The following is a 288,358-nucleotide window of genomic DNA, read 5'->3' as shown; positions in this document are numbered from 1 at the left end:
TGCTGACAATAAAAGGCGACTGATTTGGCATACCTACTCGTATTTGGAAATTAGCAATTGCAATGCGAAGTCAAAATCTTCGAAGATGCTCCGGTGTCAGAGTAAAACGTATAGAATGTATTTAGAACAGCAATTGTGAAATGCAAAGTGCCTAGAATTACAATTGTGCATTGTGAAGTTAACATCACCGAAGGATACTCCGGTGTCGGAGCGAAAGGTGCGTAGAAAACCTATTTTAAATAGCAATTGTGCATTATGGAGTAAACATCTCCCGAGGATGCTCCGGCGTCGTCGGAGCGAGACATTTCATTGTATAGTATGGACCGGACTTTCTCGGTACTTTAGCAACAATTGCGAATGCAAGCGTTTAATATGGCAGGAATTATACCGTTATGTAGGGGGACGAGTTCGAAACCCGGCACGCACCTCTAAGTGTACGGAGTTATGTGCTTTTTTACAGCAATTTAATATTACTTGTTTTGACGGTGACCGAATACATCGTGAGGAAACCTGAATACCTGTCAGTTCTCCATAATATTCTCGAAAGGGTGTGGATTCCATCAATCTGCACTTGGCCAGCTTGTGGACTACGGCCTTAACCTTAACGTGAACGTTTTTTAGTATATGGGTGTTGATCTGCATAGGTATTACAAGTATTTGTATATTATGCATAAAAATTTACATCAGGCATCTTAGTACCCATAACAGAAGCGACGCTTACTTTGGGGCTGGATGGCGATGTGTGTATTTTCGTAGTAAATTTATTTATTTATTTGTTGGTAATTTTAGTGGTTTACCTGAAACCGTTTTTCCGGGTGTGAAGCATACGGCACTGCCAGGTAGCTCTTATAAGAGCCATCTGGCGATATAAAGCCGCGCAACCAGCCGCCTTCCACCCTCACCGGCAGTGTTGGTTGCCGCATCAGCCGCGCGGCCCACAGCGACCACAGAACCAACCAATGGTTCTTCATTGCCAGCTGCACCTACCACACCAGTTATGGATCAGAACTACTAACTCAACGAGCACCTCAGCACAACATAAGATTCACACCAGCTGTGCCAGCGGCTGTTGTGAATCTTATTCTTCGTCCTCGCTTATTACGTTTTCTTACAAATCCCATGGGAACCGTTTATTATGTTGGGATAAAAAGTAGCCTATGTTACTCTCCGTCCTTTCAACTGACTCTATGCTAAAAAACAAGTTGATTCATTGTTTATTTAGGGCGTGAAGGTAATACATACAAACACACTTTCACATTCATAACATTAGTAAGGATATCCAATTAACAGCAGCTGTTTCAAACTAAGTATTGCACAAGTCCCACTGTCTATTATTACTGTTTAGTATTGCCCTTCTCTAAATCTCTTACTGCCAAAAGTCACTTGAAGTAATCTTTAATAGTGTGTACCAAATAATTATTTTTGGTTTTACGGCCGAGTGGCGCAGTGGGCAGCGACCCTGCTTTCTGAGCCCAAGGTCGTGGGTTCGATTCCCACAACTGGAAAATGTTTGTGTGATGAACATGAATGTTTTTCAGTCTGGGTGTTTATCTGTATATTATAAGTATTATATTCATAAGAAAAAAAAATATTCATCAGCTTTCTTAGTACCCATCACACAAACTACGCTTACTTTGGGGCTAGATGGCGATGTGTGTATTGTCATAGTATATATATTTATTTATTCTATACCAATTATACAAACAAATCATAAATGAATACAACAGACAACGTACCTACGTATAGATAAGTAAGTACGTTTTATACCTACCTAAACTACAGGTGACTTTGAACCTTTGGCAGCCAATTATATAGTTATAAAAACTTGCCGTGTTTTAAAGAGCCCGCTATATATTCAAACTTCCTTGCTGCTTTTTTCCTTGAATTACGTTGCGTGAGATATAAGTACTGTGAGCATGATAGCCTAGCGGTTATGTCATCTTACATTTCGGAGGGAGTTCAAATATCACTTGAACGTTGTGAGGCATTTGGAAAGCGTGGTGGACTACGGCCTAATCTCTTGGGGACACGTGACCTGAACCAATAATGGATGAATATTGAGGAAGAAATTATTTTTTTAAATAATATTACGAACCTAACTTTGGATATTCTGTTATCACACCATGATGACTTTTCAAATCACTTTTTCACTCAACACTAATAGACTTATAACAATGTTATTGTTTCTATATCACTTAGCTAATGATAGTCAAGGCTCCCGATCAGTGTTACGAGTGCTACATGAGTGACACGAGTTTACACCAATGAGTCGCTTGGTCACTGGGCACGGTTCAGTCGGTGGCCAAAGGTTTATCTGAAGGCCACCTTAATCTATTGGTCGGTATATCATTTTTAATCGCGCTGCAGCGATTTTTGTTGTGATAGTATTAGTTATGTATTATTACTGTAACTGCTTCTTTGGTTTAGTGGTTAGCATGTTTCGATTGCTGACCACGAGGTCTTGGTTTCAATTCCAGTTTAACTTAGTTTTATTTTCCAATAAACATTATCCGGGCTATGACAAATAACGATTATTAAACAATGGCAACATTGTACAGCCAGTTTCAAGCGATGCGTTTAAACACACCCAACTACCCGTTTTGAAGCAGCGTGGTGGATCTATGCTCTAAAACCGTTCCTCCTACGAGAAAGAAGACCAGTGCCCAGCAGCATTTTATTTAAAGTAAGCAGTAATAGCTAAGTGTGTTGGATCTCGACTTCACTTTCAGGAGGCCGAGTTCGAATCCAAGCACGAACCTCTAGCTTTTCTGAATTATATGCGTTTTTTAAGTAATTAAAATATCAATCACTTCACCGGTGAAAGAAAAAATCATGAAGAAGCCTGCTGAAATGAAAATGTCTTAGAGTTCTATATAATGTTCTCAAAGGTGTTTGTGGACTACGGGCTTAACCCCTTCTCGTTGTCGGAGGAGACCCGTGCTCTGTAGTGGACCGGTAATGGGTTGATATGATGAAGTATTCGAAATGTTTTCTTACATAATATGTTTGTTTTACACCAATAACCACATAAAGCAAACAGTAGACTAACTTAATTTCAATGTTTGTAAAAAGCGAAGCAATATGATCAAATGTCTGATAATTACTATCGCTGCTGATAGTGGCAGCGGAATACAAATGTTGATAAAACTCAATAAAGATAATGTGAACATAGAAACGCAAGCTCACAAACTTGCCCTTAGTCACGCGGTATCACATCTCAGAATGAAGTTAAGAATACCGCGGTTACCGGCTAGACGCGGCGGGGCCACAAATTGAGTGGGTAATATACCTTATTGTTCTAGTACTAAAGCGTGACTAAGTGAAGAAGAAGCTAAAATAGCGGTGACAGCGCGTTGGGTAGGAGCTCGACTTCACTATCGGAGGGCCGAGTTCGAATCTCAGCTCGCAGCTCTAACTTTTCTAAGTTATGTGCGGTTTAAGTAATGAAAATATCACTTGACAACGGTGAAGGAAAATATCGTGAAGAAACCTGCGTTACTGAGAGTTCTACATAATATTGTCAAAGGTGTGCGGAGTCCACCAATCCGCACTGGGCCAGCATGGCGGAGTACGGCCTTAACCCCTTCTCATTGTAGGAGGAGACCCGTGCTTTATATTGGGTGGTAATGGCTTGATTTGATGATGTTGATGAGTACTAAAGCAGAACATGTCTTCATGAATTCTTATGAGTGTGAGTATAAGTGAGTATATATTATAGCATAGTATATGTAATAGTCGTACATGACATGACTCTTGCAATTTGAAAAACGTAATGTTTTCCCATACAAACTTGTGTCCCATATTCTTGAGAATTATTAGTTAATAGTAATTTATTAAAAACAATGCTGAATACCGTTCCTTTGAAAAACATTGTTGTACTTAGTTTTATTCTATATCATAAACCGTTTCTCAAAAGAAGCAGAGTTTTTAAAATATCATCTTGAATTATTGTCAGAATTGCTAAATATTCTAGCAAATTGTTCAAAACGGAAATTTACCTATGTTATGTTGGTAGAAAAGGCTTTATTTATCGTTAATAAATGATTACCTCACCCTCTACCTCCGAGAGAGATTTTCTATCTAGGTACGCGGGAGTTATAATAGCGCACAAGTGTGTGCGCAAACACAGGGCACTCTCATAGTGCGATGAGACGGCCGCGGCAGTTCCGACACGACTGAAAAGAGATAGGCGTGTTCTCCGAGGCACGAATATTGCTAAACACACTTAATAAAGTAGGTATTGGGAACAAACTTATAACTAGGTACGTATCCAGCATTAGTTCAAATGTACACACTGATCACTTTCATTTGCATGACATTAATCCACTTCAATCATTTTCAGAGTAATATCAACACTACCTCCGTACACCTAAAGATCATTTCGGAATCACTTTTATAAACACAATCATTCGATTCTACGTTTTGATACTAATAAGGCAAAACAGTTAATAACTATGTTAAACGCATTGCTATTTCAAAATAGTTCTTATTGTTCAGAACAGTAAAGTTGTAATTCCTTTGAAACAAATTTTAGAGGTAAACAGGAATTTGTAATCGCTGTACACTAGGGTGTTTATTAATGTTGATTTTGAAGAACATGTCCTCGTTTTTATATTGTCTTTAAACGTTCCATGATGATTTATAAGAAAGATTAAATAGGGCTTAGTATATAGTCCTAGGCTAGAAAACTATACGACTATTTTCCTACTTCTTTATCTTTTCAAAAAGGTAGGAATATACTTGATGTTTATTATTCGTATTTTTCATCATTTTTGTTGTAGTGGCTGGTTTTCTAAAAAGTATTATTTACATAACAATAAGAGCATAATAATGATAAGATTATACATAAATACGCATTTTTTTTTACATAGTACGAAAAACAATAGCAGAAATACTCACAATAGCTAGATCAAATTTAAAACAGTATTCTTAAAACGGTATGTGACAGGATGCCTAGCCATATCTTTACATATTAGCTATCTGTGCACCAGAGTTACTTAAAAAATAAATACGTGGTTATGACGCTTGGGAAGAGTTCTTTTAACCTTTACAGTTAGTATTATAGTTTAATTATTATTTGTTTGAATCGAGTCTACATCTAATTTTATTACAATTTTAATAAAATAAGATTGCAAACCTTTTATAAAAACATTATAATTATTACTATGCACGGCGTAACAGCTATCCCAATTTTGCAATCAGACAGCGCACGTTCTCGACCCACCTGGACCGACAGAAAACTTTTATCCCGGGAACGAACTCGCGGGCAATAGCTATGTGGCGATAAGGCCGAAAATCTAATACGCTGTTTGGTTATTGTTTTTCTGCTTTTTGTTTTTTTTGTTGAGTTATGCAATTTTCTTATAGTTTTTCCTGTTTTTTATGTGGTGTACAATAAAAGTGTATTTATTTATTCATTCATACATTTAATAGTCTTGTCCATTTTAAACACCTCAACATGGTAGCCCTACAGTAAGAGCGTGCAACTTTTTTTCTGTTGTCGTTCTTCACTCTCCAACCGGCGTAGTAACTTGGATGTGACGTGCATACAGTTTGTTTTTTAATTTGTTTCACTAATATTAGTGTAGTGTAGTGTATTTTGTGCTGTAATAGTATCGTGTAACTATGCGATATGTGAAAACTATGCATTAAATAATGGATAAACTATGGATTCGTGGCTGATTTCGCAATCCTAAAATGAGGTACAGTATTTACACTGCTTTTTAACTCTAATATATGTAAAACTTAAAAAATTAGGATGTGTTGGCCAGTAGCATTTTCAACTGTGGATTAGAGGTCCCGCGTTCGATTACCGGGTCGTGCCATAATTGTTAGTTTTTCTGACAAAATTTTTCTAATCAGTCCCATTTCCCAAGTCAAGAAATTGACGTTGTCCATGCTCTCTTCGAAGAGCACGTTATACCCTGGGTCCCAGTTATAATGGTTAACGTGTGATGGTAATCGTTTAAGCCCGCCAATTCGCAATCGCTTTTAGGTACTTAAAGTGTTGCTTGAAAATAAGTAAATTGTTTTTGTAGTGAAGTGAAGTGTTGACGCGTTGTAATACAAAGATCATTCATGATTAACCAATTACGAGTCTCCTTTAGGGTCTCCTCCACGGGTTTAGGCCGTAATCCACCACGCTGGTCATTTGCGGATGGGTAGACTTCACACGCGTTTGAGAACGTTATGGAGAACACACAGGCTTGCACAATGTTTTTCTTAACCGTTAAAGCATGTAATATAATTGCTTAGCGCACAAAACTTAGAATTGTTAGAGATGCGGGCCGGGGTTCGAACTCGGCCCTCCGGAATGTGAACTGAAAGTCCTTACCAATAAGCTCAACAACTCCATATAAACTTACATTCGTCATCATCATCATCATTTCAACCAATTGACCGCTGCTGGAAATAGGTCTTTTGTAGGGAGCTCCACAATCCACGGTCCTGGGCAGCTTGCCTCCAGCGGCTCCCAGCGATTCGCCTGATGTCATCTTTCCACCTCGTTGGGGGCCGAACAACGCTGCGTTTACCGGTGCGGGGTCGCATTTCCAGCAACTTAAGACCCCAACGTCCATCGGCTCTCCGAGCTATGAACCCTGCCCATTGCCACTTCAGCTTCGCGACTCGCTGAGCTATGTCGGTAACTCTAGTTCTTCTATGGATCTTTTTATTTATGATTTGATCACGTAGAGATACTCGTTCTTTACAACTTAAAGTTCTTTTTAACTTACATTCAATAAATAATTAACAAAACATTTAATCTTTTACAGGACTAAAAAAACATGAATACTATAATTGACCTAAAAACGGATTTTATCTACTCATAACATCGCGAATGTTAATACGATGAAGAGGTATTGGATGATGCTCTGGTCGCTGTGGGCGATGCGGCTGGTCAGGCAACCAACGGTGGCTGTACGTGTTGCCGGCGGCTGGTTGCGTGGCCAGGTTGCAAGAGACGGCTCACATGTGAGGTACACTGGCATACCCTACGCTACATATGAAAATAGGTTCCAGGTAACTAAAAATTCTAAGCTTCATATTTTTTTAAACCTTTTGAGTAGAGCTTTTTGACGTGACAACGTCTTATAATTCGATGGAGCCGGCTGCACGCACGAAAAAACATGACGTATGCGGCGTTACCTCGCTCTGAGGCGTTCCATTCAAGGCTTGAAGTGCAAGCAAGAGCGCGGAACGAGCGACAAAGAGACACAGTCGGCCTCCGCGTTCGACATCTGTCTCTCTCCTACTTGTCCGCGTAGACAGCTTCTATACAATAATACATTTACATGTTTTCGGCAAGGATGAAGTGCAGTGAAAAGTGAATGTGGTGTCAATTGTTTATAGCAACGATAACATCTGTCAAACAAGTAAAATTAAAATTTTCTTTTGAAAAATGCAACCATTCCATCAGTATTTTCTTACGACGTTGTCACGTTCAACTATCGTCAGTAAGCCGACTTTACAGACAACAATTTTTTTTTTATTTAATAATTTGGCGAATTTCGTGACACCATCGTCTATAAACAGAGCAGCATTCCGCAGGGCATGTAACGAACAGGTCCTGCAACGTGCCGCTCTGTGTCCTTCAACCCGGAGCGTAGGTGTTAAGACTTATGTGCCTGTAATCAGACTGAAACACGGAATTTCAAAGATGCAATAGCGACTAAAAAGGATGGTAGTATTTCTTCCCCGGACGAGTTATGCCTGAGTGTGTGGACTTGTATATCCGGCTTGGGCAGGGGAAATTTGGGAATTTTTATTTACTGAGTTGTCTCTGGTCTGGTCTAGCGGAAGGCTTTAGCCTAAGCTAAGGTCCACACGATGTACCCCATATAAATTTAGTGTTCTGGTCTGATGCCGCATAGAAACCGATTAAGGTTATGATTTTAATGTAGCTGCCATGGGCGAACTTTAAACGAAAGTCTAGATACAGAAGAGTACAGCAAAAAAAGAGGAAATAGGCAACAATTTTGCGGATCATCTTCTGTGCAGTCCGTGTTATGCGTCGGTTTACATTCACTATCACTACCCCCAGAATGTATCTATAAAATTCTTGAATTATTAAACAAAAGCTGTCACCTGAGCGCTTCCTTCATCCGCTATTATAACCGTTTTTTTTCCTAGGAAAAAGTAGCCATTCAACAAACCTATGGAATGGAAGGACAAAAAATAAAACACTAACATGAGGAAGAATAGTCCACTAAGTTATGTTACAATCCTTATTATTTTCAGCCGGCACACTCCAACGTATCATGGAAAGGCGAACTTGATGCGTCCGAAGAACATATAAGATGTTCACAAAGATTCACTGAAACCCTGATTTTAGGAACGGAAGACTGTCTCACCCTCAACGTGTACACTCCATTGGAATCATCCAATGAACTAAAACCTGTCATGGTGTACATCCATGGTGGAGGCTTCAGAGACGGCTCAGGGTCACCTTTCCTCTACGGACCAGAATATTTGGTGAAACATGGCGTTATACTGGTCACTTTTAACTACAGACTGGAAGTTTTAGGATTTCTGTGTCTGGGAATAACGGAAGCACCAGGAAACGTTGGGCTCAAGGACCAAGTAGAAGCTCTTCGTTGGGTTAAAAATAATATAAAGGTATTTGGAGGCAACCCTAATCATATAACTCTGTTTGGGGAAAGCGCTGGGTCTGCATCTGTTTTACACCATTTTGTTTCACCAATGTCAAAAGGCATGTTCCAAAAAGCCATCATGCAGAGCGGTTCTGCGATTTCACCCTGGAGTTTACAGTTTGAACCAATTAAAACGGCGAAATTATTAGCCAATCAAATGGGTTACAATTTAGATGATCCTTACAAACTATATGAATTATTTAAAAATAAATCAATCACAGAACTGTTGAGCACACGTGTACCGAGAAATTACGGAGATGTAGTACTGTCAGAGAATATATTCGTTCCCTGTATTGAGAAGAACATTCCCGAAGCTGACAAATTTATGCCTGATTCTCCATACAATTTAATCACAAAGGGAACCTACAATAAAGTTCCTGTTATTATCGGACATAACAATGCAGAAGGGTATATGTTTGTAGGTAAAGAAAATGATACGACAATACGAAATTTTAATATATTTAGCTCACTACCAAGAGATTTAAAATTTGCGTCAAATTTGGAGAAGAAACAAACAGCAGATGAACTAAGGAAGCTATATTTCGATGAAGATGATAAAGATAATGATATTTTGGCAAAACTATCCAAATATGAAGGTGATTCAGGCATCGTCTATCCGGTTACAATAACAGCTGAGCTCTTATCAACGACCATGGACTACCCAGTGTACATGTATAAATTCTGCCGTGATGGATGGATGAATTTGCTTAAACTACTATTTAAGTTTGGGGAGTATCCTGGAGCAACTCATGCTGATGACCTTTTTTATATATTTAAGTTCGCTGTCACGTTGCCTCAGTCATTTTACGAAATGAAGACGATAGACAGAATGAGTACGATGTGGACAAACTTTGCTAAATATGGGTAAGTGTTATTTAGTACTTTACATTTTCACACAATCTCTTTATCACTAGGAAGAGTTAAGAACATCACAATCGTGACGTCTTTTTCGAGTACCAATATAAAATAAATAAAAATAATAAATAAATTTACTAAGACAATACACACGTCGACATCTAGCCCCAAAGTAATCGTAGCTTGTGTTATGGGTACTAAGATGACTGATGAATATTTTATGGATAGTATACATAAATACTTATAATATACATATGAACACCCAGCACTGAAAAACATGCGTGCTCATCACACAAACATGTTCCAGTTGTGGGAATCGAACCCACGGCCATGGACCCAGAAAGCAGGGTCGCTGCCCACTGCGCCGATCGGCCGTCCAAACTGAAAGGACCTAGGTCAAATTAAATTCGTAAATTCTATTCGACGCTATTTTCCATAACGCTTTAAGTTAAAACATTCACTATTCATGTAATCTTTACCTATTTAGCCCAACAAACTGCATTGAAGCAAGTAGATCTATATTATACACCACTCTCTTCTGTGAGAGGAGATCTGCGCCGATGTCACTCTAACTAAAAGTTTATGTTACAGACAACCAACGCCCAATATAACGCAACTCTTGCCAATGAAGTGGTACCCATTAGATATGAAGGAACCTCAACTGTTGGTCATAGACAAAGAGTTATCAATAGAACCGCTATGGAATGATCCCAGCTTACGCTTCTGGAATGAAACTTACACTAAGTACAGGAGAAAATCGTAATTAAGGAATTCAATGTTCTTATTTATCATGTTTGTGAAGTAACTGTACTTACAAATTAGGATTTATAGTCTTTAAAATGTAATAAAACCGGTTAGTAAATATTTTGTTTACATTTAATTACAATATCACACAATTATAATTATATTAAAACCGTTACCTGTGGATTCGCTCACGTTAAGTTCGAGGTTTTTTAACATTAAAACTTATAGACTTTCATACAAAACAAAAGCCCTATTTTAGCGGACGCCTACATAATTTTTGTTAATTATCTTTTAAATATCTTCAAATTATCTTTTAGTTATGTAAAAATAATGTATTATTAATATCAAAAATTTAATCCTTGAAGCCAGAAATAAAAATTATTATTATAATGCCAAAATTTCAGCCTGGTCCATCCTGTGGTTTGAGCAATGCGTCGATAGATCAATCAGTCAGTCAGTTAAACATGTATCTTTAACTATTGAGCAACTAGTTAACTCAATAATAAATAATAGCTTATTGGTAGACGTGTTTTATAGCGCCTTTTACTTTTTAGATAGTAACACAAATATCATCCATAAACAAAATCAGAATTCATTTATTTTAAGTACTATTGCTCCTACTTATTTCGTATGGCATTTTTTAGTTTTGAAACGTCAAGTCTGTCTGCTTGTTATCACTTTAACATTAATTTGGACAACATATTATACTTAAAAGCAGTATATAGCAGTGTATTCCAACATCAACATTTTACACTATAAAAACAATCATCATATCATACTATCTTGTTTGGTAAGCGGAGCCGACCGAAGAAATTACTCGATATTTGTATTGCTATTTTATATCTGCAGGCTCAATTGTATTTTATCAACGTACAATCGCAATTAGTCTAAGAAAGGATAGTAAACTTAAATCCTATTTTGGTTCCTTGTCTTAATATTTAATAATAGACGGTTTGGATCAAACCTGAGATATTTGGTGCTGAACATATTTTTTTAATAAAAATAAGCCAATTATTAAAAAAAAAACCTGCAAAAGTCTTTTGTGAAGGTTAGGTATAAGATAACCCATAAAGTATGACGCTATTGTAGAAAGAGTAATTGCGACGTGCGTTTACAATATTTTTATTGTTACTTATTATTATTATTTTGTTATTTACATTGATGTCTTAATATTTTAATACCTTACAATAAAGATTATTATTTTTATTATTATCTTTATTGAATGCTTATCATTCAAGCTCTTCGTATGTATCTTACTTAGTTTTATTCAATGCATTTTCGTTTCCGGTTTCCGTACAGAAAACAAGTCTAAAAAACAGTTTTAGCAAACTGTCAAAAGTATTATTTTTCATTCGCACTGCAGAATTGCTATTGCATTTGTTTAGGCAATGCCTATTTCAGAAAATCGTGCACTTCTGTCCTTGATGTCCATACTTGCAGACCGACAATGTTGCTCAAGCTACAAGTAAATAGTGTGTTGTCATACTTTACTAGTGATTTGCTAGTCATGGTATGTTGGCATACCACTAACAACATTAAACCTGTTATCTACAAGTTAGAGCACACTAAAGACAATACAGTTCAGCTTCAGAAACATTTGATATAACTTCTAATTAGTTTTGGAGAAAGACAAAGATATTTCTCTATTGACTTGAATAGATATTTCTCGATTTAAATATTCTCCTAGTCGTGTTTAGACAGAAAATTGGCACAGATTGGATGACTAAGTGTAAGGATCGTTTTCTTTGGGAAAACTTGGGACTTCTACCTTAAATTAAACATAATGTTAACAAGTTAAAGACACCACAAAATTAACTTTATATGATATTTGTCAAATTAATTGAAAATAAGTTATTATAATTTTAAAAAATTTTATATCAGAAAAATTTAAGAATTGCAAGTAGAAAAGGTTTAGTTAAGTGAAGGTTTTATTATTTATTAATTTTAAGGGCCAATCCCACGATGATAACATCTTGTCTTCGTGCAACTATGCTCAGTACGACCATAAACAGTTTTAAAACAAAAAGTCGCTAATGTAATCGCATCGCAGCTGACGCGTCACGGTTTGCGCTTAGCCTTGACATTGTCTGGCCATTTTGTACAATGTAAAACGTTTGCAACACAACATTTTGTATATCTGTGTATCTACGTGATAAAATTATCTGCCTTCACTGACTTAAACTTAATTTAAACCTTATCCCAAATCTACTGGTATGCTCTGTGATACTTTTGTGATTATTATTATTCTCATTAAAATATACTACAACAAAATAAATATATATGGTGTGCCAAACATAACTTAGATACATAGAGACATATACAAATTAATATACATTACATAAATACAAAAAGAATGTAGTCATCTATTATTATCTACTCTTTATTTTTACACCACATCTCATAAAATAGATAATAATAAATCAGAACCATGAAAATAGAAGTAAAATAAAAAGGCGACCTTATCGCTTAGTAGCCATATCGGCCAGGCAATACAAAACATAAACTTATTAACACAAACTTACATCTTATTTACCTTTAGCTAATAAGTATATGAAATAGTTTATAGTAAGTATTATAGTAAAATGAAATAGTTTTAAAAGGTGATGATACCAAAAAAGAACAGCCGGCTAAGTTAGTTGTGAACTTTTTTCTTGAGCAGACAACGTCTGGAACCCTCGTAGTTTTCATAATTTCATTACCATACACACGTTTTTTTTGTAAAGTACACATTCAAAATACCATTTTCTCTAGTCTGGTCTGGTGGGAGGCTTTGGCCGTGGCTAGTTACCACCCTACCTACAAAGACGTACCGCTAAGCGATTTAGTGTTCCGGTGCGATGTCGCGTAGAAACCGATTAGGGGTATGACTACCATACTCCCTTACAGCTTAGCCTGCTACCATCTTAGACTGCATCGTCACTTACCACCAGGTGGGATTCTAGTCAAAATAAATATTTGTCTTTGATTTTGACTATTACACCTACTACGACTGGTGTTTAGGATTTTGATTGGTGAAATATACGACAAAAATAGAGCCGCGTGCGCCGCCGCGCTGCCGCGACCACGTTACTCTCATTCACTGGAGGGCGTTTCTTACGCACTGAATTGATTTTTTTTTTCTGTTTTGACACTTACTTCTTTTTTGTGTAATACTGCTTGTGAGCTGTTACTCGCGCTCTCCGTCCGCGTTTATTACGTGTTTTACAAATCCGTAGTAACCGTTGGTTTTCCGGGGATAAAAAGATAGCCCTTCTTACTCTCCGTTCTTTCAACTAACTCTATGTTCAAAATCAAGTAGACTGGTTGCTTAGTGAAGCGTAAAGTAAGGACAAACAAACAAATATACTTTCGCTTGTATAATATATATTAGTTTTGATTCAACAAGATAAGTCGCCCGATTTAAGGCCAAAAAATGTCGTGTGTCGAAGACGGTAGGCAGTGAAGGACGCTAGTATTACTCAATCATCTCGCAATCTTAACATTGCGCGGATAGCTGCGTCCATCTGTTTCTTCGCTGCGCAATTTTCCCCGTGTGGGTAAATGTCGCACCTTCGGAAACATGTAGCTACTTACTTAACTTAAGTTGATTGCCTCATCGCACTGCTGGCTGGATATAACAGACGTCTCCACCTATCAAAGTACGGCAACTGGGAAATAGGAGAAGTTTAATCCCGTTTATGACAACACGTTTATTTCGATATTATTTCCACCGCTACGCTAATGCTTGGAGAGTCGATAAATTTTATTCGACTCTTTATTTGTACACCATTATGAAATAAAGGAAATAAAAAAAGAATAAAAATATGGGAGTAGAATGCAAACGACGGCCTTATCGCTTAGTAGCGATACCTTGCGGGGGGAGATAAAATATCGTCCAATCCCTGGGCAGAAAATGTCTAAACGTGCTGTAACCCTGTTAGCACGGGCAGGAGACAATAATTATATCCCCCGATTCCTTATAATCAACGTGTCCACCTGCTAAAGCACGCGAACATGGAATAGGAGAAGTTTACTCTCGTGTATTATTACACAATATATATTATTTGGATATTATTTCCACTGGTGTGCCAGTGCTCTGAGAGTTTATAAAGCTGTGGGAGAAGATTAATTTTTATACTTTCCCCGGGGAGATAATTGTCTCCCATGCAAACCATGCTGGTGGCTAGCTCTTTTTTTGCGCAAAGGATCAGCCTGGCTGTTCAAAGAAAAAATGCAGCCAGCATTCTTGGTACCATTCCACGCGTCACGCGTGCATGGTTTGTGCAGAAATTCCTTTGTTATCAGTTTCTTGTAAGATTATCAATAAAAAAAGTGTTACGAGCTTCTTTATTTTAATTTTACATTATGTTGATACCGAATGAGTGTCTGAATCGTGCATACTTTGTAGACATAAATACAAACTAAATAATATTGATAAGAAAATTGGGTTGCGTTATCAGAACTCGTCAACACTAAAGACAGAAATTTTACCACAAAGACGTAAAGTTAAATGAATTTTATTCTATTAAATGATACAAACCCTTACGGTCTATATCTAGTCTATATCTAAGAAATTACTCTGTGGCGATACCGTATAAAAAACAGTATTAAAGTATTATGAACATTAAGCTTAATTTGCTATACTCCGCGAAAAGCAGGATAATCTGTATGGAGTAATTTATAAGGATTGAAGAAATTATAAATTACACCATACAGATTGTCCTGCTTTTCGCGGAATATATAATATATATAGAATATGCTATATATACTCTAAGCTTAATTTTCATAATATATGGATTTCCGCAAAGTAACGCCTGCTTCTATCCAATAGTATTAAAATAAACTGAAATAAATCAATTCATTAGTTTCATAAACAGTTGTATTCAGAATTATCTCCAATCTCATTGGAAGTGCACACACAATTAGGTATGTTTAAGAAAATCCTTTATGACATAATATCTAGTTTGGTTCTGAGTTATAAAAAGGAAGTTGTTTTTTCTTGAATCTTTTTTGCTCAATCGAATTCCTTGCTTATTGAACTATAGTACATACCTAACTTTAAATTTTCCATATAGGAGGTATATTTCCGTTAATTTGCTAGTAACCAAACATGTGTTCGTCCAAAAAAACATTAGTTTGGCAAATCTATTTTACATTTAAAAGCCCAATTCCTAAGGCAGGTTATTTCCTTTAAAATCTCTATAAGACCTAAAGGGGTCGATAAACGCGGCCCATGCGACACGGTGGGTCGTAGAATAGTAAGTCTTAGATAACACACCTAGGAACCTTTCTTTTTTAACAGGCTTCCAAATGAATTATAATGATATAAAAAAAAAAAAATATACTAGGACACATCGCCATCTAGCCCTAAAGTAAGTGTATCTTGTGTTATAATATACTTACATATAAATACCCAGGCACTGAAAAGCATTCATGTTCATCACTCTAACATTTTCCAGTGGTGGGAATCGAACCCACGGCCTTGGACTCAGAAAGCAGGGTCGCTGCCCACTTCCAATCGGCCGTCAAAATATAGAATTTAATCATCTAAACAAAATACGAAAGTTTGTTCGTTTGTATTTTTGTTTATTGTTTGTGCTTACTTCACACCCTAGCTTAACCAATCAACTGGTTTTTTGGCATGGAGAATAGACTGATTTTTATCCCAGTAAAACAGACGGTTCCCACGGGATTTGTAAAGAAAAAGTAATAAACGCAGACAAAAAACACAGGCTAGTTACAAACAAAAAATTAAACTATTGCTTAACCTAATTATAGAGCAACAGTTAAATAAACAGTAGACTTTCAACACTCTTAGTTCATAACGCAGGAAGTTTGTGTTGTTTTGGATACTGTAATTTTGAAGACTTAAAAAATGCGATTTTTTTCGAACAGATCAAGGTATTTCGTGAACAGCGGTCAGCACGCACACATTAATCATTCCACATTGTATTGCTTCACTCGCCAAGTTTCGAACGTGTTGGTGTGTCCTTTACAAGCAAAAACAGTCAACGAATCAGGCCTATAATATTTTCAAGTTTATTCTACAAGTGACGTGCTATGGTCGGTTTAACATTCGGGTCTCTCGCAATTGTTCCTTAAAAATAACGGCTATCTCAAAATCAATGTGATCTACTTTTAAAAAATTATTAATATTTTTTCTAAAAAAGTCATGAATTACTCACAAATCTTTTTAACGGGCTTGTCTGCTATGGATACTAGCCTTTTGAAGCCTAGAAAAAGGACAGTGTTTGAATTTTGAAAAGTTGTAAAGGTCGAAAATTTTTACTATAAAAACCTTGGGTGTTAAAGTTACTGGTGTGTTCGAAATTTAAAGCAGTCGTTTTTTTAAAATGAAATGGGTGGTGCTGCTATCGCTGATTATCGCGAACATAGTGAAAGAGCCGGCACCCGTAGTGAGAGTGGGGAGCGGTCTAGTGAGGGGGACAGTGAGTGACACTGGGAGGATTTACATGTACCTGGGGATCCCGTATGCTACTGTCGATCGGAGAAACAGGTTTCAGGTAATTTTTATCTAAGTATATTTTTCTTTTAAACAAGGCTAGTAGGAATGCCTATGCAAAACCGATATATCACTTATACTCGACTTAGGGAAATTATTATAACATAATATAATAATAATAACTAAATATCATATTTCCGTTTTACTCTGACTTTTTAAATGTTAACTTTGTCGATCTTCCTGACGCATTGGTAAGTGCTGTAGTCTTATGTGTGGGAGTTCGATCCCCGGAAGCAGCAATTTAGAATTTATAATTCCTGAATTATCTCTGAATTATCTCTGGCCTGGTTTGGTTTGAGACACCCGCGTACGCTAGTTACCCCAATGACTAAGACGTGCCGCGAACGATTTAGCGTTATTTTAGGACACCCGATTAGGGGTATAACAGCCTTACCCATAACAGATTAGCCCGTTAACATTTTTTCTGGTTGCATAGGATTGCAGTTAAGGGCTAATGGTAGGGTAATGAATTTACTATTACCAGGTAATAATGACTGGGACCTAATATGGGAGGTGCTTTGGAGAGCTCGTACAAATTGTGATGGGCTATTGAAAGCAAAAATAAAAATACATCAAAAATACTTAGGTAGATACCTACCTGGAGTTTCAATGAAATTAACATTCAACGGTTTGCAATGGTCACACAAAAAAATTAGACAATGGGTTACCTACCCATTTATAATTACGGCTATATTTTCATACAAATATATATTGCTAGGCCCGCGACTTCGTCTGCGTGGACTTCAGAATTGTTTCTAAAGCTTATTTCGGTAACAATTTTCAATCCTACCACGGCAACTATTTGCGAGATCGGTATAGAAAGTACATGTCCTTTTCCATGGCATAGGTGGCATGCATACCAAATGCTCCTAAACAATTTTCGATTTTCCCTCGGGAACTACTTTAGGAATCGGGACATAACATGCTTGCTATATTTCATCCAAATCCGTTCAGCGGTTTTCGCGTGATTGAGTAGCAAACATCCACACTTTCTTCACAATATTTAAGTTGCAATCACAACCCTACCAGTAGTCAGTACACAACATAGCAAGTTTATGATTAAAACTTGTACATAGATGACATACCAGATCCCTACCCCACGCAACATTCTTCAAGTTATTTTACAACAATATTAATGTTATTAGTGTTTTTAATCAATGTTATATTCCCTAGTCGCCTCGAAAGACACGGGAAAAGGTAGGTAGGTGACAACTGTATTCAGAGTGCCTAGTGTGAGATTTGCTAGCTACGTTTACTTTTTCGAAAGTGTGAAAGTTAACTACGGTTTGTATGGAATCGAAAGAACGCCATCTAGTGACCGTACGTTTTCCCCGGATGGCGCTTGCTGGATACCATACAAATCCTAGTTGACTTACTCGGGATCGAGTAAGTTAACGTAGGTAGAAAATCTCACACTTGGCACTCTGATTTGCCGTCACCACAAGGCACGTTAACCACAGGTATATTATAACAACCATTTTAATTTATTATCGATGAATAATAACTAAGTATACAGTTAAATGAATATAATCTACCAGGAACCTATCGGAATTTCCTGGCCGTGGTAGCCGCTTGCTATAACTCACTTGATAATTATTCGCCATTCATATACTTAAGTAGTTATTTATATGGCGATTATACTATTGTCAAGGTTTATAAGACATTTGGTATTACAATAGGAAAGTAAACTGTTCTGCAATCTATCAAATTTCGTCCAACTATTAAAACATGCTGTGGTTATTTGCTGCGCAAGAGTCGATAATAGTTTATTTTTTAAGGACACAATACAAGTAATATCTGAATGTAGAAATGTATAAAAAACATTAAGTTTTGTTTAAGTTTGAGTCTAGAATGTAACACACATGGGTCAAGATTTATCATGGTCCACTCATGTTAAAGAGCTAAGTAGGAAAATGTTCGAAACCATGAGCTTACTACGACGCCTAAGATTTGTTCTTCCGATCCCTACCAAAGTTATGTTGGCACATTCTCTCCTTCTCTCTATTTTAGATTATGCGGACGCAAGCTATCTGAATCTGACTAAGGACCAACTCAACGAATTCACGGGAGGAAGCTAGTGAAATATAATTAAGTGTGACAAAATTTATTAATATCCGTATTTCTTACTAAAAAAAAATTTAATTCATCAGCATCACTTCAACCGATTGACATCCACTGTTGGGCATAGGTATTTTGTAAAAAGTTCGACAATCCGCGGTCTCGGCCGCTTGAGAGTTTTAATTGAGTATTATCAATTTCCAGGCGCCGCTACCACCACCGAAATGGAGAGGAATCTTCGAAGCCCGAGACGAAAATACTCGTTGCCCGCAAAGAATGTTTGGTCCGATCATTATTGGTGACGAGAACTGCTTAAAACTAAACGTCTATACCCCAGTTGATAAAACTCACGGACAACTTCTGCCAGTTATGGTTTTCATACATGGAGGATGCTTCTACGAAGGAATTGGAACTACGTTTTTGTATGGACCAGATTTCTTTATAGAACATGGAGTTATTTTCGTGGGGATCAATTACAGATTGAATGTCGAAGGATTTCTTTGTCTGGGTATCAAAGAAGCGCCCGGAAACGCTGGTTTAAAAGACCAAATAGCTGCTCTTAAGTGGCTTAAGGATAACATAGAAGCATTTGGAGGAGACCCTGATAATATAACCTTATTTGGTGAAAGCGCCGGTGCGGTATCCATCTCATATCTATTTCTAGCACCAGCTGCTAATGGACTCTTTCATAGAGCGATTCTTCAAAGTGGCGCTACAATTGCACCCTGGGCGATACAATATGAGCCAATAAAAACAGCGAGCAAAGTAGCTAAAGAATTTGGTTACAACGGCACTGATCCTTATAAAATTTACAATGTTCTTTCAAATAGGACTGCTAGAGAGTTAATAGCTGCCATCAAATATTCAAAACATAGACAGTTTGTGATGGCAGAAACACTATTTGTGCCTTGCGTTGAGCAGGAAATTCCAGGAGTCGAACCAATCATTACGCAATACCCGAGCGATATAATCAAATCAGGCAATTACACGAAAATGCCCATTATAATCGGCTATAACGACAACGAAGGAATTTATTTCGTTAGCAAAACCCACGGTAATGAAATTAGAAAAGTAGAAGAAGAAGTGAATCCTTTTGATTTAATCCCGAATGATTTGGAATTTCCTTCGGTAGCAATAAAGAACGATACGATTACAAACATTTTAAATCACTATTTATCTAAGAAGAAGGATGATGTGATTATGCGATTAGTAGATCTATCTTCAGATCTTCATATCAAATATCCAGCTGCTATAGAATCTGGAATGTACTCCCGGTCGACTGACCAACCGATTTATTATTACCTATTTAAATACAATGGATACATTAATATGGCGAAGTTTATATCAGGTTTTATGTTCAAAGAAGGCGCATCGCATGGTGATGAACTGATGTATATGTTTAAGCCGTATGTATTTCCTCTACCCACGAGATTCTTTGAGATGAACATGGTGAAACGTATGGTTACAATGTGGACGAACTTCGCTAAGTATAGGTAAGATTTTTTATCAAATCGTTTTTAATATCTAATCACGATTTGACCCTGTGTTTTTATATAAAGAAAAACCGCACATGTATGTACTCATAATATATTTATAGTTTTAACACAAACTTGCGATATTACTTTAGCTAATAACTTGTGGTGATTCTAGTTTGCTATACACTTGAACCTTTAAAGAATCACAAAAAAAACACAACAAGCTTGATTACTTAACTAGAGATATACCTGCCTAAATATATCGATATAACGTTCGGGTAACCGGAGTCCTAAAACGATAACTAAAAGCGATAATCAATATGATGCAGGTTCGAATCCTACTGTTTATTCCATTATTTTGATATATATTGCAACATTTAGAACTTGAACAAAATCGATCAGATTCAAACAGAAATAAAATCAAACTTATCAAATAATATTTCTAGACACGAAACAAAAACCAACACAAAAAAAAAGAGTTCTTAAATTATTTTCATACCAACTAAAAAGTAAATAGGTAACTTTTTTTTAACAATCAAGCTTGACTAAGTACTTTGCGCTACAACTAGATTCCAATCGCGACCCATTACCGGCCCACTACAGAACACGGGTCTCCTCGCAGAATGAGAAGGGGTTAGGCCGTAGTCTACCACGCTGGCCAAGTGCGGATAAGTAGACTTCACACGGCCTTGAGAATGTTATGTAGAACTCTCAGGCATGCAGGTTTCCACACGATGTTTTCCTTCGCCGTTTACAGCAAGTGATATTTTAATTGCTTAAATTCAAAACGCACGTAATTTCGAAAGTCAGTGGTGCCTGGGCTCTGGGTAAGGCTTCGGGTTTCCTAACCGAAGTCTTACCCACACCGCTTTTTCACAGCACATACACTTCTTACTCACAAGCAGTCAGAAATTCTACGCAGAAGTCGCGGCCATCCGCTAGTCACCAAAAACAAAATAAAAGGCCACACAAGCAATTGCGCCCTTATTCTAGATAGATATGAAGTTAGAACTTAGACGTAAACACGCCGCGGACAAACCTGGGAAGAACAGCTAGTGATATTTTATTAGCGTGGCTGCCGGTTCAGTGAAAAATCCGACGTGCCGCGATTTAGTATGCGAGTCACGTCCCCGCGTTATTATATCGACAAATTTATTTACGCTGCCCGCCGCGCCGCCGCGAATGCTAAGCACGGGCGGCCCGTCAAATGCAGACCGCATTTCGAGAGTGGTTCTACTATTGTTAAGCCCAATTACAAACAAATAAAAACTGCTCTCAGATAAAAGCAACAAATGCCGTTACTATACTGGCTTAAATGATTGTAATAATTTAATTGCTTATCATTATTTTTTCGACGTTACAATATAATATTATATTTTAGTATCGGTAATGTAATTTTAATATATTTTTTGCGTAATTATTATGGTTGCAATTTATAATGTCTTTCTTCATGATCATAAGGTATCATCTCTACCATATTATTTTAAATAATCTAAAGGTTGCACGCCAAACTTATGGTAATTTCGAAAAAAGACATTAGAAACGAGCGAATTCCAACACGCTAAAAATAAAGGAGACTTATGAAAATTAAGCCTTATTTGCTATACTCCGGGAAAAGCATATACATTATAAAAATTGTTAAGTAAAGTTAAGTTTACAATTATTCATTGTAAAGTCAACATATCCCTAGGATGCTTCGGTTTCGGAACGAAACGTGCGTAGAGGGTACCCGTACATTGCCGAAGATCTGTATAAATTTCACAATAAAGATTCTCCAGCTTTTCGCGGAGTAGGTATAGCAAATTAAGCTAAATTTTTATAATATATCATGGATTTCCGCAAAGTAACGCCTGCTTCTATCCAATATTTAAAGGAGTTTTACTAACCTCAGTAATATGAGATCTACTCATACATAGTATCTATACTCTGCGTCATGTGTAGACGATGCCGGCATTTACAATGAGGTCATGAACTACTATACCTTCTCTTTAAACTGTGCTTCTAGACCAATAAAGTAGAAGCTTAGAAAACTCCTAACAAAGTATTGTGTAGTGAAAGTTTTGTTAAAATCGCTGCAATCGTTCCAGGGATAAATGGTCAGAGACGAAAAAAAAACTAAAACGTGTAGGTATCGGTAGGTATTTATATCAAAGTGAAACTTTTATTACATCGTCTCAGACTTTTTCGTCTTAGATAAAGTGACAGGCGCTCGTCAGAGTAGCCGAGGCCAATATGGCGGCGCCTATAGTTCGCATCAGCTGACCGTGTAGTGTATAATATACTATCACTCATTTGTGCCAGTGCTCTATAAAATATAAGTAACATTTATAAACTGTGAAACTCATGATGAAGATGGAATTTTATACTTCACTATTTTGATAATAATTAAAAAAAATCTTTTTCAGTGACCCTACGCCAAAGACGTCCAGCCTCATCCCAATAAGATGGCGGCCGAGCAGATCAACGAACCCCATAGCCCTGATCATAGACCGACGTCTCACCACCGCACCACTGTGGGACGAAGACATGGTTAGCTTCTGGAACTGCACTTACACCAAATATAGACGGAAAATGTACGAGTTCAAACCTTTTAATAACAATTCTTATGGCCATTATTAATTTTGTATAGTTATTTCTATTTACTAGTGTCACAGAAAAAAAGAAAAAGAGCACCAATGCTCTTGCGCATATTATACAATATATAAACGGTGCTCTTTTAGTTGTTAAGGTATCCCTAAGTTGTGTGTAATAATCTCTCTTAATTGACATATTATTATTGGTACTATACTTACACGAGGAGAGATTCAACCGTATATATGCATATAATATAGTGTTCTCATTTCATTCGCATATCTATAAAAAACATGGAATTAAAGGGTATGCACAGGGTTTTTGACCAGGGCATGCATATAGAAGAAAGATGTCATGAAGTGGAAGAATTCTTCTCCTTTATGACACATACAAAAATTTTAGGGTAGCCAGTGCTTTTGTGCTTGTATGAAGTGCACGCCACGGGGTATGTACCTGCTTAGTAATGTGATAATTTGAACCAAACCACAACGTATGTCAGCGTATAACACTCCATTGTAAGGGTGTTTTATTTCTTGGATTTATTTGAATAGGACTAACAGAACTTGGCATCACGCAACGTCCATCGTCCATTGTACAGGCTCGTATTGTAGCTTTTTTTTGTTCACGTATCAAGAAGACACTATGACTCAACTGAACGTCTAGTAATAATCGCCCCCGGGCCGACCAAATAAAGGCTGCAGTGGTTACCCCCCTACATGAGTGTAAAATAAAGCGGCCACAAAAGAGTCACAATTAAGTTCCGACGAGACGAGGAAGAACAGAACGGTCAGACTCAGACATGGAGTGTCTAAAGGCTTTTTTGTATTCGGAGAATACTACGGCGTAAAATGAAAAAAAAAAAACTAACCAACTGTTTATATGGGCTTAACAAATAAACGTTACACTCGTATGTTTGATTAGTTACACAAATTTTCTCTCCCTACGTAACTGCTGTACAATATTAAAGGGGGTAAGTTATTAATTAAAGTCTGGGAAGCTTCAAAATATTATTTTGGGTTTAAATATTAATTCTGTGATAGGTAAGTACCAAAATGTAATAAAAAACAAATTAAGTGATTAAGGGTAATCATGTATGCCATTTTTTTTATATATAACTTAATTTAGTGATTCTCGAAAGGTGATAGATATCTAGTCTATGAATACAATGAATTATAATTTAAAACGCATTATTTATTTGAAAACATGGGCCATTAAAGAAAAATCCCTTCTTTAATACTTGCACTGCACCCATTTTTTAGTTATAACCTAAGAGCGAGTGAAACGTTTTCTTTTCTATAGACCGTCTAAATTATGGGCAATCGATTTAGGCGATTCCTAGGTTTAATGGAAACGGGAATAAGACAATGAGAGACGACAATGGGAAACATCTGTTAACTATCCCGCTCCCGATGAGAACGTTAGGTACGGCACGCTGATTGAAGATAATATTTGATTGGAACATCTTATATCATCACACAACATATCAGCAGAAGCTTCGGAGAAGTCATTTCAAGAGATACTCTCTCTTTCTACGTCTTGTTCCTCATTGCTGAGGTTCGTGACCCCTTCCACTTACAACCTTTCGGACGATTTCGTGCCATATTTAAGAAATACCATCTACTGTTTTCCGTCTTTCCAGCTAACTCTATGCCAAATATTAAGTATGAAACAAAACACTTTCGACTTTATAATATTAGTTCAGATTAAAGGCATTTTATTTCATTCACTTAGACTAAGTAATAATCGAATGTAAAAAGGTTTTACATCCAACGCGATGGTGAAGCCACAAAAGCTCAGACGATAAAAAGTTAAGTAAACTTGGCCGGAAAAACGGCAAAGAGTCTCAAAGTGCCGCAAAGTATAAAGTTGGCAGAAGCTGTTCAGCTGTCAACTGCGTTTACAACCGAAACTTGGCCGGGCCCCGGGCGTCGGGCGTACAATGAGGCCCCTACGAACCGGCGGGACTAAGTGGCAAGAGGATTCGGGATATAAAGGGGAAGCTACAAAAAATACACCTTCGCATAGCATTTGTGACAACGTGTACCTACGTTTTTTTGATATATTTTTTTATATACTGCGACAACACGCACGTCGCCATCTAGCTCCAAAGTAAGCGTAGCTTGTATTATGGGTACTAAGATGTCTAATGATTATTTTTATGAATAATATACATACAGACATTGTGAAATATTCATGTTCATCTCGGAAACATTTTCCAGTTGTGGGAATAGAACCCACAGCCTTGGACACAGAAAGCAGTGTCGCTGCCCACTGCGCCAATCTGCCATCGAAGACGTAGATATGTTGTATACTCGTAAGTTTCTCGTGTGTGTGTGTGTGTGCGTACTTGCCTAGTAGAATAATGTGCACTACATTGAAAGGGAATGAGGAATATTTTTGTCTATACATTTTTAATTTCATTTTTAATTAACAAATTATTATCAGCAATAACTGTTACGTAATTGGGGCCGCATAAAAGTATCCACATTAATACAGCAGTCATCGTCATCATCATCGTCGTATTAACCTATTGCCGGACAACTAAAGGGCACGGGTCTCCTCCCACAATGAGAAGGGTTTAGGCCTTAGTCCACCACGCTGGTAAAGTGCGTATTGGTGGACTTTACACGCTTTTGGTAACGTTATGGAGAGCTCTCAAACAAGTAGGTTTCCTCAAGATGTTTTCTTTCACTGTTATGTGTACAAAGCAAGGGATATTTAACTACATGAAACGCAAAGGTTTCGAACTCGGCCCCCGAAGTAAAAACCGAGTCCTTACCTCTAGGCTATCAAAAGCCATAAGGCCTTAGAGCAACCTTCCGTACCAATAACGTAACTAGGTTAACTGTAATAAAAGGTACCTAGTTTATTAAGGCACGGTCAATTGAACAGTTAGGTGAGCAGTTTAAGTCGGAGCAGTTAAACTGCAGTGGATAATGGACAATTTGCGTTCACGTCGCATTGCTCCCCCGCGCCCCGCGCCGCCATAAACCACGTGAATTGAACATGGCGCTATCATAAAACTGTCCCCGATGCGTTTGTTTTGAAGTGCTTAACTATAAAATATTCGGGAAATAACTTCAAATGCTTGGGGTTTTATGTGTACAAAAATATTTATTTACCAGTGTACCGAATAATCGTTACCTAATTTCCTTTATGTATAATGTTTAATGGTGGCCTAGTTACCACCCTAGCGACTAACGCGTGCCACCAAGCGATTTAGCGTTCCGGCACGCTCCCGCGTAGAATCGGTTTTAATATTAGTATAGAATATGTTACAGTAAATTTGTAAAGTGGGTAAATATAATTAAACAATTGATAACTATAAATTCATATTTGCCAGATAATTTATTACCAATGTTCATGACATGAGTTGGCCGGTATTTTGATATAAATACGACTGCATAATCGATGCACCACAGTCCTACATGGACGCGAACGATGCACAGATACCTCCCGGTGTCTTAGTCGTTTATCAAATAGAATAGATAATAATAAATGAATAAATAAACTACAACAATACACACAGTGATATGAGTACTAAGATAGCTGATGAATATTGTTATGAATTTATAATATACATAAAAAACTTATGGGTGGCACAGATAAACACCCAGACATTGAAAAACATTAATGTTCATCACACGAACATGTTCCAGTTGGGTTGGGTATCGAACCCACGGCCATGTACTCAGAGAGCGGGGTCGCTGCCCACTGCTCCAGTCGGCCGTCAAGTGTTTATTGGTTGTTTAATTAGGGTGTTAAAGAAGGACAAAGAAACAAACACACTTTCGCATTAACATCACAAATAATTCCGGTTACCAAGATATGAGTCACGGAGTTCTCAGTCACGGCGCGATAACTGAAAGAATTAAAAGGGCGAGGAAGTCCGCCGCTCTAATTTGCATGTTTTCCCAGTTTATAACAATTAGCCTCCGCTTCCCGGGTATTTTTCTTTATTATCCGGATTAACAGTCTCCCGCCCGCCCTGCCGGCCAAGCCGCCCGCCCGGGCTTGCACTCGGCCGCCTTAATTACATTTTGCAACCTATCTCCCGCATTTCTTGACGATAGCTTGCAATGTACGATCGCAATGCCGCGTGGTTTATGAAGGGACAATAAAGTGTTATTGTAAACCCTCCAGTGGTAAGCATCAAATGGAAAAATCTTTTTTGATACCCTACCTTTTTAAATGCTGTATACAACGTGTGACCGAATTACGAAATACTGTTGAAAGGTGTATAAGTATATTACGTAAGGAATCGCCCTATTATGAAAAACCCTATTGAAGATAAAAGACATCCACGTGCATAGCACCTACGCTACGCGACGCGTACCTTTACAATAGATTAATTGACAGGAGTCACTTGATTTTAATTTTACAATTGATGTAAGGGCTGTATCTGTAACATCTATGGAGTAAGTAAACCTAGTTAAAAACTATTAGCGTTTCGGTTTCACAGATAAGTCTCAGAGACAGTAAATAATGTGTCTTTAAGGCCTGTGATATATTATTTCGGTTGTCATTTACACGTTGTAGAAAACAACTAGGGGTATGGCAGATCACTGCTATACCTCTAACAGGTTAGCCCGCTATCATCGAAGACAGCATTACTTACCATCAGGGTAGACTGCAGTCAAGGGCTAACTTGTAGAAAGAGGCATAGATAAAATGAATAAGTTTATTGAAATCGTTAAGAAAACCGTTGTTTTCCCAGCAAATAATACTGGGAAAGAGCAACTGCTGAGTTTCTTGTCGGCTACTTCTTATTACAATCGGCCTTCCGATGAGCCACTTGAATAAAGGCTGCAATAGTGACTACTTGAAAATAATAATTTTGAATCTTAAGGCAGTTTCACTAAATATAGGCATCGCTTTAATCGAATATCTATAAAAAGAAACTATGTGATGCCGGTAACTATTGGTGGAGTGTGGATGTATACCTAGACTTCTCCCTAGATTAGTCGTTACTTATTTTTTAGTAGTAGTATTAGTAGCAGAGCGTTTTGTTACAGAGCTCTTCCGGGGAAGTACTACCACCATGCTTGTGCCGCTAAGCAGCATTGTTGCGATGCTGTGTTCCGGTCTGAAGGGCGTGGTTTACGGTGTAATTGCAGGCACATAAGCACATTACAATCTTTGCCCCAAATTGATGGACACAGGGCAGCATGTCGCAGGATATGCTCCTGCTAGGTTAATAGGAAATGGTTTTCCACTTACCATCAGGTGAGCCATCTGTTTGATCCGTCAATTATTACTATAAAAAAAGGCATTGTCTTGTTCATCGTCAGTGAAAATGGGCATAAGTTGTTCTTAAAACTTTACTTCTGCGTTTCCTCAGTCATCAATTTACGGGGCAGCTAATCGCTGTGTTATATTACAGTGTATACCGTATATCGTGATAAAGAGAACCGTGCGATCAGCAGTTAACGCCGAGTGAGGATGAGTTGAGCAAACAGCTAGTCAGCGAGTTACGAGTTGTTCAACTTGCACAACTTCTACTGTACAGCTACGCCCTAATCCCCGCCAGATGATGCCGATCGTTTGATAGCCCAGTGGTTAAGACGTTTGATTCGAGTTCGATTCCCAGCACCTCTAACTTTTCTAAGTTATGTGCGTTTTAAGCCACTAAAATATCAGTTAGTTCAACGGTGAAGGAACACGTCGTGAGGAAACCGACGTAGAGAATCCTACATAGTGAAGTCCACCAATCCGCACTGGGCTAGCGTGATAGAATACGGCCTAAAGCCTTCTTGTAATGGGAGGAGATCCATGCCCTGTAGTGGACCGGAAATGGATTGATATGATGATGAAGAGATAATAACGTTTGCTGATTCTGTCCAACACCAACTCTTACCTTAACTATAATATTAGTTATATATATATTTTTAGGTTTTTAAGGAAATTCTTGACCTACCAATGCATGCATTTAAAAAATGTGTAAAAACGCATCTAGTACAGCCAGGTTACTATACATTTGATGAATTCCTCAATGACAAGGTAGAATGGAAGCAGCCAGCCTCGCTCTCATCTCCCGCAAGATAGCAAAATGATTGTAAGTGTTGATGTTGGAAAAGAGTTGCTACTGAGTTTCTTGCCGGCTCTTCTCGGTAGAATCTGCTTTCCGAACCGGTGGTAGAGTCACAAACATACATACTTGACGTTTCAAAAGTGCTTATAAAGTAGGCCTACTTGAAATAAATGAATTTGAATTATACCTACACTTACAGTCGCTATATATATGCATATGTGGTTTGAAAACCGTGGCTTAGTTGACAATTCGCGATTGCAGTGACATGCGATTTCAAACCTTGCCGATTCCGATTTATTTTAAATACTTAGTAATTATTTGACGGCCCTAGGAGATTTGCCATTTGATGGTAAGTTTTGGTAAGTCGCGAACTATCGAATACGAATAAATTATTTCGGAAGGAGTTACTTAGTAGCAATTTACATCGGTTATTACGTAGCAGCCTTCAACAGAGCTGATGTCGCTGATGTGCGATATTGAAAGCTATGTTTTTTTTTATTTTACTAAAGTGGTACCTAAGTGATGGTGCCGTCTAAGATGGTAGCGGGCTAACCTGTTAGGGAGTATTATAGTCATACCCCTAATCTGTTTCTACGCGACATCGCACCGGAACACTGAATTGCTCACCGGCACGTCTTTGTCGGTAGGGTGGTAACTACCATTCCCAAATTGACTGCCGGGATTCGAAATCGGGACCTCCTACTTAAATTCACAGCGCTCACTGTTGCGCCAGGGAGGTCGGCATGTAAATTCCGTTTTCCTGAGGAAATTTCTTACTTCAAACATCTCAATGTAACTAAATGATTTCACAGAACCAATACAATGACCTATTTGAATAAAAAATATTTAGATTATGAATATGATTTTGTTAGAGCCCTAGAAATCGTCGTTACAATTTCTCCTATTTTTTTCTCATATATTTAAGTAAAATATGTACATTATAATTTGATGGAGTGAGCCAAACCTACAAACGGTGCCTCGAGAAATTGAACTTCACGTTTAGGAGTTGCCTAAATGCTCAGTATTATAAACCTATGTTTAAAGATTGCGTCTAGTAAACATGTAAACATGCATAATATTATTGTAGTGAAAGCAAAGAAATCAAAAATATTTTTTCAACATATAAGCGTTCACATTTCAAACGCTGCCTAGATCTTAAATGACGCACTACAGAATTGTATTATTAATCAAAATCACACCAAACTGCCCCTAATTAGTGCCTAGCTACATTGCACTCGTGCGAAACCGGGTCGGGTCACTAGTATGCAATTAAATACACCGAGTCTGCATGTTCAAAAAGCATTTGTGTTACCATACCATGGGCTGCATTAAAAAAAAATGCCAATGGCGGTAATTTATAGTGCAATAGCATCTTCATACTTATCCAGATAAAAAGTGTACTTAGCCTGTATAGATCAAACATCCGAAAAAACAAACAAACAAACCGACGCACTGACGTTTTAAAAAAAAGATGTCTCGGTTTAAATGTAATTGAAATGATCGTTTTCTCTTAATATTTTAGTTATTACGAAATCTCAAACAATCACTTCGATTTATTTATCTGTATAGAAAATGTCGCCTCTACTGACACTTTAAAACACTGATAACAAATGCTCTCAATACTTCACACTCACATCAAGTAGACACACATTCGTAATGTAATCAGCTTTAATAATAATTTCGATAAAAGGAGTTATTTTAAGAAAGAAAGAAAGAAAAATCGTCTTTATCATAACACATTTGTGTCATAAATTTGTTTATAATAAAAATGTGTGACAAAAGGAGCTGGCTCAGTATAGCTGCATACTAAAAAGCACAGCACTGGTTTTCAGCCAGCCAAAGGGGGCTTCTATGTCAGGCATCTTCGTCGTGGCCGAATTTACTTGGTCACATCATCCAACCAACTTACTAAAATAGGTCTTGTTCGCATCCTCAAGCTACATCGATAGCTTTCAGTGTAAGACTTAAACCCAATGTCGATCGATGCCCCATCATATCAACCCATTACTGCCCCGCTACAAAGCACGGGTTTCTACCTCAATGTGAAGGGGTTAAGGTCGTAGTCCACCACGCTAGCACAGTGCGGATTGGTGGATTCACACACCTTTGAGAACATTATGTAGATCTCTCAGGCATGCAGGTTTCCTCACGATTTTTTCCTTCTCCAGCAGATATCTTAGAAAATTAAGAGGTACCGGGATTCAAACTCGGCAAAAGAAAATTGAAGCAGAAGTCCTAACCACTGGGCTATCAAACGATCTGCATCATCTGGCGGGGTTAAGGGCGTAGATGTACAGGAGAAGTTGTGCAAGTTGAACAACTCGAGGTGCGTACCGGGATTCGAACTCGGCCCCTCGAAATTGAAGCCGAAGTCCTACCCTCGCTATTATGGTTTCGTCGATAGCTACTTTGATATATTCAGGACCCGATGATCCGGTACTTTGCTGCCGGAACTGTAACGTGTAGAGACTTAGAGCGTGAAGACTTTTCGCCCAAAGATAACGAGTCATTGAATAATTATGATAATTGAAGACGAATTACTGGGGCCCAGATTCAATAGAGTAAAATTGTAAGGGTGATTGAGATTGGAGGCCCGCGGGACCCCGGCCTTTGATTATCGGCAATTTATGTTACGGACGATTCCATATGATTGTGTTATCGACAGGCTTTTTGTGGAGACAAACTTGGGTAGCAGGAAGGATTGGATTTATTTAATTCATAAGTTTATGTATATTTTGAGAATGTGAGGTTAAACAACCGAGCTTGTTCACATGAAACGTAACCAACGAGGATATCGGACGTATATTATATAGATGCGTACAAGGGATATGGCCGAAAATGGTATGGAAGTTTGTCTCAGAACATCCAGAGATGAAATCTATGTTAATACGTAGTACACGTCTTCTTTTGACGAAATAGCGAAATTACATGTAGTACATGTAGCAAGTTTGAAGACCTCCCTGGCGCAAGGGTGAGCGCTATGAATTTAAGTAGCCGGTCCCGGGTTCGGAATTTATAATTTCTGAATTTGTCTGGTCTGGTGGGAGGCTTTGGCCGCTAGTTACCACTTTACCGACAAAGACGTGCCGCTAAACGATTTTGTGTTCCGTAGAAACCAATAAGGAGTATGACTACTATATTGCCTAATAGGTGGTCTAGTTGCTAGTAGTCTTAGAAGACTGCAACATCACTTACCGCTAGGTGAAATTGCTGACAAGGGCTAACTTGTAGTGGAATCGAACTGGCTGGAAATCGAACGCCATGGAGGCATTTAGTCCAGCAGAGTACCAGCTACTTCGAAGACAAAAGGAGGATCGAACATGATGCTCATCGTGACCATCTTAAAGCAAGGCCACCCTCCAATATTACCTACAACTACGTTGACGGTACCCTTACATGTCCTCACCGTGCACGCATATTTAGTGCTAAAATAGGATATATAAGTCACATCAGGGCGCATGAGCGAAGCCCTTACATGTAATCTAATCTAAAAAAAGAGAAAAAAAAAAAAAAAACAAAAAAAACAGAACCTGTTGCTGTTGCCGCACGCGGCAGTGAATGAATGATGATGATGATGATGATGTAGTGGAATAAAAAAAAAATTAGTTATATTGACATGCAGATTTCAACTATGAACGTTGAAAAATGTTTATTTTTTGGTAACTTTTTGCAATGTTGATATACATCACCCTAAGTACTTACTTGCCAAAATCTTAGACCAGTTTATTATGGTCTAGCAGTTTGCTCATCGTTAATTATTAACATTTATTAGAAATAATTAACTTTTTTTAATCTTATGTACCAAGTATTTAATTGTAATATGTCCGCACCATATTACAGTTTATAAGGATTATCTTCATTTACGGCGTACGCCGCGCGCGGCGATACAGCGGTGCATTCGTTGACGAGATATCGCATAAAGCCTTTATTTATGTGTCGACGCGCGTGTAACAGCGATTCATTGCATCATAAACTTTTGATATTTTCACTATCTGATATCCATAATTCAATTGTGCAATAAACATTATATTAAACGTAAGCTTACAGAAACATCCTGTTATAATGTTATAGTGATAAACATTATATTAAACGTAAGCTTACAGAAACATCCTGTTATAATGTTATAGTGATAAACATTATATTAAACGTAAGCTTACAGAAACATCCTGTTATAATGTTATAATGATAAAAAATCTTGGGTATGAATTACTCTTACTTCACAGCTAAATATTAATTGACTGTGAGATGGTGATACCGAAAAATTACCTGGACAAGTTTGTTGTGGGCTCTTCTTAAACAGGGCGCGCTTGGAACCCTTGTAGCTTCAGGATTAAGTTGGCGAACATATTTATAACCATCCTCTTGCAATTTGCTATACATATATATATGTATGGACGCATCATAAGTACCTGTCTTACATGAATAAAGAATTTGAATTAAAAAAAAAAAAATTTCACCCACTGTACCGATACACGATGATGATGATAATGATAGGAAACGATCGAATGATCTCCCACTTAAAGACTACATAAAACACTTAAAGCTTTTAAAAAAGGTTGAATGTCAAAATTAATATATATCGCCGTCTAAGAAATTTATCCTTTTTTCGCTGCGTCAATGCGAAATAAAAGTTCATATCAGTGTTTGAGCAGCGAGCAAATCTTACAGTCCGGCGGACGATTGAATCAAAACATTGAATATTTATCCGCGCCCTCGGTTCAGTCGACGCCCCCGGCGCCCGGACCATCGCAAATACTCCGGAAAATACATACTGCTGTTAACCGGGACACGGACCAACTTGGGAGAGAAAGGATTAGCTCAAGAATATGAGAGCACCGTTATAAATGGTTAACTGTGTTCCTATAAGTTCTGACAAGCTTATTTGCATGCCACTTGACGAAGCATTAGTCGTCGCACCGCTTTTTGTGACAGAATTCATACTGTGAACTCACACACACATCGCCATCTAGCGTAGCTTGTGTTATGGTTACTAAGATAACTGATGAATATTTGTATGAATAATATAGAAGAAGAAGAAATACTTTATTGCACTCAAACATCAGAATATACATAAAATATAGAATAAAAAACAACAAGAATTGTAGGCATGCAAAGGCGGCCTTGTTGCTGCAAGCAATCTCTTACAATATACATAAATACTTATAATATACAAATTAACACCCGCACTAAAAAACGTTCATGTTCATCACACGAACATTTTCCAGTTGTGGGAATCGAGTCCACAGCCTTGATACGCAAAACAGGGTCGCCGCCTACTGCGCCAAACTGCCGCTAAACAGTATTGCTGTGTTCTGTTCTTAAGAGCATGGTGTATTTACAGGTACATTAACACCTACGCCTACGCATCAGGTTAATGGAAGCCGGGTAAGAATTTGTAGGACGTACTCCTTACAAACCTTGCGTAGTGTTACTATGTTATAGGCGATAGTTTTTCTCCTCCAGCAGGGCCATCGGCTTGCTTATGTTACTATAGACGCATAAGTCTTAGCTCCGGATTATGGGTCGGGCGAACACAGGACGGCACGTTGTAGAACGTGCTGCTTGTATGCCATATGAAGTGCTGGTGTTTAAATGCGATGGTTTTCCACTTTTTAAAATTCACGTAGGCCTACCACAGGCACTAATGAAGTGTTCATACATATGTTTACATAATTGTAAGGGGATGGTGATAACTTAGTTCACCAACTTAAAGCTACGATGATTCCAAACGCGCCCCGGTCTAAGAAGAGCCAACAACAAACGTAGCCGGGTATTTTTTTTTTATTATCACCATCTCACAGTAAATTAATATTAAGCTATGAAGTTAGAGCAATTCACACCCGAGCTATTTTTATAGCTTGAGTAATCCTTAACATGAAAGCTTACGTTTTATATAAAATTTGAACTTATTGAGAGGCATCTCAAAGATTTCATTCGGTAATTTGTTATAAAATGATATAACAATTGCCCTTGAATGAATTAGCAATTTTATGTAGCCTAGTAAACTGCACAACGAGTTTATTTTTGCTTCTAAAATTTACATTGTTGCAGTCCATTTTCTATTTAAATTTTGTTATATTTTTATGGACATAAATTAAATTTTCAAATATGTACTGACTATGCACCGTCATTATTTTAACTTCTTTAAATTTATCCCTTAATGACTCTCCCTTGTCGGGTCAAACCATTCGTATATAAAGCTATGTGTTTGGTCCGCTAGAAAGAAAGCTGAAAAAAAAGACATGTTAGCCGCTAAGCACAATATGATAAAAATAAATCGAAATTAAAATCCATCGTTTTCATTGCTCTGCATCGGAGTCGTCTCGTGATCTCCTTTTAATATTTGATCTGCATATTTATATTATAACATGAAAATCGGCCAATGTTTGCGCGCCGCGAGCTGTTGATCTGTAGTTTATTTAGTTTACTCCATTTCAGGACCGCATTGTTTGTGTAAATCCGAGGGATTTGCCGCGGCGGCGGACATGCTCTGTGAACGCCTTGCTCTCAACACTGACAGTATATTAATCTATATCTATAGCGAAATTAATCAAATGGTTTTAATGTTCAAAGGCACGAAATCTACTAACCAGTCGAATTTGAAAGGGAGATACCTTTAGACTTAGTCTAGCAGTGGACTGTTATAGACTAATGCTGCTTTGATAGCTTGATGAAGGCTAAAGGTTATTATTTTAATCTAACGACTAAGTAATAAATAGGGAATGGAAGTTAATTCCTTACAATGCGTAGGAAATATTAATGGTATGGACACAATAAAACAAATAGTAGATATAAATAGGTTTAATACGGCGATGTTTCTTTTGTCAAGAAACCTATCGTTAAAGTAACAAGCCCTTTATAATTTAATGTCTTATTTCATTTGAAAATGCTCTGTAACCTCTATAGGGCTCAACGCAGACTAAACGCGTCGCCGCAGAAGCATCGCAAGGCGTCAAAACCAGTAAAATATTATATAGTTCTGGTTAAAATCGCATTCCTAGAAGTTGAAACACAAGAAACACGTCACGATAATAACTTTCTCTTTATACAGAAGAAGAAGAAACACTTTATTGAACGAATGACATACCGGAAAAGAAAAAGTAAAGAGTATACAGTAAACAATGTAGACACGCGAAGGCGACCTTATTGTTGCAAGCAATCTTTTACAGGCAACCTTTGTAGACAGGACTTAGAGCAAGAGAATGGGATAGTGCCAAGATTGTTGATAAATATACAAAAATAACAAAATTTATAGATACAAATACATAGATAATTTAAATAAATCTACGTAATATATAAATATATATCATACATAATATATATATATATATATATAAGTAGATTTTAATACATAATTTAAATCAATAATAAAAAATCTACTTCAAATTCCGACAAACAAAGAGAGGTAGTAGTCCTTCAGACGACTCTTAAATATCGGAAGGGATTACTTCCACGGATTTCAGCAGGCAGATTGTTTCAGAGCATAATTGTCTAAAAGGTGAAAGAATAACCTAAGAACTCCGTGCAGTAAGTTTTCCCACAGGTTTTTAATTAACGGTATTGAATCGTTTCACTCAGAACTGGCAGATGTAGCCGTACAAAATCATAGAATACTCATACTCGTAGAATGTTCAATGTTGGACTGAATTGACAGAGCAAGGATGATAAGTGGAAAACCATAGCTTATAAACGAAATTATACTTCGCTTTGCCCATAAATCTTAGCCATGGGACGCATGGAACTCTAATTAAACCGGCAACCAAGCCATTCAAGCCGAAACATGGCGGTGGTTTCCCTAGACGCGCTTTGTCACAAGAAGTCCTACTACTACTTAACAGAAATGTATTACTGGTATGGACCAGTAATACATTTTATACGCGGCATGTTACCAGAACGCTAACTAAACACTTGATTGCACATCTTTGTCGGTAGAGTGGTAAAATTCAATTATAAATTCCCAAATTGCCTCTGCCTCTGAGACCAGAATCTCTACTTGTGGTCGTCGTGCAAATCGATTACATAAATATCGTCTGAATTCCTCCAATTTTATTTGCAATAAAAGTATAGTCCTTTTATATTTACGAAAATAGTAGTATGTATTACGAACGTATCTAGAAAACGCGTATTGGCAGTTTAGAGTTCTGCGGTGACGCATTCAATCTGTCGCTAAGTTTAGCGTACCTAGACCTCATAAGTAGGTACATGTACAACATACCTAACCTCGTTATTTCTCGAATGATATCCACATTATGTTCCAATTTGGAATCAAACAATCTTCCTATCAAATCTGGCCTAGAGCCCGATAGGTAAATTAGAAGAGGCATGTTGGAAGGTACCTATTGAATATCAGTATATGAATTAATACTGTACTACTTTAACCAGAGAATAGTGGCAAGGAAAGGGTATGTATTCCTGTGTCTGTTTTTATTGTTAAAAACGCGGATCACACAACACATTGTCGATTGGCCTGGCGATGCAATGCAGACGTAAAACCGAGCTTCCATTTCTCAGGATAAATTTAAATAAACAAAATTTTCTTTTCAAAATTCTGAATTTTGTTTTTACTTTTATAAAATGATATAAAAATTATATTAAAAAAATTATATCATACCGGAATGCTTAATCGCATGACTACAAACAATACTTGATACTGAACAAAACTTACAAAACTTATTACAAGCAAAACATTCTACAAGTCAAAATGCATGCAAACATAATAATATGATGTCTTGACTTTACTTATTCTATTCTAGGCAGCCTCCTATTCTATTACTTTTGTGAGCCAACCAAGCCAAAATATAGTGAGGCCGTTAAATTATGAGTTTTGTATGAACACGAACGGTTACTGAAAAAAAATACTGAATAGGGCATATTCATTAACTTTATGGTACTATTATCTAAGCTGGCACCTTTCTTGACTCTCGCACGGCACATAGCCCTTTTCCCCATAGGTGCAGAGCATCTTGAGGAAAAAATCTCCCCTCTGGTCTTTGCGCGGTCGGTTGATTATTTTCATCTCTTTGTTCAGCACGAATATATTTGACGTATTGGCGGTAGCCGGTGGCCATTGCAGTGCTAGTTTGGCTTTCTTCGGCGTTGGATTTCTGAAATCAGTCAAACATTTTTTTACATGAGACAATGCCCCAATGACATCTTATGGCGATTTGATTTAGGCGACGACTTTGGAAAAAAAATGTTCCACCAACTCTTAGGTGATAACTATTTGTGAACGGTTGATGTACGAGTGTGACCAGGAAGATTAGGAATTAGGTACTTATTTAAGCATTGCCTTGTTCGTCGTTAGTGAAAACGGGCATTAGAGTTCTATGATTTATCATTTATTTCCTAAAATGTTTTTGCCAAACTCTCACCCGTTTTTTTGGCGCGTTTTTTGGCTAGTAGCTTGACTGCGGCGTGTTTGGCTGGAAATGCTTAAGCATGAAGTCCGCCTTTTGTAAAATGTTTTCTGGGTTGTGCAATAAAGTTAACAATTTTTTTTTCTCTTCTCTTTCTACTTAGCCTATGTATTTTCAACTAAACACAAAAAATCAACCAGCAAGATTATTTTTGATCAGACCTTGAGTCTTGGACCGACGTTCTTCCAAATTCTCTAAACCATTGAGCTATTGAGACTTATCAATAAAACGTTGTAAAACCTATGTGGACATTTTTACTAATATTTTTTTTTTTAGGAATAAAAGAAAGAAAGCAGTTGTTTATTTTCCCACGTAATTGCTTACTATTGTAATTTCTTAGGTACTCCCTGTGACACCCCAGGGTACCTAAGGAATTACCGGTACCTCAATACCGGTATATATATATATATATATATATATATATATATATATATATATATATATATATATATATACTACTAGCTGTTGCCCGCGACTTCGTCTGCGTTTGATTTTTTTTTTAAAGTATTCAGTATCCCTAAGCCTTAAATGAGTATATATAGTAGTATATATATATAAAACATGTGACTGTCAATTAATTATAAACAAATAATTTGCAATTAAATAAAATTGCGACTATAATTAAGGATCTAAGCGATCCTATCTCTTAAGTTGGACCAGACTGCTCACGGTGTGCCAATTTAATTTAAAATCGGTTAAGTAGTTTAGGAGTCCATCGCGGACAAACATCGTGACAGGCGATTTATATATATTAAGATATATATAAAAAACATGTGACTGTCAATTAATTATAAACAAATAATTTGCAATTAAATAAAATTGCGACTATAATTAAGGATCTAAGCGATCCTATCTCTTAAGTTGGACCAGACTGCACACGGTGTGCCAATTTAATTTAAAATCGGTTAAGTAGTTTAGGAGTCCATCGCGGACAAACATCGTGACAGGAGATTTATATAAATTAAGATAGGTATACAAAAATATAGTTAGAGATATAATTAACCTGGGTTCTGATTCACTATGATATCGGAGTCGTAGACACACTGTGTGCATGCAGATTACTATTCTTACTGACGGTCGATTGGCGCAGTGGGCAGCGACCCTGCTTTCTGAGTCAAAAGCCGTGGGTTCGATTCCCACAACTGGAAAATGTTTGTGTGATGAACAGGAATGTTTTTCAGTGTCTGGGTGTTTATATGTCTTTTATATTTCTCTATATTATTCATAAAAAAATATTCATATAAAAAATAATAGATATTCATCAGTGTGTATTGTCGTAGTATATTATTTTTTTTATTTATTTATTCTAATCTATTCTAAGCGAATTTGAAAATAAATTTTGATTTGATAAGGTAGGTATTGACACTTGTGTCAAGGGATCTGTAAAGCGATAAGGTAGTTAAAAAATATTAAATGAAAGTTGATAGAATATTGTTCACTTACCCAAATTTCATAAAGTTCCGGATCAGCGTTGTCAATCGATCAATCATAATTTCGTCTTGTTTAGACAAAGGCAACGATATACCGATCGGTTTGAAAATATAAAAGATTTCACCAGCATGCGTAGTGCCATTAAAATTCGTTCCAGCAAACAATTTCCCAAAATCCCTACTGCCCTCATACGAGAACTGATAATTGAAAATTGGTTGATCCGAATATTGTGTCATGATTTTTGAAAACGCGTTTATAGACCCATATGCTATCCAATCGGAGAAGTATTCAATCAGACCTTTAACAGATGTCCGGTAGTCAAGGTAACCTTCTCCAAAATAATGAGACCGCATCATTTTACCAATTTTCCTTCGCTCCTCCTCAGAACACCATGAGAAAACGCAAGGCAATCTATCATTAAAATGATCGCTTAAATCATTGACCGAGTCCTCACTTAGTAATCTGTAGAAAAAACCACCTTCCTCGTCAGTATAACCTATCATTACTGGTACCTTATTAAATTTGCCAGCTTTTAGAATATTAAAAGGAGTGTCTTTGAAAAATGGTTCGCTAAAATTAAAATCGACACACGGTGAATACTTAAAAAAGCGTGGATTAACTGAAATGTCATGAGTAGTGTCTATGAGTAACTGTAAATCAGCCTGAGAAAAAGTATTGAACACATCTTCTTCTGTGGAAGGGGAGGAGATTTTTCTGGCATCACCTAAAGCAGCTGTAAATGGCTCTAGATTGAAAGCCCATGTTGATAACGCTGTTCCGCTCATGAGGATGGCTTTATGGAACAGTCCTGTGCTTAATTCGGACATCAAATGTAGTGATGCTGAACTAGCGCCAGCGCTTTGTCCACACAAAGTCACATTATCAGGGTCACCTCCAAACGCTGCTATGTTTCTTTTGACCCATATTAAAGCCGCAACTTGATCTCTTAAACCCAAGTTTGAAATATCATGTAAGCATAAAAATCCCAGCACCCCGAGTCTATAGTTAATTATTACAACTACTATTCCTTTCGTGACTAGGAACTCTGGGTCGTAAAGTTCTTTACTCCCTTCATAGTAAGCCCCGCCATGGAAGAAAACCATAACAGGAAACTTGCTTGAAGGTTTTGCTTTGTCTGGGGTGTACACGTCGAGGTATAGGCAGTCCTCCGTACCAGTTGTGAAGTAGGCTATTCTTTGAGGACATCTTTTAAAAGGATTTATTGCGTTGAAGATTCCTTCCCATTTCGGCGGTTCTTTTGGGAACTGTAAAATATTTTTAGGATTAGAATTTTACAAAACATAATAAACTTATTATTATAATTTCGTTTTGTTTCTATGTTTGTTTGTCCTTCCTTAACGCCCTAACTAAGCAACCAATAAACTTGATTTTTGGCTTAGAGTTAGTTGAAAGGACGCAAAGTAACATAGGTTACTTTTTGTCCCAGGAAAGGGAAAGGCTGCCGCGGGATTTGTAAAAAACCATAATCAATTCAGACGAAGAACACTGGCTACAGCTAGCAACTTTTATTTACTTTATTTAAAGAGAATAACCGTTAAGTTGGTTCTTCTAAAAGTCAATGAGAATCTAATAAAGGTTTTAAAGATAGAGAACTCCAGCGGCAAAACAGAATTAGTAAAAGAGGGTACTATGCGATAGGGCATCACAGTATTATGATACAGTTATATGTATCGAAACCAATTCCATTTCGTTATCGTAGTAGTAGATACAGCAAATTACCTGGAACCTCTCACTCGTAGCGTAAGGTATGCTGAAGTAGCGGTTGTACCCGTTCGCATTGCGCAGGCCCCGCAAACTGCCCTGATCTGTCTCCAGCACACGAGTCCATGTGCTGCACGCCAGCTTCGAGTACACCAATAGCAATTGTATCGCGGTCAAAGCTCGCATCTTCATTCTTCTTTGTAGTAGTTTTAGGTATATTTGTTTAGATCATTTGTTTTGTCATTATTTAGGATATATTGAGCTGCCATCGGTTGATATCAATTGTAATAAAATATCACTTGCTTCTCGCTTGCATCTGCTTTCCGAACCGGTGGTAGAGTCACTACAAACAGAGATACTTGACTTTTCAAAAGTCCTACTTGAGATAATAATTTTTTTGTTAAAACATCGTGAGGAAACCTGCATGCCTGAGAGTTCTCCATAATTTTCTCAAAGGCGTGTGTGTGGCAATAGTGCAGATTGGTGGATACCAATCTGCACTATTCCGTGGTGGACTACGACCCTTCTCATTGCCGAGGAGATCCGTGTCCTGTAGTGGGCCGGTATTGGGTTGATATGTTGATGATGATGATCACCATATAAACCAATCACGTAGACTGTACATTAGATATTTAGAGCGAACACAAATGAACTAGAAATAAAAATCTTACCCCTCCATAAGGAACCATCGTTCCATAAGGAACTTTGTTCCAAAACAAACAATGACTAATTTTGTTCCCGAACGAACTTTACTGTTACACTATTAAAGCCAAACTAGCTAACCTTGCACAAAGTAAGCTCACTCGACTAGCACACGGGTACTTAGTTACTAACACTCGAAACGTTGCACCAACAACTGCGAATGTGATCTTACGCAGTAGGCAGTTTAAGTTGCGCAAATATTAGCTGTGAGATGGAAGCATTAAAGATTTAGTGTCTAAGTCTGGCTATTTATACGAATCTTTGGAAACCAATATTAATAAAATATGAGGTCCATCCAGTTAATAAAAATAAGGCAGTCCACATGAAAACTAATTTATTTTGCGGACTGTCACGGTATTATGTCCTATGGAGTAAAGCTGTCGATATAGATATTTATATTACACAATAGGATTGTGCGATCAATTTACATACTCCAGCTGTTAATTTTTAAGAATTAGGAATACTTCTGTGAGCTTCTTAACATACTTGCTACACTGTAACACTGCTGCTGTACGCGACTTTGTCCGCGTTTTAAAACTTTATTAGCTCGATTAAAATTATACGAATTTATCTAGGTCGGTGAAGGTTGGGCTAAACTAATTTATCAAAAAGGCTTTTGTAACCAACAGTGTCAATCGTAAATGACCGTCCCAGGTTATCTACATAACTGTTTTACCCCATCTAGAGAGGTGTGGCCTCAGCGGACAATACACATCAACAAATAGCCAATTGCGTTGCGTTGCAATGTTGACTGTAAATGGCTAGGCAACAAACTGCTGCTAGCTTCTTTTCGTTAGGCCCTCAAAACCAGTGGCAGAGACAACAAACAGACATACTTGAAGTTGCGAATTAAAACAGTTTTTAAATTTGGATTTGATTGAAAACCACGTTTTGCTGAACGTACCTTCGTTCAATTATTCAAACTGATGCCTTGAACCTTGCTTGATTGCTTTTAGTTTCGGTAAATCGGACCGCCTCAAGATTGGGACAGCCCTATTCTGTTGCGCAATTTAAGCAATGAGACGTTGAACCTCCCCATGTGTTTGTGTAGGTATCTGTTTTTACATGTGGCGTCATAGCTTCGAAACGAAAGGACCGATTTTGATGCAGATTAATGTGTTTAAAAGCTTAAGTAATTTGCGATTTATATCCTACTCAACAAAGGTGTCTTTTTATCTGACTTTTACAGATCCGGCTGATTTGAAATCTGGTGTACGTTGTGCAGTACTTCGCATTGTGTAGTTAGTACTTAATTAGCCATGGTATCCCTTCGCTGATGGTCCAACATCTAGTGCTAGTTTGCGAGAATCCTAATTCTCAGAAACTTACAACAGACAAAGCGAGGCTGGGGTCAAAGCCTCATGGTGCATAAAAATTTTAGCTTAATGTCGGGGTCATGTAAATCTTTAATTTAATTAATTTATTATCATGTGCCTCTCGTGCCTGATTGTAAGCTATTATTAGGAAATCTGTGGCACGCTGGCCTCGTAAATGCCTATTCACTCTTGCCTTTAAGGTACCTGCTCAAAATAAAAATATAGGTAGGTACTTACTCAAGTTATATGTGGCCGGTTCTACTACCAATCAGCCTACTGATTGGTAGTAGAACCGGATAAACCTTTCTTTGCGTGTCGATTGGATGACAACGCTATAAAGATACCCGAAGACAGTCACGGGTCAGTGGGAGGTACGGAGTTCGATGCCCGCCAGTGGCAATTTCAAAATTTATGATTTCCGTTCTTGGTTCGGTCCGGTGTGTATCACCATCACCTCACATAAGCGCTAACATGTTAAAAGTATGAACGCTTCATAAGTGCCTGTGTTAAGGTCTACATGAATAAAACATTTTAGAATTTTGAATTTGTGGTGGAATGATTCGGTCTTGGCTAGTTACCCTTCCGACAAAGACATGACGCGATTAGAATTCCAATAAAATGCCTCGTAGAAACCGATTAGGGATGTGGGTTAATTATAACTGTCATACCGGTTAGCCCTCTACCATCTTAGATTGCATCATCATGTACAGCCAGGTGAGATGGCAGTCAAAGGCATACTTAAAGTGGATTTTAAAAAATCACTCAAAAACCGATTAACTGCCTATAAATAACTTTTCCCAATCTCTCTTAATTCTTATAATAATTGTAACATATAAGGTAAGAGTTCTTTACCTAAGGCCGCCTGTCTAAGCATCTTATTGGGCCATAGTTGATAAACAAAGATTTATTTTCTTTCTATTCTTATTATATTTACAGCCAGATCTATATTATAGTTAGAAGTAGGGGGTTTAACTTCAACTAGTTGGTCAAAGTATTTAAAACTACTAACATCTACATTTTAATGAGTCAGCTAGACCTCAACTTGGGAACATTTAAATATCTAACTAAATTCTTAATCTTACCTCCAAGCTCAAGCGTCCAGGACTTTTGTAATTATGTGCATTTAAGTTTTAATGAAAAGTAAATTCTTAGTTTCTGTAGAACTTCTGAAGATTTACCTTTTGAATATAAAACTCTCTTTGCGAATGAGCAAACTGGGTATTATATTGTTTTAAAACTTTAAAACTTGATCCACTGTTGGTTACCTACTGTTACCACAGTTTTAAGTGCCACAGAGATACAGTTGTACTCCGCGTATGATCTCCTGGTAAATGCCGACATCCTCTGACGCTCCAAATAAATAATCAACCTAATCCAAAATTAGGAGAGGATTGTTATAGACTTTTGATTGATGATGAGGGTAAATAAATGATGTCCACCCATACCCCTAATGGGTTCTACGCGGCATAGTGAGGGAACGCTTAATAATCGCTCGGTGGCTCGCCTACGTCTGTAGGGTAATACTAACCTCGGACGCAGCCTCCCACCAGGCCACACCAAAGTAAATTTTGAAATTATTTTAAGCCGAACCCGCGACCTCCCAATTAAGAGACAACAGACGTCACCAAAACCTTCGATGACTGTGTTGTTTGTGACCGAAGAGCCACTGCTGCTAAAGTCACTCTATTGACAGACTTGGCGGTCCAAAAGTACTGTTAGAGAAGTTCTACATAAAAATATATATGAATTTGGAATTTGAATAGTTACAATACACTTAAATTCGGCTCTAGTCATTTAAACTCATTGTAGTCTAGAAAAATTAGGATGGAATTGACTAGAACAGAGCAGAACAGAACAGAACGGAACATACGGAACGGAACGGAACGGACCAGACCAGACCAGACCAGGCCAGGTCAGACCAGACCAGGCCAGGCCAGACTAGACTAGACTAGACAAAAATAGAATAAACTAAATTAGAACAAAATGGAACAGAACAGAATGGAATAGAACAGCATAATATAATAGAACAGAACAGAATAATAATCACAATTAATTAATATACGTGCATGTCAAATTATAAGGTAAAGTACAAATCATTTTAATCACTAATATTGCCACTTTCAATATCAGTTATTTTTATTACTTTTTACACTTTAATTAAAATTAATTGTAAAAATTATATTTTATATAAAATAACAACTTTTTCGAGAGGCATGGCCTGTATGGTAGATTACCAGCACGTATACAAGCCATGAAAAATATATAATACTGTCATGCGGAGTCTTCTAAGAGCGTAAAAGTATTTATACAGCTTACCACATAAAACATCAATGTGTTGTTTCCAGATACAGTGGCTACCTTAAACGATGCCTAAGAGTTTACTCATTTTAGTCTCAGTTATTTTAACACTGCCGTGCTGGATCTTTCAAGCACGTTTTTTGGACTGGTAGGTGTGAAATTGTACCATTTTTGTCTTTTATACATTAATCTTTAAGCTATTTTAGCTCAGCCATTGCATTATATTTGCTAAAGCTACATTTATTAATTGCTGATAATCAAGACTAGTTCCTTGCAAAAGGAGCGTTGTGTCATCGGCAAATAAGACACAATGACTTACACTATTTGGAAGATCATTTCTGTATGTAAGAAACAAAAACGGACCTATTACAATGCCCTGTTACACATCTCTTTTAATTATTTTAAATTTGGACCTGTTTTAGTTTTTAGTATTATTTATAATTTTTATATTTCAGTACATTGTAACGGATCTTTTAAATAAGTTGCTAGCCACGTATACGCTGGACCTCTCACACCGTATTTTTCAAATTCAAGTAGAAGCCATTTATGGTGTACGAAGTCATGTCTTAAATATTGCTGTTACAGGTACTTTATCCTTTAAGCTTCCAGTTATTAATATATACGTTAGGTACATGAGTGCGGTAGGATTACACGTTAGGCGTGTTTCCAGGCCTGGTACAGCGTATTCGAAACAGGCCCTAGGAACCTGCGGGCCCCAGACGCTTGGCGTGAAAAACTTATCGCGACGGCTATGCGGCCCACACGCATCAGGTGTGTTATTACATCACTCGTAATTTCTAATTTATTTATTGACTAACATGAAAGCCCAAAACTTGCCTGATTTGAAATATAGCAATATGTTTATTTTTTGTTTAATAAGATGAAAACATGCTATTGTTGTTGTGCTTCCATCTCGGACTGTTCTTTTATTAATATTGGGTTATTGTTTTACAATGACTGTCTTGAAGTCTTATTACTAGTACCAATTTATGAATTTATCATTCATGAAGGAGTATTATGAACTGGTCATCAAATTTTATTTTTGTACTGAAGGTCATAATTGTTTCGACTGCCTGTCACAATTTCTTTTAAAATGTATGTCTTTTAAATAAGCTTTAGGGTTCCATATTTGAATTAGTCTGAAATGTTATTAGGTACATAGATAGTCTGTAGTTTTCATTAATATTAAAATAAAAAAATCTTAGTGAGATAGCTTAACATACGTGAAATTATTCAAACCAATTAACAATGTATACTTACCGAAAGCCTAGTGGTTGGGCTTCGGCCGTCCTTTCGGAGGGACCGAGTTCGATCTCCGGCACGACACATCTAAATGTTCTGCGCATCTAAATGTAACGTGCGTAAAAAATTATGTGCGTTTTCAATTTATGCAATTAAATATCACTTTGTTAACCCGTGAAGGGAAACATCGTGTAGATACCTGCATGTCTGTCCGAGAGTTCTCAATGTCCTCAAAAGCGTGTGAAGTCTGCACTTTGCACACCATATTAACGAATGAATGAATGAATATACTTTTATTGCACACCACAAAAAAATACATAGAACAAAAGAAAAGTATAACAACACAACGTATACAATTAATATATATTGAAAGATAAAAAATTGTAACCACTTGCCTCTATATGATCTATGAATCAGTTCAGCGACGCACTTTAAGGGGTAAGGTTGTAGCCACAGACCAAACATGAAACAACCTTTAACGCACATACGTCAAAATGGCTGTAGATCCAAAAAACAAAAATACGTCATTTGAAGTGTAATGACGGCATATAAGAATATTGGTAATCCCGCGGATGTCGTACGAGTCGACTTAGGAAAAATAACGGAGAGCAGGCAGCAGCTTCGTCGGTGCTACTACTACCATCTACTGCGATCACAGGTTCGTTACTTTTTCAAAATTTAGGAACCCTTTATGTAGTTTATTTTCCTTTAGCTGGATAGAAAGATTGGCATAGGCAGGAAATCGGGTAAAATCATCAAGAATAACGAAATATGAAAAATAAACAAACTATAGATATATATTTTTTATTATTTATTATTGACAATAATTTTGTTTTTACTCAATTAAACAACTATCCGCACACACAGTACCTGTATCACAAATAGCAGGTAAGCCAAAAAGTTTAGTTCGCCATTGCAGAGTATACAGCAAAGTTTTTAATTGCATTGCATCAGCAACTTGCTGCTAGCAAACATGTGTGGACGCGACACGCTGTATCGAACTTGCTCGTCGATCATGTATCAGCGTGAGGACGCAGCTTTAGAGTCCGTAGACTAAAAGCAGTCACGTTTTCCTTTTTTTTTTATCATCTCTACAAATCACCGGCTCCCACAATCATATTTCTTTACTCTATGCTATGTCGCGGGGCACTTGTGGGTTTACGTTATAAATTTGGCATTTTTCAAAGCTTATATTATTTGTTATATTGTTAATTTTAACAGTCCAAAAAAACATGAAAATCCTGATAACGCTTGCTTAGGTCAACATAGATAAATGGACTAGCAGGAAAACGGCCTTCGCTCACCAAATCAACTCTACTCAAATTGTAAGTAGTGGTATGTGAGCTTTATATCATGTGACATTAAGTATTGCTTGAAGTTTAAGGCGAAAAGCGCATGGTCCACTCGCCTTATACTAGCAAAAAAATATTGAAAGTTTGCTCTCTGTCACAGAACATAAAGTTCACATTCCCATCATTTCATTTCAGTAGAGTCGATAGACCGTATTTTAGATCAGTGCATCGTTTTCTCTTTTTTCCTAATGACAAGGTCGCATATAAATTTTGGACATCTATGATGTAACACTAAAAATAATTCACAATACAAATATAATAACTATCAAAAACATTCAGCTTTGTAAAATACCACTTTTTTTGCTACGACGTTTAAGCGACACGGGACGTTAAAATAAGCGAGTGCAAATATTATAATAACTCCCGTTCAATACCTCCACGCGTAAAGTGCCTCACAGTACCATTTTACATTAATTATATTATGTAATATTTCTAAAGTCACAGGCGCTTCGAAAATTCCAATTATGCAACAAACCTTTTTCAATGTTATGCTATTATTATAGACATCAAGGAATACATTTTTCTATTCCAAACTCATTTCATTTACTTAATCCCGACATAGTAAAGTAACAGTACTTTAGCATTGACTTTGAAAGAAGTGTTTAGTTTTATTTGGTAGTCAGTTGTTTATCGACTGATTTTAATTATTATAGGTTTATTGTTGCGCAATTGAAATTCACTAAACGCACAGACTTTACATCAATATAATCTATAATTACACGCTGAAATATACACAACGCATAGAAACAGCATCACAATATAATAACTACATTTGAAGTTTTTCCTTTAATTAAAATCATTTCTCACAACGTCCGTTTTCGTTTTCATCGACACGAGCACACTTTAAATATGATATTTAAATATATATTTATATATGTGTGTATATGTATTTAAACGTAATTATTTATATTTATATTATGTATTAAAAAGTTTTACACACTATTATTTTGCAACTCGAACAAATGTGTCACAGGCGCCGTCTTATCATTCGTGCATTACGCGCATACGCCGTAAAAAACTTATGAACTAATAAACATTTAAAAAAAAATTAAGATCTTCACTTTGCAACGTCCAATAAGGTGCATATTCGCGTGCACGCGCAGTAAGCATACATTATCTAATTCTAAAACTTATGTGTAAAATGGTGCACGGAAATATGCTCCTTACAATCGAGTATAACAAAGCCTCCAATTAACTCGATACATATTTTAAAAAAAAGCTACATACAAACTATTCCCCAAATTTTCCCCACTAATTACCAAGTTACACGACCGAAAATGTTTATTTCAAGTTTAATCACCAATATCTGATTCAATATTGAACCGCGCACTGTTTTAAATTGAGGATGGGAAAAGAGAAGAAAATGATTGAATAAAGGATGAATTACATATTAATAACTCGATTGACTCGTTTTCGCATACCAAAGCAAAATGGGCCTAATGCAACTCAAGTTAGAGTCGCAAATCTTCTCATTTTTATTTTGTAAATGTTTTGCCAAAAGCCCTAGCTGCTACTACCTGCATTATAGCATGCTTAGTACAAGATATGCTCGCACGCAATCGAAGAGTCGTTTTCGAATATCGAAATACTTGAATATCAGAGTAAAATGGATTTATTCCCAATTAATATTAATGCTCAGATTTGTCTGTGATTCTTGAGCGAGAACTTGTGGCAAAAAACTTGTTTAAGATAACATCACAAGGACAGTATTTGCAACTCTAAAATAGTTGACATAAGGTCCATTTTAATTTGAAGATAAATATTTAAATATATGATTTTTTATAAAACGTTATCGTAAGTGTCAATTTACTTTGTTCAGTCAAAGTTAGTGTTAAAAAGAGGCATGCTTATATTACGACCATAACTTAATAACTTTGTACCGTTTTAACTGTTTCTTCAATCTGTCAAAGTACTCACAGAGTAAATTGCAAGCTAATGAACCTAATAGATTACTCTGTCTTTCCATAACTGGAAGAAGTCGAAAGGTGGTGACCGTATCGCAGTCATAGTATTGCAAAGTAGACCTTTTGAGTTCATTAGAAAGGATAAAGGTTTTTTTTACCTGTCTTATAAAATAAAAAAAAATTATTTTACTTTTTATACTTTTTAGAAAATATGTTTTTAATTATTTGTTTTTTATGAGCAAATATGTTCTCATTTTCAAAATAATTCATAAATATTTTAGCTCGAGACACTGAGTGGAGACCACATAGCTAATCCCTCTTCTTGATGTTATAATTTAGCCGCAAATTTGTTTGTTTTTTAATTTATTTTATCTCACTTTTTTTTTAAACATTAAAGTAAGTGTTAATTATAAGACAAGATAGAAAAAAATGATCAAAAAAAAAATCGTTTTAATAGTTCGACCTAAGACTTTCAAAACTTGCGCCTAAACCACAAATATCCTTTTTTCCCTTCCTTATAGACATCCGTTATAAAGCATATTACACACAGCAAAAGCGACGCTGTGCTAAGCTATATTAGGTATTATCGTAGTTTAGGAACCCTGCAGACTGTTAAACGGTATGACGTCATCCAATATCCTTTAGTATATGATTTCTACGCTCACAATCGAAATCGTTTACGTTTCAATTTTTTTCTATCTCCACTTCTTACTTACATTTTTGGCAATGCAAGGATAACGTTATTAAACAAATGATGGCTTAATTTTCGGGAGCTCGTATGTAATTACTTAGTTTTGAATGCTCACAAGACTTCGATCCAGAAGTCTTTAATATTTACGGCTCAAGGTTTGAGGGTTTCAAGACAAGTTTAGGCATGAGGCATTAGAGTCATAACCTAAAAGACTCAAGTATCTAACAATTTTAATACTAGTAGTTTTATTGTTTCTGATACCTCTTCAAAAATTATTCAAAGCTTTTTAGTCTGCGAGGGCCCTTAGGGCACACACACATGAGCACTAGCGCAATCGTCTGTGCTTATTGATACACAGTGTTTAAACAAAGTTGATTTCTATGTACATTGACATAAGATCTATATTTAAATTCATTATTACAAATTGGTATATAATACAACAACTCCCAATTACTACATCTTTTATATCCATGTTATGATGTCGAGAATCACAGCTGACTTTGAAACGTATATCTGTCTCTGTCGCACACTTAAAAATGTATAGCTTTCTCGCTTGCATAGAGGTGGTTAAAAAAGTTTTTTGTCTCATTTGAAACAGCTCGAAAATGGCTGCGAAGTCATGAACGCTTTTAAACTATTAAAAGTTAATGATTGATTCTTGTTGCACGTCTAACACGACCGTATGAAAATTAATTTTATATCACAAAATGAGTGTGCGGATTATTCTACAAATCCATCCTGAGATAATATCTATCATAGTATAGGTAACGGTAGTGCCTAAAAATATTATACCTTTGCATTTGTAATTTGTCATTTCGGAATCGATTTTTGAATATCTTATAACTCGAGTTTTAATAGATAAATACGGGTTTCATTGAATTTACAGTACGGGCTGGCAAATAGCTAAGAAAATCGATGGACGCTTCTAGGGACCATTTAAGCTCGAAAACGCAGCCTTTATTAAGCCCGAATGACAGGCAGGTACTAACGAACGAATCGCTGGAAGTGGCTGAAGGCGAGCTCAAAACACCATGGAATTCTGCAACTCCTTCGAAAGACCCATGTACGCAGTTGTTCATCCGTCGGTATGATGAAAACTGTAGGTATTTTCAGCAGAAGTATGCAACTTTTGGATAAAGCACAAAAATTGTACAGTTAATAATGTGGCGACAGCAAAACTGCTGAAAGAATAAGGACAATTTAAGGGTAACAATTGTAAAAATTCCGGGAAACATGAACGTCCCAGGCTGTCGGTTGGGCTATTGACTCACGCCCAGAATTATATTTAATCTAATCCAAAACCTCAGATCGCAGATTGAATCTAGTAGTCCGATGGTAGAAAAGGTGAAGATGGAACCAAATCGAATAGTTCTCGTAATGTAAAGTGCGGCCCATCTATCCGCGGACCAAATGTAAATAAACAAATAACAGGTCATGAACATTTTAGATCAGGTTGGGTTAGTATTTTAGAGGTAAACAAAATATTTCTTTAAAAGTTTTACAGAATATTAAATTTCAAAAAATATTTAAATTTTTCAAGAACACTAAAATGTTGTTTAAACCTGACATTTTTTTGTTTACATTCATTCCGCCATTGGCGCACTTTTGATTGAGTTTTCAGTGCCTCGTCACGGTTTGTTAATGATAGACATGTATAGCAAACAGTTCATCGCGTCATTATTATCAGTTAAGTCATGTGGATTGAACCCCTGTCATCCTAAAAGGAGGCCAGTGTCAAGGCCATCGTCACGGGTTGATAATGATAATTGAGTTTATACCAAACACTTCAGCGAGTCGTGATTATTGGATATTCTTATCGTTCTGGTAGCAGACCCACACCTCGTAACGGGTGGTACGTTACTGTCAGTTCTGTATGGCGGCAGCTCGGCCGCGTTGTCGCGTGCTACACGCTGCGGCGCGCGCGGGGCGGCGACGAGGGCGCGGGGGCGGGCGCGGGGGCGGGGTCGGGCGCGGGGGCGGGGTGCGCGGGCAGGCGCGGCGCGCGGCGGCGCGGGCGCGGCTCGGGCGCGCGGGGTCAGCGGCGCAGCAGCGCGGGCAGGTCGGCGAACGCGCACGCGCCCAGCGACGCGCGCGCCATGCGCCGCAACAGCTCGCGCGAGTGCGACACGCACGCCTCCACCGGCGACACCCACTGCATGTCCTGCCACTCTGCGCACCGCGTTAAGCTTTTGTCATGTTGTATATACATTATATACTTTTTGTTGTTTTAATAATAATAATAAATAATAAATCTTTATTTGGAACAGTTACAATGGCACTTAAAATATTATAAAGGGTGGAATAGTAAAAACTGTGCTGCATGTACCACTGGCCACCTCCGATTTATAAATAGTACACTAATTAAACAAATGTTCCACTACATTTAGTGTATTTTATATGTGTTTTGTTGTTGTGCATGTGCGTACGTTTATGTCACCGTCAACTCAGCAATGCTGCTTTGTGCGTACCCGGACGAACTCTGTCACGAAAAGCTTTATTAATCGAGAGGGTATAGCCTAGTGTGCGCTCAGCATGGCTAGCATGGGCAGGAGACAATTTTCTCCCAGGAGAAAGCCAAGGAAAAGGCATATTTTTATCCTTATAAAAAAATATCTTCTCCTACAGAATAAACTTTCTCAACTCTCCGAGCATTGGCGCACGAGTGGAAATAATATCCAAATAATAAATGTGTAATAATAAACGGGGGTAGACTTCTCCTATTTCCTGTTCCCGTGCACGTTAATTATATACCTTGTCAGGGGATATTATCGGGGGATATAATCGTTGTATCCTGCCTGTGCTGGCCCTGCTGGAATCTGTAGATAAGAATACGGTGAAGAAAGACCTGCTAGTGTGAAAGTCAGTGAACTCACCGAGTATGGCGGAGTTGAGCGCCTCGCACACCGCCTCCCGGCGCACGGGCTCCAGCTGCCAGCCCACGGGACTGTCCCACGGGTTGCTGTAGGCTAGGAGACTGAACGCGTCCTGCAAAAACCGATATTCAGACAATGCAGCTTGGCGGGCCATTTCTAGCCCGCCCCGCCACCCTTTACACGCTGTCAATGTTACGACTTCTTTATCATTGCAATGCGTCATCTGTATGCAGCCTGTACTATAACAAATTCACAATCAAGCTTAATTGTTATAGTTATTTTAATTTTTATTAAATAAATTTAGAACGTGCATATTATTAATTCAGACAAAACTTATATATGCCATACTTGTGAAATAAATGATTAAAGAATTTGCAAGTCTAAAACAAAATTTTAAGATCCATTTTGCTTTGATTCGATACCCAATACCCGAAACAGACTGTGTAAACGTAGCGTGCAAATCTTGTACTCAACGTACTCATGTCTGATTTGATAAACAATACTCGCCGGCCGGCACACAAACTTGCTAACTCGCTAGAGTCTTTCATTTCCGACCCTATAGCCAATGCCTCCCAAAACACATAGATCGAAGACGAGCCCCCCGAAGTGATCGAGCTTTGAGGTATTCATAAAGTTGATGTGTCCCCCTCCCCCGATTGGATCGAGTTCTGAGCCATCCTAGGGGTTGACTACTTCCCCTTCCCCCCAATGTGATCGAGCTCCTTGTGAGTTTATGCTCGCCCACAGCCCTCGGTGACGCTGCTACATCCCTCAAACTGGCAAAACTCACCTCTAGCATGGACTTGTGGTAGTGGTCTTGGCGCAGCTTCTGGCTCATCGCATACAGCTCGCGCCCGAACGCAAGCATGCGCTCCACAGACGCGCGCGCCCCGCAGCCCTCGCCCTCTACAACGCGTTCAACACATTCCCGCTAAACCATCTCGAGTGGAATTTATAATTCACAAATAACACTCACTTCACGTATATTTTGTTTGGTGTACGCGCGACTAGTTTCGAACGCATCCGAGATCCGTAATTATACTCTCGTTGCAAAAAGTTTGAAACAGTTTACTACCCGTTGCATCAATCGATCGAGCTCATAATTATTAAAGTTCGAAACTAATCGTAAAAACGTTCCAAAACATGAGAGGCGTAAGTAAGCGGGATTTGTAGAATTCCGGTACTGTATTGGTCTAAAATTAAAGAAAATACTTCCAAATTTACGTCTTGCAGCTAGGAGATTCTCATAGAGGCTTTGTCCGCATGAATAATCTCGCCATGCTCAACTCACTCATTTATAAAATTTATAATAACTGCACTTCTAGTATGCGGCGAAGCCCCTCCTATTTCCTTGCTTATCTAAGTTATGTATCTTGTTGTACTTTTAAATTCGAGGATCAACTCTAGAACATCTGATAACATCGCAAAACGTGAAACATTATTTTATAGAATTGCGTCATCAATTGACTGACGGACCTAATTTTTGACGATACTCAGCCGTAGCCAAAACCAGGATGTGTTAGAATGTCTGTAGGTTATACCTTTATTATTCACCTGCCGATCGATCGGATTCGGCTCGCACTCTAGAGAACATACTAGACTACTTGTTACTGCATGAAAATCTTACATTCACGCAAAAACAAAAATATCCAAAACTAAACGTCGATTCAACTAGGTGGAGGGAAACATTTCATCATTTAATTTTAGACCAATATTTAAATTACTTATACGTAAAACACTTCATTCACAACACTTTCAAGTTTGTTAAAAGACAGCTTTGAAAAGAAAATAAAATCTTGATGAGAGAATGTGAGATTAAATTGACAACAAAAAAAAATTACATTAATAAGATTTAACCAGACATATCAGGGTCAGATTTCCGTCAGGGACAAAAACAACTGCTTACACATAGTTCTAGTATGATTTTTTCATACTCTTACTACTTTCTGTGTCAGATGTGACCAGACCTTCAATATTCCGGAGTTTACCCTGCCGGATGCACGCTCTGTAAGTCTGTCAATACTACCCGAAAATTAACGCTTCTCCTACAGTAAAATACCTAAGATTTCATCTGTGTGAGCATAGCTTACCAAAGTCCCCAAATAACACCGAGACCAAAAAACGCTCGAGCAGCTGTAAAACATTCAATACCTTGCAGTACGCTCTATACAGCTATGGGTAATTTATCAAAGAACGTCCTTGAAAAGTTTAGTCAGTTCCGATGGCCATCTTCCCAAAAAGCCCTGACCCTGATAGATTTGGATAAACCTTGAGACACTGCGATCGTCATATCTATTTTGTATCTATATTTATAATGTATGAGTGTAATAAAAGTGTACATAAATGTTAATATTTTTACACGGTATGCCACGACTCTTTGTTTCATTACAAATACAATAAATAATGATATGTCACATAGATACATATGAAGCAAGAAAACATATTGTGAGAAAGGTAATACATATTATTTTAATAAAACAAAATAACCATCCCATTTCATTTACCCATTTAGTCGCATGCATAGATAACGGTACTATTATGGTTGTTCAAATTTAACTACATACTAGCTACATTAAAGCTAGGTGAACAAAAGAAACGAGGGAAAGGACGAATAGAACGGTCCTATTGTATGCTGTACAGCATGTTCAAATTAGACAAATTCTTTCCCATTATTGAAGGTAGAAAAAAAACAACATGTACAACCGAAATAGCATCATTATGGGATTAGTAACGAACAGTTCAACTGCGATCAGTAAGTACATGCTTATATTAAAACTAAGTTTGGTGTACTACAGAACTTCACTGTGCTACAAAAACTAAAGAAACAAAATTAGCCGGACATTTCGTCCTCGATGAACAGAAAATCACAAAACAAGGACTATAATCGTACGTACCTCCATTTTACTAATAATTATTATAATAAATGACAAAATTAAAAAATGAGAGAATTTCGCGATGGAAACGATTTAATGGGATGGAAAACGACAATCTTCGCAAGAAAGGGCCCAAGACAGCATGACGAGGCGTACATGATTTTAAGCCAGGGAAATTATATAAAGAAATAAATCGCAGACGAAGTTGCGGGCATTGACAGTATGTATAAGATGTCAGGTTTCGACGCAGTAGCAACGGTCTAGAACTGTAATAGTCTCCGCTTGAATTAAAATACAGCTATATTAAATTAAAATACAGCTACTGAGGAGTAAACGCAAAAGAAAAGTAATGACAATGACGAGCGAAATTGGATGAAAAATATTGGGCCACTAAAATTAAAGCTCTGTACAATCTATAATCTGTACAATCTATAATCTAACTTCATAACTACGAAAATGAAAACTGCGTAGAGAATGAATGCAAAAGATCGTATGAAAGTAAAAACGATAACAATTTTTATTGCAAAACAGATTTAATCAAGAGATGAACGAATTTTGAATCAGTAAACTGATAATTGGATGAAATCCTCGACAAATGAAAGATGACAGAGTAATGTCGACAGAGGTATAAGGATGTATCGGCATAAGGCGTTGCGCAAACGAAGACACTTTTTGATTGCGACACGGCTGATCACAGAAAAGTGCGGTTGCTGTGCCCGACAATCGTAAGTGGGCATTGGTATCAGTAGGACAGCAGTTTCGGTTCCTTGCAGTGTACAACTACAACGTGTACAACTGCATGGGAAATATTGCTTGTGTTTTTAACTGAAGACATTTAATTTCAAGTTTCACACTTTTTGATTGGCAATCCTTATAAGCCATGTGGAAGCAATTGGTCACATATATATATATATACAAGAGATTTATATATATTAAGATATACTAAACGAAAAAAAAACTCGACGTGTCTTTTTATTGCAATAAACATTGAACCTAAATTTTGGAAACATGTACGTATGTTATTTTGTAGATATTATATATGCAGATTAAAAGACATATCGAGATCGTTTACGTTTGGTCTAAACGTGCAAATATACCTACGGGTACCTATACGATTGCACTGGTTTTAAATATAGTCCGATTAAAACTTTATGTCGACGCGGAAGTTAGCTACGAGTGTAGCTTAGCGCAGTAGTCAACTGATACCTGACTCCTGTACCGGCCCGCTGATTGACGGATACCGAACAAGATTGTGTCAAGATTTGGACTATACTTTTATCTCAAGAAGCGACGCGTTGTAGTAACCAATGTATGACACGCTAATGCGTCAGTTCTCAATACCATCCGAGACACGAGTTGTTGCTACGTTCTACGCAAACGTGCATTAGACGTAGTATGCAGCAACGAGGACACTCGTGCCTCGGACGGTACGGCGAACTGTCGCGCTCACTCAAACAGTATCAGCGTTATGTAACACAAGAGCGGGGGTTCGTGAGACGAAAGTACTGCGTATGATATCGATCGTGTCGCAAGCGGTCTCTGTTCGCGCAGCGCCTCGGGTACCCACCGGTGCGGCTGACGGACGCGAGCAGCGCGGCGACGCACGCCGTCACGCCGGGCATGCCCTTCAGCACCAGCCCGCCACCTACAACCCCAACCGGTACGTGGCTCACCCGCCCGCCACTAGGGGAGCACGCCGCCTAGCCTTACACTGGCTACTACAGAGATCGCGATATTTTCTCTCAACCTTCAACGTTGGTATTCCGTCATTACGCGACAAGGCCACTTATTGTATTAATGCGCGAATTAAGGTAGCAAAGCCACGTACCTATCTTTACTAGGTGTACGGATATCGTGATATTTTCTATAGAAGTTCGACTTGACATTTTAGAGGGAGGATTTGGGACTCGCACAATATGAGTAAGATCGAATTTGATGTTTTTGGGATTTAAATTCAAATATTCCGTAATGGAATTAGCGGAAATAGCAAAATGATTGGAAAATTACGAAAACCTCGTTATCGAAGTACGAAGGATATGAAAAGACCAAAGTTAAACGTGGACATTATCTAATACGTCATTCGTATCTCTTCCAGTAACTTTTATATTTTTTGTCTACTATTTACTAACGAAACTATAATTTTTTAACATTTATTTTTACTTATTAAAGAATGATACCGATTCACGTAGATATCGCGATCCCTGTATATTTCTTAATTTAAGACACTTTTGCGAAACAAACCAAGCCTAGTAACTACATTTGAGCCGTTTAAATAATACCATCCTGACAGTTCGTGATTGAATAGAAGTAACTTGGAAAGGTTTTTAATTTGCCCTGCTAACGAATTATAACCATTAAAAACTATATCATTATATAAATTAACAGGATTCATATATTTCGATGACTGAAGGACTTTTATATGAAGCAGCTATTACTTTAAGGTTCATTTGCTATAATGTTCATTGGTGAAGGATTTGCAGCAATGCAGGCGTCCCGGACGTAGCATCTTAACGTTGGTTTATCAGCACTAAATTTAGTTTTTAGTTTTCCTTAGATCCCTGTCACTCAGTTATACAAATTAAACTTTCCGAATTCTCCGCATTTCTGAAAACCATAGCAACTACTAGTATGATCGGCTCAATCGCCTTTAATATTCTATCCAAAATTATCGGACTCGGTGCCTCGTCAGTGTTCAGGATCAATTAGAGACTGTATCCGCGTCCAACTTCTTGTAAGTATAGATTTTACCCCCAATTCCACAGAGTATAACAAGATCTATCGCGTCACCAGCCCGCCTTTTTCTTTGCTTGCTCGGCTTCTAAAGGCCAAACCCATGGCCTTGGTCCCAAAAAACAGGGTCACTGCCAATCGGCCTGTAACCACACCGGAACACAGCATCGTAACAATATGCTGCTTGGAGGCAAAAATAAGCAAGGTTCCCCGAGCTTTAATAAGCAAGGTAGCCCGATGACTAACGGCACGTCGGTGATGGATCTCACGGTATTGTCGGCCTGACCCCAAAAACCTGACCCCGATATCCCTGGATAGACCTTAAATAATTTGATTTGTTTCACAAAATTCTTGCCTAATACTAGTTTCAGACGAAATAATTATAAGAAGCTTATGCCACTGATGTGCCAATATGGGTGCGGGATCAAGCCTTAACAAGCTAAACATGCAACCTAATCTAAAGCAAACTACCTCTAGCTCATCGGATTATCCATGTCCATTTTACTAAATAATCCCGACTGTAAGTTAAATCAAATTAGAGAGAGATGAGGACTTCTGGATCAGATCAGATCTTCGCCTCATTGGTTTACCGCCAAGTAAAATGAAAAAGAATGCTAAATGGAGAGGTCTAAGCTCGCCCAGTCCATACTTTTTGCTAAAACAGGCAAAACTTTCAGCTTTAAGCACAAACCTTAAATTTACTTAAGGTTAGAAAAACATCTATTTTAATGTCTCATGATACATTTCTGGGTGGCCATGCTAGAGTAAACTATACACCAAAGTTTGTTCGTGATTTCATTGAGTTCTGTATAAAATACGCCGTTTTAAACACTTGCATCAACGGTCCTACACTGTTATCGCAACTGTCGAATACCAATTTACTCTTACGACAAGTCTGCAGTGAATGTTTGATATGTCGAGTTTCAAAAGGACAATAAAATGGACATGGGTTCTCGAATTACTGAACTTGTAAGCATGAGCAACTAATTTTTCTATGTATTTACATCTTGTTACAAAATATTTGAACTGCACGTACCAGCAGATACGCAAACAAATACATTAGTACGTATTAATACATATTATTAATATTTTGGTCCCTTGCGTGGTATAAAATAGGGTATGTGACTCAACCTTTTTCTTAAAATAAAAAAGGCAAAAAATTATTAACTACATAGATATCCGCCAATGACATTCGAAGTTACAACCGTTTAAATATATACAATTTTATAGACAATTGCAATGAAGGCACTATGCTTTATGGCTGTCTCTTTCTTTGAGATAGCCATAAAGCACTGAGACGTAGTAGCATCTCTCTACAAACAATCATAATTATTTAAACGTTTATAACCATACATAAATTTATTAAGTCTTTCATTGTTTTATTTTAAATCTATTTATTCGAGAATGAAAGTAAATATTAGTCTTTCATTGTTTTATTTTAAATCTATTTATTCGAGAATGAAAGTAAATATTACTCACTCGGGTTATCGTCAATAAACCCTTTTAGTTCATATTTAGTCTGTTAGAATGGGATGGTGTGGTTATCATATATTATTGTATTAAATATCTATGATAGAATATTAGTAAGGCAAAGTACCAATTATTGTCCCAAAAGTAACATTTGTAAAATCGTTTGATTTTGCATAAAGGTATTTATGCTCATTGGATATTAACTAAAATGGTTTGTGATCAATACATCGATTATCTTCGATACGTTAACCAAACGTTGGCGTGGTCACAACGCTGGGCATAGATGCTCAGACCAAGAAACAGACAGTAATTTTAATATTTACTTCGCACGCTTGCTCGTCATAGTAAGGTATCTTCTTTAATATCACCTGTTTAGTGTTAATCGGTACTACGGATTTTAATTATACTATCATTCTTTTAAGAAAGCTCTTTATAAAAGTGTAGACGAATTTAGACTTTAAAAGGAGGTGGATAAGAAGCATTTTACAGATGTAATAGACATACAGCGTTTAGATACTGAAAAACTACTAAATAATGATAGAGTACATTTGTTCTATATGACAAGTACAAATCTTATACTGAGAGTTCGCACGAGCAGACTAGCTGCCGCATAAATGCTATGTATTTTGTATGCAAAGAACTGTAGGTATACAAAGCAACGCCGCAACGACTAGTAGGCGACCCGTCTTGCGGCTAATTGGTCGCTGCAGCAAAGTGAGTGATGCTTATTGGGTAGCGTTACCTAGACCCTGCAACCATTGGCTGAAATCACGAGCTCGTATGGCACAAGATCCCCTAACTCTAAAACTGAAGTTAGAAAATTAAACACTCGATATAAATATTGCCAAAGTATAGAAAACAATTGATATATCTATAAATAAAAAGTTGATAAAGTAATTAAATATTTAAACTCGCTTTTTTTAAATTAATTTGATAAAAAGCTGCAGTGGGTTACACAAAAAGGGACTTCGTATTATTAAAATATTATGATAAATCTTTTTTTAAATAATATACTGGTTAAAATTAATAGAAATATGTAGTTCAATGAGAAACTAAAAAACATCTAGCAAATAATACTGAATTATGACCGAAATAAACAAACATAATATAGTTTCGAATTTATACACAAAAACTATGTATAATGTGGATGAAATGACGTGCAAATAATAAATAATCCTTTTTATAACACTAATAAATAATTATTTTTACTCCTATTAAATAATAATACTTACTTATTTTATCTAAAAAAATAATAATTAATTTTTATGTTATGCGATATTAAAATATGTAAAGAGTAATGTTCTAAATAAATAGTCATATCATAATAAAGTAAATCATTGATGTTTTGTGTAATTAGATAAAATGCCATACATACATATTATATTTATATTTTTTATCCTGTATATATAACCAAATATTAAAGAAAAAAATAGGTACAGCCAAAGCTCATGAATGTATTTCTTGGTTGGTTTAACCAAACCAATTCCAAAAACAAAATAGAGTTACCCTTGCAGCCATAGGGACATCTTAATCATGGCTAAGGAGCGGGTTTAAAGGTGGTCTGGCATACACCAACTAAAGACCAATAATTTAAATTCAATTAGGAATACCACGGTGCAAAAATTAAATAAATTATTACAATTTTAACACATTCATTATCTAGGGCTGTATTAACCTTTTTATCTTTATTAGTTTAATCGATTATTAAACATTTTAATGTTTTTTTAGTTACAACACTCTTACTCCGAATATACCTTGTAACCATTTCACATAAGAAGTATTAACCATAATACGACAGACAGACAGTCGTCAATATATACTACTTATTCTCGTGTTATTTTATTTTTCATTTCTTTCTGGTGAACAAATAAAGTGTATGAATATAAAAAAAAAATATACGTTAGCGCAATAAGGAGTAATCTAGTTAAGTCAATTAATCAATGACAGATTTACTTGCTTGACTCTTGCTGTCTCGTTTAAAAACCACAATATTATTATTCCAATAGTATAGTTTTAATCGCGCCAATTATACATCTTTTATTTCTAAGTGTCGTTATAAGTTATTATTGTGTGTTTTCTTCTTTTTTAATATCGTTATGCCGGTAGTGACGTACCTTCGTGCGTGCCGTTGGCGGCGGGGGTGGCGGAGGGGGAGGCGGGGGCGGCGGGCGCGGCGGGCGGCATGTCGACGTCACAGTTTAGTCGCTCGTCGTCCTCAGTATCCGCTACACCTGTAACGCCGACCGTATCCATTTAACTCTTCACAAAGTTCTCTCACACAATCACAATATTTGCTTATTATGTCAATTTTAATATTTCAGGTAGGATATGTCCACGTTCTCGTTATAAAATGGTCAATTGCGAGTCGACTTGCGCACGGTGGTTCCCGTATCAATATCTATAAAAACGGCAAAAAAAGGCTGTATCATCATCGATGTGAAAATTTCAACTATGAAAAGCTTAATTTACTATACTCGGCGAAGTGCAGAAAAATCGGTACGGTATCATTTATAGTTTCTTAAATCTTTACACTCAATATACTATCTATGCACTTTTCGCTCCGACACCGGAGCATCCTCCGGAGACGTTGACTTTACAATGTATAACTGTTAAGTCACATAACAATAATTATTCATTGTAACCTATGTATGACATGAATGTAAGACGTTTGCTGCCTGTTCAGTTTATAAATAGATACAGTAGTTCAACGTCTTTGATCTCGTAGTAAATGACGACATCGCCTAAATAACGTTGCGACGGAGCTTAGGACCACTACTGTTGGTGCCAGTGATCGATTTGCATTGCCACTACGTCTGCGTTAATAACTAGCCAAGGGTGGCGCTTCCCACTTGTCCAGACCGGAGAAAATTCAGAAAATATAAATTCCACAATTACATCCCAGGACGATATTCCATATTGACGCACTGCGCTTTTTGGTGAAAATTAATGCAAATGCAATTTGGGAATTTATAATTTCTAAATTGTCTCTGGTCTGGTCTGGTGGGTGCTGCTAAGCGATTTAGCGTTCGTGCACGATGTCGGGTAGAAACCGATTAGGAGAAAGGATCTAATATAACTGCTATACTCCTAACAGGTTAGCCCGTAACTTCATCATCATCGTGAGTGCATCATCATTTACCCGCATGTGAGATAGCAGTCAAGGGCTAACTTGTAGTAAAATAAAAAAAATTAGACCACAGAATCCTCATTCAGCCCGCGCACGTCGCACGCACCCTCGGAATGTTGTTAGCTCACTAACCTTTTCTAATTAGAGGTAACATAATTACTGTCAAATGCTAAATGGTATGAAGTGATAACTAACCGTTTGTTCGAGAAACAACTCTAAAGTGGAGTGGTTTTGATGCTTCAATATTAAGTCGTGTACACGGTTTACGAGTGTTCATAACTGTGACAGGGTTCACCAACGCGCAAGGTTGTATAATATAGGATATAGTGTGACGGCTGTGAGCTCACCGTTGGTGTGCGCGGGGTGTTCGCCGTTGGCGGGCAGCGGCGGCGCGCGGCCCACGTGCGAGATGACGGACGTGGCCACGCCGTTGCTCTCCGCCTCCGCGCCCTCCGCGCCCGCCTCGCACAGCGCCTGCGACACGCCCCAGTCAGGCCCCGCCCCCACTGCGGGCACGGCTCCCGCAATGGGGGCGTGCGGAGTGCTACACTTCACACGCCTTCGAGGACGTAATGGAGTTCTCTCAGGCGAGTAGGTTTCCTCACGATGTTTTCCTTCACCGTTGGAACAAGTGCTAGAGCGTTGTGACAGAGCTAGTCCGGGGAAGTACTATCGCCATACTTATTTGTACCGCTAAGCAGCGTTGTTTTGCTATCAGAAGGTCACTTGCCGATAACCACCTGAGGGGTTGCTACAGCGTCACTGGGGGAGTGGAGCCATGAGAAGAGCCCCAGGGCTCGACGACATCGGGGGGAAAATGGGAGACGTCAACCCGGGGGTGACACCTGCGAGGACTTGTACCTCGGCTCGGTTCGACGTTAATCTGACTGTTTGGTAGACTCTTGGACTAATTATTGTTTAGTCCGAACGCCCCCGTGACCGTGGTAAGGGCCCACGTCCGGATGACGTCAGAAATCGGGGTAGTGCTGTTGCAATTCTGTGTTGCCGGTGTTATTACAGGCACATTAGGTTTTTACACGTACGCCTCAAATTGACGGACACAGTGCGGGATGTTGAAGGTCGTGCTCCTTTGCATGCCCGGCGAAGTGTTGCTCTATTTATAGGAGAAGATTTTCCACTTATCAACAGGTGCGCCATCTGCTTGGTCAATCAATTATTACAATAAAAAAGTGATATTTTAAATTCTTTAAATTAAGAAACGCACTTAACTTCGAAATCATACTTAGTATGTCATCTATTTCAGAATGCGTGACTGTCGTTAACACCATCGTTGCCGAACGCATTCCATAATCTATATGTATACTGTATTTATGTATACGTACGTAGATTTAGTGTTCACTTCTATTGACAGTCTCTAAAGAATATTTTAAAATAAATAAACTACAACAGTACACACATCGCCGTCTAGCCCCAAAGTAAGCGTAGCTTGTGTTATGGGTACTGAGAGAGCTGATGAATATTTTTTTATGAATATAATAAACATAAATACTTATAATATACAGATAAACACCCACATTTGACACTGAAAAGCATTCATATTCATCAGACAACCATTTATTTGGGCCTCATAAGAAGGCTCAGAGTCACTCAGCGGGCGATGGAGAGAGAGTATCTCTGCTTGATCAAAACAGAAATGACGAGATCCGTAGAAGAACTAGAGTTACGGACATAGCTCAGCGAGTCGCGAAGCTGAAGTGGCAATGGGCGGGGCACATAGCTCGGAGAACCGATGGACGTTGGGTCTTAAGGTGCTGGAATGGCGACCCCGCACCGGTAAACGCAGCGTAGGTCGACCCCCAACGAGGTGAAACGCTGGAGGCAAGCGGCCCTGGACCGTGGATTGCGGAGCTCCCTTTAAAAGACGACCAGCAGCAATCGTCCAGCAGTGAACGTCAATTGGTTGAGGTGATGATGATGACGATGATGAACCCACGGCCTTGGACCAAAAGAATCTGCTGTCCGTAGTCGCTTTACACACAGTGCCTCTGAGTAGACGAGTGGCGGTCGGGCGAGACCTGCGAGTCGGAGCCGTTGACCATCTCCACGAACTGGCGGCACTTGAGCAGGAACAGCAGCTCGTGGTCGCGCTCCAGCAGCGCGGGGTACAGGCGCCGCGTGGCCTCGATGGCCTCGCCGATGCGCCCCGACAGCACCAGCTTCGATATCCCTGCACCGCAACGCGCAATTGTCAGAACGGCTGCTCTGGCCGAGATCGCTTTAGCGATAAGGCCGCCTTTGCATGCAAAATGTACTTTTTCGGCAATGTTTAGTCTATGTTATAAGATTGTTATTATATGTTTTAAGTTACTTTTATGGAATGACTGTGTTTTTGCAAAAAAAAAATGTTTTTAAAGTTATGTTTTACTGTTAGTTTGTTTCTTTGGATTATTAAATGTGTGTGCAACAAAATTATACAAACAAACAAACAAACACAGGTGTCCCGGCTGGCAATAGGTGTGTTGAGTTATTTAAAAAACAATGACCTTCGGTATTCCCAATTATGTACTATATCCAAAAAATATCTTATTTTTGCAGAAATTAAAAGTTTTGTTGATATAAATTGCAAGTTATATTTTAATTAAATAATTCCCGCACGGACGCCGGCTGTAATGGTCGCAGTCGTGATTTGCTTGAACTGAATATATTCGGCAACAAAACCGGATAGTTTAACCGTTAGTTCACAAATAGTGGAAAATATGCCGAATACCGAATACCAAACGAATGTTCGACGTATCTCTAATAACAAAGCTTCAAGCGACTGCAGTGAACCTCCTGCCTTTATAATAATAATAAATATTATTATTTATTTTAAGGCAACAGTTCCATAGAAAAGATTAGTTTTAAAGTATAATGATAAAGATAACGCAGATGTAAAAAGTTAACTTCATACCTAAAATTATTGTTCTCGCACCGGACTCGCACGCAAGGCCAATATTTGACATGTTCTTTCATAGCTTAAATTTGTTTATTTATTTTTTTGTACAGTAATAGGTTTTAAACTATGCTTTGCAAGTTGATTAGCTTTTAGCTTTTTTAATTATTAAGAATGCTGTGGTTATTCGAAGGTTTCAATCTTCTGTCTTTGTCTTTTATTTATGTTATTGTCATGATAATGCCATTGATTGTTACCAATTTAATGATCCAATAAAAAAAAAATTGACAAACGGATTTCTAAGGCCCTTATTTGAAGTGCAACGCATGTTATTGGTGCTGCGTCTGAACCTTTAACAGAAAAAGGCCGTCCTTGTTCTTAGAAAGGCAAAGAGACCGGGAACCCGCGCCTGGCTTATCTAAGCGAGTGCACTCACTCTGTCTGTTCTTGATGGAGGCGATGTCTTCGTCGATGGGCTGGCCGGTGGCGCGCGTGAAGGCCTGCGCCGTGCTGCAGTAGCCGTGGTGCACCAGGTACGTCGACACCATCCTGGAAGCCGCACGCAACAACCACAATCACACAGTGTTTGGTCACACTTCATGACGGCACCTTCCAAATGTCAGAGCGCGACAAAACACTGCGTAGCTAGCTACTCCAACATCTAGATACTGTTATGAAGTTGAAATATTTTTTTTGTTTGCTCGTACCCAATAGGCTCCGTAACTACTGGCTTGATTTAATTAATTTCTTCGCCAAAAGAAAGCTAACCTATCACGAGGTAACAAAAGCTATAATTGTTTTTAAAATAATCGGAGATGCTTTTGAAATTTGCAATAATATAGCCCAAGGTAGCAAAATTTTGCTTATAAAATACATAACTTACGCCGAGAAACCTATTGAAAACAGTATTTATCACATGTTTAAACTGCTAATTACTACATACAACAAAATCTGCGAAGGAATATATCTAACTAACATAGTTAAGCAGCAATAGCAGCTTTTGTGTTCTAAAATTTTGAAAAACAAGGGTTTACATTAGTATCTCAGTAATGATGACGGGGGACGCGGGCAACAGCTAGTAATAAATAAAGGGGCAATAATTTCAGTTTATAACCCTAATTTAGTTAGAAGTAAAAATAATTCAAGTTTCAACGGTCGATTGATAAGTTTTCCTGCTCCCATTAAAGGATTTCTATACTCGAAAATGTCTCTAAGATTGCAAGAAAGAACTGCTCCAATAACAAGGTGCAGCTTGTCCCGAGTGGCCACGCCAGCCTCACCGGTGCAACACCTGCTGCCACTGGCCCTGCTCGTCGGGCAGCGGGAACTCGTCGATGGCCAGGCGCGTGCGCGCGCGCAGCTCGCGCAGCATGTCCTCGATGTCGAACACGAAGGGCTGCTGCCCGAAGTTGGCGTCCACCACCTCGCCCGGCGTCTGCAGCCCCACCGTGGGGTACAGGTTGGGCTGCCGACAGGGAAGGACATTTCAGTCTCTCTGATACAGACACAGGGTATATTTACTGCATTGCGGCGAGCTTCACAACACTTTGTACCACTTAAGTTCAATGTGTCGTTTAAACTCGTCGTTGTATGTGTTTCTTGATGTGCAATAAAGTATACTTTCTTTCTTTCTTTGCCCATAGGTTCAGCACCAGGGAGGTCGTCAAAGCAGAAACTGAAAACAATAAATAAATGCGTATAAAAGCACCACACACCGGCAGTCCTCTAAACGCGATGCCCAAGTGGTGGCCGTTCTTGGTGTAGAAGCATGTGTTGTCCACCAGGTTAACTCCGCAGCCGATTACGTCACCCGTTGTGAAGGTGGGGCCGTACGGTTGACCCGTGCCGGAGGAGCAGAATGAGTGCCCGTCGTCACCGTGGTAACCGTACGAGTGTTTGTCCCAACCTGAAAAAAAAAGCGTTCTTTTAAGTTGCTTGTTGAGTTATTTTTGGTTGGGTTGGTGAGTTGGGCGCGGTCGCAAAGCATTTTTCAGCCATTCTGGATAATCTTAAGTTAGTTTATTGGATACTCCCAATAAACCAACTAGACCTAGGCGAAGTCCTGCCAGAAACATAATATCTAAAAATATAAATACATTATCACCCAGCAGGTAAGCTGACGATGATATCGATGGAATTTGGCTCAAAGATAACTATATAATATATATACATATACTATGTATCCCAAAATGCACAGGGGTACAGTTTCCGGATGGTTTTAAATGGCTTAGCAGCTAAATCGATCTTTAGAAAATTTTGCATAGATATAAGCTCCTGGCATAGCATCTTGGAGCTTACATTGCGTAGTTTTATACTTGAGTAAATAAACTGTTCCTTCGCCATTCTTGGAAAAACAACAAGTCGCGGGCATAAGCTAGTTACTTGTGTGCCAAGAAAGACTAGCAAACTCTGCATCATATACCTAAACAAAGGGCAGACAAATAACTCTCCATGAGGTTGGACAGTTCATAATAATATGTCATCATGAACTGATTAACGGCCCACTACAGGGTACGGGTTTCGTCCCAAAATGAGAAGGGTTAAGGCCGAAGTCAACCACGTAGGCCAAGATGCGGATGGGTAGACTTCACATGCCGTTGAGAACATTATGGAGAACTCTCAAGCATGCAGGTTTCGATGTTTTCCTTCACCGGTTAAAGCAAGGAATATTTAAATTGCTTAAATTAAAAAGCAAATAACTCCGAAAAGTCAGTAGTGTCGTGGCTCGAAGTCGTTCTTCACGAAAGGAAAGCAGAATCCTTACCCACTAAGCTATTATCGCTTCATATCAGACCTCGCTTATCCTGTAAGTATTGTTGGAAGGTACTCACCAGGCAGCCTGTTCATGTTGACCCCGTGCGCCGACAGCCCGATGCCCATGTAGCCATCGCGGCCCTTGGACACGATCCGCACCTCGAAATAGTACAGGCCGCATGCCGCCGGAATGGGGTGCGTAGCGCGTACGCTCGCCGCGTCTTTGTGTGTCTTGCCGTGACCTGCAACCATGAACAGAATCTCCTATGAACAATGTCGTTTGTTAAGGGGTATTTAGGACATCTATAAAAAGTATATATAATAATAGTAATAAGTATATATAATAATAAAAGCATCGACCAACATCTTAAGAATCTTTCGCTTGGTTGTTGGATCAAAGGTCGGATACAGAAGGCAGTAGTCCTTGAAACGGCGCGTATTGTGAGGAGGTCCCTCACTCTGGAGCCCTGACCGCCGGTTACTTGGGCATTCAAAAGCCCCGCAATCGGAGGGTGGTTTTTTTTCTTATAAATTCTTAATATTGTGTTTTTTGTTTTTTTAAGCATTGTTAAGAATTAAAAAAAAAATTAAAATCAATAAATGATAGAATACAAAAAAATAATAATAAATTCTATTGCCATACTCTATTTTTAATCCTTTAATACAAGATCTTGAACCAAATTCTTACCAAAGTGAGAGACATCTCAAAGATTTCATTTGGTAATTTGTTATAAAATAATATACAATTGCCCTTGAATGAATTTGCAATTTTGTGTAGCCTAGTAAACTGCACAACGAGTTTATTGTTGCTTCTAATATTTATATTGTTACAGTGCATTTTCTTTTTAAATTTTGATATATTTAAATGGACATAAATTAAATTTTCATATATGTACTGACTATGCATGTTGACGACCTACATGTAATACCCCATTTGCATCGCACCCCTTTCTAGTCATACTTGTTCCTAACGTCTGTACTAATTATCCCGCAGCTTCGCCCGCATGTACCTACTATTCTTGTACTGTATCCATTCCCCTTCCGATTTCATAAATGCAAAAGTTGCTGTTTGAAAAAAGACAAACCAAATCGTGACCAGTTTCATTTCAATTCATTCGGTAGTTTCAGCGTGATGTGCGACCAAGATATATGTATCAGACAGACAAAAATAAAAACATTGCCGTTTTGGTTTCAGTATCGATTTTAGAGTGCCCTTTAAAAAAATTTTTCTATATATATTCAATGTACATAAATCGATCGGTTACAGTTATACCTATTATAATTAAAGGTGTGTTAATTTTTGATTTTACGAATACCTACAGTCCATCATGTACGGTTTCTGGTGCTCTAATATAAATTTGACAATATAGTAAACCATAACTACGCAATATCACGTCAATCCGTTGCACCGGTGCTGCATGATAGAGGAACCAACACATTTTCTCTACTCTACGACATACTGAGAAAATTCAAAGCTCATGTAATGAATATATTTAAGTTACTGAAATGGTAAGGCATATATAAGTCACTACAACTCAGAGCGGTCGAGTGCGAAGGCCGGTTGCGTAAATATATAATAAAGGGCTAAAAATTCTCAGTACTAGGAGTTAGGAAATTGACGGGGCCCCTACCCCATGCCCTGGGGAGCATGCTAACGCCTATGACCAGCAGTCAGACTGATAGCTAATAGCCCGATGAAATACCTAGTTTTAAAATACCTATTGGGTTAGCAAACGCTGCCAGACCAAAACCTCTTTTAGAACATGACCCACCACGCTTCTTAAATACTGGTGGGCGGGCTTTAGCGTGCTCTCCGAGGCAATTTCCTAACTTCACGTTGGTACTGAGATTTTTACAATAAAACCCAATACCAAGTTTTTTTTAGGTGATGGTTATGGTGTTAACATAAATCAATAGCACAAAACTCAAATATTTGTGATTTCAGCAAGAGACGTTCTATGATTATTGGGCATGATATTACATTTCGTTCATGGAGCCTGAGTGGCCCATTGAGTCGGTTTTTACAAAAAAAAAACATCGCTGTATATTTGGGCCATATTTATTATTTCGATATATGTATAGTTGTAAAATATTAAATATCGAAAACATATCAAATGCGGTTTGTTAGTTTATTTGACTGAGATTGAATGAATTCATAACTGTCAATTGTACACAACATATAAAACAAAAGTAAACAATGCAAATACAAAAGAAAGATAAGATAGAAAGTACAATTTGCACATATTACAAATCGCTACATAGAGAACTTTTCCAGGCAACCAAAGGCGTATTAAGAAAAAGCTGTATATGCATGGCAGGTGGTACAGTAAATAAATATACTAAAACATGTAAATACAATACTAACAATACATAAATATAAATTTAGATAGTCGAAGATCCTCAGACATAAAATGTATACAATAGAAAACATAACAGTGATAAATCTCAATGCTCTACCGAAATAGACAGACAGTAATTCCAAAAATCAATAGAATTTCGGTTTCGGTGAAAACGTTAGGACTCTCTTTAGACCGGGACCGAGTTCGATTCCGACACGCATCTCTAAGCGTCTTTACAATTAAATATCACTTAATCTATCGGTGAAGTAAAACATCGTAAGAAAACTGGCATACCGAGTACACATAAGTCGCTGGTCACTTTGACCTTGTTGTTAGGCTGACATATTTTTGAGTAATAATTGACGTACAAAGCAGGCGGCCCACCTGATGGTAAGTGGAAAACCATGACCTACAAAGAGAGAAACACTTCACTGGGCATGCAAAGAACAAGTCCTGCAACATGCTACCGCCCTGTGGCAGTACTTCCCCGGACGAGCTCTGTCACAGAAAGCTGTACTTCTCCGAAATGATGAATCATAATAGAATAATATGTGTTAGTGCATCGATTTTTTTTTAATATATATTGCAATTTTATTTTTGTAAACATCGATACTATGTATATCGATACTTTTTTTGCACTCCTGATAAGATTAAAGGTTAAGGGTAGATACCCTACCTTAGAGGTCCCGGGGACACTGCCATCTGACCCTAAGAGTAGTTAGAGGTCGCACGGGCGAACTTGACGCAGCAGTTTCGGAACCGCATTGGTGGATTGATTTTTAGTTGTTACATGAATTTCAAGGTGAAATAATTAATTCAAGAATATATCATATGGTTTCATTTATCGGGTTGTTGATTGGTTATGTGTAGTTTATTGGTTATAAATATAATTATAATCATCAAAAAAAATGTACCGGACTTTTGTGGACCGGAGCAATTCGTTGCGTTGTGATTTTATAAATGGGAGGTCCCCGACATTTGTAACTGGGAATGGTATAATCTGGTGGTATGGGATATATGGTATAACCAAGACATGTCGCGATACGTTTTAGCGTTCCGGTACTATACCGCGTAGATAACGATAAGATAGGTATACATACAAAAGTGTGTTTGTGTGTTTGTCTTTCTTAGACGCCCTAACTAAGCAACCAATCTACTTGATTGTTGGCATAAGGTTAGGTGAAAGGACGGATAGTAACATAGGCTACTTTTTATTCTGGGAAAACAAACGGTTAATTAAAGCGAAAACAGCTAGTCAAATATAACTGCCACATCCCTGTCATGTCAGCCCACATCTCTGATTCCATGATCAATGACAAGATATCGCATTTAAGGGCTAAGTTGTAGTGAATTAAAGTCCATGCCCAACTGTGGGATAGTTATGGCTTGCGTGTAAAGTCATGGGGCCAGTATGCGCACGCTACGCGCGGCAATCGGCGCCGTGTTTCCAAGATCCGCGGGGTCATCAACTCCGCCGACCTTGTGGTGTTTGTTCAATAGTGACACTGCGCATTTGGACTGGCTTCAAAATACGCGCGCATTCTAGCGCGCTCGTCATTTCTACGAGTTGTGCGCACAAAAACATCCAATTGTGTAAGGAACAAAATAAAAATAAAAATTTAAAAAACTCCCGGCATAAATAATAAAAATAGTATGCACGAAAAGCCTGATACAATTAAATTGATAGGATTGTCAAAAATATTATTAGACTAGTATTCTACTAGTCAAGCCCTTTCATTTGATACCCATATTAAATAAATAAATAAATAATAAATATACTACGACAACACACACGTCGCCATGTAGCCCCAAAGTAAGCGTAGCTTGTGTTATGGGTACTAAGATGACTGATGAATATTTCTGTAAATAATATACATAAATACTTATAATTATAGATAAACACCCAGACACTGAAAAACAATAATGTTCATCACATAAATATTTTCCAGTTGTGGGAATCGAACTCACGGCCTTGGACTCAGAAAGCAGGGTCGCTGACCACTGCGTCAGTCGGCCGTCAAATATTGAGAGTTGTGAAGAAATATGCTATCCGCCATTTTGTAGCCGCGGCCATTTGGACCGATTTTTATCAACCATAGCTAACCCCGACTAAGTCATCTTTCAATCAAAAGAATAAAATCAAAATCTGTACTTCCGTTCGGGAGTTACAATGCCACAGACAGACAGACACACAGACATGCATCATGTTTAAAAAAATAAATACGCCGCCTAAGTAGGGCTAACGTGCGCGACACGATATATTTACTTATGTCTACTATTTTTTCGGTCTATTTTTACGAGAAAATGGTTTGACGCAATACCTCTCTTAAACCTATAAATTACTTCATTATGGCTCCGTAATCTGGTGAAACTATCATTTGAATGCTCAGGAACATTCAGAGAACTACATTCGGGGTTTCACTATTTAATCAAGTAAGAAATTGGGAGAACTCTAGTAAAAATCAGAGTTCCTGGTAACTCAGCGAGTTTAGCGCCAAAGTGACTGTTAGCATTCAGCAGCTCGGAGGACGCTATACACTAAACGTTGAGGTCTCAAGGTGAACCGCGACCCCCTAGTCAGTGTTTTAAAACCACTGCAATGGTCGAAAATTCATAATATGTCCAGGAGTGAACCTTGATCGGTTGATATGGTATGAATGACGTGAACCTATTCGCTGGCAGCCTTGTTTTTAACTATCATTTACGACACACATCACACAATAATTCGAATTTAAATCAACAACATGTAAGTTAGAAATATGACTGAAAAAAGGAAGCGACAGCAAAAACGAAATGAAACTATTAAAACTAATAACTATTTCAACTAATAACTAATAACTATTTAACTATTAACTATTTCAAATATTATTACTATTAACTATTACTACTATTTTAAACTTTACTTTAACAATTAGTTAACTGGAACTATTTTTTTCTATACATTTCAAATGAGGTCAAATATGAACATGTGGTCCAGGTTTTTTTATTTTTCTGCTCAAGCATTAAATGAAAGAGTTAATATCTAAAGAATTTCATGCATTTCGCTATAAACGTATTTTCAGTTGTCCTGAAACTCTAAACGAGAGTGCTTTTCAGCTTGGAGACACTTTTTGGGTGGCTTGTTTTACAGAGCAGTGTTTAATTATATCAGGCGCGGACTACATTGTAGTAAAGAAGCGAGTCTATGAGTGGATTTTATTTTTCTGCTCAAGCATTAAATGAAAGAGTTAATATGTAGAGAATTTCATGCATTTCGCTATAAACGTATTTTCAGTTGTCCTGAAACTCTAAACGAGAGTGCTTTTCAGCTTGGAGACACTTTTTGGGTGGCTTGTTTTACAGAGCAGTGTTTAATTATATCAGGCGCGGACTACATTGTAGTAAAGAAGCGAGTCTATGAGTGGACAGAAGTGTAAGTTTTTTGCTTTTTCCGTTTGCTGAATTAAAATCTTTGTCTCATCTCCTGCGTCTGACGCTTACAACGCGATTGTATTAGAGAATGCAGTTTCTGCTTCTCCTATCTTTCTCCGCTCTATGTTATATCTTTCATTTATTTCACGTAGCCAGATATTTAGACGACCTCCCTGGCGCAACGGTGGGAGCTTTGAAGTGTGTGGTCCACCGGTTGGGAATTTATAATTTCTGAATTTCCTCTGGTCTGCTCGGTACTTAAAATAAATTAGAAATAAGTAAAAGGGTGCCTGGCCTCCGAGAGTCAGAAAATATTTTAATTTTTTTGGAGTCCCCTATTCCATGGCACCTTATTTGTAAGTTACAATAGGTGTGTGTTTTTTTATTTTGCCCGAATATATGATATTTTATTGTATTTATTTATTTTATACTCTGATGGGAGATACCCCTAACCGGTAACCCGTCACCATCTTAGACCGGCATCATCCCACGAGGTGAGATTGCAGTCAAGGGCTAAATAATATAGTGGAATAAAAAAATATGACTAAACGTGACCTTGAAATGCCTCCCAAAATGATACTCTCAAACTAAATTTATTTGATCTCCCCACCGCCTTAGAATTTTCACTTCAAAATCGCATTGAATTGTTGTTCCCCTATACTTAGTGTCGGTTAAAAACACAATATCGATACACAATAAAAATAAAGTAACCAAGCAAAAAGTGGAAGGAATCCCGTTACAACCGAGACAAGTGCACGAAGCACGTCGGCGGTTCAGCGACGGAGCATCGCTCGCGACCTCGCTACCCGGCCGGTTTATCTCCGACTCCGATGTGTTTACACGTGGTTCGTTAACCTGTGCCTCTGCGCACAAGAGGGCGTGGGCAACATGTAGGGAGTGCTTGAAAAAGTCAACCACTAAGAAGTACGAAAAAAAATCTGTTTAAAATAATTTCTTACAACTTAAATTGCAATGCCCTGACGGGGCTTCATGTTCATATTCTTGTCTACCTTCTTACATTATTGTGTGCTATATACCTATGTTTACGTGAAAGCAATAAAAAATTTAAAAAAAATTGTTTTGTTATACTCCAAACCAGAAGTTGGAACATAATGATCTTAAAATGGTTCCGATATCCCATAATGAGCCTAAAAGCGACCCCTACGGGCGACTTCAGTACCGAAATTGTAATAAATGGTGGTAATATTTTTTTTAATACATATAAAAATTCTGGAAGCAACAGAATTTGAAACTGCGACTTTCTGGCAATAGCGGCCTGAGCGCTTCACCACAAAGCTACGGCTCTCGATGCCGAAATTAGTATATGCCTTTTTTATTAGTCTTGAAGAGACTATGTTCAGTAGCCTTAGACAGGTTACTTAATACAATCTGAAGCATGTTCTCTGAAACTTGACCTGCCCTTCTAACGCGGTATCACCATTAAACTTTTGGCTTTAAGCAAGCACCACCTCAGAATAGCCTATGCCCTCTCAAAACATTGGCTAAAAGAACATGACCGATGTCGGTAGCAACTATATTTGCCTTTTTAAGGCGAGCGCAAATTAGAGAATTTATGCAATGGTTTTAACCGCCTTTTTTTCTGAGGGATAGGTAATGGCCGTACTGCATTACAGCATAACCCTGAAAGCAGTTAAACGCAAGAGCGTTACCGGCATGAGATAACGCTCACATTCAACTTGAACTTGACTTGAAGAAATTGAATTGTAAGTAACTCAATCAGTCAGTCAATGTATAGTTTATGGATCGTTTTTACCATGGTCATGGCTCGAAATCGTATGTTAAGCTTACTGAACATTCGATGAAGACCTAAAAGTGACAACTGGATTAAAAACCAAATGTATTAGGTAAAACTTTTAGGATTATCATGAAATATATATATATATATATATATATATATATATATCTCATATGATGGTATGAAATCTTAAAGGAAAATTATCTATTGTATGCAATTGAAGCTTTAAAGTTTTATTTATATAGTTCTTGTTATGCATTAATTATATTAGCCTACAGCTGAATAGAGGCCAAAGATAAATAGACGTTGGAACCAACGTTCTATTCCTATGCGAGTTGACGGTCAACTAAATAGTAATTAATTTTTACTCTCTTGTACGTAGGTACTAGGCTTAGTACCGTGACGTCAAGCACGAGGCCCATGGGACTTTACTGCCTCTACGCGAAGAAATACTCGAACATAATATATGCAGCTAATTTTCATTTAGGTTTAGTAGATTAGCCATGGTTTATGGGTAACACATGGTGGTTTTAACAATACATCGATTAGAATACCCCCAGAATCCTTATTTATGAAAACGCAAGGCCACTCGATCGATGCATTCAATACGAAGTTCATTAACCTGTTCACGGTATACAGACATAACTTTGACTATGAATTTTGCAGTGGTGCTCACACATTGAGTATTCTAGTGCGGGAATTACATTTACAAAAACATAAAATTTAAACATGGTTTATATTTCACAGGAAGATTAAATTAACGATCCGTAACTGCCTCTGAAAACATTGGCAATGTACAAAAAATAACCCTGTAGGATTCAATTATTTACAATTCTGCCCTTATGTTTTTTCCTTCAGTTCTTAGGTTTCCATTCCCAAAGGGTCCCGGCCTATTACTAAGACACCGCTGTCCGATCGTCTGTCTGTCTTTCCGTCTGTTACCAGGTTGAATCGCATGAACCGTGATAGAAAGATGAATTTCGAAACATACATATATATAACATTTCTGTTGTTAATACTAAAATAAATATTTAAGGGGGCTCCAAGATAATGATACAAAAAGATTTGTGCGCGAGTCCGACTCGCATTGGGTCGGTTTTTTAGCCACATTTTAATCACTAGCCCGACCGGGCTTAAACCCGACTTTATTTTCGGTGCCGCAACCCATGAAGGAGGAAGGAATGCGGGAATGATAGACTATACAACGTGTTATGGAATTACGAAATACTGTTGAAGGGTGCATAAGTATATCTCACAAGGAGTCACCCTGTAAAAACATTAAATCAACAGAAGCATTATTATTTTCAAAACTATCTAAGTGTTTACTTATGACAACTAATGAAGATAAAAGACCTAGCCGTACATACGTGAAGCGTAACTTATAAAGTGATAGCAGTCACTTGATTTTACTTTTGCATATAATGGGCTGCTGTATATGAATTATTTCAGTAAAAACTATGGCAATAGTTTTCTCGAAAAACCTCAGATACAGTAAATAAATGTACCCCCAAAGCCTCTGAAGTATTAATTGAGTTTTCATTTACAGTTGTAGATGAACCACCTATTTCCGCTCATATAACAAAGTGAACAGCAATGGCCAGTGGCAACACAGAGGAAAGGAAAGGCAGACCGATTTAGCCACGATCGTTAATCGCAAGAGACCGTTGCCCCGGAGTGCGTTTCCGTATCATACCGTACCGTTATCACAAGGAAACGCGCACTAGCCCGGCAAATACATCACAACTATGCCTTTACTATAAGATTTACACGCTTTTTTAAAGTAATAATTTACGGACCAAGCAGGCGACCCACCCGATAGTTGAAACCATCGACTATAAACAGAGCAAACTCGCAGGGCATGCAAGGAATACGTCCGACAGTGTTCCGTTCTGTATCCATCAACCTCACGCGTAGATGTTCAGCCTCATGAGCGTGTAACCAGCAACCTGCAGACCCTTCAAACGGGAACACAGAAAGTCTGCTCGCTGGCAGAAAAAGTTCTACTTCTATTAAAACGCTTAGTATCGTAGTCGTTTTAAATATCAAACGAATTTGCTTTACTCCGCGAAATGCAGGAGAATCTGTATGGTGTTATTTATAACTTCTTCAATCTTTATACTCCACACCAAAGAGATCTTCGGCAATGTACCCTCTACGCACGTTTCTCTCCGAAACCGGAGCATTCTCATGAGATGTTGACTTTACAATGAATAATTTATCATGGATTTCCGCAAAGTAACGCCTGCTTCTATCCAATACTTCTGATTTTTTTGTTTCTTAATGCAGTATGCAGCAGATTGTTCAAACTTCAAAATAGAAACTAACTAGGGCCCATTTTACAACAGTTAAAACAATACGATACTAGAAATGATGAGTCGATTCAAGTTCTTTAGGGTGCATCTAAGACACCAGAAAGAAAATCTCGTAATTTATCCATACAACCCAGTTAACTTAAGAAAAAAATAATTTAATACAAGTACTAATAGATTTTTAAAACCTGTTTGTTCGTTTTTTTAAAAGTTGTTAAAAGTAATAAACACTTTAACAAATGTGAAACAGACCATTTCAATAAACACTTCGGAAGCAGTGAAAGGCGTAAAATATCGCATCACAAAACATTAAATGTAATAACGGCCTCTCGCTGTTTTCGCACGCTCTAACGATCTCTTTTTGGCTTTCTGGTACTGGGTACCAAACCGCATTTATAAATCCGCATTGCGTTCATTCTTAGTTCTTACAAGCTTTTATTTAACTTTGCGCTTTCCTATACAAACTCTATCACTCTACGGTCTATTGTTTTTTTTATATTGCCCGGAACCCAAGTCTTCCATTATAATTATTGTGTACTAATCGTAATGGAACACTTAGTCCGCAAACTTGGGGCTCTGGTCACTTCACAATATGTGTACAGTTCTTGTATATAATTATAGTAACCTCATACCTTGAGTTTTAAGTTTACAAATACGGTTATCGCCATCATCTCACTACCATTTACAAATTGTTCATGGAATGTACGCATCAAAAGTGTCATCTATGTGCCAACTTGAATAAAGATATTTTTGACTTTGAAATTGACGTTGACTAATAGCTTTTTTCTAAATTTAATCTACATATACCTTAAAATTAATGATTTTGACTTTAAGTGAAATGGGAATCTCTTTAAGGCCCTATATCGCCTCTTAAGAGGGTTATATAACAATAAAAAGTAACCCATAAAAGATTTATGGGTTTATTCCTATGCTAATCTAAATGAGAAGTCATTCATGGTCTCTACGATACAGGCTACCTAGTGTGGAGACCACTAGGAATTTATTTTTGTAATCTTTTTGAAAATAAAGATATTTTATTTTAATTTTTTATTTTTATTTTGCGTATTGCGTGTAAAATTTCCGTCAGATCGGTTTAGCCGTTCCGAAGACTAGTCTGACAAGCAGACAGATAATAAGAAAACTAGTGTTATGCTATCGTTCGAATGCATTCCTATTAAATTAATAAAAGGAAAATGTTTTGAAAACACACATAATAACTAACATTTAATTTAGAAGTATACGCTACGTGTAGCTAACAAAAGAGCATATAAAAGTGTTAGTTTAGAAAGTGGAAGCAAAGCAGATCACAATATTAAACACAATACAGAAGGGCACACGCAATATCAAACAGTACATAACATTGTGGTTTTATCATGGCACGATGAAGTGTCATGATGAAGTGCAAGATGCTTCACTCGACAAGATTGAGACGTGTTAAAAAAAGCCAGACGTACAGTTGCAATTTCAGAGCTGGTCTGACCAGCATGGAAAGGAAATAATGACCTTAGTTTTGATGGTGCTAATTCGTTTTTCACTGAACTCATTATTACAAAACCATATCTTTTACACCGCCATTTCCAACGTTAAAAACTGTCAGAAAAGATAAATAATAGGTAAACTAGTGTGGCATTTTCCACTTTAGTAGCTGCCTAGTCACCTGCGATATTATACAATTTATGAGATATTGTCATGGCAGGCGTTTATTTTCTTATCAAACCGAATATAACCGAATTAAATATTTACACCCATTCAGGATTTTCTTCTTGTACCACATATTGAAAGATAATCTCCAGCAGTTATATATATATATCAGTGCAGAACTATTTTGGACCCTTGTTTCAAGAGACCGTGTCACTGCTTTAAAAACCTTCCGCCAAATTAGCACCGATATCACTTTGAATATCTAATAGAGAAGATAACAAAAAGATAGATCAATGAAGATACAGATTAAACATGAACATTTATTCAAAACAGATAATAAATAACAATAGTTAACAAACAGAGTTGCTACATTAGACGCAGAAAAATTATATTCCCATATAATAGTACTCCATAATCTCACCTTTGCGACTATGAGAAATGGGATGGATGGCAGAACAATAACAAATATATTTCATGGAAATCATAAATTGCTTGAATTTATTAAGATTACTTATGGTTATTTATCTGTCAGTTTTACATGACCTTTTATCCCAATCCCAATGAAAAGGGCAAATTTAGCAGATCTATAAGTGGATTACTTAGGGGACTAAGAATAAGTAATTCAACGTTCATGTTACTTTTCACTTAAGAGGCAGTTATTTCTAGGATTATAAAATCTAAATATAATGTGAATATTGGAAAAATACTTCATTTCCTGTTTAACGTTAACTTTTCTTGAAAATCAATGTAAGCCTAGATTTGCTCAGTTATCATTATCAACGTATTCCGTAAAAAAAAATTGGATCGTTATAACGAATCATCATTTTTATGTCATGGTGATGTAATTCAATAAAGCGAAATCAAGCTTTATTTCGCTGTGCAATCAAATTTAAACCATAATTTATCCTTTAGTGTCAGTTTGTATGAAACCATTATATCTAAGAATGGAAGGATTAAAATTTGACGATCACAGTTTCATAAATTATGGCAATGTGCATTCAATAATATGACAGTTTCGATATTACGAAAAACTAGACATCATAGATATTTATAGTACGTTATATTAAAGTGTAATAACTGCTTAAGCAAGTCACATTACAACGTTGTTGGAACGCTTAGAAGTTGGCGGTAATCCTGTTAGCGGGCCCTGTTTGTTAACAAGATGACAGGTGTGTGTGAGAGATGTTGACGTACGATACATCCAGAGGCGTAAGTGGAGGTAGGGCAGGTGGGGTCTGCGGCCCGGGCCCTGCGTCCCACCTTACAACAAGAGAAAACATCCATGTCCATTAAACAGATCCACACTGAGGCCCCATACACCATTTACGCGTCTGGCTGCTCGGCGATACAGAACGTCGACTCTACATCGAATGTGTCCAGCAAGTGGCATGTGGAATGAATGACTTCGAAGCTGATTTTACAGATATGCTGTCTACATAATTAAATAGCTTTAGTATTATAAACTGCTACCTCATTACAAGCGAGCCTAACATTTACCATCCCGAACTCATTGTCACGGATTTTATCTAAGGAAATACGCTTATCAAAACGCGGTGTACTTACATACTTTATTATTATTATTATCTGTTATCAAAAATAGCAGCGTATCTATAAAATCAGCTCAATTCTCAACATAATAATTGCTGGCGGCAACAAAGCTTTTTCACAAAACAAAGATGGTGGCAATTGAGAATGCGTTGCCGAGAACACGACATGCATACGAATGGCATGCATGCAATCCTGACTTCCCGCAGACGAGCATTTAGAGCATAGTGGTGCTATGGAGCCAAAAACATCTAACTCTAGAATTAAAACTAATAATTATAATTAATACTACTTCTACTCCATTAAACTTAAAAATATATTTATTTATAATATATTTTGTGACGTTAAAGTTGCTAGCAACTCTTTCCGTGTTTATTAATTTTTATTTTCTGATTAATTTTTTTATATTTATGAAAACCTTAGGCAATTAAATAAAGACTATCAAGGTCTCTCCTCCAGATAAAGTAAATAATGCATGCTTTTAAAGTAATAACATAAACTGTATGAAAATTAAATGAAGACTTTTAAGTGACTATATTTTTCCATGAGATCAGCTTTGTTTTACATATACTCATGTGACCTATAAAGAGCCATTTCGAATCCTAGTAAATTTCAAGAATTGCTCTATAATATATACAAAAGATGCATAGTATAATATATATTTTATTCACCGTACATAGAAGCTTTATGTTAGGTATGACATATGAAAATCCAATGTGCTATTATAGTGTCATTATTGATATTATGTTCTTTTATTTATCAATTCGTTTGGGGACGTCTGGTGAAAATTTGTATGGAATTTTTAGGTAGACCATGCTTTTGTAAACCATATTTTTTATTATGGGTCAAAAATGTATGTATTCAGTATAATATTAAAATATTAATTAATAACCAGTGAAATCGGCTGAAGTGTAGTAGAACAGCTAATTTCAGCGGATGGGTCTCACAATTTTATGACAAGAAACTAAGAAAATATAATTAGTTGAAACTTGAAATCTTAAAGCAAATGAAATGAAGATGATATATATGTTATATAACCAAGTCCCTGTAAACCACGTGTGTCGCGGATAGTAAGATGATCTAGGAGAGACGCTGCCAGCATATTTAAATGTAATCAAACGCTGAACGCGAGACGTGACTTGGAAACTGTTCTCTAACTTTTATCGCATAATTGTGACTTCATTTTCCCCAGACAAAATAACTGTGATTAGCTAAGAGTCGATAATGACGTTTATACATCAGGGTTACAAACAGCTGCTTTCATTATTTCAATCATCATTACCTCAATTATTATCTACGAGGACAGTGTCTAGACACAGACGTCCGCTCTTAGGCAAGGGATATAGAGCTACCTCCTCCTACCATGCTGCTCCAACGCAGGTTGAAAGGCTTAGTTAACAAGCAATCTCAGACTAAGTTACTATGTAAGCATCAAATTAATACCTAATATCCAATGTAATCCATAAACTTCTGATGCTACCATAGAGTACGATTATGAAAGCGATCCGTGCGAAAATGTTAAACATTAAGCAAATGATAGCATAAATATTTCGATCTACGATTTGAAGTCTTTTGATTAGATTAATAAATAAAGGGCATTCGCAATCTGGAGTGAAAAAACGTAATACTTATTTACTAAATAGAGGAGAGCGACTGTATTGCACCATTTTCAAATGTGAACACTAATGTTCCGGTTCCGGCTACACATTACCGGTAGCTAGTATTTGAAACTCGAGTTTTTTTTTGACGGTATAATGCTAACTGGCGGTAATTGTGATTATGATTTGGATACAGTTATTATACCTATCCTTTCGCACGGATTTATAACGCTCAAGTCTCTTTTAATACTGTGTGTATCACGTATAGGTCACACCATTCGCGTACATAACATTCTTTGTTTTATTTCACAAATTCTTACAGGTTTGATCATCATCAGTACGCTCACAGCCTTACGAGGTAACTGTCCGTCTGTCAGAGCCATATTTTCGTATTAATACAACTGTTGGTTATTATGTATTATCATCATCATCCGCAGGCAGTTTACGTCCCACAGCTGGGCCAGGCCACTTCTCTCATAGGAGAGACGGTTTTAGAGCATAGACACACGGTGCTCAAATGCGGGTTGACATCTACAATGGCAACAAATTGCGAATCAAAAATATTCTTTTTTTTTTATAGTTCAAACGACCTCTAAACATCTGATTTACGTGTAAACTGCTCCAGCGATGAGTGGTGAAAATAAATATAAAATAGTTGTTCGCGGTGAACCGTAACGTTTAGACCTTGCAGTAATTAGTGCGCTCGGTTGCTAAGTGCGCTCGGCCTTGATTTGCGGTTGGGCAAGGAAGTATTAATAAAGTCGACGTGTTTTCGTAATCACATCAATATTAATAGGATAGCCTAGTTGATATCACTTGCTCCAACGATAAAGGAAACGGGGATTTAACGTGGAACCGAAGGTTTATTATTTATGTATGTATAGGTATTATCATCATCATCATATCAACCCTTTACCGGCCCACTAGGGCACGGGTCTCCTCCCAGAAATAGGTATATATAATATACCGGTGAAAGGGTGGTAGAGTCACTACAAACAGACTGACTTAACTTTTAATAAGTGCTTATATTAATTAGGCCGACGTGAAATATTGAATTTTTAGGTATAAAATAAAGCTGTGTTTTACGCCATAAATATACATAAATACTTATAATAAACATATAAACACCGAGACACTGAAAAACATTCATGTTCATCATACAAACATTTTCCAGTTGTGGGAATCGAACCCACGGCCTTGGACGCAGAAAGCAGTCGCTGCCCACTGCGCCAATCGGTCGTCAGGTATTTTATTAAGGTTGGATAAAAAAATAATTGAGTAGGTTAATAGCAGCATACAGTGTATTCAGTTAAGCGAAAGACATGTATTCAGTACGACCGATAAGATTTCAGAATTCGATAACAATCGGTTATTCGGATACTGAGCATTCCAAAATGAGGTTTAAACAATATACACTGTTACTAGCTTCTGCCTGCGAATTCGTCTGCGTGGACTTAAGAATTGGGTCTAAAGCTTGGCTCGTCAACAATTTATAATCTTACCGCGGAAACTATTTGAGAGATCAATTTCAAAGCTGTCTGCCAGTGACTTAGCTCGTAAACAGTTTTCAATTTTCCTTCAGGAAACTACTCAAAGAAATGGGATTATAGGTAGCCTGTGTTCTATTCCATGTCAAATTTCATCTAAATCCCTTCAGCCGTTTTGCGTGATTGAGTAACAAACATCACTCTTTTACATTTATAATATTATTTATTTATTATCCCTACTAATCCCTACTAATATTATAATTTGTTACGCTTTCACGCAAAAACGACTAAACCGATCATCATGAAACTTTGTACACATATTCCTGACGGTATAGGAATTAATACGACGGCCGATTGGCGCAGTTTGCAGCGACCCTGCTTTCTGAGTCCAAGACCGTGGGTTCGATTCCCACAACTGGAAAATGTTTGTGTGATGAGCATGAATGTTTTTCAGTGTCTGGGTGTTTATATGTATATTCTAAATATTTATGTATGTTATTTATAAAAATATTCATCAGTCATCGTAGTACCCATCACACAAGCTACGCTTACTTTGGGGCTAGATGGCGTTGTGTGCGTTGTCGTAATACCTGTATACCTATATACCTATATAATATAGGATGTTTTTTATCCCAAAATGCAGCTCAGTTCTTTTGGGAGAGGGCACGAAAGTGTTTGACGATTTGACACCATAACGTATGATTGGAGATAGGAAGGAGGACAAAACTCCTCAGCCGACGGCAGCCAACCCGTCATTTAAGCCTTAGCTATCCTAAATAAATAAAGTGCATAGAATTACACCTATATCGAATGCCACATGTCTTTCGAAAAACAAAAACAAACGCAGACGAAGTCGCGGGCTTTAGCTAGTAATATTATATATCCTAATAGGATTATATTTATAAAGAATTTCAAAGCGCATGATATACTGGTTCATACGAATTACTGTCTAAATGGTTTTCGGATTTTATTCGTAAGGTGTAACGTAAAATTTTCTGGTCAGGAAAAAGTTCAATCTTCTAACGCTCATAGTACACGCGGACGAAGCCGGGTCAAGTCTATTAAATAATTAAACCTTCATAGAGCAATCTCACACGCCCTTTTCCTGTTAGCTCCTGTCACTAGACACATTTCGTAAATTCAAAATTATTTAAAAAAAAAAAGTCAAGTTTGTCTGCTGTTAATGACTCTACCACCAGTAACACCGAGAATCTGGCCTCATCATCATTTGTTTTTTTTCTAACATAATTTTAAAATTTAACAAACATTATGTCTATCTTGAGTGAGACGGTGAAAGCCTAATGGTTAGGATTTCGTCTTCACTTTCCGGGGACCGAGTTCGAACACGAACCCTTCTAAGTTATGTGCGTTTTCAGCAATAAAATATAAGTTGCTTTAACGCCACATTGATAGGAAACCTGCAAGCCTGAAACTCTCCATAATGTTCTCAAAGGCGTGTTTAGTCCACCTTAAACGGACTACGCCTTAAATCCTTCTCAGTGCGGAAGCATAACCGTGCCCTTTAGTTGGCCGTTAATGGGTGAGACGAAAGCGGAGCGGCCTGCTACCAAAAAACTTAGTCATTAAGAATTCCATCAATTGTATAGCTAACTCGATATGTGTGAAGTCTACTATTCCGCACTTGGCCAGCTTGGTAAACTACGACCTAAACCCTTTTAATTCTGAGAGGAGACCCGTGCCCTGTACTGGGCCCGTAATGGGTTGATGATGTTGATAGTAAACTGGATGTATTTAATGTATTTTTCACAACAGTCACAACATTGAAAGGTTAAGTTAGTTAATACATCCTATAGGCTTAGCGGGTAAGTAATGTTGTGCCTACTGGAGGCTTTTATGATTTGAATAAGGAACATCGCGCGCAGCGTAATAAAATCAGCTCATTCTAATATTGCTATCTGCCTCTTAAGTATGATGGCGTCCCTGTCACTCACCAAAAAACCATAAGCGAAGCGAAAACCATAGAGCATAGATCGTAAAAAAAATCCCTGCAATTCAATATTTTATTTATTAAAGAACCGTTTGGTTGGGTTTCATCCGTAACGTAAGACATTGCTTCACCCCATTTTGAACAATCCACTTTCATTAGGTACACTAAAATAGGCTTTTTAATCAAAAATAAATAACTATTTAATTGGATTAGTCTATTAATAGTCTTCTCCCACACAAACAGCAACTAAACGGTATCAAAAGTTCTCTCTAACTCGGTAAAGTTTCTGCGGGTACGAAGTAGCGGGAAATTCGTCTTTATTGATTCCAGTTTGGTTAACATACCCCAGAGAAAGTTAAGCGTCGTAGTTACTGCTACTAGAATTAGTGGTTTTTGTGACAGAGTTTTGATTCAGTATTCATTTACAAAATAGGATATTGACATTCATAGTACCCATTAACTAAAACTGAATTGTAAATTCAATAAACGAAAATAAACTACGTACCAATATAAAAATAACACGAATCTAACATGGCAGTGATTTATTTTAATATGATATTTAAACATTTCAAATATAAACTGTATTTCATAATCACCATTAAAGTAAATCTAACGTTGCTCTTTTGAATATATCAACAGCATATTTACTGCCTACTACCTACAGGTCCCCCCCTCTCCCAAGAGAATCGTATACCTAGAGCTTACACACTCCACGCTCCTTAAATGATTGGTGTCCTTTACAAATTATTTCCTGTTTCGACGATTTGTTTGTTTTGGTTTTGAAAAAAATGTTAAAAAGTAATCCGCCAAGCCCCACTGGAGCAGCGCAGTCTATTCGCAGTCTATATCATGTCTGCCTGCTACCGTAACCTCGCATCAAATAATAATCTAGATAAAGATAACTAGATTAGCTGTGATAGCACAGTTGGTACGAGCTAGACTTCACTTTCGAGTTCGAAAACCAGAACGCAGGTCTAACTTTTCTAAGTATGTGCGTTTTCAGTAATTAAAATATCACTTGCTTTGACGGTGAAGAAAAACATCGCGACGAAACTTGCATGCCTGAGAGTTCTACATAATGTTCTCAAAGCTATGTGGAGTTCACCAATCCACGCTGGGCCAGCGTGGTGGCCTTAACCTCTTATCACTGTGGGAGGAGACCCGTGCCGCTGGGCCGGTAATGGGTTGATATGATTACGATGATAGATATCTTTTAATGGCATGTCGCTCAAGTCTTTGAGCATGACAAAGAGTTACCCTGTAGCTGAAGTTTACATTCCTAGTTTTTGATAATTATCGTAATTATGTTCAGTTATAATTAAGCTGTGATAGACCACATAGATCATTTCATGCTGTAATTATTAAAAAAAAAACTGACAAATTCATCAAAAGACCGAATAAAAATCATATTAAATACAAATTCAAATTCAAAATTTCTTTATTCATGTAGGCCTATCACAGGCACTTATGAAGCGTTCATACATATTTGTTTACATAATTGTAACGGGATGGTGATAACTTCGTTCGCCAACTTAAATCTAAAGCTACGAGGGTTCCAAACGCGCCCTGGTCTAAGAAGAGCCCACAACAAATTTAATTAACTTATTTATACTGAATCCCTGATTTTAGTTTTTTTTTTTTCAGTCCACTACAAGTTAGCCCTTGACTACAATCTCTCCTGTTAGTGATACCCCTAATTTCTTTCGACGCGACATCGCACCGAAACACTAAATCGCTTAGCGGGACCTCTTTGTTGGTAAGGTGGTAACTAGCCACGGTCAAAGCCTCTCACCAGACAAAAGTGGTGTTTCATGTAATGTATGTATTTTTTTATTTGACGTCTGGAACACATTCCTTCTCTGGTTGGCTTAATTGCTGCTTAGTTACATATAAAAATTATTTGCATAAACCCAAAATGAGTACACTAAAAACAGATTCGAAAAAAATGGTCCAAATAACCAGACCTTATATTAGTTGAAGAGATATGTTACGTACGAATGATATTAGACGCGTTCATTATTTAAGTTCATGTAGGAATACAAATCAATTGTGTTAGTGGGAGTCACATCCCACACACGAGCTAAAAGTACATAGATGTCAATGGGCAACCTCTTTTGGGCATAGTTACCTAGGTACTCTATTTATGTCTAGAGATAACTCACAGAACTGCGGCAGGGTGAAAAACACATTAAATAAATAATAAATAAATAAATAAATATACTATGACAATACACACATCGTCATCTAGCCCCAAAGTAAGCGTAGCTTGTGTTATGGGTACTAAGACGACTGATGAATATTTTTATGAATAATATACATAAATACTTAGAATATACATAGGTATAAACACCCAGACACTGAAAAATATTCACGCTCATCACACAAACATTTTCCAGATGTGGGAATCGAACCCACGGCCTTGGACTCAGAAAGCAGGGTCGCTGCAAACTGCGCAAATCGGCCGTCGAAACCATTAACCTCAATATATATAATAAATATGGATTTTTTTTTTATATTCCGCTTTATTTAGTAGGTACTTTACATTAAATTGTTAAGTTGAGCCCGGGGTGGTTTAAAACAAAATAATTTAGGTATTGGTGGTAACGTGACCGTGTTATCTAGTCACCAATTACAAAAAACGTAAAATAAGAATGAATTAGAATATCCATTGTTGTTAAAAAGAATAAAGAAAAGACCGTACAAATCGGTCGCGAAGGGCAAACTAGTCTTACATTATCTTCAATTAAGTATATCTGATGCGTTGTTAGTTCTGCGACTTAAGATCCTTCGCTTCGCCTAATATTGGACAAGAACAAAGACTTACTTCCGTGTCATAACATTCAAATGCCAACCCTATCGACATCATCAGCACAACGTATTGAATTGTTTTAACTGCGACAGAATTAAAGGAGAATTTAATCTCTATTACTGATGCATAGCACAGATTATCCAATGACTTGATATATAACTCATGCAATGCCACGGGCATCTACAGACATGACCAACTTCCTACTCCAATTTACGCCGCAACATTATTCATCACCTCAAGCAATGTACGTCCTCTACTAGACATAGATAATCGTATGATTTTTTTACACTCAACACCTAATTAGTAAGAAATGAATATTTATTAGCTTTATTTTGGCGTCTTTGGCACTATTAGTTGTACACAAAATGCTTAGCTAACCCAAAATAATCTAAAAATAGTGCTATCTACGTTTCTAGATTTGTATACAACCGAATCAGTACTGATATTTAACAATAGGAGACAGAAACGATTTAAGCGTATATCGATTAATAGAAGCAACTAAGGAATTAGGGTTTTTACTAATTATATTTAGGCACGCTAAAAAAAATTAGTAATAACCGAATGATAATTCAACTAAACATTTCTTCGTGACCAACAAAGGACGAGGCTCGGAATTGTTTCGCGCTTCCTGGTATCAAATGGGTGAAAAACACCGCCATTATTTTTTTAACTAAGTAGTTAGTTTGGTACGTAAGTTGGATAAAGAATTTTCTGTCTGTAGAGGCCTTTTAATACGAGTGAATTGCAAGGGAATTCAATCTCTATTGCCGATGAACAGTGGAGATTATCCAATGGTTTGAAACCTTGTTCGTGCAACACTATAACAAGGTCGATAGAACAGTTCTTTCGCCAAGGGAAAATAGCATCTGTTTCATTGGTATAGAGTGTAAAAGGAGCGATTGAAGGGAATGGAAACAGAGGGGAGAACACGTGGCGACCCAACGTAAGCGAGCTTGACCTAGTTAGTAGATGCACCATTTTGGTCCCATTTCGTAAGCGAGGCCCTTCGTCGCCGATTTCTTTGTGTGAAAACCTTTGATACCTTCACTTCTGGCTTCTTTTGTGACATTTCAATTTTTTAAACATTGGGTGGTACTGGTTACGCGAAAGTAACATATTATATCTAACTATACTTATAATAAAATGGAAAGTTCAAATTTTTTAGTTTAAACGCACTCAGAGCTGAAAAAACCAGTCGAATTTCATCTCTACGCGTTCCTGAGATAAACAATTGGACAGACTGATAGACAGACAGACAGACAGACGAACAACAAAGTGATCCTATGATAGTTTATTTTTTTCCATTTGAGGTACCAAACCCCAAAAATAATCAGAGTAAGTTATGATTTGACTGAGATGCAGAATGATCGGCAAAAACTACCTTATTAAAAGTCTGTAAATATAGTTAAGCTAAACAACACAATTTTTGAAAATAATAAATATAAATAAAAACATTTTCCGAAAAACAGACATAAAATCCTGACAACGTAAAAAATCTGCAAGTATTGCATTCTTGCAAACTTTTGCCTTTTTTTCTTGACTCTTTATCCAAGCTACCTATATGGAGCTTGGAAGAAAGCAATACCTACTAAACTTATTCTAGAGAAATCGTTGATTAGGATTTAGGCCATTTTATTTTAATATTTTCATAAATTCGAATATATCAGATATTTTCGAATTTTAAAAATTTCCTGTATTATATATTTTTCTTAGAAAACTTTTGGCAAACTGGGATATGACAGAGGAATGAAAAATGTTCTTAATAATGCATAACCCAAATCAAAAATTGAAGTCAAAATTTATACCTATTATTATACAATGGCCAAATGAAGATCTCCTTTTGGGGAAAATTGAATAAAAACGTGGAAAACCACAGAATTAAGAACATACGGAACTATCATTCAGCCATTATTGCATGCAATGTGCTCAAAACAGTGAAAACAAACGCCCCGTCCGCATCTCACGCGTAATGTTGCTAGCTAGCAATCTATTCCCATTTTCCCCATGTTATGGTAAACGTTTAGAAAATTAAAGAAAAAATAATTACTGTCAACTGCTAAATGGAGTGTAGTGACTAACCGTCTGTTCGCAAAACACTACAGTGTAGTGGTTTTTGATGCCTCAATGTTAGTTGTGTACACAGTTTCTGTATTTTCTTAATTCTGTGCCAAAAACTATTATTTTCTAAATAAATCGTCATCTACAAATGGTATTATTAATCTAAGTAAATAAAGAAACTTATAAATAAGTACTTAATATATTGTAGTAAACTTACTTTAAGTAGTATTATTATTTAGGTAGTTACTTCAGGTAGTATTTATTGAATATAGTATTTTTCTGGACTTAGGAATTCTGATATTTAATTTAATGATACTTAACCTAGTAACAGCACTTTAGAATTTTTATCTCCCGATTCAGGTCATTGTTTTCGGATTTTTACCTTTATCTGTGCCAAAAGACTTATCTCGGTGCCAAATTCTAATATTGTAGACAACTGGAAAGTACGCCGCAACTTTATTGAACCGAATACGCAATAGGATATGTAAATTACTATCTAAACTTATTCGTGGAACACGGAACTACGTAGATTATGACGAAAAAAATGCGTGCCTATTTAATTTACGAACGACAAAATTTGCTGTAGGTATGATAAGAGAAATACGAGTTAATTAATCCAGTCACATCAAGGTCTGTGACCCGTTCGGAACAAAAAATAGTTTTCTGAGCGATTAGCTGACTAGGGCCCGTATTTAAAACCAACATCGATCTAAGAACATGTTCTCACATATAGACCAATCTGTGCTGAGACCGAACATGAGAATTGAGAACGATTTATTAAAAGGATGATGATGGATGATTGGTTGGTTACAATTTAAACCGATATTTCCGAAATCTCGGAAACATATTTCCTCGTCCTAAGAGTGACTGCAAACGGAACTCGCATATACATTTTCTTAAGATTATTTGATCTTAAAAAAACTTCATGATCTCTAGCAATTAAACAACAGTTCCACAACAAATTTAGAACCCCGTCTCTGCCCATAAGGCATAAATTATATTAGATTGTCTTTCAATAAGTTGGTCAGACAATCAAGCGCGGTTTTATAGTTCGCACATCGTAGTAATTCCAATTTCTGAATTTCCTTTAGTCTGGTGGAAGAGATCGGCTGTGGCTTGTTACTACCCTACGAAAAAAGCCGTGCTGCCAAGCGTTTTAGCGTTCCGGTGCGATGCCGCGTAAAAACTGATTGGAGTACCATACGCCAAACAGGATAGCCTAGGACTTTCCAGCCTGGGCGCCGTAAGGAATCCTCTGTACTTTAAAAACAGCTCAGCCATCGCAATTATGGTCTAGATTCTGTAGATCTTTATTTTTTGTGCCTATTTGCCTATCTAACTAATATTTACCTATCTATTTTAACTAGCTATGTTAATGATCGGGAGCCTTGACAAATTTCTAAACTTGTAAGTGAACCGCGAACTTAAAAAGGTTCGGAGCCCCTGGGTTAGCCCGCTACCATCCTAGACTGCATGATCTTTTACAAACAGGTGAGATAAAGGGATAACTTGTAACTTAATAATAAATAAATAAATAAATATACTACGACAATACACACATCGCCACCCAGCCCCAAAGTAAGCGTAGCTTGTGTTATGGGTACTAAGATGACTGATGAACATTTTTATGAATTATATATACATAAATACTTAGAAAGTACATATAAACACCCAGACACTGAAAAACACTTAATGCTCATCACACAAACATTTTCCAGTTGTGGGAATCGAACCCACGGCCTTGGACTCAGAAAGCAGGGTCGCTGCCCACTGCGCCAGGTGACACTCGCTGGGTGTTACGGCTTTTATTCCAGGCTACAGAAAATTCGGCATTGTAGCAATTCATTATGAAGCCGCGTAGCAACCGATTAGGCTTATGGCTTTATTGTAACTGCAATCATCCTAACACGTCAGCTCTCTACCAGAATAGACTGCATATGATCACATGGGGAAATGGCAAACAAGAGTTTACATAATCTTGTATATAACCTTAATTATTTTTTTGGCGTACGGCTTTTGAAGTCGGTTTTATAAAATATTTATATTAATGAACTCGTTCATTGCGCCGAGTCGTATTGTGTAAATAATTCGTCTCTTCGTAATAATCGAGGAACGCGTAATTCTGACGCGTTTTGTTCTTTTGTCGTTCTCATTGTGTCGCACTGTGCAAATACCTCTTTATACTCATCGAGCTAATATGCGCCGCTACATTGTAGCTATTGAGATATATTATAGCGTGTTCGAATTAAAAGAATGGACTTGCTGGGAATGTAAGTCAATAATTTTGTACTAAAACTAGCGGTCCCTCGCGACTTCGTCCTCGTATAAGTCAACTCTAAATGATAGGCATATGCTGCCGCGGACTTTTTTTTAGAACTCTTAAAGGGTGTTCCCCTTTAAGAGTTCATACATGATTTTATCGAAACTTTAAACCTTTTACGTATGCTCTCAAAAGGAAAAATAAAAACCCGATTTTGAATCATTCTTAATTGGTGCTATGCTCCTATTGGTCTAAGCGTGATGATATATAACCTATCGCCTTCCATGACAAACAGGATATCAAACACTGAAACATTTTTTCATATTGGACCAGTAGTTAATGATCATCGCGTTCAAGTAACAAACAAACTCTTCAGCTTTATTTATTAAAAGAAGAAGAAACACTTTGTTGCGCGTATAACATACAGGAGCCATGCTTGTGTCAGGCAATAATATATTTGATATTTGAAATTATTTTGCACGCCTCATAAGCGAAGCGTTAAGGTTGTGCTCTACTCTCGACATTTCAAAAAAAGCAGTTTTCTCGAAACTGAAATTGATTTTTTGTTATTTATATTGCAAATTAAAATGTTTAAATTTGTCATATTTTATAGAAAAATTTAGTTTGTTAAATAATTTGTTTCTTTAAGACATTTTAAGTATTGCTTATAATTCTAAAATAGTTTCTGTACTAATTGAATTCAAAAAGTCTGATTTCGCTTCCTTATTTTATGTTTTATTTATACAAATCCTTATGGTAGTCCATATTTAGAGAACTTACTCTAATTGTAACTTCCAATGTGCAATCATTATGACATTCCCGTGTCTTGTTTACAAAAAATGAATAATAATTAATATGAAAAAATGAATAATAATGAGCATTGAAAGTTTCAGTTAAAAAAATTTCAATTTTATTGTGAAAAAAATGAGATTATGAGGCGTGCACTTTTGGATTTTCCAAATTTTTTTAAATTATGTTTGGGACCACGAAAAAAGTATCCTATCCCGATTTTTATTTCTTAATTTAAAAGTACTTGATATTATTGTAATAATAATAGATCATATGTACGAGTAAGTATGTATAATCGATTATGATCTGACATTTTTATAGAACATTAAAAAGCAAATCGATTATTTTTTCGCAAAACATCTCGTTATCCAATTATAATCGAATCGAAAATAACTCTTGTGGTTGGTCTGTGCCCTGTGGTTTAAATCACGGTCATTTTTGTGTGCTAATTACTTGAATATTATATTTGACAATTTTTACCCTTCAACTGCGAATTCTAAAAGAATTTTTTCTAAAAAAATAAAACAAACTGCAGAGCAGATTTCCGTAAATTATTTGCATTTTGTAAAATAATCCCTATTCACGAGAAAACTGAATTAGCATTGTTAAATGAGGAATATTTTACAGAAAACTTACAAAAAGTCCAAAAGTTTTATTCAGTACGAAGATGTGACAAACTAAAACTTACTAAATATAGTAATTTGTATGGTAAAAGACGATTGCTGTACGTCATACCTTACTTAAATAACCAGCTTCCTAAAGAGCTTAGGGAAGTTATGACGAAGAAAAATATTAAGTACATACTTAAACAACATTATATAGATCTTATAACAAACAAATATATTTAATGACAAAATCTGAGAAAAAATTAAAAACATCCAGTACATGTACAGTGAAGGAATATGTATACCTATACTGAGCTATATAAATTATGGAACGTAAACAAAAGGTTTTTATATTTATCATTGTCGACCTACCCGCATTCTAAATGGTAATGTGAATAAGTAACGATTTTGTAGCATTAATTGTGAATGTTAATATATTAATCTATTAGACTAGATACAAACAAATCAAAAATTTGTCAACGGCTGGGGGTACGGAAAAATTCTTTTGAGTTTATGCCTACACCTTTAAGTTACGACCTGTGATGTATAATGAGTTAATAAATAAATAATTATTCATTGTAAAATCAACATCTACTGAGGATCCTCCGGTTTCGGAGCGAAACGTGCGTAGAGGGTACATTGCCGAAGATCTGTTTGGTGTAGAGTCTTATACTATGAAGAAATTATAAACTACACCATACAGATTCTCCTGCTTTTCGCGAAGTATAGCAAATTAAGCTTAATTTTCATTATATATCATGGATTTCCGCAAAGTAACACCTCTTTCTATGCAATAATTACTTGAATTTATTTCATTGTTTACTTTTTTCAGTCTCATGCCGTTTTGAATTTTTTACGTCGAGTTGAGATAATAATTATATTTCCTCCATATAATCTAAAACTACTGTAGTGTTGTGTTTTGGAGCCATGTGACTCTCATTAACGCTAACCTTAGATATTCTGAAAACAGTTTTTCCCAATCAAAAAAATATTTTTGTGAATTAAAAAAGAATAATCAATTTACGATAACATTTATCGAAATACAAAAATATTTGGAAGTGGCCCAAGATCCATACTGTCCTGGTCATTCTCTTCTATTCTCTTCTCGAGCGGGTGAAGATCATTATCTACACCCATGTACACCCAACAATAGAATATCATCATAGTAAATAAAAGATGTATTTGACAGTTTGACAGTTCAAAAATGAGTGCTCCGAACGTCACAAAACTTTACAGGATTACTCGCCAGGTCAATCCGGAGATTCCCTAAAAGTTTCATTGAAATCGGTCAAGCCGTTTCGGAGCCTATACGGAACATACCCACACACTTTCTCTTTTATATATATAGATAGATAGATAGATAGATATAGCAATATCTTGGAACGAATACCTAGTTAATACAATCAGAGTATAGAGCTTCTGTACCCTGCCCGTGGTACGCCCCCTGATCTCATTTAGTAAGGACAATGGAAATCTCATAAAGCTGAGCTCATTCAACCGAACAGATTTACGAGTGAAACAGAAAAATAAGAACAAAGATGTTGTAAATATTAAAGTATGAAACAAAAGTTTAATAATGCATAGAAAAAGATGGCTTTTGTGTAAGAACAGGGAAAAGATCACAGACTTATTTTGCTCTCATAACAATTAACAAGCTGTACCTAACGAGCGATAAGCTGCTATATCTAAGCTGCTAAATCTATATACTTAAGGACTTAAGACGCGGAAGGGGATGCGAAGCGTTGAGTCAGGGTATATTAGTTGCAGAACAACGAACGAAAGTCCTGCAGAAGCAGTTGGAAATCTCGGACTACAAAGTAATTTTTTTAACAAGCTAAGTTATTTTTGTTCCAGATTGCAGCAATATTGATAAATCTATTGAGCATTAAAGAATAAACTCGCATTCCTTATTTTATTATAGATGGTGTTATTATAAAAAGACTTAATCAATGGGAGTCATATATAATTCAAAATGGAGGTTGAAGTGAAATTCAGTAAGCGTCGCCTTGCGGGCTGGGTGACCCCATTACGGAGCAGTTCCCGGGGGAGCGCGCTTACAAACACCAAGGATAGGGGACTAAGGTTGGAGCTTTGGAGCACTACTTGCACATTGACATACAAACATTTATCTATGATTGAAGCAAACAAAAGTAAAGACGAATCGACATTATAGAAACCAGAAAAGATCTTACAACATATTGGGTATGCTACTTTTGTTTTTTTAATAGTAGGTAATAATTGACGGATGGAAGCAGAGCCTGATGGTAAGTGGGAAACCATCGCCTATAAACAGAAAAACGGGATATGGATGAACAAGTCCTACAACGTGACCTGCGGACTCCATCAACCTGAGAAGCAGATGTGAATCCTCGTGTGCCTTTCAAACCAGACGCAGCATTACAGCATTACAACCACGCTGCTTAGCGGCAGAAATAAGTATGGCGTAATTCCCCAGTCGAGCAGTCGCAAAAAGCTCTACTACTAATTAAAAAGTTATTTTTTTTAAATTATTAGGCATAAAATATTAAACCTTTTAAAAAAATAAAACATTTTGCTATCAAACCACATTTTATGTAGATAAACCTTGTCGTATATACCTTAAAATTAAAATGCCCTAAGTTTTAATTATTAATGTATACGGGAGGGATGTTTACGTCTATGAGCAAGATGCCTGTTTTATTTATATAATATTTCTTTACGAAACCACAGGGAACGGCTAGTTTAATAAAAATATTGTTTCTTTATTCAAGTCAAGTAATGTCAAATATTTCTTTATTCAAATAGGCACATACAAAATGTGTACATAGTAGTGAGTAGTAATGGCGATAACTACATTCATAAAATTAAAACTAAAGCTTCGAGGGTTCCAAACGCGTTCTGGTCTAAGAAGAAGCCCACAACAAACTTAGCCGGGTATTACAAAGTATCTACTAAGCTATTAAATTCTAGAGCTACGTAATTCAGACAACTCAATAAAAATAGAATATCCAGCGCAAATTCTAATATCAAGGAGTATATTATTTTCGTTTCATGATATCAACTCTGAGCCAAACTCGTGTCGGAACCGTGTCGATTTAGCAGCATAGTAAAATTATCATGTTATGAATTAGTAGCCTTTGCCCGCGGCTTCGCTCACGTTAAGTTTAATCTTTGATTTAGGAAATTTTAACTACAAAGGTTTCAAAGTCTTGCTGCTAATAGAACAAAAGTTTACCCTCGTTTTTTACTACACATATATAATAATATATGGATATTAAGGATATACCAGTTATACTAAACCGCCTAAAACTAAACTGCCTAGGGAGATCATCAAAAATTTAAAAGTAAATCGCAATCTTTTTATGGAGATTCTATACTTTATGTTTTATTAGAATTAAGGCTATAAAGCCCGTTTTCACTTACATCGAACAAGGCAATTCCTAAGGAGACTAAGGCATACATCAAAGAGTTGGTGAAAAGTTTTTGTTCCATAGACATCATTCATCAGTCATTAGGCCTATGTTTAGTAAAAGGGGGCATTGGTTACTATTTTAACTTTATATTTTTATTTTACAATAGGTTAGCCCTTGACTGCAATCTCACCTGGTGGTAAGAGATGATGCAGTCTACGATGGTAGCGGGCTAACCTGTTAGGGAGTATGGTAGTCATACCTCCTAATCGGTTTCTATACGACATCGCACCGGAACACTAAACCTCTTGTGTCGTTACGGTGGTAACTACGGCTAAAGCTTCCCAACAGACTCAAAGCTTGTTTTAGGTGCCTAATAAAATAAATAAATAAATAGTGAGTCGCTTGTTTTACGGAGAAAAAAACTCGTATGCGAAGTCGCACGTGGTAGTGAATAATGATAGCCCTTTATGAGGTCCTGCACCTCCTGGCGCAGTCAATGCCCCTCGTTTGCCAGTTGAAACACTTCTTTTTAGGGTTCCGCAATATCGTCCCAAGTTAATTGCAAAGTGACCCTGGAATTCCCCTCTTTTCAATACATAGACATAATATATAGTCTTGTATTTTGGTATCTAATATACCCTTCCGGAAACAGCGAAGAGTTTCCTTTATTCCTTCCGGGAAGGAAACGAATGATCGAGGGATAGTGAATTTCCAAAATAAAAGAAAATTCAATACATTTTTCCCTAAATTATATCTACAACGAATAAAACTTAACAAATTTGTTTTTTATCATTAAAAAAACTATGCACTCAGTCTCAGTCTATGAACTCAAAGACGCTACGAAGTTATGGGTACTAAGATAACTGACGATTTTATTAGTGAATTTTATACTACGTATTAATATAATTATAATACCCAGATACTGAAAAATAATCATATTCATCACATAAACCGACAACTTCCCACAACTGGAAAATGTTTGTGCGATGAACATGGATGTGTTTCAGTGTCTGGGTGTTTATCTGTTATATTATAAGTATTTATGTATATTATTCATAAAATCGAACCCACAGTTTCGGGCTCAGAAAGCAGGGTCACTACCCACTGCGCCAATGGGCCGCCATTAATTAGGGATAATTTAGAGTAATGTTAAAGAACTGAAACCATTGTAACATTTTGTTGCTATCTCTACCTAGTACGAATACCGCAAAGAGAAAGCGATATTGTTCGAAAGCTTTCGAGTTGATAGGCAACAGTGGAAATTATATCTCTTGGCATAAAGTAGGCAAATAGAAGCTACTAATACTTCCTTTGGCGCGTAATGGAAATAAAATGACACTCAATTTTCCGAATGAAACGCGCGCAGTAGTAACACGAGAATTATTTTAATTTTTACTAGCTGTTTCCCGCGGTCTTACGGTTTTTTACATACCCCATGGAAACAGTTTGTTTTCTTGAGATAAAAGGTAGGTAGCCTTTGTTGCCTTCCGTCCTCTAAGCTTATTCTAAGCCAAAAATCAAGACAATTGGTTGCTTAGTTATGGTGTTAAGGAAGCAGAAACAAACCAGCACACTTTCTTATATATAATATTTTAGTAAGGATTGTCATGTAATATATATGTTAATAATTATAGTTATTGTGTGTTTTTATTCGCAGTAACTATTCCATGTATTCTTTTTTTTAACGTAGTTAAAATGTATTTAAATGCGTAAAAAATCATTTGTGATTAACGCCAAATTACCACGACGACTTTTTAAGTGCGTGCACAAGAGTTTTTTTTATTCATTATTACACTTTAAAAATCAAATAAAAAACGTTTGCGGTCCTAAGGACCCTCTTCAATAACGAAGTTCTGTACTCTTTTCTGACCATCGAAAAAAGAACACTCTTAACTAGCATATGATCTAAAAACCGATTGCTAAGTTGATTTAATATGTTACCATCTTAACATGGTCGCTGGATTGACATAACACTTAGTTATAAAGTGACATTGCCAATAAAAACGTGTCAAGTAAACAACTTAGATTCCTCTCAGAGTTAGGTCCAAAAAAGAAATTCTCATTATTGTCAAAGAAATACTAAAGTTATTTTATTCAGAATGTATATTATTCTACACCACACGAAAGGCGTCACATAATTTGCTTACTATTGATTTTAAATAATTCAGTTTGCATATTTGCCAGAGCGTTCTACGCGGAAACGTTGAATCACGCTTATGTCAGCTATCATGGTGTATCAGCTGTAGTGAACGACAGACGAGCAAGGACTAATATAGACATCGCACGCGCACACCGCATGCCCACTAGCAAACCACTGCAGGTGATACTCGCTAGGTGTCATGACCACCATCAATAATGTGCTAACAATCTGTAGCTCTGTGGTATGAGGACAATAAAGAAAAAAAAGTATACTATATTGCACACCTAGATACACATATATACAACAACGACACACTAAACCTAAGTTGTACAAATGGCAGCCTTATCGCTAAAAAGCGAGCCAAACTGCAGAGGACATAATGAGTTGCATTGTTAAGTCGACATCTTCTGAGGATGCTCGTCGGAGCAAAACATGCGTAGAAAGCTACAAAATGCATTATAGAAGGTCTGTGTGGAGTGCTGTATATATAAAGATTGAAGAAGTTATAAATTGAATCGTGCAGATTTGCATGGTATACGCATTTCGCGCAAAGGAACGCCTGTTTTATTGCAATAAGTAATTACTTATTAAAAAAAAACATGGTCGAATTATTTTTTGTGCCTGACGCTTTATTGGATGGAAGCAGGCGTTGATTTGCGGAAATCCATGATATACCATGAAATTCAAGCCTAATTTGCTATACTCCGCGAAAAGCAGGAGAATCTGTATAGTAGAATATATAATTTCTTCAATCCTTATACTACCAAACAGGAGATGTCGACTTTACAATTATTCAATTTTAAGTCAACATCTCCTGAGGATGCTCTGGTTTCGTAGCGAAACGTGCGTAAAGGGTCCATTGCCGAAAATAACACCATACAGATTCTCCTGCTTTTCCAGGAGTATAGCAAATTAAGCTAAATTTTCATGTCTGACACTAGTAGTTAGTAGTCCTTCATAAAACAAAACTAATCGTCAGACTTTGCCTCTGAATAAAATGAGTAATTTCCTGCACTTCACTCTGGATTGCTGAACTTCACACGCCTTTAAGAACATTATTTAGGTATTCAATATTTGTGTATTTTTTATTGAAATTTACAATGTATATTTAATTGTGTAAGTTTATTTTATATCTTTACTTTGTGCACATCCACTGTCCGCGATAGCTTCTTACGCAAAGGTTGTCTGTAAAAGATCACTCATAGTGATAATGCCGCCTTTGCACCCTAACAATATGTACTTTTGTCTCTGTATTGTTTCTTTGTAATTGTTGGAATTAAGTTATTCTACCTATCTATCTAACATAGAAAACTACCAGGCATGCAGGTTTCCTCACGTTGTTTTCCTCCACCGTTGAAGCAAGTGATATTTTATTTACAAAATAACGTAGTAAAGTTAGAGGTGCGTGCGCGTGCTGGGATTCGAAGTCGACAGGACGGACGGACGGACTGCGGCAGGACGGAGTTTATCTGGGACTCCCCCCTCTAAAGGGGGTATACGCAAACTAAAAACGACCAACGACCATGTCCCTCTTGTTGGCTTTGTTAGACGCCCGGGGAACCCGTTGTATACCTCCCGGACGATGTGGTCTGACCCGGGAATCAAACCATTAGACCAATTTTGTTCGTCCGTTAGTTGTTCTTTGTCTGTGAATATTGTCTGTGGATAACTGTTTGTTTATCAAAAACAAAAACACGAAAGCTACGTAAAGAGACAGTTGCATATTAAACTAGTTTCCAGGAACGGATCGATATTCAGATTGAATGTAGACAATGGGACATCTTTTATTGATTGCAAGAAAATACATTTTTTGCCTCCATCTCTAACGTCCGTTTTCTATATTCAACCTATCTATAATCCGTTGACAAGTTGCTTAGTAAAGTTGTTATTTTTTAAGAATTCTATGGAATTCTTTTGACAATAACAACGTTGCTAAGTAGTACTTTCTTAATCTGACCGAGGATCAGCTTAATAAACTTGAGCGTCTTCAAAATCTTGCTATTCGGTTCATATTTGGCCTTCGCAAATATGACCATGTTTCCGAATTTCGACAAAAACTCAAGTGGCTTCCTATTCGTCGTCGCCGGGATATGCATGTACTTTCTCTTCTGTACTGTGTGTTATTTCATCTAAATACTCCCTCGTATTTAAAAGAGAAGTTCACTTTTCTTGGTGAGCAATCGAGCAAATGTAAGATCGTGCCGTGCGCTGACGCTGTGTATGCCTTATCATAGGACAAAATTTTATAAGCGTTCGTTTAGCGTACGAGCTGTGGAATTGTGGAATGCGCTTCCATTGAGCATACGACGATCCAAATCACTGGCGATATTTAAAAGAGCAGTTAAGGCTCATTATATTGTTAACGACTTTTAATCTTAATATATATAAATCTCCTGTCACTATGTTTGTCCGCGATGGACTCCTAAACTACTTAACCGATTTTGAATTCAATGGGCACACCGTGAGCAGTCTGGTCCAACTTAAGAGATAGGATAGCTTAGATCTTTAATTATAGTCACAATTTTATTTTATTGCAAATTATTTGTCTATAATTAATTGACAGTCACATACTACTATAATCATTTAAGGCTTAGCGATACTGTAACTGAATACTTTAAAAACAAAATCAAACGCAGACGAAGTCGCGGGCAACAGCTAGTAGTATGTATATACTTACTCATTTATTGTATGTTAAAGTATTTAATTATGTAAGTGTTGTTATTATATATATTAGTTTATTTTTATATTTATTTATTTATTATATTATTTACTTTTTATCTATTTGTGCACACTAGTTTAGTATGTATAGTTAACATGTAGTTATTTGCATGTATGTATTTTAATATTTGTACCACCAGCAGTCTATTCTCCTCTTCTTTTTTTTTCCTAATTCTAAGGTTGCCTGGCAGAGATCGCTATTAAGCGACAAGGCCGCCTTTTGTATTACTACTTCTTTCGCTGTTTCTGTTTTTGTTATATTTTAAATGTTGTGGTATACAAATAAAGAGTTTAATAATAATAATAATAAGTAGTAAATCTATGGACTACAGATAGATTGAATATTGAAAATGGACGTAAGTCGTTATGACTAGTGGTTAGGTCGCTTTTAAATTGCTTCGATTTGATTTTAATTTCGATTTATCAATATTGCCTATTCAGGTAATATTTCCACTTCCGAGCACATATCGCCTCTCCAATAGAAAAGAGGGGGCATTTGTTGATCCACCACGCAGCTCGAGTACGGGGCGGCGGGCGTATCGATGATGCTAGTGATAATAATGGAACCGACGATATCTGCTTAACGTGCTCTCCGAGCAAATGTCTGAATCCAGCCGCCAGATATTTTGAAGTTAAATCGAGCAAGTTCGTGCTCAAAGAACCTCGTGATCCGACATTCCCACAACTGGACAATGTTTGTGTGATGAACTTGAATGTTTTTCAGTGTCTAGGTGTTTATTTGTATTAATTAAAAGTACTTATGTAGGCAAATATTTTATATAATTATTCATCAGTTATCTTAGTACCCATAACACAAGCTACGCTTACTTTGGGACTAGATGGCCATGTGTGTTTTGTCGTAGTATATTTGTTTTTTATGCCTTAAAATATATGGATCAAGTGGCGACGACGCAACGCAACACAACGCACTAATGACGCAGATCTCTGTCAGATTTACCTCAAGTCATTAGTTATCAAAACAAACAACAAAATTTATACAAAATCTACAGTAGAGTCAATGTCAGTGGCTGGGGATTTAGTATCTCAGCAGGGCTAGCACAGGCAGTAGACAAAGGATATAATTAACGTGACACGGAGAAGTTTACCCCCCTTGAATATTACACATATATTATTTGGATATTATTCCACTTGTGCGCCAGTGCTCGGACAGTTGATAAAGCTGTGTGAGAAGATAGATTTTTATCCTTTCCCCGGGACGATAATTGTCTCCTGCCCATGCTAGCCGTGCAGGTTCGGATTCGCCGTAGAAACGTAATACACAGCTAGTGGCGTACACTTCATACATGCAGAAAAGCACTGCATACCCTAAAATGTTTGTATGACTCATAAATGCGAAGGATTTTTCCATTTTATGGCACCTTCTTTCTTTATGCATACCCTGGTCAAAAACCCTGTGCACGCCACTGTACACAGCTGACTAGGGCTGCGAGATATCGTTAAAGGTTCTATAATATTATAATACAGCTTCAACAAAGAGAGGGCAGACAACAAAGGGCTAGTGCCTAGAGTTCTGTGACCTCGCCGTTTTAGGGAGTTGCAGTTAGAAGTCTAGACTTGGGTTAATGCACTGAAACGGACGATTCGGAGAGGGGACCCGTATAGACCGACCGAGGGGGGTTTAGAACGGCGGGACGATGATCGATCTACGTTCCCTTCATCTCGTAGCCTTTTCTTATGAAACTGTAAATTTTCGGAAACGACCAACAACTGAAGCGGTGATAACACTATTACGTTTCCCGGCATGCCTCCATGCACCTCTAACTTTCGGAGTTATGTGTGTTTTTCATTTAAGCAATTAAAATATCGCCTGCTTTAAAAGCGAAGGAAAACATCGTTAGGAAACCTGAACGCCGGAGAGCACCTCCATAAGATTCTAAAGAGGCGTGGAAAGTCTACCAATCCGCACATGGTTCTTGGGCAGCGTGGTGGACGTGCCCCAAACCCTTCTTGTGTCAAGAGGTGACCCGTGCCCCGTAACCTATAGTGGGCCGGTAATGGGTTATGAAAATGGACAACTATGTTATAGTATAGAGGATTACGTAAACGGTATAAAAGCTTGAATGTGAACTATTGCTCTAAACAAGTTGCTTCTTAAGTATTTTCAAATGCCATTTTGAGCTGGTGATTACAAAGAAAAATACTCCGCTTAGTTTGTTGTAGACTTCTTAGACCAGGGCGCGCTTAGAACCACTGGTAGCTTTAGTTTTATCGAATGTAATTTGCGCCATCACTACTCACTACTATGTACACATTCGGTATGTAATCAACGCATCAAAAGGTCCATCTAAGTGCCCTTTTGAATAACAAAATATTTGACTTCAACAACAAAACACTTATTGTTAACAATTTTGGACTTAAACGACGAGATCCAGATACTGAACTGATTAATTTGCGACTTTTACCAACATACCCTTAGTAAAGTTATCAGAAATGTACCTGCATATTTCATACATACTACTTTATATCATAAATGCGAAAGTTTGTATGGAATGATGGGTGTTTGTTACTCTTTCACGCAAAAAGTACTGAACCAATTTGAATGAATTCTGGACAGATTTTAGCCTGTTTTTTTTAAGCCTGCCCCCCCTTTATTAAAACATTGGCTGCTTCTTATCCCGGGAAAATGTACGATCCTGCAGGATTCATGAAAAAACTAAAATCCGCGGGCAATAGCTATGTCAGTTATGTCAAAACCATGGTGACTGTTATAAATCAATGTTTAGGAAGACGCCTGCATTTATATAGCTTGCTTTCCTTATTAGTAGGAGCGTTTAGGGCCAGGTTTAAAAATGAATTACCTCTCACACTGTGGTTACTAAGGTTGAAAATGATAGGTCGTGTTTATTAATTTATTAATGAATAGACTTGCGCTTCGCTGCAGTATCACCTGATGATAAGGATGATGCATCCTATTGTGGAACGCAAGTAGTTTACTTGATGCAGTGGAGTACATGGAGGGAATGCACAGGGTATGCAGATGTTATAAAATGAAGAAAATCTGCACCTCCCTGTACAAGTTATCAATACTTAAGGGTAGGCATAACTCTTACAATGCTCATCCTTTAGATTTTTATAACTCGTACTGGAGATTTTTTCATTTTATGTCATCTGCATACCCTATGCACGCCACTGACTTGATGGTGATCTACTTTGAAAGTCCAAATTTAACCTTCACTCCCTCAGAAAGCTGTAGTCTTCATTATAACTTGTCATTTCAACTAAAAATGTAATAATCTTTATACAAGAATTATTATGGTACCAAAGCCTGTCAACCTGCATTTGTTTAGCGCTGTGGGTCTGTACAACTATCATTGACAATAATTACGATAACTATAGTTACCAGTTTTTATTTAAACTCGTTAATTATTTTTTATTGTTTGCGCTAAGGATGTGATTTTGTCATTTTTAGTAATGTATTCTTAGGAAAATAATAACAGACATTTGGAAATTTTTAATAGTTGTGGTTGGTAAATAATTACAATGGAAGGCCTATTAAGGAGTTATTATTTCAACAATGCAGATACACATTTAAATTATATTTATTTGTATTTTACAAGAGTACAACACAGCTCAATAAGTTGCAAATCTAAAGTGGCAATGGGCGGGAAACAGCTTAGGCAATTAATTGTTATTTGTGACCCAAGGTGCTGGTACTGCACCATTAACTCTCTGGTAAACCATGTGGTAGCCCTCCCACTAGGTAGATAGATTCGCTGGACACAAGTATGAAAAAGACTAAAATTTCATCCATAGAAGAACCAGAGTACCAACCAACATAGCTTAACATATTGCAAAGCTAGTGACAATAAGCAGGGCATGGAGCGCCAAGAGATATCGGGGTTCAATGGTGTGTGGGTGACAACCGCACACTGAAATGCAAAATGTTTCTTAGACTCCATACTAAATGGACAGACAACATCTAGCAGTCGCAACTTGCTTGATGTTAGTCTTCTCCTTCAGTGAAGTTTAGAAGTAACAAAAGACCTATGTCCAGCAGTGGAAGTCTACCAGAGTTAAAAAGAAAATGACAGATTTAGTGTGTTTTTAGATCCTGTAAAAATATATTCATAACAGGGGGCAGACACTATAAACTGTTGTTGTGGTAGTGACACAGAAACTTGATGTTTAAAATTGCTTAATAGGCCCATTTTCCAAGCCCATGTTGCTAATTTTTTTATATTTGAATTTCATGTACTATATGAAACATTATGCAGTACCTGTATACTGCATATTGTTTCATATAGTACATTTCCACATTGTAAAAATGTTGAATTAAAGAATATAAGTATTTTAATTAAACATCTGTTCTATTTATTTTCCAATGGAATTCTATCAAAATTAGATAAATACACAATATACCAAGTGCATCTGATTGTGAACTGCAAAACAATCTGGACATTTGACTGTCACTTGCCCACTTTTAGGAAACAGTTAATAGCAAAATTCTATGCAATTCCAAGAGTCCATATAAATACAGTGTATTTGGAATTTAATGTGCACTAGAATACAAAACTAACAATTAATATAGATTTTTAGATTAATTAACATTAAAATTATTAATGATAGATTGGCTTTACTTCAAAAATAACATTACCGTTGAATATATTCAGGAAATTAATTTAAGGATGGCATAACATTATTCAATAGAAAAATATTAGGAAGCGTACACTATATCTAAAAAAGTTAAGGTATTATGTAAGGGAGGTAGAGTTTTATGAAAACAATTTGCAATTAAACCCTGAGTCTATGGATTTATGTTTATTCCTATTCTAGTTTTTGTCTGCCATTTAAATAGAGGAGAGACCTTGTAAAATATCGAACTGTTCTTATTGAATTAAATCGTCATATTAAACAAGATAAGGAAGAAACGATAACGTGTTAGTTTATTTTAAACAGTTTTCAACACGAATAAACAGTCGTCATTTATGTTCGGGGTTTCAGGTACAGTAACAAAATATACGATCAGCTGATTTCTTTGTTTGAGTCATGAATTAGTTTCAAGCGCTGCATTACGACAAAATGCTGCCCGTCAGAACATCAACCAACTTTATATACTCCTTTAAACAAATTTAGATGCATTTCAAACACTTAGAGAGTATCATTAGAGAGTTTCGCGAATAACTAACCCATAAACAAACCTTGAAACTTACCTTTGTAGTGTACTCGTAGATTATTTTGCGATAGCCCGATGTAGCTGAATTTGTCCTTTGTACTCCACGATCGAGGCAGGGGTGTTTCATCTTCGTTCACATTAGGGTAAAGCAATTTTAAACGATCTAAAGTATCACTTTGCACTTGATTTTGGGAATCCATCGTCCCCCGTCCACTACCCATCGCAGCCATTTCTAATTTCCGTATTTCACAGTTGTCAGTGACGTCACATCCACTTCTAGACAGATTGCAACAAATCTGAGAAAGAGGACCATTTTAAAATCATAAGCAATATAGATACTAATGGCCAAGCCATGGGCCAATCATTGTCCAAGTATTGGCGAAAGAGTGGCGCATATTGGCAAAGCTTATACCTCCGGGAGTCAGCATAGTATGTACGAGCCTTATAGTAGGTCTCTAGTTATGCTTTATTGAACCATAGACAAGATACATTTCCGGCTTTACCTTGAAACAAAATTCAAATTACAAACTCGATTAGGCGAGTTTGGTCAACTTTGGAATTATATTTAATTTCTGCATGAGAGGTATGTACTTTGAGCAAAATACTTATTATTAAATTCAAAAGCTATTGTTATATTATTTTTATTTGAATAGAAACAAGGGATCCGGAATCGTTAATATTTACTGATAATCACTACAGAAACGGAATACCCTTTATCAGTTAGATAATAAGATAATATCAATATGGCCAAATCGATCTAAACTTGCAAATATGCAAAACGTATATCCTAAATATATTAAAACAATTGAATCTAAAATAGAATCAAAACTTAAATTTGTTAGACACACTAAGTCTGATATATTGGAAATCAAACAGATGTATTTTGATGAAGTACTTGAAGTAGGTATTGATTTATTTTTCAATAATTATTAGTGTCGTAGTTGTTTATTAATATTTAAAGTCATATTTATGTATCTCTTTTTAGATTTACCAAGAAGCATTCAAAGATCTTGTCGGATGTACAGTCACGCATTCTGCCCTATTAAATAAAATTAAAAATGCCTATGAAGAGGCGTTAAGGATAAGAGATGAGCGCATTTCTCAATTTATTATACAAGATGTAAGTAATCATTTCGATGCACAGCTATACGAGTATAGCTGTGCATCCACTCCGTTTTTTTCTATTAACATAACCACGCAGATTGAAAGGAACCCGACATGAGTATTCCACACTTGATTAATTTAGTATGTACTCACTGTAATGCGCGTGTCTTGAAAATTTGTGTTCGATTATTTTGGTACTTTGTGTTTTGATCATAAAATCATTGCTTGCTTTGAGTGAAGTAATTGTATATGGGCGGAATCTTGAGTCAACCCTAAAAATTCAATATCCAAAGAAAAGCCGCGGTGTGGTGCAAGTGCCGTGTTGTGGTGGATGATCAGAATACAGTTGCCACAAATTTAAACTCGACCTCTTACCACGGATATCGTACGAGACGATTATGGTATAGGTTATAAGCACCACTATCGCCGTCCAAAGCAAATTATTAAAAATTTTAAATACATATACATTTCGACTCATCGAGTAATTTTTTTTTTAATGTATAAAAATTAATATTTCTGTTTTTGAGTGAAGCAAAAACAAAACAAGAGTCAATGACTGACAGTATGTGGACTTTGTCAATGTCAATTTTCATCATGACTTTTCTTGTGACTTGCTTACAAAGTTGCAATGTTTACATTTTTGTACCGTTGAACTCTGATATTATGTTATCAATTTCTAAACATAGCTTCAAATAGTAATTACTCATCCATTCGTAGTTACAAACTATAATCATTCTTCTATATAACCCTAACGGCAATCAACCGCGTCGAAATAAGAAGAAACTTTTTAAAATGACTTCGCCGGCTAGTGTTTACGTGCTGGATGGTGGTTTTTCTTCGCAAATATCTCGTCACGTAGGCACCACTGCTGATGGCGATCCTCTTTGGACTGCTCGGTTCCTGCAAACCAACCCAGAGGACATCGTCAAGACGCATTTGGATTTTCTTCGAGCTGGTGCTGACGTAATCAGCACTAACTCTTACCAGGCATCCATTGGAGGCTTCATGAAACACATCGGAGTGACCGCTGAAGAGGCATACAACTTAATTCGACGTGCTGTAGAACTCGCGAAACGGGCCAGACAGGAATACACAGAAGAATGTCACAACCAAGGTATGCCCGTCCGTAAAATTCTTATAGCGGGCTCCGTGGGCCCCTACGGTGCGTATCTTCACGACGGCTCGGAATATACAGGCGAATACGCAGACAAAACACAAGAAGAAACCATGTATGAGTGGCATAAACCAAGAATAGATACATTAGTTTCATCTGGCGTTGATTTATTAGCGATAGAAACCATACCTTGTAAAAAAGAAGCGATGGTACTGACAAATATGTTAAAAAAATATCCAAGTGTTAAAGCTTGGATATCTTTTAGCTGCAAAGATGATGTAAGTCTTGCTCACGGTGAAAACTTCCAAGAGGTTGCTAGAGCTTGCTGGGAGATGAATACTGAGCAATTAGTTGCAGTTGGTGTCAACTGCCTTTCACCAAACTGTGTTGCAAACTTGATAGATGGTTTGAGCAACAGTGTAAGTCCACCAATACCTATTGTAACATACCCCAATTCAGGAGAAAAATATAAGTCTGGGATTGGGTGGGTTGAAAAAGATAAGTGTGAATCTTTGCATACTTTTGTAAATAAATGGTTAAAATTGAATGTTAGGTTTGTGGGGGGCTGCTGCAGGACATATGCGGAAGACATAGCTGATATACGCAAACAAGTTGATGCTTGGAATAATGTTAAAATTGGTACAATAATTGGATGAAAATTGTTTTGAAAATAGAAGCTTATTATGGACAATTTATTGATTGGTCAAATTTAAAACATGCTTAAAATATAATGATAGAAATAAGTTTCTGACTAAAAATAAGTGACTTACTTATACAGAATCATTAAAAAAATTAATCTGGATTTTTATTTAATTTAAGTGCTATTTTTAAACAAATCTTTGTAAGCAAAATATCTCATATATGTATTTAATATAATATAGGTTATATTATGGTCTGAAACAGTAGTAGCAGTAGGCTGATATTAGCATCAAGTGGGTGCAAAGATATCATTTAAGAGAGAGATATATAAAAAGCCTGACTTCATTCTAACCATAATATCATGTACCTTAAAATTACAGTCGCTATGTTATACTATCACTGTATTCATTATGAACCCTAAAAATATTGTTTGAAATAAAATAAAATGTGCCATAATTATAAGATATTGAATATTTAAATATATATATTTATATAATATGCCATCTACATTTGTTGATTATATAATGATATTGTCTAATGTAAGAGGGTGCTTACGATGTTTTAATAAATATGAGGTAACTAAAACAATTATTTTATCTGATCACCATTAATTTATTTTAGCACATTTTAGCATAAGTAATTCAATATAATAAGTACACTAGCTGTTGCCCACGAATTCTTACGCGTTTTTTTAATCTCACAGGAACTATTTAGTTTTCCTGAGACTAATTTCGTCAAAGTCGGCTTAGCAGTGATCTCATGAATAGGTATCATAAAAAGGCTATATTTAAAAATCGTACACGTTACACTGGTGCTTTTTCCGCGATACAAAGTTCAATCTTCAGGATGCAAGCTATATATACCCTAAAAAAAATCAAGATCGGTTCAACGGTTGAGCTGAATATTCGTAACAAACCAACAAACAGACACACTTGCAATGCGAAAGGGTGTTTTATCTATTTTCGGCTTAAACCTGAATGAACCATGATGAATTTTAGCGCACACAAGTTATGTTCCAAATACCATTAATATTAGTGCCGTGGTTAAACCGAACATAGTTAACAAACAAATAAACAAACATTTCCGCGTTGGATACACACATTCCTTGCTTGTCTCTTCCTCAGATTGCTTTGCTAAAGCAGGCCTATTGCACAGTTAAGACACAAAATTATACAGCCGCGTAGGCCTACGTACTTAGGTGCTATTTTAGGGGGAGTCGAAGATTCAAAAATACAAGATTTTGTATTTATTCGGTTTGTCTACAGTTGGACCATGAAATATATAAGAAAATAAATAATTATGTAGTAGACAAGCCACGGGCGTAGCATATCGCCCGATTCTAGCCCTAAATATTCACGCCAGCGGTTACAGTATGTCTGTAATCCAGCTAATTCCATAATAATATTATGAGCCTTTCAGTGTTATGTTTAATTTTCATTCGGCTCTCATTCTAGTAAGAATGTGAACACTTTTTTTTCCAATATTTCTTAATGCATCGACGTTTTCAGAAAGTTTTTGGTATATCTGTTAAAAAGAAACAGAGGGATGACAAATTGAAACTCCTAGTTGGAGAGAATCAAAGGTTGAGGGAAGAAAATCTAAAACTGACTTTTGAAATATCAAGGCTAAAAAAAGACTTTGGGAAGGTACGTTAAATGATTAATTCTATCATTAGCAATATAGACGTGATGCGACTAAACAAATTGGTACGCTACGTTTTGGACTGTTACACTACGTTGTGTGACACGCTTGCATTTATTTGTCAATCCATGACAAATGCTCTATATGTATGTGTGTCAAGCTACAATTAGTAAATCTCAACCCACCATTGATTACATATCTTACTATCGTAACATATCATATTTATAAGTTCACTGTCTGAACCCTTTAAGAATCGTCAAGAAAATAGAACAAATTCTAAAGATATTGTATAACCTATTCTTTTTTTTTATTTTATTGTCAGCTAAGTGCTACCAATTAGGTACTGTATAATTGTTATATTTTTTGTAATATTATATTACAATGTAGTATGTTATGTTATTTATGGTACCTAGGTACCTATTAAGCATTAAAATTGCATCAATGCTTATCACAACAGTAATTTGGATACTTAAATCAATGCATTCAACAACAATTTGATGCTGTTATTTTTTATATTACCTTTGAAAATACAAAAAAAAGTTAATAGCGCACGCGATAATTTTACAACTTCCTGAACGCTATCTTACTCGTATCTTATCGCTTTGTATTGAGTGTCAGTGTAGATATACGTCGCATATGCGCGTCATTCCATGTTTCGCTCCCTTTCTACTTACTTTAAATCATTCTTCTCCCTCATGTAACGAAACGGTTAGTTAAACGTGACGTATCCCTGAAATTGTATCCTCAATTTTGGCCAAATTATCAGCAAAGAAGTTTTCTTGACTAATGATCATACATTACTGGTCCACTACAGATCACTACAGAATACGCCTGTAGTGGACCCAGGGATAAGTAAGATTTGTGTTACGGGGTTCGAACTCCGCCTCCCGCAAGTTAAGTTGAACTCCTAACCATTAGGCTATAACCGCTTCCCTTATAGCTTAACGATGATAAATTCTCTGACTACTTATCGCTGATGCGTGAGAGAGACGCGCGGTACACGCTGTACTTCGAGAACGTGGCCCTCCAGCTGAAGGTGCGGGAGCTGGACGGCAGCTCCCGGGGCTGCTCCGTGGACGGCGCCTGCCGCGACCCGGCCGTGCTGGCCATAGCGCTGGACAGGTGTCGGTGAGCGAAACTCCTGGATTTCTAAAAATTGGTGAAAGTAGCTGTTTTAAGCTAAAAGTGATACTACGTGCACTGATAAAATTGCGCTAGCGATAGTGCTGTACAAGAATTTATTACCATTTTTGTCCAAGTTTTCAGAAAACCTGATAATTTATAGGTCTTAAAAAGATTAGCTTATTTTGCGCTTAGAATTGTGAATATTTATTAGGAAACAATTATAGTTATTATTTGCGGACCACCGGTCTTACCCTATGGTAAGTGGAAAATCATAGAACATAAACAAAGTAACATTTCGCAAGGCATGCAAGGAACACTTCGTATAAATTGCCACCCAGTGTCTATCAACCGCGTAGGTTTCTTTAATAACACTGGCAACTACGCCCTTCAGGCATACACATTGTCACATGGAATCAACTCACAGTGCAATATTTTAGATTTATTTTTATTCAACTTCGTTAGTCCTTGACTGCAAACCCACGCGATGGGAAGTTATGATGCAGCCTAAGACGCGACATCCTACCGGATTGCTGAATAGCTTTCACAACGTACGTCTTTGTCGGTGGAGTGATAACTGGCCACGGCCTATGAGCCTCTTACCAGACGGATTTATCATAAATTACCTCTCAAAATGTACTATGTACCTACACAAAACCCGAGCTCACAACATCAGCTCCGAGGAAGATCTTTCTATTGTTACGGCGCATCACCATAGCTCCCGTACTCTACGCCTTTTACTATGTTTCTCCCTTGGATAGCTCTATTACAGACCAATATAGAAAAAAAACCCAGCTTGGGTGTTCCCCTTTCTTAGAGATCTCCGTGCGATGGTGATAGCAAAATAAACAATTGGCTAAGTTTGTCGTGGGATTCTTCTTAGACCGGGCCGTTCCCCCGTAGCTTTAGTTTCAAGTCTACGAATTTAGTTATCGCCAGCAACCCACTTCTATATCATATTTTACACGTAATGTACGCATCAAGTGCCATCTATGTGCCTATACGAATAAAGACATATTTGAATTTGACTTTGACTTAGATTAGGGCGCGTTTAGAACGCTCCTTTAGCTTTTAGTTAACAAATTAAATTATCACCATCACCTTACAATAATTCCAACTATTATACTCGTATGTATAAACGCTTCATAATTGCCTGTGAAATCCTGTGATAGGTCTACATGAATAAAAAAAATTTTAATCTCTGATCTCTCGATCGAGATGTGAATAGATGAATTGACAGCAACATCTGTTCAGGGAGCAACTGTCAGTCACGCAGACGGAACTGAAGAAAATGAAGGACGAATACGCGGAGAGCGTGCCGCGACGCGACCACGACGCCCTGGAGACCAAGTTAAGCTCACTGACTATGAAGCTGGGCGCGCTTTCCGCTGAATACGAAGCCTACCAGAATGTGCACAAGCGTGTGCTAGGTAAGTGGTGGGACTAACCTATAAAGCCTTTCTGAGGTACCCTTACAAGCGCCTCCAAGGATATTATCCTTATCTCTATCCCACAAGATTTCTGCTTGGTCATTTAGGCTTCAACCCACTGAAAACAAGACGAGCTTATGACCAGCTCGTTAATGTTTGTAAGATTCTTACTGGGAGGATAGACTGTCCAGAGTTTCATATCATGTTGTTCCACTTATCTGCTCCTATTAATTACTGTCAATTACGTCTGTGTCGCCAACGCAAATGTTTCGTTGTCCTGTCTTGCCGCACAGTGTCAGCGTTAGATCTCCCATTACTCGCACTCTTTCGGCGCGTGACATATTTGCGGGTCCTTAGAACACTGTTAACCATTGCCTAAAGTACCTACTGTGAGAAATGTAATTGCACTATGGTTTTAGTTTAACTTGATTGTGTAAGAACATAGGATAGTTACTAGTAGGTATAACTATTTTAAAGTTATTTGAATGATAATATTTTTTGTTTTATTTTTGCGAATTTTTCACTTACCAATTATTCATTGTAAAGTCAACATCTCCTGAGGATGCTCCGGTTTCGGAGCGAGCGGAGGAGCGAATCGTGCGTAGAAGGTACATTGCCGAAGATCTGTTTGATGTGGAGTATAAGGATTGAAGAAATTATAAATTACACCATACAGATTCTCCTTTTCGCGGAGTATAGCAAATTAAGCTTAATTTTCATAACATATCATGGATTTCCGCAAAGAAACGCCTGCTTCTATCCAATATTGTTTTATTTTTGTTTTTTCTTTCTTTTTTCTCGTTTCGTCGACAATGAATGAACAGATACAGTTCCATGAAAATTGAAAGCAGTCATAATATGGATCTACTCGCTTTAACATTAAGTCATCACGTATTTTTAATTGACGTCATACGCTTAAAAAGTATGTCTATCCAAAATGATTTTAATAGATGTAGGTAGGTATTTATTTAAAACCATTCCTTGCCATAGCTCAAAAGAAATGCCTGGAAGAGGAGCTTATAGAGTACAAGGAAAAGTGTAGCGAGTTGGAGCGCGCGGGAACGCCGCGGCCGAGGTGGGAGTTGTGTGCTGACTTCATTGGCGGAGGTCGGGAGAGGTAATAGGAAGTAATTCCATCTCAAGCTGCTTGTATAATCTCATCATATCTTCTTCTTACCCAGCCGATTTCTTCTAAGTCTTTTCTTCTTCTTTCACTCACTATCCACAATCTTAACACGCATATCCTCTTCCACACAATCCATCCATCGCAGCATAGTAGTGGACGACACTACCTACTGCCCGTTTTCACTAACAATTGCCTAAATAGGTAACGCCTAATCTAAGGAGATTCCTAGGTATCCATCAACCACAAATAATTATCACGTAAGAGTTGGTGAAACGTTTTTTTCTATAGATATTTATTTATTTATTTAGAGCACTAACATGCATATTACATGTTTTCAAATATGTGCTACTTATACACATAAAAACATGGACTAATATGCACGTCAATTACAAGTGCTCATAGCATTGATAAAGCGTCATGTAAAAAATTGGTTGCCTGTAAAGTCGGTATACGGGCGAAAGTTTTACGTGACAACGACTTTGAGTGGTAAAATAATTTTAATGTGAATATTCATTCGTATAGTAGGAAGAAGGATGAAATAATAGTAACAATTTAAAACATTTATTTATACAAAGAATTATATTTAAAACATTAATTTATACAAAGAATCTCGCACTGAATTTCATATTAACACAATTTTATTTTTACCTTTACACATACATACGTATTTATATACAAATATACATACAATAACTTGCAATACATTTGCGTACAATGAAACAGCGTTTACTACAAATTGACGCGTGCCTTTCACTTTTTATGTCTGTCTCTCTCGCTCTTAGGCGGGCTAACCATGCCCGAGTGGAAGGGACGCGTGCCTCTCACTCGCTCTCATTGTGAGCGCATAACGTGAGCGGAGCGTAACGCAGTTTCTTGAAATTAATTTGACAAAAAATTCAACTCACCGATAAGTGTTAGGTGAGTTTTTTCCTAAAAGCTGTGGGTGAGTCATGGAAGATATCGATGCCAGTTATCTTTTTAAATAACTCGTTGTATCTGTTTCTATCTCTTAATATCTACTTTTTAAAAACCACTTCGCTTTCTTCAGGATGTATTATTAGGAGTTAGGCGATGGCCGCCACCAGAGTGCGGCGCTGGGTATCCCACTCGTCGCATGCTTCCTGCGATTGCCTCGATGTCGACCATCCACCTACCAGGCAATCTACCAACGCTGTGTGAGCAGGAAGGATACGGATTTCATCTCTCTCATTTCATCGCATCCTCTTTAATATTTTTATTGAAATAAATCAATTAACCAAACATTTCGAATGTATTAGCGTTCTGTTATTATTAAGATGGTGGCAACTAGCTAGCGGCTTGTCTTCTCGGGATATGCTTCGAGTTCTCTTAAAAGAGCTTGGACCTGCCGCGGAGAGTGAGCATCTAGAATACTTTGATGGCCTGGTGAGTATGCGTACTAATCATCATTTTAGTAATTAAGTAGAAAACTTAATCAGCCCCCCCCCTTCTTTGTATCAAAGCCGTTAATTATTTTACCTTTGATCAGTTTCATCAATATCATTATCTATAACTAGAGTTACTGAAATAGCTCAGCGTGTCGCGAAGCTGAAGTGGCAATGGGCGGGTTACATAGTTCGGAGAACTGATCCTAAGGTGCTGAATTGCAACCCCGCACTGGCAAACGCAGATAAGTCGGCCCCCAACGAGATGGACAGACGATATCAAGCGAGTAACCGGTAGCCTCTGGAAACAACTGGCCAGTGGACCGATACTGTGGATTTTGAAACTCCAGAAGACCTATGCCCAGTAAATCGGTTTAGGTGCTGATATTGATGATTTGCCTCATCAGGGAATGGATCCAGTGATCCCCCCTTACCTACGCTACGAGGGCCGCGTCCGGAACCTGCGGCTGTCGCGCCGGGAGGTCGGTGTCATCATCAACGACATCTGGCTCGGCAAGCTGCGCCACCCGCGCGACTTGGCCATGCAGGACTACGTTACCAACTACTTTGAGGAAAGGTGATTTTTGAGCGCGGCGAATACAACCGACATTCATAATTTAACCGGGACACTATGAATACCAGTTTAGCTTCACTTGATGAATATATTTTGTTAACCTGTTAAAAGATTATCAGCGATTCAAGTATTTCTACCTAGACAAAGTCAAATAATTCTTTATTTTTTAATATAATATGAACGTGCAATTTGTGTGCCTATTTGAATAAAGTTTGACTCGTATACTCTAGATATCAGCAACCGTCCGTTCGGGCTGAATGGGCGTACAACCTTTGCGCGGGAGCTGAACAGATGTTAGACGAGCCGCAAGTGAAGCTGTTCTGGGGGGTACTACATGGCCACCTCAGCGAAGACATCTACTGGGGACACCGCACTCAGTGGTACACGCTCAAGGAACAGCTTTATAAACACAGCAAAGATGGAGAGGTGACAAAGGAGAATAATTTTTTTGATTAAATTATATTTACATAAGTACCTTATTTTATTAGTATATTCGATCTGTATTAGCTCCAGCCAATATAGAAAAACTGTTAGAGCACGTCACTTGCACTCGCTATAGGATGCTTCTTAAACAATAAATAAATAATCATCGTTAGACGCTTCAGCTGAACTGCTGAGTAAGATAAAAAAAGTCAACGTATTTAAATGTTATTTGTAAATATTATTAGGAAGCGTAAGCCTAGGGTAATGGATCAGCTAGGGTAATGAAAAAACAACATTTTTTTCTTTATAATATAAAATTTCTTCCCTTCTTTATAAAATGTGAGAATTACTTTGTCTATTCAAATCTTAACTGTGGTAGTGCTGGAAAGTAATGTTTTTTTAAAGAGGCTGAACTCAAGTCGTATTTAAATCATTTTCATAGCAGGCAGGAAAAAACACTGTCACGATTAATAACGCAAAAATCTGATTCATTATTGGTATTTCAGACTATTACTATTGAAGATTTCGAAAAGGTAACAAGGACAACCTTCCCGTTGAAAAGCGAAGTGGACATAAAAAACCTTACCGACGTTGTGAAGAAACAGCTGAAGTTGAAAATTAACACTGTCGACATTAATTTGGATAAATTATTCCACGAGGTAAGGTATTTGTTGTCTATGGTACTCATATATCCGTTAAAGGATCCTCGAAGGTAGAAAAAGGTTGTAGTCGTAAATGTTGCATTTTAATGCTATATATCTGCGTTTAATTTAAACCATTAGGTACCTATATATTTTTGTATAAAAGATATAAACAGCTGGACCAAGACCAGTTTCAATTGTATGGCAATCTGGTGGTTCTAAAGAGGATACCACGAACAAGCACGTAGTAAATGACGCCGCGACGAACCGACTACAAAAGAGAGTGGTGGAAGGTGGCCAGATGAGGAAGGCTGAAGACCAGGTGTTGGTGCGCTTTTTGGGAGAGGCAACATAGCGGGCATCCACTGCTGAACATGCCTAAAAAAATATTGCAAAACATTATGTGACATTTTGTAATTGAAATTACATAGTTGTTTCTTTTAAAAGTTTCCGCCCCTTAATTGGAAATTAGCGGTTTCCGCCCCTTCCCTCGGACATAAGAGCATCGTGGTAGGTCTATGTTCTAATACATAGAGCATAGACCTCCCTTGACAGATAGACATGTGCTAGCAGTGTGACATTAATAGGCTGACGATGATGATGATGGTGATGTAACCTTGAAATCTCATTGTACAGAATGAAGAAGGCTTCGACCGGGTGGATATGTCTCGGGAGCTGTACCGCCAGAGGCAGCTGGCCCAGGACAAGTACATTCGCGAAGTGATCGGCACTTTGGGCGGGCGGCGCACCAACAGCGTTTCTGTTGACAGCTTAAAACGCGCGTTCGCTATCGTGGACCCCGCTATCAGTGCGTTTTTGAAGTGAAACTTTTTTTATTATTAAAGATAGGTCATCGCTTGACGACAATAATGCCTGCTTCCTAAGCAATGATGAGGTCTATGTTGGAGCCCGCTTGCCTAGAACATGTACTTAACGTTACCTAGCGGATGATGATGATGACTGTGTATGGACCGCGGCATAATATAACTCGACTGGACAGTACAAAATCAATCAGTAAGATTTTTTTAAACAAAATTATGCCTTATTACGTCTTCCGTGGTTATTTATGACTATTCTGAGTAAGGGCGCTGGTTTAATTGATGGGCGAAGGTATGATTCGCCGATGTTCACGAATAACTTTATACTGATCATTCACGTTTATCCTATGAAGTCATCAAACCTCTTATAGATCTCCTAAGATGGAGGACGGAGTTCTGTAACACATGATCACTCACCGAATCACTCTCTATCAGTCACCGATGTAAATGAAAATATATTTTTTATCTCATTCTTTAAGATCACATCCGCATGGAGCGCTACATCCGCTGGGCGTTTTCAGCGACTGCGTGCGACCTGGGCAGCGTGCATCCTGTGCCTCTACGCACGCTTGTGGCGCGACTCGCAGCCGGAGACATCGAGCGCATCGGGCCGCGGTACCGAGGCACGAGGAAAATTTATAAATAGGGTTGGGTCGCACTGTGCGATTTTTATTGTCGTGGTGCTTGTGAACACGCCATTTTCAAATAATAGTTTCTTTTTACTGTATTTCTAATATGTGTATTAAAAACTATTTCAATTATAGTGGTTTTTAATGTACTGTACTGTACTGTACTTGATACAAATAATTACGATTTTTAAACTCTTGCTTTGCTCTAAGTCTTTTTGATGTAAAACATCTTTAAGCGGAGGGTAAAGCTGATTTTTGGCGTGGTGACACAGGCCATGGCGACGCATCGCCACTCTACATGAATGAATTTTTGTATTTCATATGTAACAATAAAAATTAATATTAATTTTGTAATAAAATAGTCATTATTAATCGACTTACAAAAAGGAGTGTTTATTATATGGTTGTAATATATAACCAAATGGATAAACACTCCTTTTTTTATTTGTTGAACAAATTTGTAATCTTTTCATTATGCAATATCTGCGATAACTTACAGAAAACAATTTCGATGTTTCACATATGCCAGGCGCCCCATGACGGCTCACACGTTTTTTATTATGTAGAAATCCTTTAATAAATTAATCAAATTATTTGTTAAGCATATTTTAGTCAATTTTAATAAAAACACAGACCAAAAAGTCGAAATCTATAGTAGCTGAGGTATAAGTGAGAAATCCTCCGATAATCGGAGATCTGACATCTTTCAATGTCAAATGTCACGTGTCTCCTTTGACAGTTCATTTGTGTTGATAAACTAGATATTTTGAAATTGGTTTATTTAATTCTAAATAATAGTGTTGTATTCTGGTCCTTATTTATTGTAATTGAAGTACAATAGAGTTTTTGGTCAAAGAATAATGGAATCGGACATAGTAGAAAATTCGGAGATAGATAAAGACACCGTTTCACCAGAAGATCTAGAGACCCTGTTCAGTAAAAAATACAAATTGCTGGCTGAAACTGCAGTTACACTAAAGAAAACATATATAAATAAATTAAGCGTTTCAAAGTAAGTAATAATCCATTCATTTTGTTGTATAAAATCAAGGTTTATTATAAAATTATGGTTAAACAATAACATACAAGATAACATACTGTTAAAAACCCATGTCAGTAGTAATTGGTTTCTTACCCTAAAGTTTGAGCATATTAAACTTTTGGCCGTCCAACTATAACTACAGAGTTGTTTGAGAGCCACTGACACATGTTATTAATTCCACAGCATAATATTCTGTAAGGGGGAACAGCCTAGTTGCAAGAGCAACCTCTACTCTTTCAGGGAGACCCAAGTTCGATCCCCGGCACACACCTCAAACTTATTGGAGAATTGAGATGATTAAGTGAATTAAACAACCTACATAAACAACATACATAAGATTATTATGGTGAATTAGAGTTACATTCCTTTCCTAATGAAAAGTTAGGACTGTATTTGTGATGGGAAGCCATGCATGGGATATAATGCATAAATATTTTGTAGTGAAATATATACTTACATAATTAGTATGCAATTTTTCAGACCTGTGACAAAACTTCCCACTACACTGCTTCTATACTGGCAACAAGGGTTTTAACTATGTTTTACTAACGCTTCTCTATTATTTTAAAGGTCACTAAATATTGCAGTTCAACTGCTAGACAACAGTATAGAAGTATACAGACTAGACAAATCTTCCCTCTCAAAAGTTTGTCGGCTCAGTGGACATACAAAGACACTTACAGAATTGGTGTTTAGTAATAAAGAGGAACACTTGCTGTATTCAGCTGGACATGATGGTGTCAAGCTATGGGATATTAGGACCAGTGGATTGTGTGTGCAAGAATATAAAGGTAAGAAAAATAATTGCCTTAATTTTTAAGTCTTTCCAATAAAAAATACTGAAAGTTTGTTGGATTCTTTGTTTGAAGTCACTAATCACACAAGAAAAGGAGGCATTTAAAGAAATGTTTTATAAGTGATTTATTTTATGAGTACTGTTGCATTTAGACCATCCCACATGGTCTAATTGCAGTACAAATCTATTTTATGGCACTTATTCAAGTGTATTTCTGGAACACTTTGAAGTCTTTACTTTCCTTTCCACTTAAATCCTGTATCATTAAATAAATTTTTTTTCAAATTCAAAGTTAAATATGTCATGAAATAAGCACCTTTATTTAGAAATATTTTTAAAATGTACATTTAATTGTCAAATATTTATTGGCTGCTCTTGGACCCACTTTAAGGATTGCACGAACAGCTTTCTTCTGTCCTGCAGACAGAAATAATGTCAATAGCAGCATCACCCTATAGTAAAATACCATAATTCATAATGCTGTGAAAGTAACCTTTTATGTTCCAGATGAGCAACCATCACACCCTCGTTCATATGAATGCATGGACGTATCATGTTCTGGTCGAGTGATATGTGCCGGCACTGAGACAGTACAAAATGATGCTTACATGGTGTTTTGGGATCAGCGCAAGCCTGAGCCCCTTGGGGGATACTGGAATTCACATACTGAAGATATCACACAGGTGTATATTATTAATATTGCTATTTGGATGTTCCATTCTTTAAAACAAATCCCTAATTAATATTATAAATGCAAAAGTGTGTTTGTTTTTTGTTCTTCATTCACACCTTGATTGCCTAGCAACTTAATTTTTGGTATAGAGTTTCTTGAAAGGACAGACCAAAGCTATTGCCACTTTTAATCCCATTAAAATGTAAATTTATAAAGAAACTTTAACAAACGCGGCCTAAGAATGTCTGCAACAGCGAGTGTGTAAAATAAAACAATCAGACAAAGCCAACCTCCACTGCAAATATGCTAGTTTACCATTGAACTTTTCAATGCTTTAGTATTTTGTTTTAAATTGAATGTGTTCTGAATAGGCAATGTCCTTTCCTAGGTAAATTAAAGCTTGCTTACTAGACAGACATAGGCAATAATCCTGTGATGTTATGAGTATTTTTTAGAAAGCCAATGAGAGCTAAATTCTATGCTTTTGTGTGTATACATATAATCATTATTACCATTATCAACCCCTTACTATAGAGCATGGGTCTCCTCTTAGGAGGAGAAGGGTCTACCCATAGTCCACTACTCTGGGCAAGAGTGGATTGGTAGACATAGCACACCTTTGAGAACATTATGAAGATTTCCAACATTGTTTTCCGTTTACGAAAACCGTATTACGAAATACTGTGGCAGGGTGCATAAGTAAATTTCATAAGGAATCACTTCGAAAAAATATTAAGTAAATCAAAAGAAACATAGTTATTTTTGCATACAAACTAATTCAATACATTCTAAGTGTTTAATTATGACAACCCTATTGAGGATAAAAGACCGACACGCGCATAGTACCGTCGCTACGCGTGGCGTACCTAATAAAGTGATAGGAGTCCTGATTTTAATTTTGCATGTGATGCTAGGACTGTATCTGATTTCTTTCAGTAATACCGATGGCAGTGGTTTACTTAAACACTATCAGCGTTTTGTATTCACAGTCTTAAGAGACAGTAAATAATGTACCTGAAGCATGTGAAGTAATATTTCGGTTTTCATTTACACATTGTATTCTAAATTTGCCACACAAAACTTCGAAAGCTAGAGAAGCCCGACGCCCCCCCAATGGGAAGCTGTAAGCACTAGGATTTCACTGCTTAATACATAAACAAGTAATGTATGTTAATTAATCTGCATTGCAGGTAAAATTCCACAAAGACAAATCAGAGACTCTGGCATCTGGTTCTATAGATGGCATCATCAACATATACAACATAGAGGAACCCACTGAAGATGAAGCGTTGATATTCTCCCTGAATGTTGATCACGCTGTAGAAAAGATTACTTGGTTGAACGAAAACCAGCTCTCCTGCGCCACACAGTCCAATGTCTTACAGATATGGGATACTAGTTCTGCAGATAAGTTGCAGCATTATGATAGGGAAAAGATTTCACGGAGCATTAAGGTGAGTAGCAGCTCAAAAATAAACTAACCCATAAAAACTCATAGTAAATAATAAATAAATAAATATACTTTGACAGTTAACACATCACCATCTAGCCCCAAGGTAATATAGGTACTTAGATGACTGATGAATATTTTTATAAATAATATACAAAAATACTTATATTATACATATACATACCCAGACACTGAAAAATATTCGTGTTCATCACACAAGCAAGCATTTTCCGGCTGTGGGAATCGAACCCACGGCCTTGGACTCAGAAAGCAGGATCGCTGCCCACTGCGCAAATCGGCCGTCATAGTCTTATTATTTGACGGCCGATTGGCGCAGTTTGCAGTGACCCTGCTCACTGAGTCCAAGGCCGTGGGTTCGATTCCCACAACTGGAAAATGTTTGTGTGATGAGCATGAATGTTTTTCAGTGTCTGGGTGTTTATATGTGCATTCTAAGTATTTATGTATATTATTCATAAAAATATTCATCAGTCGTCTTAGTACCCATAACACAAGCTACGCTTACTTTGGGGCTAGATGGCGATGTGTGTATTGTCATAGTATATTTATTTATTTATTTTATTTATTAAAAGATGACTTTTGCAAATTCATCTTGTTGACTGTGAGATGGTGATAACAAAAAATAACCTGGCTAAGTTTTTTGGGTTCTTTTTAGACCAGGTCGCATTTGGAACCCTCCTAGCTTAAGGTTGAAATAAGCGAATGTAGTTTTCAACATCACTGCACAATCGTGGAAAAAAAGCTGTTCAAAAATCGTTGCGTTTATACTGAACTCAGTAATAGTTTGAGGTATTTGCTAAATTTTTGGCACACTGGCATTAGAATAAAACATATAATGATATGAATCAAAGCTAGAAGGTATATGTATGAACGCTTCATAAATTCCAGTTTCATACTCAAAAACCTCAAAATTGTTAAACAAATGGCGGGTTACATATTTCTTCACAACTCCCTGAATCTGGGAATCAATTGAAAAGGCTAGACTAGTAGAATACTAATGCTAAATTAGGGACGTTGAATTTTGCATTTATATATTTTTATATCTTCATCCAGCGGAGCCGAGCCGACGACTGCTACGTGGTGGACGCGTTCACGGCCGCTGACGGGCGCGTGGTGGTGCTGGCGGGCTCCGCGGGGGGCGAAGGGTGAGTACTATTCGGCTGCCGCACCTATACGCGCTTAAGAAAAATCGGGACCAGGGCACGGATCTCCTGTCGCGCTGAGATGGGTCACGAAAAGTAAATGGTTTATTGGGAGCACAAAGTGTAATAATTATAATTTTTTGCTGATTTACGAAACATTAAAACCTTTTTGAACGAAGCGGATTCCACTCTTCGGTCACTCAAAATCTTGAGATTTATGAGTTAAGTACGTACTTTTAAAACTACATAGTTTACAGACCGACGCAATATTGCCCATTCGGTTTTAAACCGGATATACTTCGGTGAGTGTGTTCAGGAACTTCACAATCTTGTCCCTCCGTCCCCGTACTCACACAGAACAGCGATCCTTATGTGGTAGTTATTCCATCAACACGCGTGAATCGTTTCTGATTCAATTCAATTTTTTTATTTGCATAAAACATTGTAGATATACATGTTTAGTCAAAATTGATGACATGCAAATCTTGATTTACACAAGTTCATTTATACAATAACCAAACAATCCTCAAAATATTTCGACTGGATATAATAAAAATGTCATTAATTTACTGTATGGAATAATAATGATACATACCGCTAGGATGTGGAACGTCTCCCCGCCAACTGCCGTATAACTTGAGTATGTCATTTCAAGACCAAGAGTGAATAGGCATCTCCTAGGCAAGCGCAATCATCATTGCTTTCTTATAGACACGACTGTCGTCAAGCGCTAGCCAATCTTCAGATGAAAATGTCTTCTCTCCATATAAGAGCTGGTGGTGTGTTATGAGGCGGTCTGAATTTTTTTCTTAACTGTAAGACTCGCGCTTGACCACAACCTCACCTTGTGGAAAGTGTAGAGGTGGCCTAAGATGGGACGCCTAGAAGATGAGCCCTCGGGCAAAGCGAGTACGTGTGTGTGTGTGTGCGCAGCCACGCGCTGCGGTCGCTGGCGCTGGCGGGCAAGAAGTTACAGCCCGCCACGCTCTTCGCCGAGAACAAGCAGCTGGTCAGGTGTTGCGCCTATGACAAACAAGTAAGTACAATATTTTTTTTTATTCCTTTACAAGTTAGCCCTTGACTGCAATGTCACCTGGTAAGTGACGATGCAGTCTAAGATGGTAGCGGGCTAACCTGTTAAGGTGTATGGTAGTCGTACCCCTAATGGGTTTCAACGTTTTCTTCTACGATCGCGTGGAAGTTACCTATGATTCGATACCATGTAGGTATCGAAACAGCGCCATCTAGTTATACTACTGGGAAATAGTATTGTAAATGGTTCCATTTACAAATTTAGATCTGAAGATTTTCGGGTACAGATAACGTAACTATTCAAAAATGACAGCGAATCAACCGCGTTTGCAGATATTGCATATATCTTGCATGCATCTGTTTGGTGTGGAGTATGAGTATTTAAGAAATTATAAATTACACTTAATTATATATTTTTTTTTGTGTTAAAAAATCTTGTGAGATGTGTCATCGTTGTCGCGAACAAGCGAATCACACATATGAAGTAGCTATAGGTCGCTAATGGCAATCCTCGCTACAGCGGGACGTGCTGGTGACGACGGGCGAGTCCGGCCTCGTGCACGCGTGGGGCGCGCCGGGCGCCGACGAAGAAGCCCTCCCCAAGCTGCTCGGCAGGAGTGCGCGCTTACACGAGCAACGCCACCGACCCTACTGATGCGCGACTGGCGGGTGTTAACAGGATATCGGCTACCGTGACACTAGAGTAGGCAGGATGACCGAAACAAACAATCGCTATAAAAATGTATTGATCTAATGATGTATGATTCATCCATTAAAAAAAACCTATTTTTATTTATATTTATTGTGAGATTGTTTTTATTTTCAATAAATAACACTGCTAGCGAGCCGCCATGACAGATGAAACGCGGAATGACGTCACGTCTATGCAAAAGACGCACCGATCGTACAGCAAGTATTTTGTAATTACAAACTACCAGTTTAGTATTCAGTTGCAAATTTGTTTCATATTTTTTCTTTATACCTACGAATACGGTTGATTTTTTTTAGAAACAAAGAGTATTCCTTCGGCCTAGGTACCTACCAGCTCTTGTATGCCTGTTATGAAATCGAATCTACGGTCACAGAGGCTCTACCCCAAAAGGTGACAAGAGGGTATTTGACTGTATTAAAAATATGACTCGAGCTGGTATTTCACCAGCACAAGACCTTAAAAGATTATTTTCAACATTATTTCATTTCACAAAAGTATTAATTTTCTAAAAATGAATTTCTTGAGACAAGGTCATGTAATTGATTGGGTCAATCTCGGTTTATAGTCTTGTGACGTAATGAGATTAAACAACGTGTGTGATTCTTGGAAGTACTGCAAGCATTTTTAGAACATTCTGAGACTTTCGAAAATAGTTTATAGTTTTTAAACCATTGTATAGTCCAATAAACCTTTTGGAAACAAATTTTAATAAGCGATACTGTAATTTACTATCAATTTTTATATTTTTAGACTTGTGACGCCGTTGTAGTCACATGACCCCAAAGCAGTGTTCTGGTTCACTTTAATGTACTTATTTGAGTTTACCTAAAATACTGAATATTGTTTACTGTAATATAAATACCTCATTTTGATTCGTTTGAGATGGTAAAAAGCAGTCAAACACTAAAGCTACTATCGAGGTTTCCATATTTGCGCGGCTTGGTCTGCTCAGCAGACTTCTACAGCAGCAGTATACTATTAGCAGCTGCGTCCATTGAGGACTGCTAGGGTATCAACACATCTGCACCCAAACAGGTGACCTTCCCTTCTTTAAGGAACGAACGTCACACCGATGGTTGCTAAGCGGTGGCCGCCATACAATAAATGCGATTACTACTTACGTTACTTTCGCTATCGTATTTAAGTTTTGTGGAGACGGGGGGCCTTGCTTGAACCACTACAGCCTGTTGATGCCACTTTGTTCTCTAAGACGATGAAAGCGCCGTTGCTCTGAAAGCCATACCGAACCGACAATGCAGTAGTTCCTGGCTAATGGCGATGGCATCTCGGGGTCTCGGGCGGTCGCTCTCTTTTTGCGAGCCCGGAAAGATTAAGGAAACACCTGGTTGTTTTAGAGATCCCGGAGCTTACCAATATGTGCAGTTCCAAAGGGGGTTTTAGTGGTTGAAAATACCCGACCTATCCCTCAGGAAGCTGGGTACCTAACTCATAAGGAGATTTCCTTCCCAAGAGTTGAAGGTAATATCGGCAGCAGGTCTCTTGTCCAAACCATTTGGTCTATTACAGCTGGTACTTGCATTGATTAAATAATAATAAATAATTAAGCGTAAGGTTCAAATAAAACTTCACATGTCATATTACCCAATCTTTAATAATATTTTAATATAGCACTTTATTTAAATTCGTAAATAAAAAATACCTATTCAAATAATATATTATTATTATTATATTTTGCTAATGTGTGTTAAAATAATCTATCAGTTTCAGAAAATATCATTATAAACTCACACCCGCAATAAAACTATCGTGCAATTAAACTAAATAGTCTAGAAAAATAATTTTAGTCAAAAGTAAAACGAATTTAAAGACCAGGTACTGCCAGCTCTTACTTCGAGAACGACTTCAAAACGTTAACTTCGATCTACTTTCTGCTCTACTCTATATATAACGACCCACCGCGTCACATCGCCCGCCCGCTCGGGTAGGGTAGTGTGATGTTAACTGACCTAGCCGCTTATATTTCTTAAGTGTTTTTAACATCTGCAAATTAACTTTACAGATTCAAATCGCCGACGAGCAGCTTCGCGAACACCACCTACAGCCCAAACAGCACCTTCACCACCCAAAACACCACCCAGAACACAACTCAAAACACCACTTTCAACACCACACAAAACATGAGCCAGCACGTCTCGAACCTGTCCCAATCCGTCCACGGGACGCCAACCTCGCCTGGTAATCTGTGACCTTGCGACCATCTTGTGGGACGTCAACACCTATTCGATCGCGTTACAGTTTACTATAATTTGTATGGAATCGAGAGGCCGCCATCTAGTGACAATACTGTTTCCCAATTTTCTTTTTAGATAGCATTTTTTTTGACTCGATGCCATACAAATCGTAGTACTGACAAGCTATCGAGTTGGTAAACGTTAGTAGGAAATCTCACACTAGGCTCTAGGCAAAGTTTAGTTAAATATAAAAATTCAACTAATGAGGTGGTGTGCATATCCTAAACCGAACTATATCCACATTTCGCAGTGACATCCTTTTAACATGAAACATGGGTGCAAATTCTACATTGATGTACACAAATTTTCAAACTAAACGAAATGTGCAGATCTAAAAGTAGAGTTAACCTTTCTTCAGGCAGTATTGTGGACTGGATAAAACCAGTCTTTTTTGATTAGAGCTAAGTGGATACCACTCGAGTTTAGAATTTAAACAACCTCAATAAAAAGACAATGGTTAAATGGTAAAAATGTATTTTTTTTTAAATAACACTAGAAATCGTTATGTGTAGTGGAAAATTCTATTCGAATTTGTAATTTTTATTAAAAGTCATTGTTAACAGGCCCACAATAAAAATGTTACAAACAAATATCTTCTTGTATAAAGAAAAAGAACAGCCCTATAAATAATATATTTTTTTAGTGAAATCTTTACTTGCTGCTTGGGTGAAGTCACATAAATCAGCATCGTCGTTTAGCTGTTTTTTTTATTCCATTACAAATTAGCCTTGACTGCAATCTCACCAGCAGGAGACAAAAATTATATCCCATGAATATAATTAACGTATCCACCTGCTAAAGCACAGGGAACATGGAATAGGGGAAACTTACCCCGTTTATTATCACACATATATTATTTCCACAGTGCTCTGACATATGATAAAACTGTGGGAGAAGATACATTTTTATCATTTCCCCGGTAAGATAATTGTCTCCTGCCCATGCTAGCCGTGCACACAATTGTAAATAATGATGCAGTAAATAAGATGGTAGCGGGCTATCATGTAAGAGCTATAGCAGTTAGGTTATAAAAGCTGCCATAGTTTGATAACGCATGTCTTCAGCTCCTCATCAGTCCACCTGTTGTTTATCTGCATTTGCTACTAAATAGTAGTAGTGAGCTGAGTTCCAACGCCTTCGTATGTATACATCCTTAGGTAGGCGTTATAATCACCTTCTAGCCAATAATATTCTGTAATCATTTTATATTTTTGAATAAACGTGAATTAGTGTGGAGAGCAGAATTTTTGCATAGTCTTCTTCATGAAAACAGTAATTTTTTATACTTAGATTACATACGAATCGTGCTGAGAAATGTGATTTTACCCTAGCTTGAAAATTAGAAAGCACCTGTATTCTAAACCCTGCATTAAACCCTATAATGAGCTCCACTGACGGGATTCCGACAACTAAAGAGTTAAGACTTCAAAAGTTCAGTAAATACGAAAGTTAATTTCGTCTATAAGTCCATAAAATAGTTTTGACTAAAATAATTTCAACAAAATTTCCCCTTAATTACTATTGTTTATAAATAAATTTGTACTCAATAATGATAACCTCGTAATGTTTGTATTATTCTGCTAATAATTTTACCACTATTTTTAAAACTAAAAGAAGTAGGTAATCAAAAATAACCAAAATTAAATTTAAACTTAATTTAGTGCATCTGATGCTTGCAATTTCAGAAAGTTTTTATTTTAGTGAAGTAAAACTCTACTAGCGCAATTGTTTATATGTGGTCCATTATTAATAATAATATCATAGTAGTGTTTGATGGACCATTGAGATACATTTATTGTAATAGCAGATTATAGGCTTGTTTAGCCCCGCACTTCATATGTTTTTATTCTCCACTAATATACTCGGAATGCCATGGAATTTCGTGTTCGACTTCTTTTGCAATATTTTTTTATAGTTATGCATAAAAAAAAAAAATCTTTTCTGCCAACTGTCACCTAGTGGTTAAAGGTCAAATGGTGCCAGCAGCGTCTCAAACAGCGCAAGCCTCAGACAGTGTAACTGTTTATCAGTGTGCCGAGTATCCAGCAGTTGACCGTGTAAGTAGCCAAATTCTGCACCGTTACACCATGACATTAAAGTGTGAAGTCGGGGCAAGCTGGGCAGAACTCACATACACATTTGATCAATTTTGCTAAGTGAATTTCAGGGAAACAGTTGCACTAAATTTAATTAAGGTTTGTATTGAGTAATCTGAATACACTTACTTAATCGTAATATTAGCAGTCTCAATCACTTTGTCATTTTATTCATTTTATTAATCGAGTTATTGCGCATTCGCCTTATTCTTTAGGGCATTGATATCACCATCTTTATGGTAAGTTTTGACAGTTATCACTGTCTTTAAGAATTTAGGTTCTAGCCTTTTAAACTTGAGTTATTGTACGAAGAGATGTCAAGACGTAAGAAAATGATTTCGCCCATGATCACAACCTCAATGTCATACAAAAAAATATATCTAATGCGAAAGTACTTCGCACATTACGCCTAACTCCGCAACGTTTGTAAATGCTAATGACGTCATCGATACTATCGCACCTGTCTAATAACTTTAACAAGCTTTTTATAATATTTAAAATCAATAAAAACGTAGGTACACTCATAAAAAGAATATCTTTTTATTTTATACTTTAAAAACAAAAATATCGAAAAGATTGTTTACATTATAAGCCACGTAAGGAAAAATGGACCATAAACGCACTCAAGAGTCGTTTTCAGAATGTAGACTAAAATAATGTTAACGAAAAATGGACCGTATGTTCCTAGTTCTAAATTCGCAAATTCCAAGATGTTGATTTTTAACACGCCTTTATGAGCTTCACCTGTATGTATGTTTGTATGTAAAAAACCCTAGACCCAAATGTAAAAACCTATGGCGTTTCCAACAGATGGCGTTCGCGTACCTAACAAATTCCACAGAAAACATTAAGCTACTAGATGGTAGAGGGCGTTAGCTGTTACTTTTTAATGGGTTGTTTTAAATAATAATTAGAACTTGCATTTCGAGGGACACTCTGATCGGGCACTTAGCAGCACCCGCGGAGGGACTTTTATTGTAGTTACGTCTTAATATAGATTCCTAAGCGGGTAATGGGGCTCTTACCGTACACATTAATAATTTGGAAAATAATTACACTTACTTAGAGTTATCACGGAATTGATAGAATATTAGATCGCATAACAGTTTAAAATAAACCAAACTAAAAAGTAGAAAATAAATAATACTTTAAAAAAAACTAAAAAACACGCTTTTTATAGAAAACCGAACTAAAAAAAGAAAATAAATTTTAATAAATTTAAATTAAGAATAGTGTTAAAAATTTCAATAAATATAAATTAATAATAGTGTGAATAAAAAAAAATATTTTATTTAAAAAAAGCGTGGGGTGCTTTTAAAGATATATCAAAATAATAATCACTCTACTCATATCTGTCAATAAAATATTTATAACTATTGACACCATGCACCCCACGCTTTATTTACAATAAAATATTTTTTTTTTATTCACACTATTATTAATTTATATTTATTGAAATTTTTATTTTACAAAAGTATTTTCAAGGGCAGCTGCTGTAGTGATAAAGTGCTGTCTTTTTTTTTTTTTTTTTCATGAAATTTGAATGGAACGGCAAAACACGTGTGGCTGTGACTTAAGTTAACATCGTAACTGGCAGCCGCTTTGACACAATTGTATAAATAACTGTATAAAAACTAAAAATTTGAATGCGTCCTTAAATCGACTGATTTCATCCGCATTTACAGGATAATGTGCAAAATTTGCAGGGTCAGCTCTAATCGTCATAATACTTTCTCAACAGATATTATGCTAAATAGAAAGCGTAGAACTTTACTAATTTTTCTTGCTGTGCCATTGCACAAGTATAAAACTTTTTAAAAATTCTTTAATTTATTAAAATACGAATAGTAATCCGAAAAATAAAATGTGCAATTTAAAGTTAAATTACTTACTACAAGAATTAAAATATTTGCTTTTTGTTATTGCGTCAACATCGAGATGGCTGCGCGTAAAGCTGAACACAGATTGTTCGGCGCCGCACGTATGGAATTTTCAATATTGTATTTAATATCGAATCTGAGATGCGATTGTGTAAGAAAATCGTAATATCGTATCGTATTTGGATCGTCAACTAACAAGTTGACGATCCAAATACGATAGATCCATGAGTGAACAGAGTGTTCGGTTATCATAGTTGCGTAATATATATAGTTTTCAGTGGAATTCAGTGATTTAAATTTTGAAATAAGTTAAATCAAAAAGTTGCTTTATTTTTCTTAAATTTAATTTCACTCGTTCACTTATTGGGTCTTTATTGAATAGACAATACGCGAGTGTATAACGTTATGTATAAACAATCCGTGACCAACCTAAAACAATCGCACCTCTGTTTAAAACGCTACATACTTTACATTTTGAAGAGCGCGCTGAACGCACCAAGATCAGCGCGGCCTGATATGCGAAGAGCTTTAATTTGTGTATAGATTGCACCGCCTCGTTCTTTGGATAGTCCAAAGCGCGGCAAGTAATGAGATCATTTCGGCGACAAGAACATAATCAATCTGCAAAAGAAAAAACTGATTGAAATAACCGTTTTCAACATTATTAAAGTAATAAGTACAGCTAAATTACAATAAATAATGTCCCACTACTGGGCCCACGCCTAAATCGCGTCGGCCTTGGTCGGCCAGCGCGCCGCTCACGTGAAGTGGATGGCCTTGTTGGCCAGCAGGCGGTTGGCGTCGGCGGGGTCGGCCAGTGCGGCGCTCACGTGAAGTGGATGGCCTTGTTGGCCAGCAGGCGGTTGGCGTCGGAGGGGTCGGCCAGCGCGCCGCTCACGTGAAGTGGATGGCCTTGTTGGCCAGCAGGCGGTTGGCGTCGGAGGGGTCGGCCAGCGCGCCGCTCACGTGAAGTGGATGGCCTTGTTGGCCAGCAGGCGTTTGGCGTCGGCGGTGTCGGCCAGTGCGGCGCTCACCTGAAGTGGATGGCCTTGTTGGCCAGCAGGCGGTTGGCGTCGGAGGGGTCGGCCAGCGCGCCGCTCACGTGAAGTGGATGGCCTTGTTGGCCAGCAGGCGGTTGGCGTCGGCGGGGTCGGCCAGTGCGGCGCTCACCTGAAGTGGATGGCCTTGTTGGCCAGCAGGCGTTTGGCGTCGGCGGTGTCGGCCAGTGCGGCGCTCACCTGAAGTGGATGGCCTTGTTGGCCAGCAGGCGGTTGACGTCGGCGGTGTCGACCAGTGCGGCGCTCACCTGAAGTGGATGGCCTTGTTGGCCAGCAGGCGGTTGGCGTCGGCGGGGTCGGCCAGTGCGGCGCTCACCTGAAGTGGATGGCCTTGTTGGCCAGCAGGCGGTTGGCGTCGGAGGGGTGGGCCAGTGCGGCGCTCACGTGAAGTGGATGGCCTTGTTGGCCAGCAGGCGTTTGGCGTCGGCGGTGTCGGCCAGTGCGGCGCTCACCTGAAGTGGATGGCCTTGTTGGCCAGCAGGCGGTTGAAGTCGGCGGTGTCGACCAGTGCGGCGCTCACCTGAAGTGGATGGCCTTGTTGGCCAGCAGGCGGTTGGCGTCGGCGGGGTCGGCCAGCGGCAGTGCGCGCGCGGGCGCGGCCTCGTCCTCGCGGAAGGCATGCTGCGCCAACGACGCGGACATGCGCGCCTCGCCGAAGGGCCCGCGCGCCCACATCCACCACACGCCCACCGCGCCGCCCGGCTTGCTCTTGAGGATCAGCTGCAACGGCGCAACGCTACAGCCACATACACTCCGCCTCGGCAATATCATATCCACCCATTACCGGCCCACTGCAGGGCACGGGTCTCCCGCCACGATAAGAAGACCTTTGGCCGGACTTCACACACCTTTGAGAACATTATGGAGAATTTTCAGCTAGGCGGGTTTCCTCACGATGTTTTCACCGTTGATGCCAGAGATAACGCACATAATTTGGAAAAGTTTTCCTTTAATTTGGAAAAGTTAAAGGTCCTGGAATTCGAACTCGCCCCCCGAAAGTAAAGTCAAAGTCCTCACGACTGGGCAATCACCGCTTCAATATATATTTATATATGAGGTTCCGTCTTTTGCCAGAGGTTAATAGTTTCAGAGCAATAACTATGAAATTGCCATAAAAAATACGCAGTGACAACCATAAGGTCAGCTGTGTTTACAAATAGGATCGAGGCAACAACTATTGGCACTTTTGCAATAACTAACTAATGTAACTAACAAAACGAGGGCCTAATAATTGCAACTCAGTTTTACTTATTTATTTGAATATCAACTGTCCCGAACGTATGTATACTTGTAGCGGTGTAAGCGAGCCCCTGGTACCTGGTAGGTGATCTCCCGCTGCGCGCTCTGCGTGGGGTCGCGCTGGTGCTTGTTGACGAAGGCCTTGACGAGCCACTGCTGGCCGAAGGCGGAGAAGCGCGACGTCTCGTAGTACAGCTTGTGCAGCTCCTCCGTGCGGTACGGCTTCAGCTGCAGGTCTGCAACGCGGCGCCGACGTGTGGGGGAAGGGTAACGCGGCCCGCTAGGGTTGCCAACTTATTTTACCGGCCGCCAATAGAAAGTTTAACTATCACGGAGTCACATACGTAGGCTGTTATGTATTTTCATAAAAGTTGCAATAATGTAACCCAAAGTAGCAACATTTTGCCAGTGAAATTATTCAACGCGCGTGCGCTCGTTATTCAAATAAATAGTTTAATAATTAACGGTATTTATATAGCAATGAAATACTTTTTAATTCAGTCCAATCGGACATTTAATTTAGAACTTATAGCGAGTTTAATTTAAGGACTACTCCTAAACAATAATAAACTGTTCCTACGGGATGCTTTAAACAAAATCAACGTCGCGGACAACATCTAGTTTATTCGAGATATTTATGTCTATTCGAGGAACTCTCGCGAGGTTCCCGACATATGAAGTCGTGATGTCCTCCGAAATTCCGCATTTACACGATGGCCAGGCTCATTAGCCAGGATCATCCAGTAATAACAACAATAATAAATTTTGGATATTGGCCGCTCGGTAGCGTCTGGGCTACTCAGTGTTACCGGACGCGTAACACCCTGCGGGGTGCGCGTGGCTCCGGGGCACTGAGACTCACCGGTGAAGGTGATCTTCTCGTAGGACAGCAGGCCCAGCAGCTGCGAGTGCAGCAGCAGCTGGTCGGCGGCCTGTCGCTCGCGCGCCGCCAGCAGCTCCACCAGGTCGGCGGCCGACTGGCGCGGGTGCGCGCACGCCGCCTCGTGCGCCGCGCCCGCCGCCGCCGCGCCGCGCCAGCCGCAGCCCAGGCACGCGTAGCGGCAGCCCGTCACCCTGCGGGCCCGCACGCCTGTAGCCTCGCGCACGAGGGCCAGATCCGCACGCGGGCGGCTCAGTACCAGACTTCCTCGTTCGCGATCCAGCAATCGTTCGAGCAGAGCAAAGTAAAATCAATCTTAGCTGTATTGCATTAAAGCTTATATTTCCCTACGATTCTTTAGCTCGGGTTTGAGAGAACGTTTGTAAAAAAAAGATCAGAAGTATAGGATTTGCGACTCTAAAACGATAGATGCATTTAACTTTGACGATATATCGAAAACGCTACTACTGACGCGATAACGCACGCTAAGCGGCGTCCTTAGCGGCGCTCGAGCTTGCTCGTCCGCGCACATTCTTATTGCTCGTAGTTAAACAAACAGGATCCAAAGATTCCGCAGTTTTCAAATAGGTCATTTTATGTGGCATAACGTCGCAATAGTTTCGCAATATTTTGTAACAGTTCAATTGACAGCGCCGCCGAAAAAACATTTCACGTTTATTTTAAAGGCCCAAAATGACCTCATTGTTGGTTGGATCATTATTGCTTCACGTCCAATTTGATAGGTAAGAAATAGTAATATAAGTTCTATAGGCATATTAAAAAGTGTTAATCGTCGAGTGTCGAGAGAGAGGATGTCTGTGAGCAGCAGCGTGATCATTATAAACAATAGACGCAATTAAGCGATAACGTTTAACCCACAAATCACAAAAAAATATTAAGTGCCAGTCGTCTTTTTTTGACATAGTGCCATTGTGGCTTAATTTTTGCTTAACTACGTTCTGTCCGTTATTAATGATCCCACTTCTGCCCACAGACCTATTTGGAACGGAGGGGATTAGCTGTCGATACCCCACGCTGCTCCAATATAGAACTAGGTGATGTACCGTGTACTCATATTTACCGATTATTATCAGTTGTAGTGGTGCAACCGAGACTGACGGCTCAAGATGCTTTCTGAGAGACAGAGGTAGATGAGGGCCATTATGGAACTTCCAAAGTTGTGCACATTACAGATAGCAACTTAAGTACTTAAGTCAGATTAACTGTCGCGTACGAAACTAAACCTCACCACCACCAACCAATAGAGTAAGAAGTGGGTTCCTATAAATTATTATTATGAATATCTATTACCTAAGTAAGTCGTTTTACTCAGGAGTTAAATTACAATATACTATTTAGTTTATCTCCCGCATGAGATAAATTTTGAAGTCACAGACAGACTTTAATTGATTGAAACATACAACACAGGTTTTCCTACCGCAGAGGGCAGGGCATTCAAATCTCTGTAACCAACAATTCTCAAGCTTGAATAAATGATTATTATTAATATTTATATGGATTAGTAATTAAGTTAATAAGATCTCTGTGTTTTGGTAAAGGTGTCAAAGAGCCCTGCTAAGAAAGTCCCCATTTGTGTCTCTTCACAGTAACTCTCAACTCGCAAGAATATGATATGAAACGTAAGAAGCAATACCAGAGTGCTAAAATATAAATGCCAGCGACTAGTAAAATTAGTTAGGGAAATAATAAATTTAGTTTGGTTCGCATTAGACCAAGTGTTAGGTGTTTGTTAATTTTCTAAAACCATAGTTTGCCAAAATGCTATTAGGGCCTATACAAACGGCGCGTATTAACGAGCGTTCATGGCGTCTAAGAGTTACTAATAGAGCTTTTTGTGCCAGAGCTCGTCTGGGGAAGTACCAGAACCATGTTTATTTCTGCCGCTAAGCAGCATTGTTGCAATGTGTTCCGGTCTGAAGGTGTAATTAAAAGCACATAAGGCTTAATACCTACGCTCCAGGTTTATGGACACGACACGGCAGGACGGGTTCCTTGAATGCGCTGCGAAGTGTTGCTCTGTTTATAGGCAATGGTTTTCCACTAACCATCAGGTGGGCCATCTGCTTTGCCTATTTGTATGATATAAGACGAATACTACATACTTATATCGTGACTCGTATGAGCCCTACAGAGTGCAGATTGTATACAATCGTAAAGTGTGATAAAGTAGCGCGTTTTTAAGCTAGTACCGGGATAGTACAAATACTTGACCCATCACTCCTGTATCCTTAAATACGCGCTTGTGTATTGGAAAAATGGCGGTGATAGGTTAAGGCTTCCCATCAGAGAGGATGCTGACGTTATGAAGAACTTTCCATAACGTTCTCAAATGCGTGTAAAGTCTACCAATCCGCACATGGCCAGCGTGGTGGACTACGGCCTAACCCCTCCTCATGATCCTGAGATCATGAGGAGGGGTTAGGCCGTAGTCCACCACGCAGGGAACGAATCTCCTCTCATGGTCAGCCATGAGAGGAGATTCGTTCCCTGCCGTGGGCCGGTAATGGGTTTATAACGATGAGAATAATGATTAGATTAAACGCGCACTTGAAATAGACGTGTGCAGAGAATTACTAACTGCCACTGAATCTCGTTTAAAGGGCATTAAGGCGCTGCGTCTGCGCTTAGATTATGCGCATTGTGCATGTGCCTTTATGTGCGCTATAAGATTACATATTAAGTAAAAATAATACTACCTACTATCACAATTTCAGCTAAAACTGGCGGTTAACGACTTAGTATTTTTAGTAAATAACTTAATCGGAGATAGCTTCGACGACCTCACCAATGATAACATGATTTAGATAAGTAAGTAATACGAGTAGGTATATGTACAAACGATATTTAGTTTACAAATAAAGCGTTAAAGCGTTTTTAATGTTAATTACGGCAAGCGCCAGTGTGGACAGTAATGCCGGAAACGCATCTGTAACACCCCACGCCACCATATACCACACCCTGTAACTTAAATTTTTTAAAACTTAATTTCGAAAATTTCGTATTATCAACGACAAATCTTTTATTAAATTTCTATATCATCATACTAATTTTCGAGATATGTAAGGAATAGTCGGTTCAAATTATTATGGTCGCCTTAGACCACGTTTTGTTTTGGATACCTCGAAAAATAGTGCACGCTTTAAGGAGTCTGCAAATATATATTTTTTAATAATGTATCTTTGACTTTGATGTTCACAGTTGGATATACCCCATGCCCGATTTCGGTTACACAACTCTAGAGGCATCGCGTCGGCGAGGGTGCAACGTGGATAACAGCATAGCCGCCCGTGCCGGCCGATTTCAGGAGCGGCATTTCGGAAAACAATTGAAATATGTGCTTGGCTAGGCGCCCTATTTTTTACCGCACCAATAAATAATTAAATTTCATGGTTGGTACGCAAATTTTCTTCTAACTTCCGTCCATAATCGAAAATAACCGGACAGAAATATCGCTTATTTTTCCCCTTAGTACAAGATTTGCTCGCTCGCAATAGAAGAGTCGTTTTAGAGTATAAAACTCCGTATCATCAAAGTAAAATGGAGCTAATGTAACTCTTTTGGGAGTCTCAAATCATTTCAGTTTTACAGAGGTTCTGTCAAAAGCGCGACCTACAGAATTGTAGGTAAATTTGAGCTTTATGCCGCATTTTCATTAGGGGACATTTGTAGCGCGACTCTGTCGCTCGACACGAAATTCACGTGTCTCGCGCGATGTCGCCCGACGTCGTCCGACGTCGCTTGGGACATTTACGGGTCGCGCAACTTGTCGCTAGTCGATGGTCTGCGAGCGTCGACGCGCGCGACTTTCGTGTCCCTCGACAGTCGCCGGACAGGCTTTGAGTGGTGAAAACGTGTGTCGCTTTGTGTTGCGAAAATGGCAGTAGTGTGGTCCAACGAGAATATATTGACCCTGATCGAGATGTATCAAAATTCGCAATTATTGTGGGACACTTCACATCGTGATTATAAAAACAAAATTAAAAAAAATGATGCATGGGAATCTATCGCGACTACATTAGATATACCTAGAAAAGACGTCGAGGGAAAAATGCATAACTTAAGGTCTCAGTTTCTCAGGGAGAGAAAAAAAATTGCAAGCTCAAAATCCACTGGAAGTGGAAGTGGGGATGTTCACAAAAGTACCTGGTTTGCGTATGATTCGCTGCTTTTCCTAGTAAAAGGGTCGACAAGTTCAGGCAGTATGGACACTATGAATACTCAGGTAAGCTCCCGTTAATATTGTTTCTATTTTTTTTATTTTGTACCAGTTTACAAATCATTTTTTTTTGTGCATCACTGGATATTGAACTATAGTGTTATATATTTTTGGAATCTACTCATCATTTTCTAGTTGATGATAGTATACTTAATCTCATTTTCGAAAAATTTTTTCAACTTCAGTCTTTAATGCGGGACCATAGTCACCCCATCAATTTTTTTTTAATTTTACTAGCCTATGTAATAAGCTAAGGATTCTAACAATACCTCATTCATAAAAACCGTTCAGGCGTATAGAAGTTATGGTGGAATATAGGAACTCACATACATACATACATACTTGAACCCTGAAAACAATATACTCCTTTTTTCAAGCAGTCGTATAAAAATACAGCTTATATTCTATAGATAATCTTCCTTTGGTAATAAATGCACAATTAAAATCTCTGTAGTTTTTTATACAATTTATTTTTATTTCTTGTCTTTTGTTCTTCGCCTGCGAAACTGTGATTTAATGTTTGTTTTACACTGATTTTTTCCTTTTATAGTCATCCGAAAGTTCGGTGGCACTCGAAGAAATACCAGTGGCATCGCAAGTATTAACGCAACCACCAGAGGCATCAACGTCGCCGCCATTACCAACTCAACCAATACCGGTGCCGCTTCCAAATACTCAAAATAAAAGGAAAAAAGATGATCTGAGTGAGGTATATGAAATAATGAAGAGCGCAAAAGCCAGGATGGATCAACCAAAAGACGAATTTCAAGTTTACGCCGACTATGTAGCTTCTGAGTTAAGAAATATAAAGAATGAACATGCTGTGCTACAGGCGAAGTACTTTATTAATAATATCTTATTAGAGGCTAGGATGGGAAAATACAACTATGCAGAATACCAAACGGGAAGTAATTCAAGCCATACTCAAAGTTATGGATACCGTTCTGCTCCTCAACAGTCATCCTATTCGACAAATTCTGTTAATGATGATATAGTAACTGCTAATGCTTCTCATGTTAATAATGATAATGAAGCACCAACTGCACCAACTTTCACAGAATTACGACAAATTGAGAATATTGAAGAACTAGTTTCCCACTTTGAATCAGAAACGCAGAACAAAGAATAATTATAATACTTATAATAATACTAATAACGTTGATTTTCTGTCACTTAAACATAGATTTTTAAAAAATAATAGTTAATAAATACTTAAAAATAATGAAAACTTATTAGTTAGTAGTTTTTTTTATATGATGCTAAGTTTATTATCATTTATTCCTTGGTCTTTAGCCCAAAGCTATAAAAAACATCATTCAAATTTCTTGCAGCCTATGATTGAATAGTTTGCCATGGGACACTTCCTTGAGCACTGCAGAAATATTCAGCAAAGAGGTTTCTTATTGTCTGAGCGGATTGAGGAGGAGGTCTGCCTTGCCTACTTAAGTTCCTCATATTATTATTTGTCAACTCCCTTCGCCACGAACCTTCCACAACATTATGACCAGCGTCTTCTAAATCAAATGTGGTATTTGGTGTATACCTCGCGGTTGAAGTTGTATTACGTCTCAGGAAATTATGTAGGTACACGCAAGCCATTACAACTAATTCAGCATTTACTGGACGTAATGGGATAGCTTTACGAAATACGCGAAACACTACAGACATAATGCCAAAAACATTTTCAACAATTCTTCTTGCTCTTGACAGCCTGTAGTTGAAAATCCGCTTTAAGCTTCCCTTTTCATGAATGCCGGGGTAGGGCCTCATCATGTTTTCAGAAAGTGCAAATGCACTATCTCCCACTAGAACGTATGGTATTTTCGGACCACCTTGGACCAGTGGCTCAGGATCTGGTAAATTCAGTTGCTCTTCATTAAGTGCTTTATAAAATGTAGTCTCCTGGAATACTCCACTGTCAGACGACTTCCCTTTTGCACCACAATTAACATATACAAAGTTATACTCAGCATCCACAATTGCTAAGAGAACTAAGCTAAAATTCTCTTTGTAATTATAATAATCACTGCCAGAATTGGGTGGCGCTTCTAGTAACACATGCTTTCCATCTATCGCTCCGATGCAGTGAGGAAAATTCCATAATATTTCAAAATTACGAGATTTCTCTTTCCATTCATTTACATCGGTTGGCGTCTGAAATACAAGAATAATATTAATAAATTAACATACAATATTAAGTATCAATATAAAATTTAAAATACCAATATAGTTTACCGTAACCCTTACTTACGGTAAACGTTTATGGTATTATTACTGTAAGTAAGGGTACATGAGATTAAATAATATTAAATACTTACTTTAACAAAAGAATTTAATGCCTTTATCAATTCTTTGCAAACTTCTGGTATAGTATGACAAATTACTGATTTTGACACTCTAAAAGTATAGGACAATGAACCATAACTATCGCCAGTTGCCAAGTATCTCAATGTTATAGCGAGTCTGATGTGAGGGTCGATAGATTTCCGAAACTTTGTATCTTGCTTGACTACGGCCGGCCCAACCATATTTAAAAGTATCTCAAAATCGGTTCTAGACATTCTAGTAAAATTTTCGAAAGATCCATCGCGCATTCGAAGACTGGTTATTAAACTTGAACTTTCCCTTTGGAGCAAATATTCCCGGACCCACCACCTCTTTTTTTTACGTTTTGCTAATGTCTTCCGAATAATTATGTAAGCTGCACTGAACAACACTACTTCCTCGGGCGACATACTGATCACGACTGGCCAATGTGAACGAGTCATATGTCGCGGGACATTGTCCCACAACTTTTGCAGAGACAACTACGTGAATGTCGAGCGACAAGTATCTGCGACATGTCGCCTAGTGAAAATGCGCCTTTAACACAATGCCAACACAAGACCCATTTTACTCCCATTTACAAGTATTTCCATACTCGAAAACGTCTCCACTGTACTGTAAATATAAGGATTTGACGCGTATCATAGTTCGTAGGGTGATAAATATTGGCTGGGCACACGCCCCCGAGTGGGGTGTCACACAGGCGCGGGGTGAAGGCTCTTAACACACCTGAGGTACCTACGGCGCTTGACCGCTGAGTCCGTGAGCTCAGAGACGAAGTACGTTCTTCTGAGAGCGGATATAAGAAGCCAATACAGCCTGGCCACAATGCGGACCAAACCAGTCAACGCGCTATGCGGTTCCGAGTCAACCACCACTTGGGAAAACTTGTAAGTCCTGGGGACGAAACTCCGGGTCAGTTTTGGTTTTTGATGACTGTTAGCGCTTGACTGCTATCATGTTTCGCGATACGATGCGGTTTCTACCGGTATCGTACTGGAATGCCAAATATCTTGGCTTTGCTTGTAGGAATCGACAGACCAGACCAGAACCAATCTCGATCTCATCCGCGGCCGATTAACGTCCCACTGCTGAACACAGGCCTCCCTCTCATAGAAGAAACGGTTTTAGAGCATAGACCCACAGCGCTGCTCCGATGCGGGGGACTATGTCGCAAGTCAGTGATGATAACGTGCTCTTCGAGACACGGAGCCACCGACAATTTCCTAACTACGGGCCTTTACTGAAAATTATTGAATAGCAAAAACACAATACCTAACAATTTTTGCCTCGACTCGGGATTCGAACCCAGGACGTCTCGATCTGATTGTTTGTTCGTTAAACGTGGCTAACAAATCACTAGACCAACGAGGCAGTCGAGTCAATCTTCAAGTTAATAATTATCGGGAATCTTTCTTGACTCATTAGGGCCGTAGCATATAATACTGTTATATAAATATAGTTTTTGATGGATACAAGTTTAAGTTTAACCTCACTGAGTACCGAGTAACTAGTCTTTTACAACACCACCTCGAAAGAGCGGTGCAACTCCTCCCATAAGCATGAAAGATACAAATTCTTTAGGTACGTGTTTTAGTCTATCAAATCCACCATATTGAATTCTTCATGTCGTCATCACCAATGACATTCAAACGAACACAAAGTATAGGTAATGTTTGGTAATGTGTGAAGGAATTTAACTATATTTATCAAAAGATCTTCAGATATTTTCATTTAAAAATTTTAGTCTGAAGAACTTTACGTTAAACGATTTAAAATTCAAAGAAATCATCTACTTAATGCGCCATTTAAAATAAAAGTATCGTCACAAAAAAAAATGGGTTGTAAACTACCGCCTCTTGCGAAGTGTGCAATCTGTTTATGCACTTATTTCTTGTCTATGGCCCTTAACACTGCTGTACGGCTAGCATAGGCAAGGGATAAAAATTACATCGTGTCATCACTATTCGTGCCTGCCAATGCACGGCATCAGGTAATAGAAGTTTACCCCCATTTATTATTACACCTATATATTATTTCCAAACGTACTCTACAGCTTTTTGTGGCAAAGCTCATCCGGAGAAATACTATCGCCATGCTTATTTCTGTCACTAAGCAGCGTTGTTGCAATGCTGATTTCCGGTCTGGCCGTGGTTGCCGGTGTAATTACATGGGGCTTAAAACCTACGCTTTAAATTGATGCACACAGGGTGGCATGTCGCAGGACGTGTTCAAGCATACCCTGTGAAGTGATGCTCTGTTTATAGGCGATGGATTTCCAGTTACCATCAGGTGAGCCATCTGCTTGGTCCGTCAGTTATTACTAAAAGAAAAAACTTGCGTCAATGTCGATAAAGCTGTGGAAGAAGATAAAATTTTGTCCTTTCCCCGGGCAGAAAAGTGTCTTTTGCCCATGCTAGCGTGAGATGCAGTCAAGCGCGTGTCGTCGAGTAGCGAACCTACCTCTGCTCGCAAGTCTGGTCCTCGTGGTGCTGCAGCGAGTGCCGCGGGAACACGCCGGTGCAGTGGCGGCACGCGGACGGCAGCTCCGACACGGCCTTCTCCACCGCCAGGTTCCGGGACGCGTTGGCCTTGGAGATCTCGATGCGGCAGTTGGGGCACGAGGCGCTCTCGTCGCGCAGGCGCGCGTCCGCCAGCAGGTGCGTGAAGCACGGCGCACACATGAGGTGGCCGTTGCTGCACTGCGGGACATTCAAATGGAAACGTTACAACTGCGCGCGCAATGTGCATTCAAATTTGCAAACTGTCTCCACACAATATACATATTTTACTAATGTTCAATATTTAAAGCTGCACTGAAGAAATGGCTCTAACAAAATTAGATTTTATTCAGTCCACGAATTTTTAGTGCATGTTTGACTTCATTTATCTAATTACCTTTACTGAAATTATAAACATTATTTGGACGTTCGATGTGACGACAAAAAATGCGTAAAATACAAAATGCTAACATCTTAAATACAAGTGTTTAGTACCTACCATATTTTTCCCAATAAAGAATTTTAATTTTAATTTAAACATCTTAAAACATGTTATGTATTACAATCGAGACGAATAAACCAACCCTACCATCACACATTGATGTAATCAAACCGTTCCGATAGGCTGTGGCCGGTCAAGTATTGGTTAAAATAAATTCGCCTATGCCTTTCCGCTAGAAATGTTCGATGTGATTCCTAAAAACAAGTGCAAGTACGGTGCCCGCGAGTCAGGCTAGCAGAAAAGGTGTATGTGTGTCATCTAAAATCACTACGTGAAATATGATTATTGCTACCTACATATCTACTATAAATTACTATAAATTTCTTATGCTTATTTAATATTATAAATGCGAAAGCGTGTTTGTTTATCCTTATTTTAAACCCTAACCAACCTATCAACTTAATTTTTGTCATAGAGTTACTGGAAAGGGAGGAGAGTGAGATAGGCTACTTTTTATCCCAACAAAATACCTACGGAATTCGCAGAAAAACGTAATAAACGCGGAAAGAGCTAGTCGCTAGTAAAATATTAAACTATACCATTGGAACAATAATAATATTGATGGTGGTAAACATAAACCGGTTTCTCTTAATACAAATAAGTTTCAAAATGAATCTTGGAAACAAAGATCTCTTCTAAAAAGTTTAATGATAACTAGAAAATATAATTTTTATGATGAATCTATTTAAGGTTATGACTTTAAAAAACACAAAAAAAATCTATGAAGGCTCCCAATCCAAAAATAGCATAGGTTGACCAATTGACCCTGCACTATGAGACTTCAGAGTAATGGGAGTAAATACAGTTGTGATGGTGAATGTGTGTTGTTTGTGTTTGTATCCAACCTCAGCTGCTTGGTAGATCCTGAAATCAAACTACAAATAGATTCAGTTCTAAACACTACTTATTCATATTCTTGACATTAGGAAACATCTAAAATGTTATGCAAACTGAAATAAAACTAAGTAGCTCACATATAGATATTATAATACAATATAAAACTCCTTTTGTAGATTTATTGTTATTTAGTTAAAGCAAAAGGATAAAAGTCATAATTAGGGAACATAACATACAGTCCAGATTTTTAGATGTGTAGATAATATAATTTTATATCTTTTCAGTTAGTATGACAAATATTTTATGTATTCAAAATAATATCACCTTAAGTTAGAAAATAAAATTCAGATATATTTGGTTTGGGATAGGGAATTTTCTGAGGTGTAGCAATAAAGAAAGAACTGTATATCGCAAATAAATATTTATTGATGAGAAATACTTAAATAGTGTACATCTATGAGATCATACAGACTAGACAATATGAGTATTTTTACAGTATATTGACTAATATTTAGACTAATAACCCTATTCACAAACATTACTGCATAAGATTTCATCCTGGGTGAGCTGGGCAGGCAATTCCAACAAATACAATAAGTTAAAACACAATTAAAGCTCTAGTACAGTTTGTAATACAACTTAAACCTGATATGCAGCTCTAAAAGGATTTTAACTTTTTATTATTTCTTTGTGCAGAATAAAACTCCCTAATGAGTTGAAAATTACAGGATAGCTAATGCTTTCAAATAGGTGTGAAGTGCACACCACTGTGCATAGTGTAGGTTCCAACAACCAATAATATCTCATCTGTCTATAATATATAAAAATTAATCTGCTTGGTGGATCCCACAGTGAACATTCAACTGTGCATCAGTAACTTTTATGAATGCGGGTGTTAAGTGTAACAATCCAACTAACTTAACAAATACATTATTTTCCTTTGACCTGTCTCCAAAATTGATAACAATTCCCATATTAATATTGATACAACACACTTATTCAACAGGACCAAGGAAATAAAATAACACATTTTCCTCCAACCTATAGGACTCATTAGAGTATTGATACCACATAGATTCTAGCTTCAATGCTATAATGTTCTAAGTCCAGTTATATCAAGATTTGATATTCTAATAATGTCATTAAACCAAAGATTTAAAATGTTGATGTAATTTCATGGATGAGTGATCAAAATTCAACATAACATAAAACATGAAAACACAGAATTAAGTAACAAGATTTTTTATGTCCAAGCCCATCTGCAACTTAAAAATTGCTAAAACCCTGGGAGCCACTAACATTGCTTACATACTGTATTAATATTGTAATATAATAAATAACGTTGATGGCCTACTTTCATAATATTTACTATGATCTTTATTTTCGATACGTCAGGGTTTGTCTTTTTAGAATAATACTGATTTCGCAGTAAGCACACAGTTCTATCAAAATTAAGCAAATGACATTGCGTAAGAGGAATTAATTTAGTTTCGTATAATGTTAGTAAACAACTAAAAAAATAAAACAGCTGATAAGCGACGCCAGTGCCTATCAGCTGTTTCGGAATACCTGGTACACGGCCGCCTGCGGCAGGTCCAGGCAAACTGCGCAGCACAGAATGCCCCCCAGCCTATGCTCCAATTTGTCAATTTCTTCGCCCTCTGTTTTGCGCTTTTTAGGCGACGGACCCTCGTCCTGAGCGTCCTCGAGCAAATTTCCTTTGCTTGAGGAGGGCACGGGCTCAGAATCAGGTGCCTCGGCCATTTCGCGTGGTCGAAAGCAAAAATAATACTCTAATGTCAAAAGTCAACGCACTGATACTGTCAGATGGGAATTGTAAAATGGTCAATCAAATTGTAAACAATTTTGTTATCGACGAACTAAGGTTTGTTGTTTATATAAGTCCCCCCCCTCGTCTCGCCTCTTCGGTTAACGACTAACGTTTAGAAACCGAAATACTTCGGGAAAAGACTACAGACTGCAATCTGCGCCGGATAGTTTTGCTCTGTGGTTTATTGAACTACATCAGATATCAACATAGAGATAGACTAATACTGCGGATTAATTTAATACTATGTGATACATAATAAACATAGGTTATTTATGATCTCTCTATGGCATCGTCCGATGTCTTCCGCGAAACGTTCGATTAAATATTTACTACTCCCTAGTTAAACCTCACCTTGATTATCTCATAGAAGTATGGGGCAGTGCTGCCGTAACTTCTTGTTTCTTTGCATAAATTAAGCCATTTTGTATGCTCCCCTAACGCAGTGGTAAGCACTTGCGTGATCTTATAAGTTGGAGGTCCTAGGCTCGATACCGGCAAAAGGCTTCAGCTGTAGATTATCACTTACCACCAGGTGAAAATTGCAGTCAAGGTATAACTTGCAGTAAAATAAAAACATAGTAGTTTAAAATAATATGTTTTCCATTTATTCTATTTATTAGTGTTCTGTTGATAAGTCCTGACAAGTTGAGTAACCTTCTATAATAAGTTTACAGTTAGAGCTCATTGAGTAGGGTGTGTGTCCTGTTTATGGTATACAGACATACCAGACACACTGTATACTACACAGACAATGTGCTAAGGCTTGGGCAGTTATTAATCACATAGTAATAGTATGTACAATAATCAATTAGATTAACAAACAGTATTTGCATTATTGCAGTTTGGTTTTACGTCATACTTTTGATTTCTTTGCTATAGATCCGAATGCTGATATGACTGTTCCCTTGGTGCCTGTGACGTTGGTGGTCAAAGGTTGTTGTAGCAAGCCTGGCTGCTTTATACTTGATTTTGATGCCACATTAGGTCCAGCTTGATCCCATTTAGACTTTCGTTTCTTATCATCGTCACTATCAGCTTTTTTTGCAACACCACTTATAAAATCAATCTTGGACATTTTCTCCTTTTTGTCTTTTTCTCGTTTCTCCATTTCTATTTTCTGAACTCTTGCCAACTCATCATAATAAGATTCCTTACCCCATTTCAATGGGTCGTATATTTCTGGAGGATAATTAGTATCTAACTCATTAATATCACAAAACTGGATCAACTTTTCATAAATACTAGGATTCCTAAAGTTTTTTTTGTCTTGGATAATTTTGTTCATGTCCAAGCCCTCTGTCATCATGCGGCTGTGGAACTTTGCTATTGTGTCTTGCAACTCCTTAGGACATTTACCCTGCGGTTCAGGAGGTATGATGACACCATCTTGAGAATCATCAGGTTCAGAGCGAAGGATTGCTTCGTCAGTGTCTGTTTCCATTGATAGCCGTCTCATGTCGTCTTGGTTTTCTGCGCTAGGTGACAAAGCATCCTCGTCTGACACGATCGTGTCGTCCACGTATGAGACTAGTCTTCTCTTAGGGGACACTGGCGCCGACGAGGACTGTTTGTTTACATCAGCGTCCTGTGGGCTGACAGGCAAAGACTGGGTCACCATGGGCTCCTCTTTGTCCGGGGTCTGTTGTCCATCTTCCATATCCTCTTCTCCTTCCGAATCCGTGTAAGTAGCTGTGAGAGAAGCTAGCGCTTGGGAAGTCATGATGGTTGTGTCTTCGCTATTAAAACCAAAGATGTAGATATACAAATATTTATTATAGCATGGCACACGTTTACCTTTTAATTAATGATTGATACAATTGGTACATAATTTAGAAAAACCACAATGAATTAAATAACCCAAAATAAATATAAGAAATTTTGTTGTCAAAACCAGAGAGAAATAGAGAATTGAAGACTAAAATCACAGACTAAAATCACTATGATATACCGTCAAAACCAAAAGAAAAATTTTAGAGATAGAACCATTAAAGATTTAAGTTAAGGCAGTAAGCTTAAAAGACTAAAATAATTATATTTTGAGGTTTCAGTGCAGCCGAATGCAGCTCAGCCACAGAGTACAACAATCATATCAGCAGTGCAGTGTATGATGTCCCCGCAGACTCAGAGTCATTATATCAGAAGAGATGATACAATCACATATCAGTCCCAAGGAATTATTCAAGATAAAATAATAAAGAAATCTCCGCTCTCTAAATTCATAACGTTAAAAATTTGTGTATCGACCTAATTATTACAAATTTTCAATTTTAGAACAAACAAATTGATTCTTTAGTTTGTTACATTTTACAAAAAGAAACGCAATTTTTTTATTCTGTCGCAATTTCACACTGTCGCAGTCTAGTCGCAGTAAAATAAAAAAGTGACGTTTCTTGGTTGACGTCTGACGATGGGGTGTTGAGCTCGATAATTTTTAGATTTGATTAATAAATTGTAAATATTGTTGGGTGATATGAAATAACAATATAAATCAGATTCTGATACCTTCGGCCGTTCAGTTGACCCAGGTAAAGTACCACGATGACTGCCCAGCCGAGCGATAGCACGGAGTTTCCGCCAGAGATTACCCTCAAACCCCTGGCGCTAATCGGGCTGTCAGGCCTGGACACGATAAATAACGCAATACACAAGACTATATGGGACGCCTTTTCCAACAATCGCCGCCTCGACCGCGCCTCTGTTCAGTTTAAACTTCTACATAACACCTTTGAATTTCCTGTCATTAAACCAAAAAGAAACTCCTACGAGTGGTACATACCGAAGGGAATATTGAAAAAAAACTGGATCCCAAAACGTGTCTCACTAATACCTGCCGTCGTCGTCATATTTTACGATATGGAGTGGAATGACCCACAGTGGAATGAAAAAATCATTGAGTGTGCTTCGAGGGTGCAATCAATACGCGCTGCGGTGGAGGGACACGCCACCCGCGTCGCTGTGGTGGTCGTCCAGAGCGGTCTCTCTCCGCCACCCTCGGAGTACATGCTTGGAGCTGAAAGAGCACAAGTGCTGTGCTCTGCTTGTGAAATACAATCTAAATCATTATTCGTTCTACCTCACAGTGATCATCTGATGGGCTACATAGTGAGACTAGAGAATGCTTTCTATGATATTGCACAAAACTATTATCACCATGAAACCAAGAACATTAAACAGCACAGAGACCATTTAAATAAAACTACCCATCAATATTTATTTGTTAGACATCAGTTCAAGCTGGGTTTCCTGAACGAGCTAAAGCAGGACCTGAGCACTGCACACAAGCACTATATGCATGCTTACAACAATTTGCTGGAGACACGACAGGTTGACACTAACATACATGAGATCAGAACAGTTGCTGGCTACATTAATTACAAGCTGTGCAAGCTGCTCTTTGCACTGAACCTGGCCAGAGATGCGATAGCACAGCTCAAGTCCCACATTGAACGGTATAAAAATAGAATTGGACCTACTGAACTACTTTTTGAACACTATGCTTGGATAGCCAGACAATATAGTGCATTTGGAGAACTTTTTGATGAAGCAATTGGATTAGGGCTCCCTGCTATTCAGTCTCAACACCCAGGGTTTTATTATCAGCATGCTGCACAATTTACAGTGAAAAGAAGGCAAGCTATGCGCTCTGTCTGTTGTGAGGCCCTACAGTATCCACCACCACCAGATCCTATGGAAGGTATTGTGGAATTTTATGGTCAGAGGCCCTGGAGGCCAGGGAGGCTTAGTGCTGATCCTCATGACCCTCAAAAAGAGCAGGCTGCTGTACTAGCTTTGCAGTACAATGAGAGAGTTTTTAATCACTCTGGAATGATTATCAGTTTCCTTAGTAGTGCCATCACCCAGTTCAAGACTTTTCATTCGCCCCGGATGAGAAAGCAGCTAGTGGTTGAAATGGCAAATGAATATTATTATTGTGCAGACTATGGTAAAGCACTTACACTTTTGACTCATATGCTTTGGGATTACAGAAGAGAGAAATGGTGGTTCCTGGCCTCCCATGTGTTGAACAGAGCTTTGCAATGTGCCTACTTATCTGCAAAAATTCAAGATTATATCCAGCTCTCTATAGAGGCACTCTCAAGACACATTCAAGTGCCAAATAATGATAAGGACAGGATATTTAGGAATGTTATGTCTGTTCTCAATCTGAACATTCCAGCGCCTGAGCCGGATCTTCCTGCTTCTTCTCAGAGCAGAGCATTGGAGCTTTGGCAGATGGCTATCGAAAAAGAGCCTATGACAGTCATTATTGACATGATGAATATATCAAGTTTCCTAGAAGTAAAGACAAAATTTACACAAGTGAAGTATAGAATGGATGATACAATTGAAGTTGAATTATTTGTGCGTCTCACTTATAACACTACTCTTCAAGCAAAGGCAGTTACCCTTACAATTGCCACAAATACAGAAACCATTGAAATTCCCATAGTGGATAATGAAACCTCAATTGTTAAATTAGAAGGTGATAAGGTGAAAAGGTTCTCATGTCAATTTAAATCAAATCCACATGATATTGGATCCAATTTGAGTATTAAAAATGTATCATTTATTCTTGATAATGAAAGGAGAAGAAAGGTTATAATGAATTTTAAAATTGAAGAAAATAAATCCATAGAACCAACCATACATCCTGAGCTGCTTCACTTCATATTAAGTCCTAAAAGTGACTATGAATATGATTGTATAGTGCCCATGAACACCACCAGTATCACAAGTAGGGAATGTAGATTGTCTATAGAAATTGAAAATGCAGTTCCTGCACTCCAGGGGGAATGGTTTCCAACAACCTTCAAAGTGATCAATAATGAAGACAGTTTGGTTTATGATATGACAATAGCTCTTTCACTTTTAAGCTCCCCAGATAACCCAAATCCTGAAACTGTCACTGAATTGAGTTTTAAACATGGTGAACCACAGCCTCAACCTCTTAAATTCCAAGTAGGAAATGTGGACAAAGCTTCCACTTACTCCAACACATTCTTCTTGAAGACCAACAGGACTGCAACAGCAACTGTACAATTAAGAGTGACATACAATATTGACTTCCAAGAAACACCAAAGCTTCAGTGTGTTAAAGATTTTACTACAAAAATTACAGTCATAAAGCCATTTGAAGTATCCACAAAATTTGTAGAGCTGAGTTTTATGCCAATCACCAAATGCTTTGTAGATGATCCTTTTATAGTAATGCCTGAAATAAAAATTCTAAGTCCATGGGATTTACTTATTTTAGATACTGAGTTAGAGACAGTGGATTGCTTTGGGTATGGGGATCATAAAAAACCAACATCTTGTATTAGTAACTTACAGGTGGCTGAAAAAAACATAGCATCTGATGCCATATCTGTGCAGGCAAAGTACAAACCAAAAGACCCACCCACAAGAGTAGGGTTATACAACATCATGTGGAGGCGGAAAAGTAACACTTGTGGTCACTGTGTGATGAGCACCACTGCACTATCAGGGATAGCAATAGAAGAATGTCCTATTTCCATTGAAGTCAATTATCCAGAAGTAGTAGAACTAATGACTTCTGTTCCACTGAAGTGTAGACTAACTGGTAGAACTGATGTTCCTATCAGGCTCAGCCTGACAGTGGAAGGAACTGACACTTACATATTCTCTGGGTATAAGAAGTTTTCTGTGACAGTTCCACCAAAAGACAAGTTTGAGTTGTGTTACAATATTCTACCTCTAGTGACGGGTAACACTATTCCACCAAGATTAAAAGCTACAGTCCTAGGTGACAACACAAGGCAGGAAGTAATAACAGAAATATTTGAGAAAAACTTTCCTAGAAATATATTTGTTATGCCTAAATATAAATGAATTAAATGTATTAAATTGTTAGTCATTTCAATTGAGATTTGTAAATAGTTTGAACAAATATGTAATTATAATTTGGTTTCCTGTAACTAATTATTATAATTCTTAGTATATATTCAGTTACTTATTTTTAAGTCTGTTTTGTTAAGGTATTAAAGTTCTTATTGAAAATTAAACAATTATTTATTTAAAAAAATCTTTATTTTACATTTACTATTCAATACAAGTTTTAATCCTTGCGGAGTTGGAACTTCTCCTCCTGGATACCACTGGCTGTTATGATTAGTATATAGATGCAGTCGCCAGTATAAATGTCACGCTCGGCTGCACTGATAAACACATCCTTGAGAAGAGCTAAAGCCTTCTCTCTCGGAAGGGGTGCTTCTTGAACATTTTGCATATTTTTTAAACCAATTTGATTGTCAAGAAGAGGTTGTAGCTGAGCGCCTGCAGAGCCACCGGCGCGGTAATTGGATCGTTCACAGTGGCCGATAGGATCATAGCTGTAGACACATCCCTTTCCTTCAGCATCTAGTCCAGCCAACACATTAGAAATATAGTAAGGGAAAAATCTCTTGTAATATAGCATTGTGGACAGCATCTGCGCCACAGCAGGTGTCGACATAGCCTTGTTATGCTCGTGTTCGTACATTCGCATGCGCGCCTGCAGCAGTCTTGTGAGAGTGAGGGTGTCGCACCAGCATCCCGTAGCTCCCAGCACAGTCAGGTCAGATAGCTTGAACAGCTTCTTCTGTTCCCTTGTGTAGATGGAAAAGCCTGTACTGAGGCGAGTATCAGCCCCGATGACCGCGTAGTCGTCGCCGGCTATTGCAACGACGCTGCCTCCATTGTCAGCGTAAGGTTCGAAGCGTACTTGTTTTGCACCAGGAACAGCATATTCAGGAAAGTTTTCATTGAGACTTAGCATTTTGATTTTTGATTATTTTGTCCACGACTTATCTCAAAATAAAGTTTTAAATTTTTTTTCTGAATGACACGCAAAAATTATCAAATCAAAATTGTTTGACAAATTGACACAATGACAGGATTGACATTAGTTTTTTTTTAAACTTGCTGACTGTAGATCTCCCTAGAGTATAAATGTTCCTTGTAGATCGTCATTGTGTCCTGAGAGCGTCAAGTTTTCGAATATTTCTAAACAAAAGCTAACAAAGAATAAAATAAGACCAATGCATATTAATAACTTATTAATATGCATGCTGACTAAAATTAGGACCAATTATACCTTACTGTGTCTAATCATTAGTATTTGTAATCATTATTGTTTCATAAACATTCTGATTGCCCCAGTGTTTGTATAGTCATCATCCTATTTTGCATACATAGCATTTTGCAAAACGTACGCTGACTACTTGTATAATATACTATAAGAGGTGGTGGCACAGATAATTGTAAAGATTATTATTCCTGAACGGTATTTTATCTGTGGCCAAAAGTCCCAAGACCACGTCATTTGCTAAGTTTTAATGTCAAAAAACTGTCAAAGTATTAAACTAAACTAAACGCCGGGCTGTGCATTTACACATTTATTTAGAATCAAAATGACTTCTATAGCTTCCGTAATCCCTAAGCTGTATCAAGAATACACAACAAAAACTGCCAAGAAGTTGAAAATCATTGACGCGTATCTTCTATATGTGTTCTTGACCGCCGTCATACAATTCGTTTACTGTTGCCTCGTCGGCACATTCCCATTCAATTCCTTTCTCAGCGGCTTTATTTCTACAGTCAGCTGCTTTGTCCTCGGAGGTAAGGAAAAACAGTCTCCATACACACCACTAGTGTAGAAGTAGGAGGAAATAAAACAACAATCAAGTCGTTTTTAAAAGAAATACAATCATCCTAAAATAGAATATTGTATACATGTCAAAACTCATTACAAGCTCCACTAGTGTGCCTTTTGACTAATTACCATGCTACCATATTAATAAATATATTTAAAAATAGTTATATATCTCCTGAAAACATGCATTTTCTTCTTTTCAGTATGTTTGAGACTACAAGTTAATCCAGAGAACAAAAGTGAATTCTTGGGCCTGAGCGCTGAGAGAGGATTTGCAGATTTCATATTTGCACACTTAGTGCTGCATATTGTGGTTATAAACTTCATAGGATAAGCCTTTCTTTAGTGTATTCTTTCTGTTCAGTAATAATAATATTGCATTCATTATATTTATTGTTTCATTTAACTAAATAGCTTAAAGATTTGACTAAAATTAACATATCATAGGCCCAATTTGAATTGCTGAGCCATACAAATGAATTTTAATACTTGAGCCATGGATGTAGTACCACCTGGCTCTGGCTATTCTCCAGCTTGACTCCCAAATTTTGAGGTCTCTAGAAGACTTCTGTCATGTCATGTAACAACCATGGCCCAACAAAGTATCATACATTGAGCATTGCCTAGTCCTTTCCTTATTCATTGTTCTTAAAAATTTTCTAACCACCAAAATCGGTCCGATAGAAAGGCAAAATGTCTGCAAATGGCAATCAATTTCAAAATATTGGCATGTTTTTAAAGTACTTATTTATATTGGTGTTGCATGAGACTGGTGCAGCCGTGCACTTAGGTACTCTCTTTGTGAATCGTTGTATTAACTGATGATGATTTTTTGATGTGAGGAAATAAAATACAAGTTTTTTAATGCAATAATTTTATTTTTGACTAGTTTTCAATAAATTTTAGTAACATTACAATCTATTTATTTATAACACAAATAACTAAACATACAGCCTCATATTCATTAAGCAACCAAAATTTAATCTGGTTATAATAAAACAATGGTTAATAAGAGGTGTTGGGCTCGGTAGATTTATTGCTTAGTGAATATGAATGCATATCGCGAAAATGAATCAAGCCGAAATCATATATTCAAGCTTTTAACACACATTTAAGTACAATGTAAGCTTTACAAGAGATTAACATTTTATTTCGTTTGTATATAATAAAGTAAAAACAACTAGTATGTAACATTTATCAAACTACTACTTCAACTGTATATTTTATTCACTAACCTCTAGAAACTCTGTAGTTGTAATCAGATATTTGGAAATTGTAATAATTAACATTATAATGTAATAAAGTATTGCAGCCTCACGTTACTAAAATAATTTTTCTATGTATCTTAACTTAGATTAAGCATATACAATTTAAAAATTACTACAGTAAACATTGTGTGAAAAAATTAATGACACCATACAATATGTGTGTGCCATGTAAAATTAATTATTTTATAATATCATATGGCAAATAATTCGCTTAAGGCGAAAGATGAAAGCCTGAGCATACAGATGAAATATAAAACTTGGGAATGCGATAATATCATGATGAACATATAAAGAAACATCTGATTCTGATTACTGGCATTCATAAATTAGGTAAAATTTATCATTAAAATAGTGCAGTAAACAGCTTTTTGTCATACTTATGATTTCCTTTTACAAATTTCCTACTGGATCAAAAAGCACTAGTATGAATTACAGATTAATAGACATCGAGCAATATTTATGAAATCTTACGAGGATTTATATAACGCAAAAAACTAATCGATGATAATATTTAAGTCTAACTTAATAACTATGGACAACATTCATCGATATTTAAAATAGCATCTACTCGTTAGAAAAATACATTTTCAATATTATAGAAAAATAAGTCGCCAGCCCCTAGCCAGCGAGTAGTACACACATCGAAACATACTTAGACACGCTCTGCGTTGTACTGGAGCCCGACGCTTGATATAGGTACGTATGTTTCCGTTTCACGTTACTATTAAGTTTTAAACAAATTTAAACGAAATGGATATTATATATTCAGCCAATTGGATTATTGACAGGTTGACAACAACTTCTTTTAATAATCCGATCCGTTGAACGTTCGTTCACACAGCAAGTGCGCACCGTCCTTATCGGAAAATGGAGTACTATAATCAAGCCAAAACTGCGAGCTTCAAAAGTAATAGGATATTTTTTTACTTGAACATCTTCTTATCTTATAATAATAGTGAGGTCTAAGATGTGTCGCGTCAAGAAAGACGTACCTACTTATATTTTCTCAGTACCATGTTCCTATTATTAAAAAAAAGAAAAGAGTGAATTCTTTCCCGCTCTCACAAGCAGTGTGTGTTTTTAACATTCATCCGACTTTATTAGAGTAGTTTGAGAGCTATCAATTTGTGAAGTTGACATTTTATATAACTGAACTAGCAACACATTATAACTACGTATTAAAAGCTACTAGGCGTCGCATCTGTTATTTATTAAATATGACCCACATAGCTCAGTGGCGTAGCCAAGACGGGGGGGGGCGGAGAGGCACCCTCGATTTGTGAGTATCAATAAAAATTACAATAAAACAATAATTATGAGTAACTGATATCATAAAAAACGACAATTAATTCAATCATCAGAAGTGAGATAACTTGTTACTGTTGTATTATGTTAGCGTGATAAACAGTACAGCATAAGAAATAATAACTAGACTGATTGTGACCAAAATACAAAATATTCAGTCACGATTAGTTAGATTAAATACTGTAACTTGACTGACTAGAAGTCCAGAATACCGCTGTAATTAGCTATGGCGATCTTGTATCGCCTTTAGTACGCGGTATAACAAGATTAATTCATTCGGATCGTTGCTGAGCGTTAATACATATTATTTAATAATTATAACAAGACTCGTAATATATAATGCACGGCTAGTTCGAAAAGAGTGAGGTTAATAAGTCGACGGAGAAAAACATTTGTTCCACAAGTTTTTCCTGAGATCATTACAGAGAAATAACTGTACGAAGGTGTCATAAAATAATACACATTTAATGTTAAATAGGCTCACGGATTACCATGGCAACTACGACAAAAATATTATGGTTTGCACATACAAATAAATGTGATTTAAATTTATACAAGATATTTTTATATCAGTACAGTGGAAACTGAAATATATGTTAATTAAAATTATGTTTATTTCTCTAGATAGTAAACTAAATACCTGCTTTTACAATGAAGCTTCTAGATAGTCAACTTATTTATATTTTCATTGGGATTATAATTCTTTACAGTTTATAGCATTGAACTTACACGAAATTCATGTAGTGAAGTCTTTCATCATTTAAGAACTGTCCATTTTCCCGGCAGAAACTGATTGAAAGGTTGTCAAAATTTGACTTTAAACAGAGAATCGTCCGGGATTAAGTTTTTCGACTATATACGAGCTTGTTGAATTTGCGACTGTTACAAAAGGTCTTAGACCAAGAAATACCTATACTTATTAGGCTAGCTTTAGCTTATTTAGGTCTCAGATGACAAAAGATAAGTAAGCAAATCTTTCATGATCTCTAGATACAAAGTTACTAACCGTGTGACTAAGCACTGAGGTTTGTTTACCGCTCAAAGGATAGAGTTGCAGAAATAAAGCACTTTTTATAAAAATGCCTGCAATAGTGTAAATACATACTCATAATATGTTGTTTACCTTCATTCAGTACCATTACAATAAGATTTTTACGTTCCTTATTCAGGGACAGTTTCGACTATCGACTAAAAAATAAAGACTATTCAGACTATTTCGTCTATAAAGTCAGAGTAAAATGGAATTTATGGCCCATTCTTAAAGCTTATATTCATTCACACTTCTACGGCAAGTACTGTTGTTGATACGAGATTACAGAATTTGCAACTCTAAGACGAGTAAAATTAGGCCAATTTTACTTTGACGTTACAATGTTTACGATATCTCGTACAGATCACTCTTGGTCTGGGAGATTCAGTCGCATTGTATACGAGTTTTTAAATAAATTTATTATATATTGAAGTTCTCGCATTATTTTATATTAGAGCTATACAATTAACACGCATCACAAAATATCACTAAAACACTTAACATTTATTCTGACTTCTCAATTAAACATCGAGTTTAATAAGTTATATAATACAACTTATTAAACATTCTTATTCATAACATTTTTTTTCAAACACACGTCTTTTGGTCGGTGTACACCTGAAGTCTGATAGTCAGGCTGGACTGTCTCTGTGAAACTCAACCCTCTTATGCGCGCTAATTCACGCGAACAAACGCATTGCACCGAACGGGTTTGTGACATACATGGTGACCACGCTCCGACCAAAACACGAGTTAAGAGAGATTTTTTGTGAATTATGAATACCTCTAACAAAATTTTAATTCTAAATACACATATCACATCAATTTAATTTAAAAAAAATGTGGACAATCATTTTTACAAATTCTATGTAAATTATGAAATGAACTAAATCCCATTAATATTGGACAGAATCTTTACTGGTATTTTGTTAATATAACTTACTATACAAAACCCACGGAACTAAAGAAGTCCTCTGTAGTTTCGTCAATTCTATCAATATTCAATTTCAATTTTGCGCCAACAAATGGCATTTCGCGAATACCTACTTAAAAAGTGTTGCCATCCTTTCCGCAACGCTTTTGCGGAAAGAGACAGCTGGTTTTTATCCGGTCATAAAAATAAAAAAAACAAAGCAGCCGAGCGTACAGTAAGTACTTTATATATTCGTTGTACTTCATGTATTGTATCATTCGTGTTCGGCGCGCAATAAAGGTGGATTTCACAAAACGCACCTGTTTACCCCTATATAAAATGGTTTACAGTAAAAAAACGAGATTTAATCCAGGACCGGGCTAGGTAAGGGCTAACTTTGTTTGTTTCGCTAATTTAACGTAACTGAGTATCAAGCATTCACACATCCAAAATTTCACAAACTTTCATAGTAATAATATTAGTGTGTCTATCACACAGTAAGTGGGTAGGTATAGTATATATTGTGGATAAAGCAACTTTTTAAATTGTGTTCATTATATTAATTTATGTAAAAATAGTACGACTCGCGCACGAAAGGTAAAAACAGTCTAATGACTTCTTATCATAGATGGAATGATTGTTTCCTTTTCTATTCGAGATCTCGTTTACTAGAGTTAATTGAAGGAGAGGTTTCGTTTCTATCACTGCCACTAACTGAAAGACATAACAGGAGGCTTACTACTACATAGTTACTACTAAAGCAGTACTATTCTAAAAAGTGAATTTATTTGACATACCTTAAGATCCGAAAAATGAGGATTATATTTTTTAAACAAAACGTCAACAATGTAAAGTCTTTATAAACCCATTCTGATGTGAATGTGTGTGGTGTGTGTGTGTGGTGTATGTGTGTGTGGTGTGTGTGTGTGTGTGTGTGTGTGTTTGGTGTGGCGTTTTCGTGTGTGCCTGCGCAGGTTCTACTCTGTCACCTTTCGTGGCGGGGTGGAGTCTAAAACTTCTAAAATGTTAATTTCTAAACGTGAACTGTAAATATGTGCGAATACAAGTAGAAGAGTAAAATGTAATATATGTATACAATCGTGTCCAAACACACAGCCACCGTTGTCTTGTTAGGGGTCTTGCTGTACGAAGTCCCGTCGGGAAGGTTATCAGACAGTCCGGACACGACTAAGAGCCCGGGTCAGACGGTCAGCAAATAAATTATCACATACCGGTCTCATTCATCAAAAAGATTCTTGAAATGAAATGGAGTGTGCGGTCTTTTAGTAGAAGGCTAGGTAACCCTACCAGCGTATACTTATGCAATTAATCCTTCTAGTAGGTACGATATAGAGTATAAACTTTGGAATATGAGAGAAGGTCTTCCGCTACGTTTCGTCTTGGGCTATATATTCAAAGCTCATTTATTGCCCGATTTAAGGATTGGGAATGCCATGAAGCGAGCACAATCTCACCTAGTTTGCGCTCTCTAGTTCGAAGAGGAAATACTTGAGATTTGTTGCGATTACAAAGTAACACTTCAACATGACGAATCCTCCAATAATATTAGGATTTAGATATATATACCTAAAACAAATTTGCTAAAATCTGGCACTGCTGTAGAACATTCTTATATAAATCATCAATTAAAAAAATATAATTGGCATTGTTTAGTGTCATATTTAGTTTTCAACTACCCCGGCTCCAGAGTCTGTTACTGTGCTGATACCTAAAGGATGGGACTGGACATTACGAGGTCCGAGTTGGGGCCAATTAATAAGTATTGGGTTTATCTATCAAGAAATTCTCAGTTCCAGCCCGTAGTTTGGAAATTGACTTGATTTTCAGAAAAAATTTTGGCTTGCCAGGCACATTCGCTCACATTTCCGGCATTCGTCTGGTCCGCCGTTCACGGACACGTCAAGGAGGCTCATATATATATATATATATATATATACATATGTTCAAATAGATTGTCCGGCGTGGCCTTAATCGGTCAGGGATACTGTTAGTATGTATGCATGTAGAGACCGTACACTAACCATTCGAGACATAACAATGTCGCCCGACCGTCTGAACCTCGCCGAGTGAAAAACGTAACATTCAACCTCAAGTATATACAACTACAATAGTACAGTCAAAATCAGCCTTACATCATGTATCTCTCTCTTTCGCACGTATGCTGTTACGTCATCGTCTTGACATACATTTAACTTATTAGTTATAACACACGTTTAAATAAAGCCCTTAGTTAACATCTCGCAGGTTTCTATGGTTTTTGAAAGTTTCAAAAAATTTCATAAATTCATCTACTTAAATTCCCTAGAGGCGGATGAAGAACGTCTCAAGCGCCGAGAAAAAAAACCTGCCTTTATTTTACCTTAGCTAAGGAAAGTAAACTATCAGTACGATTTACAACTATCACTGCCATTTTGGGATCCAGCCCTAGATCGTTTAACTCAATACTAATTTAAATGCTTTTTATTAAAAAATCATTATACATTCATATTGTTGATAAAGTGTATACAAAACTGTGCATAACATGTCATATAAAACTTTCTAAATTAGTGCAAGATAATAAAAAGGTTAAATTCTTTAAAAAGATTATATTTGCATCATCAATGCCAGTGTTGGAAACTCCGTTGCCAGTACCAATAATATTGTTATTTTAACCATGCATCCGAGTCCGAGTACAAAAATATTATATTTTTTATTAAAAAAAGCTTCTAGTTTACTACGAAAACGACTTTGAATATCAATAAAAAAGTTTAATAAAATATGATAATGGACATGACATATCTTATTTCTCGTTAAATTGTAATACAATCGATTTACTACGTCATTAAGTAGGGATCTATTTACATGGTTATTTTCTCCCTTTGAAATTGATATTTAATATTATCAATTAATGAGATAGTTTATACACTAGAGTTGGAGGAATAAGTTTGTTCGTGGGTGATGTGCCCGTGAGGCCGAGGGCGCGTCATGCGCATGAATAGCCGACGGAACACGCTTCTACGGGTTGCGGATGTGTTGTTCGGTAGACTCGTAATGCCCGGATAGTTGACCACGATGTTGGCAATGTCATTTCTAATAGGGATATAAGCCAGGTTTCTCGCAATATTATTTCTTTGATTGACATTGGTCATGTTGCTCGCAGCATTTTCTACTGATTCAACATTACGTGTGTTTCTGGCAAGATTATTATCATCGCAGTTATTTGTATCGCCAGCGTTATTATTTCTTATGTTAACACCGCTGGTGGTGGCCCTGATGACCGTATTGGCATTATTTAAAGTAGTATTAAAATTAATTGGCGTGGAAACATCAGTGCCAATACTGGCAAAACCGTTAAGAACGTTGATCGTACTCGCTCCCAATCCAGTTCCGTTGCCGTTACTAGTACTAGCAGTATTTTTAAAGGTGCTAGTATCACCGGTGGCGCTGCCGGTATTGCCAGCAAAAGTATTACGAGGGCCGGTGACAGTATTGCCGGCGACAATATTACAGGTCACAGTAGGAGAGACGGTGGAAACAGTGCAAGGGGATGTGTACTCATTACCACTATTAAAGTCAGATTCAAAAGTTCCGCGGATCGCTTCCGCCGCAGTGCCAATATTATCGTGAGTGGCAAAGTTATTCTCGTCCACATGAACATCAGCGGTATCCGCGTCACCGGGGACGGCGACCCGATCTTCAGCAACTGCGCCGGGAGCCGTCCCGCCGTCGCCAATAACGTGTGCATCGGCAGGCTCGGCGGCGAGGCGCGGCCTAGCGAGGCGCGCGAACACGTCGCGGAACACTCAGCTGCGCGAGCCACCCGCGGGCGCGGCGGGCGCGGCGGGGGCGGAGGGCGCGGCGGGGGCGGGGCGCGCGCGCATGCGCTCCAGGTAGCGGCGGCGCGCGCTGTCGAGCAGCAGCTGCTTGCGGCGGCGCAGCATGGCCTCGCGCTCCGCCGCGCTGTGCGGGAACCGCGGCGCGCTGCGGCCCGCGGCAACGTTAGCATCGACCGTGCAGAAGCAGAAGGTTGTTCCGAAGGAACTGGCTTCCGGGATACATTAAAGCGGCGATAGCCTAGGACCGAGTCCCACTTCACTAACTTACGAACGTTTTAAGAGATTAAGATGCTTTAACGGTGACGGAAACATCGCGAGGAACCCTGCATGCCTCTTCGCAATATAATGTTCTCAAAAGCGTGGGAAATCAACCGATCAGCCCTGAGCCGGCGTGGTGGGCTACAGTCTAAAACCCTTCTCATTTTGAAAGGAGACCCGTGCCCCGCAGTGGACAGTTCTCAAAGCGTTCAAACGCAGCCTGCGATATCTATACGTCGACATGAGATTGTAAAAAGAGCATAAGCATACATTTGTGAAGATTGATCACACAATGTATTATCGTTGCGGTGTTCTACATAGAAAAATTGTGGCGTGCCACACGGTGCAAGACGTGAAACCGCGACGTACGGTCTACAGTATAATAGTAAAAGTGTGCGAAAATCTGTCGCGTGTCGTGGTACCACGTGGTACCACGAGGCTGAAATCCGTAGGGATTTTTCCTTCTCAACAAAAAAAAAGTAAATAAAAAGATTCACACTATGTAAACAACGCGGCGCGCTAGACTGAATGCGAAATGGGTAAAGCTCGACGCCACATACAACGGGCCGTGTGGACTATCGTGGCGTTCTTAGGTGGTTTTATTGGAGAATGGAACCGAAGGAGTCACTCACAGGTTTTGCGGTTCACTGCGTTCCTCTGGCGTCGGCTCGGGCGGCGCGGCGCGGGGCGCGGCCGCCGGCTCGGGCGTACCTGCGACGCGGAACACTGATTAGCGCTTCAAGCGAACTTCGACACAACATTGTAATGCGCCACCGGGAGTCCCGAGGCGCCGCGCGGGCCAGACGCTGGCTTACCCGCGGCGGCGGGCGCGGCGGGCGGGCGCGCGCGCGGCAGGCGGCCCTCCAGGATGTTGTCGACGGTGAGGTCGGCGGAGCGCGACGCGGCCAGGTCGGCGGCCAGCAGCGCGCGCGGGTACTGCGGAAACACCTGCTGCACCTGCGCACGTACACAGAGCTCGTCCAGGGAACTACTACCGAAGCTGCGATGCTGTCCCGAGCGGCAGTGCTGATTACGGGCGCCTGAGACTTAACACCTACGCCCCGGCTTGGCGCGTGGCAGCATCTGCGCGGTCCGTCAATTATTACAAAGAAAGAGCTTGAATTAGGTCGCGAATATGGTCGCACCCAGTGTGTTGAAGAAGCGATGTTTCTCCATAGAATTATTGATATTTTCGGTTCATATTGCCTCAAATTTTAATCTTCCATGGGACGGTGATGGAGAATTCAGAGCTGGATTTATCCTGGGTGTATAACAGAAACGTCTAAGTCTACTGGCACGTGTAGTTATTACCGACATGTTAGTACAATGTTAAAGATATGTAACTCAGTGCTTTGTATAGGACTATTAGAATAAAGAAAGCGTTTGATTTGCCGACACTTGTCACCCTGGATAAACTATATAAATATGTAATGCAGAACTATATATACTTAGATCAGTGGCGTTCCTAGGGTTTTGAAGATGGGCAAGCCCTAAAAAAATATATTCAAGTGTGTCCGACGTAAGACTTTCAGACACATTAACGGAGTTCTCTGTTGCTAACATCGGGAGTTACATCGATAATAACCGAAACAAATGATGTCAAATTAATTTAAAATCGACGCGAGACTTAATTACATCAGCTACGGAATGAATAATATCATTTTGAATTTTATTAGATAAATAACTCGGCTCGGATTTGCCGCTTAGTTGATTTTGCATATGTTTTTCTAAAATAAGATCCTATTTTGAAAGTAACAATACAAGTTCTACGAAATTTCCTTTATTTAATGAACTATTGGACTCATGATGTCCTCTAAAAGGCAGTTCTTGCTATGCCAAATGACAAACAATATCAAATAATCTTTGAAAATCACTACGATTATGGTCAACATGCGAATTATGATTGGAAATTTCAATTGATAATTGGTGGGATAAAGAAGTATCTATGCGCTGTTTGCCGAAAATAAATAAATAAATAACAGCACTCAAATGTTTATGTGTAAATCTGGTGTCTTTTGTACAGTTATTTAAATATTTTTAAACAGCCGCGTTCCAAACGTTCTTTTCATTAGAAAAAAATATGCAATACTGACAATATCATTTACAAACCAACGAGTATTGTTTAACGATCTATTAAATTGCCTCTAACGATTTAGATTAGTATTTAGACTAGATTTTTACTAGTTTTAAAAAGTTTCGGTGATGTTATTAGCTGTTTTTTTTCCAAAAAAGTTAAATAATTGACCTTTTGTTCACCAATTAACGTTTGCACACACCTGAGCCCGCCACAAGAAACAATTTCCACACAATTTGAACTCATTGTTAATAAAATTTACTCTAATTAATAATGGAAAAAAAAAACAATGAAATGCACTTTTTCGAACTCAAGCAAACACTAATAAACTTCAAACTATGAATATGAACAACACTCTATCGGAGAAGTGTCAAGTTGTTCAAATTTGACATCCTGACGAACTTCAACGCGTAATGTTGCTTTTTATGTCCATATAAATTATTAAATAATTTAAGATTGTCTCTGCTAAAAACACTAACATTTCTATAGGTGAAAGCAGTAAAAAATAAGCCCCATGCAAGCCAACGAGAGTGAGTGAGACAAATCGAGAGGTCTTCGCGACATTGATATTTTGTCATTCCATCGCCGCTTGGAAGTTTGCTGCGTTCGGGAATTTCTGTACCGCTGCGTTCGGAAATCGCGCAATATAATACACTATTGAGTCAAAGTTCATACTTTTTTATTTCCTCTTTACTATTAAGTATGAATTATTATAGGAGATTTATTGTAACGCAAGCCGGGCTTTTCGGCTTGTATGGTAGTACCGCCACTGACTTAGATACAATTTTAAACCATGATGGAGTTTTAACCTCGATGCATCTGTTCAATAGAAGAACATTGCAAAGTTCACGGCCGTTCGGTCGTCTCAACTCATCTCAGCCAGCCAACAGCCGCAAGTGTTACCTGCTCAATCATGGCGTCGAGGAGATGGGGCGCGGGTGGGTCCCTCACGCGCGTCACCTCCACCGAGAAGCTGGGCAGCCAAGACACGTAGCGCGAGCCTGAACACAACACGCCTTTCATACAAACATTGCACAGATCGCATTCTTTAACAACTCTGAACCGTGCTCGCTAGCTGTGGGCCTGATACGAAAACGCAGAATCTCTCATCGCAGTTACCTCTTAGCACTTGGTATCTTCATGATTAATTTCACAACGTGGGGTAGAACAGTGTAGAACAGTTTAGGGAACTCTGGCTAGCCGATGGACAAAAGAAAATTTCAAGCCTGTTATTGGAACTTGTGAATACTTCTGCGTAAGCAAGTCAAGGCTAAGATTGCTGTGGGCTTCTTTTTAGACCAGGGCGCGATTGGAACCCTCGTAGCTTTGGTTCTAAGTTTTGTAATGCAGTTATCGCTATCATCTCACTACTATGTAGATATTTTCTATATAACGTCTATGTACGCATCAAAAGTGCCATCTAGGCCTATTTGAATAAAGAAATATTTGACTTTGATCGGCAGTAGTATATTAGTATAATAAGCAGCATACGAATGGGAGTCTTTACGATACGTGATGGAAGTAGTAAAACAAGTAAAGGAACGAAAAGAAAGTGACGAAGGTAAAGGACTACGGTTTTGGTGGTAGACCAAAAGGTATACTAACGTTCTGAAAGCAAGAAGGGATTTCGCCGGTAGGAGTCAGGCTCCATCCGATACGGATGCCCTTGAGAATTTTATCTGGCTACATTATAAAAAAAGCAGTTTAGAGTTACATCTTTTACATCCCTAAAAGTATGATTTAATTATTCAGTTAAATAACATTTGTGACTTTGGCGATATTAGGTCTGGCGTATCTGTCAGAGCGAATAAATCAGATAGTGAAAAGACAACGCAATCGCACACCTGCCGGGCTCCATGCCAGCCGAAGCCTGGGGGCGAGCCGATGGCACAGCGCACAGCACAACACGAAAAACACTACTGCTGAGAGCGTGACACACGCGCGCATCTACCGCATTACACCTGGAGCCACTAACTTTCTGTACATTGAGCGGGACTATCCGTCACTGATACAGTAATTCTGCTGGTGAAGTTTTATGTTTTTTCGAGTACGCATCAAAATTTAATTTTGGATTTATTGTTTTTTACATGATAATTTTGACAAAGATGACAAGTGACATTTTTATGTAGATATTCTTTTAAATAATTTAAATGCCGATCGGCGATATAAATGCACTTTGCTTGCTCATTGTCTGAACGGGATACCTAAAAATACATGAGTGGAGCCGGATTTGACAGCATATATAGCGACGAAAAAAAGTGGTAAGGACAAATAAATAACAAATACAATTATCTTGTTGAGCGAATGAAAACTATAATAGTTAAATTTAAAAATGTCTTCTTTTTCCTCAGTCTTTCTGCCCTACTCAGTAACTTTTCTGAAAGCTCGCATGCATGCTCGTCTATGCATGCATGCGAGCTATTATGCGGTTTTTGACGGTTGGCTACTTATGACGGTTTGAATTGGATGATTTTATTTAACTTCTTGGGTTAACTACAGTATCCCTAGATTTTTTTCTTTTAACTACTACTAATTTAAACTTACCTAATATATGTTATCTGCGTTTGTCGTAAACACGAACATTACTAAGTCTATACTTTTTGTGCGAATCATACTAAATAAAAATAATCGTACCCAGAGCCGTGATGTTGGTCATTAAAAAGTAATTATTCTGTGCTTCAATTGTTACAAGCCTTTCCAAGAATATAGACTTATTCGGTTCTTTGAATTTCTCCAAAACTGCACTGTGTGTGCATGAGAATAATTATAAGCCTGTTTAAAGTTATTGAATTTTTGAACAATAAGATAAATATTTTTAAGTCAAATGATTAGCCACTGTTCCAGGTGTTTTTTGGTATTATAAATTATATTATTTGGACTAAAGACTGTATATTAACAATATGTAGAATGGGTAATATGTCGGATTTCCGGATATTATGATCTATAAAATAAAGCATTTTATTGTAATAAAATTAGAAAGCTTGGTGGGTAAAAGTTCGAGAAGACGAAGTTTCTAACGTTACACCAAAGGAGACTGCGTGGGGTGTAGTCCATTGTGGAGTGATGATAAATAATAGAGATTTGCTAGAGATTTATAAGTGGACTGTATTTCCTATGATAATAATTGATAATGATTATGATGCTAATTATGATTTCTTTTTTATTTTATTTTATAGCTGTAATCAGTAGCCAAGGGCCATTAATTAAACTAAAAGACTAAAAAAAATTAACATTCTCTTTTGTAGAAGGATAACAGGAGTTGTCGACACATGAAAAAAAAATCGGAAGACAGTTACTCTTGTGTTTCTTGTGCCTAAGTTTTTCAGACGAATTTTTATTTGCTAAAGTGAATGATCGGAGCCGTCACAGATACCCTACAGTGACGTGTCACACATAAAGGTTCCTCGTCTGCACAGTTTTAGGGTTCCATACCCAAAGGTGAAATCGAAGCCACTGAAAATCCACTGTCCGTCTTTCTGTCTGTCAGTATGTCTGTCTGTGTGTATATATGTCTGTCAATCTGCACCAGGCTGTATTTCATGAATCGCTATAGTTAGACAGTCGAAGTTTTAACAGATGATGTATTTCTGTTACGCTTATAATACTAAAGAACAGAATAAAATAAATATTTAAGGAGGGCGATTTTATAGATAGAACTAGATGTGGCCTGTGTGGATACGATGTAAATGATATAATGATAGTGAGCACGCGTCGAGTGTCGGCGAGTGGGAAGGCGCTCACCGTCGAAGTGGAACAGGTGGTTGGGGCGCACGTCGGGCAGCGGCGCCAGCGGCGCGCGCGGCGGCTCGGGCGCGGCCGACAGCGCGCGGCGGCACGTGGGGCACGACGCGTCCTGCTGCACCCAGCGGCACAGGCACGAGCTGCGGGCAGGCGGCTTTTGGTGCGTACATTGCGTGAGAAGTACACGGCTGGGAGACGATGGCGATAACCATATTCATAGACTTCAACTTTTTTTTGAAGTAAAACTTCTTTAGGCGCGATTAGGGAGTAACTCAGATTTTTTTCTGACGGAAGTTACGCTTACGTCAGATGTCTGTGTAGTTTCCGCTATTTAAAAATAATAATTTGGATTGGTCGTAAGTATATGTCATACCTATACTCCACGCTTCTTGACTTATGCGCCAACTTGTGGCAAATATCTACATAATGTTTATTTAATTTATTTAATTAATTACATACTCTACACATAGCAACTATATAATACAAATATGTAAAAACTTCACAAATTATTTATAGTATAACCTATAAATATTACACATCTAAATAAGTTATTTGGTAGATACATTTACAACGCAAAATACCTATGTGTAATTGTAAAACAATCCAATTGTTCATTGACTACTGAACTAGTACAAACTGTGTTTTAGTAGTCAGCCTTCCTCAATTATACAGGAAAAATTACACACCTAGCAAATAGTGAGAAATATCATAATCAATTAGGATTATTTATTTCCAATGTTTCCAAACGGATCAATTGTACCCAAATAGCAAAGTGAATAAAAAATTAACAGTTAAAAAAAAACACTTCTAAATTACAGTTTTTTTTAAATCTCTAAATATAATTGTTTATTTATTACTTTTGTAATTATCAATAAATAATAATTAAATCGCGCGTAAAGGTTACACGCACACATTTTTTTTCTTTACACGAAGCTGCTCCACGTTCCCGGCGTCACTTGGCGTGGGACCCCAGCGATCGATAGCATCTCCGAGCTATATGATGTCGCCGGTGCCGATGTTTTAGTGACCTGACTAAAACATCACCTTATACAGTTTGCCAGTTGCCTACGTCCGTTATGGTAAATAAGTTATAAAGATTACAGTTGACTGGCCATGCCGTAAACGGAGGACAAAATATGTGCATCCATTCTGTTGTCATGTGCCCGACAGCATTTTGTGAACTTAGCGTAATAAATTTGACATCTTCACACTTCTGCAAAATTGTTCTGCTTTTTTTCTGCTTATCTTATATGAGCAAATAATTCAAGATGTGGCGTCGGCAGCCATACTCACTTGTGGAACAGATGCGCGCAAGGAAGTTTCCGCGCCTCCTTCATGGGCTCCCAACAGATGGCGCAGTTGTCCTCATTCTTCTGAACTTCTTCAGGGCTTGCCATCGGGTAACTGCGCAACGAAGACAAGATTTTAAGTGCGTTTGCGTTCCTTCACTCATTACTAGCGAGCCTCTTTCATATCATGACATATATATGATACACGCGCCACCTGCCGGGTTAAACAGGGTAATAGATTATGTTTGAAATTTTATAACGTACTTGCGGCTCATGTGCGAGGCGAGCGCGGCGTAGAGGCGGTGGCGGTGGGGCAGTGTCGGGGTGCGTGAGTGGGGGCGTACTTGCGGCTCATGTGCGAGGCGAGCGCGGCGTAGAGGCGGTGGCGGTGGGGCGGTGTCGGGGTGCGTGAGTGGGGGCGTACTTGCGGCTCATGTGCGAGCCGAGCGCGGCGTAGAGGCGGTGGCGGTGGGGCGGTGTCGGAGTGCGTGAGTGGGGGCGTACTTGCGGCTCATGTGCGAGGCGAGCGCGGCGTAGAGGCGGTGGCGGTGGGGCGGTGTCGGGGTGCGTGAGTGGGGGCGTACTTGCGGCTCATGTGCGAGGCGAGCGCGGCGTAGAGGCGGTGGCGGTGGGGCGGTGTCGGGGTGCGTGAGTGGGGGCGTACTTGCGGCTCATGTGCGAGGCGAGCGCGGCGTAGAGGCGGTGGCGGTGGGGCGGTGTCGGGGTGCGTGAGTGGGGGCGTACTTGCGGCTCATGTGCGTGCGAGCGCGGCGTAGAGGCGGTGGCGGTGGGGCGGTGTCGGGGTGCGTGAGTGGGGGCGTACTTGCGGCTCATGTGCGAGCCGAGCGCGGCGTAGAGGCGGTGGCGGTGGGGCGGTGTCGGGGTGCGTGAGTGGGGGCGTACTTGCGGCTCATGTGCGAGGCGAGCGCGGCGTAGAGGCGGTGGCGGTGGGGCGGTGTCGGGGTGCGTGAGTGGGGGCGTACTTGCGGCTCATGTGCGAGGCGAGCGCGGCGTAGAGGCGGTGGCGGTGGGGCGGTGTCGGGGTGCGTGAGTGGGGGCGTACTTGCGGCTCATGTGCGAGGCGAGCGCGGCGTAGAGGCGGTGGCGGTGGGGCGGTGTCGGGGTGCGTGAGTGGGGGCGTACTTGCGGCTCATGTGCGAGGCGAGCGCGGCGTAGAGGCGGTGGCGGTGGGGCGGTGTCGGGGTGCGTGAGTGGGGGCGTACTTGCGGCTCATGTGCGAGGCGAGCGCGGCGTAGAGGCGGTGGCGGTGGGGCGGTGTCGGGGTGCGTGAGTGGGGGCGTACTTGCGGCTCATGTGCGAGGCGAGCGCGGCGTAGAGGCGGTGGCGGTGGGGCGGTGTCGGGGTGCGTGAGTGGGGGCGTACTTGCGGCTCATGTGCGAGGCGAGCGCGGCGTAGAGGCGGTGGCGGTGGGGCGGTGTCGGGGTGCGTGAGTGGGGGCGTACTTGCGGCTCATGTGCGTGGCGAGCGCGGCGTAGAGGCGGTGGCGGTGGGGCGGTGTCGGGCTGCGTGAGTGGGGGCGTACTTGCGGCTCATGTGCGAGGCGAGCGCGGCGTAGAGGCGGTGGCGGTGGGGCGGTGTCGGGGTGCGTGAGTGGGGGCGTACTTGCGGCTCATGTGCGAGGCGAGCGCGGCGTAGAGGCGGTGGCGGTGGGGCGGTGTCGGGGTGCGTGAGTGGGGGCGTACTTGCGGCTCATGTGCGAGGCGAGCGCGGCGTAGAGGCGGTGGCGGTGGGGCGGTGTCGGGGTGCGTGAGTGGGGGCGTACTTGCGGCTCATGTGCGAGGCGAGCGCGGCGTAGAGGCGGTGGCGGTGGGGCGGTGTCGGGGTGCGTGAGTGGGGGCGTACTTGCGGCTCATGTGCGAGGCGAGCGCGGCGTAGAGGCGGTGGCGGTGGGGCGGTGTCGGGGTGCGTGAGTGGGGGCGTACTTGCGGCTCATGTGCGAGGCGAGCGCGGCGTAGAGGCGGTGGCGGTGGGGCGGTGTCGGGGTGCGTGAGTGGGGGCGTACTTGCGGCTCATGTGCGAGGCGAGCGCGGCGTAGAGGCGGTGGCGGTGGGGCGGTGTCGGGGTGCGTGAGTGGGGGCGTACTTGCGGCTCATGTGCGAGGCGAGCGCGGCGTAGAGGCGGTGGCGGTGGGGCGGTGTCGGGGTGCGTGAGTGGGGGCGTACTTGCGGCTCATGTGCGAGGCGAGCGCGGCGTAGAGGCGGTGGCGGTGGGGCGGTGTCGGGGTGCGTGAGTGGGGGCGTACTTGCGGCTCATGTGCGAGGCGAGCGCGGCGTAGAGGCGGTGGCGGTGGGGCGGTGTCGGGGTGCGTGAGTGGGGGCGTACTTGCGGCTCATGTGCGAGGCGAGCGCGGCGTAGAGGCGGTGGCGGTGGGGCGGTGTCGGGGTGCGTGAGTGGGGGCGTACTTGCGGCTCATGTGCGAGGCGAGCGCGGCGTAGAGGCGGTGGCGGTGGGGCGGTGTCGGGGTGCGTGAGTGGGGGCGTACTTGCGGCTCATGTGCGAGGCGAGCGCGGCGTAGAGGCGGTGGCGGTGGGGCGGTGTCGGGGTGCGTGAGTGGGGGCGTACTTGCGGCTCATGTGCGAGGCGAGCGCGGCGTAGAGGCGGTGGCGGTGGGGCGGTGTCGGGGTGCGTGAGTGGGGGCGTACTTGCGGCTCATGTGCGAGGCGAGCGCGGCGTAGAGGCGGTGGCGGTGGGGCGGTGTCGGGGTGCGTGAGTGGGGGCGTACTTGCGGCTCATGTGCGAGGCGAGCGCGGCGTAGAGGCGGTGGCGGCGCAGGCGCGCCAGCAGCGCGTGCAGCAGGTGGCGCAGCTGCATGAGCAGCACCAGCGAGGCCATGGACACCACCACGTTGCTGTACACCACCATGTGCGCCACGTGCGCCGTCTCCGTCAGCAGCGACAGCGCCTGCCGCGACAGCGCACATTACACCGCCGTAGCAAAAGGGACGTAATGACACTCGTTTTAGGGTCGAACTGTTTACTTATTTCGCTAAAAGCACTAGCTGTATTGAATAACCAAAGTTCAATCTCATTCTGTAATTTGACCAAACAACTCGCCAAGATGAACATTGGAGATCCCTTAATAACTTTGTGCACATGGAATGATACCTCACAGGCTTTACTTACTGTCTCTGAGACTTTTCTGTGAAATTGAAACGCTTATACATTTTTTAGTAAACCACTGCCATAGTTTTACTGAAAGGAGGTACTTTATCTTCAATAGGGTTGTCATATGTAAACACTTAGAATGTTTTACACAAGTTTGTACGGGTGATTCCTAATGAAGTATACTTATGCACTCTTCAACAGTTTTAATCATCATTCGGCTACACGGACTCATTTATTAATAATAGAAAATAATTTAATTATTGCTTCAATAAGAAAATAGAATATAAATCTTATATAACTAATTGTCTTTTTGTAACCTTGCCCGTTCCAGCATGTTTTTTCTTTATTTTTGCGGATAGTGAAAATTAAAATAAGTTAGTATTAAATCTGTCGCGCTTCATCGCGCGGTATAACCTAGTAGAGTATTTAGTTTTCGTATATATATAGGTAAAGACTAAGAGCAGCCACTTTTTAATGATATAACGAATAAGGTATAGAATAGGAGTGACAGTTGTACGAGAATTTTTCAGCAATAAATATTAGGTCCAAGCTCGTATTCTCTTGTCACGTCGTGCTCGTCACATTAACATGGCCAAAATGGTGTTACTCAAATGGCAAATGACATCAGCCTATCCAGGGGTGCCTTTACCAACAATTGACCATTAGACCAGTGGCGTGCCCGGTGCCTTCTCCTAAGATGGAGGAGAAAGGCCTCTTGAATGGTAAAAAAAAATAAAGATTACGAAATAGACATTACGATGAAGTATGAAAAATAAAAAAACTATATATTTATCTGATTAATTTCGCTGCCAGCTTTATAAATGCTCGATATTATTATTATAGTTTTATAATAATAATAACCCGGTAATTGATATACGACTGGTATCCTCGTACGTAATATACATGACTTAACTTTATTTTCAATTTTAAGCATAATTGCATTAAAATGTGTCGCGAGGTTCGCGAAATGTCAGCACAGACGTATAGATTAACAAAAACACAGAAGTCCTGGGTTCCTGTTTATCAGAAACATATAAGAAAATAAATAATATTATGCAGTCCGTTAACCCGCTATATTGCATTCCTTATGTTCTTGTTGATTTAAGCTAATTAAATTTATAAAACTATTATAAATTCGAAAGTCTTCGTTGGTTTGTCCTTCTTTTACACGGCAACGCGAATTCATGTGTTCTTTTCTTACAAAAATACTATATTTTACTAGTTTTCCCCCACTGTTCCATCCGCGTTGACTTAAGGTCGTAACGTTATGTCATTTCGGGTATTATGAACGGCGAGAAATATGGGTACTTTATTTATTATCTTCCAAAATATGAAAACTTCTAAACTTCTTACTAAAATACCAAAGAGGCTCTTCGGAGAGTTTGAGTGCAGGTTTGCTCTTAACGGTTATATAGGCTTGAGGCAAAGCATTTGTTTTTAAAAGCCTTTGTAACATTAATCAACGTCATCGTCATCATCATCCTCAGTCTGCAGCTGGCCACGGACTTTTCTAAAGGGATTTTAGAGTATAAATTCAAATTTTCTTTATTCATGTAGGCCTATCATTGGCACTTATGAAGCGTTCATACGTATATGTTTACATAATTGTAACTTAAATCTAAAGCTAGGAGGGTTCCAAACGCGTCCTGGTCTAAAAAGAGCCCACAAAACTTAGCCGGATATACACCCAACGAAATCCGTTAAATAAAAGGCGTTAACGAATAAGTGGGGCCTTAAGGATTTTAGTAATTAAAACGATGATTGACAACGACTCTCCGAGAGACGGAGTTGGACAAAACAAAATCCCGGTAGGCACTGATTTCTTGTCAGAAAACCCAACGACACGAAAAACCTTAAGGCCCACGATCCGCAGTTGAACATGAGTGTCAGGCCCGTTGGTGGCGAATTAAAGAGGAAGTTCGTCACCCAACAAAGTCAAGTCCCACATAACCATCCCGCTTCCGTGGAAGAACAGTCATTTGCCACACGTGGTACTCACGTCGAAGGTGAGGTGCGTGTAGTAGGCGGCGGGCCCGGCCGGGTCCGCGTCGTACCACTTCAGCGTGAAGCGCGCCATCACGTGCAGCACCGCCACGCCCACCAGCACGCACTGCAATGCAACAATCGCTGTAGCCCGCGCCCGCCAGCCCTGCGGCGAGCGGCAAGACCTAGCCACCAGCCGTCGAGGCCTGGACTGGCCGTTGGGACGGTTATCATGCCCTTTAAGGAGACGTTTTAATTCTATTCTATTGTTAATATTATTTCAGCCAATTAGGTACGCGATAATTACCACATTGTCTTAAAAGATTCGTGCTGTTTATGCCCTTTTGGTTCTTGCGAAATCCCTGGTGTTTTCTGTCCACTGTGAGGGAGCGTCTGATGATTCAAAGTTGCTAGGTAGGTGGCCTCGCCAGAGTGTTGGAGTCAACTGAGCGAACTGTTTACTTAGGATAATGTTTGTAGCTCTTGGGATCTACCTGTTTCTCTTTGATCATGCAGAGGCCCAGTGCGGATCGGCATTAAACGCTCATGAGAACATTATTGAGGAAATAAAGTGAAAAGCAAGCGCTATTTAATTACATAAATTGAAAACGAACACTGAAAAGTTAGAGGTGCGTCCCGTGAATCAGGCTATCACCGTTTAGCGATCACTAGCATCGTTAGCGATGTCCGTCGGAATATAGCTCGCAGTGCTCACCTCCGCAGCCATGAACGCGAAGGTGTCCTTCCCAAAGGGCAGGCCCCACGACAGCGCGCAGCCGAACATCGTGGACGACATGAACAGGAGACCTATTAGCAGGCTCAGTACTCTGGAGTACTCCCAGCGTTGCACGTTCGGGTTCGACGACAACTGCGGACAACAACGAGTTCAACGCTAACACGACTCATCAAATATGGAAGCAAATATAAATTTGTAATATCTATAGCATATTGCCTGCGAAAGTAACAGAAGTCTTTTGTAGTAAGTAGTCGGCTTAGCTTTCGTCTCCCATGCGAAATTAAACTCATTTACTAAATTGTAAAGTTGGGAGTTGGGAAAGAGTAACTGCTGAGTTTCTTGCCGGATTCTTTTCGTTAGAATTTATTTTTCGAAACGTGGTATTCACTACACGCAGACAGATTGGACGTTTCAAAACTGCTTATAAGGGGAAAAAAAAAATACTTCGAATTTTTTTTGTTTAATCTTAAAGATAACTGTAATTAATACCATGACCTAAGATAAAACAGCAATTTAGTACAGTGATCGGACCGAAAATAAGTTATTTTGGACATTTGGCTGGCTAAGATAACCTTATTAAGTTTAAAGAAAACTTTATCGCCATGCCCTTTCAGCCCAATATAATTTCGTTCATTGACATCAAAAAACTATGTAAATTACGGTCACACTTCCCAAAAAGATAAGAGGTTCTTACTTTAAAATAAATAAATAACCTATGATTGCTTGTAAATTGTAACCAGGGCCCGTCTAAGCTCAGAGTAGTTCAGCGGATTATGAAGTATCTCTGTGATTAAATAGGACAAGAGAAATGAAGAGATGAGTAGAGAGCAAGAGCTACTGTCAATAATTTTTTTTTTTATTAATGACCTAGCTCAGCGATCTTCGAATATTATGATGCCTATTAGGGTCACGCGGTGCCACTCCAGTAGGAGAGGTGACCCCTCTAACGCAACATTGCTAGACGCAGCACTACAATACAACAAAAATCAAGGTTTAAAATTAGGAAAATAAATTGTCTGCCTACTCTATTTGCACTTTCGAAGTCAAGTCTCTATGTTTGTTGTGACTCTACCACCGGTTGGGAACGCAGATTCTACCAAAAAGAAGAGCAAGAAACTCAGCATTTTTCCAAAATCGCTACACACTACAACTAGTCAAGGCTACAACCCAGAGGATCTCGGTTGAAGGCCTGGCCGAGACTTTCAACCTCAAAATCCTCTAGCTAGATTGTTAGGTTATTTCTTTGTATAAGCCCGACGCGGGAAGTCAGGAAATTGGCGTTGTCCATAATCTCTAATGTTTAAAACCCGTGTCCAAAGTTTCAGATATACCTACATGACGGAAAAAAAAGGTCCTGTCATCCTGGCTTTTCAGTGGAGCACTAAAAAGTTGTGTTTTTACTCAGATACTATACCAGAAAAAATAATGACGTAATAAAGTTTTGCGAGCCTAAAAACAAAGCAAATAAACAAATGTACAGTTTACATTATATTATCATTTAACATTATTTCGATTACCTTCGGCGGACTTAAAAAGTGCAAGGAATTCGAAAGTATCTGTGTTATGACGTGCGTGTAAAACCTGATGGTAAAATGATCACTATCGATAAATGTTTTTGATATTTTAGGCGTTGTATAGACTTGCAATTAAAATCGTGTTTTTTTTTTGGACGAATGTTCCTACTCGGTGTTTGTCCGCCTCACGTAAGGACGAGAATTTGCCTACTTTAAATATAAATATTGGCTAATGGGGCATCAGAGTACGTGTACACATAATAATTATTAATCACCCTATTTCAAGTAGTCCAACCAGATTTTTATCAGGTTGGACTACACACATGTCATTAAAACCATCGCAACCTTGGTGAATCGCCAAAGTTATCTTCTTGCATAGATTAGTTCAAATTGTATTAAAACTTTTTTATTCAACGCCACAACGTCCGCGGAGGAAGGTACTAAATGTTCCCGTTCAAAACTTTTGCCGACCTATTACTTCGGCTCATAAGGTTAGCTTAATAGCTTATAGTCTCCTAGACTGGCAGTTCTAGAGATAAACGCGGACATACAAACAAGCAAGCAAATAACAAAATCTTCAGCTTTATTGTTAAAAGCCTTTAATTATCTAGTTATTATACCCGCAAATATAGTCCCCGTACTAAAGGGAGGAAATGGGGGTAGAACATTTTTACGAAAATCCTCACTTTGCTTCCAAGACGCTACAGTATATTATTAAGATTCTTGATCTGGTATGAGAAATGGACAAGTTCTCTTTAAAAAAAAAAAACATGCGAGGCAGTCTTAGGACCTGCCAATAGAAGTGTAATCTAAATCATATATACATCTATACAACGTGTAAATGAAAACATTTCATTAGAACGTTGTATATAATTACACACATATAAATCAAGAAAAGAAAAAACTAGTAGTAGTATAGCATTGATATACATAGCTCTTGGAAAGCGTACGGTGACGATAACGCGAATTCCATGTTTTTTGTTCACCCAAAAAGTGCTCAACGCGCCTAAAGAAGTTTTCACTTCAATAATCAGACAGACCTTCCAAACGAATTTATAAGTTTCTGTGTTGCATGCGGGGTTAACATATTTTGTTACTAACAAATCATAATACATTTTGGTAAATTTACACATAGTAGCACAGTAGTCCGTTACTTATACAGCAACAGACATTGTTTCCACGGAATACGGTCATGCAAGTTATCAGGGCTAATCGGAAACATCACGCGCGTAATTATTGGATCATCAGTAGAAAGTATTTCGGTATCAATGCATGCTTCGTGTCGACAGGATCTCTTTTTCACTCTTGTTGGGTGCTTGAGGGTCTATGGCATCGTATTTCCCGAACGGATGAACCAATGTTGATTTTGTTCTTGAAAAGTAAATAAGCCGGGAGTTTTCTTAGCTATTTGATGAAAATCGGTCCGCTCGGTCGGTGAGGTCAACACCACCACCATCTCCTCAACAGGAAAGCCACCAAGCAAGCTATTGCAGGATGCCTCGTATAACTCAGTATGGGGCATTATAAACTGCCATAGGGTAGTTTATAAACTAAAAACGATGTTAACGGAGAAAGGAATTGAATGGCATTAAATACGGGCTAATGAGCCCGTAATTTTTAAAACAAAGCTGCCACTATTAATCGCAAAAAACATCTCTTCAAATACGAAAAGGTTAAAACATCTTTGCCCTCTCGTCAATAGAAAACAAATTACTGTGACGGTTTTTCTGTGCTATGTTTATTAATATTATTTTCGGTGAAGTATTTTTAGCTGATATACATATTCAGACTCGCTATATAAGGCGGTTGAGCGGGTTTTATGGCGGCCGCATCCGCCAAATATAATTCTAAAAATAGAATTAATTAATATGTTATCATTAAAACATTCGTCTTTTGGAGAGAGGTCTTTTAGAAGACATTCTGTTACAAATTTAGAATCAAACTGAGCAAGAGTTTTTTTAATTCAATTTCAAGTTAGGTCTGGCTGCAATCTTTCCTGGTAGTAAGTGATGATGCAGTCTAAGATTGTAATGGGCTAACTGGATGGTAGGGCAGTTATTTTAAAACAATACCCCTAATCAGTTTCTAGGCGACATCGTGCCGGAACGCTATATCGTTAAGCGGCATGTCTTTGTCGGTAGGTTGGTAACTAGCCCTGCCGCAGCCTCCCAACAGAAAAAAAAGAGTACATTTAGACATGGTGTATACCCGGCCCCCAAATATGTGCCATATACCTGGATATCTACTCTGTGGTCCGGGTTTATTAATATAGAAGCCTAGATATTAATAATAATAATCTTTATTCACAGATATTACATCCATTTATAAAAGAATAATATAAAATTAAAATACTTAATAAATTGGATTCGTTAAAAAATACCTAATCTATGTCAGTATCTTATTTGGCATACCTTCCAGTAACAGAGCACTGAGAAACCGGCCCACTACAGAGAAAGAGTCTCCACCCACCTTTAAGAACATTATGGAGAACTCTCAGGCATGCAGGTTTCCTCACGATGTTTTCCTTCACCGTTGAAGCAAGTGATATTTTAATTACTCAAAAAGCACATAACTTATAAAAGTTAGAGGTGCGTGCGTGCTGGGATTCGAACTGGACCCCCCGAAAGGGAGAGAAGTCGAGCTCCTGCCCAATGCGTTTCGTTCCGTTCCGTTTCAAAATGCTCTCTACATAATTCAAGATTATACGAGTATATTGCTTCCTGTCAGAAATTTAAAACAAAGTAACTAAATAGTTTCAGGAATAAATTTGTCGAGTGTTTCCACATTTTTATGCTCAGACACCTTTTACGGTTATCGGATTTAAAATATAACAAGTTAAGTGTACTCACTATTCTAAATGTTCTTATGACGCACTTTTTTATAAAAACAATTCCGAAGGTCCTAAGAATCCTAAGGTTGCCTGGCAGAGATCGCTACTTAGCGATTTATATCCTACTGCTTGAAGTCTGATTTTTTGTTATTTTCTTAACATGTTGTGGGGTATAAATAAAGGTATAATTGAATAAATAAACTTTATTTTCTGGCTTTGAATTCATATAATATTTGTGAATAAAGTAAGGCTGTTCTGAACAAAGAATAATTTCATTGTCTTTGGCTCTCACCTACGGACGGATAAAGTGCAAGTTTACCCACGCAAGCTTTGCGACCTCGCTTCGTTCGGTCGTATATGGTATTGCTCGAATAATGAATTAGATGATGTGTAAATAGAATTACTAAAAAGGTATGACCTAGTACTAAATTTGATAAGGCAGTCTAGAATGCTGAAACTGGTTTTCAATGGCAATTGTCTAAATAGCACCCGAAGTCTCAGTTGGATTGGATCGGGTAAGCAATTAATAAAACACTAAGTGCAAACTATAACAGGCCCAAGAAACAAAGTTATCGGATGTCTAGTGGGCACGTAGCTTAATAGCAATCATGTTTGAAGGAAAAAATAAACTAATTAGGTTCGTGAGTCATCCTTGGTCGTTAACTGGTTCACGGCGATAGCGACGTCGGAAACAATAACGTAGCTACATAGTCGCGGTTTACAAGTATTCTTAGTTTGGAAAATTATTTTGTACAAGCGTTACCTGGCCACGGTTCCTATGGCGCTATGGCTGTTTATGAAAACTTCATCATCATCAACCGGCCCACCACACGGCACGTGTCCCCTCTCAGAATGAGAAGTGTTCAGACCGTAATCCACGCTGTACGTACCACGCTGACCAAGTGTAGATTGGCAGACTTCACACGCCCTTAGAGAACGGTATGGAAAACTAGCAGGCTTGCAGTTTGCTTCACGATGTTTTCTTATACCGTTTAAAATAAGTGATATTTAAATTGCTTAAATTTAAAACGCACATAACTCCGAAAAGTGAGTGGTGCGCGGCTCGAACTCGAAAAAGGAATGCCGAAGCCTTAACCACCAAGCTATCATCGATTCCCATTTCCTATTGAAACTTATAGGTAGATAAAAAGTGTTGGTACACGAATATAACTGCTGCGTATCAAACACTTACGACGAGTTTCGCGAATGCAAACATGCGTAAACTTATCTTTCGTATAATATAGCCTATGTCCTAAAGGCCTCTCCTTACAGGGTTTCATCAGCAAGCTGGACAGCTGTAGTAGTGAAACAGATGACGCGGCTACCTGTTCTCCGTTATATTCCCTCGGAACCGCATGGAATTTTCATTTATTCATATATGCCAAATACCATGAATTCTAGAAATGCCTACAGAGTAAGATTTCAAGTAAAGGTGGTAACGCCTACCTACCAAACCTACTCGGGCAAAATATAAATAATTAGTTCTAATGTCTTTAGCGAAGATACAAAAAATACTTCTTATTAGAAAAAAAAAACGATATATTTTATGAGACAAAATACGTTTCACGGAACTCTCGGTACCCAAACTAACTCGAAACTGACAATTATTTTAACGTATGTAAATCAGCTAAGTATCGAATTTTAAATAGTTTGTCCATTGTTTGCAAGAGCATACAAATGTTGTTTCGTGGTAGATTTCAAAATCGATGTTTTAGGAACCTTGAATTATTGAAGCTTGAACTTTATACGCGACATATAAACATACATTCGTTATAGGGGACCGGATGGAGGGACAAACAACATTGTCTTTCAATTTCTGTATTCCGATTGTAATTAACCCAGATAAGCCTACTGTCCTATATTTAGGACAGTAGAAATAAAAAAAAATATCAGAATACCCTCTTTATCTAAGATTATTTAGTCTTATGATTTGCAGTAAGAAACGTGTCAGCTTTATTAGAAGAAATAAAAAGACAGTTATTTTAACAGTTTTTACCTTATATTTTACCTTATAAGTGTGTAATAAAAGTGCGTTGCAGACATGGCAAATGACAGGTATGTATAAAAAGTTATATTTTACTCGTGAGTTGTTTTTTTCTGTGTTAATATCTAGTTGATAACATTAACTTTTGTACTAAATAAATATTCTAGCAAAATAATATAAATAAATTACGTATAACTTGTTACAAATACTAGCGTACTATATATAGGACAGTAGGATAATATACATGATTTTAGTACAATAATACAACTTTTTCTTTACAGACCGTTAGCTGCGCATGAAATTTTAGATGCTTTAGAAAATGTTTCTGATAATGAAGAAGATTATAGAGAACGACTGATATGTATTCTGCCTCCTCCTGTTGATCCTGACTGTCTCACTGACGAAGATTCGGGTGAAGAAGATAATGTAACTTTGAATAATTTGCCACGAAACATTCTGCTTCAACCGGCTGAAGTAATGATTCAAGGGCAGATTATGGTGAGTGATACAGAAGAAGAACCTTCTGATTCTACAGGTCGAACTAAACGTAGGCGTACCTACGCATGGAGAAAACGGGACTTGGCAAAAAATCCCGTGAATTGGCCAGATGTTCAAGGCGCTTGCCAAGATAAGCGCCCAATTGAGTGGTTTGAAAACTTCTTAGATGAAGATGTTATTTCGTTGTTGGTGTCAGAGAGCAATAAATATGCTGTCAAAAAGAATTTGCCTGGAGACATAACCACTGAAGAAAGAATAGAAGAACCACAAAAAGAATAGAAGAACCACATATGGTGTCCATCTATAACAAATATATGGGAGGAGTGGATCGGTCTGATGAAAATATTTCACATTACCGAATTGGTATACGAGGTATGAAATGGTACATGCCGTTGCTCACACACATGATTGATCTTGCCGAACATAATGCATGGCAGTTATATAAAATAAATCATGGAAAACTGGATCATCTTGGCTTTCGCAGAAGGGTAGCAATTGCTTTGATTGAATCAAACAGAAAAAATGCCAAAAGAGGGCCTAGCCGACCCTCCAATCATGAACATGCTGATAGTCGTAAAGTCCAAATGAATCATCTGGTTATTCCTCAATCGAAGCAAACACACTGGTCGTCAATGTCACAAAAAATGTTTGACACGTTGCAAGAAATGTGATGTTGGAGTGTGAGTCAAGTGTTTTGAAACATATCATTCATAAATAGTGTTAATCTAGTAAATTACATATAACAATGGGTAATATAATCAAATCTAATAAACTACACTTTTTGATTACATTCTGTTTTGTCATAAATGGTCTTTTATTTCCTCTTATTATCCTACTGTCCTACATATAGGACGGCTGTTTCCCTGAAAGCCTTACACTTAATTTTTTTTTTTCATAATTTATTTTATGTTGCATAAGATCTAATAAAAAATAATGTAACTATTTTCAAAATTTTCAGAAAATTTTAGTTTCAGGCTTATCTGGGTTAATAATTTTTAAGGAAAATAACGAGATATTTTTAAGGCAATACACCCTACACCCGCGGCCTATTAACGAGAGAAGTTATTAGAGCATAGAACCCACCATGCTGCTTCATTGCGGATTGTTGGTCTTTAACGAGTATTTTCACATGTCAGTAATAATAACCGAGATCGAAGATTTTTCGTGCTCTCCGAGGCACGGGGATTGATACAGCCAAAATTGTTAAGAAAACACAAAAAACAATATATAACAGTTTTTGGTCCGACCCGGGATTCGAACCTAGGACCACAGATCCGTAGTATAAAAATGCTAACCACTAAACCAACGAGGCATTCACACCCTGTATTTCTTTGAAAATATTCCCTTCTCGTATTGTTGGCAACACCGCGCGTTTTGTGTGCGACAATGTACAAAGATCGACGCAAGCGCCACCTCGGCAGCTTGTCGGTCGTTGTGACGTCAGTATCCGGTCACCAAGAGGGGGAAAAATATGGCGGCTCTGGCCTGAGGGTGGGATGACACGACGGGGCACTTTTGGCTGTGACTTCGAATAGGACGCAACCATTTAGTATAATAAATCGAGTGTGCATATTGAGTATCGGGGTGTGTTTAATTTTTACATCAGAAGTGTGTTGTAACTTACGCTATGGGAAAAAAAAGATCGAAACGCAAACGCGCTCGGTCCACCTCGAGTTCTTCAGAGCCCAGGACGCCATCACCTCCAAGGAAACGTAATAAGGTATCTCGTAAAGATACTGAGACTGTGAGTACATTGAACAATATTATACCAGACTTTGACCCTTTGAAAGACGATATTAATGCATGGCTTAACATTATTCAATCTTACGCGCAAACTTTTAGATGGTCTGATGAAACAATTCGTTATCAAGCTCTTAATAAATTGAAGGGTTCGGCTAAAATCTGGTACGATTCGTTATTACGTACAGATGATAAGTGGCCCTTATGGAAGTGGATTGATTGGAAGACGAAGTTGTCAGGTAGTTTTCAAATCCAAAGAAATATGTTCGAACTTTTAAAAGAAATTATTGATCGGAAACCGATTGATAATCAATCTTTATATGAATTCTATTTTGAACAGAAGTGCAAAATTGACCGATTGTGTTTAAATTTCTGCGAACAAGATATTGTTTCGATCATAGTAGGTAACATCAGTGATTATGTTTCTTTAGAATCCAGTTACTTTAAAACATGTGACGATTTATCGAGTTATTTACATGGGCGTATTTACAAGAAAAATGTTAAACAAGTGGGTAGTTCACGTGATGCGTCAGTTAAAAGTAGTCATGGTATACTGTCGGGTAATCAAAGTTCACAAATGAATACGAACTTTACTAACTCCAGCATTTGCGGTCCTTCAAATAGTAGCACGGATATTAATAATACTCAAATTCGCAAGGTTATTAAATGTTTCGTATGTGGGGGTAATCACAAAAAACATCAGTGTGAGGCTAACAAATGCGAATATTGCGGGAAGCGGGGACATGTGGAATCCCTTTGCTATAGTAAGAAGAATTCAGGGAAATCATTAGTTAAACCAGAGCAACAAGAGACAAAATTTGTTTCCTCAGATGCGAAAAATAAGTTTGTTAAAAACGTGTGTATATTCGATACCTGCCACGAAGCATTCATAGATACCGGAAGTAGTTGTTCACTTATTTCCGAATCATTGGTAAAGAAACTTTCGTTAAAAATTATTGAACTACCTTCTCCTGTAGTTTTGCAAGGGTTTTCTAAGCATAGTTGTAAAAGTGTCAATAAGAAGATTTGTGTTAATCTTTCTTTTGATTCGATCACACTATGTGATATTGATTTTTACGTTATCGATGACTTGGTGGGTTCTGATATACTGATTGGGCGGAATGTTACAGAGCGGCGCGATTTAGTTTATTCTCGAGTAGGTGATATTTTGAAATTTCAATATGCAAGCGATTTAAAAGAGTACTGTCATCGTATTGCGGTATCTGAAATAGACGCACAGGTACATCAAACTGAATTAGTTGCTTTACTAAATAAATATAGTGATTGCATAGCCAGTAATATAAAAGAATTGGGTAAGGTAAATAATTATGAAATGGAAATTAAGTTATCTAGTTCGCAGCCCATTCAATGCAGACCCTTTAGAGCATCACATTCCGACAGGCAAACGATTCGCGAAATGGTCGACGAATTACTAGTAAATAATATCGTACGCGAGAGTAACTCGCCATATGCTAGTCCAGCCCTTTTAGTTAATAAAAAGAACGGGGAGAAAAGGCTATGCATAGATTATAGGGCCTTAAATAAGATAACGGTTAAAGATAAATACCCCATGCCCAGAATTGAAGATTTAGTGGATAGACTACAAAGCTATAAGGTATTCACCAGCTTAGATTTAAAAAGTGGGTATTATCAGATTGCGATGCATAGGGATTCGATTGAAAAAACTGCATTTATAACCGAGGACGGACATTTCGAATTCTTGCGGCTTCCATTTGGGTTGGCTAATGCACCTTCTTGTTTTCAACAAATGATGAACAAAACTCTTGGTAATTTAAGGTTTGGGAAAGTGATTGTTTATTTAGATGATTTATACTTAATTTCGGAAACTGTAGAGGAAAATATGAACTTGCTTGAAGAAGTTTTGCAAATATTTAAGAAAAATGGTTTAACATTGAATTTAAAAAAGTGTCATTTCTTTAAAAATGAAATTGAATTCTTGGGATACAAAATTAGACCAGGGTGTGTTATGCCAAACGAAGCCAAACTGGAAGCAGTAAAGAATTTTCCGGTACCGAAAACCGTGCACCAACTTCGACAGTATTTGGGGCTTATTAGTTATTTTAGGAAATTTATACGAAACTGTGCTATTTTGTCCACTCCACTTACTAAGTTGTTGAAAAAGGATGCTGTCTGGGAATGGGGTGAGCTACAAAATCAAGCATTTTGCATTTTGAAAGATAAATTAACCTCTGAAAGCGTACTAGCTATCTTCGATCCAAAAAAAGACACCGTTTTGTATACTGATGCCAGTAGAGAAGGTTTAGCTGGCATCCTTACGCAAGTAGGATATGAAGTAGGGGATGAAGGCGAAAGGGTAGTCCATTATTACAGCAGACAGACTACAAACGACGAAAAGAAATTTCATTCTTTCGAGTTGGAACTACTGGCTGTAGTTTGTTGTCTTCAAAAGTTTAGACTTTACTTGTTAGGTAATTGCTTCAAAATTATTACGGATTGTAGTGCCGTTCGTTATGCGTTGTCTAAAAAAGACATTGTTCCTCGGATAGCTAGATGGGTGTTGTCGACTCAGGAATTCACTTTTGAGATTTTACACAGAGAGGGTAGTCGGATGCAACATGTTGATGCTCTCAGTCGCAACCCTGTGCCATCCGGAGAAAAATCCGAGGCTGAGATTATTATGTCAATCACGGAAGGGGATTGGTTACTTGCGGTACAAGTCCAAGACCCAGAATTAATGAAAATAAGAGAGGTCTTAGCATCAGGACAGGCCGAAGATAATAAAGAGATTTTTAATAGTTACGAGTTATTAGGCGCGAAGGTGTATAAGCGAACTAGTAATGGCCGTCGTTGGGTGGTCCCAAAGAACTGCATCTGGCAAATAATAAAATGTAACCATGATGACGTAGGCCATTTCTCATTAGATAAAACGGTTGAGCGTATTCGTACACTTTACTGGTTTCCACGATTACGGAAAATAGTAAAAAAGTATATCAAAAACTGTTTGAATTGCATTTATCACAAAAATAAAGGGGGACCAAAGGAAGGGGAATTATACCCTTTGCCAAAATACGCACAACCGTTTCATACTTTGCATCTGGATCATATTGGTCCATTTGTGACTACTAAAAATAAAAATAAGTATTTGTTAGTAGTGGTAGACGCGTTTACAAAATTTGTCTTTATTTCCGCGGTTCGTAAAACTAATACAGCGGGTGTCATTAAAGAGTTAGAAAATATATCAAAGACCTTCGGAAACGCCAGACGCATAATCACTGATGCCGGTTCTTGTTTTACATCGGGTAAATTTGCTCAATATTGTGCAAATAGAAATATTAGATTACATATAGTGGCAACAGGTGTTCCTCGCGCTAATGGACAAGTTGAAAGATTTAATAAAACTATTTTAGAATCATTAAAATCTATGGGTGCTGACACTACCGATGATAGGTGGGATCAATGCATAAAGGCTCTACAGCAAGGCTTAAATAGCACGATACACAAAACTACACGAGCTGTCCCTAGTGAAGTTATGTTCGGTTATAGATTACGCATGGATAGTGATAGTTTAGCCCCAGAGTTGGAAGACGAAAAATTAGTCGACATGTCTCAGTTGCGCGAGAGAGTTGATAGTAATGTTAAGGCTAGTGCTCAATATCAGAAAGAAAGGTTCGATAAATCTCGGGTGAAAGCTAAAACTTACAAAGAAGGAGATTTAGTATTGATTAGAATACAAAGTCAAAGTAACGACGGTCAAAGTAGAAAATTAATGCCGACGTTTAAAGGTCCATTTCAAGTCAAGAAAATTTTGAACAACGATAGATATGAGGTTGTGGATTTGAGAGGTAGTCAAAGATGTTCTAAAATGTATAATGGCGTAGCTGTGGCCGAAAATATGAAATCATGGATCAATATCGGTGATTGGAGCCTAGATTAGAAATATATTATTTTATTTATTAAACCCGTAAACCAAAAACCGTGTTGGCAAGGTATATCTTAAACTATAAATATTATGAAATTCTTATGTAAATATTTAAATTGTCTTTACGCCATTGATTTTCACTAGATTAACCATAATTTAAATAGAGAGTTGACTTACTTAACTTTCAGTGCTATGTTACATTTTGCTATAGTTCAAAATTATTATTAAAATGAATCTCTAATCAGTATTTTCATACATTATGTAGGATTTGTAGATATAAACAATACTTCAGCGAGCCGTGATAAAATACTGTGACGTATGATGGGAATATTGCATTATGAACAAAGAACGTCACATTGGAATGCGAACGCCTGAGCTTGAAGACGAACTTGGTACTCTTAAGTGAGCGAAATGTTCTTTAAGAGCAAGTGGTCTTCACCAACTTGGTACGCTTAAGTGAGCGAAATGTTCTTTAAGTGCAAGTGGTTTTCAACAATGACACATCTGTCTCCTAAGTGTGGCTTGTCCCTTTGGGTGGGATGGTCTTGTTGATTGAGCTACGGGGTCGCACAATGGACAAGGCATGGGCAATATTCCGATGGGCCTTACAAATATAAAGAATAATGAGGTTAGGTGTTTATATAAAATGCTTCATGTGTTAACAGTTCTTAAATTTCGCAGTGTTTTGATCCCGGCTCGTGGGGTACCCGGGGCGGGCACCGTGCAGCATGGCCGTGTTGGCAACACCGCGCGTTTTGTGTGCGACAATGTACAAAGATCGACGCAAGCGCCACCTCGGCAGCTTGTCGGTCGTTGTGACGTCAGTATCCGGTCACCAAGAGGGGGAAAAATATGGCGGCTCTGGCCTGAGGGTGGGATGTCACGACGGGGCACTTTTGGCTGTGACTTCGAATAGGACGCAACCATTTAGTATAATAAATCGAGTGTGCATATTGAGTATCGGGGTGTGTTTAATTTTTACAGTATATACTTAGATGATTTGTGACAGACTCCAGTGGTAGGTACAGCGGCATTATTTAGCGCACAAAAGTTTTGATTGGCGACGACATTTTAGTTATTTCACCTACAGAGTGATTGGAATGGAACCAATAACCCACTACAAGGCTCACCGCTGCGCCGTAGAGATCGTCCAAAGGCTAGGATTAGTAGCGTGTGAAGGCTCTGATTAGCTCACACGCTCGCTAGACGACCTCAGGCTTTCAAGACTGCAACCGTTACATTATCTCAAGCGTATATGAGACACAAGGTAACGAGCTTAGCCGCCTGTTGAATTTGTACTGATACAATAAACTTAAGAAAGTACTAATTTGATTTATAAAATTTTAGGGGTTTTTTATATTTTACTAGCAACCCGCCCGGACTTCGCACGGTTGCAATGAAGATACTAGTGCGGGGCAGTTTTTGAGTGCACATATTATTCGCTCTTATAAGAAGACTCAGAGTCACTCAATGGGCGATGAAGAGAGCAATGCTAGGAGTATCTCTTCGAGATCAAATCAGAAATTAGTAGATCCGTAGTAGAACTAAGAGTTACCGACGTAGCTCAGCGAGTCGCAAAGCTAAAGTGTCTCGACTAAGGTCAGTTATATTCGCCTGTGGGTAAACATTCTTTACAAAAAATTCTAAATTTGGGTCTTTAAATAATTCTAAGAGATCTACGAGTTGGAGATCCGTGTCATTAAGTAGATTCCTTTTCCGTAGTATATTTATTTATTTATTAAAAAAAAAAAAAAAAAAAAAAAAAAAAAAAAAAAAAAAAAAAAAAAAAAATTTAACTTACACGCCTTGTTAACCTATTTAAAAAAGAATCCTCGAATTGAAAATCGTTTTCACACACCCGCTTTAATTTTGAAAGATCTATCAAACGATTACCCACTTTTACTGTACCTTGATCCTGTAGTCCTAAAATATAAAATAAATGAAGTATATAAATGGTAGATAGTATTAATGGTACTTGCATAGTCGAAGCGGTCCTTGCACAGCTGTCCCAGCAGGTGCATGAAGCCCAGCAACGTGAACCACGTGCACCACATCAGCACCTCGTCCACGTACTGCACGTTGAGCACGCCGAACACGAAGATGAACTTGTAGAACACGTAGTTCCAGAACTTGTCCTTGACGCGCTGCGCCTCCGCCACGCGCAGCCGCCCGAACACCACGCGCTGCACCAGCGCGCCCACCAGCGCCAGCGAGCAGTACGCCGCGTTGATCAGCGTCTGCAACACGCTGCGACATTAGTCAAAGTCAAAGTCAAAAATATCTTTATACGAGTACGCCCATAGCGCGGGGTGGCACTTTTGATGCGTACATTACACGAGAGTTACACGGTAGTGAGATGAGGGCGATAACCTGCCACATCGATGACATATGTGTCAACAACATAAGCTATACTGATGGACATGGAGCTGTTCAGTCCTTCGATAGCAGGGCTTAGGAAGCTTATATTCATCTGTGAGGCATATGCGGAGGACCATGGTTTGAAATATAACTCAAAAAAAGTGAGATGATGATATTTAGGGCTCCGAAACAGCGGCCGCGCCATGTTCATCCCGTATGTCTCGATGGTGTGTCTCTCCAAAGTCGACGAGAAAGTTAAATATCTCGGTCACATTGTCACCAGCCACCTAGGAGACGATGAGGATATTGAACGAGAACGCAGGGCGTTGGCCGTATGGGGCAATATGCTTGCCCGCAGATTCACCCGGTGCACAGCTGACGTGAAGATTACTTTTTTTAAAGGACTCACACCTTCTTTACCTGTCGACTGTGGATGACTTATACGTGCCGAGCTAACAATGCCCTGCGTGTTCAATAACAAAGCCTTTAGCCTGGTGAGGCTGCCGTGGCGCTGTAGGGCCTCTAAAATGTTCACAGACACAGCAACAAATGACTTTTTTGCCATAATGCGTAACAAAAAACAGCCTCTCTCCTACAGCGTTTATGTACCGGCGACAACGGCATTCTTAAGGTATTTGCTGCCCGATACGACTGCCCTATACTGTGCCACTGTGTGAGAGTAGCAATCGGGCGAGTATAGTATTGTTTATTTTTATTTATTTTTGAAACTTATCAATACTAACACAGTGGTTAAGGAAAAATTGTTACTAATATACTAACAATCTATGGATGGAAACGTCTGAAATAAATGATTATTATTATCATTATTATAATAGAGCACTGGCGCACAAGTGGAAATAATAATATATGTGTAATAATAAAAGGGGGTAAACTGTTCCTATTCTATGTTCCCGTGCTTTAGCAAGTTATTGATATCCCTTGTCAAGGGATATAATTTTTGTCTCCTGCCTGTGCTAGCCCTGTGGGAGCCTGTGCTCAGTACACTCACGTAATGCGCGCTGAAGCAAAGTTAGTGTACGCCTCGGTATCTATTCTTCCGATGTTCCTAGCCACGTGTCACGAAACAATGCGTAGGTTGTGGTGAATCCGGCTTTACTAATGACGCTAATGTTGGGACGGTTCAGGTGATAACGAAATTGTTATTAGAAACACAAAGCCAAAGCCTAGGACAATCTTACATGCAGTATGATATCCGCAATATTATATTGCGTTGAAGATGAGATGAATTTTATCTTTTCAATGTCAAGTTTAATGGGCAGGTTATGTATAAGGTAAATCGATAAGGTAAACGCTGACCTCGATCGAAACGGTTCATATCTTGAAACAAAATAGATTCAACGATTTAATTGAGGTCAGTCCGTTATCTACGGCTACAACCTTAATGATGCTTTACCTGCAATAAAAGACTTATTGAAATAAAAGAATCTGGGATTTTTATACTTTCATTACTAACAGACTTCTCTGAAGATTTCGAGGTTCCGATGTTTTGAATTTATTAACTGATTTGTTGCGGAAGCTTCTTTAGCATTGACTGTATTGAAAAATAATTTATACTAACTGCGCCCTGCGGTGTTACCCGCGGTGAATAAGTCGTTTGGGCGCTTTGTAAGGACTTCACGTCCTCCAGGAAGGACGATGTTTTGTGTAAAAATACGAATGTTCCTGCAAAGCGCCCTTGCGATTGTGTAGTTTTTCTAGGACCAAAATTTAACTATGTTACTCTACGTCCTTACAACTAACTCCATAAAATAAAAAAAATGGTTGCTTAGTTAATAATGTGCGTGTGTAGTGTTAAGGAAGGACGAACAAAATTTATTTCTTACTATGGATTATGAGACGATATACAATTGTATTGGACCGAGTTTTTTTTCATCTTAGTCTAGTGCAATAATCACGTAACTTTCGGATAAGATTGTGAGTAAATTCCGAATCGCAATGCACAATACAGTACGCCCAAATGCCTTGATGTAATTAATTAATCATCAAAACAGTATTATTAGTTTTCCACAAAATTTAATTGAAGATCCCATAGAGGCAAATGCTTAGGAGGACCCTTGAACATTGAAGATAATAGATTAACCGATAAGCGATATATTTTACCGATAAGCAAATAACCATGAAATTGTTTTATGACCTTTATATAACATACAGTTTAAAAACAATAAACTTATACTTATTTCCGATAAGATAATAATAGTATTGTTGCATCAGCCTTGGACATTTTCAAGGCTAGGTCCAACCAGCGAGAATCACCCCTCATAGTTACGTCTAGTTACACCCTCTGTATACATAAATCACACACCCAGTATATTCAAAATCAAAAACTCTTTATTCATGTAGGCCTATCACAGGCACTTATAAAGCGTTAATACACATATATGTCTCCATTGTTGCGAGGTAATAATTATAGCCACATTCGAAATCTTGGAGTGTTCCAAACGCGCCCTGATCTAAGGTCCACGACAAATTAAGCCGGGTATTTATTTGTTACCTATTCCATTAATTAACTACTTATGATGTTAGAGCAGCTCATTTTCAAGCCTTTTCGTCGTTTATGTAATCCTTAATTTTATGTAGCCTTTGAACGTAGTGAGCGACATCTCAAAGATTTCATACATATAATATTTAAACAACTACTTTTAAAACTTCAACATTAAATTAGCGGATGAGACTTTCTTTTGGAAACTTATAAATAAAACCCTGAGCTTAACTTATTGATCAATTCTGTTTTTAAAGCTTGTTAAATAAAAATAATACGTTTTCCAATTACAAAGAATAAGATAGAAAAAATAAATTTCTAAGTTCTCCAACTTACTGAGTTGTCGGGATACGCTAAAAACTTAACATAATATGCAAAAATCAAATAATTAGTTATCTATAATAAATAAATAGCAAAACATAGTTAGTAAGTTTAAACCTTAGGGTGGTAACTAGCCACAGCCGAAGCCTTCCAACAGACCAGACCAGAGTAAGTTCTGACAATTTAAATTCCCAAATTGCCGCGGCTGGGGATTGAAACCTGGATCCCAACGGCAGAAAAAAAGCATGGCGTTAGTACTTTACCGGAGGAGCTCTGTCACAAAAAGCTTTACTATTGTTCTAAAGTTAGTTTTAAGCTCCCAAAGTTGGTCCCGGACGAGCCGATAATCAATCCTATGCACACTGACTTGAAAGTTTCAGTGTAGGCCAAAGCTACGGAAAACTTATACTATGATACGATAACAGACATACAGAGTGTTTCAGTGTATTATTAACCGCACTAATCTCTATCTCATCTGTTTTCATTTAAAACTTGGCAGTCTGCGTGCCCGTCGTTCATACTACGTTGTTTGTAAACAAACCGGAGAGTTAAAAATACTTTGAGTCATTCGCGACCGCAAACGCCTGTGTGGCAGATAGTAAACAATATCGAGCTATGATATCTTCATTGTATGACAAAATTTCAAATAAATAAGCATCAATCTTAATGTATTTCATGAAGAGGAAAGATATTTGTTTTTTTGCCATCGATAAACTTTGTAGATAAAGTAACGGTTTTAATAATTCTTTCACAATTATGAACATCCTTACTAACTAATATTATAAATGTGAATGTAAGTTTGACGATTTTACACAAGGACTATATAAAACATGTTAGAAATGTTTTTCGTTAACCTTTAGCATATAAATCAACTAACAATGCGATTTTTATTCGTCCTATAACGATTACTATTTTTTGTAAGTGATAGGAGACTGGTCAGACCGTACCTTTCAGATATTGTTTATGCGAAAAGATTTTTTTTTTTAATAAGAATACACAACTTAATAATTTCAGTACAACTAAACATAAATTTAATGTCCATGTGTCTCAAAAAACAAAAACAAACGCAGACGAAGTCGCGGGCAACAGCAGTAGGCTATATTTAAGTAATAGGATAATAGGATTTTAGACTGAAATCAAGACATATGTAAAGCAAGCCGGAAGGAAAAATGCTGTGCGCTGACTAAATGAACCGCAAAAGTTACATCGACCCATTACCGGCCCACTTCAGGGCACGGGTGTCCTGTCATACTCATTGTGTAGTTCCGGTGACCATCCAATCAATTCATCATTCATCTTCGTCATGTTGCACTCGACATAATGTTGCATTTCGAAAGAATGCTCAAGATGCTTTAAAAAATACGTTTAAAGACATTTTTATTCTCAAAAGAAACAGTTTCATTTAATGAGAAAATCAGATTACATAAAGAAGTGGTAATATATTATCTAGTTAGTCTGATACAAAACTAGCTGGTTAAACTAATAACAGCTTTTAGTAGTAGAATAAAATAAAAGGTGGCGCGTTTATAAAAAATTTAAAGAATCCTTTTTTAGGTTATTTTTAAATGATTTAAAAGATTTGTGGCAAAAAATCTCTCTGGAGTAGAGTAATTACTCAACCTGTATAGTTTTACTACCATATGTAGTTCTAGTTGTGAAGTTATGGTGATTACTATGCTATGCTATACTTAAAGCATTATTACAACGTGTAGTCATATGTCATAACATAGTCTATTTTCGACAAATAATTTATTTTCACTTAGTAGCTCTTGTTTAGAATAGTCTTTGTTAAGTCAACAAGGTAATTATGTTATGAGAAAACCATAGGTAGTTAGAATCACGTAGGTACATTTTAGATTCTAATTAGATACTGTACACGTATTGAAATCACATAAATAGTAATACATAATTGAAATACCTGTTAGATATAATATAATAATCCTGATTTAATATATTCAATTGAATTGTTAATATTGCAAGTATGTATGATGTAATCCTACATTATATTAAACTTGCTGTGCTGTACGGTTTCACGCGCTTTAACTAAAATGATTTTTTGTAAGAAAATAATAATGACATAAAATGGTTATTGATGAAAGCTACGTATTTTTGCTCTGCGACCTATTAATTTAGATCGAGTACGTACATACAATGTTTATTTTATGTGTTTTTTCTTTATGTGTGGCGGACTATATTTTTAGCGCAAGCGGATAAATCATTTAATGTTGTAATCTTATTATACTGAAATAAAATGTAGTCTGTTACTCGCTGAAAATATATCTAAAAAATTTTTATAATCATCTCACTAGTTTTCAGTTTATCCATTACATTCTATAAATCCTGTATTTTTTCTTACAGATATAGATAGAATAGAGGGGTTGACCTTGGCGATCGGCGGTAACAAAAGCATAGCTTGAACCTAGGTGTACTGGTCTCGTATTAGGTACAAGTCAAGTTTTCGTGACCAGCTTGAAATAGGTTTCGAAAAACGTACGATCCAAGTTCAATTTTGATATAATGGCACATACTGATAAACCGGTATATCCGGGACCCCTGCCAAGAAGTTCCGCATAGCCGGGCTGACCAGAACACACGTCTCGCTCTCGTGTAGGAACACAGCACAAGTCGACGCAAGCAAATGTCAGGGACACTTTTCCTCTTGCGGCGACGATGTCGCCCGCTCAATGGAACGATGCCAACTTGGCTGGCGAGCTTCTTGAGACCAACGCTGAATCACAAATATTTACTGAATAGGTTCTTATAGATAGCTTTAAGAGGGTGTTCCTATAATATAAATACTCTTATGATATAAATTAGAATTCAGAACATATCGAAATGCTTTATATCGATGTCCGTGCATCCATATTACGTGATGCATGTAACAAAAAATATATAAAGCACCACAATGTGCCAAACCAGGTGCAAGTAAAGTGTCAGAATCAATCTATTTCAGGCACTTACCTTCTGGTCATTATCGGTCTCACAAAATGTAATCCCTAATGCTTTTAAGAGGTTCGTGACACTAATTTTTAATTTGAGAGGGAAAGTTTCATTTCTTACATAACCGGTGACGCGACGCCGCTTTACGAAGTCTTTACGAGTTTGGCGCCTACGCCTACTAGAGCTTCCCACTTCCAGCCTCGGATATACTCATGCGGTCAAGAAGCCACTGATCCAACTGAACGTGCTTAATTTCTGTAGAGCTGGCGCCTAAGGGAGTCGAGTAAGAATAAGAAAAAAAAAACAAAATCAATCATTTTATTAACTAGTAGCAATGTTTTAAATCTAAGTGCGCATTTCTAAGTTTTAACAGTATGAGGCAGGTGGCCTCGCCTCTTTGGTCACGTGGTTAGCTCCTGAGAGAAAATATGTTTTGGGTTTTTATTAAAAAAATCAGCTAGTTAGGTAGGTAGCAGTGGCGTACATACATGCGCAAAAGCTCTGCCTACCCTAAAATTTTTGTATAACTCATAAATGCAAAGGAGCGGGGTTACTCAGCGGATGATGGAGAGAGCTATGCTAAGAGTATCTCTACGAGATCAAATCAGAAATGTGGAGATCCGTAGGAGATTCAGAGTTACCGACATAGCTCAGTGAATCGCGTAGCTGAAATGGCAATAGGCAGGGCACATAACTCGGAGAACCGATGCACGTTGGGGTCTTAAGGTGCTGGAATGGCGAAGGCCCCAAACGCGGTGGACAGAGTGACGGTGGAGTCGCTGGGTGCCTCTTGAAGCAGCCCAAGACCGTGGTTTGTGGAACTCCCTACAAAAGACCTAAGTCCAGCAATGGAAGTTCATTGATTGAAATGATGATGATGATAAGCCGTCAGACCGCCCTATTATCTCTATAACATGACAGTGGTTAAATTCATTAAATGGGAATAAGCTCCAAAACCATCTCTCCTAGAGTGCCCAGCATTGGGACGTTAATAGGCTGGGGATGGTGTCGATGATTTTTGCTGTTGTTTTCCTGTTTCCTATAATTTTAGCCCCTGAGCACCTATTTATTAGAATCACATCCAATTTAAAAGGGATACTAGCCCGCGTCGGCGTCATTAAATTCGCGTCTGTGGTCCGTATTTTCATTTCGCTTTCACGTGAGTAAAATTAAAATCAATATCATCTGTTGTATGACAAATGTATTTGGATTCCAGTGCTTCTAACGTTTTGCACACTTTAGTTTCGTTCATCTTCTGCTCTTTCTAACGTTGCGACAAGACTCAATATCAAGAAAGTGACTCAGAGCTACTAAGCAAGTATAAGAGACCAGTTATTGCATAACATTTTAAATACATCCTTATCCAAGATCATAAACAAGATGCGGTAACAAATTCAAAAGTTAGTTTTAAGAGAGTGCGGTACTCTTGCCTCGAACTTCAAACTTGCTCTTTATCGTGAACCAATACAATAAATGGAACTGTGCCAACTTGTCAAAGAATGGACGAGAGTTCATGTCGGTAGCGAAAGCTAGAGATTTCTTATCGTTTAAATAACGTAACGTAAAAATTTGAGAAATGTATCTAAATTTATTTTACTAGGTAGAATTTTGATGTTAATATTAACTCTATGAAAAATCAAAACTAATCTAGCCCACGGGAACTGCGTACTATTCCAGACTATAGTCTCCAGAATAATTTCAGCAGTTCTGGAGTTATTTAATAACAAACTTTCGCATTTGTAACAACTAAAGGCAAAGGATAAAGGATGGTTATGCTTTCTACCGGTATGTATGTAGGTATATGTTCATCTGATCTCTCATAACTCGTTTAGAAGTTAGGATGGAGAACTTGAACATGCAATTAATCATAATTTGACAAATGAGGTATCGTTCGAAGTTTCTTGGCCGTCCGCTATACGATGTCCAATTAAATTGATTTAGGTGGTGGCGAGAACATATGTATTTAATCTATTGTAGTGACCGAAGGTTATCAGAAAGTACGCAAAAATAAATTGACGAGTATAGTCACATTTCAAATTACGGAAAATTTAAATACTAATTTCCTAACGGAAAATTGTGTTTTTTCCCGTCATGGCTATTACAAAACCGCCATTATAAGCGAAGTAAAGTTATGCACTTCATCATTATATGAAAAAAAAAAGTTATGCTTCTTCATATTATGGATCATCGACTGACTTGGTTTTCTCAAATCGAGCTAGTATCCAACCGAATAAGAAAGCTCATATGGATATTTAAAAACATAAGGCATATTTCATCTAAAAAACTACTGAACACCATTTATCTTACACTAGCGCAATCTGTTATCAGCTACTGTATTCCTGCGTGGGGCGGGGCTGCTAAAACAAGGTTTTTAGATCTAGAGAGAGCTCAACGTTCTCTCCTCAAAGTAGTGCTTTTTAAAAATTATATGTTTCCCACAACACAGCTGTACAGCTTATCTGGGCTGCTTTCAGTAAGAAGCCTGTACATTTTGCGCACAGTTCTAAAAACGCACAAAACCCTGCCACACTCAATTGACAGTCTTCGTAAACGTCGTGAAGATATTGTAGCCAAAACACATCCTGCCAGGACTAAATTTGCCCGTAATCAATTCCAACGGCAATCTCATTATTTGTATAATTTGATTAATAAGAAACTCAATATAAATCCCTTAAACGTACATGCCTGCAGAAAAATTCTTGTTGAGTACCTCTCATCTCTTAGTTACGAAGATGTGGAAAACCTTTTAAAGCGGATTATATAATCACTTGAAGCACATCTATTATTCGTATTATACACATTCACACTCTCACTCATTACACACACGCATACGCACACACACACACACACACACACACACACAAAAACACACACACACACACACACACACACACACACACGCACAACGTTAATTTGCCTAAATATATAATATTTTAATATTTTAAAACGCAACTTACTTCTTTTACGCATATAACGGATATTGTTATGGAAGAGCGGAGTCTTCTGATACAGGTGTAGTACTACTACATCTAAAAGAAGGTTCCAAACTTGCAATCTTGTTGAAACCGTAAAAATTTGGAAAAAATAAACTATTTATTTATTTATGCACTTGTTCTTAAATAAACTAGTTTCACCCCACGATTTCTCACGCGTTAATCAGTAGCGACCTATATTAACCACCACGATATATAATATATAACGACCATTAACGTGGCCTTGCAATTACTTAAATAAAGTATAGATTTTCATATATATTCCAGTAGTCCAGAGATTACTGGTAATTTAAACCTCTTTAGAACATTGGTGGACCGAGACAAAAATAGTTACGCATTTTGGAAGCAAGAGTTCGCACTCTTACAAAGTAAGAAAAAGACTAAAGAAAAGTTTTTTTTTTCTCAAAAGGAGGTTATTGACCAATTATACGTAGTTACCTTTTATAATTTTTTTTAAAAAATAATCATGACAATTCCTTTTACACATTTCTACAAACACAAATCCGTTACAACATCCGTTTACGAAAATGAATGCAAGCAGCGTTATCACAGTTTGCGAAGTCATTTGCCGGAATAGATTACTTATAGAATACCTAACGGAAATTACGTGTCCTACATTGTTTCTCGAGGGGGTAAATAGTGCGAGCGTGAACAAGCGACAAGTACCTAGACACCACGTCAGACAAAACCTGATGCAACAAGTGAAATAGCAAGAGTAATACCAAGTCATAGTACATTTTCCGCGATCTCTATACGCATGCCTACAGGTACCTACTTAATACTGTCTTTTTAGGTATTATTTTTTACCACTAATTTAGGCTGCAAAGTCACTAACCATTAGATAAGATACCATTTAAATCGATAACTTGTCATAAATAGAACGTAATATATTGAACAAAGCGGTGATAGCCTAGTGGGTAAGGCTTCGGCTTTCCTTTCATGGAGACAGTTCGAGCCCGGCTCGCAACACTGACTTTTCGGAGTTATGTGCGTTTTAAATTTAAGCTATTTAAATATCACTTGGTTGCTTGCAAACCAAATAGATCTAAAATAAATTTATTCGTATAAATAAATACGATTATAAATATATTACGACAATGCCTAAACAGAGCCAACTAGACCCACAGTAAGCGTAGCTTGTGTTATGGTTACTAAGATAACTAATGAATATGTACGAGTCTGATATAAATAAACCGGATTTTTTGCATACCTACTCGCACTTGAGAGTCAATCAGAATATGTTAATGTTACACATTCGATGGTCAAATCGAACAGCAGCTGGTACTACAAGGAGTTAGGTTCGGAATGACCTACATTTGGACGCGATAAGAGCAAGGTCACGAACAGATAAGCGGAAATACTACGTGATGACGTGCGCGGATGCGAGCCTCGCGTTTTGCAAGCACGGCTCAACAACTTCAGCATAATAGGATTTCAAATAAAAAAAATCATTAGTGAGCTCGACATGTTCAACGCATGGGCGAACATCGTCAAATAATGAAGATTATGACGTCACAGCTTTGAGAATGGCTGAGGCTTAGTAGCGCTGGATAAATGGACCGATGACGTTTAACAGCAGTGAACGCAAGATTTAAGCCAATCGCAAGATCACTGCTGTCCTTCAGCATCAACTTTTGTGAGATACGTAACTACCCTACGGATCGAAATCCAAAAGCCGTCGGAATGAGACGTTGGAGCTTAAGGGCACATGACAGAAAGGGCACATGATAAACCAGTGAAGAAGGCCCAGGCCCACTAAGGCTGATTTGTTTGCTGAATTAATGATTGTGATGAGGAATGATTATGATCACCATCTTCAGTCCACTATTGTTCAGCTCGGTACAGGCCTCATCTCTAATACGAGAACAGAATTCTGTTATTATCATAATAAACAGGGCTGTGATTCAGAGCGACTAAGCCTCCTAACTCCAGTTAGGAGGCTCAGTTTAATTAATTAGGCCGTCCACAACGCTTATAAGAGGCAGAAAAAGCAATTTAACCAAAATGTTTGTTATTGGTCAGAACGTAGGGTGTCCAATGTCCAAGGGTGAAATCCATTAGAGAAACGTATTCGGCGTTGTTCATTCATCTTGGTGCATCTACGACGATCACTTCTGCGGCATTCCGTTCTAATAAACGTGTACCTAGCTTAGAAGGTACTTACAACAAAAGTGTCCTCAAAGTGTACTCCCCGAAAGAATATTAATTTGTCATTAATCTAATAAATCGCCGCCGCGCCGATAAGAGGTCATTGTAACTTTAATCAAGATGTATTACGTTTTCGCAGTCTACGTGAAATTCATTTTCATTATTATCAGTCACCAAACAATAATTACTTGCAGTTAATGCCGGTTTTCCGCCAAAGTACGTAAGATAAGTACGGGTATCATACATTTATCAGATCAACTCACTCTAGGATCGAGCTAGAGTACAGTTTTGGCGTTTTCTTAGTTTCGCAAAAATGGTTATAATTATTAGGCCGGTTTTATACTGCGAGCGTAGCGGACCTATTAAAGACTCCACTCAACTCGCAAGAGTAAACTGCATACTAGTGTTTGCATCAATAAATAGTCGAGCGGAAAAGACTGAGCGAGCCGCAAGAGTTGAAATGAACTCGCTCAGTTCTCGCTCAGCGGAGCGGAGTCATTACAAAATCCGATAGAATCGCAATGACAAATTACATAGCAGTGTTTCCACAGAGAAAGAGGTAAGAGGGGCGCATCGAACGAGTAAAAATTACTTGAAATGAGTCCGCTAAGTTAAGGTCTCAGAAACTCGTTTGCAGTTTTCTCACCCTCTCTCACCAGTTTAAAACACCAACTGAATTCGCTCTCTGTGGATTGATCAATTTTCTTTTCTCATTTTACGTTCAGCTCTCTCCGCTCATTTCTTTCCTTTTGCAGTGAAAAACAAAAGACAAAACTCTGCGTTGGAGGAAAGGCAAATCTTATAAACGGAGTCCGTCCCGTATAATCATTTCCCGCTCATTACCCACCCTTTCGTGGTGGAAAACCGGCTTTACGGTTCCGAAAGTACACGACGCAGATTAAAAGCAGGTATCCAAAGATTATAAGGGTTTAAGAATACTAAAATCCGGGCGCCAACCAATCTACAACGTGCATGACAGAATAAATAATAAATAAATAAATATACTACGACAGTACACACATCGCCATCTAACCCCAAAGTAAGCTAAGCTTGTGTTATGGGAACTAAGTGACTGATGATTAATTTTATGAATAGTAAAATAATAATAAATACTTATACATAAATACTTATAAAATACCGATAAACACCCAGACACTGAAAAACATTCATGTTCATCACACAAACATTTGCCAGTTGTGGAAATCGAACCCACGGCTTTGGACTCAGAAAGCAGGGTCGCTGCCAACTGCGCCAATCGGCCGTCAAAATAGTTCCTGTACACAAAACGAACCACTTTAAGCCATCAACCCGACAACATCAAACCAATCCCGATTCCATCCAGAAGAAACACGCCGATCTGATTTCATCTCTCACAGGATGGAATAATGATTGACAAATATTACCGAAAATATTGATTTGGAAAAGAGCAACTGCCGAGATTTTAACTGGCTTCTTCTAGGTAGAATATACCTTTCTAATTTGGTTGTAGAGTCACTACACATACACAGACTATTTGTGCTTTGACTTGACGTTTCAAAAAATCGCATAGTAGGTACTTTGTTACGCTTTCATGCAAAAAATACTAAACCGATCATCACGACATTCCTGTACACATATTCCTGAAGGTATTAGAAGTAATATAGGATGCTTTTTATCCCGAAATTAAGCTCAGTTCTCTTGGGAGACCCCACGAAAGTGTTTGAAGATTTTACACCAGGCTTAGCTATCCTAATTACTACTTGTCTGTATCGGCCGGGCATTGATGGGAATGATATTCTATTTTGTTTATTTCGTATTCTACATATTTTTGAGGGTTCTTTTATTTTATTTATTTTTTAATTATGTATTTATAGTAGCGTATTTGTATGTTTATATGTTTGTATATATGTATGGAATATATTTTATAGTTTTGTATTTTCTAGTAAGATTATAAATATATTACGACATATATTACTTAAATAAATAATGAAACTTTAAAATGTACCCAGGCATTGCCCAGCAAATTAATATTCATACAGTAATTATGAGCCTAGCCTAGCCGAAGTCTGGTGATTTTCGATGCATTAAGAAAAGTCAATTATAATCGATATTAAAAAGAGAATGAATACGTCCAACTCCATAGTAAATTTAATTCAATCCATATTAAAATTCGTGCGTTCATTTAATACGTCAATAACGATAATTCGTTATCACGAAACTACTTTCACTTTAATTTATTTTTTGGTGTTTATTATTTCCATGTCTGATCGATAAGGTTGAAGAAAAAAAATCTTTTGCCTACGTATGTTATATGTGTCGATACATTGTCGTCTATAGTTGGGTAAACAGCGCGTAATCTCCGGACGGCGACCTACGTCACAGAATGTAAAATGACAGATAAAACCCCGCGCAGTTTCACTATTGATAACCAAAGCCAGCCAAGTGCAAGTAAAACTCACATACCGAGGGTTCTGTACATTGGAAGAAAACGTATAAATTGTTATAACGTTAATTTATTACGACCGCTTCGAAAATAAAAAACCGAACAATATGCATTTTGTTTCAAACCCCACAGTTAAGTTAGTTTATTTTTAAAAGGATTATTTCTAATTTGTAAAACACTGCTTCTTAGAGAAATCATTTTACTGTTTCTGTGATCTACTTTACGCAACTTCCGTTGCCTGTGATCACACCACCCACGTGTATGGAAGCATGTAAAAAATACTACCAAAAAAAGGTTTTTACAAAATTCAAGACGAACCAAAACTTGTATTTGCATATATAAGACAGAAGTTGACGTTAGTTTGCAAAAGTCTGCGACATACAATGAACATTATTAGTAATGTAATTGTTTTCTTTTGTTTTAACCGTCTGGTAAATATCGAACTTAAAGGTTTATTGGTTTGTAAATATGTATATTTATTTTCAAGAGAAGCCTATCTTTATAGTGCTTTAATGCTTATTTAGGATTCCTCTTATATTATTTTAACATCATAATTTTTATTTTATTTCAGTTTACACTTTTACCTAATTGACAAGCATAAGGCAATGTACGATTATAAAAATACAGTGGTGCCAATTCTGTTGTACATTAATTTCTCTTAATGAAACTTAATTGCCAGATCTAAAAGTTTGTGATATAAGGGTTTAAATGGTTTCTAATTTGGTACAGAACCCTCTTAAAAACAAGCACAAAATATTAATGACCACAGTGTGAAAAATACATTATTATAGAGTGCAGTCAACGGAGTTACAAGTACGTTGTGCAACGATTAACTCTTTCAGTGTTTTATTTTCCTTTAGTTCATTTACCTACTGGATTATTTAAAAACAACAAACCAATAACCTTTTTCTTTATGTATACCAGCGTTTTCCCGCGATTTTGGCGTGAATTTGTTTTCCCAGAATAAAAATAAGCCACCGAAACACTTTCCACCTATATTATTAACTGTTAAACTCTTGAATAATTGCTAAGCCATCATCTTACCTGGTTGGTCTATTGGTTACCATGTTCATGATGATTCCAACCAATGACCTCTTGATCCCGGGTAGGGAAAAAAATTAATAGTTTTAGATTTCTCTGTACTAGCCCGGAGTTCATCGGAGATCACGTCAACTGTCGGTCCTAAATATTTTCACTATTTTGTTATAGGTAATAGTCGTCATAGTTCCTACATTAAATGAAATTTATACAAACAGGAGGGGCAGACCATATCCTAAATATAAACTTTGGGCACCAGCAAAAAGGTTGGCTGTCTTCACAAACTATTCACTTTGTATGGCTATTACTGTGTACAATAAACTTCCGGACTGTCACAAAAATCTTCCACTAGTAAAATTCAAGCGAGCAATTTTTGATACTCTCAAAAAAAACTATTATAGTGTAAAAGAATACCTTAGTGACAGTAATATACCTACTTAGTTAACTTTTCTAACTGTATAACAACATTTGTAATTGTATTATTTGGCTAATTAATTTAAAATGACATTATTACTTATTTCTAATTATTGAATTTTTATTCTTTAAATTGTAATGTAATTTTTATTTTTTATTTTTATAAACATTTGCACACTGTCTGTGACAGTCGATTGTGAAGGGTCTGTTTAATGAAATGTGTTCTTGTTATGTACCCACAATTTGGCAAATAAATAATAATTATTATTATTATTATTGCCCACCAACCCGCATAGGAGCAGTGTGGTGGTTCAATGGCCTAAAACCGCGTCACCTAGGAAAGACTGGGCCTGTCCAACAACTTTAAGCTGCGGATGATGATCATCTTTTCTGATCACTCTAGAACTAGAATTATATTTTTCTCTTGTTTGTGTGACGTATAAGTCCATTACTAAGTATTAATCAATTTATCATCATCAGGCTATTGACATCTCACTACGAAGGGCATACCCCCTTCATCATAGGACAGAGGGATTTAAAGCCCTCCACACCACTGCAATGAGGCTAACTCAAGATTGTGAAATTAATGTTTACGGATATACGAGTAAAAAAAACCTGAAACTACACAGAGCGCGAACTTAATCGCGAGCAAAGTCTAAAGTAATTTAAGAATTCCATAGATATGATACGACTAGGAAACAATAGATAGCAGTGTAATGTTGCTTCGCTGTTACCGTCCGTGAACGGCACTATCACAGCGCGAAACTAAAATAAACATAGAAATGTTAATTCCCGCAATAATGTTGTTACAGATAGGTATCGTATTAAACAACATTATCTGAGATATAACATTGTAAAATAACAAAATAATACCCAAATATGCACGATAACATTGATATCTTAAAAATTATTCAGCAGGTTGAACGCACTAAACAATTATATACGTTTGCACTGAATGTAATTGGGTTCAAATTCTCATTTCGTGAGTTTAAAAAAAAAGTGGAATAAAAAATACCTACTCAGTAGGGTTTAAAACGGCAACAAGCAGCGTGCCTTCGGGAGTGCTCGGAGTTACACAACGTTATCAAACCAGAAATGAGAAGATCCGTGGAAGACCTAGAGTTACTGACATTGCTCAACCAGTCGCGAAGCTGAAATGCCAATGGGCGATGCACATTGCTCGGAGAACCGATGGACGGGATCCCAAGGTGCTTTGGTTGCGACAATGAAACGCACAGTATTGGAAGATCCCCCACGAGGTAGACGGAAGAAATAAAACGTAGCTGGATACAAACGGTACGAAACAGTAGTGAATGGAAATCCCTACACAGGACCTACGTGTATGTCCAGCCATGGACAAGCAGTGGTTGAGATGATGATGAGGATTTAAATCCGTAGCTTGCGATTTATTGCAAATTTTATATTCTTCTTAAAGTAGCTACACTTAGAGGTACATACTTATTATACATTAGTAATTAAATAAAATACCAAAATACTCAGTAATGTATAAAATCAAGTATATTTTTTTGGCTGCGAAGAACAACAATGTAGTATGTAATTACCACATAGATTATTTATTAATAGTTTATATTCTTTCAACCTCGTTCAGCCTCCTCGCTTGTGATCCTATGCATTTCGCAAATAGAAAGTCTACCTGAACGCCATTAGTTATAATGTTGCCATTTATGGAAAGTTACCACCGCTGGTTGAAAAAACACTTTCGCCAATGATATTTTTATGGTAATTACGTTGAGTGGTCTATACCGGCACGACTGTCAGTGAGAGTATTGTTGAAAGGCTAAAAGTGGTGCCCTAGCACAAAACTGGCAACAACTTAATAACAACAGATGTTATACGAAAATACAACCTCAACAAATCATAATAATAACATATATTTTGTCGTATCGAACTTCTGAGTTCTGGATGATGAATGATGAATGATAATATTTCATACAATGAAAAATTATCTTGTGAAATTTACATTTTTAAAAAGTGCATGCTTATCTCCTTGATCTTTTTTGGGCCTGTTCATAATGAACGTTGAATTAGTTAATGTGCAGTTTGACCATGACCTGAATATTAAAAAGAAATAATAACGTTACAGTCGTTTAAATATCATTTAATAAATAAATAATTATACTATGACAACAAGCTGTAAGCGTTGCTTGTGGTATGGATACTAAGATGATTGATGAATGATGATAATTCATAAAAATACGTTACTTATTATGTACAGATAAAAACCCAGACACGGAAAAACATTCATGTGTATCACACAAACATTGTACAGTTGTAGAATCGAACCTACGGCCTTGCACTCAGAAAAGAGGGTCGCTGCCCACTGCGCCAAACGTCATTCAAAAACGCAATATTATATGATGAATAGTTGGGACTCTTTGAAGCAGCGAGGTCCAGTAAAAAGTTAGAACGGGCCATATCAATATATATAGCGAGTGCACCTGTGTTTGCGTAATCACTCGTGTACTTTAATATCTCCCGCTGTTGAACTGCGGTACCTATGCGGTTGTACTCCCGATGGTTTAATTGCGACTGAGTAAAATAAACATGAGAACATTCAACACGCCGCCCACCAAAAGGCCAGTAGTCAGGGAAACTGTATTGGCAGTCACATCGTATTAAATTATATTGTTACTACCTATATTGTAGATACTATTTTGGTTAACTTTAATTCCTTATTTGGCGCTGCTTCTACCCGTTGGGTTGAGACTTTGGCTAAAGCTAGTCACACCGTAACTCGTATGTACCTACTGCTAAGGATTTTAGCGTTCTGGTACGATAGCGAAACCGATAGCGGGTGTGGTTTGAACCGCCAACCCGATCCAGATTTGTGCGCTTTTCTAAAACATAAATAATCATTGACAATTATTAGAGATCGCAAAAAATAACGTTCGATCTAAATTTAATATCGTTTACGTGCTACACAGATAGTAATATATCATGATAATTGTATATGATTTCTGACGTTTCAAATGTCACGCCTCACGATGACCGTGGCAGTCGTCTTGCTGCCCCTGTGATGAGGTGAGGCCGCGAACCAACATTATAATATTATGAGCAGGTTACATTTATAATACCTATTTTATTTTACCCTATACCTACTATTATTATAGCATAAGGTAAAATAAGGTTGGCATAGCCAGGAGACAAAAATTATATCCCCCGACTATATCCCCGGACAAGGGATACGTGTCCCTATACGTTTTAGGGATATAATTCAAAATAAACTAATAATTTATAAAAACACGGTTGGTATAATTTCTACCTTTTAGTTTATTAATCGGTAACCTATTCACCATCAAAATTGTTATATTGGAGAAATCTATAGATAATGGTTGGAAATTAAAAATGAACATTATTCCTGCCTTGTAGACTTTTGATAAAATTATAATAAAATTATATAAATTAACAAAAATCTTATTTTGCGAATTGAATAATGGAATAATCTTATCAAATACGTGTATTGTCATCGGTCCTCGATATATTTACAAAGTTTGATCGCAATAAGACCGTTTGAAGACAATCAAAATCAAGTCCAAAGGAGTCGGTTACAAACATACAAAAATCAAACAAACATACAGGTGAATCTAATAAAAAGCGAGTAATACGAAAAACTTGGAGGGCCTTGCCTTTCATATTACTCGCTTCGCTTCGCTCAGGAATTGGAGGGTCTGCGTGCCGACTCACGACGGCGCGGCACAATCACGAAGGATTTCGGAAGAATCAACTAGTCGAATAATTAAAAAATAAATTATGGTGTAATTATTTGAAATCAATAATTATCTCTCTAGAGGAGGCCTGTGCCCAGCGCTGGGGCCGGCTGAGAGCGAAAATCAGAATACGAAGGAAAATTTCGCCACCATCTACTAGGTTATAAAAGCTCAGGTGGAAAATCGAGTTCGAGTCCAGATGATTATTTTTTACCCTTTTACAAAAAAAAATACCCACCTATCTTCTCAACATCTCACACCGTACGCATTTGAACTCCCTACCTTCTACGTCAAGCGCACAACCTGCTCGATGTTTTTTTTTTTATATAAATAACTCATAAACACGCGTGATACCATTTTTTTATATCTGTGTACTTATATTTTTAATGCACAAACCAAGTCGAACATTCTACGAATGCCACTGCGTCATTTGATAATAATAATAATAAATATACTACGACAATAAACACATGGCCATCTAGCCCCAAAGTAAGCGTAGCTTGTATTATGGGTACTATGATGACTGATAAATATTTTTATGAATAATCTACATAAAAACTTATAATATACATATAAACACCCAGACACTGGGAAACATTCATGTTCATCACACAAACATTTTCCAGTTGTGAGAATCCAACCCACGGCCTTTGACTCAGAAAGCAGGGTCGCTGCGCACTACGCCACTCGCCCGTTGATATAGTTGTCAAATGTAAAATGTTACCAAGAGGAGACCATAATATGACTCGCACTGTCAAAAAGTTATCAGATCTCATGTAGAGCCCCGCTTCCAACTCAACACGCCCTAACTCTATAAAGGGTCAATTCACAAACTTTACACCTCAGTCAAAACATGTGGCTTGTCTGTTTTCTTACTACAAGAACTATAATATAAATACGCCCATGTGAATGTAGCGAACTAGCCAAGCCACATATTTTGACATTGGGTAGAGTTCGTGAAGTCAGATCTTGTAGAAGCTTTGCTATTTGCTATTCTAGAAGTAAATACTATACGGAAATAGAATCAATCTTTTAATAAGAAAAGAATTAAGTGTTTTTGAGCTCGTTGCTAGCTTAACTTAATCTATCTAGTTTTGTCTAGAGGTCAGCGGGTCGACAGTAAGGTCATATCGCTCAGTGTGACTGCCAAACACAAAATCGCATACTATGTGTATCCAAATGCATTGAATGTAAGGGTGCATGGCGGGGTTTTCGTTTTGGTCTGGTAGGCGTCTGCCGTGGCTAGTTACCACCCTTCCCACAAAGACGTGCCGCTCAGCGATAAAGCGTTCCGGTACGATGTCGCGTAAAACTGATTAGGGGTATGTGTTTAAAATAACTGCCATACCCCTAACAGGTAAGGCCGTTACCATCTTAACACTGCATCATCAATAGTAGGCGAGATTGCAGTGAAGGGCATATTTATTATTATAAATTAATTTAATTTAATTATTTTTCTAATTTTCCATGAAATTAATTGATATATATCATCGCGATGCACACTTAGTCTACCTTTATTGCCCTAAAATAACATATATAACGGGCTATAATGATATAACAGATATAATGAGTATGTCTCCACCTATTAAAATGTCTCATAACGGTTTTCCAATGAGAGTTGGCAGGCTATAGTTATACTTTATATGCAAACGTGGTCGCTTACTATGGGCCTCATAAGAAGGCTCAGTCACTCAGCGGGCGACGGAAGAGGAGCGGAGAGCTATGCTAGGAGTATCTCTACATGATCCTGATCAGATCTAGGGCTAGAGAAACTGACGTAGCTCAGTGAATCGCGTAGCTAAAGTGGTAATGGGCGGGGCACATAGCTCGTAGAATCGATGGACGTTGCCATCCTAAGGTGCTGGAGTGGCGACCCCGCACCGGTAAACGAGCGACGACACGACGACGTGGAAACAAGCGGCCCAGGACCGTGGACTTTTTAACTTCCCACTAAAGACCTATGTCCAGCAGTGGTCGGCAATCCGTTGAAGTGATGGTGATAGTATAAATTGGATAGAAAGCTATTAAATCTATAGAAGGTTGAATTAGAAGTTATTGGTGGGTTGGTGAGTCATGAGTGGTAGATTTGTTGACAAATACCGAACAATCCGCGTTAGCCGTAGATGGTTGTTACACCGTAGCGGTTAAATAGCGCAGTTTCGTGTTTATGTAATGTAGCCTCGGTACATGCGTGTTTCGTATCCAGCCCGGCAGATATTGATCCTATTTATCACAAGTTGGATCATAAGTAATACAGCCCGAAATCATTTCGACTCTCACTGCGTGTGTTTTTGGTTTTTAAATAGTGACAATGACAATGTGAGATGGTGATAACAAAACAACCGACTAAGTTTGTTGTTCGCTTCATCTTAGATCAGGGCGCGTTTGGAACCCTCGTAGCTTTAATTTTAAGTAGACGAATTTAGTTATCGCCATCAACTCACTTCTATGTCATATTTTACATAATATAGTAATGTACGCATCAAAAGTGCCACCTACGAGTATGTGCCTATTAAAATAAAGAAATATTAAATTGGATTTACATTTTATGCCCTAAATTATCAATTTAAAGAGGTTTGTGTGAACGTTGGCAAAACAAATTTACCAATGGGTTTAAATTAACAAACTTCAGCATTTTACAAATTTATTCATTGTATTATACTTATTATAATACAATGAATAAATTACTTCACATCCACTTTCACACAATTCGTGCATGCTTTTCACTTCTGTCTCCGGCTACCTTATCTGAAGCAAGTTCTACAAGACGACTTCAAAGCTGCAGTAGATTTTTTTTAATGTTAACAATTATCTCATCGTTGGACAATATTTTGTATGAATACTTCAATTCTTCAATACGGGGTGTATTGGTACACATGCAATATTATTTACAATATTTCGATCTTTGTCAGTAATATTGACGTGTGTCCGGTAAGCCTTATACCAACATCGCTAAAAACAGAATCCCGTTATAACTTTCAAAATACTCGCGAAAATTATCACGTTATCGAGTCACTGGGTAAGATGGCCATTAAACAGTTAAATTACCTTGAATTCAAAAGTGTATGTACAGTAAAGCAAATAAGTATACTTAATACTTATTATTACAGAAGTTTGCATTCTGCTGACTTTCATTTAAGGTTTTTATCATTGAGTTCACGCTTAAGGTTTGCCAAAGAGCCGTGAGAAGTAGCTAAGCTTGAAACAGGCGGACCGCGGTAGCTCTTCTAGACGTATCAAAACGCGAAACCGCTTTACTTAAATAGGATAGGGCAGGAGATAATATTATGTGCCGTATGCCAGATGACTTGTGGGCAAAATCTCTGTCTATTTGGATCACCAAAAATTATCAGGTCCGACTTGGTAGGTTAAAACAATGTGTGGGGGGGCACTGAAATTTTTGTCTGACATGCCCATGAGGCCCAAAATTCATGGGCATGTCAGAAGTTGTGAAGCGATCGGAAAGTGCTCGGATCGGAAAGGTCAGTGTATCTGAAAGCAGCGTAAGTACGGGTTTATTGTGCATGTGGTTGAGTGAGATAATTGTTTTTATTTCTTTTTTTAATCGATGGCATCCCGTTCGGCCAGGATGATCAGCCAGGACTAATGATAAGGGCTGTTCATCAGCCTCCTGAATGAACGATGTAAAAAACTTGTAAAAAGAATTAAAAAATGTGAATATATTCACGATTCCTTTTTCTTATTGTCGCAATATGTAGCCTTGCTGCCAGGGTATTGACTTTGAGTACTTTTAATTCGTGGTCGTGTGGTGCGTGGTCGTAATGCCAGACTCTGAGAGACCTTAACACTATTCTTAATGTAATATTAGAATAGTAGTATAGTAGTATATATAATAGTAGAGTAGCGAGGCTACGAATGGACATGAGCAAGACGAAGATTATATCCAATGTTCATTATCCATACCTGCCATAAAGTTCTGCCCCCAAATTTGTGATCTTTGTTTCCCTAGGACACACGATCGATTTCGAGTAAGATGTAAATTGCCGAATTCTAATCGGATGCGAAGCGTTCATGAAACTTTGCGACATCTTCTCAATAATAGTATCTCAGTTCAGGCAACAAAATCTTCGAACGTCGAACCAAAGACTCCGTCTTTTGGCTTCGAAACGTGATCGCTGACGATACGTTTTATTAGAGGGCTTAGTGTCACTCACCCGGCGATGTAGAGAGCTTGGAGTATCTCTACGTGATCTAATCAGGAATGTGAAGATCCGTAGAAGAACCAAAGTTACCGACATAGCTGAACGAGTCGCGAAGCAGAAGTGAAAAACAAAAGATATATAAATATAAGTCGGTCATTATATTTCGTCGTGCAGTCGGGTAAAAACCATGACCGATTTCAAAATTACTCACTGCATTAAATATTAACCGCTATTATTATTCCATTATTTACCATAATTTAACTAAGTAATTTATGATCACAACAATCTACTTAATGCAAACAAACAACGTAATGATGTTTTAATGATAACCGAACTGTTATTTTTCACACTTTCTGAGACATGACTCAATTATTCTATCACACAGTGAGGACATTGACCTGATCTTCCCGTCCTAATAATCGATATAAATAAAATAAAAATTAAGTATAGGTATATAAGGTGTATTTCGAAATAACTGCCATGAGTTGTGCTCAGATGATTATTTAAAATAAAACAAAGTTAAATTAAAATTAATTCTGTCCGTCTGCGTTTCTGTGTGTTTAGACGGGCCAATATTAGGATCAGCTGAACCGATTCTGATGGGATGTTCAATGACTTGTACGTCGAGTAACATCACCTCCTTTTTATTTCGTTAATTTACCCCGAAGATAGTTGAATTGGAGGGACAGGGCACGTGTAGGAGGCCAGGAATAGGTTGATATGATGTAATATAGTCTTCTACCGCGGAAAAAACAACCGAAAATGACCTAATCTTTTTTAGCTAGAAAGTGGACTTTCTAAAAAGTATAAACGGCCGCCTCAAGTCTGTAAGAGACAGAAAAACAAATCCTGCGCGGGCAAGGTCGCTATTAACAACCAATACATATATTGTATTCTTGTTGAGAAACCACACAGGCACGGAAGGAAACGCGCAGATGGACTCGCGGGGTCTACGTGACCTTCGTCAGGTCACGGCAGCGTCTTCACTTACTGACCACCGTCTGCCGATGACGCAACTCTTTTATAAATCTTTCTAATAGTAGAATAAGTATACATATGTGTATCATTATTAAGTATATATGCAACATTGCAACCAATATAGTAGATAGTACATTACTACCTGAAAAGCTATTCTTTAAACTCCCCTCTAACAACAATCCTCAATCCCATTGAATCTTTCAAGAACCTTTTATTTACACAACATTTAGAAATAATTCTCATTTGCCTAGATCTGGTTCATCATTTAACAAACTGAGTAGGAACAATGTCAAATTTACCTCTTTTGTACCAATGCCACCTCTACACATAAAATTCCGGCCATCCTATACTTCTTTACTTGTTCTACTACCTTCTGTATAAGCAGTTAAGTTTCTTGACCAATTAAATAAATAAGTAACTCCACATTTACACACACAAGCATGTTTTGGTCATGGGACAGTACATAGAAAAATATATATATAGTGATTTTCAACATACTATACATCTTTGCCTGCTTCTTCATATGCTCTATCCAGATTTAGGTAGCAATAATAACCCGAGTGAAATTGCAGAGTTTATCATCTTATATTCGGTTGGTGATTGTTGAATCCTCATAGCTAAATTTTTATCCTCATAGCTTAATTTATTAGCTATGACAACTTCATATGTAAACGCAAATTAGTAATATGAAATGTCTGACTGAAATATAAATAAAATTTAAATATAAGTTTTTGTTTGAGGCTCTTTCAGTACTACTGCAGGGAATGAAAAAAAATCAAACAGACAATTTACTTTTAAGTGTGAAATATAATATAATTTTATAATAATCCTTCTCATTTTTGATTTGCATAAATTAAAATGCAATAGAATAACAGTTATAAAAAGATTATTTTTCTAAATTTTATAGTAGCTTTTTATATATCACAGGGAAAAAAAAGTTTACAATTTGTATCAAATTGTACTTGTCTTGGTGGTGTCAAGGAATTTTTTAATGGTGATGTATAACTGCTCAATAAATATGATTGTTAAAACCTTAGTGTGCCTTCATAGTAACTTAAAATATTTTTAAGGAACAAAAACACAAATAGATGTTTTATTTGCTCATTCTTGGTAAGAGTAAATTATTCACAAAATTATTTAGGGCTGATTTTTCAAAATCCAAATATTCAATCAAAATGAATTACAGAATAAATTTGATGTTTTGCCTGTTGTTGCATAATAGATCTATCCAATTTACTTTTATTGCTTAGCTGCCAATTCAAAATTTAGGCTCTAAACCAAATAAACCAAATTTGTAAAAACAAACCAAATTTAAAATATCTACGTACATTCATTTTATATTTCTAATTTAAATACTTGATTCCATTGACCTCACAACAATATTAAAGATGCCTGTGACAGGCTTACTAAAAAGATTTTTAGTTAGAATTTTTAGTCAAAATAATTTAAAAAACAAACAAAGGAACAAATATATGAGCACCAGTTAGTAGCTTGGTCATGAAACAAAAAAATTGATAGTGTTAAGTGCTTTTGAGAAATATTACTAAATGAGTTACCCTTTGTAACTTCAAGGTTTGAGAGGCGTAAATTTAGGTCTGGATAAAGGTAACTAAACTGAACTAACCCACATGCACAGCGGCTCCTGCATCATGAAGGTGACAACTTCTTCTACGTGAGATGTCAGGTTCCTGGTCCCGTTGGCCCGCGGATCCACTACCATTGTCACTACTGCGTCGGAATCCTGCTCCTCATGCCGCTGCACCGTAAAATTCCCCTTCCAGTTGGGATCACTAGTCACATTCACAGCGTAATATACCGCCACTGACAATAGCAGCACACTTCCCGCCGAGTAAACCTTGAGGTTTGGCAATGGCAACCTGTCGACCAGTGTCACAGGCATCTTGGACGTTCTCCGACTCCACACTGCACGGCTAGTCTTAATTTCACAATGAACAAAAATCCCCTCTTCGCGCTTAATTGCATCGAATAATCGACAAACGAATTTTTCTAAACAAAATGTACCGACGAGATTTAATCAATGTACGTCGACTAACAAAACATATTGACCAATATTGACAGGAACTGTATGCCGCGGCTGCGCGTGATCGTATTGGTCACAAAATATGTCAAATATAATACTGTAATTGTCAATGTCAAATTGTTAACAATTTTTTTAATTACTCAAATAACTAAGCGCGTAGCGAGGCTATTAAAATAATTCACGGAATTAATTCTAAATATTGGCCAGCATATAAAAGCTATTATATACTTTCACCCTAATAAGATATCCGTGGCTAAAATATATATTATAATATGTTACTTCTTACTACTGGGTAGTGGATTGGTCTGTGGTAGTGCTAGTGGCACAGATTAATATGATACTACGGTCTACGGCTTGTGGCTATCCATGAGCTGTGTATTTAGACTAATGCCGCTTCAGATTAGCCGCAAAACGAGAGTTAGGAGTTGATTCGCATATTCTTTGCGTTTCGTGTCGCGTTCGCGTCTTTTTCATAAGTCGACTTCACACCTAACTTTGCGTCTTGGCTCGCCTATGTGGATCGTGGGCGTTTCTCGTCTAGTTTGCGTTGCGTTCGTGCATTGTTACTGTGTGTGTATGTTGAGTGCCTTCAAGTTCCACCAATGAGAATCAAGAACCTATGAACTATCCAATCATAATGCTGAAAAGTGTTCTTAATATGGTTCGTGCCGAGATTCGCGCCCTAAATCACACTGTGATCGCGCCGCAATTCAAACTCGCTTAGCCTGTATCGTTCATAAGTCTGTGCAGCCTGCAAGTTGTCACTTAGGCTCTTTGGTCAATGATCTTTGTCTGTCCTGAAGGGGACAAATCAAAACACAACAAGTTGTCACTTGTCACTGTCAGTGTCAGTGATTGTTGAGGTTATAGTTCTCGTTTATCCAAATAATTATTTACGAAATACAAATATTTGTCTGTAATTTAAATGATACTCTAATAAAATGACCGAGCGAGACTATGCCCCGTTAAGTGGGGCTTGTGTTCGCGGACTATGCGACAAATTATATGATAAAAGAAAGTTTGCAGGCGTCGAAATTGAAAAGTATGTGTTGTTTTTAATCGTAGCTTTTTCCGAATAGTTTAAACAGTTTTGTATGTTTAACTATATAATGCTCATCTTCATTAGATCTGTATCTTGATCTATCAGTTGTTATTGAAATAATTTGAACTATTACAAAAAAGAGACTTTTTATTTATCATCAAACTTCTTCTCTTAAGGGGCGTCAATATCATATTATATCCATACAAGACTCATTTGGATGTAAAAGACATAATGGAATGAATTGGTAATAATTAACTGGTCAAGCTTGGTAGTCTCAAAAAACCAGCAAGTGTAAGTCAGTCAGGGGTTGTGTATGTCAAAGAAACTTATGAATAGTCAAATTTGTACCCTTTGTCAAAATTGTGTGAAGGCTGTACTTTTCTTGTAATCTAAATACCCTTTAGAATAAAAATTGTATCCACTTTCTCACTTTTTAAAAGACATAAATATTTATTACTTTTATAGATTTCACATTGTAATTCTTAGCCCATATTATTTGGAATTACATTTATTCATATTTGAAATCCTTCTTGTAATATCATAAAACTATACAGCTATTAAATGAAAAATATTGATAATAGCCTATTTTCCACGTACAGAATGGTAAAAGACTTCAGTGATGCTAACAACACAAATCAAATCAAACGCTTGATACGAGTCCTGGGCCAGGAGCTGATGTCATCCACAAACCCCAATGTCAAGAATGGTGCTCTTATGGGCCTCTCTTCAGTTGCTGTTGGTTTGGGAAAGGTAGTGCTTATTATTTCAAGCAAGTGCACCAACAGTCTCATAATGGTCCAGTCAAAAAACTTAATTGGTCTCTTGGTTACCGTTACTGTAGCGATAATCAAATGCTTGGTACTTCACCCTTGGCGCATCTGCTAGGGAGGCTGGTGAGGGCGACATACTGGTTGTGTATCACTACTTAACAAACTTTTTAAATGACCGTCAAAAATTTTCTTGAGCATGTAACAAATGTGCTTAGTTAAGGGGAGCGTGTGGCGGCCCCTATAAACATATCACAGAAATAGTGACAATTGAGTGAAAGGTCAGGTTGGCATTAATCAGGATTTGGCATTAATTTAGAATAAAAGAAACACCATTGCATAGTTTCTGCAAAAATGGACTCACTGGTAGAGGGGAGGTTAGTCAGTTTTAGATTTCCTACTTTGTCTTGCTCTTGCCCATCTGCAGACAAGCGCTTGCTATACCAATTGCCCCTCGCTTCGCAGGGATGTGATGTTTACGTCGGGGAGTTGATCCACCCCATAGTGGCCTGTCTCGGCGAGAGCGAAGCGCGCGTCCGCTACGGCGCCACTGAAGCGCTGTTCAACGTGCTGAAGGTGGCCCGCAGCGCCACCGTCACGTACTTCCCGCTGGTGTTCGACGCGCTGGCCCGGCTGGCGGCCGACCCCGAGCTGCAGGTTCGCAATGGCGCCGAAGTGTTGGATAGACTTGTTAAGGTAACTATTGCTCTGGGCTACAATAATCCTCCTAATATCATAAATGCCAAAGATTGTATGGTTGCTTGATTGTATGGTTGCTTGTTACTGTATCACGCAGAAACTACTGAATCGAGTCGACTGTAATTTAAAATAGAGGTAGATTAAAATCCGCGGAAAAATTTACGCAGGATTTATGATCGACCAAAAAAACGCTAAATACAGTTTATTATTAAAACTTATCAGGCAAAACACCACTCTATTATTATTGTTTTAAGTTCTAATACGTTATGCTAAATATTTTAACCTTACTTACTCGCGTTCCCGTGCGCAGGACATCGTGACGGAGAGCGCGGCGCTGGAGCTGGGCGCCGTGGTGCCGCTGGTGCGCGAGCGCATGTACACGCGCAGCGCGGCGGCGCGCCAGTTCGCCGTGGGCTGGCTGTCGGCGCTGGACGCCGCGCCCGCGCTGGGCCTGCGCCGCCAGCTGCCCGACCTGCTGGACGGCCTGTTCACCGTGCTGGACGACCCCAACCCCGAGATCCGCCGCATGTGAGCGCGAGGGGCCACCGAGACTCTTCATTAGTCTCTTCATAGTATATTTATTTATTTAAATATTAAACAGCTACTAACTTGAATAGAAAATGTGGTTTACGTTACCTTTTCGAGGGAGCAGTTGGGATGTTATGTAGCGTGAGTGCGTAAACATTGCACATGTATGCCATAGCAGAAATCGTGGTTGATTAGCTGTAATTTTTTTAAGTTTTCTGTCTCGGAAACTCTTCATCAGGTCTATATGAAATTTTATTCCTTTCGAATAAAAATATAATACGTCTATAAATGACCAAGTTATGCCTGCAACATACAAAAAACCTCCAAATTTATACCGTCTTCCTTTTTGAACGAATTCGATATAAAAAATTCCTCTTGGTTTAGTTTGCACTTCATCACTTAAAATCACATAGGGAAACACTTGACAACTAGCGAAATTGCGCCAAAATATCCTCCATATTTTTATTAGGTGCGACGTGCAGCTGAATGAGTTCCTACGCAGCATCAAAAAGGAGCCGGCGGAAGTGAACTTCGAAGCCATGATCAATATCCTCATTACTCATGCGCAGTCCACGGAAGAACTATTGCAGGTAAGTAGTTTTAACCTACGGTAAGGGTCTGAAGACGAAAACATAAGTATTGCGAGGGATTGTATATAACTCTCCGGCGTTCGGTGTCACACCTGATCATATAGGTATGATGTCACGCCTCAGTCTGACTTTAAATTAATTACTCTTCATTCACTTTGAAAGGTTTCCAGTGATATTGGTCAATTATGAAGTCATCAATGGGGTCCAGGCCTGAAGCCGAAGCCTTTTTACAAGACTTCCTGGCTAGTAATCGAGGTTTCGTTTTGGAGAATGGACATACGCAATTGAACGACGGTGTAATATGGATCTTATCTACATCAAATTAAAGCTCAAATACAATTCTATAGCTCGGGCTTTTGGCAAAATGTTTGTAAATAAAAAATCTGAGGTATAAGTGACATTAGGTTAACTTAACTTTGATGATACGGTTCGATATGCGAAAATGGCTTCCCGAATGGGCGCGAGCAACTCTTGTACCGAGGCTAGTGTTAGAATGATCGCTGTCCGCGGCCGCCAGCTGACGGCGGTGTCGTGGCTGAAGGAGTTCGCGGAGCTGAGCGGCGCGCGCGTGCTGCCCTTCGCCTCGGGCGTGCTGCTGGCGGCGCTGCCGTGCCTGGCCTACACGGACGAGCCGCGCAAGAGTATCCTTTGCACGACTCGCTTGCCCTGACACAGAGTGGCGTCGTGTCTCGACCTTATTTAACTGTTATTTGTGAATTCACCATGATTGCGTTCGCCAAAATTTCCCATTTTAGCCTAGACAAGATCTCTCAACTTAAATATCACCTACATTTTTGAGGTAAACAAAGTACTGCCTGCTGGTAAGCAATGTTCTATAATCGTTTAACTTGTTCTGATAATAAATAAAAAAAACAGACAGACAGATGTGTAGACAGGAATTTTGAAAACGTCAGTGCTCGGGTAATGCTTTTGTTTTAATAATACAAAAGGCAGTTATATCGCAACCGCAATATTTGATGTATTTGTATTATTTGTAACAGGGGCAACATATTTTGCTTAACTAAATTTTAGTTTAACGTTAACGGTCTTTTAAATAATGAATAAGCACTTGCTACGTACAAATCAGAGATCCGAGAGACCGCTGCGACTGTTAACCTTCAGTTAACGAAACTAGTGTCCGAGATGTCGGAATCTCGCGCGTCTTCCGAGGGCCCTCCTACGAACGTCCCTCCGGTTGAAGGTGCCCCGACGAAAGAGACCCCAGCGGAAGGCCCCGTCACTGAAGGGGCGGAGGACGAAGGGCCTCCTCGATTAAATTTGGAAGCGGTAGTGGGGGTGCTCACTCAGATGCTGCACCACAGCTCCGTGCACACCAAGGTGGCCGCCTTGGACTGGATCCTGCACTTGTACAACAAGTTGCCTTCCGAGGTATGTAGCCATTTAGGTGTACCCGTTGATTTATGGGCCTTCGATTCGAATTGTAAATGAACCAACTTAACGTGATGCAGTCAAAAGTCGGGCAGAGTCGCGTCGCTGACTACATCCACGAACATTGTAAATAGTGCACATTTAAAAAGTAAACAGATTCCTTAGTGCGTCTTTATATTCGTTTCATTATTCAGAATTTGAAGTTCTATTCAGACGTTATTTTCAGAAAACAGACACTTTATGTTAAGCGGGAGACTATCGCAAATTGTATTGTATTGCATTTATTTAAGACTTCAAAGGTCCAATATACAATAAACTTAATATCTACGTTATACAGTATACAGAGTTACACTTTGCAATTAATGCGAGGAACATGTTCTGCACAACAACAGTGCCGCTCTGAATCCATCAGTCTGAAGCGTAGGTGTACCTGTAATTGCGCCGGCTGAGAATCCTGTATAACTTTCTCAAAGGCTTTTGAAGTCCAAACCGCACTTGGCCAGCATGCGGAACGTCTACCATGTCACCACGGTGTAAAAGCCATATTGTTTTGCGAAGCAATGATTATGCAGTGGATAAAAGTAAAGTAGTATACTCTACTACTTTACTTAGCCAATTAAAAGTTTTCACAAATAGAACTTAAATAAAAAGAAGAAAATTGCTCACATGCGAGTTAGGGGTTTTATGTTTACGTTTCCAATAGGGATTGAGTGCTTACAACTAAAAGACGATTATGATAAGAAATAATTGGTGCCCGCCGCAGATGTACCTGCAAACGGAGCTTGTGTTCGTGAGTGTGGTGGGCAGCCTCAAGGACGCGGCCGACGACGTGGTGCGGCGCGCGCTGGCCGTGCTCGCCGAGATATGCTCCTGCCCCTCGGCCCCGGCCTCCGCCACCGCCGCCACCACCGCCACCACCGCCACCGGCGCCGCAGCGGACAGCAGCGGTGAGTACCGCTACTACTTCGATATGGATATCAAGTTTATTAAAGTAAAATGATATATAACATGACAGATTTCAAATCCAATGTTCTTACCACAAAAAAAAATATATAATATGTAAATTTTTTTTTTTTGTACTTTAATGTTATTATTTGCAGTGGATCTAGAATCGAGTCCGTACTACCACAAATTCTTGAAAGCACTTTTGAGATTGCTCGCTGCTGATGAAAATCTTCTGGAGGACCGGGGAGCTTTTATAATAAGGTTCGTATTTAATTATAAATATGGTCTCGTTATGCATTTTTTTATCAGCTTGTCAACAGGCAGGCTTACATCGTACCAAAGAATTTAACAGAAAAAGATTAAAAAATCAATTTTTAAATACAGTTAATTTTTTGTGTTATTAATTTGATTACTCTCATGAGCTGAAGGGTTTGAATGACATCCAGTCCCAAATCGTGTCATTCAAGCTCAGCCCGGGCCTATATACGACATACCCTTCCGACGAATGTAAACTAACAACTCTAACAGAATCGAATTAAACGTATAACCCTTCTCGCTTTGAGAGGAAACGAGCACTGTAGTGGATCGGTAATGGGTTGAATAAAATTGAGAATAAAAGGAGTGAATCATTAATATAAGGCGGTGGCATAAAAACCTTTGTAGTCGGCATTCTTCAAATCATTCATAAATTTGAATGAGTTTAGATTAGTACGAATGAATATGCGCGCGTGCGTGTGTACACGCGGGCGACTGCGCAGGCAGCTGTGCGTGCTGGTGGGCGCGGAGGCGGTGTACCGCGGCGTGGCGCAGGCCGTGCGCGGCGAGCGCGAGCTGCGCTTCGCGGCGCGGCTGGTGGACGTGCTGGCCACGCTGCTGCTCACGGCCGCCGAGCTGCACCACCTGCGCCTGCGCCTGCGCGCCTTCCGGGACCCCGTGAGTGCTGCGGCCTTGTTGTTGACTCTCGGTGTGGCCGGATAGACAATGCTTCTTTCCCTTGATTACAAAGGAAACAATAAATAGCCGAGAGGGTTCCAAACGCAACGGGACCCGAACTAACATCGTTTTGTGCAGAATTAAAATTCTTCATTTTAGGAAGTGAAAGCATGTCCGAGTACCTGTCATTTTTAAATAATGAGGCTTTAAATGATGACGGTGAGCCCCTCGATATTAGGAGGGACGCACCCAACGAACGATAGAATTGCGTTGTATACTTTTACAGACGTGAGGGTCAGGATACCGTTCCGCAGAACTCATTGCGGGCATTACACACGAACCTACCTGCATCGTTTGCATAGGCTGGAGGCGAAAATGATATCTCCTGACTGGGGATAGGCGAAGTTGACCCCCGTTTATTCTCGCACGTGTATTATTTGGATACTATCTCCCGCGCGGCTCGGAGAGTCGATAAAGCCAAGGCCTAAGCCGCGCCGAGCTGTAGTGTGGCCCCCGCAGGCCGCCGTGTCGCTGTTCCGCACGCTGTACGCGTGCTGGTGCCACAGCCCCGTGGCGCTGCTGGCGCTGTGCCTGCTCACGCACAACTACCGCCACTGCGCCGCGCTCATCGCCACCTTGTATCCTTTGCGTTTGAGCGAACGGCGAACGTTATATTGTGAAGTAGCTTTGTCCGCGTTTATTATATTTTTGTCATGCCGATAATATATTTCCAATTCAACCAATTGACGTCCACTGCTAGACATAAATCTTTTGTAGGAAATTCCACAATTCACGGTCCTGGGCCGGTTTCCAGCGGCTCCCAGCGACTCCCCTCGTGCTAACAACAGATAAATGTTACCTATGATTTTGCACTGCGAAACACTTGTTCTTGTATGTTATTTTATTGAGTTTCCTCAACAGTAAACCTCAGTGGCGATCTGGAAATTACAGTTGATTTTCTGACAGAAATAGATAAATTAGTACAACTAATTGAATCTCCAGTATTTGCATGTAAGTACTTATTTTTAACTGGATTATGCTTGCGGTTTTGCCGTAATTTATTAAAAATGTAGTCTTCAGAATGAAACAATGAATGGGATAGTAATAATTTTTATATGGTTCCTTGATCGTTACTACCGTTACTTTCCTTGTCACCCTTTTGTCTGAGATGAAATCTGTGTGTAAATAAAATTTTTCAATTGTCGTACAATTGGCGGACCCATCTTAGAATATTATAATTCATGTGCGCTTGGAACGAACTGGCCCGAACAATTCAGTCGTGTAATCGTCGCGGTGGTCGACGGCAGACTGTATTAGCTCTAACGTTTGTCTACCTTCCCCGTCCTGCGGCTCACATACGACGCACACGACCTATAATAGATCAGGCGCAGGAACGATAGCTTAGCGTCGTCTCCGAAGCACACGGGTGAATTGCCACCAATTTCTAAATTCTGGTACGGTACTACGAATTTCTTTATCGAAATTACCCAATACAATTCTATGAAAACTAGTTTATTTGGCGAAGAGCACGAGAATCTTTACGGCTTCATTTATAGTTTATTTGGTATTTACTACACACCAATTAGATCTGCTTTTGGTGCAGAGCTAATGTTCATTGTATATCAAGCAATAGCACAAAGTAGCGGCTGCTTGTGTCCAATATCGCCTGTACGGTTGCGCGCCTGCGTGTGTGTGCGCGTACGTGCGTGTACGTGCGCGTGCGTGCATGTACGTGCGCGTGCGTGCATGTACGTGCGCGTGCGTGCGTGTACGTGCGTGTACGTGCGCGTGCGTGCGTGTACGTGCGCGGGCTGTAGCGCTTATGCCGCAGACCTGCGGCTGGAGCTGCTGGCGCCGGGCAGCGCGGAGCTGCGCGCGGCGCTGTTCGGCCTGCTCATGCTGCTGCCGCAGAGCGACGCCTTCCACGCGCTGCGCCGCCGCCTGCACTGCGCGCCGCCCCGCAGCGACGCGCCGCCGGACAGGTACGTGCCGCCGGACAGGTACGTGCCGCCGGACAGGTACGTGCCGCCGGACAGGTACGTGCCGCCGGACAGGTACGTGCCGCCGGACAACGTTATATCACCTGACTAGAGATACGATTAACGTGGCCAGCTGCCAAAGCACGCCAACAGGGAATAGGAGAAGATTTTATGACTATTTCAATCTTACCAGCTCTTAGTGAGGTCTCTAAACAAATCAACTTTTAAATCACTTCAATGTAAATAATTTCCGGAGCAGTAATACGGATGCATGCGCTTAACTTTAAAAAATATGTTTACGATGTCTGGGAACGTTCGCAGAATGCTGTTGGCGTTTTTATGATCTATGCAAAACATTAGATTGTTTTGATCATAAAGCCCACTACGGTCTCAAAAACGTTGCACTTAGTTTGGTTGCCTCCTATCTCAGTGTCAGAATTCAATGGGAATGCATAAAAGACATTAAATCGCAGGGGTCATCTACGTCAATGACTTTCCCACGGGGTTCATTTTTGGGACCCTTTCTATTTTTGGTGTATATAAACCAAGTTATTGAAAATTGTGACATTGTACTGTTTGCTTATTAAGAGATATGAGACAATATAATCCGTGCTATGTTGCATGTGTCGCACTGGTTTACTGCCTAAAAATTTACTATGGGGCATAGCTGCTGATAATTAAACTATATTCATATTGCAGAAAAGAGCTGTACGGTTAATAAATAAACTTAATTCATGTCAATCCCTCCATGAAAAATTTAAAGAAATAGATATAATTACGGTAGCCTCAGAATATATTTATAACAATATAGTATTTGTAAGACAAATTACTCTTTTTGAACAACAAGTGGATACCGCTTTACTCGCTATGGACAACCGCCTGACTCGAAATAGACATAAGTTAGTGACATCTGCATATAGTTTGCGAAAGATGCAGAAGTCATTTGTGAGTTTAAGTATATGCTTTTATAATCTGATTCCCAATTTGATTTTGAACCTGCCAATGCGTAAGTTTAAAGTGTTAACACATTTAATAAATCGTGGTTACTATACGATTCATGATTTCTTAACGAAAAAGGCTGCTTTGAAGCGGGCTCCGCTCTCATCTCTCACAATATAGGAAAGATTGTAATCTGTAAAATTATGTTCAAGAGTTTCTTGGAATCTGCTACAAACAGACTGACTTGACGTTTCAAACGGGCCTACTGAAGGAAAGTTTCGAATATTTCCCGCGTGTCGCTTGCCCGGAGCGGCGCTGTAGTGTCCCGCCCGCAGGCAGGAGGCGCGCGCGGACGTGGACTTCGACGCGCTGCTGCGCGAGTTCCAGCGCGTGCAGGCCGCGCACCGCGACTACAAGACGCTGGAGCGCCGCCTCAGCCGCGCCAAGCTGTTCGAGCGCGCGCACGTCTAGCGCCCCGCCCGACACCCCCCACCATGTTGCTGGCCTTTAACGGTTATTATCATTTTAGAGATGATAACCGGGGCCACGGCTTAAAGTGCTCTTCGAAGCGCAGAGCTGCTGACTCTCTAGACGAAACAAATCCAAACCCAGCTTCTAAGTGGAGACTCAGAATTGCTGAGACGGCGTATACACCTACTGCTATAATACTAGAAGTAGCGTCCGCTGCATTCGCTGGCCGGTAAGATCCGAACGCTACCTCCACTTTAAAACTATAGCAGCTAACGTACACTTGCTACCAACACTACTATGAACTTTCATAGTGCGCCCGAACATTCATGATAGACAAGAGGGCGTTTAACAAATCAAATTAAGATGAATATGACGTCATCCCCCAATAATCAATGGTCGCTAACGAGGGAGGAGATCAATCTCATTCCAAGGGCGTTCGGAAAAAAGGTATCCTTTGCATTCGGTAGCACTGTGAGATTTCATAGTATTTTTTATGTTTACAATTCGTAAAAAAAAGTGTTGTACATAAAAGATTATATACTAGATTTAATTTGTTGAAATATATGTAATAATGTTGAATTAAGTTTTTTACAATGATTTTGTGTTATTAAGAATATAATATAGGTAGATAATAAGAAAGCATTCCAAGGTGTATACAAGTACGCTGCAAAGTGCCCGCATCATCTCTTCAACAGTGTGGACCAATTTATACCACGATTGTCCATTATCAGTGGCGTGCACTGGGTTTCTTACCAGGGTATGCATACAGCAGGAAAATTGCACAAAATGGCAAAAATCCGGGCTATATTTCAATTTTAGGGTATGCAGTGCTTTCGTGCATGTATGAAATGCACGCCACTGTCCATTATGTATTTTGTGACGTCACCTTTGACAAGTGTATCGATCTCAAGGTCGTAGAGAATCATGACCTTCCGAAATGTAACTAATGCCCGTTTTCACTAACCTAGGAAACGCTTAAATCGGATTCCTAATAATTTGGGCGAGGCGTAAAGAAAAACGTTTCACGAACTCTTGTAGGATGTCTAACCACGTAAGGCGCTGGTTATAGTTACGACACCAAATCGGCGGATAGTAAAGTTCAGGAGACTCTAAGACTGACAATTGAGAGATTTAAATTTTGGTTATTTTTAATAATCTTAAGTCCATACGGAAACTGAAAATTATGATAAATAATACATACACGAAATACCACATTTTGCGGCAAGAATGATAGACAAGTAAGGTTATATGAGTTGCTAAGTGAACATCGATTGGTGAAAGGTAAATGTATGCCTAGGAATCTTCTATGATTAGACGTTACCTACTTAGACATTGCCTTCGTTATTAGTGAAAAAAGGCGTAAGTCGCGCGGCTCTTTGCAGCTAATTGAAATGCACCATTATGCTGAACTGTACCTAAGGCTATTTTTAAATAGTTTGAATACAGGAAACCATGTAAATAGATTGTAAGACATTATATAAATTATTTGCACATTCCAATGTTAGTTTAACTCCCGAGTCCCCCTCTACCTAAATGTCTATAGAAGGTATAATAATTTATAAATATTTCAAGTGTGCCACAAAAGGATTTAAAATAATAGTTCAAGGCAAGATGCCTACGTACTATTATATACTATACATAAAAACTGATACAAAATATTTATTATGCAGAAACGGTAAAACAACCGTGGTAGTAAATATGTATTGCTAGCAAAAACCTTATTATAAAGAAGTTAGTGTAACACCTAGTGACCTCTTCTATCATTCTGGACTATGATTAACAAGTATCAAGTTGAAATCGTGTGGAAAAAAATATTATGTACCCGTCACTATAGAGGTGCCTTCGAAAGTGTTCTGTAACACCATAACATAAATTTGGCTCGTAACTCGTTGGCCGTCACGTCTCGCTCCGGATTCTAGCGATACCATCACTCGACATTACGCTGCGACCTCACCCCGTACTATTCATTCACAGCACCGCGAGGATATACTTGCTTATGGAATGGAGGGAGCCTAAAAAAGATGACTTCAATAAAACAAGAACTTATTATTTCATTGTTTTATTAACAACATTCCCTCATGCGCTTTGCCACGCTCGCAGTCAATGTTGTTTTCGAGTATTGAAATCTCACAATATCAATAAATTTGGCCCTTACGGTTTAAAGCTTTCACCACTTACGCTGCCAGTAAATAAAATAAAATAAATAAATATACTTCGACAAAACACACATCGCCATCTAGCCAAAAGTAAGCGTAGTTTGTGATATGGGACTAAGATTACTAATGAATATTTTTATGGATAATATACATATATACTTATACTATTCATATAAACACTGAAAAACATTCATGTTTATCACAAACATTTTCCACTTGTGGGAATCGAACCTACGGCCTAGGACGCAGAAAGCAGGGTCGCTGCCCACTGTGTCAACCGGCTGTCAATTGTGATCTTTACGACAGTTAAAGTTTTTCAATACTCGTAAGCGACACTTCGTTGCGTGCGGAACGTTGGTTGACAGTAAAATAACATATATATACTTAAAAGTTTTTAACTTATAACATTAAAATACTCGATTTTATCCTTAACACTATTGCATATTTTTCAAATGTAAGAAGCACCACAGAATGTAACAGAGTTTAAAGTTTGCTTTTTAAAATAATACAAAAACCATGCAAAAATTGCATAAAAATGTGTTTATGATGAAATTTTCCCCGCACTGTATGCAACTACAATTACAAGGTACAATTTAATATAATATACCGTAGTTGCGTAGGGTGCTGACAAAATGTGCGTCTGGCTCTAGGTTTGGTTCGCACTCATCAGTCAAGTCCCCTATCAGTCACTTGAGTATTTGAACAGGTGCCTGTCGCAGCAGTATTGCCAGGTGGCAAAGGTGGTGCCAGTTTTCAGTGAGAGAACAATAGAGTAGCATTTCGCTGTTATTTATTGCCGGCGCGCGGCGTAGCTGATGAGTGTGAACGTAGAGAAGAGGCTTAGTAGCCATTTGGAATGAATTTAACAAATTAAATAGAAAATGGACCATTTCATGAGATCTTTGAAGTTAAATCAGTCATGAGTAATCAGTCGTGTTTGGATGATTAGATTGGCCGCACAAAGTCGCGCGGCAACACTGCCCGTGAGTTTGGAATTTAACACATTTACGATTCACCGCGGCCTCAGAGCTAGTCGTGCGACTCTATGAGGCTACTCTGAATGCAGCTTTGTGTTAGTACTTAGTGATAATAATACTATGTAGATATACAGAGGCTTCTCCTTTCCTCCACTGACTATTCGGCGTTATGCACGTTTTTATTTAAGCAATTTAAATACCACTTGCTATAAACCATAAAGGAAAACATCGTAAGGAAACCTGCATGCTTGAGAGTTCTCCATACTGTTCTCAACAGCGTATGAAGTCTACTTTTCCGCACTTGGCCAGCGTCGTAGACTACGGCCTGAACCCTTCTCATTCTGAAAGGAGACCAGTGGCCTGTAGTGGGCCGGTAATGTGATGATGATGATGATGATACAGATTATTCTTTAACAAAATCTCGCTCCATTAAGATGCGGAGGTGCAAGTGCAACAAAAACCATGGAATTTGGAAGAAAAATGCATACCAGTGTTCGACTAACACGGTCTAGGTTATTTATGTACTCATGCTATTTATTGGTAGCACACTTTTAACTAAGTACACATGCTGACTTGGAATGTGGTTTCGTGCAGACGTTCTTATTCGCTTCGTCCTCATCTTCCGGCAGAGAGCTAACATCTTTACAGCTGGCAGATTCATATATTACAGTCTTGATGCCCGACTCCAGTGACGTCATGGACTCGTCCGACGTGTCCAGTGTAGTGCTGGTATCCGTGTCTGAGCACTCGGCTGCGTTGTTCGAATAATAGTTACCGGCGTTACACTTGTTGGTGTTGTATTCATTTTTTACATTCACATCACGCGGTTTATCAAACGTATATTCATTATTTACAACCACATTGCTAACATCATCTAGGATATACTTATTTTTCAAAATCGGTAAATGTTCTTTGCACTTCAATTTTATATTTTCGAATGCAACATCAGAATTTTGCGTGTAATAATCGGAACAATAATTATTTTCTAAATACATGCGACAATCGTCTTTGTTGCACCAACATTTAAGATCACTCAGTTCATTATCATTTGGTTTTTCATTGCCACTAAATTCTTTAATTTTTGTATCTATAAAGTTGCAGCACTCAGTGTTCAAACACGATAAGCTTTCCTCTACGTTACACCCAGAGGTCCAATTGGAGTGGTTCTCTAAATTAACTTCATTACTTTTCAAATTAATTCTAATATCTTTTATTATTTTACAATCACTGTTCACACTAAAACTATTATCAGAAGTGAGAGGAAACTTTTCGCGACAGTCGCGTTGGGTAGTAATAAGGTCACTGAATTTCACACAAGAATGAGGCACGGTAGAGTCGCGACAGTCGCGTCGATCACTAATAAGATCACTAGGTTTCGTAGAAACATCTAGTAAGTCAAGACAGTCGCGCTCGGCGCACGTCGCGCGCTATGGTGTCACGTCCGCAGTGAGATGCAACAGTCGCGCGACTAACGCGGCGCCGGCCGCGGCGGCCGACGCTACGTCGTCGTGCTCGGCCAGTAATGCACGCAGCCCGGCTCCGCTCTGCGGAAATAATCGAAAAATAAGAATTAAATTACTGTCGGCGAACAATGATAAACGATACCATTTCTCGTTTTTCACTCGTAATCCTAGCCGAGCGGGGATACCTACCGCCGAGACGCCCGAGTTGCCGGACACGTTGGACATATTCCGAGTCCTGCCGTTGCCGCAGTTCTGCTGACTCTCCTTCTCTCTCTCCGCCGGCTCCGCGCGCTGTGCGCTCAACTGAAACGGAAGACAAGGCCGACATTGACTTTCATTCTCGTCTCTCGCCGCGGGGGGCGTGCGCGCACCTGCGCCTCGTGCACCAGCGCGCGCGTGCGCTGCTCCGCGTCCTGCAGGCGCGCCGCCAGCGCCAGCACCTTGAGCTCCGCGCCGGACACGTCCTTGTCCAGGATCTGCGTCTGCAGGTACACCGTCTGCGCCACCTTGTACCTGCCGGAGGCGTCGCCGCGCTATTACGTCATTCGGCCCCGGCGGGCGGAGCCGCGCGCGGCCGCCACTCACCAGTCGGCGATGGCGTCGGCGCGCGCGCGGGCCAGCGGCGCGGCCCGCTGCAGCAGCGCGCGCGCGCGGCGGCCCGTCTCGGCCACGGTGATGCGCTCCAGCACGTGGAACTGCTCGTCGTTGTAGGTGAGCGAGCGCGTGGCGCGGTCGCGCACCAGGTGCTGCCACGACTCGCGCAGGCGCTCCACCAGCGCGCGGCAGCGCACGTGCAGGCGCAGCTCGGCCGGGCACGGCGCGTCCCAGTCCGCGCGCAGCCCGCCCGCCGAGTGCCGCGCGCGCAGCGCCGCCGCCGCGCCGCGCAGCGCCTCCGCCTCCGCCGCCACCAGCGCCGCGCCCGCCGCCCACGCGCCCGCGCCCGCGCCCGCGCCCGCGCCCGCCCGCCCCGCGCGCGCCGCCGTGCAGGCTGGCAGCGGGTAAACATTCCCCGAGTCAGTAAATAGGTAGATGTCCTCGAAAAATAATCGAATTGTTGGTTGGTTCGTATGCTTAAACTTAACCAAAAAAATTGGAAAGGAACTGAATTTCGGAATAAAAAAGTATCCTATGTTCTATGTCGTAGTATCAAATTTTAATTCATTCAGTCGTTTTAGCGTAATGCGCGTCACAAAAACAGACAGGCACGAATGAAAAAAATTACTGTTTTGGGTTCAGTATCGGTTACAAAGTGCCCTTAAAAAAATAAATTTTATATGTCAAATGTACACAATTTTACACATCGCAGTTTGAATAAAAGTAAAGATTGGTATATAAGTATGGATTAAATTGCTTCTTCCTTAATTGATAAACATTTAGTAGTACCTCCAACCTTCTACCTCTTATGCAGCGCGCTCTGGAGTACCCCAGGGATCTATTAAAGTACTAATACTCTGTAACATGTTTATTAATTATGTTGTATATTATTTGGTCAATTTAGTTTGCCGAGTTGCGTTGATTTTGTTAATACAACTAGGCTCGATCGAATTTGAATAAACCGATGTTGATAGCTCACTCGCCATACACAGACAAAGTAGAGTGAGCGTTATTTAATGTTTTATAAATTGAAAATGCACATGCCCAAATGAGTCTATGCCTCCATGGTGTAGCGTACCCAGGTCGAGCGCGCGCGCCGCGTCGTGCAGGCGCGCGGCGTGCGCGGCCAGCGCCAGCGCGCGCGCGGCCGTGGCGCCGAGGCGCGCGCCCAGCAGCGAGCCCCAGCGCGCCACGCACGCGCCGCACAGCACGGACGCCGCGCACAGCGCCTCCACGCGCCGCCGCAGCACGTGGCCCACGCTGCACGCCGCCTTGGCCTGCGACGCGTCGTTCTCCACGGACACGATGTTGGGGAACACGGGGAACTTGGGGATCTCGGGCTCGGGGCCCAAGTTCACGTTGTTGTTGTTCTTGTTGAACAGCATGAGCGGCACCTCCGCCGACGTCTCCGGGTAGTTCTTGCCTGCGGCGCGGGATAATAGTGCCCGTGTTCACTACTGTCTGATAGGCGTCGAATCACCCAAGATTTGGTGAAACGTTTGTTTTATATAGACATCGCCTAATCATTACGTATTTGATTTAAGCGATGCCTAGCTTAGCGAAAACGGAAACGAAAAGGGCCTCTCAAACTGTTGCGCCTTCCCGCGTGTTCTTATTGATTCCTCGATGTCAGAATTGTCTGTGAATTATTTATTATAAGTTAACCTTTTCTGTTATGAAAAAAATAACACGATTCAAGGTAGGCTTAACAGAACTAGTGTTGTTCTTAGATATTTTATGTAGCAAAATATCCACTATAAATTACTACAGCTTAACTTTATAAACATCTGGCAGAACAAGTATGGATGCACCCATAATGCCTAATTTTTCAATAAATAGCTAACTATAACAGTTCTTATTTCTACAAGAATACGATGAAGCCGTCAATATTCTGTCAATATGAGCAGTCAGCACACGCACCTAGCGTGTTGTCATCGATCTCACTGAGCAGCAAGGTGTCGCGGACCAGCAGGATCTGCGACTCGGCCACCACGCTGGTCTGCTCGCAAATGTAGGTCTGCAGGTGCTCGTACTTCTCCTCGGGCTTCAGGAAAACCTGTCGAGAAATATGGTCAGGATGCCACATATAATAAACGCAAAGATCTGAAACGTAACTTTTCCTTTTTTATAATAATTAACTTACACACTTAGATTTTAATTATAATTAGGAATGAGACCAAATACTCGATAAACCGTTCTTTTTGACAACATGAATTCGAGAGTGTAAGGCTTTGGTGAAATGCAAGGACGACCTTTACTTTTTAAAGTCGTAAATCATACAAGTATCGGTAAGTAGCACAATTGCGCGCAACGGCGCCTCGTCTCGCTCAGCGGTCGACGCGATACAAGGCTATGCGTAAATTAACTAAAATATAAATTAATTTAAGGAGAGAAACAATGAAAACCTTGACACAGTTATTGATAAGCATAAATTATGAACATTGAGCAAAACGTTGGTTTTACTAAAGAAGTTGTTTCTTTTCATGGTTTTAAACTTTTCATTAATAAGATTTATTTTCTGTGTATGTATTTATATGATTTTTCGGCAGATTAATTATTTATATTAATTACCAATTTGCATTGAATTAGTGTGGCACATGGAGGCTATATATCTATCTTTTATAACACTGATATGTCAAGCAGTAGTACATTTAGCTTTAGTTTAAGGACTCTCTATACTGTAGAGATGCAATAACACTCTATACTAATCTTTTGTTGTGTTTAGTATGTTGAGATCTAATGTGACGACTATTAGATTATTATTCAACTCTGACCTGATTGAAATTGCTAAAGTTAACTCCAATTTCGCGTAAAACTTTGTTTCCAAAATAAAAGATTACCTTTATACTAGCAGCCTTATTGACGTGAAAGATATGAACTTGTGTTGTGGAGGTCACAGTCTGTACCTCAGAAAAGAACCTCTCAAAAGTCCATATCCTGTGTGGATCTACTTCAAGCAGACCTGCTAGTAAGGGTGTGACTATCTTGCGGAGGCCTATGCTCAGCTGGCAGTGTGAGGGAAGTTCTCTCGCCCATTCTATGGGGCCATTTTCAGTCGTCTGTGTTCCCTGATAGAGAAAACAAATTCATAAAGTTAAAAATTGTAAGTTAAAAAGTTTATAAAGATAACAAATAATAACATATTCACTAACTGAAATAACTCCAGAAGCCTTCTTAGTAGTGATATAGAACATAGTTTCCTTATTCCTTCTGCCACCGTAGGGCCTAAAAGGTAGCTGCCCTGTCGCCACATGGTACAGTGTGACTCCAATAGACCACAAGTCTACTGTGGCACCGAAGCTCTTCCCCACAGGCTTTCTTAATACTGCTCTCTCATACATATCTGGATGGAGGTACTCCTCAGTTCCATAAAGCGATACAAACTGCTCTTCTTCCTACAACAAATAAGAAGCAAGTTCATACATAGAAAAATACTATCAAAATATAAAGAACAAAGTCAAAGGTTGTCTGGAAGAGATCGCTTTAGTGATAAGGCCGCCTTTGCACTCTCTATTTTATTTTAATTATTTTAAGTTTCTTTTGTATTTTGTGTTTAATTTATATAAAATGTGTGTGTGCAATAAAGACTTAAAACAAACAAAACAACCTAGTTATTTAGCCTGGGTATTGATTGTTCTGATTTCATGGATAAAAATGAATAATGTGAGACCATTATCACCTCACAATAATAAATAAAAATATGTGTAAACACTTAGTCTGGGCCTGTGAAAAGTGCTAACAAGTGTTTTTACAAGTTTTTACTCAGTAACTTAAAGGGGTAGAGCATTTTATAAAACCCATACACCTGCAGCTACAAATAAACGGATTGATAAGTATTAGCTCATTTTATAAAACCTTTTTTAAATTAATATACTAGCTAAAGTTAAACTCACAGAAGTCAAATCCATGTGTCTGTTCTGTACAGGCAGAATTCTTTGCCAATTCAATCACAGTCAACCTGCTCGCTGATATGCCACTTCACTAAGTTAAGCAACTGTGTTAAGTTGGAAACAATTTTGTTTTTACATACTTATAAAGGCTCATACTGTAAGGTGTAATTGCTATCTACCTGTAACTCTCTAGCAGCTCCAAAGTCAGTCAACTTATATGTTGTAGTCCCATCTTCATTTATAAACTTCATAATGTTACCAGGCTTCAGATCTCTGTGCACCAGATTGTTATCGCGCAAATGCTTCATGCCAGCAGTGAGATGTTCCACGACGAGGAAAAACTCGTGTTCCTGAAGCCCGTACGTGTTCTCGGGATCATCGAGTATGTTGAATAGACTGCCGCCTGTGCAGAGCTCCATGACGATCACTTTCCCTCTACCTTCCTGTTCCTCTTCGATCGCTAGCAACTTGACGATGTTCTCATGCTTCACCTTCTTTAATACCTCGAATTCACGCATCTGCACGTCGTGCGGTCGCATATGACTCAGTTGGTTGAACGTTTTCACAGCTACTGGCTCCCCATTGTTCTTGTTTACCCCTTGGAAAACTGCCCCTGTAGCACCTTTACCCAAGACACTGGTAGTACACCACACATAGTTTTCTGATCCTCTCAGAAAAGACATTTTTGTAATTTATACTATTGAATTTACAGATCTGTAAGTTTCATTCCTTATTTAAAGAAATCTCAATTCACTTCAAAACGCGAATAAAATTGAATATTACTTAATTTCCTGTAATACTTGAAACAATTTACAGATCGCAATCTTATAACAAATTCACTTTCATTTTAGTATTTTTTTGCTTCAAATCAAATCTTTATTTTTCTTTCACTTCTGGCCACAGACCACTAATCAAATTATACTATATACTTAAATACCTATTCTATCAATATGTTTCGTGCAGTGAGCTAATTTAACCACTGACCTCTATTATATTATACTACGTACTAACGTAGGACTTTAAAAGAGGTCAGTGCTACTAACTAATCTAGATTAAATACTACTACAGTTAGATGGCTTATATTTATTGTAAATATTAATTTTAGTTTGTAACTATTATTTCCCTAGAAAAATATATTTTTGGTTGGTTCATAAATAAATTTAAAAAAAACTAGAATCCCAGGCCAAACACAAGTTAAAAAAAATGCTCACTGTCATTGTGACGTAAAATGAAGCACACTTTGACGTAATTTTTTTGATATTTATTTACAGTGTCAAGTTAACAGATCTTCGTCAGTTGTGTAGTAGTTAAATAATAGGGTTTTCTTTGCAATCCCCTAGTAATTATGCTAATTTAATAGTAATTTATAATTAAATCTAATCCATGTATCTGTCAACAAGTTGGAATAAAGCTATCTTATAATAAACCACACGATGTAAGTATTTATTTTTCGAATCTGTTCTTCTAGCTTTTATCAAACGCTAAGTTGGCTCGGCCAAACATATCTTTTTCCTCTTACTCTGAGCAGCCATCACCTCATTATCTACTAATTTTACATGCATATCTTCTGTCCCACAATCCATCACTCTTTTCTTTGGTTTTCATTTTAATCATTTTTTCTGTAGCTGATGGTCTTTTCAATTTCTTATAACGCTTGAATATTGCATATAATTGCACCATTCTATAGTAATTTCAATTAAATATAGCTTAAAGTATATATATTCAATTCAATTCAATTCTTGTTTATGGCTTTTGTCTGTGCCAACTGGGCACAAGGTACTTCGCCAATGTCTTGTAGATGAAGAAGGCACGAAGGAGATTGATCGGTGAAACTAATGAAAAGTTAATTTTGAATATGTACCAAGAAAAAGTATATATAAACAGAATCTAACTATTTGTTGAGAAGACATTTCATTTCCCACATGACAATGTCAACCTAAATTTAATTAAATTTACATTTCTTCTACATGTGTGCTCTATACTTTGTCTTTTTTAGGATGATAATTTTGGCAGGTGCAAGCCCATAAAGTTTCATATTCATTACCACAATCATTGTGTATTACTATACACACAATGTTGTACTTCATTGATGGGTACCACCAACTTAGTTGATGTTAGGCATAACAAACAACTGGAAACTATCCAAATTGGTTTTGAAATAAAATAAATCAAACATTCCATCAACCCAATTATAAATAAACCCATGATAAACTATTTTATTTTAATTATAAGAAATGAATACACATGATTATTCCCAGTACTGTAGCATGCTAAATTCATAGTTGGGAATGATTTTATGAAAAAATAAATGAAATATAAAATGTTTGGTATCACATTATAGTCTGAGCATACAACATTACCATGAAACCATGTTCTATAAAAAGTTGATAATCAAATAGGTTCTTTAACAGTTATACAACACCTCATCCCTTCTTTGAAATTATAGTATAGGTACTTTGTAAATTAGAAATTTAGGATGATAATTTAGACAGCTCAAAGTTTTTGTATAATTGTTAATGAACCTATCTGATTATCAATTATTCTTTGTATAGAACTTGGAATTGATAGTTGTATACAGCAGGAAATATATTTTGGCATTTGATTTAATAAAGTATATACCATAATGATCATTGGCTTTTAACTACTAACTAAAATCTCAATACTAAATACAATTTATTGACATTGATGGTATTATTTGCAAAAGATTAATAAATTTATATTCAGGTCATCTAAGCAGTCAGTAAGCAGATATGATTCTCGAAGAAGATCTGTTGAGAAGTACCAAAAGGACAGAGCAAGAAGTAAAGATCATCAAAGGTCCAGATCAAGGTCAGAGAGTAAACACGTTTCTTCAATCAGAGACAAGAAATCAAAGCATAAAAAGAGTAAGGTAGGCAATATGACAAAGTTTAACAGTTCCATTGGTGAGAAAAGAAGGTTATTTTGCTAATACAAGTACTACTCATGAGAAACGAGCAATTATCATCACAATCATCATTAGTTTATACTTAAGTTTTAATTCATTTTATTATCATGTAATGAAAATCTATTTATTCTTTGTATTTTTAGTTAAGAGGTCTCATTTGTCAGACCCAGTTAATTTCATTCTCATGCTCACTGTTATTTTAAGCTAATTTCTATTCTAGAAAAAAAAGAACAAGAAATCAAGTAGTTCATCCAGCAGCTCATCTAGTGACAGTGATGAGGAGGAATTAAAACTGCTGCAGAGGTTGGAAGCAGAGAGACTTAGGTTGAAAGAAGAGAAAAAGAAGCAGAAAGAGTTATTGAAGGCCAAGGAAACTCCTGAAGAGAAAAGGTATCTGTATTTTACAATATTATTGTTTGTAATGAATTACCCAAAAATTTAATTTCTGTTGTTATTTCTTACTGAAATAATTAAAATTATAATATTTAGAAAGTTGTTTTATAAAATCTTTTTTTTAATGAGACTAGATACACTTCACTCCTTGATTAAAGGAGCTACAAGATCATGTTTATGAAATATGTTTATTTCAAGTAGTTATTCTGTGCCAGTGCTTTGAGTTGTTTTAAATTACACATTTTTTGTTGCTAGAGCTAGACGACTAGGAGAGAAGCAGGAGAAGGAGCGCAAGCGTCGCGAGCGCATGGGCTGGGACAATGAGTACCAGTGTTACACCAACCAGGACAACCCTTTTGGTGACTCTGCGCTTACACATACCTTTGTGTGGTCTAAGAAGCTCGCCAAGGAGGGTGTGAAGACAGTGTCTCACGATGAGCTTGAGGCTCTAAATCGACAGAAACAGATGGAGAACAAGATTGAGTTGGAGAAGGTAAGAGAGGGATACACACACAATCTAAGTATATAGTAAATTAGATTGGATTTATAAGTTCTGGTTGGGCTGGGTAGTGATAATTTAGGAACTTCAACAAGTTGTTTTAATGTTCAAATTTTTCAATCAATAATTTCCATTCTCTAACATTATCTTTATCTTTTAATTCTTCTAGATAGAATAGTAGCAGAAAATAACCAAAAACTGAAATATTTGTATGCGGAATACTCTTGGTGGCAGGTTAAGCAACGTCGCCTAGAGCGCGAGGCAGAGCGAGCGGAGCGCGAGTCCGAGGCAGCGGCCGCGGCTCGAGCTCGCGAGGCAGCTCAGTTCCACAGCTGGGCGCGGCACGAAGACGCCTTCCATCTGCACCAGGCGCGGCTTCGCAGTCAGATACGCATACGAGATGGCCGGGGTATGCTACAGGAGCATGTGATGATAGACGAAGCTCCTCAACAAAGAAAAGTGTCTTTGTATACTCATTGAGAGTAGCAGTGCACACTAGAAAAGCCAATCTGCAAGCATTTTGTTTATTTATTACCAATATGCAGCTAGCTCATACTGGAGTGTTGGTGTTTTGGTTTAGATAAAAAAAGAATCGATATGTAAACTTTGATCAACTATTTTACACTATATACCCTCGACCCACGAAGGTGCATCGCCCGCCTGCCCTACCCTATGTCGATCAGAAGCAAAAAAGATTTTTCATATCTGGCTAGTAGATCCAGAGATTATTGAATATTTATGGATCTCTAGCTGAATCTCTTTTCGCAGGTTTTGGAACAGCCAGGTTTCGGTCTAAGGTCCAGGTGTTAGGTGTTAGTAATTCACATAATTAATGTTGTTATGTTCCAAAGCTGACGCCCAGTGTGCTTTGAATGCACTGTCCTGTCTGTCAGCTGAAACTTTCACAACAATGTTGGAGCTGCTCTCGATATACGCTTCGCATAATTCTAAAGAACTCATTAATTTGTCCGCAAACATACGACGCACCACAGTATCACAATATAATATAGTTTGACGCCTTTAATAAAAATATAATAATAAATGGAGAATCACTAAAAATGGAAGATTCCACAGTTTTTCTGGGCATGACCTTAGATTGCAAGCTTCAGTGGGGTACCCATATAGATACACTAGCAGGTAAACTAAGCTCGGCTGCCTACGCCGTCAGGAAAATTAGACAGATTACTGACGTAGAAACAGCAAGACTTGTTTACTTTGCGTACTTTCATAGTGTGATGTCTTACGGGATCTTAGTATGGGGCAAAGCTGCTGATATTGAAACTATATTCATATTGCAGAAAAGACCTGTATGGTCAATATATAAACTTAAATCACGTGAATCCCTCCGTGAAAAATTTAAAGAAATAAGTATCCTTACGGTAGCCTCACAATATATTTATAACAATATAGTATTTGTAAGACAACATATTAGTCTTTATAAACAAAAAGTGGATATAAACAGTCGACTTACAAGAAATGGTCATAAATTAGTGACATCTGCATATCGTCTGCGAAAGGTGCAGAAGTCATTTGTGGGAATAAGTATACGCTTTTATAATATGATTCCTAAGGTAATTTTGGACTTACCAATGCATAAGTTTAAAGAATGTGTTAAAACACATTTATTACAGCGAGGTTATTATACAATTCATGAATTTCTTAATGACAAGGTTGCTTGGAAGCATCCGGCTCCGCTTTCATCTATCACAAGATAGAAAAATTAATTTTGAAATGTAAAATGTAAATTGTTAATGTTGGAAAAGAGCAACTGCTGTGTTTCTTGCCGGCTTTTTCTCGGTAGAATCTGCCTTCCGAACCGGTGGTAGAGTCACAACACACAGACAGACTTGACGTTTCAAAAGTGCTTATATTAGGCCTACTTGAAATAAATGAATTTTTGAATTTTTTGAATTTTGATCTCGTGACAAATGCTGACTTCGTCTAAGCAGCGTTGCGAAATTATATAAGGGCGAGAAAAGGTCCTATACTGGCGTCCGGCCCGTAGGTTGAGAGTTTTCCTTTTCTTGCACTTTCCTTACGATTGTTCTGTGTAGCCGGCTTTGTCTTACAACTTCATGGCTATCAGTGGCAGTCCAAAATTGTCCTGAAGTGTTTGGCTACCTGTGATAGTAACGAGGCAGTCCCAAAATTGTCTTTGAAGTTTATGGCTTCCTGTGACAGTATCGGAGCAGCCTCAAAATATTCTTGAAGTGTTTGGCTACCGGTAACAGCATCGAGTCGGTTCCAAAATTGTCCTGAATCGTATGGCTTCCTGTGACAGTATCGAAGCAGCCCCAAAATTGTCTTGAAGTGTATGGCTAGCTGTGGCAGCGTCGAGGCTGTCCCAAAAATTGTCCCGAAGATGTTCTTTACCGGTGCAAGCATGAGCTCAAGTGGCCGTTTGTCCGTGCAGCCAAGCCCATCGACCTGCTGGCGTGGTACGTCAGCTCTGAGCAGTGCGTGGACGCGCTCGAGATGCACGAGCCCTACACCTACCTCAACGGGTTGCTGGCGCAGGACCTGGAGGACCTGTTGGAGGACATCAAGGTGACAGCTCTTCCTGATTCCATAATTCTTGACTGGAATATCACCGGGCAATTTCAATCGCAGTCAAGAGTTACGCATATCACAGTTATGTTAGAGCTGTGTATAATAGTAGCGGACAAATATTTAGGGCTTTAACAGTTTTGGTAAACCCATCAGTTTCTACACGTCATCTTATCGGAACGCTAAATTGGCGGCACGTCTCGGTCGTGTGCTAATAATTAGCCACGGCCAAATTTTATATTCCTATTAAAGTGATTTTACTTACACTTGACGAAATTATCCATTTATATTTTATAAATTCTTATAAAAATTGCACAACCGGCAGAAGGACCGTGGCAAAATGGCTACGATTCGCAATTTTTATATGCATGTTTTTAAATTGATATGGCAACAAGGAATAGGAGAAGTTGTCCCCCGTTTATCATAACGCATCAGCTGGATATTATTTCCACTGGGGAGAGTGAATAAAGCTGTGGTGGGACCCCCCCCTGTACCCTCTCCCGCCGCAGGTGTACAAGGAGCTGGAGCAGCACGCCAACCAGGCGTACTGGGAGGACGTGCAGACCATCGTGCTGGACGAGCTGGGCAAGCTGCGCCGCCAAAGCGCGCCCGGCCTGCGCCGCGACGGCGTGCACGAGGCCGTGGCCGACGACGTCACGCAGGTCTGTGCCGCAGGGTACACCACCGCATAAATATCATTCAATGAATCGTCGCGCTCGAGGACTCGTCTGCAATGAGGCGATATTCAGCAGACTTCACTGCAACGCAGTATCTGATCTGAGTTCGTTTATTGTAGACAAAGTTGACCAGGGTAAAAAGTGTCTTTGTGTTTTATTGGACCTGAACAAGGCATTTGAAACCGTCTCTCTCCCCAAACTTGTAGAAAAACTGGACCTTATAGTAGTCAGTCAGAGGCACGCCTTTGGAATTATTTAAGGATTATTTATGTAACCAAAAGCAAAGGGTCAAAATAGGTGAATACGTTAGTGATACGGCTGACATCACTTAAGGAGTCCCACGAGGAAGTGGCCTGGGGCCAACCTTGTTTTTGGTCTATATAAATGAGCTGTGCGAAATCAAGCTCAAGAATGGTCAGGTTTTCTGTTACGCTGATGATACCACCATAGTTTTTTTTGGGCATACTTGGAAGGAAGTGTCCTAACAGTCAGACAATTATATATACTCCTAGTAATCTTAAAAAATCATAAAACACTAAACTTCGATCCCAAAAACTTTAAATAAAAGAACTAATTGTCTCTACAGTTAACACAAAAACCGCCTTTGCCTGTGTAATAGAATTAATAGAGTATTGATTATTTATTTACTGAAATATATAATATATTATATATATATAATAAATTATTTTTCATTCTTTTTTTTCAATCAAAAAGTTGTTGGTTTAAATGTAATCGCTTACACGAAGAGAGCTTTCCGGTATTTTTCAATAAGCCTTGTATATATTATACAGTGAGCTCAATAAATTGTATATTATTGAATTATAATTACAAACCAAACCATACAGATGTGGGTTGTTGCGAATTATAGGAGACGTTTTGTGTATTATGTACGACCGCAAAGTATCCTGCAATATCGTCAACCGTTTTGACTCCATCCTAGATCTTCAAAGGCAAGACGGGCGCTCAGCTGGAGGCCCTGCAGGCGCAGATCGAGCACAAGATCAGCGGCAAGAAGGACGGCGTAGACGTGCCGTACTGGGAGAGCTTGCTCAGCCAGCTCAAAGGTGAGCTCACTTTGATTGCTTGAGGGTACAGGTTGCTCGGGTGACATTGAACTCCAGTACATCATAACACTAACGTTCGTAAGCAACCGCAAAAATATAACTTTCTCATTTGTTTGTCGTACTTAATAATATTATAAATCCGAAAGTATGTCTGTTTATTTGTTTGGTCTTGCTTTACGTCTTACCTAAGCATCAAATCAATTTGATTTTTGGCATAGAGTTAGCGGAAAGGCGGTTAATGCTACTTTTTATCTCAAGTATACAAACGTTTTCCACGGGCTTTAGACAGAGCTTAAGAAACGCGGATAGCTGAAAGGATATGTCTTTACACACGTGCCACAACTTTGGTTGCGATTTCACCTGTGTATCGTTTATCTTTAAGATGCATTTCGGTTGGTTCCCTGGAGTACAATTTAGGCATGATGACAGTAACGAAGAATCGCTAAAATATTGTATTATCTAATGATATATGATTCAAAAATTATAATTATTTACTTTATATTCTAAGTGAGATTGGTTTTAATTTTCAGTAAAACCGATGAGGGTTATGGCTACCATAATCCTTAACAGGTTAGTCAACTAACATCTTAAACTGCATCATGACTTACCACTAGGTGAGGTTGCAGTCGAGTTCTAACCTATAGTGGAATAAAAAAAAAACTTTTCATCTTTCAGCGGCAACTTCTTACAACACTATTGTGGTACGTCCTGAATTCTTCTCATTATGAGAGGCGACCCGTGTCTCGTAGTGCCAAATGTGGGACTTTCTACCTAAGTATACTTAATCGATCGCGTGATACTTCACTACGATGTATTAAAAGAACGCCATCTAGTGACAGTACGGGTTTCCAATATTGCGACTAGATGGCTCTCTTTCGATACCATATAAATAGTAGATACTTAGTTAACTTTCACGCTATTGAATAAGTAAACTTATATAGAAAATCTAACATTTCAAACGCTGTAGTGAGACAGTGAGGGTTCACGACGACCTCCCCAGCGCAGTGGTGAATGCTGGTTTGTGAATTTTCTGTGGCTGGTTGTCTGGTTGTCACCCCACTGTGTGTCGCAGCGCACCGGGCGCGCGCGCGCCTGCGCGACCGCCACCAGGACAACCTGCGCCGCAAGCTGCAGCTGCTCAAACGCGAGCAGGGCGTGCAGCCCGCCGACGCGCCCGGCGCCGACACCGCCGACGCGCCCGGCGCCGACACCGCCGACGCGCCCGACGCCGACGCGCCCGGGTAATTCCTGCTTCGCGGCAGTCTCACCCATAGAGACGCCCGTTTAAACCATAAGCATGATGTGAAACTTCTTTAGAACCGTTGCGATTCGAAACTCGATAAAACGAAAATGCATAACGATAAAGAAAGAAACACATAAATAGGATTAAGTCGGCGAGAGAATGAGATGGATAGAATATATTACGCATTTTATTTCAGTTACCATGGAGGCTGAATAATATGTTCAGAACATAGGTACAGAACCCTCATTCGGCCACTATTGCATGTAGTGGTGCATTGTGTCAAAAAACAGTGAAAACGCCGCGCGCAAGTCTACGTACACACCCGCGGATTGTTGCTAGCTCACAAACTTTTCTCACTTTTCCCATTTTATGGTAAACGTTTAGAACATTAAGAGGTAAAATAATTATATTCAAATGGAATGAAGTAACTAATTTGTAATAATAATCCTGATACCTCTATATCAATCTCAGGCTCTCGTAGGCGTCTTTCAGAAGATTCATTTTAACTTTAATACTCGTATAACGTATTTATACCGAATGCCATAATCGCTATTCTCTACTCACTAATGCCCTGACTCTGTGCTTCTCTAGGGTATACGGTGTAGTTTTTGTGTTTGTATTATCATATCATGATATTCCGTATGAATTTAAGAAGAAGAAACACTTTATTGCACACAAAACACACGGGAAAAGAAACAGTTAGAAGTATACAGTACCCAATGTAGACATGTAAAGTTTATGAAATTACATTATTGGTAATGGAATTTAATTAATTTTATGTGTCAACTGTCAATTTACGAGCTCCCTAAACATTACACACCGCTGAATCGCTGTCGTTAGACATCTTCTAGGAGTTAGTTGAACCCATCACCTAGATTCCATAGATGAGTGGCGTAATGTGTGTCGGCTGCGACAGGTCGCCGAGCCCCGAGCTCAAGGCGGAAGCGGGCCCCGCGGAGGACGGCGAGGCGGCGGACGAGGCGGAGCGCGCGGAGGACGAGGCGTGGGGCGTGGCGCAGTACGCGGCCGGGAACTACTCGCCCGAGTACCTGGGCCCGGGTACGCTCATCTCAACCCGACAGACATATGCAATAATACCCCGACGGCGTAGCATATGTCGGGGTGTTACTGTATGCTGAGAACTACCGCCATACCTATTTTTGCCGCTAAGCAGCATTGTTGCAACGCTGTGTTCCGGTTTGAATGGCGCGGTTGCCGGTGTCAGTACCGGCACGTAAGGCTAACACGTACGCCTAAAGTTGGACGCAGGGCAACGCACGTTGCACGAAGTGCTCGTTGCGTGTTGCCAAGATTTCCTCTGTCGAGGCGATGGTTTTCCATGATGGGCCATCTGCGTGTTTCGTTAATTATTGCTTAAAAAATTGTTTAACATGAGACCGCTTTACAGCATTCAATATCGAATAATATCTAAGCACTTGCTATTTCGTTGCTCAGAAGATGCAACTCAATTAGACTAGTCTGTTCTGTAGCTAGCATGAATCAATTGAGAGAATTTTTAATAAATTAAAATAAAAAAAGAAACTTCAAAATAAAAAATCCCATTTAGGAATCGAACCGATGTTTTACCAGTTTCTCGCAAGTTTCATGTGAAATCGCGCGACGAAGCACTAACTGCTCGATAGAACAAGACCGGTCATTCAACCTCGTCAACGCTCACACGAGGGAGGCTTACAATAATTATTAAAGGCGCCTTCCTGATGTCACGGAGACACCTAGTTTCTTCTAAATCTTAACGGCCTAATTGTCAAAATTGTGAGTGTCGGTCCGCAGCGGCGCTGGAGCCCGCCACGCTGCTGACGGAGGCGCGCGAGGACGAGCAGCGCCTGGCCTACCTGCGCGCGCGCCTGCACGCCGCCGCCGCCAGCGCGCAGCACGCGGCGCTGCTGGCCGTGAGTACCAACTGTACACGCAACATTCTACATTCATGTATTCTATGCGTAGGTGACTATTACACCGGTTCGGAAGGCAAATTCTACCGACAAAAAGCTTGCAAGAAACTCGGTAGTTACTCTATTCCAACATAATTTTACAGTTTAACAATCATTGCGGCTTGCTTGCAAGAAACATTAAAAAAATTATCATTAATGTATTAAATGTGTTTTATACATTCTTTAAACTTATATAATGGCATATCTAATATTTCCTTCGGTATCATGTTCTAAAAGCATATACTCAGTCCCACAAAGTTTTTCTGCCCTTTTCCAAGACGATTATCATTTATAGGCTTCAAATAATGGATACAATATTTACATAAATACTGTAACCATTGCGGATAAAGAGCCTGTGTTACAGAGGGTAGGTCCTTCCTGATGCTACAGAGGTTGCTTGTTTATTTTAAACCTGTTTCATCAATTAACACTATGCTGAAGCCGATTGTTTATAGCCACATTTTTTATAAATATTTACTAACTAGCTGTTGCCCGCGACTTCGTCTGCGTTTGATTTTGTTTTTTGATGTGGCATTCAATTTAGTTCTAGATCTAAAAAAAAATAAAGTATTCAGTATAGCTCAGCCTTAAATGAGGGGTTTGCTGCTGTCCGCTGAGGATTTTTGTCCTGTATCTCCAACCACAGTTAGGGCAAAATTAAACACATATCATAACCTCTATAGTACAAAAATAATTATTGAAATCGATTATTATTTTTCGAATTTATAGTGTAAAATCGTCAAACACTCATCTTCTCTCCCAAAGGAACCGAGCTTAATGTCGGGATAAAAAGTATCCTATATTACTTCTAACACTTCCAAGAATATGTGTACAAAGTTTCATGAGGATCGCTTAAGTAGTTTTTGCGTGAAAGCGTACCAAACAAACTTTCATTCACATTTATAATATTAGTAGGGATAGGGACGTTTTCTTTTGCAAAGATTACATTATTAAATCGCGTGATCCAAGTGTCTATTCGGATCGGCAGGGCGGGGCGGAGGCGGGCGCGGAGGCGGGCGCGGGCGCGGAGGCGGGCGCGGCGGCGCTAACGGCGGCGGCGCGGCGCTCCATGGCGGGCGCGGACGGCGCGCAGTTCAGCGTGGAGGCGCCGCTGGCCGAGCAGCCGTGCCTGTGGGCCGACAAGTACCGCCCGCGCAAGCCGCGCTACTTCAACAGGTGACGGCAACACGACTGCACTTGGCGGCAGTGCCTCGTGGCACCCGATCTCCAGAGTTTCAATTGCGTCCAGCCACTCACTTGATGTCATCCAGTTGACACTACAGACTCACTCGTTGACATTCCAGGACCTTGGGACCCCAACGTCAAACGGTTTCTCGAGCTATAATCCGCCCACTGTTATTATAGCTTCCCGATTATTTTGTATTTTCAACGGATCTCTTCAGTCCTGATCTCACCTACACCACCACAGTTAGCGATAGCTCTACTACGTAAAAATAGTGCCGGTCGTACGCCTTATTTATGCCCCAGATTAAGAGGCAAGTGTCTCAAACTTGAATTTCAGCAAGCATCGTCTAATCCTTCCGAGCGCTTTATCAGGAACAGAGTTATACAAATAAAATATGGAATATCTTGCCTGAAGATGTAGTGACTGCAGTATCACTGGATCACTGTAAAAATTGACTGGTCAAACATAAAAAAAACAAAGAGCACATGAAATGATATGGACACATCAGCGATAGCTATTTTGTCTATTATATAAAAATGATGAGAGTGTACCTGCAGTGTAATAATATCTCCCGATAGTGTTTTTGTTTTGTATAATTCTCGTTCGCTCGTTGCAGAGTGCACACGGGCTTCGAGTGGAACAAGTACAACCAGACCCACTACGACATGGACAACCCGCCGCCCAAGATAGTGCAGGGCTACAAGTTCAACATCTTCTACCCGGACCTCATCGACAAGAGCGACACGCCAGAGTTCTCGCTGGTGCGTATCAATGCTAGTGTTCTTAGGTTCCTATTATAAGTATGTGAACCCAAATTATTTTCCTCGTATACACTTCTGGCAGCGACGTGGGAGTCCCAGTGTCACCTTTGCAAACATATTATGATCTAATATGATATCATAATATATAACATGAGTTCATAGCAGATTGACAAATTACGACAGACTGGCGCAGTGGGCAGTGACCCCACTAACTGAATCCAAAGCCGTGGGTTCGAATACCACAACTGGAAAATGTTTGTGTGATGAACATGTTTTTCAGTGTCTTGGTGTTTATATGTACCTATATAATAAGTATTTATGTATATTATTCATAAAAATATTCTTCAGTCATCTTAGTATCCATAACCAAGCTACACACACATCGCCATCTAGCCTCAAAGTAAGCGCTTATAGGCTAGATGGCCATATGTGTAATGTCGCAGAAGTTATATCGCTTTTAATTGACAATGGTGAGACACTGGGATTTCATGTTATGCAGTCCCAGTGTCGCCTTTGTGATCGACTGTAATATGTGCAGTGTGGTGACGGGACAAGAATACAGTTGTGACTGAACTCTTCTTCCCACCGATGTGATATGAGGATTATGGGAATACAACAGACTTCTGTGCTACTACTACTAACTCGTAGTAGTAGCTATCACAAAACCATCTGCCCAGCAAAACGATTAAGAGCAAACTCTCACGTTTGGTTGTCCTAAAGTCCAGCGCTAGATTGCTTGCTTCCTTCTGGTGACGACTGTGACACCAATGCTGAATTGCAGAAGCCGTGCCCCGACAACCCCGAGTTCGCCGTGCTGCGCTTCCACGCGGGGCCGCCCTACGAGGACATCGCGTTCAAGATCGTGAGCCGCGAGTGGGAGTACTCTTACAAGCGCGGCTTCCGCTGCCACTTCCACAACAACATCTTCCAGCTGTGGTTCCACTTCAAGCGTTACCGATACCGCCGTTGAATATACATTTTTATTTCCCCACTAGTTTGTTTCTGTTTTTGAACTTATAATTATTTACTAGGGAACCTTACTCATAGATGTATCAAAGCTTGTATTCTAATTACATTTTACACTATCCCCTAAACTACTTCCAAGTGACATGATGTGAGCAAGGTATATCTACATTAATTTGTCTTGATACTAAAATCACTATTTGTAACTAAATCAAGGCCAATACAGGCAATGAATTTATGCAATTGGCACTTGATTGCTCATGGAGACATGTTCCAATGGACAAGAACCACAGCTGAAAACAATGATAGTTCAGACTGCACATCCGGTAGTGATTCCATCATTGTGTCATTCAGAGGCCCTGACATATCCTGTATTAAAAAAATAGGGCCTGACTACCATTAGCCTACGAGGCGATTAAGCTATTCTCCACTCCACCTAAACTTGAGTTGATATTTTCTAGGCAACCTTGGTCCATTCTAGGCTGTATCATCACTCATGATCAGGTACAATCACAGTAGTCAAAAAAACCTAACAACTATGTGTATAAGCAGTGGTAGCCAAGTGGATAAAGCTTCAGGTTTCCTTACATGGAGACAGAGTTTGATCCCCAGCATGTACCACCCACTTTCTTTTCAGTTATGTGCATATTAATTTAAGCAAAATAAGGAAAAATTAGACTTGCCTGCCTGAGAATTCTCCATAATGTTCTCAACTGCATGTGAAGTTTACCAATCTACTGTCTAAAACTACAGCCAATATTATGCTAGTCATTCTCAGAAGAGACCTGTGGCTTTTAGGCCCTGGCTTGATAATTGGTATATGGTTGAAAATGATAATAATGATGATGATTATCTGTAAGATTAGTCGTTTTTTGAGTATACGTATAATAATCCTGCTTAAAATCTCAAAAACTTTTTCCAAAAAAATTTAAGAGTTTTCTATTTTTACAGATCAAAAATGTGACTTAGTTAAATGAAATTTATTATCTACCATAAATTACAGAAAAAGATCAAGCATTAAGCTATAAATCTATGCATTAACTGACTTGTATATATAAATGTAAAGCTTGTGTACTTCATGTACTAATAAAATAATTAGTTATTTTATTAGCCTACATAGAAAAAGACATTTCAATAGATGTCCAGGGACTAAATTAATGTATTTTACATACATTTATTTAATAACATAATTTATCACCTAACAAACATAATAATCTATTGTTTCTTAGGTTGATCTTCTCCTGGGTTCACTACTTCCTCTGCAGCAGGATTTCCTCGGAAGTTAGGGAATTGTTCCCATGGGGCACTCAGTTCAAAGCGCCTGAACTCCTGAGCCAACTCCAAAGGTTCCACCACTACACGTTTCTGCTCATCATCGTAGCGCAGCTCCACATAGCCACTGAGAGGAAAGTCCTTTCTGAATGGATGACCCTCAAATCCATAATCAGTTAAGATCCTTCTCAGATCAGGATGGTTAGCAAAGAACACTCCAAACATATCCCAGATCTCTCTCTCATACCAGTTGGCGGCTTTAAACACTTCGCAAGCCGAATCAAGAGGAGTCAGCTCATCTGTATAGGTCTTCACCCTGATCCTAGAATTGTAACGTAAAGATAATATGTTATAGATAATTTCAAATCTGTATGGGCGGCTCGGAACATCCATGCCCGCGATATCGACGAGGTTAGCGAACTGCGCGCTGTGGTGGTCTTTCAGGAACTGCAGCACAGGGATGACTCCATCGGGCGGAATTAAAACCTCCAGTTCATTTCCGGCAGTAATCTGTACCTTTTGTACGTATTTCGGCATACAATCTGCGACATATTTGCCAAAATCTATTAGCTGAGACTTCTGCAAAGGGTCTAATTTGGCTACGGTCGGCCTTGTTTCTACTTGTGGGGCTGCTTGATCGGTTTTTGTGGCCATTCGCTGAAGGCGAGAATATTGGTTGTTATTCAAAACAACGCGCCCAAGGTTGCACCCAGTACCTAGGGTGCGTTTTAGAAAAATTGACATGGTTAATTGTATTTTATTCAGATATCCTTACGTAATTCAAGCTCACTAAACGAAAACTACGAAGTACTATTTGCATTAAGTCAAAATGACTTTGACAGTGACAATCCGGGTGTCTGTGTTCTGTGGTATTGCTGTATGCTCAGATAATATATGATACAAAACAATAATATAAAATATAAAAAAAAAATTTTTTTTTTTTTGATAAAATCTATTAATTTTACATGCTGCCATAATCATGCAAAACTAATATAGTTTGTTGGGTATGTGATCGTTTTGATCGTTAATGAATATTAATTGCGTAATAGAAATAACTTTAATATTTACAATAAACAATAATATTGTGAGATAATTATGTATGTTGTGTTGTGGTCTTATTGTAAAGGATAACCCTATGCCTACATAGGGTTATGTTGTAAAAACTGAAGCTGGAAGGACACTTCTACCTCCTATTCAAAATAAATTTGATTGTTTCCAACCAATGGCAAGCTATCTTCGCTGTAGCCAATATAATATACTACGTGCACTGCCTGTATATGCATGAGGTCGAGCCACTCACCCTTACCTTTTTGCTTTTAAAACCTTCCTCGTGATTTCATATAATCACAATAAGTAAATAAATTATTATTCATTTAACAGAGGTGTCGAAAGATCGAATAACTGATTCTTTTATTGAGGTATTTATATAGCATTGAGTTTATTTACAATAAAAGCGAAGGATCACTAGCAATCTATGTAAAATTATCCATAAATGCATCGATTTATTTGTAATTACTGGCAAAATTTGCAATACTACTATACTAAATAGATATTTTGGAACGTAGAACTATCGATAGTATTGCTATTACCATTATATATAATGTAGCTCGTAAAGCGTTATCGACAATATCATTAGTGTTAATAAGTTCTTATACTGTCGCTAGATAATAGTTTTCTGTGATTTTGTTTTATATGATGATAGTAACTATTCGTTTTTCCATCGATATTCGATCGAAAAACTATAGATAGACCGTCGATATTGTACGATTGAGTGTCGATACGCAACACTACTGTGCTTCTCTACAGAGTACACAGACTACATCTGTGTAGCGATTCTTGGTGTCGCCTTTGTGTCATTATTTGAAAAGTACGAAACGAATTAAACTTTTACTGAACGTGCAGGCATTTTCAAGTTGGATTTTTCTTGATTATATGTGTGTTGTTTACAAAGAAGCAGTGTAGGTAATGTAAACGATAAAGATAACACATTGACTTTCTTTACTTTGCTGACAAATCTCACTTTGTTTTAAAGCTTTCGAAACAACATTGTTATTGTTATTAAATTTTGGACATACCTGCAGTATTCAGTTAAACTGTCCGTATTAATGTTATCACGTGTTTAATGTATAATGCGTTTTAATTTTAATACAAATTTTGCCTTACCTTTTCTATATTATACTTTTAAATTTAATGGTTCTAGAGTTGAATTAAAAATGGAAGGAGAACTTGATCAGTTGAAGTCAGTGTTCCGATCACTCGTGGTGTCATCGCCGACGCAGGTCGACGCTCGGTCTCTGCTGCGAGACTACCGCAACATGGTCGGCACGCAGATACCACTCGCTAAATTTGGATACAGGGATCCTATTGCTTTCCTTAGAGAACGATTCAGTGACTGCTTCATAGTAAGTGCCATTTTTAACCACATTTAAGTCTTTAACCTCATTATCATCATAAGATCAGACTGGATCAGGCTATGGTCTCAAACTTGGATTTTAGCAGGAATCATTTTATCAGGAATTGAGAGTTATACAAAAGTGAAATGCCTTTCTAGAAGATGTAGTGACTGCAGTATCACTGAAAAGACTAAACAAAAAACACAAGATATGATATAGACACATCAGTGAAAGCTGCATAGTCCATTATATAATAATAACAATCATAATCATCCATAACTCCAATAAGTAAGAGGTGCATACAAGACTTAGAAGCTGAAGCATTACCACTAGGCTATCACTGCTTGTGACTTCAAGCTGTTAGAATATATTTTGTATAATTCAACTGGTTAAAATGTGTCTGTGTAAATACTACACAGTTAACATAAATCAGGTAAACAGAAGGTTTTCAACAATTGTCAAACAAAAACCTAAAAACTGCTATTAATTAATCAAATCAACCGTAACATTAATGGAATGTAATGAAATGCAAAATATTCAAATTCCTAAAGTTGCAGGTCAATTATATAAACTAAAATCAACAAAAAGAATGGTAACAAAATAAAAGTTAAAAAAAACAAGAGTATATCTACATAATACAAAAATATGATAGTTTGTATAAATGACTAGCTTTTCTAGTAAATTGTGGGAAAGCAAATTTAGGGTTACTTGAAATTAAATGTAAAAACATATATATTTTCCTTTTTATTAAGTTGGCAGCATTAAAGATATTTTTTTATGGGACTCCTAATAATGTTAGGAAATTTGATTTTCTAACTGTTAGTAATTCACAATGGCCATATAGATCTACATTTGAATTTCTGTATTATTTGTGATGCAATTTTTTAGAGTAAATTGTGCTAGTTTCAATTTTATTTTAAAAACTTGTTTAACAGGTAATTGAATTGTGGCTATTCTATGAACTTTTGCTTTTACCTTACCTCAGTTCATTTGTTTCAACTTTATACTACTATAGTAGTATAGTATTAATAAATACTACTTATTTCTCATAATTGACTTGAATTTCATTATTACCTGATTGTTATACTTTTTTTTATTGACAAATTTAATTGATGTGTTCAAAGACTCACCTTAATTCTTAAAAATGGCACTAAAATCCACAATATTGATCTAACTTTGAACGTTGATCAAGTATCATGACTTGGTATGCATTGCCAATAAATCTCTCTCTCCGTTTTCATATTTTATTAATTCATTCATAGATGAAAATACGCTTAATAGGCTGCAAATCAAATCTGCTATAATATCCATTTATGAAAATAAATTCTAACATATAACTCTTGTTTAGTTTCAGGGGCCCAGTGGAAACCCAGAGCTTACACTGATTGTGCCAGATACTCTGAAACATGTTGACAAGTTTGTGCAAAAACAAAAAGTCTCATCAACTGCAAAGTAGTGAGTTTAATCTTTAGCATATATTTAATACTAGATAAAACATTAAGTTTCTACATTTATGGTGGAAGTGAAAGTATTGAAAAGTGTTTGTGTAGATATAGTTTTTTTAAACTAAGGAATATTCAAAATAATTGAAGTTTACTAAATTAGTGATACAAAATTAAAACATTAGAAATTTGGAAGCAATTTTAATTTTTTCAAAATTTATTCCAATATCTACTGCATGAAACAACTGCAATTAATTAAATTGATACTGCCAGCATACTGCACCATTTAAATTCGATACAGGATATCTATTTCTTGTTTTTATTTTTTTACCAATGTATAAATTTATTTGACATTATCACCTGTTGCATCACACCATGTATAACATCACTTGTTTAAATTGCGATAGCAGTTCTACTATTATATAATTTAACCTTTAGATGAAATGGAAATTGTACAAGTGTTAATTTTTTAGGTACCTATTGAACAATTTGCAGTGAGGGGGAAGGAGAAATTATAACTTTAGTTTATTTTTCCAGTAAAGGTAAACGAAGAAGTGTGCCACAATCAATAGTCAGGCCAGGTCCAAATCTGATAGCGTCTACATTTGTATCTAAACAGAATTTATCAAACAAAGAGCTCTCTTGTACATACAAATCAGAAAATACAAAAGAAAACCATGCAACACCGTCACAGCCTCAAGTACAGAATGGTTCACAGGTAATGACTAATTTACAACACAGTAAAATGCATTACAAATCTGGTGTTTTGGCCAATTATACCAGTTATATAGCTTTTTCACTTTTCTAGGTATTCCAAAAAAAGGAGAAAAACATCCAGAATGGTGAGAGCAGCTTACAGCCTCAAGGTGACACCAAGAGAAGGACTGCATCACTTTACATGGCTTATGAGCGCCAGCAGTCCAGGCCCAGCAACGATAGAGACCTCGTCAAGGAAGATGATCATTCAGGACGACTGACTTCATTAAGTAACATATTATTTATCTATTTATTAGGTTCACCAACAGATTATACACTGAAACTAGCTTAGGAACTACAAAATTGAGCAACAAAGTTGTAGTGGAAATTATCAAATAAACAGCTATTTGATAATATATTACTGGAGATTTTTTTGTATCGCTGAAGACAACATGAGTGGATGTCTGCACAAGTAGCTTCGAATAGCTTTTAGTGCTCACAGCAGATCCTAGCCTGGATGTGAGCGCCTAAATTCGTTCTATAAAACATGCCAACAAAAGGTTAAACTTAATAGTTTTTGATGAACTAACAACAAGCAGAAAAAACGTTTTTGGATTCATTCAATCCTCAGAATGGGATCCAAATTATAAAGTGGATTCCAAATGCCTACTCTTAGAGACCCCGAATTACTGCAAAGTAAACTGTTTTGAGAGCCAGACATGAAAAATAAAATATTTTTTTTGCAATTACGTCAAACATACCCCTGATTAATTAATTAGTTTATGTGTGTATTAAATTACATTTTTTATCCAAAATAAGTCTAGGTCACTCAGAAATGCCATTTAAGTCTCATGTTGTTGAGCAATAAGGATGGACTGCAAATGGAACAAAAGAAACGGACATATTCAAGATTCAAAGACTTTGTTTACATGAGATAACAGGGAAATTGGTCTATAACTAAGCATATCATCCGCTTGCCCGCTTTTCGGAGGACATAATATAATATAATATATTGCTATTACTCTTAATTAATATTGTATTGATAATCTTAAAAATATTTTTTTCTGGACCAAGTGTAAGAACAGAACAATTTATGAGCATAAGCATATAATATAATTTATTATAAGTAGTAAGCATAATCTTCTAGTGTGTCGGAATATATTAGAAAACATAAGGTTCCTCACATTACGTTAAAATGTTGCAATTGTTCCAGGCAGCTCGAGTAGCAGTAAAAGGACTCAGCTAGAAGAACTTAGGAGAGAGCTCAGAGAGTTGATCGTTTCGAATCCCGATGGAGTGTGGTGCACAGACCTGCTCAGACTGTACCGGTATGTGCCAAAAAACTTAACTGCACTTTTGTAATGTGCATTCAAAAGTACATTATATTGAGAGGCTGTAATAAAATCTGTAAATGCTCGTTAAAGAAACCAACCAGCATCGTAACAAATTAAGGACATTACGATTATGTATTATAAGGATTTTCCTTTAATATTGTATTATTTGCTGAGATATTTTGAATATGTTTTGAGATATTTTTATTTCATATGAGGTCAAAATCGACGGGAACATTACGTATCTATTAATGATGGGCACTCCTTTACTGCCCCGACAGTTCCTAGTGCCGTGTGTACGACTCGCGTATGATGCTGCTTCAATGCGGGTATTAACGCTTATTGTGTCATGTGACATGTTGGTGATAATAACTGGAACCGGCGGTTTAACGTGCTGCTAAACGAAGCGCATATATTATACTGAGAACTTCATCATCATCAATCAATTAACTATTATTTAATGTCTTGAAAACGTGAGGGGGCATCACGCTCGGCCCCCTGAATGGGCATCACTAAACATAGCAACTTAAAATAATAACAATTATTTGCCTAACCTGAGTTCTGAGTTGTCGAGAAGTGAGTGAATGATAAAATGATCAGAACTATAAATAACCAGTTTGAAGAAATGGCTCTTACAAAATTCATTTTATTCAGTAAAGGAATTTTTAGCGCACATAAATATTTGACTCGATATATAAAATTATCTATGAATGAATGAATACACTTTTATTGTACAACAAAGAAAGAAAAAAAAAAAAAGAGTTACAAAGATATAAATACATATAAAGAGAGTACAATTTGGTGGCCTTATCGCTACATAGCGATTTCTTTCAGGCCACCAATGGCGTAAAAGGAAAAAGACATAGAAAAGAGGTAGGTGGTGCAATACTAAGATTTAAAATTATACAAATATGTAAATAAAATATAGATATATATATATATATATATATATAACTATAATATATATATATATATAAATATTTTACATATAAATACAAATAAAATATTTAACATAAATACCTATATAATAATTAATATTATGCTTTTTACTGTCTTAATATTGTACCGTCTCTGAGACTTATCCGTGAAACCGAAACCCTAATAGTTTTTGAGTAAACCACTGCCATAGTTTTTACTGAAAGTAATCAGATACAGCCCTAATACACACTTTATTGGGTACGAGTAGCCTAGCGTACGTACTATGCGCGTGTCGGTCTTTTATTCTCAGTTGGTATAAGTAAACACAGAACGTTTTGAATTCGTTCGTATGGAAAAATATATATGCTTCTTTTGAATTGATATTTTTCAGGGTGGATATAATTTCGTAATTCTGTTACACGTCGTGCACGAGCGTTCGGTGCCTCCCGCGTTTCTTCAAATAAAGAATTAGAATTAGATCCGCTCGTCGCCAGGGAGCGGTACGGGCGCGAGCTCAACTTCTTCCGCTTCGGCTACACCAGCGTGCTCAGCCTGGCCGGCGCGCTGCGCGGCGTGGCGGCCAGCTGCCACGCGGCGCGCGGCGACTGGCTGCTCCGCGACGCGGCCGCGCCCGCGCCCCGCCCCGCGCCGCCCCGCCCCGCGCGCGCCCCGCCCCGCGAGCCGCCCTGCGACCCCGACGACGCGCTGCCCGGCATCGCCTTCGTGAGTGCACCCCCGAGCGGCCGCCGCCGCCCCTAGGCCGCCGCTGACCGCAGCTCTGGCGCAGGACGCGGACGTGTTCCCGCGCGACTGCCTGCACCTGCTGGAGAGCGTGGCGCCGGCCAGCCTGGCGGGCGTGGCGCGCGGCGCGCTGCTGGAGGTGTCGGTGGGCGAGGTGTACTCGCCGAGCCACTTCTGGCTGCTGCGCCTGGGCGAGCGCCACCACATCGCCATGGAGGACATGATGGACGACATGAAGTGAGTGCGGCCCGCCGCCGCCCGCGCCGCGGCGCGCCCGCTCACGCTCGCCTGTCCGCAGCCGCTACTACGCCGGCGCGGAGGGCCGCGCGCGCGCGCTGGCGCCGGGCGCCGTGCGCGTGGGCCACTACTGCAGCAGCTGCTACGACGGCGACTGGCACCGCTCGCTGATCGTCAAGGTCCTCGACTGCGACACCGTCAAGGTACCGCCCCGGCGGCGCCGTGAGTCTTCTCGAGTTGTCAGAAGCTAGTACTATATCGATACGCTGCGATAACACTTCGCAAATATCTGGCGTACCCTTCCGACTTCTGTCTTTCCTGATGAGTATGATGTGATTTTATTCAACCTTTTTTGATCAATCGTGTTTCATTGAAGAAAGAATACAGAACCCACTCGCTTAACTGAACGTTACTTTACTTTTTTGTTGTTTGGAAAGGCCATTCCGCAGTAGAACCCCGGGACGGTCATTTGCGACTGAAAATGTTTATTGCGAAAGTGTGTCAGTTTGTTTGCTTGTTTGTTAACCTTCACCGATCTTAATGAAATATGTGGCAGAGATAGTTTGCATCTGGAAGACGACCCAAAACACTGCTAAGTATACCTACAGCTTAGCAACAAAACCGATTACCTAGATTTGGGGATGGACATCACACCAAAACTACTGCATAACTTCAAATACAATTTGGTGTGATTTGTGTTCACACTATGCGGAAAAGATGAAAGTGATTGACGATTTTAAGCCATAACTCCGAGAAATAATATCGAATTGAAATATTTTTTTTGCAATTTCGTATACATCTGATGAAATATTATTTGGAGTGAGGACATAATTCCTTAGTAGACAAAATTTATAAGAATTTATAAGAAATTACTGAGAATTTTAGAATTTTTCTTGGTTAAACGTGTGTCATATTAATAGTTAACTAACAATCTGATTTAGATTTTTCCTTCGATTACATTTTTTTTAAGTGATAGAAGCTGAGACTCGCAAATATCTATCCATTTATAATTATTAATTTGAATTTATTGCTAGCGACTTCTAATATGTGGTGCTGCCATACCATAACTATTTATTTAAATTTTAAGCTTGAACATTAGTAAGGTTCTATTGTGTAGGTTTTTTAATCACAGATTTCGCCGAAGTTACTTTGTCAATTTGCCGGTTTTAAGAAACAAACTTTGATTCAAAAAATGTTTAAAAAAAGAGTATAAAATTTATACTCTTTTTTTAAACATTTATACTATAAATGCGTGAAAGTGCTAAATACATGGTAGCGTGTTTAATGTGTTTTTATTGATAATACAGTATTAAAGAGATATGAGTACTTCGTGCACTTCTCTACATAGATGATAAGTGCGGGTCAAAGTTTATGCTTCACGTAACGGTCGGTCATTTGCGATGGGCTTCCGAGAGCGAGAATAGTAATGTTATTGGCACGGCTTGTTGAAATATGTCGAAAGAAGTTGCATTTCTATCTGAACTATCATAAAGCTGAACAGTTTGTTGATGAATTCGCTAGCCGCTAGCGTCAATCGCCGCTAGCGGGCGGGCGCCGTCTAGTCGCGGAGTGGGTCGGCAGGTGCGGCACGTGGACTACGGCACGGTGGAGCGCTGCGCCGCGGCCGGCCTGCGCCCGCTGCGCCGCGAGTGGGCCGCGCTGCCGGCGCAGGCCGTGCGCGCGCGGCTGGCGGGCGCGCGCCCCGCCGCCGCCGGCCGCCGCTGGCCGCGCGCCGCCGCGCAGCACTTCCTGGCGCGCGTGCGCCAGCGCCGCCTCGTGGCCCACGTGGCCGCCGTGGACGAGCAGGCGAGTGACCGCCCGCCGCCGCCCCGCCCGCCGGCCCCGCCTCACTCCGCCCTTCCTTCCGCAGGACGACGCGCTCGAGGTGCTGCTCATCGACACGGCCACGGACGAGGACATCTGCATCACCGACGAATTGATCCGCTCCGGACACGCGGACCCGCGGCCGGACTCCGCGATAGGGGTAACTACCTCCTCGGCCCCTTCTCTGTGCCCGTTCACTTCGAAGCTGCGGGATTCGGACGACTCCGACTCCGGCTCGGCCGACGTCCGGTCCATCCTGGACGCCGTATCCCAGTTCGACGGCGCCGCGAGCGACGTGTCCGAGTCCGCCTCGCGAGTGGCGGGCGGCGTCCCGAGGCCCATGGAGCCCTGGGCTTGCGCGAGCGACAGCGACGACTCGGACGCCGCCAGCGCCGCGTCGCGCGCGTCCGTCGCGTCCGCCATGCTGCGCGCCAAGCTGCGCGCGCTGCACGCGAGCCTGCCCGCGCCCGCCCGCGCGCCCGCGCCTGCTGCGGCGCCGTCTGGCGCTGCTGCGGCGGACGGCCGTGGCCCCGCGCACGCACAGCACTACTCCCGATAATCAATAATCACAAACTAGCAGTCGCGGCACGCTTCCCGAGCCCGCCGCGCCACGCCTCCCGCCTATGGGAGAAAGCCCAGTAATGGTTCATTTATTCATCTTATCTATTACCTTACCCGGTAATATTTTTAAGAAGCCGAATGTTTCACGACGAAATCTAACCATTATTTGTGAGAATGTAAAGTATTATTATCTTGACATCGTTACTCTACAATAATATATATTGTTCCTCTCGAAATGATTTAATAAAATATCAATTCGGCGAGATAGACGACAAGGTTCCATAGATAGGTTCCCCGTTTTACTTCAGGTCTCGATACGACGGAACCGATAATACTTCGAGGTCTGCACGTCCGCCCGGAGCCTCGCGTCCGCGTCACTTTATTTACGACTCGCGTTCGATAACGTTAACACGATCGGGTGGCTTGCAGACGTCGGAGTGTTACCTGTTCCCGCGGTTCGAGGCGCTGGAGAGCGGAGATACGCCGAACTTCGCCGAGATTTGCGCGTACCTGCGCGACGGCATCACGCTCGAGTTCGTGGACGACTTCCGCCGACACGTGCCGCCCTGCCTGCCGCCCGGCGCGTCGGCGGCGGCGCGCGCCGGCCCGCCGACGCCCGGCGCCCACGCGTCCGGCGACGACGACCGCTCCACTCCGCCGGTCGACCCCCCTCTGCAGCTCGGTCGCGCGCCCCGGTGCCTCGACGCGGACGCGGACGAGGGCACGGCCGACGCGAAAGACTTCACCCCCCCAACTCCTCCCCCGCTACCGAAGCCGTGCGCTCGCCTCGCTCCGCGCGCAGCCCGCCCCCGTACTCCCCCAATGCTCGCGGCCTACCCCCGATTCGTTCCCCAAACTTACCCTCAGTTTACATCTCAACCAAACATACCTTGCGACCATAATCTACGTTTAGCAACTTCGATTTCGAATTCGACATTCATGCCTCAACTCGGACCGGATTACCATTCCCGTGTGCCCCGAATGCAAGCCCCCGCGGCCCCCTCCCCGCCGGGCGCCGTGTCGCTGTCGGCCAGCGAGGTGGAGGCGTTCGCGCTGCTGAGCCGCGTGGCGCCGGGCGCGGCGCAGCGCTTCATGCTGGCGGCGCTGCAGCGCGCGCTGGGCCCCGTGCGCGCGCCGCCCGGCTTCGGCGCCGAGTAGCCGCCGGGATCGATTCTAAACTATCACTAAGTTATAATAAGGCTGATTTTTCGTTGAACGAGATTCACAACACAGAGAACACATCGAGTGAGGCCAGCGAGGAAAGGAAAACGTAACTACTTGAATGAACATAACACGTTATTTGGATCGATATTCGTTGCGTCCAGCTCGTATCGCGCCGAGCGGGCGTCACCACCGTGGTGTACCGGTCGCGAACGTACGAAGCACGCGATCGAAAACAAAAATCCACAACATATCACAATGAATGCAGATCTTTGAAAAACTTTTAATATAGCTTTTATTCTAACTCTTCAATACTGAGACAAAAATACAGACATGCTACCTGACCTATTCTGTAGTTTAATGGTAATTTATGTTTTTAGGAGATAAAGAAGTGCAAGTATAATACAATGATGTACCTCTCGTTGGCCATACTTTGGTACGTCTCTGATCTGATCTTGTTAACTGTCATTTAAAGGCGTCGTTAAGCTATATATAGTAATAATATGTTTAGTATGGGAAAAGAAGTTTCAGGTTCGCCGACCCGATTGATGAAAAATCACGGGCCTATGATATTTCTGACGAGAAACGGATCAGTAAAATCTATACTAATGTTTGTGAATACGAAACCTCAATACCACTACCTCTAGTATTTTAAGTTTTTGTAATTGTAAGTGTTACATAGGTTCTTAAGGAATAGATAAGTAAAAATGGACGTTCCTATACGAAATTGTCTCAGCTTAGGTTGAGTAAATCTTAATTTAGTTGTATTTGTATTGTTCTGCAAACAAATCATTAAACCCACGCCACTATTAGAGGCAGAAAATAAAGTCACCTGACATACCAAGCGCGTTATTTCTGACATGCTGTTAGAGCAAATCACTACAGTGAAATGTAAGGATGCTCTTTAATTATTCCGTATTCGGATCATATATAGATGTTAAGACTTTTTTGTTACTTTTTGACATTTAGTGATTTTTTTTCTTTTCAAATTATTAATTCCATAAATAAACCGCGCCTTTAAAGTAACGATTTATAATCTAAATACAAAAGCGAAAATTACTTATTTAATTAATTCAAAGGCCCACTTATCATCCGTACGGTAGGTACATAAAAAATGTGTACATAGTTTTGAATAATAATGGCGACAACTATATTCGTAAACTTGAAACAAATGCAACGAGGGTATTAAACATGCCCGCGTCTAAGAAAAGATTTTATTAGCACAGACAAACATTTCATCCCGTAAACAGCATAATATGCGAATGAGATAATTAAGTAAGATTAATAATCTATTCTTTAATGGCGCAGCTTATACATACTTGTATGCAAGTATTTTTTTTCCTTATCTTTACAAACTGCCTAAGTAAGATAAGTTTGTTACAATCTTTAAGAAGTAACAATAGCGCTTATTCGATTATACAGTCAAACGAAATTGACTATAAAAGAGTGGATAAAAACATTTGCCAGTAATATTCTCTCTGTAGAACGACACCACAGTAAGGGTTAGCCGAACAAGCAGCAATAGTTAGTATTGACAAAATTGATTTATAAGTTATATTTTCGCATAGTATCTATTTGTTATATACTTATTATAATTATATGTAAGTACTATAACAAAATGTGAGCATTTATTTTTCTCAAACCTAGACACAGTACACTCTAAACTAAATTGACACCAAAATTAGAAAGAAAATTAAATTCCTCAACTGGTATTTTAGGTCTCAAATGCATAAGTTCAAACAATGTGTTAAACACATTTTTTAAGATGAACTAGTGACAAAGACATATGCAAGTAACTCCACTGTAATCACATCTGCAAACAAGATGGAATAAAAATGTTAACGTCAATCTACCATCCCCTTGAAACACATTACTTGTTGTCAATGCTATTCAAAATACCCTGCAAGGACCTACGTTAATAAAATATTCTTCACTTGGAACAAAGAATATTTATTATACAAAATTGTAACTATAAACCAAAAGTAAGATCCTATAAAGTATGCTATACATACTTGAACGTTTTATATTATTCTGAATTTTAAAATTGTTGTTGTGATAAAGGTCTGTTAATTTAGTATTGTTTACAGTCTAGTTTAGAGCTGGAGTGAGTGCCTTATACCTTGCGCAATCCCCTGTGGAAAAGTGCAGCATTGTTTTTACTTTTTTTTTCTATTTTTTATTTAGTTTCTAGCTTTGTCGCCATTACCGCCACAAGCTAATGTTATTTGTACAATAATGATGCTGTGATACATACTATGCAATTCATTTGTAGACATTTGGTTCAAATTGTTAAAATATCTTTGCGCATTTCTTTTCAAATAAATAATTAACAAAAATTGAAGATCAACTTCTCACCTTATTTTATAGATTTTCACAATCTATAAAATAAGGAAAATTCGTATTTTTGTTTGGGCCGCTCGCGCACGAAGCGAGTGTGCACGAGTCTACTGCGCCAGCGGGCCTTCCTCCTCACACTCACCACCGCCCATCAACTTCACTTTAAAAAGAAAAGCAGACACCGTAGAACCCATTTTATCCTCGACTTAATTATTAACCCTCTCGGATTATTTTATCCAGTTGATCAAAAATCTCGAATCTACTTTTAATAGTAAATACGCTAATATTAGCGACGGAGTGTCAGTGGAAGTATTACCCCCATGCATGCCTATTTATGTCGCCGAGCAGCATTGCTGTGTTCCGATCTGAAGGCCGTGATTGGCGGTGTGTAATTACAGGTACCATGAGTTTAACACCTACACCTAAAGTTGGACAATGGGCGGTACTTTGTAGTCACCCTTACATGCCCTCCAAACTGTGTCTGTTTGTAGGCAACAATGGATGCAATTTGAATTGCACTTAAAGGTTTTATTTTTTAAATTAATTAAATCGTTATATTACACACAATATGAAGATAGGGCAAAAGTAAGAAATAGTAAAAAAGCAAATTACAATGATTTATTACTAATTAAGAGCTTTTTTCATTTACCTCGTTCACTCTTGACACAAGCCTGAACAGTTTTTATGACATTAGCAAACTGACTGGAGTGGAGTATTGGATTCTCTTTGCATTCTGACCTCAAATCATTAAATGCACTCACTATAGCTTCTTGCATCTGCCCAGCTGTGTTGTGCTCTTTGCTAAACACCTTCATTTTAATATAATCCCATATAAAGTGTATCGGAGACAAATCTGCAGCATTGAAGGGAAAGGGGTTGAACCTCTCTACACCTATCCATCGCCTTTCGAACAAGCTGTTGAGTTTAACTGTGATTTTCATGCCATTATGAGGTTTGAAATTATCATGCTGAAACCACATGGTGCTTCGTTGAGCCAGTGGCAACTCATATAATATTTCCATTAGGGGCCCTTTTACAAACTCTAAGTATGTCTCATAGGAAGTTGGCTGTGGAAGAAATACTGGCCCAAATAATTCATCATTAAGCATGCCTGCCCACACATTTAGTGACCAGCCATCAGGCGTGGTTGCTGCCTGGCCTGGGATATGCCTGTTCTTCATATTCCATTTTGTGAATACAGAATCATCTGTCCACAGTACATTTTGCATGAACATTTTGTCTCGTTTTAAACGTCTCAGCAACCATTCACAGTAGAATAAACGGCGGTTTTTTTTAGGTCTAATTTGTGGTGTGTATGACAAGCCATTGAGTTTTAAAATGGATTTAATATTTGAGATGGTAACTTTAATATTTTGTTTTCGGAGAAGTGTTCGCATAGCATTTAAATTTAGACCAGGCTCATTTTTATAGACACTTAAAATTACTTTTTCGTATGTTCTTTTAACCTTACGCCCTTTCGCATCAAGACCTAATGCCCTGGAAGGGACAATTGGTTCATTATCTGCTATTCGCTGAAATGTTAAGTGAAAAGTCCTAAACCCCGGACAAGGACTATCTGGATACTTTTTCTTAGAAATTCTAAGTGCTTCTGTAGTGACACACCGAGCTTTACCGTAACACAGTAACATGTTAACATATTCCTGAGGGGTATACTCGTAGCTGTTGCCATGGCTGTTCTTCATGCTTTTTTTATTGCTTTTCGCTGGAAATAGGAAGGTATAAATATATACCATATACTAATTTTATTAATGCGAAAATGCATTTGTTAATGTAATTTAACACATTGTCATAATGTTTACAAACTGGCAAAGGAAATATGATATTTTTAATCCCGAAAAGTATCGTGGTAATGTTTCTGGGACATTTAAAAAAAGAGTACCTAATTAGAAGTATTAGGATGACTCGTTCAACCATTTGTTTACATCTAAACCACAGAGTACAGACCACTATAAACCATCTGATGTTATCTGAGCACACAGACATCTATATTACTTTATTTACTCTTCTGTGACTTTAGTATAATAGAGGTCAGTGGTCTGAGCTCGGTCTAGACTCGGAAAATTACAGACGATGGAGATACTACAGTAACTACCGTAGCCTTTAGCTGTGAAATAATAGTAGTCTATGATCTGTGTGCCCAGTTGACTGCTGATATCTACTATAGAGGCTAGGTACTATAGTAAACTCGGTCTAGCTTAACGGTCTAGGTTAACATTAGGTGTTTCCAGAAAAACTTATGTCCTTATTGTAAGGGTAAACCTATATTTTTTTTACCTTACTTTGAAAAGTAAATATAAGAAAAGTTAAACAATATAACATTATTATAAGATAAGGTATCTGGATAGGAAACATTAAAACAAGAATACTTCTGATCGTAAGTAGGCTTACTCCTAACATTTGTCTTTTACACTAAGTAATTGGGCATGCAGTTTGAAAGTTATCTTTGATCATCTTTCGCTAAAACGTTACAGCTACGGTAGGGCGCAGGGTGGCATAGGGCAGGGTATGCCTTACGACAATACTAAATATTCTTTTTCACAAAAAATCAGAAACCAAACGCATTCAGCCACTGCAGTCGCCGCAGATATGAGCATCCGCTAATGAAGAATAAAGTTAGTTTAATACAATAAATTAAATACTATAAACCTAACCTATGGAACCAAACAATTTATTGATTAGAAGTATAAATATGAAAAAAAATTACATTGAAGAAAACATGAGGTGATTATGTTTAACTTGCTTTACAGCTCTAGGTTCTAGTCTAACGTGTTTAAACATTGAAATAACCACAGACACATGACAGTTACAGATTACAGAAGTCAAAAATCAGAATAGAAAAAAAAATACGATAACAAACATGGCGTGCTAGTTGAGCGTCTGTAAATCCTGTTTACAATTTGACTTTTATACAATTAATTTAAAGTTTAACAATAATGCGGCTATCGCCGAGCAGACGGCGACGGCACGGGTAGAGACGGCGCGCGCGATGTGAGGCGGGCGCGCGATGCGGGCTCGGTGAGCGACGGGCGCAGCGGAGCCGGGGCGGAGCCCGGCTATGCAAGCGGCGCCGGCGCGCTACGTGTCCGCCGGCGAGCTGTACTGCGCCGACGAGGTGGCGCTGCTGTTGGACGAGATCCGCGAGCTGGAGCCCACGAGCTGCCGCGGCGAGGACGTGCAGGACTTCGAGATCGCGGGCAGCGGCGGCGGCGAGCGCTCGCCCGCCGGCACCGAGCTCACGGAGCGCTCGTGGGACTCGCACGCGCATTACTCGCGCGCGCCGCCGCCGCGCCCGCGCGCGCTGGCGCCCGTGTACTGCGGCGCCGCGCACCTGCTCACGCCGCTCGGCGCGCTCACGCTGCTGCTGGCGGTCAGTATGTGGCGACCAACGTCCGCCGGGGTGGTCGTGGGCAAACCCACGTTTAGGGGGCCTTTGGTCCAGTGGATTGTACAATTGATGACTGCAAAAATTTCAGAAAACCCACTAAACAATATTGATTACAATATTGTTTTATTTCCTTTGATGCATTTGAAATACAGATGAGAATCAATTTATTGAAAGTCGCCTTAGAATAAGTTGCAAGCGCAGTTGTAACACAGGGTGTAGTGACCGATGAGAATTATTTTTATTGAATGAATCTCTTATTTATTCAAAATGTATAGAATTTTATGTTTTTATTAGTAGTTCAATTCTTAAACTCCATTCATATCATTCTATGCCTATTTATAAAACCTAACTAGAAAATAGTCTTAAACTAATGATCAATGCTCATTGTCAGCGAAAGGTATAGAAGTATTTTATGCATGTTCCTATGAAATGATTTCTAAGGTAATTGTGGACCTAACAATGTGCTGAAACATATTTACTACAGTGAGGTTTCTTTTCTGTTGATGAATTTCTTGACAAGGTTGCTTGAAACACACTACACTTATTCATCTTTTGCAAGACAGAATGTATGGTAACATGCTGATGTTGTAAAAGTAGCTGTGTAGCTTGCTTCTTCATAGTAGAATCAGCCTTCTGAATTAGTACTCTAACAGATAGACTGCATGTCTGAAAAGTGCTATATTAGGTCTACATAAAATATATTAATCAGTGAATAGTGATTAATAGCTAACAGTAGAGCTTTTTGTAGCAGTGTTGACGGAAGTATTACCACCATATTTATTTCTGGTGCCAAGTTGTCTCGCAGTAGTAACTACAGTCTGTCAGTATGACAGAGAACGGCATGTTTGATTGAAAAAAAATCACCTTAGTAGCAGAATTTTTTCCCTTGCAACCATTTCTTTGTTGTGTCACCGTTGCGTCAAACGTTCATTGATTTTAACTGTGCTAAGTGCTCAAGTGCCTGTAATTGCCTTCAGACCAGAACGGAGCATTGGTACTTGAAGGCAGCATAGTGTTATTACTTCCCCTCCTTTCTCCGTTAGCTGTCGTATGCAAGACTAAATAGCACTGAAAGTAAAAGACTTGTGTGCAACATTTACACAGTAATCCCCTCGCGGAGAAGAAAAAGCAGCATCCTAGGTGCTCCTACTAGGAACTTAACTCCATTCATACACATTTTTAAATATTCGACAGCAAAGAAGTAAAATATTCTTTCATAAATAAGCTTACACAAGTATCTTTTTATCGCATTAGCTGTTGGGACTGAAGCAAAATTATAAAACCCGTCAAAAAATGGTCAAAACCTAGCGCGAAAGGTGCAGAAGTCACTCGTGTTTCTATAAAATGAGTCTGTAAAAGACTGTACTTTCGGTTACACAGTAATCCCCTCTCGGAGGAGGGAGGGCAGCGAGGTATAGGCTCGGTGGTTGAGCGTGGTGACGTTGCAGCTGTGCAGCGCGGGCGTGTGCGGCATGGTGTGGGGCGCGGCGGGGCTGCGCGCGGGCGCGGCGCGGCCGCTGCTGTTCGGCGCGCTCACGTCGCTCATGCTGCACGCGGCGCGCGCGGCGCTGCACGTGTCGCGCCTGGACCGCCTGCTGCCGCTGGACTGGGCGCGCCTGGTACGCTAGGTGGCGCTCCATAGATACTAAGAACATTCAATCGCTCGGCAGTACGCCTTTGTCTGTAGAATGCTAACTAGCAACAGGCGAAGCCATGACAGAATTTTGTCCGCTTCGGTCTAACAGGCAAAGCTCTTACGAGACGCAGCACTGTTTCGGGGAGTGCAATACAATTGTGGACCTAACTGTGACCCAGGAACTTCTAAGAAGCAGTGATACGAGCGAGATCATAATCTCTCACCCGTAACCCTGATATACATTTTGAAGGGTCTGCTCGGAAACATTCAACTGCAAAGATGCCCTTCTGGCTCGAGACTTCCTTGCTGTCTATAATATTAGTATCTTGTAAATCAGAGACATGCCTTAAGGTGCGATCGCAGTGCATAGTTATCTTGTCATTGAGTATAGAAAACTTTCTTTTGTAAGCCTATATTTGTATATTTAAGTCACAAGTTCGCCGCCTACACTCGACTCGATCTAGATACGGTGTGTACTCGCCGCGCTAAACCACTCTACTCCACTCGAGAGACCTCCGTCCAAATTCATTATCCGAGTTTCTTGACATTTAAAAATAGCATTTCAAAAAAGGAAACCCACTTACGTGTGTTTTAAATATAAATTAGTTATCATTTTCCTAATTACAGATTTATTGAGTTTTCAACTTTACTTTCTTTATTATACGCTAAGTAATTTAAAATGAAATGCGGTTAATAACCAAGGTTTAGTTAGACTTACAACGACATACTGGTCGGTACATGTCGTTTAGTATGTTAGTTCTGCTTAATCTCGAAAGTATGAGCAAGCAAATTGGTGTATAGTGTGACACCCTCCTGCCGTGGCAGGGCGGCGCGGCGTTCCTGTGGAGCGCGCTGTGGCTGGCGGGCGGCGCGGCGTCGCTGCTGGCGCGCCTGGGCCCGCTGGACCGGCCGCCGGCCAGCGTGCTGTTCGCGGCCGCGGTGAGTACCCGGCTACTGTGCCAGCATGCGGAGGGCTGGCTAGCGGAGACAATGACTGTAATAATATGTATTACAAATATTATTATATCAATATCATTTATCTACTCCCATGCTTAAATCCTCTAAAAAATATTGAAGATGTTAGCTTATTGCCAATATTAAAACACGTAATGTCATAACAACCATTAAATCATCCAAAACGATAATACATATAACATTATATATATTGACGGCAAATTGGCGCAGTGGGCAGCGACCCTGCTTTCCGAGTCAAAGGCCGTGGGTTCGATTCCCACAACTGGAAAATGTTTGTGTGATGAACAGGAATGTTTTTCAGTGTCTGGATGTTTATATGTATTTTATCAGTATTTATGTATATTAGTTCATTGAAAAAATATTCATCAGTCATCTTAACACCCGTAACACAAGCTACGCTTACTTTGGGGCTAGATGGCGGTGTGTGTATATTTATTTATTTATTTTATTTCATCATCTATGTCGATCCTTTCCGCGCAAAGGGTTCACTCAACAGACAGCCACACTTATACTATTCGATGCATGGTATCTGTATAAATCTCAAAAAAGAACATTGCCATTCGAGCGTGTCTCCTGCATGAACGACGTGTGCCATAAAAAAACGTAATTTGATGCCCGAAATGAATGATGAGCGTGTCTCTCGGGCGCAGGTGCTGGCGCTGGGCGGCGCGGGCGCGGCGCTGGCGGGCGCGGCGCTGGGCGCGCGCGCGGCCTTCGTGCGCCAGCGCCGCGCCGCGCGAGACGCCTACCGCGCGCTGCCCGCGCCGCCCGACCGCGCCTTATAGTGCCCCGCCGCCACCACCGACTTCTAGGCCGGCCCGGGACTACTTTTATAAGAACCTTTTGCGATGGAACCCCAATTTTTGTACCCGGAACGATGTTCCGATTAATATTGTGTTCTGTTACCGTGTCGATGGACGTTGCTTCCGCGAGTTGCGGTGCCGCGGAACGAAACGCGCCGTCTCTCGCCGCTGCGGGACTCCACCGCGTTTCCGAGTCGACGAGTGTACCGGAGTTGCGTTAATCTGCCTTCGTGAAGAATTCTCAAATCGTGACGTGCCGTCGTCGTTGTTTGTCTAAAAATGTAAGATTAACGCCCAATGTCAGTTCGGACGGAACGGAGAGGCGATGAGCGAGCGCGGTTTTAAAAAACTACGGTGATACGGTCCTATGTTCGATGGGAGCGGGAGATGGCTCGAGTATTTTCCGTTACGTCGAAACTGACCGTGTCTGAGCTCAACCGTGGTACGATTCCGCTGCGCATGCGCATCTCATAGTCCGGTTCGCCAGCGACGCTGCGGCGCGGTGCGGGGGCGGGGCGTGCGGGGGCGGGGCGTGCGGGGGTAAGGCGTGCGGGCGTGGCCGCACTTCGAACAACATCGACTGCACTCAAATCGAATGTATCGACACGTAGACAACGTGGAAGTCGCACACGCGTACCCATGTCGTGATCGTCCGCGTTTATTAAGGCTTTTTCCAGGTTAATAAGTAGGAAAGATAGTGTTACTATCCGCCCTTTTACTAATTCTATGCCAATGATCAAACTGATTGGTTGCTTAATTAGGGCGTTAAGGAAGGATAAACATTAATCGTTTCCATATACTCGGCAAAATGAAACTAAAAGGTTCCTCTGAAAAGAAAAGACGACAATACACGCGAAGTATAGTTTACGTATAAAGCTCACATTTCAATGTTGTTACTGGGAGTGCAGTCGGTGTTGGTGACATGTGTGCAGCTAGCAGGGTGACATGTGTGCATGTGTGCAGCTACCAGGGTAGCGTGGTGAAGTGGCAACTAATGCTTCTGGGTACTTTACTATTCTACGACAGGGGTTTTTTCACACTGTCTCGGATATTTGGTATTAAATAACCACTCTTATTATCTTCTCCACTAGTACAACAAAGTATCACTAGATGGCGTTGGATGAGATTTATGAAAAAAGTATGTATGGTAGTTTAAAAAAACCTTCGAAGGCCGTAATCTATTGAACCCGAACTGTCCTGTGACAACTTATTCGAGAAAGCTAAGCGTGTGTCGGTATCGGAATCAAACACTTACACAGTTAGATAGATAATCTCTTTATTGCACAATATTTAAACAATTTAATAATTTCGCAAGGCGATTGTATCGCTATTAGCGATCTCCTTAGTGAAAAACAAAATAGTGCATATGTTAATAGTTGCAATATTTGTCATAACAAAAATTGTTGTCGTCTATCAAGTTTCAATAATACATACAAGTGTTCGTTGTATGCGGGTGGTCTCTCCTATAGTTCAGTAGTAAAGCACCTGCGCAGCAATGGAATAGCTCTTTTATCTACTTATCGTATTTATGGCACTTCGTCCATACAACGATATGTCAAAATACGATCGTTTGACATTTAAAAATGCCTTAACTAAAGGAGTTTTCAGTATTCGGCCATAGGTGGGTCTGCATGTTTACTGTTAAGAGCGAGCACTCTAAATCATAGTGCTCTTGACGATGTGGTTAGGTCGCTCTCACAGGGCAGTAAATGTATCCAATTACGTTGGTCCAAGGCTGCACAAAACAACGTGTATAAAATATTACTTGGTCTTTAGTCCAAATATAACTAATAACTTTCATAGAGGGCTATCGTGCCGCCGATATTACCTGAGTCGCCTGTTCATCATCGTTATCTCTTATGGAGCGCTGTCGGGAAATAATTTCTGACTTAAGATGACTAGCGCTTCCCCGCGACTTTGTTCGCTTAAACTATCTTAAGTACTTTTTTACTATGCAAACTTTCACCCACTACGAAATAAACCCGTACGTACTCGTAGGACACAACTACATAAAACCACAAGAGACCTAACTTTAAAGAGTACATGAAGTAATATCAGATCCGTCCCGGACGTAGAGTCAGAGTCGCTTTTAGCAGTAAGCCTGCAGTCCTTGCGAGTGCAGGGTGTTCGCCCTCGGTTTTAAAATTCGGTACGGTAAATGCTTTTATGCTTGTCGGCAGTGTTCACTACTGTCTATACTACTGTAGAGTTTTGTACGACATAACAGATAAATTTACCTGAAATCAAAAGTTCAATTCGTACATGCATAAAAGCAATACCTACCCTACAGTGTTTCATGAATCCGGCTAAAAACCCTTCCCGCTCTCTACATCGCACCGCGACGCATTGCCACAAATATACGAAGTCTTCTAAAACGAGAATATGTCTTCTGAGATTGAGAATTTTCGAGTTGTATAGTTGCATTGATGTCTTGATTCTAAGAGTATAAATAGATTACGGTGAGAAACATTCCACGATTACTTGAATTGTCTGAACACACTCGCCAGCGTGTCTAAAAACATCACTAAATTCTCACAGTGCTTTCCGAGAGATGATAAAACCACCTCGTGTATAAATATCATGTCATGTAATGTGGCACTTACACTGTGATTTTGTAATGATGTTTATGATAATGCGTGTGATGTTGTAGCATAAGAGCTGGTGGGACGTGTTATAGAAAAAGGAGAAGGTTCTTTATTCGGCCTGTTTTCTACTGGCAACACCTTACCCTATTGTTTAGGTACAATGCTGCGAGAAATAATTAGAGATGGATTAAAAATCTTACGCAACGTCACTTTTGAACAAGCGACGATTGAACAGGGTGTTTATTCACGATTGAATCGACACTCTGTAAGAGAAAATTATGTAAATTCGACATTTTAAGGACTTTTTAATTGATCTCTGTTATGAATGTATTAATCAATTTTTTTTAAATAAAATTAGGTCACGGACTCCAAGCCTCCAATTCCCTATTACATATCACCAGTTATTAATGCAAAAATCTGTACATCTATGAAGGTCAGTCTTGTAAATGTAGTAACAACCTGGTCATATATATTTGTAGCCAGGCTAGTTTGCGCTTAAAAAAACTAAAGGAATTACCATGATACAACATAAGTTTCATTAAGTACATAGTTTAAAAAGCATTATGACAATAGATATCCGACTGAGCTTCGAAGGCAGGTGGGTTTCACAAAAACGACATCACGTGATTACATCAAAAAAATAAAACAAAAACCTCCTGGGTGCGTTCCACCAGCTTTTGTATTACAGCAGAGATCACAAACCAACCGTCTGTTACGGGGTAACTTTTCCGACAAATTGCCAACCGGTAGACTTCATACAGACTATCGCAATAGCAGACTTACGGCGCTGATCGCTTAATTTGACAGCTCCGGTTGTCGACTCGCCACAAATGTAGAGTGGTGACAGACGGTCGCAACCGGTTGGCAACCGGGAAGTGGTATCTCGCCGGCGAGGGCGGGCTGTGCTCGGACGCCGGCCGGAGATGTCTTATACTGCCATTAGATTTCGCCTGAATTCACGTCCATATTGCGTTCGTTGTATTATATTCTATCTATTGGTCTGTGGCAGCGGCCTAGCGCCACAGCTCCGAGGGCTTGCTATCGCTTAAAGCAGTAATGTTTTAATATTGTTGAAACTGTCCTACAATTATAACCCTTATTTTAAGTGTCCTGAGCTGTGTCATATAAAACGCCGTTTTAAAATACAGCTTTGTTAGCATCCGACAATATGACAGCGATACAACTTGGTTGCTTTGTTAATTAAAAAAAAAGTTTAATTTTAGTATTAAGAACGTGTGATGATATGCAAGCCCATTATTGCTAGGCCGCTGTCGACCCACGTAATGTGTTGTATAGACGTTATGATTTCCTCAAGTCTGATTTTGATGCTAGTCCAGTTAGTATAAGTTGTAAGTTTATTTATATCGAGCAGCATTCCTCAGTAGATTTTGCACAAAGTTAGATTATTGCGCGTTGGTTGTCGTGTGCGCCGTCGGGCGTCTCTTTCACTCCCGTGTGCTGTCGGCGTGGGCTGCCGCACTGTGCAACGTGCCGTTCAAATGTGGACCTTAAGTCGTGCTCTGTGAGTACATTTCCCAATTATGAGATTCGCGTGATCAGCGATCTTAACATGCATTTCCTGTTTTTTTAAAGCCCTTTCTAGCCCGCACTACATTCCTCTCCTATCAATACAGCACAGGTTAGAATTATTTTTCAATAGTTTTTCCTAATAACTTCTCATCTACGGATTAAGACTCAAAGTCCACATTCGTCTGGCCGCATGTAAGCGAGTGTCGAGCGGTCGGCGCCGAACTGTATGCCGTCACAAAGATGTTCTTGTCCCCGATGCAAGTTTTACTGTTGTATACAACTAATGTATGGATTATACAAATATAAGTGAAGGGTAATTAACTTGTAATCAGTGTTTACGATCAATCTAACTCTGCAATGACGGGCGCCCATTTCCTAAAGCTAAATGTCCACGATTCTCTTAAATGTTTATTCGAATTATAATAGACACCTCAAAGGTGCCTAGAATTAATGTGGTAGACATGCGGCCGCCGTCATTGCTAAGTCAGATGTAGTGTATGTTTTATAAGGATTCTGTAGACAAAAGAACCGTTATATTACATTATATATTATGCCTATGTTATATATGTAAATGGAGACTGGGTTTTTTTAAGTCAAAGATAATTATCGATTTACTCTTTTTAATATGTATTGCAATTTTTTTATTAGCTACTCTCAAATAGGATCACTGCTTTTCAATGTGTGCGTGCGTTAATGAAAATGGGATTTTATTACTTAATTCTATTTTAATTATTAAGTTTCATTATTAATTATTAAGTTAATGTCGAAATCTTAAGTCTTTTTTAGTTTCGAAACACTATAACGCCAAATAAAAATTTATTTCAGATCCTTGTTACATAAGGGGAGCATTCAGTGTCTTTTTTAAGTTCACTGTAAATTCCTATGTCAAAAACGTGTTTGATGACACGTTACAAATAACAATTGTTAATCGATGATTTAAAAAAAAACAATAACTTCCCATTTCCAGTGCAAAGTTATCCAACTCGGTATAGATGATGTAAACTGTTCTTCAGATCTCGGTGCATACTCTATTGTATATAAACTAACTGAACTCAATTCACTGTACTCAAAGTAGTGCTTTCCTCATCTCGATTTCCCGGAGACAAAAGTACAGAATGATTGATTTTTAGTTATTTATGGTTTCACACAAATAACCTTGATCTCAGAATGGTATGCCGATTATCATAGCGAAGCTTCTTAACGCATTTTGGGTACGGGAAATCAGACCCAAAAAAAGTTAAACTAGCCGAGAGCGAGGGAGGGACTTCTCATTGCAGTGGAGTAGCGATTGTTTTGCTGACTTTTGCAATTTTGCAAGCGCTTCCCGAGGGTTCCGTAAAGCTAAACTTTATAAAGTACACTTTCAGTGGCTATTGACATTTTCCCCCAAAAATGCCCCATGAAACCTGCCTCATCGACACCTCGACGCTACGTCACTAAGCATTTCAAGATCTGGCCATAAACATTGTTGCTTTGTTGACATGGCAACGGTATTTATGGCCAGATTTCAATCTATCTTGAACACAATGAGTAAGAAGCTTCGCTTCATCCGCGTTTTGGTATCGTTACACAATATCAAACGTGTTATAAAGTGCGATTAAGATCAGTGCCATTAAGATCATTATGATATATTATAAGCAAGCGTAAAAGTCCAAAAGCAGTGCATTTTTCACTATTCTAAATGTGGGTGACGTCATCCAGTACGCATTTCTAGTGTGAGACCCTTAGTATGAGATTGGCTCGTTCTCGACTTTAGAAATAGTAACCTCACAGAAAAGTGGACCTTCTATTTCTGTAAATAGACCTTGTGGAAGGTGAACTTACGTAAACTGTAAGAAGAATGAGAGCTGTACAGTAAGATCTGAAACAATTGCTGTGAAAGTTGAAATTGAACTTCGGCTTTAATTTTACATTTTCGCTCTCAAATCTCATAATAAATGCGTAGTAGTGAAAAATGCGTTGCTTACAGCTGAAGTGATAATAAGTTTTAGCCTTTATGTTTGACCCGGCCCTTCCCAGACCATTTTTCAACCCTTGTGATTTCGCTTTTTGGAATGTTAATTTACTACCCATGGACCTTTCCCCATCCTTACAAACCCCAGCTCAAGGGCTCCTGCACATTATAAGTGATAATTAACTGTTCCACGTAACCCAGTTAAAAACCTGTCGTTTTTCTTACGTATGAGCTTGTTCGCGTGCTGCGACACTCACATTTGATTCACAAAACGAATATAAGATATGTCTCGTGTACGGATAACATTAATACTTTTACGTTTTAAGCACAAGTGTCTATGCCTTACACCAGTGCCACAGGTAAAAGTTGCATTAACAAACATAAAGAATTATGTTATCTTTTTCTAACCTGTCTTTATTATTTATAAGTTTTTAAAACTTTATTGACATTGAAATGTGAATATATATTTTTTAAGACAGTTAAGGAAGAAGATATATTTAAGAATCGTGGTGAATTGCACTAAAATAAGTCCAGATTTTATAAAAATAAATTGGTAGCAGACAGACACATCTATAGTGTTTTTCACGAGTGCTTTTCTTATAGACGTTTATTATCCTCAAAAGAAGTAAAATAATGTGTACGGGCCCTGAACGTGGCGATGATTTAGGCCAATGCTACACTATACCGCGATGCGACAAGCGACTACATCAAGTTAACCACAGGGTATTTCGATTTCGCTCTCCCGAATCGCGGTCTAATGCAGGCTCAGCCTTAGGTTTGACTTAACAAAATTCACGTCATTATGTATAGTAGGTGTCACGTTAAAGGAGAGCTCACGATCGACCTGCTTAGTGGATTGTTTACACAATTGTATGCGTAACAAAACGGCTGTGTTAGTTAATGAGATTTCATTTAGACGTGTGGATATTATTGCGAATGGACAAGGTCTTTAACAAAACATAATGGCTCCGACTTAGAGCCCCAAAACGTTACAGCAACAACATGCGAGGTAACCTTGTACTGCTGGCCGTTGCTGCCAATGCGGTTGTATGACTTGACAGCACTGAATACAAGAAGATTGACTTGTCAGCAGTTATTTTCGTTAAAAAGGAGCTACATTATTTATATCAATGTGTTATAGTGGTATGAATCATCCATTGAGCAGCAGGACCGTCAGCGCTCCTTTCACTTGGCACGACTTGTATGCGACGTTAATTTAATGTGACGCTTGTAATGGATCAAATAAATTGCATGGTAAAGTTCGTAAGACGTGTGCCAGTGCGGTTGTATGGACACCCTAATTTTAACTGACAGCTTTAAAAGTTTGCATGTTCTTTGTGCAATGTAACTCATTCTTTAATTATATATAGATAATTATAAATAAGTTTTATTTTAACACACCATGGATAAAATCTTCTAGTACCACTTCTGTTTTGCTTATACCAATAATTTCATGTCTGCGTAAAAGGATAGCACTGCTTTTACAGCTGTCAATTTATTATAGGATTTTTGTGCAACCGAATGCAAGCACGATTAAAATATTATTATATAGATAGTCGTAAGGGGATTTCAAAATATACCGAATAAGATGTTATAGCATGTAATTTTATACTGTCTATACCCTTTCCGTAACACTATTTGCTATTCGACAGTCGCAAGCCTGCCAAATTTCGTATTTACAACAATTATTTTTATGGCATACTTTATTGTTTAATAATCGACCAAGAATTACCGCCACATGTTTTGTGCACAATTTCGGGATGAAATATTATTATTCATAATTTAAATCACATCAAGAACAAACGAACACGTTTACTACATTTCCAATATAGGTAGGATCACTAGGTAGTTGCTTCCAACAAGGAATTATAGGCGAGTATGATTTTCTAGGTTCCTGTACAGTAACATCGCACTTAATAATAAAATCAAAAACAAAAAAATAGAGGAATTGAACTATTAAAAACGTTTAGTATTACCTTGTTTATTTTTTTACAGTCCTTTTGACGACTAGCGTATTATACTCTGTAAATAATTGCAATAACTAAAGTTTATTCTTCCACGTGACAGCTAGAAATGCAGCTGAGGCAACACCAAACCTGTCAAATAGAAAATAGTTCTACGGACGGGGTATATTAATTATACCCCGTTAATTATACATCTGTCGTACTCGCGCTATGAGCTTAGGAAGTTTTTACCGTTCTATGTTTCGTTCGTTTGTGCCCACGGCCACTGGTGGGCGAAGGGTCAAAGGTTTGACGTTCAAACAGGAGTTATACTTGTTCACACCATTGTTGTACGCATTTCAATTACACAAGTTGTACCTCCGTTAAACGAAGTAATTAAGTAAGAATTACATACAGGGTTAATTACGTAATAAAAAAAGTATTTCACGTATTTTTTTGACTTTCCATATCTTTTTGTAAACGATTTCGATCATTAATTTTGTTTTTATTTTAACTTTTTGGTTTATGAAGTAAAGCGGTTGATATAAATAACCCTGTATGCTGTATGAATGCGTTCAGCTGGTATGTGTTCATAATATAATCACGTTTTGTTATTTTTATATTATACATATCACTAAACTTGTATTTGATTCCTCTGAGTACGTTCGTACACGATTTGTTAGTTTATGACTATATTATTGTATTATGCATATTTAGTAAGTGTTTTTTTAGCTTTGATCTCACGTTTACACACATACACACACTTGTTATTGTACACTTTAATGATTCTCTTCCGATATCCCTTCATTCGTTCCAATTCTGCGGTCTCGGCCATAAATAGAGTGAGTAGCTTTATATTTTGTCATACAAGTTGTGTAGTAAAAAAGTCAAGTAATTTAATTGATTAACTCTCAAAATAACTAATAATCAATCTGACCCAAAATCTACAGATAAAATATTAAGGTTAGTAGAGGCGCCCTTATCAATAGGGAAGAGAAGTATACTTTTCTTCCCTGTATATATATATATGCCTGACCTATAGCTCTACTGAATTAAAAATCTTTGTTTTGGGTGCCAAGTGTGTTATTTTTACCTACATTTACTTATTCGATCGCGTGAACGTTAACTACGATTACTATGGAATCGAAACAGCGCCACCTAGTGTCAACTTTCACGCAGTCGAGGAAGTAATCGTTACAGAAAAACTCACCCTAGGCATTTATCATTCCGGGCCTTAATGTATACATTTTAATACAAATTAAAAAAGATTTACTTCATACAAAATTTCAAAGACATTTGTTTGGTAGATTCCCTGTAAAAAGTGTTTGTTTAAAAACCTGCACATACAAATGTGAGAACCGTCAAAATCACTGACTTGACTGACATTACAAGTGGATGAACTTTGACAGTTATTAATGAAATGAGATCATGATCGGAATGATTGACTGACACTCTGCCATTGGCTAAAATGCAGTTTTAGCAGGAGTACCATAAGTTCAGCCGCAGATTTACTTTCGGTGTCTCTATATTGTCAGTACCACACATTCAAGTTTATTTAAAGTAATTATATACGCTGTGTTGTATTGCTATTCAATTTTTCTGTAATTTGTTGTTCGGTGTGCAATAAAGTGTATTCAATTCAGGCAGTGATTAAAGATTTAAGCTGATCAAGAAGTGATGAGATATTTTTGTTACTTTCCCCATTGCAACTTAGCTAAGCCAAGCTAAAAAAAAGCGATCTACTACTTTAAGACACTTCGTTTACTCATTTTTTGCTTTAATGGTATAGCCAAAAATGCCACTAATATGGTATGAACTGTAAATAACAAGTATTTCTATTTGTTACTACACAAGTTTTTTTTTTATATGATGTTCGAGGCCGCAGTAACGTTTGCGAATACATTGCTTTGTGTGTTTTACATTGTATCGACACCTGACGCAGGAGGCGGTTGCCGAGGGTCAGTGAATTGTAACATATTATTATGATCTTAACAATATTTGTGCGAGTAAATTTTAATTTTAAATTTTAATTATAATACATATATGGTTTTTATACACTTGTGTGTTATTATTTTACTTCTTAATTAATAAGTTACTTGATGAATATATTTAATGGGTAGCAGTATTATTATTGGCTGTTACTCGTCCTTTAAAGCGGTGATGGTCTAGTGGTTATGACTCTGGCTACACTTTCGGGGAGCCGAGTTCGAATCCCAGCACGCAAATTTTTCTAAGTTATGCACGTTTAAAGCAATTAACACGTTGGCTGCTGAAAACACAACGTTTGTGTTTGAAAACTACGTAACGCGTGTGCGGCTCGAACACGCTAGGCGTGTTAAAATAAATGTACCTACAAGGATGCGGCCGAACACGCTGGGCGTGTTTTTCCGGCGTTCTGCGAGTGCGGCAAACACAAACGTTGTGTTGTTTAAATATACTGTTAGAGCGGCCTTTACGCAACAAGTGTGTTATACGTTACCGCAAGTACGTTTTATTAAATATTAGTTAAGATGTCACTTGCTTTAACGGTGAAGGAAAATATCGTGCGGAAACATGCATACCTGAGAGTTTTCCATAATATTCTCAAAGGCAAGCCGCACTGGGTGAGCGAGCGTGGTGAACTACGGCCTGAAACCCTTTTCATTTTGCGAGGTAAACCCTTAATGGAGATACAGAGAAGTATATCCTTTATACTCTCTGTATCTCCATTCTGAGCCGGGGATACAGTCCTACAAATAGACAAAATTTGCTCTCATATATTCTGGCTTGAGTTAAGGCTCACCGAAGACACTCACTTTGCAGTGTTAGAAATTAAAGTTGCGGATGCGATTGGTCCCGTAGCTCGCACGATATGGAACCCGGACTTTGGCATGTGTCACTATATTATACGACTTAGATGGCTATCAATAATCATTTTACATATGAAGTCGATAGCTACTACCGACTTCGAATGTAAGATGGTTATTGATTATTGATATCTTAAATTATAAATAAAAGAACAATTGAATATATAGAATTGATAGGGGTAAGTGGACCTGGAAGGGCAGGTCGGGGAACCTAACGGTGTGCCTGAGCGCTGTACCTTCCCACCTACTCTTTCCTCAACCGTATCAAATTGGACTACTTTTAGGTCGGTGTTGGGAAGAGTAGCATTCTGGCCGCTGCATCTTGAAAACAACTGTTGCCAATTTCTCAACAATATTCAAAAGCAATTAGCCGATGTCTACTGACCTGACGAGGTAGAGTAACCCCACGACAAAAGTGGTTACCACCACGTTTCTCGCAAATGTCCAGCTTAGGGTGGGGGAACGACTCGGGGGGGGGGTGAAAGGCCGCTCCAGAAACTGGAATACCGGGTTGGACCACGAACGCTCGCTGCGTTCGCCGTCGCGTCGGCGATGGAAGGCCGGAAGCTGGAGGTTGTGTCTCCTCCATCTTTCTTGCTCCTGGTGCTTTCGAAAGACATCTGGATGAGTGGGTTTTGCATCAATCACATTAGGTACAGTCCTCCAGTTGGCTGGCGTGCTGTTGTTCCGGACGCTTCTGACTGGTGAACTGGGCACTTAACAGGTAGGTAAGTAAGTATGTCGTTTATTCTGAATGAGTTTTTTTTAATTAAGCTTTGTTTAATTTGTGGATTGTTAATGTCGCGTGTTCAGGTAAATACGTATTTACTTAACAAGAAGGTTAAAATTTGATCGTTGAGGAATGCAAGCGTAACTAAAGAAAATGTTGAGCATAGCTTATAATAACCCTGTTACCAAGAAGAATTTATTGCTCACCAAGAACGATCAACGTCGATCTTTGGTGGTATATTTGATTTAGCTCTAGGTACGTTTTTTGATCAAATGTGACCACAATCAAATGCTTATGCACCTTTATTCCATCAAGTTGGTAGATACCTGTTGAAATAAATCGTGCAATCAAAAATATTCGCAACCCGCAACAATATGTTTGCTAATGAGCTATGGCAAAAGTTGATCAGAATGCTCAGATAAAATCCGTTTATTTGTATTTAAATACAATTATCGTGTTGTACTTATTTAACTTCCGATCCGATTGATTGAGCTATTGCCCTAATTGATTTGCTATCGTTCCAATCGGAGCTGATTAAGTTAATTGCATTCGTTCAATGATCTGGTTCGATATGGATAAAATCGCCTTGGTAAGACCGAAAACATAAACTATTTCTGTCATATTTTATTTTAACACGTAGGCCGTAGCCAGGTTGTTTTAAAGTAGGTACTTGGGAGAGGGCAGTCTAGAGTTAGGTTTTGATTTAGGCCTTTACAGAGCTTAGGTACCTGTATAATAAGGTACTCTTCTTTAAGAGAACATGCCATAGCTATACGATGTCTAAATACTTGCTTCAATGAAATGCACATCCTGCCGTGTAGATTTTGTATTTTTTTCCTAGTTAAACCAGTAGAAAGGTACGTACCGACTACGTAGGAAGTGAAACTGCTTACTGGTTTAACCTTAATTATTCGCAATACTTTTTGAGTACAAGAGAAAGTTTATAAATTCAAACGG

General features: G+C 38.8%; 22 protein-coding genes across 29 annotated transcripts in view; 11 read left to right on the top strand and 11 right to left on the bottom strand.

The window, feature by feature from the left end:
- LOC120633091 (esterase FE4-like) overlaps positions 1 to 4,086 on the bottom strand; it is a 6,792-nt gene extending 2,706 nt beyond the window's left edge. The window contains exons 1-2 of one of the 2 annotated variants that reach the window (XM_039903200.1): positions 4,054 to 4,086; positions 798 to 983 (exon numbers count right to left, since the gene is read on the bottom strand). In XM_039903200.1, coding sequence (XP_039759134.1) covers positions 798 to 971 — 174 coding nt within the window. In that variant the 5' untranslated portion in view covers positions 972 to 983; positions 4,054 to 4,086. Of the gene's footprint in view, positions 1 to 797; positions 984 to 2,095; positions 2,241 to 4,053 lie in introns of those variants that run through there. The other variant, XM_039903199.1, reaches the window with a different exon arrangement.
- Positions 4,087 to 5,492: 1,406 nt separating this feature from the next.
- On the top strand, positions 5,493 to 10,373 carry LOC120633092 (cholinesterase 2-like). Its single transcript, XM_039903201.1, has 4 exons — positions 5,493 to 5,702; positions 6,774 to 7,020; positions 8,239 to 9,515; positions 10,098 to 10,373. Exons 2-4 carry the CDS (start codon positions 6,850 to 6,852, stop codon positions 10,267 to 10,269), a joined length of 1,620 nt encoding a protein of 539 aa, XP_039759135.1. The 5' UTR covers positions 5,493 to 5,702; positions 6,774 to 6,849; the 3' UTR covers positions 10,270 to 10,373.
- Positions 10,374 to 15,119: 4,746 nt separating this feature from the next.
- On the top strand, positions 15,120 to 23,856 carry LOC120633474 (esterase FE4-like). 2 transcript variants are annotated; one of them, XM_039903684.1, is made up of 4 exons: positions 15,120 to 15,155; positions 16,626 to 16,753; positions 19,015 to 20,303; positions 22,691 to 23,856. In XM_039903684.1, exons 2-4 carry the CDS (start codon positions 16,703 to 16,705, stop codon positions 22,902 to 22,904), a joined length of 1,554 nt encoding a protein of 517 aa, XP_039759618.1. In that variant the 5' UTR covers positions 15,120 to 15,155; positions 16,626 to 16,702; the 3' UTR covers positions 22,905 to 23,856. The 2 variants fall into 2 exon arrangements, with proteins under 2 accessions (XP_039759618.1, XP_039759617.1); XM_039903683.1 differs by lacking the exon at positions 15,120 to 15,155 and having other exon boundaries at positions 16,169 to 16,753.
- An 8,302-nt stretch (positions 23,857 to 32,158) lies between these two features.
- LOC120633400 (esterase E4-like) lies at positions 32,159 to 41,706 on the bottom strand. Its single transcript, XM_039903607.1, has 4 exons — positions 41,475 to 41,706; positions 39,747 to 40,999; positions 37,797 to 37,991; positions 32,159 to 32,312 (listed from the first exon to the last, which is right to left on the bottom strand). Exons 1-4 carry the CDS (start codon positions 41,646 to 41,648, stop codon positions 32,159 to 32,161), a joined length of 1,776 nt encoding a protein of 591 aa, XP_039759541.1. The 5' UTR covers positions 41,649 to 41,706.
- An 11,290-nt stretch (positions 41,707 to 52,996) lies between these two features.
- On the bottom strand, positions 52,997 to 109,899 carry LOC120633162 (ran-binding protein 9). Of its 3 annotated transcripts, XM_039903291.1 has the most exons (13): positions 109,658 to 109,899; positions 82,332 to 82,397; positions 69,759 to 69,923; positions 68,643 to 68,833; positions 68,208 to 68,392; positions 67,364 to 67,476; positions 66,071 to 66,222; positions 64,382 to 64,508; positions 63,022 to 63,138; positions 58,275 to 58,352; positions 54,625 to 54,740; positions 53,835 to 53,946; positions 52,997 to 53,130 (listed from the first exon to the last, which is right to left on the bottom strand). In XM_039903291.1, the coding sequence occupies exons 1-13, from the start codon at positions 109,848 to 109,850 to the stop codon at positions 52,997 to 52,999; spliced, it is 1,749 nt and encodes a 582-aa protein (XP_039759225.1). In that variant the 5' UTR covers positions 109,851 to 109,899. The 3 variants fall into 3 exon arrangements, with proteins under 3 accessions (XP_039759225.1, XP_039759226.1, XP_039759227.1); XM_039903292.1 differs by lacking the exon at positions 58,275 to 58,352; XM_039903293.1 differs by lacking the exons at positions 58,275 to 58,352; positions 82,332 to 82,397.
- Positions 109,900 to 111,329: 1,430 nt separating this feature from the next.
- LOC120633327 (translin-associated factor X-interacting protein 1-like) lies at positions 111,330 to 122,344 on the top strand. Its single transcript, XM_039903519.1, has 11 exons — positions 111,330 to 112,449; positions 113,986 to 114,123; positions 115,059 to 115,246; positions 116,495 to 116,670; positions 117,661 to 117,787; positions 119,092 to 119,200; positions 119,607 to 119,776; positions 120,004 to 120,199; positions 120,703 to 120,855; positions 121,474 to 121,645; positions 122,135 to 122,344. The coding sequence occupies exons 1-11, from the start codon at positions 111,517 to 111,519 to the stop codon at positions 122,299 to 122,301; spliced, it is 2,529 nt and encodes an 842-aa protein (XP_039759453.1). The 5' UTR covers positions 111,330 to 111,516; the 3' UTR covers positions 122,302 to 122,344.
- A 673-nt stretch (positions 122,345 to 123,017) lies between these two features.
- LOC120633394 (WD repeat-containing protein 89) lies at positions 123,018 to 129,952 on the top strand. The gene is made up of 7 exons (XM_039903600.1): positions 123,018 to 123,296; positions 123,897 to 124,117; positions 124,630 to 124,805; positions 125,986 to 126,249; positions 127,320 to 127,411; positions 128,342 to 128,444; positions 128,961 to 129,952. The coding sequence occupies exons 1-7, from the start codon at positions 123,145 to 123,147 to the stop codon at positions 129,093 to 129,095; spliced, it is 1,143 nt and encodes a 380-aa protein (XP_039759534.1). The 5' UTR covers positions 123,018 to 123,144; the 3' UTR covers positions 129,096 to 129,952.
- Positions 129,953 to 134,931: 4,979 nt separating this feature from the next.
- On the bottom strand, positions 134,932 to 151,291 carry LOC120632998 (cysteine and histidine-rich protein 1 homolog). 2 transcript variants are annotated; one of them, XM_039903013.1, is made up of 7 exons: positions 150,529 to 151,291; positions 147,583 to 147,821; positions 145,849 to 146,016; positions 138,540 to 138,751; positions 137,756 to 137,913; positions 136,959 to 137,158; positions 134,932 to 136,001 (listed from the first exon to the last, which is right to left on the bottom strand). In XM_039903013.1, exons 1-7 carry the CDS (start codon positions 150,721 to 150,723, stop codon positions 135,974 to 135,976), a joined length of 1,200 nt encoding a protein of 399 aa, XP_039758947.1. In that variant the 5' UTR covers positions 150,724 to 151,291; the 3' UTR covers positions 134,932 to 135,973. The 2 variants fall into 2 exon arrangements, with proteins under 2 accessions (XP_039758947.1, XP_039758948.1); XM_039903014.1 differs by lacking the exon at positions 145,849 to 146,016 and having other exon boundaries at positions 150,529 to 151,290.
- On the top strand, positions 142,221 to 144,026 carry LOC120632999. The gene is made up of 2 exons (XM_039903015.1): positions 142,221 to 142,800; positions 143,345 to 144,026. Exons 1-2 carry the CDS (start codon positions 142,453 to 142,455, stop codon positions 143,921 to 143,923), a joined length of 927 nt encoding a protein of 308 aa, XP_039758949.1. The 5' UTR covers positions 142,221 to 142,452; the 3' UTR covers positions 143,924 to 144,026.
- LOC120632997 (protein ANTAGONIST OF LIKE HETEROCHROMATIN PROTEIN 1-like) lies at positions 144,033 to 145,581 on the bottom strand. Its single transcript, XM_039903012.1, has 2 exons — positions 145,113 to 145,581; positions 144,033 to 144,948 (listed from the first exon to the last, which is right to left on the bottom strand). Exons 1-2 carry the CDS (start codon positions 145,560 to 145,562, stop codon positions 144,127 to 144,129), a joined length of 1,272 nt encoding a protein of 423 aa, XP_039758946.1. The 5' UTR covers positions 145,563 to 145,581; the 3' UTR covers positions 144,033 to 144,126.
- Positions 151,292 to 151,372: 81 nt separating the features above from the next.
- On the bottom strand, positions 151,373 to 152,711 carry LOC120633390 (SAP30-binding protein). Its single transcript, XM_039903595.1, has one exon. The coding sequence runs from the start codon at positions 152,508 to 152,510 to the stop codon at positions 151,644 to 151,646; it is 867 nt and encodes a 288-aa protein (XP_039759529.1). The 5' UTR covers positions 152,511 to 152,711; the 3' UTR covers positions 151,373 to 151,643.
- A 448-nt stretch (positions 152,712 to 153,159) lies between these two features.
- LOC120633051 (trafficking protein particle complex subunit 11) lies at positions 153,160 to 156,744 on the top strand. Its single transcript, XM_039903133.1, has one exon. The coding sequence runs from the start codon at positions 153,329 to 153,331 to the stop codon at positions 156,638 to 156,640; it is 3,312 nt and encodes a 1,103-aa protein (XP_039759067.1). The 5' UTR covers positions 153,160 to 153,328; the 3' UTR covers positions 156,641 to 156,744.
- Positions 156,745 to 156,819: 75 nt separating this feature from the next.
- Positions 156,820 to 157,671, bottom strand: LOC120633052 (proteasome subunit beta type-1). Its single transcript, XM_039903134.1, has one exon. It carries the CDS (start codon positions 157,563 to 157,565, stop codon positions 156,867 to 156,869), a length of 699 nt encoding a protein of 232 aa, XP_039759068.1. The 5' UTR covers positions 157,566 to 157,671; the 3' UTR covers positions 156,820 to 156,866.
- Positions 157,672 to 158,101: 430 nt separating this feature from the next.
- On the top strand, positions 158,102 to 158,830 carry LOC120633386 (dolichyl-diphosphooligosaccharide--protein glycosyltransferase subunit DAD1). Its single transcript, XM_039903589.1, has 2 exons — positions 158,102 to 158,407; positions 158,645 to 158,830. The coding sequence occupies exons 1-2, from the start codon at positions 158,200 to 158,202 to the stop codon at positions 158,773 to 158,775; spliced, it is 339 nt and encodes a 112-aa protein (XP_039759523.1). The 5' UTR covers positions 158,102 to 158,199; the 3' UTR covers positions 158,776 to 158,830.
- A 7,045-nt stretch (positions 158,831 to 165,875) lies between these two features.
- LOC120633399 (E3 ubiquitin-protein ligase AMFR-like) lies at positions 165,876 to 220,558 on the bottom strand. The gene is made up of 12 exons (XM_039903606.1): positions 220,094 to 220,558; positions 194,446 to 194,703; positions 179,979 to 180,131; positions 179,280 to 179,390; positions 176,899 to 177,077; positions 174,160 to 174,270; positions 172,867 to 173,006; positions 170,029 to 170,126; positions 167,867 to 168,008; positions 167,684 to 167,762; positions 166,771 to 166,998; positions 165,876 to 166,728 (listed from the first exon to the last, which is right to left on the bottom strand). Exons 1-12 carry the CDS (start codon positions 220,367 to 220,369, stop codon positions 165,876 to 165,878), a joined length of 2,628 nt encoding a protein of 875 aa, XP_039759540.1. The 5' UTR covers positions 220,370 to 220,558.
- A 752-nt stretch (positions 220,559 to 221,310) lies between these two features.
- On the top strand, positions 221,311 to 232,841 carry LOC120633205 (protein VAC14 homolog). Of its 2 annotated transcripts, none has more exons than XM_039903353.1 (14): positions 221,311 to 221,552; positions 222,152 to 222,302; positions 222,785 to 223,015; positions 223,329 to 223,546; positions 224,016 to 224,136; positions 224,654 to 224,777; positions 225,224 to 225,525; positions 226,289 to 226,472; positions 226,626 to 226,731; positions 227,229 to 227,403; positions 227,923 to 228,041; positions 228,335 to 228,414; positions 229,235 to 229,385; positions 230,657 to 232,841. In XM_039903353.1, exons 1-14 carry the CDS (start codon positions 221,452 to 221,454, stop codon positions 230,790 to 230,792), a joined length of 2,199 nt encoding a protein of 732 aa, XP_039759287.1. In that variant the 5' UTR covers positions 221,311 to 221,451; the 3' UTR covers positions 230,793 to 232,841. The 2 variants fall into 2 exon arrangements, with proteins under 2 accessions (XP_039759287.1, XP_039759288.1); XM_039903354.1 differs by lacking the exon at positions 230,657 to 232,841 and adding an exon at positions 229,422 to 230,120.
- A 1,400-nt stretch (positions 232,842 to 234,241) lies between these two features.
- Positions 234,242 to 240,751, bottom strand: LOC120633204 (inhibitor of nuclear factor kappa-B kinase subunit epsilon). The gene is made up of 9 exons (XM_039903351.1): positions 240,052 to 240,751; positions 239,135 to 239,377; positions 238,823 to 239,050; positions 237,903 to 238,038; positions 237,061 to 237,405; positions 235,974 to 236,376; positions 235,760 to 235,901; positions 235,578 to 235,691; positions 234,242 to 235,469 (listed from the first exon to the last, which is right to left on the bottom strand). Exons 1-9 carry the CDS (start codon positions 240,553 to 240,555, stop codon positions 235,353 to 235,355), a joined length of 2,232 nt encoding a protein of 743 aa, XP_039759285.1. The 5' UTR covers positions 240,556 to 240,751; the 3' UTR covers positions 234,242 to 235,352.
- Positions 240,752 to 241,131: 380 nt separating this feature from the next.
- On the top strand, positions 241,132 to 254,108 carry LOC120633398 (cactin). The gene is made up of 14 exons (XM_039903605.1): positions 241,132 to 241,307; positions 242,597 to 242,762; positions 243,019 to 243,188; positions 243,447 to 243,684; positions 243,925 to 244,099; positions 246,104 to 246,237; positions 246,747 to 246,899; positions 247,855 to 247,978; positions 249,051 to 249,219; positions 250,138 to 250,280; positions 251,013 to 251,131; positions 252,216 to 252,346; positions 252,973 to 253,117; positions 253,899 to 254,108. Coding segments are annotated over exons 1-14 (2,058 nt in total). The 5' UTR covers positions 241,132 to 241,305; the 3' UTR covers positions 254,088 to 254,108.
- A 1,115-nt stretch (positions 254,109 to 255,223) lies between these two features.
- LOC120633500 (NADH dehydrogenase [ubiquinone] iron-sulfur protein 3, mitochondrial) lies at positions 255,224 to 256,180 on the bottom strand. Its single transcript, XM_039903717.1, has one exon. It carries the CDS (start codon positions 256,094 to 256,096, stop codon positions 255,296 to 255,298), a length of 801 nt encoding a protein of 266 aa, XP_039759651.1. The 5' UTR covers positions 256,097 to 256,180; the 3' UTR covers positions 255,224 to 255,295.
- Positions 256,181 to 257,169: 989 nt separating this feature from the next.
- On the top strand, positions 257,170 to 267,004 carry LOC120632991. Of its 2 annotated transcripts, none has more exons than XM_039903004.1 (12): positions 257,170 to 257,314; positions 257,553 to 257,754; positions 259,094 to 259,200; positions 259,725 to 259,905; positions 259,996 to 260,173; positions 261,097 to 261,211; positions 262,627 to 262,855; positions 262,920 to 263,110; positions 263,172 to 263,313; positions 264,692 to 264,916; positions 264,981 to 265,094; positions 265,925 to 267,004. In XM_039903004.1, the coding sequence occupies exons 2-12, from the start codon at positions 257,566 to 257,568 to the stop codon at positions 266,651 to 266,653; spliced, it is 2,400 nt and encodes a 799-aa protein (XP_039758938.1). In that variant the 5' UTR covers positions 257,170 to 257,314; positions 257,553 to 257,565; the 3' UTR covers positions 266,654 to 267,004. The 2 variants fall into 2 exon arrangements, with proteins under 2 accessions (XP_039758938.1, XP_039758939.1); XM_039903005.1 differs by lacking the exon at positions 257,170 to 257,314 and adding an exon at positions 257,385 to 257,447.
- Positions 267,005 to 269,593: 2,589 nt separating this feature from the next.
- On the bottom strand, positions 269,594 to 270,995 carry LOC120632992. Its single transcript, XM_039903006.1, has 2 exons — positions 270,894 to 270,995; positions 269,594 to 270,716 (listed from the first exon to the last, which is right to left on the bottom strand). The coding sequence occupies exon 2, from the start codon at positions 270,694 to 270,696 to the stop codon at positions 269,635 to 269,637; it is 1,062 nt and encodes a 353-aa protein (XP_039758940.1). The 5' UTR covers positions 270,697 to 270,716; positions 270,894 to 270,995; the 3' UTR covers positions 269,594 to 269,634.
- Positions 270,996 to 271,880: 885 nt separating this feature from the next.
- On the top strand, positions 271,881 to 275,795 carry LOC120633397. The gene is made up of 4 exons (XM_039903604.1): positions 271,881 to 272,381; positions 273,848 to 274,018; positions 274,861 to 274,974; positions 275,661 to 275,795. Exons 1-4 carry the CDS (start codon positions 272,070 to 272,072, stop codon positions 275,793 to 275,795), a joined length of 732 nt encoding a protein of 243 aa, XP_039759538.1. The 5' UTR covers positions 271,881 to 272,069.
- Positions 275,796 to 288,358: the final 12,563 nt, after the last annotated feature.

This window comes from Pararge aegeria, chromosome 21, assembly GCF_905163445.1.
Source record: "Pararge aegeria chromosome 21, ilParAegt1.1, whole genome shotgun sequence".
NCBI classification, from domain to species: domain Eukaryota; kingdom Metazoa; phylum Arthropoda; class Insecta; order Lepidoptera; family Nymphalidae; genus Pararge; species Pararge aegeria.
The sequence above is the reverse complement of the archived record's forward strand: the minus strand, read 5'-3'. Positions and strand labels throughout refer to the sequence as shown.

Coding starts and splice junctions, on each gene's coding strand:
- LOC120633398 (XM_039903605.1), top strand. Junction 243,685..243,924: donor ACAAGATTGAGTTGGAGAAG/GTAAGAGAGGGA, acceptor TCTTGGTGGCAG/GTTAAGCAACGTCGCCTAGA. Junction 250,281..251,012: donor GCCCGAGTACCTGGGCCCGG/GTACGCTCATCT, acceptor GTCGGTCCGCAG/CGGCGCTGGAGCCCGCCACG.
- LOC120633205 (XM_039903353.1), top strand. CDS start 221,452: ATGACCGAGCGAGACTATGCCCCGTTAAGTGGGGCTTGTGTTCGCGGA. Junction 227,404..227,922: donor TGCGCGCCTTCCGGGACCCC/GTGAGTGCTGCG, acceptor TGGCCCCCGCAG/GCCGCCGTGTCGCTGTTCCG. Junction 229,386..230,656: donor AGCGACGCGCCGCCGGACAG/GTACGTGCCGCC, acceptor TCCCGCCCGCAG/GCAGGAGGCGCGCGCGGACG.
- LOC120632992 (XM_039903006.1), bottom strand. CDS start 270,696: ATGAAGAACAGCCATGGCAACAGCTACGAGTATACCCCTCAGGAATAT.
- LOC120633400 (XM_039903607.1), bottom strand. CDS start 41,648: ATGAAGATGCGAGCTTTGACCGCGATACAATTGCTATTGGTGTACTCG. Junction 37,992..39,746: donor CGGAACTTTATGAAATTTGG/GTAAGTGAACAA, acceptor GACTGATTTCAG/AAATCCAACGCCGAAGAAAG. Junction 32,313..37,796: donor CCGTGCGAGAGTCAAGAAAG/GTGCCAGCTTAG, acceptor ATCCTATTTTAG/CACTAAATATGCGTGCACGG.
- LOC120633386 (XM_039903589.1), top strand. CDS start 158,200: ATGACTTCTATAGCTTCCGTAATCCCTAAGCTGTATCAAGAATACACA. Junction 158,408..158,644: donor CAGCTGCTTTGTCCTCGGAG/GTAAGGAAAAAC, acceptor TCTTCTTTTCAG/TATGTTTGAGACTACAAGTT.
- LOC120633052 (XM_039903134.1), bottom strand. CDS start 157,565: ATGCTAAGTCTCAATGAAAACTTTCCTGAATATGCTGTTCCTGGTGCA.
- LOC120632998 (XM_039903013.1), bottom strand. CDS start 150,723: ATGGCCGAGGCACCTGATTCTGAGCCCGTGCCCTCCTCAAGCAAAGGA. Junction 147,822..150,528: donor CGCAGGCGGCCGTGTACCAG/GTATTCCGAAAC, acceptor AATGTCCCGCAG/TGCAGCAACGGCCACCTCAT. Junction 136,002..136,958: donor AACAAGGCCATCCACTTCAG/GTGAGCGCCGCA, acceptor TTTCTTTTGCAG/ATTGATTATGTTCTTGTCGC.
- LOC120633162 (XM_039903291.1), bottom strand. CDS start 109,850: ATGGCTGCGATGGGTAGTGGACGGGGGACGATGGATTCCCAAAATCAA. Junction 69,924..82,331: donor CTTACGCCTCTGGATGTATC/GTACGTCAACAT, acceptor TCATGGTTGCAG/GTCACGGCAAGACACACAAA. Junction 68,834..69,758: donor CAACATGAACAGGCTGCCTG/GTGAGTACCTTC, acceptor TTTTTTTTTCAG/GTTGGGACAAACACTCGTAC.
- LOC120633092 (XM_039903201.1), top strand. CDS start 6,850: ATGAAGAGGTATTGGATGATGCTCTGGTCGCTGTGGGCGATGCGGCTG. Junction 7,021..8,238: donor CATATGAAAATAGGTTCCAG/GTAACTAAAAAT, acceptor TATTATTTTCAG/CCGGCACACTCCAACGTATC. Junction 9,516..10,097: donor ACAAACTTTGCTAAATATGG/GTAAGTGTTATT, acceptor TTTATGTTACAG/ACAACCAACGCCCAATATAA.
- LOC120632997 (XM_039903012.1), bottom strand. CDS start 145,562: ATGACTCGTTCACATTGGCCAGTCGTGATCAGTATGTCGCCCGAGGAA. Junction 144,949..145,112: donor CATTAAATTCTTTTGTTAAA/GTAAGTATTTAA, acceptor CTTGTATTTCAG/ACGCCAACCGATGTAAATGA.
- LOC120633394 (XM_039903600.1), top strand. CDS start 123,145: ATGGAATCGGACATAGTAGAAAATTCGGAGATAGATAAAGACACCGTT. Junction 127,412..128,341: donor GGCTCCGCGGGGGGCGAAGG/GTGAGTACTATT, acceptor GTGTGTGCGCAG/CCACGCGCTGCGGTCGCTGG. Junction 128,445..128,960: donor GTTGCGCCTATGACAAACAA/GTAAGTACAATA, acceptor TCCTCGCTACAG/CGGGACGTGCTGGTGACGAC.
- LOC120632991 (XM_039903004.1), top strand. CDS start 257,566: ATGGAAGGAGAACTTGATCAGTTGAAGTCAGTGTTCCGATCACTCGTG. Junction 261,212..262,626: donor GACCTGCTCAGACTGTACCG/GTATGTGCCAAA, acceptor GCTCGTCGCCAG/GGAGCGGTACGGGCGCGAGC. Junction 263,314..264,691: donor TCGACTGCGACACCGTCAAG/GTACCGCCCCGG, acceptor GTGGGTCGGCAG/GTGCGGCACGTGGACTACGG.
- LOC120633051 (XM_039903133.1), top strand. CDS start 153,329: ATGACTGCCCAGCCGAGCGATAGCACGGAGTTTCCGCCAGAGATTACC.
- LOC120633390 (XM_039903595.1), bottom strand. CDS start 152,510: ATGACTTCCCAAGCGCTAGCTTCTCTCACAGCTACTTACACGGATTCG.
- LOC120633204 (XM_039903351.1), bottom strand. CDS start 240,555: ATGTCTTTTCTGAGAGGATCAGAAAACTATGTGTGGTGTACTACCAGT. Junction 236,377..237,060: donor GGCGCGCGCGCTCGACCTGG/GTACGCTACACC, acceptor ACCCGCTGCCAG/CCTGCACGGCGGCGCGCGCG. Junction 235,692..235,759: donor CGCTGGTGCACGAGGCGCAG/GTGCGCGCACGC, acceptor CTTCCGTTTCAG/TTGAGCGCACAGCGCGCGGA.
- LOC120632999 (XM_039903015.1), top strand. CDS start 142,453: ATGGCAGTAGTGTGGTCCAACGAGAATATATTGACCCTGATCGAGATG. Junction 142,801..143,344: donor TGGACACTATGAATACTCAG/GTAAGCTCCCGT, acceptor TTCCTTTTATAG/TCATCCGAAAGTTCGGTGGC.
- LOC120633397 (XM_039903604.1), top strand. CDS start 272,070: ATGCAAGCGGCGCCGGCGCGCTACGTGTCCGCCGGCGAGCTGTACTGC. Junction 274,019..274,860: donor CGCTGGACTGGGCGCGCCTG/GTACGCTAGGTG, acceptor CTGCCGTGGCAG/GGCGGCGCGGCGTTCCTGTG. Junction 274,975..275,660: donor GCGTGCTGTTCGCGGCCGCG/GTGAGTACCCGG, acceptor TCTCGGGCGCAG/GTGCTGGCGCTGGGCGGCGC.
- LOC120633474 (XM_039903683.1), top strand. CDS start 16,583: ATGAAATGGGTGGTGCTGCTATCGCTGATTATCGCGAACATAGTGAAA. Junction 16,754..19,014: donor ATCGGAGAAACAGGTTTCAG/GTAATTTTTATC, acceptor ATCAATTTCCAG/GCGCCGCTACCACCACCGAA. Junction 20,304..22,690: donor ACGAACTTCGCTAAGTATAG/GTAAGATTTTTT, acceptor AATCTTTTTCAG/TGACCCTACGCCAAAGACGT.
- LOC120633327 (XM_039903519.1), top strand. CDS start 111,517: ATGACTTCGCCGGCTAGTGTTTACGTGCTGGATGGTGGTTTTTCTTCG. Junction 119,777..120,003: donor ACCAACTACTTTGAGGAAAG/GTGATTTTTGAG, acceptor CGTATACTCTAG/ATATCAGCAACCGTCCGTTC. Junction 121,646..122,134: donor TATCGTGGACCCCGCTATCA/GTGCGTTTTTGA, acceptor TCATTCTTTAAG/ATCACATCCGCATGGAGCGC.
- LOC120633399 (XM_039903606.1), bottom strand. CDS start 220,369: ATGCCTGTGACACTGGTCGACAGGTTGCCATTGCCAAACCTCAAGGTT. Junction 173,007..174,159: donor TGCGCGCATCTGTTCCACAA/GTGAGTATGGCT, acceptor GCCTGCCCGCAG/CTCGTGCCTGTGCCGCTGGG. Junction 168,009..170,028: donor TCGACGCCATGATTGAGCAG/GTAACACTTGCG, acceptor GTACGTGCGCAG/GTGCAGCAGGTGTTTCCGCA.
- LOC120633500 (XM_039903717.1), bottom strand. CDS start 256,096: ATGTCAATTTTTCTAAAACGCACCCTAGGTACTGGGTGCAACCTTGGG.